At 37.2% G+C, this 288,358-nt stretch overlaps 1 protein-coding gene and 1 non-coding gene across 2 annotated transcripts; one reads left to right on the top strand and one right to left on the bottom strand.

The window, feature by feature from the left end:
• Window positions 1-58,663: 58,663 nt before the first annotated feature.
• KCNJ3 (potassium inwardly rectifying channel subfamily J member 3) lies at window positions 58,664-240,470 on the top strand. The gene is made up of 3 exons (XM_052635878.1): window positions 58,664-59,365; window positions 69,279-69,495; window positions 239,884-240,470. The coding sequence occupies exons 1-3, from the start codon at window positions 58,664-58,666 to the stop codon at window positions 240,468-240,470; spliced, it is 1,506 nt and encodes a 501-aa protein (XP_052491838.1).
• Window positions 119,262-119,333, bottom strand: TRNAC-GCA (transfer RNA cysteine (anticodon GCA)). The gene has a single exon. It is a non-coding gene; the product is annotated as a tRNA-Cys (tRNA).
• Window positions 240,471-288,358: the final 47,888 nt, after the last annotated feature.

Raw genomic sequence — 288,358 nt, 5'->3', positions numbered from 1 at the left:
ATAATGGTTTTCCAGGCAGAGAAATGAGGTCAGGACATTTGAAGCTGAGAAGGAAACACATATAACTACACAGTATCAAGAGGAAACATGGTATGCTTGCAGAAAAGTGAGACACTCTCATCAGATTTCTAGGTTGGAGCCTGCAAATGTGTAGAAGAAAGATACTAGAAGAAAACCAACCCAGAGAGGTGGAATGGGGTCTGGTCATGAAGAGCTGTTGAAGATATGCTGAGCAGTTTGATTTTCTTGTAAGGAAAATCACTTTTTGATTTAGAAAGATAAGACTTTGCATGTGGAGGACAGATGTAAGGAGGAGAAATTCATGGCCAGGAGTTCAAACAAGAGGAGACTGCAACATCCCTCGTGAGAGATAAGGAAGAATTTGGCCTACAGGGTTATTCATTGAGGAAAAAGAGTAAATAAATACATGGCTGTTTTAGGAAGTAGAGAAGACAAATATGTGTTACTGATAGGATAAATGCTAGAAAGGGAAGAGATAATAAAATCTTGAAGTTTCAAGTTAAGTGGATGACAGGACATCAGAAAATGAGAATGGAAGTAGTGCAAGAGGTCATATTATTTCACATATTAATATAGGTGAAAATTATAAGATTAGAATTCTAATTTGAAGAAACTTGCAGCTAATTCAGGAGGAGATAACTAATGACATCTGAAAATATGAGTTTGGTGCTCAGGAGTGAGTACTGACTTGGATATGTCAATACGTAGAGGGTCATTAGAACCATGAGAAAGGAGCAAAACAATCAAGGAAACAGAGAGATCAAGAAAAGAAAAAAGAATGTGATCAGAATGAGCTTATCTGGTCAGATCTGCTCTAATGATTAGAAAGAAAAAGTAGCAGAAGTGCAGAGAATGGTTTTTGTCAGTTGAGATGATTTGGATGCAATGATCTTATTTAGGCTGGCTTAATAAGGAGAAGAATTATCTCACAAGGTAGAAGTCCATTCCCTGGACTTTACAAGTAAGGTCACATGACTTTTCAGCCTTAAGCTCTTCCTCAGGCTGGTTTCACTCATCAACACCAAACGGTTGCTAGAAGCACTTGAGGCTATATGCTTGACAAGAGCGGAGAAGGCAATGGCACCCCACTCCAGTACTCCTGCCTGGTAAATCCCATGGAAGGAGGAGCCTGGTAGGTTGCAGTCTGCGGGGTTACTAAGAGTTAGACACGACTGAGTGACTTTACTTTCACTTTTCACTTTCATGCATTGCAGAAGGAAATGGCAACCCACTCCAGTGTTCTTGCCTGGAGAATCCCGGGCAGGGTTCTCCTGGTGAGCGGAGGGAGAACCTGGTCGGCTGCCATCTATGGGGTCGCACAGAGTCGGACACAACTGAAGTGTCTTAGCAGCAGCAGCAGCAGCAGCTTGAGAAGAGAGAGAAAGAAAAAATACTTTTAACCATGGAAATAAAAGGTGCTTTCTTCAGACTGTTAGAGCCAAGTAAAGCCTGTGCCCATCTCTGGTTATTTGACAGGTTATTTGACAATCACTTGGAGAAGGCCATCTGGCTCACCTACATGAGGTATAGACTGGGAATAATTCTGACTTACAGAATGCAAGCCACTCTGGAGCTGAAAATGCTGTCAGCTTCCCTTGAGTGGCATGGGCTGAATTGGAGAAGTAGATATTTGAACAAAATGACTGTTATATTAGGTAAGAGAAATAAACAGAATGGTTTCTAGATAAGCAAACAGTCTCTACCACACTAGTGTACAAAGACAAACTGACAATTACTAAAATTCAGGCAAGTTAATGTTTACTTTATACACATGATCAGATATTTTTCCTAAGGAATGATTTTTCTGTTACCAGTTTAGGGCTGAAAGGAAATAGGATAATCTGTAGAGCAACTCCATCATAGCACTGGGTTAGTTTTCTGAGAATGGAATCTCAGGCAGCATTTGATATCTAACATTTGCTAATTTTAAAAAATTTTATCAAAATACAATTGATCTATAATATTGTATTAATTTCCACTATACATCAAAGTGATTCAGTTACCATCTAATTCTAAGTATTTTGCTGGATTTTTTTACATGCGTTGCCTCAACCCTACAACACACCAAAGAAATAGACAGTCAGCTTTGCATAGGATCATATCAGCAGTTTAAGGTTGAACCAGTGTTCAAACTCAGTCCTTAAAATCCCCTAGCCCAGAAAGTCAGAGTTAGCACTCTGGCCACCACACATCACCCCCATTCATCAAAGGCAAATGAACCAGGACGGGAAGAAAGTTATGCTTGGGAAAACAAATGCAAAGAAACAAAGTTTTTAAAGGCAAATGATACAGAGTTTGAAATCTCAAGGCTGGTGCACTGGGATGACCCAGAGGGATGGTATGGGGAGGGAAGTGGGAGGGGGGTTTAGGATGGGGAACACATGTACACCCGTGGTGGATTCATGTTGATGTGTGGCAAAACCAATACAATATTGTAAAGTAATTAGCCACCAATTAAAATGAATAAATTTATATTAAAAAAAAAGAAATCTCCATGAGTTGTCAGGTACTCTAACAATTGAGCTGAAGTTCAAGATTGTTTGAACTGAACTCTAGCTGATGAAACAGGAAGTAGTCAAAAAGACAAGGGTTAGGAGAAGGCTATTTCTTTGTTTTCTGTATCTTTAGGTACAAAGATTCTCCTGTATCTTTAGGTGCAGAGCTTCCCATGGCTTAGCTCCTCATTTGAGACCAATGGCTGCTGACTGATGCTAAATCTTCTATTGAGAAATAAAATTTCCTATCTGAGTTGAATTGGCTCAACAATTTGTACAGAATTTTTGTATAAAGAATGTAAATGCCTGTGGTTGACAAGGTGTAGGGAAGGTAGTTCATAGGATAATACTGCTCAGTCACTTGGAGAAGGCAATGGCACCCCACTCCAGTACTCCTGCCTGGAAAATCCCATGGACGGAGGAGCCTGGTGGGCTGTAGTCCATGGGGTCGCCGAGGGTCGGACACGACTGAGCGACTTCACTTTCACTTTTCACTTTCATGCATTGGAGAAGGAAATGGCGACCCACTCCAGTGTTCTTGCCTGGAGAATCCCAGGGACGGGGGAGCCTGGTGAGCTGCCGTCTATGGGGTCGCACAGAGTCAGACACGACTGAAGCAACATAGCAGCAGCAGCAGCAGCAGCAGCAGCACTGCTCAGTCACTGACTGCTTAGCCTCTCCAACATTGACTGACAGCCAACAGCATCCTCGCCTATAGAGGGAGTTTGCTAAAACCTCACCAAAAAGGCTTAAACTCATACCAGTTGCCAAACCAAAACTTTTAAGGCACTGTTTATGATTTCTTAGCCTTTACATGCTCTTGTTTTTCATAAGACATTATTATTTCATCTACCAGCATTGGGCTTCCCCAGTGGCTCAGATGGTAAAGAATCTGCCTGCAATGAGGGAGGCCTGGGTATTTGGATCCCATAGTGTAAGCAGGTTTCATTTTGATGAAGACTGACTTAGAATTTCCTATCCTAGCGCTCTCTGTGAAATCCCACATCGTTTCCTGAGTTGCAGCTCCACAGTCTTCAGAGAGAGGCTCTTCTGATGTTTTGCTGCCCCACTCCACGTTACCTAGCCTGAATTTTACTGTATATTCTAGCTCAGACCCTATTCTGAGATTCTGTTTCAAAAACATGCAGTGTTCCTAAATCCGCCTTTTAGAGCAGACTTCTTCCTGGTCTCATTAATTAGTCTCCTTAGGAACCTGAATGCTGACTCCTACTAGTTCAACTTGCCCTGGGTCTGAATAGTGAAGGAGTTACCAAGCAGCTTACCTGCTGTGATGAATATTTCAGGTAGCCACACTATACCAGGGGGCAATTGACCCCAAGATATCTTACAATAAATAAACTGTCCTGCTTCACAGATGGACACTGAGAACACTTGTCATTGCCAACTCCATTGCCTCTGTAACTTTTAGTGGATTCTCAAATATTTCTATTATTCATAAAGTTTATATATCAAATTTTAAAGAAATAAAATATATTTATAAATCACATATATATCACATATTTTAAAGAAGTATCTTATTTATTTATTGGAAGGGAATCGATCAAACCCAGAAAATATACTCTGATAATTTTGGAAAGGCATTCAGACCTTACACTCAGCCTATATAATTTATGTGATTGAAAAATGAAGTACTTTATGCAGTTTGCAGAGTCAACACAAATTCAGCCCAGCTTGTACTATTGAAAAATCATGACTTTAAGAAACCTTAAAATCAAGGCAGACTATAAGCTCTAGACCTCCTCTATGGGACATAAAGAAAAAAATATATTTCCTCAAACCACTTTTATATTTTCAATCTGTCAACCTGAATTGATGTCACTAATTTGATTACAAATTCATCTGTATTACTTCTGGCTTGACAGGAGCTCAGGCTGCAATATCCAGCTCTTCTGGGATTCTGATACTGTCAGGAGGCCAATTTTGTGAAACATTTTAGAGAAATAGTATTTATATAAAATGGGGACATTGTTCATGCAATTGATTATACTTGATTTATGTTTCTGTCTTTTAAATCAGGTAAATATCTGCAACTGAATCCTTTTAATACTTTTCCCCTCACAGTTCCCTGTTGTGTATAAGGTGATTGAAAAAGAAATCAAACATTTTAAAAATATTTTTTCAGTAAGTTAGGTATATAAGATTATATCATCAAACCAAATTGAAAAGAAGGAACATGAATATCATTGACCATGTTCAACATAACTCCATTTCACCAGGCACACGTCAATTTTGTGATCTAATTCTTTTAAGATCCCTCTTTTGCATGTTGTCTTCCATGATTGAATAAGATTTTTACCAAAAATTAAATGTGAGAAAGAAGTTGTACAAGATCAAGGTTATTAATTTATCTCTCTCAGAGTCTTATAATTTGCTATCCAGGGATCTGAGGATTTGGGCATCTATTCTTCAATTATTCATTGTATATATGGAGTGTGTACATACAACTTCCCTGGTGACTCTAGGGTAAAGAATCTGCCTGCAAGGCAAAAGATGTGGGTTTGATCCCTGGGTCAGGAAGATTCCCTGGAGAAGGAAATGGCAACCCACTCCAGTATTCTTGACTGGGAAATCTCATGGACAGAGGGATCTACAGATCCCATGGATGGAGTCACAAAAGAGTAAACACAACTTAGTGACTGAACAATAGCACATATATATACATTATATTTTGCTTTTCAGATATATTATTTATTTATTATTATCAAGGATTATATCATGTTAAACTAAAAGTGAAAACTTATATTTCTTGACCACTGTTCAGTTCAGTTCAGTTAAGTTCAGTCGCTCAGTCGTTTCCGACTCTTTGCGACCCCATGCATCACAGCACGCCAGGCCTCCCTGTTCATCACCAACTCCCGGAGTTCACTCAGACTCACTTTCATTGAGTCAGTGATGCCATCCAGCCATCTCATCCTCTGTCGTCCCCTTCTCCTCCTGCCCCAAATCCCTCCCAGCATCAGAGGCTTTTCCAATGAGTCAACTCTTCCCATGAGGGGGCCAAAGTACTGGAGTTTCAGCTTTAGCATCAGTCCTTCCAAAGAAATCCCAGGGCTGATCTCCTTCAGAATGGACTGGTTGGATCTCCCTGCAGTCCAAGGGACTCTCAAGAGTCTTCTCCAACACCACAGTTCAAAAGCATCAATTCTTCAGAACTCAGCCTTCTTCACAGTCCAACTCTCACATCCATACATGATCACTGGAAAAACCATAGCCTTGACTAGACGGACCTTAGTCGGCAAAGTAATGTCTCTGCTTTTGAATATGCTATCTAGGTTGGTCATAACTTTTCTTCCAAGGAGTAAGCGTCTTTTAATCTCATGGCTGCAGTCACCATCTGCAGTGATTTTGGAGCCCAAAAAGATAAAGTCTGACACTGTTTCCACTGTTTCTACATCTATTTCCCATGAAGTGATGGGACTAGATGCCATGATCTTTGTTTTCTGAATGTTGAGCTTTAAGCCAACTTGTTCACTCTCCTCTTTCACTTTCATCAAGAGGCTTTTTAGCTCCTCTTCGCTTTCTGCCATCAGGGTGGTGTCATCTGCATATGTGAGGTTATTGATATTTCTCCTGGCAATCTTGATTCCAGCTTGTGTTTCTTCCAGTCCAGCGTTTCTCATGATGTACTCTGCATATAAGTTAAATAAGCAGGGTGACGATATACAGCCCTGACATACTCCTTTTCCTGTTTGGAACCAGTCCGTTGTTCCATGTCCAGTTCTAACTGTTGCTTCCTGACCTGCATACAGATTTCTCAAGAGGCAGGTCAGGTGGTCTGGTATTCCCATCTCTTTCAGAATTTTCCAGTTTATTGTGATCCACACAGTCAAAGGCTTTGGCATAGTCAATAAAGCAGAAATAGATGTTTTTCTGGAACTCTCTTGCTTTTTTCATGATCCAGCAGATGTTGGCAATTTGATCTCTGGTTCCTCTGCCTTTTCTAAAACCAGCTTGAACATCAGGGATTTTGTGGTTCACGTATTGCTGAAGGAAGACTGGCTTGGAGAATTTTGAGCATTGCTTTACTAACATGTGAGATGAGTGCAATTGTGCGGTAGTTTGAGCATTCTTTGGCATTCCCTTTCTGTGGAATTGGAATGAAAACTGACCTTTTCCAGTCCTGTGGCCACTGCTGAGTTTTCCAAATTTGTTGGCATATTGAGTGCAGCACTTTCACAGCATCATCTTTCAGGATTTGAAACAGCTCAACTGGAATTCCATCTCCTCCACTAGCTTTGTTCATAGTGATGCTTTCTAAGGCCCACTTGACTTCACTTTCCAGGATGTCTGGCTCTAGATTAGTGATCACATTATCATGATTACCGGGGTCGTGAAGATCTTTTTCATACAGTTCTTCCATGTATTCTTGCCACCTCTTCTAATATCTTCTGTTTCTGTTAGGTCCAGAGCATTTCTGTCCTTTATCGAGCCCATCTTTGCATGAAATATTCCCTTGGTATCTCTAATTTTCTTGAAGAGATCTCTAGTCTTTCCCATTCTGTTGTTTTCCTCTATTTCTTTGCATTGATCGCTGAAGAAGGCTTTCTTATCTCTTGCTATTGTTTGGAACTCTGCATTCAGATTCTTATATCTTTCCTTTTCTCCTTTGCTTTTCGCCTCTCTTCTTTGCTCACTGTTAAAAGATATTAAACAAATGTTTATTTTTCTAATTTGGCATACAGGGTAGGTTAATTACAGTGTTATTTTATTCTAATTTTGGATACATTACAATGCCACAAATAAAGGAAATAGGGAATTTACAAAAATAATACTTTTTGAAGTACTGTAAAAAATTAGCACTTTTAAATCCTACATAAATATAGGAGGTCTTGAATATGACATTTCTCAATATAAGTTCTGATCCAAAAAGTGCATATTAATATAGATTTAAATAATAGGAAGTGAGAAAATTTCATTATTTTGTACCATGTAGACATTAGTTTGTCACTCACAGACATAATGTACTGAATAGATGAAAAAACATTAAAAGTTAGCAACGCAAAGATAACCAAGGAAAATCAAGTCTGCTATTAAAATGCAGAAAAGACATGCATACAATGTACCATGATTATAAGGAAGGTTTGATTAATAGAGATGTCTCAAAATTACTAATTTTGATATAAGTAATTTCATATAACTAAGCGATGCACTTGGATTTCAGAAATCAGTGTTTTGGTATAGTAGTTAAAAACACATGGAAAATAGTATCAGAGCCAAGAGAGAAGATGTCCTTGAATCAACTTCAGCATTATAAATAACTCTAATTATCATATATGCTTTATTCTTTAATGGTTTCCTTAAAACTAGATTTAGTGAATGACCCAGTGACAACATTGAATATTTGAAATTATTTTATCTAATTTTTATATTCGTGTAATAACAGAAATGTAGTACAGTATATGGTTGATATAAGTTTAATTTGATAAAATAGTATCCCCAGTAAGATAATTTTTAAAAATCACAACGCAGACATTAGAAGAGGCTAACTCTAGATGTCAGAATGGTATCGAAAGGCCAACTGAATGATTTAAGCTTCTTGTCATGTTTCATGAAAAATGCACATTTCTAAATGTTCTTTTCCAGAGTTAAGAAATTCAGTGTGGCTATCAGCCAAAAGGAAGGGGTACACTAATACCTAAAAATGAATTTTAAACACACAGGAGGTAATTGTTATGAGCCAAAGCAACCAAACTTGGCAAATATAGAAAATCAAAAATGTTCTCTGGAAGATCAGAATATATGAATGGTTACTGAAGTATAAAGGTGTAAAATGAACATATAATTTTTGTATGACAGAGGATAGTAATGAGAAAAATTAGAGTTATTGAAATGGAAACCAGTAAAGCATGATTGCAGAATGTGCATCGTTGTCACTTCTCCTGTTGTAGGGATAGATTTCATGTCATAATAGGGTTACCATGAAATTATCATGCAGATCAGGATACATTTGATAAGGATTCAGGATACATGAATAAGAGTGCTGGTAGTCATTACTACAGGCAAACTGAGACATGTATTCACCATAAGTGGCAAAGGTATTTTCAAAGAATGCCTCTGCCAAAAATTTACTCATACCCTTGCCAGTGCTATAAACTTTCTGGATATGGTGATTAGTTTCTGTATGCCTCTTTCCTTCCCAGTGTAACAGGAATAATAGTTGCATTTGGGGTTGCTATGTAGAAGTTTCCTAAAATTGCTATATAATTTTCAAATATTATTTTGCTTTGTTTCTTCATACTATTCCATTAATAACTGCACATAGCTTACTTAGGAAGTTTAGATTATTTCCAATATTTTGCTATTACAGAAAATACAGCAATATTGTTTCACATGTATGTGAGAATATATGTATATATTATGTGAATATATATAATATATTTCTGTAAATTCTCAGGTATGGTATTGATGGGTCAATGGGTATATGCATTCAGTGTGTTTCTGAACTCTCAAAAATTTATTTTGGAACATGTGAAGATATACAATTAATAGTATCAATCAATAAAAGAATAATGTCATGCACAGATGTATTTCTGAAATTTCCCTCTTATAACAATAATTGAATTACTTAAATCCAGAGAATTCTCTGTGGCTTAAATATTTCATTGCTAAATGATGATGTCTCATTACATTTTCCCCCTGAATTTTTGTAACTTCCTCAACTTCCATTTTTAACTTTTATTTTAAAGGAGTATCTGGTAGAATTTTGTGTTTGCAATGGAGAACAAGGAACGAGAAAGAAAAGGTAAAATAATGTGGCAAATTGGTTGTAGTAGAAGAAAAATGATTTAATGATGTTAATGGCCTTTTTAATTCATTTGGAGCACGCTGAAACAATTCATTTTCCTCATGCTTAGCAGAATCATATACATTTATTAAGTGATTTCTTGTAACACTCCTATTTTGGTACTCTCATCCCAATGGTGTACTCTTCAACTAAGTACCAATTTCCATCAGATCACAGTAGTTAATGCTAGTTAATTATTTAAAATGAAGCAAACATGCTGAGAGGAAGATCAATATGTCATTATTATTACCCAAATAAACTTTAAGATGCTAGAGCTCTCAGAGGCCCTGGAAGGATCTGAGTCAGGTTATATATGTGACCTTTCTGACTCAATTCCTTCTTATGCATTTAAGACTTGTTTTTAAGCTTTTAAAACTGGGTCCTACTCTAAGGGTGCTTTCAATCCACAATCGAGGTGTGACCCACGTTAGATCTCTACTAAATGTCCCTCGTATTCAACATGTGTCTCTCTTCTGACTTGTGGGGACTCAATGACACCTGACTATATGATCTCTTGAAATTATTTGATTTATAGTAACCTGATAATTTCTCTTTCTTTTTAAGGTTTTTCCACTCTGCCTTGAGAGTTTTCACATGTGCAAAGTAGTGTTTATCCATATACTCTAGAGCACCCTGTGGCCCCCTGGATCTCTACCACTTAGTGGAAAAGTTGAGAAGATAATATCTGCAGAAATAGAATTCATATAATGATTGTTTAGAAGTTGATGGATAAAAACTCCAGCTTCCTCATCCTTTGGTTGGGATAACTCTGAGATACATTTTACAATATCTCCTGAAGTTCTCTAAGGAGATTGAATTTCAGTTATCTGCAGAGGTAATTCTGTCAATAATGCATCCTTTATTAATTTTTTCTTTTCCTTTTCTTATATCTCCACTCCTCTGAAAAAGTTTTTTTGGAGTCAACTCACTTCAAGAATATTTTTACTTCTTTTACTTTACTTCTTTTACTTTTACTTCTTCTAGGCAGAACCTATTTTACATAGCTTTTTAAATCCCTTTGTGTTTTGTTCATTTTGATTGAGAGTTGTGTTTTAAAAATTGTAGAAAAAAATTAAAAGTAAGAATAATTTTTTATTCCTCTAAAGATGATTTCAGTTATTTGCATCATGAAACCTATGTCCAGAGCAGGGATTGGCAAACTTTTTTTCCTGTACAGATTCAGAGAACAAATGTTTCAGGCTTTGAGGGCCACATGACTTCCGTCACAACTACTAAGCTCTGTCAATGAGCAAAAAAACATCATGGACAGTATAAAAATAAATGAATGCAGATTTTTCCAACAAAATAATTTTAGTTAATTTACAAAAACAAGTAGCACGCCAGATCTGACCCATAGGCTAAAGTTTTATGACCTCCAGATTATAGAAACGTGCAACCCAATTCCTTTCTGGTTTTCCTGCCTAATTCTGTTCATGCCTCAAAAATCTCCACTTCTTTGGTAGCTCTCTAGTATTTCTAAATACTTTTCACAAAATATATTGAACAGCTTTTCTAGATCTCAGTGGGAGAGTTTGTCCATATTACCTAATTTCTATGACTGAAACTGGAACTCCTATACTTGTAGTTCTCTGTGGTTAGTTCCTCTCATTTGAAAATTTCCTAGTTTATTGACATTTAAGTATTTTTTAAAAAACTTTTTTTTAATTGGAATATAGCTGATTAAAAATGTTTTGATAGCTTTAAGTGGACAGCAAAGGAACTCAGCCATATATATACAAGTATCCATTCTCCCCCAAACTCCCCTCCCATCCAATCTGCCACATAATATTGAGCAGAGGTACCTGAGCTATGCGGTAGGTCCTTGTTGGTTATCCATTGTAACGACAGAGGTGTGTACATGCCCTCCCCAAATCATTGATTCTTGTACTTAAAAATTCATATACATGGTTCTTCCATTACACGGACCTCCCAAACATTTCATCTTGTTTCTAACGGTGATCATGTCTTCCACTATGAATGAATCCTCCACTGCTAAATATCGCCTAGGTGTTGTCATAATTAATGCACATTTCAACTTGAGATCAGTGTCTTCTTTGTTTCTTGTTTTTTGCCTGTAGAACTCCACCTTGAGTTCTAAAAGTCTGTTTTGCTCCTTCCTCATCTCCCAGACCAAAGACTTTATTGTATCAGAACTCAGTAGCCACTCACTATCTTCATGACCTCTTCCAGTCTTGTGGTTTCTTCTCAAGCCAAGGCAGGAATGCAAAGGAGGGTGGGTCAGAACAAGTTGAGGAAATTTTTCACAACCCAGAAGCTGGGAATTAATTTTGGAGTTGTGGATTTTATTCAAGGCCAGTTGTGAGGCCAAATGCTAAGAAAAGAGATAGTAAAGAAAAGAAGCCTTGAAATGGGTGGAATTCTGGCCTCAGAAAGAAAGCTTTCTAGACACTTTCTCTTTCAGAGGAAGCAAATTACTGAACTCTTCCAGGCATTATTCCAGGATATGAATAGTTTAAATGCATTAGGAAGACCATGAAAAGACTTTTAAGTAAAATTAAAGTAGTTCTAATTGTTTGCAAACAAATTTCCTTTTTCTTTCCTACTCTTTAACAAGCCAATTAATTAAGAAGAATCTTTTTCTCTAGCTTTGGTCCACAGAATTCCAAGTATATCCTATTGAAGATGAAGGAAAACATTGCAGACATTACCTCCAAGAAGCTTGGCAGCTAAATCGGCGAAAGGGCTGAGACTTCTGTAAGTTCTGAAAAATTCTTCCATGCAGCATCTGGAAACTTTTGTTCTAGTTTAGTCCCTTTTCAATACCATCATCATAATAAAATGAAACCACCTCTAACCCATAATTTGTACCATCTGGAGATAAACAAGAACTAAGCTCTCCATTGCATCTAACTTTGCCCCTTCAGAGGTACTCCCCCTTGTAGTTTTCGGTGAATAATCTCACCATATTCTTGTGAAAGTTTAAAATTTTATGACACATAATACTATTTCTTCCACTCCAGAAAAATTCTAGGTCCATCCAAAGTTCCGTGCAGTCTATTAACTTGACTCTAGAGGTTTTCCTAGGAATACCAAAGCACTAATTCCTACATGTCAAGTTGAAGATTTTTTAAAAAATGAAAATTAATTTTAATTCTATTTAAACAAATGCAGAGATATATAGATATGTCTACATTCCTATTTCTAGTAAGATAGGGGAAATATTAATTAAATCATGTTGAAATTAGAAATTCTCCTCCAGGTTCTAATATATAATTGCCTCTAATAGGTCTTTATAGTAAGGTATCATTTTTTAGAAAAGTATGATATAACAGCCAATGTGGTATAAAGACCTGGTTACACCACATAATGCTTCTATGTTTGAGAAAATATTTAAACTCTCTTTCCCTAAATAACCTTATCTGTAAATGGGTTGTGAAGATTCAAAAAGATAACTACTCCAATAGTGCCTGAGATATAAGAAGCACTCAACTGATGGATTCACTCATCCTCTCTATCTTTATGATAACTTTTTATTATCATGTTTATCAGCTTTTGTAAAGAGTATATAAAATCTTACAAAAATCTTCAGTAAATATTAACCGAGAAAATAGAAATATGCTGTACCTAACGCAACTCTATAAAATGTTAGCAGGTCAGAAAGGCTTATACAACTATTCATAATTGCCAAAATGGTTACATTTTCATGAATTTTTTTCAAATATTATTTTTGATATATTATTAATTTAATAAAAATGAGTCTTTTGTTGCTTTTCAAATGATCCTCTTCTTCTGACAATTGGGGCTTCCCAATTGGGAAGTGGTAAAGAATCTGCCTGCCAGTTCAGGAGACACAAGACACGTGGGTTCAATCCCTGGATTAGGAAGAGTAGAAAGTAGGAAGATTTCAGTTAATCTTCTGACAATTATCTAGCTCAAATTTATTTTCAATTGGCATAGAATATCTTCTTACAGGACTGGCAGTGTTACCTTCACTGTCCTCTATTGATCATCCTTAAAAGGTAATTTATCTCTTGGTGAATTTTTCTGAGTCAATACATCCTAGGGCAGAGAGTTCTCTAATTGTTAGAAACTATCTCCTTATACTGAGCTTAAATCTGTCTCTTAATTACAGATTTCCGTTTATTCCAGTTCTGCCTTCTGAAGCTCAAAACCTGTAATTCTAGCATATTTTCAGGAGAATATTCCTTCACTCTTGTGAGAGGATTTAAAATAAACCTAATCAAACAACACGTTTATGAATGTACACATCTGATTTATTCTGAGCTTAATCTTGAGTAAATAATGGAACATATATATAAAGAAATTTTGTGGCTACTTCTTATTTATTTTAGGATTCTAATTTTAATGTGATTTATAATATTAGTTACATAAATAAGGTATTTCAGCCATTGCTATTGGTAAAATACATCACATTGTTTTAAAATTGAATTTTAATTCAAAATTATATATGCAGTTTAAATTCAAAATATATAATTTTGAAAATATATAATTTTGAAAATATATAATTTTTATATATTTGTAAAATATATAAATTCAAAATATATAATTCAAAATAATATGTGCAGTTTAAATTTTTTTAAAAGCATTTCCTTTTATTATGTATGATGTTCCTTTTAGTATATATGTTACAAGCTTATAGTTTTCAGGCAAAGAAGTTTTTTATTATCTTCACTTTTGGATCTATATAAAATATATTTACATTTCTTTTTAGCTTTTGAAAGGAGAAATGTTTTTGGGTACAGTAACCATGCAAATATTCCATCAGGAGAACTTTTAGAGAGCTCTGAGTAATAGAAAGCACAGCTTAGTAATCATAGTTATCTTTCTGGTAGCGTTTTCTTTCGCAAACTCTGTTACATAGAGTTCCAAAGGTCACTACCTTGCAAAAAGTGACCATGAATGTGAATGTGAAGTATTTCTTTTCAATTTTTGGTAGCTTATCTTTAACCTGATTTTTATTTTGGAGTATCCTAAAATCCAGCACTATTTGAACTTAAAATACTTATTCTATAAACACAGTGTTTAGAAGTAGAGTGCATTGATTGTTTTAAAAGATGCCCTTTAATTTAGTTACCCATTTTTATAACTTTTACAATTTAAAGTTAATTAACTTCAATACATACAAAATGGTACTCAGCATGGTGATTTCACTTCTTGCCAAGATTCTGTGATTCTTAAGTCATATTTAGAGATGTAATATTATTTTTCCCTCCTCAAACATATAAAGATAAAACAGTGGAGAAAAGGTAGAGTTCTAAAACTATATTCTTTAACAGTTAGTATTTGAAGGTAAAAGACATTATTTCACAGTAGAATAAAGGCCATTATTGTCAACCCCCTATTAAAATGATTGACTGTGAAGTGTTTATTTTCTCTAAACTTTTCCTTTTCTAATTTGTTCCTCTATTTAGAAGTTGGAAAAAGAATGAGCAAATTAACCAAAAGAGACTTTTATATATTTTCACAAAGCAACCAATGCTTCATTCAGCAGATCATTGAATAAAACCAATATTTATTAAGCATCAACTCTGCAGTAAACTAGGCATTTTCATAAGTATATTTAACCCTATAGGTGAATGCTGTTATTTCTATTATTTGGATAGAGAAACTAATGCTAAAAAATTACACGAATTTGCCTGGAGTCATGCAATACATTGAAGTTTCAACTTTAACATAAGAAAGTCTTAATTCTATAGTTGTGGCATTTCCCACTTTACACAGCTGCTGCTATAATAACAAGATACCAGATGATCAAATTAGTTACATACATAACCAGAGTTCATATGAGACATTCCTGATGTAAAACCTTTGGAAACTCTATATATTTAACATGTCAAACATTCTTTTAAACAATTATAGTATGATATAATATTGAATGTATTATATTGATACAAAATAGGTTTGCACATAGAATTAAAATTGATTACTATAATAACTCTGTGAATTAGGTGGGATGATGATATATTGACCACATAATTAATAGATAAGGAAATACATACAAAGAAGTCTCAGTGTTATAGGTATAGATAGAGAAGTGTAAGAGTTTTAGGAAACTCTTAGAGCTTCTCTACCCTGTCCCTTTTCCCTGTGTAAAGACTCTAGACCCTTCTGCATAACCACCACTCATCCTCACAAATGCCGATTGAGATTTACACACACACACACACATTTTTTCTGACTTTGTAATCTGAATTTGAGCACGGTATCAGACTTGGTACTTGATAAGTTTTGTGGTAAGGATCTATAAGAGATTTATAGAATTTCTTCTTCAGAAGTAATTTAAACTAGGAGTGATTAGAAGTAAATATAATGTGTTTTTTTAGTCGATATATCAATCCTCTACTTGTATAGCTTTGAAAAATTCATCATAATTTTTATAAAACATTAACTTAAAGAAGCAGTAATTCTCAACTGATTAATTTTTGTATAAAAATACAAAAAAAAGTGTTCAGAGCTATTTTGGCTTAAGTAGTTATAATATTGTTTGTTCTTTTTGTTCAACATAGTTCTGCATTTGGCTACTTCTGCCCCAGTGTGATGCTGACATAATATTAATATTTGACAGTGAAGGGCGTTTAGGTCAACATATCCAAGAGCCCTGAACAAAACCGGATAACACTTGAAAAGGTTTCTTTCACCTTCATAGGAAAACTGGAATACAAAATGACAACTGTGCCTTAGGCATAATTTTTGAAATTTGTCTTTCTTCCTGTAAGGACTATTTTTCTGAATATGTTTCTTACCAATATCGTGCCCTTATAGACATGTTTGAGCAATCCAACATTTTACTTGGTTCAGTAATTCCCTAAAATGCCTTTATATTCCAAATGTAAGTTTTGTGTAACTGAGTCTGGGCTAGTGAATCTCAAGTTTTCAATCAGGAATGTATGGAACTTACTGAATCCATCATTTAAATTTAACAGACATAAAAATTTCAAATTGCCCTGTTAACTTTTAAAATTGGACACAAACATCGCTGTTCCCTTACCCATTCTTAAAATTCTGGGAGCAGGAAATTCCTCTGAGATTAAAAATTGAGACAAAAGCTATTTTTTGGTGCCAAGAAATGTAAGTAAATGATTGTCTAAAAGGTGTTCAACCACAATGATGCTCATAAATTTATCTTAATACTGGTACTTTTTGGCTGTTGGAGTAAATAAATGACATTTTACATATAGATCTTAAATGACATATTAACCATAGATCTTTCAATAGAGAAATTCTATTTATCTATTCATGTATCATCTACCTATCTAGAGAAATGACTGGGCATAGGTACAGAGAGACATTTTCCTATTTTACAGACAGATAAAACCATCTAGCTGCAATTAAGATTAAAAGAATACAAACTGAACAGTATATTTAAAAACAGAGACATTACTTTGCCAGCAAAGGTCTGTCTAGTCAAGGCTATGGTTTTTCCAGTAGTCATGTATGGATGTGAGAGCTGGACTGTGAAGAAGGTTGAGCACCGAAGAACTGATGCTGTGGTGTTGGAGAAGACTCTTGAGAGTCCCTTGGACTGCGAGGATATCCAACCAGTCCATTCTGAAGGAGATCAGCCCTGGGATTTCTTTGGAAGGAATGATGCTAAAGCTGAAACTCCAGTACTTTGGCCCCCTCATGGGAAGAGTTGACTCATTGGAAAAGACTCTGATGCTGGGAGGGATTTGGGGCAGGAGGAGAAGGGGACGACAGAGGATGAGATGGCTGGATGGCATCACTGACTCAATGGATGCGAGTCTGAGTGAACTCTGGGAGTTGGTGATGGACAGGGAGGCCTGGCGTGCTGTGATTCATGGGGTTGCAAAGAGTCAGACATGACTGAGCGACTGAACTGAACAGAACTGAATAGTGGCCTCACAGAAGGAAAAAGACAATCTCATAAATGATTAATAAATAATAATTTTGATAACCAATATAAAGATTGAGTCAAAGTATTGACATGATTCATACTCTATATGTATTACCTTATTTAATATAGAAATCATATGGTAGTTACTACCATTGTCCTGATTTTCAGATAAGATAACTAAAACTTAGGAAGTTTAACTGCACTGCTCAAGTTTTATTATGAACTCAATGTTTGTGTCCCCTGAAATCAGTATATTAAATCTCTAATCCCCAAAGTGATGGTATTAGAGGCAGGGCCTTTAGGGAGTAGTTAGGTTTCAGTGAGGGTAGGAAGCTCATGATGGGATAAGTGTCCTTCTAGGAAGCTGTGGCTGTGGCTCAGATCATGAACTCCTTATTACCAAATTCAGACTTAAATTGAAGAAAGTAGGGAAAACCGCTAGACCATTCAGGTATGACCTAAATCAAATCCCTTATGATTATACAGTGGAAGTGAGAAATAGATTTAAGGGCCTAGATCTGATAGATAGAATGCCTAATGAACTATGGAATGAGGTTCATGACATTGTACAGGAGACAGGGATCAAGACCATCCCCATGAAAAAAGAAATGGAAACAAGCAAAATGGCTATCTGGAGAGGCCTTACAAATAGCTGTGAAAAGAAGAGAGGCAAAAAGCAAAGGAGAAAAGGAAAGATGTAAGCATCTGAATGCAGAGTTCCAAACAATAGCAAGAAGAGATAAGAAAGCCTTCTTCAGCGATCAACACAAAGAAATAGAGGAAAACAGTTGAATGGGAAAGACTAGAGATCTCTTCAAGAAAATTAGAGATACCAAGGGAACATTTCATGCAAAGACGGGCTCGATAAAGGACAGAAATGGTACGGACCTAACAGAAGCAGAAGATATTAAGAAGAGGTGGCAAGAATACACGGAAGAACTGTACAAAAAAGATCTTCACGACCCAGATAATCATGATAATGTGATCACTAATCTAGAGCCAGACATCTTGGAATGTGAAGCCAAGTGGGCCTTAGAAAGCATCACTATGAACAAAGCTAGTGGAGGTGATGGAATTCCAGTTGAGCTGTTTCAAATCCTGAAAGATGATGCTGTGAAAGTGCTGCACTCAATATGCCAACAAATTTGGAAAACTCAGCAGTGGCCACAGGACTGGAAAAGGTCAGTTTTCATTCCAATTCCACAGAAAGGCAATGCCAAAGAATGCTCAAACTACCGCACATTTGCACTCATCTCACATGCTAGTAAAGCAATGCTCAAAATTCTCCAAGCCGGGCTTCAGCAATACTTGAACCGTGAACTCCCTGATGTTCAAGCTGGTTTTAGAAAAGGCAGAGGAACCAGAGATCAAATTGCCAATATCCGCTGGATCATGAAAAAAGCAAGAGAGTTCCAGAAAAACATCTATTTCTGCTTTATTGACTATGCCAGAGCCTTTGGCTGTGTGGATCACAACAGACTGTGGAAAATCTGAAAGAGATGGGAATACCAGACCACCTAACCTGCCTCTTGAGAAATCTGTATGCAGGTCAGGAAGCAACAGTTAGAACTGGACATGGAACAACAGACTGGTTCCAAATAGGAAAAGGAGTACATCAAGGCTGTATATTGTCACCCTGCTTATTTAACTTATATGCAGAGTACATCATGAGAAACGCTGGACTGGAAGCAACACAAGCTGGAATCAAGATTGCCGGGAGAAATATCAATAACCTCAGATATGCAGATGACACCACCCATATGGCAGAAAGTGAAGAGGAGCTAAAAAGCCTCTTGATGAAAGTGAAAGAGGAGAGTGAACAAGTTGGCTTAAAGCTCAACATTCAGAAAACAAAGATCATGGCATCCGGTCGCATCACTTCATGGGAAATAGATGGGGAAGCAGTGGAAACAGTGTTAGACTTTATTTTTTGGGGCTCCAAAATCACTGCAGATGGTGACTGCAGCCATGAAACTAAAAGACGCTTACTCCTTGGGGGAAAAATTATGACCAACCTAGATAGTATATTCAAAAGCAGAGACATTACTTTGCTGACTAAGGTCCGTCTAGTCAAGGCTATGGTTTTTCCTGTGGTCATGTGTGGCTATAAGAGTTGGACTGTGAAGAAGGCTGAGTGCTGAAGAATTGATGCTTTTGAACTGTGGTGTTGGAGAAGACTCTTGAGAGTCCCTTGGACTGCAAGGAGATCCAACCAGTCCATTCTGAAGGACATCAGCCCTGGGATTTCTTTGGAAGGAATGATGCTAAAGCTGAAACTCCAGAACTTTGGCCCCCTCATGGGAAGAGTTGACTCATTGGAAAAGCCTCTGATGCTGGGAGGGATTTGGGGCGGGAGGAGAAGGGGACGACAGAGGATGAGATGGCTGGATGGCATCACGGACTCGATGAACCTGAGTCTGAGTGAACTCCGGGAGATGGTAATGGACAGGGAGGCCAAGCGTGCTGTGATACATGGGGTCGCAAAGAGTCAGACACGACTGAGTGACTGAACTGAACTGAACTGAACTCAGGAGGAGGAAGAGACATAAAAGCTTTCTCTCCAGGAGTACACCCTGAGGAAAAGCTACATGAGGACAGGCAGCCATCTCGATCCAGGGAAAGGGCCCCCATCTGACACCACGTCTCCTGCCCCCTTGCTCTCAGACTTTGAGTTTCTAGAACGTGAGAAATATAACTCTGTTATTGAATAGTTGTGTTATCTTGTTAGAGGTAAAACAAGTTTACATGCTAGTAAGTTGTAGATCTAGGGCTGAAAATTACTCTCTGCCATATTCCAGAGCACATGCAGTTAACCATTAAAGTATAAACTTGGATGAACAGTATTTTATCTTCCTAGCAAGATAAGGGAAAGAGTGAACAGGGTGAATGAGAGATCCTGTTCAATAATTTACCTAATTTCTGGGTCATTCCTAGAAGATACTTAAGCATTTGCTACATTTATATTTGGGCTTCCCTGGTGGCTCAGCTAGTAAAGAATCTGCCTGTAATACAGGAGGCCCCAGTTTGATTCCTGGGTCAGGAAGAAATCTTCCAGGTTTGATTCCTGGCTTCGATTCCTGGCTTTGATTCCTGGGTTGGGAACGTTTCACTCCCTGGGTTCGATTCCTGGGTCAAGACCTAAGTTCTATTCCTAGGTCAGGAACTTTTATATTTACTTCAGAGATTTTTGACAGTCCTAAGGCTTTACTTCTGGCTGCCTTAGAATTAAGTTTTCACTAGACCATTAATTTTTAAGATACAAATTATTTGTTGCTAGGAACGTGTAGTATTCCCCATTTTCAGTGCTACATATTAAATTTAAATGAGCATAATATGGCAGTTGGTATAGGTAGACTGTTTATGTCCCTCTACCAAAAATATTATGTTTAAATCTTAACCCTCAAGATGATATTAGGAAGTAGAGTCTTTGAGGGTAGTTTTGTGGCTCAGTGGTAAAGAATCTGCCTGCCCATGCAGGAGACACAGGTTTGATCCCTGGGTTGGAAAGATTCCCTGGAGAAGGAAATGGCAACCCATTCCAGTATTCTTGCCTGGGAAATCCCGTGGACAGAGGAGCCGGACAGGCTACAGTCTACAGAGTTGCAAAGAGTCCAACATGACTGAGAAACTGAGAGTGCAGAGTCTTTGGGAGGTGATCAGGTCCGGAGAGCAGAGTTCTCATGATTGGAATTAGTTCCTTTAAAAAAAGAGAGCTCCTTCATCCTTTCTACCATGTCAGGACACAGTGAGACGACTTCTAGGAAGCAGGAAGCATGCTGTCACCAGACACTGAATCAGCCCATGCCTTGATATTGGACTTCCCAGGCTCTAGAACTGCACAAAAATACATTCATTTTGTGTATACTGTATCCAGTTTATGGTATTTTATGATAGCCACCCAAATGGACTGAGACAGTGGTCTGGGATAAAATTGCAGCTATGAAGTTTGTCAGAGAGATGAAGCAGATGTTAAATCAGATGCAGCTATTTTCATTGCAGTTAGACTCATCCTAAGTAAATTAACCGGTTAATATTTTTGAATGTTGGTAGACTTGTTTTGAGCAGACTCAATTTGAATTCACATTCATCTGTCACTCATTAGATTAACAAATATTTAATAGACTTCTACAAATACTCTCAATATGTTTGATTTAATCATGATGACATTGCAAATATGAAGACTAATGAGTTTAAGAGAAAAACTTAACAAATGTGAATCTCATGAGTTTTATATTTGAATATCTTTGGCAAAATGGGGCAAAATTATAAGAAATGAGAAAATAAGCTCTGGAAAAACCAATGTCTTTAGTTTAGCTGTGTAAAAACCTCCTTTTACACATAAACTTTTACTAGTTTTGCTGTAATGCAACACATATATTTGATCTGAATTTCAAATTCTTTGCACCTTCTCATGAATATTAATATAAATATTGCTAAGAAATTGCCAAGATGGGCAAGAGTAGGAAAAAAGGAAAAAATTACTGGCTTGAATGAATCCTTAGATTTATTAACAGAGTAAATCAAACCAAGGAGCAGAAGTCAGACTGATTTGTGGTGTAGGATTTCAAGATTTCAAGGTCATTAACCAATGGAAAAAGGTAGGGAAATGGTTTAGGATTTTTTACAGTGCAATGATACTTTAAAAGTTTTATTGGGACCTTTGATCTCAAAGATCTAATAGTCTCATGGAGAGAAAAAGAACAGCAATATCTTATGCAGACTATAGAGATATCAATTGTGTGAATGAAGCAGGGATTTCAGGCTAGATACACCTCTGAATCTGGCCCCATCTTCTCTGAAGATTTACCCAGTCAGGAAGAAGTAGTATAGGGCAAACACAAGATGAAGACACTGACGATGCATTTTAATGTTTATAAGTGAAAAGCACAACTACACAACATGGTAACCACGCCCACTAAAAACAAGTTCTGGGGCTAGCAGATATGTTTATTTCTGTCCCTTCACTTCATTTCTGCCTTTGTTCTATTTTCCAGTGTAACTTAATGCTGAACCTAAAACTTTGACTCCTATCTTTTATTCTTTGCCGTGTTCACCTTAAGCACACTTTTCTTCTTTTAATCTATGAAACATTATCATAGGTGAACTGCATCTAAGATAATGCATCTGATCTCATTGCATTTTTTTCAGACAGGCCCATGTAACATAAACTGGGGGATAGAAAGCCACTCTTGTGTCAAATCCTACTTGTTTGTCATTCTCAGCGACCTACTGCTCTCCCCAACCTCAGCAACTTATCCCCTCCCTCTTCCACCTTTATGCCCTCCTCCTAAAAGTGATCATATATGTAACTCAGTAATATCTCTGAATATTCCATCATTCCCAGAAATGGATGGAATGGATCATGGTGGAAGATCAACACTTTTCAGAAGAAAACTGAAAAACGATGTCTTGAAGGCAGCAGGTAGGATTTGATTTGATTTGACAGGTAATTGGGAAGTTCTACAGAATGGAGTAAATTATCCCAGGTATATATGTGTGCATATATTTAGGGACATTTAGCAGGAACTGCTTTTACAAATGAGGTCAGCCTATTACATGAGATGATGTTTGAAGTGATTCAGAATTAGACTAAATATGTGACTGAAAAATGGAAGAAACTAATTCTAAATAACTTGAACTCTGAAACACTTTTCATGTTATTTTTCTAGCTACCTCATTCTTTTCTCCCTTTCTAGTAGAATAGAGTCATTTACATCTAATCCTAAATTGTTTTGGAAAGTACATCACAGGCATATTTCGATAGTCAACCTAATTCCACACCTGACACACAGGGATTTAATTTTCATTGCAATTAAACTAATTAATTGATATTTACAACATTCCATGCTTTTTTTTTTTTTTTCCTGTGAGACAAATTTCCTCTGTTCATCAGTGAAGAGGCTGGAAAATCAACTTCATCATCACATCTTATACCTGTTTCCCTTCTTCTGTAATCATCTAGGATTTCTGAGCATCTGTGAAGCAGAAATCAAAGATGTTGGCTAGGTTCCTGCTCATTTGCTTTTTAGCTATAGTCACTTCTCTGCTTCTTCATGCTGAAGTTCTGCCCTGTAGTCTATCCTTTTTTCTTGGACACATTTCTTTAGAAAGCTTAGAAATTCCCCTAACAGCAGCCCTCCTTGCTGATAAGCCCCATGGGCATTCAGCCATTTCATTTGCGTCTCTGTTCTCTTGGGGAAGCTCTCATTCTGTCCATGATCTACCTTGTCCATTTTCCCCATTAAAACATTTTCCTACTTCCAAACTCCTTGCAGGGACTTTGTACAAAATTCCACTCAGGGGACCATTAGAAACTCAGTGCTGGTTTCATCTAGAGTTGGACGGAAATTCTAAAATTCATATGGAAATTCAAAGGTCAAAAATAGATAAAGCAATTATGGAGTAGAACAAACCTGGATGACTTGCACCTCAGGATGGAAGACATATTATATAGTTACAGTAATTAATTAAGTAAATGAAGTTTTGGAGCAAGTGTGTGTGGAGGGGGACAGGGGGCAAATTGCCAATAGAACAAACTAGAATCTAGAAAGACACCTTCATGTTCAATTACCTGATTTATGAAAATGCAGTGTTCTTGATGTGCTCAATCATGTGCATGGATATGCACATGAAAAATATAAATTTTGACTCATTTCTCATACCAGCAATGTTTGGAGTACCAGTCTCCATATCTTCATTAACACTTATCAACCATTCTGTCTTATTTTTGGCATATTAATTTTGCTTTTATTTGCATCCCCATGTTCATGCTGAGTACCTTGCCATTTGTTTTTTGGCCTTCTGATTTCAAGACTGAATCTAAATGGGGATCTTCTATAACATACATCTAATCCATCAAAAAAAAGAACATAAATACTTAAATTGCTGAGCTAGACAACAAGAAGGGAAATGCTTGGCAGACAGAGAGCTGAGAAATTCCAACCAGAATTAATCCTTTCTATTCATCTTTTCTCTTCCAGAACATGGCTTGAGCCTATATTCTGGCATCCATTTAATTCTTGTTACTAGAGTTGGACAGTTTGATGTCCTTCTGCTCCCATTAGTTAATAAGAAAGATATCAAAAGCCATGTTGTTGTTTTTATCTGGATCCCACCAAATAGGCTATAGAGCCATTTTAGAAATGCAGTTAATGTGTGTTGAATAATGTAACACTGAGATTGAGAAGAAACCTCTTAAGCTGGATATATTAGTTTTACAGGTCTGAGAATGAGCTTCCCAAAGCCTATTCATCTGTTATATTTTAAAATCAAAGCTAGTGTCCTCCAAGAGAGCATACAAAGTCATAATCTTTTGCTCTATAACATTAAAATAATATATTTATGAGTGGGTTATCAGACAAAGGAAAATATACTTTTTAAAAATACCCATTTCAAATAATATTATAAACTCATTTTTTTTTAATCTTCTAAAAATTTTATTTTCACTGTCTTCGGAATTGAATTACAAACCAAAAAGTTTTTAAACATAGTATTATATGTTTAGTTAGGTAAATGGAAATATTTTTCCTATTTGCCATCTTCTGCCTTAAAGAAGGATTATTTCTTTTTTCCAGCTGATATATTATTTATAGTATAAGATTTGAGCATTAATCTCTTTTTTTTTCATAATTTATTTTTTTAATTTTTATTTTACTTTACAATACTGTATTGGTTTTGGCATACATTGCCATGAATCCGCCACGGGTGCACATGAGCTCCCAAACATGAACCCCTCTCCCACCTCCCACCTGACATCATCCCTCCGGATCATCCCCGTGTACCAGCCCAAGCATCCTGGATCCTGCATCGAACATAGACTGGTGATTCGTTTCTTACATGATAGTATACATGTTTCAATGCCATTGTCCCAAATCATCCCACCCTCTCCCTCTTCCTCAGAGTCCAAAAGACCCCAATGTTCATTGCAGCACTGTTTATAATAGCCAGCACATGGAAACAACCTAGATGTCCATCAGCAGATGAATGGATAAGAAAGCTGTGGTACATATACACAATGGAGTATTACTCAGCTATTAAAAAGAATATATTTGAATCAGTTCTAATGAGATGGATGAAACTGGAGCCGATTATACAGAGTGAAGTAAGCCAGAAAGAAAAACACCAATACAGTATACTAACACATATATATGGAATTTAGAAAGATGGTAATGATGACCCTGTATGCAAGACAGCAAAAGAGACACAGATGTGTATAAACTCATTTTTATGAACGAAATTTGTTGATCGAGTTTGAATGTCCCGTTTGTGACGTTAAACTATGGAAGGAATACCTAGGCAGCTTCCAGAGAACCTCTCTACTATAGACACTTCCAATAAATATTTTCTCAAAATATTCATAAAAGTACACACCACAATTGAGAGAGGATGAGGAACACAAGGTGACTAATTGGATGAAGATACATCTTCAACAGTTATCATCGAATATTTAAGTTGCTGTTTGAGTCTCTAAATTGCGACCTAAAAATAAGTTGCTCATTTATCAATAATAGTCCATTTAAAACATAATTAATAATGTTGCCCTAAAAGGCTTATTAACATATCACACAAGACATGGTTTATTTTAGAAGTTATTTTAAAAGCATGAAAGGACAGAAAAGGAAGTTTCTAGTCCAAAGAAACATTATATTTTCAGCTCCATAATTATTGTCATTTGCAGCGCTGTAAGGGACTTAGCAGCAGCAGCAACAGCAGCAGCAGCAGCAGCAGCAAAGCTTTAATCCAGGGGAGCTCATCAGTGGAATATGACTCAGTTTGATCTGAAAGTCCTTGAGAGGAGGAGAAATATCTGCAGATGGTGGTTCATCTGCATCGTGTAATTACAGTATATGTTCACACTCTAATAAACCTAAAAATATATGAAGACCAATATAGCCAATCCTCTGAATAAGCAATAACTAATGAACATCTGGGAATGGCTGCATGACATATAATTGAGTAGATAATTTCCAAATCAGTCAATGAAGTGGTGGCTGTTAATTTCTTAGTATAAGTACATACTCCAGTGCCATCTAGCTAGACTCATTTGAAAGGACTTCCCAGACGGTGCTAGTGGTAAAGAACCCGCCTGTCAATGCAGGAGATGTTAGAGATGCTGGTTCAGTCCTTTGGTCGGGAAGATCCCCTGGAGGAGGACATGGCAGCTCACCCCAGTATTCTTGCCTGGAGAGTGCCATGGACAGAGGAGCCTGGCGGGCTGCAGCCTATAGGATGCACAGAGCAGGACACGACTGAGGCGACTCAGCACTCATGCAGACCCATTCGAAACATTTCTTTATGCAAGTTATAATATGATACACTTTTAAACAAGTCTGTATATGAAAATGTACTTATTGGAGATAAACCACCACATGGTTGGGTGAACAACTGGTAACACTGATAAAAATGATTCTAGGAAAAGCAGACAACTGGGAAAATAAATAAGACCTGTTCATATATTTACTATAACTATAGCTGAGCCATACGGGGGAAAAAAGCACTCTCAGGAAAAAAGATTCAGAGAGGTACTAGCCTCAGTTCCAAAGACATTGCATTTTCTGTTGCCTTTCTAATTCAGTTACACTTACCATTTTTGTGGCCTTTGCAAAAAATGAATTGCTAAGCTTATTCATTGAAAAACATTACATTCTATAAGATAATGGTATTCTTAATTTGTTATTTAACTTAGTGTTCTGGGCTCCTGGCTTCCTGAGTCTGCTTCAACAAGAGGAGCTCTGGTTTTATTTTCATCTTCCAAATGACATTAATGCTTGTTTTAGTAACGCACTGGGCTAACAAAAAGCAAGGTTTGAAATATTTTATTGTAAAGAGCCAAGTGAATACTTGACATCAACAGGTGAAACAATCAATGTGAAATTTCAGGAAAAAAGCACAACACGCTTGACAAGTAGATATTTTTTAAAAGAGAATTTTACTGGCACTTATCTGTAAATGTTACATTGAAGACAAAATTTTTAACCTACAGGAAATACTGGGGCTGATCTTATGTAAAGAAAAGGCACATGAACCAAAATAATTAAAGTAATAATTTTGGATTTGGATATGACTTTATCATTCATGTTTTCCAAAATTCCAATATTACCCCTTCCTTAATTTTTGGATGAAAATAGTAAATGTGAATAAAAAGAAGGCGGCAAAGCCCTTTCTCTTATTCAGTTGGAAGCACTGAGCTAAGCATTTAAGCATTGCCTTATTTAATCTTTAAAACAATTTGTTTAAAGGAGGTACTACTTTTATTCCAATTTAATAGAGAAACTTGGCCTGGACAACGAGATTCTTAAAAATCTGTGACCAACCTAGATAGTATATTCAGAAGCAGAGATATTACTTTGCTGAATAAGGTCCATCTAGTCAAAGCTATGATTTTTCCTGTGGTCATGTATGGATGTGAGAGTTGGACTGTGAAGAAGGCTGAGCACCGAAGAATTGATGCTTTTGAGCTGTGGTGTTGGAGAAGACTCTTGAGAGTCCCTTGGACTGCAAGGAGATCCAACCAGTCCATTCTGAAGGAGATCAGCCCTGGGTGTTCTTTGGAAGGAATGATGCTAAAGCTGAAACTCCAGTACTTTGGCCACCTCATGAGAAGAGTTGACTCATTGGAAAAGACTCTGATGCTGGGAGGGATTTGGGGCGGGAGGAGAAGGGGACGACAGAGGATGAGATGGCTGGATGGCATCACAGACTCGATGGACGTGAGTCTGAGTAAACTCCAGGAGATGGTGATGAACAGGGAGGTCTGGCGTGCTGCGATTCATGGGGTCACAAAGAGTCAGACACGACTGAGCGACTAAACTGAACTACATCATTCTTGGTTCCAAAGTCACTTCCTTTTTGTTATCTCTTCAAGGAAGTAATACTTTGAGAGAATTCAGGGTGTGTCACTGTGTGAGTAAACTGGCCCTATTTGCTCTTCAATTCATATTTTTCTTGGTTATGTGAACAAAAGCAAGAATAAATAATGTGTATGTCAGTAAACTAAAAATTTAATTACCTCTTACTTAGGTATAAAAATATGATTAAGAAAAATGTTTTCAACTTAGGAGTCAATGATTATTTTTTCCCAAAGTAGACACTACATTATTTATTTTGGTGTAATAGATGGTGCTTGGGTTATTATGAATTTGAATGTATGCATTTCTATTAACTTATTTTCTAATCTCTCAACTAGTTTATGACAAATACAAACGTTTGGCTCAAAACCAAAATAATACGGCAAAACAATTATCCTTCAACTAAAAATAAATTTTTAAAAATGGCTGGTTCTATTTCTTTAGAAAGAATTTTTTTTTTTTGCTTTGCTTTCATAAGATAGCCTCATTTGGTACTTTACAACAGATTTTTTTTTTTTTTAGTCCTAAATCTGATACATTTATTTAAGATGCTATTTTAAAGTGATTTTTCTACCCAACAAAAAATTATTTTAACATCTTTCATCTGACATTTTGTACTTGGTTGTCAGAAAATCATGTAAGTTGCTTAAGACAGTATACATTTTTTTAATGAATTAACTTTTGAGATAACACTGGTTTATAGCATTATACAAAGTTCACGTGTGCACTTTATATTTCTACTTCTCTAAACACTGAAACATGCTCATCACCAAAAATTTCCTTTTCCTCCATCACCATACAGCTGATCTCCTTTACCCGTGTTGTTCTCCCCCCACAACTTCCCTTCTGGTAAACACTTCTCCATTTTAGTATCTATATGTTAACTGTGTTTGTTTTTGCTTAGTTTGGTTTGTTCATTTACTTATTTTCTTTCCTTTTTCTATTTCACATAGGAGTGAAATCATATGATAAGAAATGTAGGAGAGAAGGCAACCCTCATACACTGTTGCTGGGGATGTGAGTCAGTGCAGCTCCTGTGGAAAAGAGTACAGATTCCTAAAAAAATTAAAAATAGACCTATTGTATGATCCAGCTATTTTACTCCTGGGTATTTATCCAAAGGATATGAAAACACTAATTTAAAAAGCTGCATCCACCCCCATGTTCATCTCAGCATTATTTACGGTAGCCAAGATATGGAAACAACCTAAGTGTCCATCTACGAATGAATGGATACAGAAGATGTGTATTTACATACAAAAGAATACTACTCAGTCATACAACAGAAGAAATCTTGCCATGTAATAACAGGGATAGACCTTGAGGATACTAAGCTAAGTGAAATAAGTCAGATGAAGAAAAAGGAGAATAGCTCTTAAATGTTCTCATTACAGAAAAAACTAATTATATGATGGATGTATTAGTTAACATTATAGTGGCAATCAGGTTGCAATATATATGTGTATCAAATGACTGTGTTTTACACCTTAAAATTATATAATGTTGTATGTCAACTCTATCTAAGCCTAGAAAAAATAAAAATTAAAATACTGTGTTTGATTTCTGTAATGATGTATGTTCTCTCGGCCAAGTGGTACTTCTTTGCAAATTATTTGCCTTGATTTCAGAAAACTGAAACAAATAATCAACATCTTTTACAACTTGTTATTCATATAATTTATTAGAATGGTTACTGTTAAAGACTGAATTCTAAACCCTCAAAGTTCATATGTTGAAGCCCTGACCATTAGTATCGTATCATACAACTGTTTTGGAGATGCCATGGATGTGTTCTGGCACAGAGGAAAGTTTATATAAGTCACAGGAAGAAAGCAGCCACCTACAAGCCAAGGAGAGAACCCTTAAGAGAAACCAAACCTGCTGACATTTTGATCTTGGACTTCCAGCATCCAGAATTGTGAGAAAAAATTGTTTAAGCCACCCAATCTATGGTAATTTATTATGGCAACCCTAGGAATGAATATATATATAATATATTATATATATAATATATATATTAAGTTTCTTGGTTATATAAATATGTGTGAACACAGAAGAACAGAACTCACTGGGACAGAACAAATTGACAGCTTACCTCTCATCCTTTGTTCATGCAGTAACTTACAAGTCAAATATTTAAGAACTATGGAAAGATAGCCAATTTATAAGTGCCCTAAATCTATGGGATGAACATCTCATCATTATTTTCCTGTCCAGTTTTAGAGAGGGTAATCATCATAATCATTATCCTCAATTACTGATCATCTGAAGGATGTGACATTAGATTAGATTCCAATTTCTAATCATGTCAAATCATCAAACATTAGAAAACAATTACCTGATAATGAGTCAATCTAAATAGTTTGGATCACAAAATCTTCTCTTAGTCTCTCTCTGCTTCTGTATTTCCTCAAATCCATTCTTCTCACTCAAAAGAGTGACAATTCTGAAATGCCTTTGACCATGGAACTTTTGGGAAAACACTTTTGAATTGTTCCCTCATTAATTTAAGATAAATGTCAATCTCTGGAGCATAGTACAAAAAGTCTATGGCAACTTGATGACTTCTGCCTTGTCAACTTCCCTCCCAGGCCCTACCCTATTCTGTAGTCCAGCTGCCCAACCTACTGTGTCCCTGGGTTTTCCTTTTTGACATTTCACTTGCCTCTCTCTTTGCTTGGTTAGCCTTTCTCAAACACACCATGCCTGACAAATGAGTGTAGTGGCTAAGATTAAGAATTCTGATGTTAGACTTAATAGGTTCCAATCCCAGTTCTGTCATTAATTAGCTGTATGATCTGTCTCTGCTTTAGTTTTCTCATCTGTATGTATCTACAAGATTAAATTCATATCAAAATTAACATCTTAGGATTGTTACACTTAATAAGTTAATTCATGAAGAAAAAATATTATTTGACTCATTATAAACATTCAGCAAATGTGGTTGTTCAGTCTCTAAGTTGTGTCCAACCCTTTGCCACTGCAAGAACTGTAGCACGTCAGGCTTCTCTGTCCTTCACTGTCTCCTGGAGTTTCCCAAACTCATGTCTGTTGAGTCAGTGATGACATCCAATCATCTTATCCTCTGTCAGCCTCTTCTCCTCTTGCTCTCAATCTTTCCCAGAATCAGGGTCTTTTCAATGAGTCGGCTCTTTGCATCAGGTGGCCAAAGTATTAGATCTTCAGCTTCAGCATCAATCTTTCCAGTGAATATTCAGGATTGATTTCCTTTAGGTATTAAGATTTAGGATAAGGGTCTCCCCCTCTGGGAAATTGTCCATGAATAGAGTAGCTAACCTCCAAGTTTTTCCAATGTTACCAAGTCCATATTACACTTTATTTTAATTGACAAATACATTAATATCTGTGATACACCTAGAGCATCTTGAAAAGAAGAATATGGTCTTATTTTCATTGCATTCCCAGAGCATATCACTGGACCAGATATATAGAAGGGCTTTATAAATATTCATTGGATAAGTGAACAAAACAGTGGAAGAGCAGTGTTTGATTCAAAGATTAAAAAGGCTTAAAATAAATACTTGAGAGAGATGTTCTTATACATAAATCAATTCATCTAGAATGACAATTTTCATTGCTTCTACCAACTAGTGTTTTTAAATATTGAATCACTAGGAAGAAATTTTTCATTATGAAACCAATACAAGTTTATTAATAAAATTAATAAATAATTACTTAAATGTTTGAAAATATGAACAGGAAAAATAAATATGAAAAATCCATAGTAAAATCATCCAAAGATAATTGTTGTCAACATTTTAATATATTTTTATCTTTTTACTCTTTAAAAAAGAATGTACATACTTTCTACATTATTCCAATATCTTCATAAACATAAACCACACAATAGATGTATCATTGTTTACTAAAATATTTTTTTATTGTAGGTCATGGGTTTGAACAATCTTGTTAGGCTATAAACAGTGCAAACAATAAACAGCTTTTTGTATGAACCTTGTTTCTGCATATAGAGTTATTCTTTGGAATGCCATGTGAGTAATTCAATTTCCAGTTCAAAGTTTGTGGACACCATTAAGATACTTCAAATCTACTCATAAATTGGCTTCCAAAAGATTTATATTGACGTATATTTTGTGAATTTTTCTAGTATTTCAAATTACTATTATAACTATGGAAATGTTTACTTATCAAATAAATACCTTCCTTTGAATTATTATCTGTACTTTCTTAGTCTCCTTTGCTGTTTACTCACATCTTGCTAGAAAATGATTAATAATTTCCCAATATCTTAGGACAGGTCTTACAACAGGTATTGAGAATTAGCAAACATAACAAAACCATTCTTAATGATCTTTTTTTCTTTGGAAAATAGGATGGAAGAGCAAAGAAAGAGAAACCAAAGGCATGGAAGAAGAGAATAGGGGGCTACCTGGGAAGGATGTCTTGCTGCTAGATGAGTCTCATTTCAAGGTCTATCCCTCCTTTTCTTAGGATTAGAAATTAAATTAGAGACCCCAGGATTGTGGAAGAAAGTTTTCTGTTAAATGCACTAAAGGGAGCTGATGAATAAAAACCTGAATGTCAAATGATTAATAATCAGTGAGAATAATAATTATATTTACTGCTCAAGAAATCTTACATGAGAAAGCACATTATTATTAAAAAATCACTGGGTGACCACACAGTTAGAAAATGGAGAACTAGTTGCAATATATCTATGGCTGGTGTTGTCAAGTCAGGAATAGAATTCAGCCTTCACTCCTATTGGATGTATGTTATACAGAACCTGTGATCTTATTTATGGAGCACTGTTGGCATGTCAGCAACTTCCCATTTGGCTTATTTTTCCTCTGCCTTCACAGCAGAGAAACTGGCCTCTCGTTAACAGTCTTACATTAATAAATAATTACTTAAATGTTTGAAAATATGAACAGGAAAAATAAATATGAAAAATCCATAATAAAATCATCCAAAGATAACTGTTGTCAACATTTTAATATATTTTTATCTTTTTACTCTTTAAAAAAGAATGTACATACTTTCTATGAACTATGTTCATAGTTCACAGAGTCTAGTTTAGCTGGCTGACAGTCATTTTGCCTAATGATGAAGACAATGATGGTCATTATACTGATGATGATATTGGGCCTAAAATTGCTTTATGCTTTTCTGCTTTAGCTCTTTGTTGTTGTTGCTTAGTCTTTAAGTCATGTCCAACTCTTTTGTGACCCCATGGACTATAGTCCAGCAGGCTCCTGTGTCTATTGGATTTCCCAGGCAAGAATATTGGAATGGGTTGCCATTTCCTTCTCCAGAGGATCTTCTCAACCCAGGGATCAAACCCACATCTCCTGCATTGGCAGGTGGATTCTATGCCACTGAGCCACCCGGAAAGCCCTTAGTCCTCTATAAATTGTATCTATGGTTTAACTCAATAATCACAACTTTTTTTTATTTATGAATTTCATGTCTAGGATGAAGAGGGAGATACCTTATTCCCATGCGCGCACACACACACACACACACACACACACACACACACACACAAATTCACCATGAATATTATCCAATTTCTTTGATTGTCTATATACAATTGATTTGATAGTATATAATAATGGTGAAATGAATTTCTCTTTCTTTTACATTATAGGAAGTCAGGACCATACAGGTAAGACCATTTATTCCCTTTTGTATGTGTGTGTGAGCTCAGTTGTGTCCAACTCTTTGCGACCCTGTGGACTACAGCTCCAATTTTACAATTTTACAAGCAAGAATACTGGAGTGGGTTGCCATTTTCTTCTTCAGGGGATCTTCCTGACTCCGGGATTGAATTCATGTCTCTCGTGATTTATTCCCTTGCCTAGTTATAAAGGAAGCACAGCTTTTCTCTTTAGAATTCTTTCATACCCAACACCAACTATGACCCAACACCAGTTTTGGATTTGTTTGTGACTTTCTTTAAAATCTCTCAGATTCTGCTGAATTTCAAAATTCAGTTGCTAACTCAATCTTATACATCTGCCATTGAAGTCACCCAAATCACCTGAACCATCACTGAACATTTTCTTTCTGGCTGCTGTGGCTGCAGTGGATTTATCTTTTTATTGTGTCATAATTCCTGTTTGCCAGTTGTTGCCAATGCTGAGCCTGTCAACTGGACCCACAGATCTCTGTAGCAGAAAGCAGAGTGCCGGACGCAAGCCATTTTCCCGGGAGCGTGTGTAAGCACTTTTAGGAACAGCCTCACTGCAGTTGTTTTGACTACAGGGCGAGGCTAATGAAGCAACTTCAAGAATTTTTCATAGTGAAAGCAATTACCCAGATATGGGGCTTGAACAACAACAACATGACCTTCCATCATGACACTCTCTTTATTAATATTTTAATTACTTCTACGCAGATACCCGGTAATATTGGCCACATTTTATCTGGTAATTTTGTTTTTCTGCAACCCCTGGATCATAGGTCAAAAAAATTGTTGTAGCAAAATTTGGGAGGAAACAGTCACTATATATTTATACTTATCATCATATTCCCAAAAATGGCAAATCCTTTTTTTTTTTACTTCATTAACTTTGCTGACTGCTGAGTTCTTTTTGCCCTTGGTTCTAACATACACAAGAAAATGTATATTACTTAAGTAATAGAACAAAAAAATCTATAAAAGATATAAGACTTCTGAATATTTCAAAGTATTGACAATGATATCATGCCAATATGAATATTATGATTATATACAGATTAGCCTATTTACTGCATTTAATTTGTTATTTTCATTCATTGATAATGCCACTTCTGATTACGCATCTTCTCAACAAAATCTGGGTGTGTCTTTGTAGAAAAAAACTAAATTTATCCCCAAGTAAAGCACAAAAGCTTAATTTACTAGAACTTTTGAGGCCAAACATACTTATACTTGGGATATTTTAGTTTTTGTGCAGGCTGCTCTCCCAGGATCAAGTGAATCTTAACTCATAACGTAGACATTATTTTTGTGTTCTTGTCATATATTCTGTAAAAATATACAGCCCAACTGAATTAAAATATAGCAGGCAACATAGATTGGTGGTGGTGGTAGTGGTGTATGTGTGTGTATGTGTGTGTGTGTGTGTGTGTGTGTGTGTGTGTGCGTGTGTGAAGAGAGAAGTGAATGTGTATATCAACTTGTGATTATCTGTGGTGAAACTGTGCTTTACATTCATTGGCAACATTTATATTTTAACATAATTGACAGTTCCTAATCAGCTTAATTACCTGTTTGTTGACTTACTGTTTTAATTAACAGGTCTTGAATTGCAAATAACAGAAAGCTCCACTTTAATTGGCTTAAAAAATAAAGGAACATTCTGGTTGAGTAGATTTATTGGTGGAAAGGGAAGGACGGGCTCAGGCAGGGATTTATCCTGAGGTTTATAATATCATGAGGGATCTAGCTCTGGGTCTCTCAGTTCTGTCCATCTCCATTTATTGGTTTTTCCTCCTGATGACTTTATTAAACTGGCTGCAGCAGACTTAGGCCTCACATCTATACAAAAAATCGTCTAGGGAAGAGAGCCCAGTCGCCGCACATCAACAACCCTGAGGTTTACCATTCTCAGGTCAGTTTAGAATGAATATTCAGGTCTGAACCCCATGACTGTGCTGAAGAGAATAGGATGTAATGAGTCAAGGTCACATTCCTGCACCTGAAGCTTGCAGGATGCTCAGCTCCCATTACCCATACCGGAAAGTAGGAGGGGAGCCAGTTTTCCTGGAAACACTGGGATGTCTAGATAAAAATTAGGGACTGTTAAAAAAGGATAGGATAAAAACAAAAGTGAATACTGAAAATAAAATTCACAAGCGGTTTTTTTTTTTTTTTTAATCTGCATTGCCTACCACAAAAATAGTCTGTGGTACTCACATGCTCATTTCGCTTTTCTGTATGGACTGACATGATTCTAAAAAACATTGAGCCGTTCCTTGTGGTGTCAGAGAGTGGGAGTCAAAGAGAAGTTCGGCGGGGAAGCAGAATGCAAAGAAAGCTGGACCATTTCCCAGCTCTCCTGAGTCAGGTCTTCACAGTATGGCTTCATTAATCTCTTTGAAGTAATTTCTCAGAACATCAGACACACATTCAAATGTTAGTACAAAAATATCTTTCAAAGCCAAATACGAATGCTTTTCACACCATGTATCATTTTGGACTAACCATATCTCTCTGATCAGGTATAACTATTCCTCCGGGTTTTAGGCAGCAGTGGCTTCAGGTAGACCTATGAATGTTATGGGCTTCTGCCAATCGCAGCACCCCCAGCCAAGAAGATGGGTTGTCAGCTAATGTTCCTAACTTACGAGTCCAGGTAAAATGACAGTCGGCTTAGATCCTTCCACAAGGAATCCTTGTGTAGTTATATTAATAGTAAATTTTTAAGATTTAAGAAAGATTTATTATTTAAAAAATGCAACTCTAGTGGTAAAAATGGAGGCCAAATGGCTTGATATTTGTGAGTATGAGGTCTCTTCCGTTTCTTTCACTCTTGGTCTTTCACTATTGGCCTCCACTTTTTTACTACAGTGAGTTGGTATAAATTGCTGTTTTATAAACAGATAATTTATCAAACACACTTAAGCTTTATGATAAAGAAGAACAAATAAATGCACCTCCTAATTATAAATTATGTCTCCTATAGTTATAACCAGTTTACTGTTTTATCTTATTTTTCATCTGTTGCTCTGCGTCAATGATCTGTCAATTATTTCTTACTTTATCTTCTGGGAGAATATGTGTGCTGAAAGAAAACCACCATGTCTTTGACTACTGTCCACTAATTGTCTGCATTCACAGCTCTGCCTGTGTTAGAGATCACAGGGCCCACTCTTGAGATCAGCCAAGCCATAAAGAAGGATCGTTTTGTTAGAAAACGGAATTTTTCTCAGAGAGGCTGCTGGTAACTTCTGGAAAACTTTTAGTAACTACTTTTCACTAGTCACCTATAGTTTCTTGATGCCATAGTCATTGTTCAGATTCATTGTGGAAGTATAACTCTAGAGTCAAGAAAATCAATTCCCTTAGTAGATTAGACAACATTTAGACATATTTCTGTAATAGGAATAACTCATGTTGGCATATGTGGGTCTATTAACAGACAAAATAAAAATCAAAGAAACTTACTGAAATGATTAGAACTGGATTTCCATTGACTGTAACTGCTTTAGAAACTGCTTCTTAATTGCATCTTCCCTTACGTTCTAAGCCAAAGAGAAAAGAAGAAAAAACTGCTTTGAAGGATCATTTGGAAACTATTGATCTCTTTTTTTCCCTTCTTCTCAGAACAGCAATGCAGTATCTTAAGCATAGATAAAAGAAGCACATCTTGACCATACTTTAAATAAGTTAAAAAAAATTCTTAGTGCAACCATTTTACACTTTTTAATTCAGCTCATTTCTCATCTCTGTAATAATTCATAGTCCCTAGAACCAATGTGTTATCAAAGAAGAGAGAGCACTGAGTTTGTCAGTATGACAATTAGTCCAAAATTTATTTCTGTATTTTAGATATACATATTCAACTTTGTGCATTTAAAACTTAAATGCCCAAGATAGAATTAAAAATTCGATTGTCTTGCATTGATCCTATTTAGTAAAATGGTAGCATCTTGTGATCTGTTGCTTGTAGAAACCCAGGAGTCATGGCTCACTCCCTCACTCTTTGCCCACACCCAGACAATCAATTGACAATTTCACATCAGTTTTATCTCTTAATGTACCTTGAATCCATCAACCTTTTATTCTCCACTGCTATTTCCCTCACCCAAGTCACTTAATCTTCTGATGTTCACACTTTACCCTCCCTACCCAATTCATTCTGTCCCAGCTGTCAGCATGAGCATATAAAAAATCCTTAAGCCTGATAAGGACACCTTTTTATTCAAAAGCTTTGAGTGGTTTCCATGACTCCTAGAATTAAAAATAAACAAAACCACTGGCCTTGACATTGCACATAAAGACTGGCATCAGTGGTTCTCAGTCCTGTTTTCAATATTTCAAGTACCCCAAGGCAGATTGATTTTAGTATTTCAGTTTTATTTCTGATATTCAAGGGACAGAGTCTGGTTGGTTTATCCAGACATGCAGGGTGGAGTGGTGAAATGGGCATTCTCAGCAGATTATGGAGTCCTGCAAATCAATCAATACGAATTCCAGAACCCAGCTTGAGAAACGTTAGAAGTTGAGTAATTGGGCAACTGCTGACATTGTTTTCCCTGTGTATTAGTTAGAGTTCTAATGAGAAACAAAACCAATAGGATAGATTGATCTGTCTATCTATCTGTCGGAGTAGCCTCTTGTGATTTTGGAAGACTCAAGTCCAAAATTTGATGGGGATAGGCTAGCAGGTGAGAACTTTCCTTGGTGGCTCAGATGGTAAAGCTTCTGCCTACAATGCAGGAGACCCGAGTTCGATCCCTGGGTCAGGAAGATCCTCTGGAGAAGGAAATGGAAACTCACTCCAGTACTCCTGCCTGGGAAATCCCATGGATGGAGGAGAGTAGTAAGCTACAACCCATGGGGTTGCAAGGAGTCAGACACGTCTGAGCAACTTCAAAGTAAGTAAGTAAGCAGGTGAGAGACTCAGGAGACTTGCAGTTCAAATCCAAAGGCAGTCTTCTGGTGAAGCAGGAAGATGTGCTGTTGCAGATGGAGTCTGAAAGCAGTGTGCTGGAGAATTTCCTCTTTCTCAGTTGGGAGTGGGGAGGTCAGCCTTTTGATCTAGGTAGTCATCAACTGATTGGATAATGTTACCCACATTATAGCAGGCAATTGGCTTTACTCTAACTCCACTGATTTAAGTATGAATTTTATCAAAAACTTCACAGAAGTTCTTGTTTTCTAATCTTCACAGAAACATTAGAATAATGTTGAACCATCTATCTGGGCACCATGGCCAAGCCAGGTTGACAAGTAAAATTAGCCATCGCACCCTATTCATTCACTTTCTTTTGTGTAGCCTTTCAATAGATTCTTATAAGTGAAGGCAGGGTATGTATAAGTGTTATCTGTTAGTTCTGGACTTTTTGCATAAGAATTACAAGAAAAACTTTTTAAAGGACAGATTCCTGAGTCCCAATACAGGTTGATGTAGTCAGAACTTGCCTCTTTTAATAAAATTTGGCAAATCATTTTCTACCCAGTAAAATATTTGTGTTTCTTCTGAAATACCCTAATCAAAAGTGTTTTTTATTATATCCTTGGATTGTTTGTTTTAGTACTTACATAATAATGATCAGTGTGCTTATTTTCCATTGTCAGCTTTGCCCTGAGTTCTCAAGGTCTCAAGCCAACAATTTAGTGAAGGATATGAATACAATCCAGAAAAAAATACATGATCTTTTATTTATTATTGTTATTGTTGTCAAGAATATGAAATCAGCCACAGTATTTGCTTGGAATGGCATTGAAAAATTAACCTTGCCCTGTGTTCCTTTCATCTGCCTTGAAGAATAGTTTAAATTTAATTATAAGTAAACTGTATAACCTTTGGGTCATATTGTATATTCTTCTGGTGAATAAAGATACATATGAGAGGAACCTGTCTTTATTACTGTCTTATAGTGAATTAGTGAACCTGCTCATAAAAACATTTTCAAAATAATTTCCTTAGAGAATAACTCATTTCAAATATTGGTTTGGTAGCAAAATGTTCAGTGAATATTTTTATACTACATTGCTTTTTTAAGATTCATGATATGCATTAAAAAGAGATTCTGAGTAGTCCAGTTAAAATTATTTCATTTTTTTCTAATATGTCCCCAATTGGTTTATCTACAAAACCATATTTATATATGACAGTATTTTAACATACTTCTGAAACATATTTTTGAAAGATCCTACTTTAGTAATTCCTATCTCTAAATATTCATTCAATAATTACCATTTTTGAGATCCTACTCTGTTCTAGCCAATAGATTATACTCTGCGGCATACAAATATGAATAGTAGAGTTCTTATTATGATGGAAGGCTTAATTTAGAATTTCCAGAAGCATAAATGGTTGGCATATATTTCAAAACTAGGATTGAGATGTTTAATAGATGCTTGAACAGTGGAGTACCAGGAGTTGAGGGTTATATATTTATCTTCCAGGCAAACTTGAGGTTAAAAAATATTGTTTAAAAAAATAATCCTTCTGTGAGAAGTGGGAACAAGGGAGGTTTTAAAACAGGATAGGGACATGATCAATTAAAAATGCTTTCAGGAAGATCATTTGGCAGGAATTTGATGGAGGGACTATAGTAAGAGAGCCTGGTGAGAGAAAGAACAGATGGGAAGCTATTGCAATATTTCAGATGAGTGATCCCGAGTTCCTGAATTAAGGCAGTTGCAATGGAATTAGACAAGACAAGCCAGACTTGAGAAACATTCTGAGAAAGAATTGACAAGAGAGGCTGATGTGTTGAATATGGGAAAGAAAGGAGCCAATGATGACTCTAAGATTTCTATCTCAGGGCATGGCAGGGATAACAGTTTCAATAGTGCCTCAAGACAGAAGAAGGACTACTGATGTGTCCTGGGAAAGGAGTACTGATTTCAGACTTGAGCCCACAAAATTTGATATGGGTGTATAGCAGCAACATGGGAGAAATACTGATATGGAACTCGAAAGAAATCAGGGTTGACAAAATAGATTTGAAAATGATCAGCCTGTGGATAATTGTATTTGAGAGTGTCAACAAGAACATGCAGAGGGCATGGAGTGAGGACAAACAAGGCAAGGATCTGGCAAACCTCACATGTACTGTACAAACCTGGGTGAGAATCCTTGAGGAGACCAAAGACATGCAATTCAGTGACACTGAAGGATAACAAGGAGAGGGCAGGGTTCGGGACTACACAGAAGGAAACACCTTCAAGAAACACATCAATGCATCCCTCAGCACTGCACAGAATTGGGACTTCCCTTATCATTTACTTTTGCTTTGCAGTCTCATCTATCTCCAGTGTTTTTAATAAGCTTTTTAGAGATGAATATGCATCAGTATCATCTTTTATTTAATGGTTTCATTTTCTATTTTTTTCTGTCTCAGTTCAGTTCAGTTCAGTCACTCAGTCATGTCTGACTCTTTGCGACCCCATGAATTGCAGCACGCCAGGCCTCCCTGTCCATCACCAACTCCCGGAGTTCACTCAGACTCAAGCTCATGTCCATCGAGTCAGTGATGCCATCCAGCCATCTCATCCTCTGTCGTCCCCTTCTCCTTCTGCCCCCAATCCCTCCCAGCATCAGAGTCTTTTCCAATGAGTCAACTCTTCTCATGAGGTGGCCAAAGTACTGGAGTTTCAGCTTTAGCATCATTCCTTCCAAAGAAATCCCAGGGCTGATCTCCTTCAGAATGGACTTGTTGGATCTCCTTGCAGTCCAAGGAACTCTCAAGAGTCTTCTCCAACACCACAGTTCAAATGCATCAATTCTTCAGCGCTCAGCTTTCTTCACAGTCCAACTCTCACATCCATACATGACCAATGGAAAAACCATAGCCTTGACTAGACAGAACTTAGTCGGCAAAGTAATGTCTCTGCTTTTGAATAGGCTATCTAGGTTGGTCATAACTTTTCTTCAAGGAGTAAGCGTCTTTTAATTTCATGGCTGCAGTCACCATCTGCAGTGATTTTGGAGCTCAAAAAAATAAAGTCTGACATGGTTTCCACTCTTTCCCCATCTATTTCCCATGAAGTGATGGGACCAGATGCCATGATCTTCGTTTTCTGAATGTTGAACTTTAAGCCAACCTTTTCACTTTCCTCTTTCACTTTCATCAAGAGGCTTTTTAGTTCCTTTTCACTTTCTGCCATAAGGATGGTGTCATCTGCATATCTGAGGTGATTGATATTTCTCCTGACAATCTTGATTCCAGCTTGTGTTTGTTCCAGTCCAGCATTTCTCATGATGTACTCTGCATATAAGTTAAACAAGCAGGGTGACAATATACAGCCTTGACGTACTCCTTTTCCTATTTGGAACCAGTAAGCATTGGCATATAGGTTTAAGTTGATACCTGACTTCCACGCAATAGTTAATTTATTTATTTATTTTTTGGTTTCAGATACACACTACTTCAAAATGGTTCTCCCTCAGCCCTTCCATCTCACTGTTTTACCTGCTCCAACTCCAATAACTATAGCCAGAACTAACTGGGGGTAGACTGTGACCAACTTCACAACACAGACTGCCTGCCCTAAGGCCTTCTTATTGAAGAGTAGTGATGTAGAGGTATTTGCAGCTGATGTCAAAATATATACAAGCAGGGGACGTACATGTGTGTGGGGTATGCATGAGTGTTGTAGGAACTAGAGTAATTAATCTTTTGGGGGTACATCCTTGACTAACCAATAACAGGTTGGGGGACAACTAGAGATCACTTTTTTTTTTTTTTTTGCCTTATGAGAAGCTGTTGTCCATAATGCCTCTTAGAAAATGGTCTTTTGAGATGGAGCAGTTAGTCAACTCAATCCTTGCATCTTCTATTGCCTTTTCCCCCTTCCTAAACTCATTATCCTTTTCTTCACTCTCACTATCTAGGATTGTATTCCCTGATACAGGGGTATCTCATGAATCTTTGTCACAGAATCTGCTTTTCAGGGATCCCCAGTTAAGACATTCCCACGATATTCTTGGAGGTCTAGTGGTTGGAACTTTGTTTTCCAGTGCAAGAGGTGTGGGTTCAATCCCTTGTCATTAACTTAGGATCCTACATGCCTTGTAGCCAAAAATATAAGAACATAAACAACAGAAGTCAATATTGTAACAAATTCAATAAAGACTTTAATAAAAGACATTCCTTAGCAATAACAACAATGCCATTTGTTATGAACCCACTCTGCGTCACTAGTTTGGAATTCTTTTAGGTTTTTATGTGGGTTCTGGGTATGTAATCTGTTTAGTTAGTATCTCTTTAGCCTGTTTATTATAACTATATAACATATTTTAGTATGAGATTTACCAATTATCTTTAGAGAATCATTTATTTTCCAATGTTCTTATTTCTTTTGGTTGATGCATAATGCTATCAATATATAATGTGATCACTGGTCCATGTGATCCATGGGTAATGTTATCAAGTTACAGCTGTGCTACATTCACCAGGCGTCTGGAAAGTCATGAACAATGCAGTAGTTATGAAGTCCCTACATTTCTGAAATAAAGTGCCAGACAACCTTGAGACATGCTCAGAGATCATAAAATTGGTTCAGTCAAAATTATGTCACCTGCTGCTTAAAAGGCTGTAGTGAGACAGCTTTTCAAAGAATTGACAGACTATTGTGTGTCCTCTTCACAATCTCCCAAGAGGGAAAAAATGAAAGACAATGCCAGATGGAAGGATTTTCAAGAAAATATTTTGGAAAGCTTGACATAGTTTCCCTGGAGCTTGGGGGACCCTGGAACAAGAACCTGAGTCACGCCAGGAAAGTGGAACAAAGCTTTGCTTTGATAGAACATCTGAAGGAGCGAAATAAGAGGAGTATCCCTGGGAACAAGCTGTAAAATATCTGTGGGGAGTGGAACTGGCTGAGGACCATTTTGGAAAAGCCCCCAAGGGTGTTCCTGCTTGGAAAGCAAAAGAGAAAAGAGATGCACTCCCAAGACAGGAAGCTAAAGACAGAACTCTAGGCAGCCAGCACTGTCCATCTGCAATCAGAAGGCACCAGAGAAATTCTGAGGGTTCTCAAACAGAACCTTCAAAAAACCTTTAAAAAAGAAAACGTTCAAGCAATAAGGCAGATGCCTAGAGGTTCGAGTCCTTTTAATTCTCTGTCACTTCATGAACTTGAGACAGTGAGGCTTGGACTAAGGTGGATGCTAGTCGTAGGGCGCATTATAGCTGCTGAGGGGCACTAGGGTGGCTCAAGTTGAGGCACTGTCTGAACCAGCCCCTGATGGTTGCCTTTGGAGCACAACTGGAAGACTGTTTTCTCTAGCCAAGGTTCCAGTTCTGGTGAATAAGATTTTCATATCATATATAAGGCTACCTCTCAGAAAGGCAAATCTGGTCCCATGAACATTGGATCAGGGTAGAAGCCAGCTTCCTACCATCTCATGGACACAGAACACATGGCTTCTTTTGCATTATCTCTCAACCATATGGGGCCACAGTCTTTACCATCCTAAAGTTATGGCCTCCTCTGTGCATAAGGAAAGCAATTTCCAGTGATTCCAAGATGGATTACCTTTCTTAGCAATGCTAGCCTCAGTGATTCCACAGTAAGTTTCTGTCTTATCTGTCTTGTAACGTAGCACCAGCTTTTCACATTAAAGAAAAAAGAAGGGAAGTCCACACATCTAATTTCATGTAAGGTGAACAGACCGAAAAGTACTTATGACATGTGAGCTCCAGAGGGCCACTGAGCTCTACTCAGCACAGAGAAGTATGGTTGGAATATTCTGGAGGTGCAAAGACAGAGTGTATAAGTAAGTAGAGAAATAATTTGACCAATTACTTTCTTAATACTTGAAAGAGAAAACGTTGTGCAGTCTCCTTCTCTGTTGTTGCTGTCCAGTTGCTAAGTCTCTTTGAGACTCCATGGACTGTAGCTCACCAGACTCCTCTGTCCCTGAGATTCTCCAGGCAGGAATACTGGAATGAGTTGCTATTTCCCTCTCCAGAGGATCTTCGTGACCCAGCGACCAAACCCATGTTCTCCTGCATTGCAGGCAGATTCTTTGCTACTGAGCCACCAGGGAAGCCCCTCCTTCTCTATAGTTAACCTCTTTTTCTGTTGTTGCCACTTGATCCTAGCACTGTCTTTTTCAATTAATGCAACTTCCACCATCCATCATATTTTTGTGGGGAATCTTTTGGTGGTCATTCACTATTGTTGAGATATAAGTCTATGTCTGGCCAAGTAACAGAGGCTTTTTTTTTTTTTTCCTATTCTTTCCTGCTCTGCTGCCTCTCAGGGGATGGAAGTTTCCACTCAGGGGAGGAACCTGTGTGTGCTGTCAGCTCTGCCACTGCTGCCACTCTGTTCTCCCCTTGAGGAATCACACATGGAGCTGCCCCTTCTGGGCACTTTACTCTCCCTCTGTGACAGCCCCTGTTCTGAAGTGAGGATCAAGATTACTCCATCTCATAGCAGGTAGGCTAGGCACCTTTTCGATATCCCAGTGCTCAGAAACCAAGCTTTTTAAAAATAGCTCTCTCATGCAATGTTACTACCATTCCACAAGGGTACCAAAGTGCGCTGTTTATACTCAACATTCTTTTCCTCACAGAATTCTTAATGAAACAGCCTCTTCTTTTTGAATGTAGGCTCCCATGAATCCTTCCCCAGACCTGCACATCTGCAAGACTCATACATTATATTAGACCATTAGTTCCTGGATGAGGACATTTGGTGTGCTAGGTAACCTATGGCACAATTGCTCATCCCTCGATGACGAAGGCTTTGTTACTAGCTTCTCAACCTCACTCCTTCTTCTCTCAGAAGGAATGGACTTCCTTTCATGAGACTTTTAAGTCCTTCAAGGAATTCACTTTCATCAGTTCTGCCTCCTCATTCCTCAGAGCATCCCGGAAGTGGACTTGGTTTGGGATGAATTTGGCATCTCTCCCTCACCCTATCTCCATTCCATTCTATCAGTTAAATTCCAGAGACATGGAGGATATGCCCTTCTGAGTGCTATAGTTTCTATTTGTGTTGAGGAGATTCTCTGCCACGACCCAGCCTCAACAGGAATAGCTCTGCTTTTATCTGCTTTATTTTTCCTTCCTTGTAAGTTCTCTTTTAAGAAGGAGTTCTAAGAATATTATTCTTCCTTACCTTCAATTACAGTTCTAGATAGTACATAGGGTCATGAGTTATTTAGCACTGGAAACTCTTCAAAGTAACCCTGGTACTACTGGAGCCAATTAAAACTTACAGCAAACAGATGATGAATGCTATCAAATTCTGAAAAACAATATAAATATTTCTTATTTCCACATACTCATTGTGACAATTTCATGAAACTAATTTATTACTTATAGGTGTTTCGACTTTTGAAAATAAAATACTCTTGCTTTAGAGATGTGTGTATTAAGATGTTTCTTAGAAAATTATATATATACACATATGTATATATATATATATGTGAGTATATATAAAAATATATATACTGCTACAAGTTTTTGCTTTTATTTGAGGTAAACCTTAAAGTGATAGCTTTTCATACTGTTTGAAAGGCATGTAGGATTGAAGTATCAGTGTCACATTTTATAGTACAGCTATTTTACCTTTAAATAGCACCAATTTAAATGTGCACTATTATGTTAGGTGGGTTTACTTTCTAAAGTCACTATCTGAAATACTCTGATAGCATTTTCAGACTGTTATTTGTACAGTTATTTTAATAACTTAGCCCACCGCTATCTCTTAATTTCCAAATGCCCTTTTCTCACTTGTGTCACTTTGTAACCCACACAGAACACAATGAAAGGTTAATGGTGCTAAAGCTGGTCTGGTGCAGCCACTGGTCTCTTTGACTTAATAAGGAAAATGTTTTTAAATAAATTCAAAAAACAAAATCAGGATTGTAAACCAAGGGTCATGTTGGAGGCCCCTTAACTCTTCACAGCACTATTCCAACTTGATTTGACCCGTATGGCCTTACCCAATCCAAAGCCCTCCCAAGATGTGTCTGTTTTCAGGGCTTATTTCTTCCTGCATCTTTTTATCTTTCAGATCTTGCAGCTGCAAGGACCATCTTGGCTTTCCTTTATGTTATATCAAGAGGAATGTGTGTCTCAAGCACTTCATTGGGTTCAAAAACAATCATCAGACCAATGAACTTTGTGAATTTCAAAGACTGCCATTGGGAGGTCTCCCATCAGCACTGAGACTGCTCTCAGTTCTTCCTCTCTTCCTTTTGTCCTTCTTGCTCTCTCAAGACTAACAAGCACCTCTTGGGGTCTGACTTTGAAATAGTTCCATCCACTTTCACATGTCTCAGACTCTGCTCAAACACTTCCACATCACAAAAAGTGTTCTGGTGAATACTTCTTTCACTGTTTCATTACAGGAGAAAGTTAAGGAAAGTTTTATTCTGTTTCGTTTCTAGCAGGAGTTTTGTTGTTGTGGAGAATGGATGAGGCCTGTCTTTTTGTTGGACTGCTAAGAAGCCCATTCTTTTCTTATACTGATGCAAGGACTTGGGTAGGGGTGGGGGTGGAATGAGGTGACCTGTGGGCTTCTTCCATCAATAAGCAAAGGTATCCTGAATGAGTGAATGCAAGTGCCCATTAGACCACAAATAGTAGACCCAGGTGGCGAAACTTCAGATACAGCCAGCACTGAGTGAGAAACAGGGAAATGGGAGAGTGGAGGGAACCAAAGGGCTTTCCTGGTGGTTCAGCAGTAAACAATCCACATGCCAATGCAGGAGGCTGAGGTTCAGTTGCTAGGTTGGGAAGATCCACAGGAGAAGGAAGTGGCAACCCACTCCAGTATCCTTGCCTGAGAAATTCTGTGGACAGAGAAGCCTGGAGGGCTACACTCCATGAGGTTGCAAAAGAGTGCTACCTGAATTAGTGACTAAATAACAACAGGGAATGAAAACAGGCACATTCATTTCTGTTGACTTGAGAAAACAGAGTTTGTAACTTGTAATTTACAACGTTACTAAAATCTTTTGACTTTAGTCCTTGCTTTAATTTCATTATATTTCTGTGGCCATAAAATCATCTGTAGGCTAACAGCAGGTGAGATATTCTCCCTGTGGATATTTTATTCATTTATAGATAATTTTTATTTGCTTTTCAGTGAATTTGAAAATATTTTGTGCCAAATATTAGACACTATGATTTATGTAGATTATCAGTTAATTCTCACATCATACTACCTCAAAAAAAGTTACTTTTATCTCATTTTAACAGTAAGAAACGCCAGAAACAAAGAGATCAGTAACTTACCTAAGATCACAAAGCCGGAAATTTCAAAGCAAGGATTCATATTCCAACAACTGGGGGCAGTATCAGAGGTCACAGTGAAGACCCCCCAAAAGCCTAGCAATTCAGTTAACATCGAATTGTGTTTTGAACATCTAATGTATTAGTACCTGTCAGGATGATGATTAGAAGAAAATGTTAGTAGAATGTTATCACTAATAAAACAATGTTTTAAAATTATTTTTAATATTTGAAATGTATGGTGACAGATTTATAATCACCTTTCAGATTTTACTGATTGATTTGATAAAATATTTTCAAAATACTTAGTTTTATCCCATTGACCTACCTTAGAGAGAAGGAAATGGCAACCCACTCTAGTACCCTTGCCTGGAAAATCCCATGGATGGAGAAGCCTGGTAGGCTACAGTGCATGAGGTCACAAAGAGTCAGACAGGACTGAGCAACTTCACTTATCTCACTTAGCTGGGAAAGGAGACAAAGGATTCAGGACCAAAGGGGCTGGATATCTTAGTCCCTTTGCGTATATATTGCAAAGATTTTATCACTGTGTCATATGGGTTTATTTTGTGTTATCCAAACTTTATTGGTGATAGCAATCTCCTGTAAATACATGGACTTTAAATTCAATACCAGAAGAAAGAACATCTGAAACAACCTGCAAATAAAGAAGAAAAATAAATGACACTTCTCCTCCAGTACGACTCTCCACTTGAGAGCAGGGATTCAGAAAGTAGTTTTAACCATTAAACGCTTTGCATTAAGTTGTTTAGTCAATATTTTTTCAATCAGGAGAATCACAGTTGTGTCTACTGTGTTGGCTGCTGGTAAGATACCTAATTTAATGTCACAGCTTAAATGAATTCTGCTGACTACGTTGTCCTTCATCTATGTTACCTCTAACAATTGGTATGCAACCTTTTGCAGCTATAGAGGCAGCCTTGTCATTCATTGGTATTGTCAAGAAGCATAAATAATCACTATGTGACATTTTGACACAAGGGTTTATTTAGTGATGTTTGCATTCTGACATTGACAGAATATGTGAGGACATTTCATCAGCAGCAACTTTAGCCTCACAGAATGCAAAAAAAGATACGTACTTTACTGATGGCTAGAACTGGGCTGTGACCTCCCTATTCCATCCTCTCTTTCTTCCCTTCTCTAATTGTTGCATCTTGTTCTTTGATTTTGCTAAAAACTACTTGCTGAAAGAATTTTATTTCTACATACATGGAATTATTTGGTCCATTATTTGGTCATACATCCATTATTTGGTTATTTCACAGTATGTTTAATTTCTTTCTTTGGTTGCTCATCTTTATGCAAAACAAAAACAATATAGAAAGGTAACTTTTGAACAGCAGGCATCTTCTTTATCTTACCTGCATAATAGATTGCTAACACCTATCCACTCTCTCTAGAGAAATTCACTAATTAAAAAAAAAAAAATGTGTCAATCACCTAAGCTCTGTTTGGAGGAGAGACTTTTCAATTAGTAGAGATGAGAGAGGGAAAAAAAGAGTAGCTTTGGAGAATCATTACATTTAATTATTACTTCAATGCCAAGATGCTTCCAGAGCTACAGTATAATCTATGGTGTCATAATAAATAGGTAGAAGCTCTTTATGAATAAACTAGATATGATCTTTACTTTCAGAGCAGTTTTGACAATAATTGCTTAGTCTAGCCAACCAGAAATTTGAATTGCTGAAGCACCCACTTTGAAAGTTGGAGGAGGAACCATGTAACAGGGAAATGCAGAGTTTTAGTGTACTTCCTCCACTCTACCCCTGGAGTTTACTAACACAGAGCGCCTCTTCTGTTATCTCATAGGGAACATGAAGATGATCCCTGGATGGCTGGATCATCACTAACATGGGTGAGTTTACGATATCATTTTGCTAAATGAAAGCAAAGCTAAATGAAAAAAAATTTTTTTGAGAGTTTTCTCTGAGTAAAAAACTGGGAGGAATTTTAGAAGTGTGTATAAAAAGGACATTCCGGTTTCTAGTTGTTATTGTCTTTATTTCTGTAATTGTTCTTTACCCACTCTTCTCCAACTAATCATGTAATACAAAGCATATATTAGCTGAGATCTGCTAATCTCAGCTTGGCTGTCAGCTGACGCAGCCACCTAGTTTCACGGGTAACGTGCTTTGCCGCAGGTTGATCAGTGATCTTTGTGAGAGTTTTAATTTTTGTGCTCTTTCTTTTTCCCTCCTTTTCTTCCTTCCACTCTCCCTCCCTTTCCTAGTTTCAGTTATTTTAATTCAGCAAAGTATGATAAATAGTGGTGAAGAGAGATTATAAAGGTAGGATTTCTAAATTTACATCTGCATTCAGGGAAAGTTGTAGAAACATTATTAATGAAAAAACTTAAAACACTAATGGGCCTAAGAATTTAGTGGCCCCAGATCCTTCTATTTAGTTTCATTATTTACGAGTGTGGGTGTTAGGACTGGATGAAACTGCAAGCAACCTGCACTGCGTCCTGCTTTGCCCACGTGCTTTTGCAAGGAGGGAAAGATCTTCCTGTTACCTTGCATTCAGATCTACAGATGTTGGACTCTGGTGATTTGGGACAGTTCATAGAACAAGGGGTGACTAATCCCAACCGTCTTTTTCCAGTTAATCAAAGGATGGGGCCTTTGAGGAACGGGGAAGAAAGAGTGATGATACTTCTACATGTGACACTTCCCAGGGAAGCTCCTCCACCATAAGCAAGCAGTTCCTACAACCAATGTTTCCCAGTCCTAGCTGTGTTGTCAGAACCACCAAGGGGGCTTTTGAAAAATACTGATGCCTGGGCCTTATGCAGAGAGAATCTGATATAATGACCTGGGGTGAGGTCACAAGGCGATGCTAATGCACAGTTATTGATAGAAACTATAACAGGATAATTAGACTTCAGAAAATTCTGCATGTTGTTCCACTTTCCTTTCTGGGGCTTCCCAGGTGGCACAGTGGTAAAGAATCCACCTGTTAATGCAAGAGATGTGAGAGACACAGGCTCAATTCCTGAGTTGGAAAGATCCCCTGAAGAAGGAAATGGCAGCTCATTCTTGCCTGAAAAATTCCACAAATAGAGGAGACTGGTAGGCTACAGAACATAGGGTCTCAAAGAGTCAGACATAACTGAGCACACACAGCAGCACTTTCCTTTCTAATCTGGGTTTCCTGCTATGAAATGTTGCTTGATTTCCATCTTCCATCTCTTTATCATCTCATGTATTTTCTTTCATAATTTCTCTTTTACTCTCTTCTCCTGTCCTATGCCTAACTGTTTCGTGACTCTTGTCTCTCCCTGTCAAGCTGCCTCAGTCTTGGAAGATGCTAAAAGAAGTTTTATATATATATATATATATATATATAATCCTACCCTCTAGAATACTATAACTGAAGACAAGATCAGCTTGGCCATAGGCTATTACTCCCCTTACTCCTGCCAAAAAAAAAAAAAAAGAGAGAGAGAGAGATTCATATCATTGTACCAGGACAAAACTGAAGATTTATGAACACAGTCATAAACAGTTGTTTAGACTATACTTGTATTTCTGGATATTTGTAACAAAACTTCTGAAAAGACTCTGATAGATTCCACTTCTCTGATTAGCAGCCATGGAGGTTTGCCATTTGATCTGTCCTGGAGAATGCCTTCAGCTGGAAGGAGCGCAAGGGATGCTCTGGCTTCTGGTGACAGCATCTTCCTGGTCTGCTGCAGCACTCAGCCAAAGCCGCGTTCTCCTGAGGGCCTCCCCTAGCCAATGATAGCTCAGTGAGCCCATGGGACACGGCTTTCTGTGCCTGACTTTGTATGGGCACTATTCCAGGGGTCAACTTTTGCTCCTCATGGGGTTGGCCAATTTGCATCACAATCTGAGTATCTCTGTATTCTACTTCCTCTCACCTTTGTTTTCATTAGCATCAGATCAACATCACAAACTAAAGGCTCTTTCCGCTTCATCCTGTCTCTTCCTCTTTTAAGTGTCACCTCTAAGAAAACTTTGGCCCTCCTAGCTTTGTCTCTGTATCTGCATTCCAGATAAACTGTACTGACACAATCTGTCAATCTTCTAACATTTTAATGAAAATGGCAAAAATTGCATTTTTATTTTCCCATAGTGGAAACTAATTATAATCTTTTCTGTGTATACTAGCACAAAAATTAGCATGAAAAATGTACTCTATCGTTCCAAAATGCTACTCTTCATATTTTTTCTTCCAGTATTTTAATGTTTAACTTTTTATGAGTATAAGTGATTTCTTATCCCATTATGTAGAAATTTTACCTCTTAGAATTCTGGACATTAAAACTCTGTCTTCAGATATCTAAAATAAACTGATTTGGATAGAGATAATTTAATGCCTAAAAATATAAGTGATTCATAGGTTTGGAAAACTCACCTTCAGAAGCATTTCCTAAAGAGACTCGTTCTTCTGAACTTTAACTAAAGCAATCTTTTTCCTTTAGATGCTTACCACATTGTATTATTATTGCTGTTGTTAACATATTTTATTTACATTATGTTGTTATCATTTCTGACCTGCACAACCCTTGGCATAGTGCTGGGCACATGGTTTATGCACTGTGTGTGTTGTATTGAACTAAGCAGCATTTTTGTACATATTTTGACATCTGGGACTTTATCAGTGTTCTCAGGGGAGAAATTCTCAGACATATAACTTCAACTGACATAATTCCAATAGGAAATTATTTTTTCTTTCATATCCTTAGCAAACCCTTGAGTCTGATAATTATTTCTTTTCTAATAAACCTTAGTTTTGAAAGACTTTTTAAAAGTCTTTATTCTTTCATAAACCAGAGTATTCCCACGTACAGGACTGGAGTAAAGAGCAGGTTTATGTCAGGAAAATTCGCACTAAATAAACGGTCTCCAAGTGACAATGGCATCTTGCCTTTCTCTGAATCCTCTGGCAGAGGCCAGGATTCGGAGCCAAGATGAAGGACTGGGTGAGTCATCTGCTATGGTATGGCAGTGCCTCTGTTCTCAAGTCTGTGCAATCAGATCTCAAACTGATTTCTCCCTTTCATTTTTTTTTCCTTCTTTTTTTGGCAAGAGAGAAAATAACTTCAGTATTTCTTTTTTTAGGAGGATTGAAAAAAAAAAACCCCACCATTCTATTGCCCAAAATTGCATACAGAATTTCAAAGAGTGACCTCTTCCCAAATATAGCAGAGCTTATGATGGTAATGGGATGTGTTACCTTTTGAAGCATAGGAGCTTCAGATCCCAAGCCTGCCCATCCCTTCACCAGACTCTGGAGAATGGTAGGATTAGGAGTAAAGGAGTATTAAATATAATATCATTTTCACCCGGGAGTAATTAATATTTCTGGCCATGCAGACTGTCCCATGGTGGGAGTCACAGTAACAATAAGTGAATGACGGGGAGATGAACCCCAGGTATGCTGAAATGTTCAAAGCCTTGCTTTTTTCACAGTTGGCAGACTAAGTCATTTTTAGAATTTGGACTTCTCGGGGGCAGAGGGTTTTTTCTTTTACATTAAATATACTCTTTTCTCTACACTGTTCTGTTATATAATAGGGTGAATGCAAGTGCAAAGTCATGCTTTTTCAGTATTAAAACACAGAATCATATCCTTCATTTTTAAAGTTACAGTTATTCGTGTTATTACTAATTTTGGACACAGCAAATAAGACATTGCCAGAATCACTTTCTGGGAAGAATAAATGTGTAGCTTGTTTAGAACTGAGTTGGTTGTTAAATATAGCTTTGATTTCTTCCCCTCCTCCAGCCAAGAACCGCATGGTAGTTTTGTCGATAATCTACCACCCTGTCTTTAAATGGTAGCTTGTGTATTCTCCAGTTCTATTTTCCACATTGCTCTGGCTTTGTGGCCTTGGCTGAAACTGTGTGCCTCTCCTGTCTTTGACCCATTCTGTCCATGGTGTTTCACTTCAGTTCATCAGACAGCACCTGATTAGGTGGCCTTCTGTCATCCATTCCCTACACGTCTTGCCTGACCTCAGCACCGTGGGGCTGGCTGCTCTCCAGAACCTCATCATGGAAGCAGCTGCCCTGACAGGGGAAGATGTGCTTGGTTCATCTTTAAACATTTTCAAGGAGTGGGACTGGATGTCACAAACAGGTCAAAGGCTCAGTCACATGTAAAGTGTGACAATGATGGCATCCTGAAAAATCTTGAACTTATCAGGCAGCACTGTTTCTCTCCAAGAGAGACCTTGAAAATGGGGAGACATGCTTTGGGATCTCATCTATACCATCTTGCTAGCTCTGAAATAGGAATACTAACTATAAAGTTTCAAGCAAGTTTTCTGGCACAGTACAGTAGGCTCAGTAGTTTATGTTCTTTCTAAAAATGCATTAAATATTTACCTTTGGAAGGCAGGGTTGGGTAGCTGGAGTGCTAGATAGTATCTAAATATCAAGAGGTGGATGTTCAGGGTGTTTACCATTTTACAAGGGAAATCTTCGTAAATTCTGAACTCAGGCACAGACCAGAAAGTAAAAACCATATTGCAAATCTAGGGGAATTAGAATTCAGAGAAGGGATGATTGTGGCTAGTGGGAGCATAAGGTAAATGTGGGGGAGATGGCACTTGAAATAAAAACTAAAGAAATTTCCCCCTTCGCTTATGTATACTCTAGAGATGGTGATTTGGACTTTTCAGGGATAGAAAAAGAAAACTTAAAGTGACAGGACAGACGTTGAGCAAATGCAGTTAATGTTTGGGAAATTGCAGAACCAAAGTTGTCTGAATCAGAGACCACATTAAAGGGAACGGAGGAGATAATTTTGGAAAAATAGGTTAGGCTATATTCTGGTGGACCTTAGATCTCAACCTGTATGAGCAGTGTGGTGGAGCGGAAGGAGTCCCTGGCTATGGAGCAGGAATCCCAGATTCCTTTCTATGCACCTGGAAAAAGATGGCAGAACAACCAGGTTCTAAAGATTCATTGCTTTGGGTTCAAATCTCAAAGTTTCTACGTATTGTCTGTGACATTGACCCAAGTGATTTCCCCCTTCTAGCCTCTAGACTAGACTATGCTTCTTAACATATAAACTTGTTTATAAATTTGATTGTTGGTTAGGGATTTTGGGAAGGTCATGTATACACTGCTATATTAAAAATGGATAACCACCAAGAACCTATTGTATAGCACATGGAACTCTGATCAATGTTATATGCCAGCCTGGATGAGAGAGGTGTTTTGGGGGGATAGATATATGTATATGTATGGTTGAGTACCTTCGTTGTTCACTTGGAACTATCACATTGTTAATTGGCTATACCTCAATACAAAATAAAAGTTTAAAGTTTGGGGAAAAAGATTGGTTGTTGGAAAATGGCAAAGGTTTTTCATAGAAAAACTTTTTTTTTTAAAGTGGGAATGTTTAAATGCTTGGACATAATTATTGTCATAATTTAATGACATAATTAAATGAAATAATCAAATAACTCTTTGGTTTCCATGCCACTGATAAATGGATTCTAAGGAGACAGACCTAGTAATATTACCTAGGACAGCCTGAAGGAGTAAAAGGCTAAAGGTAAGAACATCATTTGACTTTGGGTCTAAAACGAAATGACAATTTGAAGAAAGTAGCATTTTAAAAAGAGAGATCAGAGGGACAATCAAAGGATTTGGCAACTGACTGAATATCAGTTCGAAAACTAACAAGCACAGGAAAGATTGCTTTAATTTACATGCTCTTTTATATTAAATTATTTAAGTGACCTGATTTAGTGATAGCTTTTAATTTTGCATTACTCAGTGCATGTGGAGTTTCTAGTGATATATGTATATTGGTATATGCTATTGATCCAATAAATATTTATTATGGACCTAGTATATGACAAATAGTGTTCGAGGTGTTAGGGACAAGATCTGTGCTTTTCCATTCCAGGACTCTGACAGAATGAGACAGAAACAGGAAACAAATGAAGAAAATAGTAGCTGGAAAAAGACGTATCATGAAGATGAACTAAGTTGATGTGATGGGGGTAGCTGAGAGGCTAGTGAAAGAGCTCCTTAAGGAGGACACATTCAAGCTGAGGTGAATGATTGAAGAAATCAGCAACATGGAGTGCCATGGCAAGAACATTTCAGAAAGAGAACACAGATAAACGAAAGTCCAAGGATGGCTCAGTGCGTTTCAGGATTTGAAAGAAGCCAGCCTGGCAAGGGCATCATGACTTAGGAGGAGAGCAGTCAGAGATGAGAGGAGAATATGTGCTAGTTCACAGCTTGAGACCAACTCCAAACACTCATTCCTCATCTCTTGGCCTCATTGCAACTTTACAGCCCAGTCTATGACATCCTTTGCAGCTATAAGTGTTAATGAAACCACATTCATTCTCCTTTTCAGGTATCAACTTTGGGAAAATGTTCAAACTCCCAATTTTCCAGAACAGAAAGCTGAGGGTCAAAGATGTCGTGTGCAACTTGTTCAGGGTCACACAGTTTGTAAATAGCAGGGCCAAAACTCAAATCAGGTCTATGATCCAGGCCCAGAGAAGTTTCCACTTCCCACAGGGTCACTTTCCCTTCTTATGTAATCCTAAAGAATCAGTCACTGACCTCTTCTTATCAGAGAGCCTGCAGAAGTCTGTAACCTGGGGTAGGGATTTTAACCAAACCACAGGGCAAGAGTCCTCTACTTATGGCTGACCTGCACTAAGGTTGAGAGAGAATTAGAAGAGAGCACCTATTGGAGGAGAATTAGTAGAAAGATTCATTTTCCTTTGCCTGGGAGTCTTACAGCAGTCCCTTGTTTTCATAATCCTATGATTTGATGATTTTCCAACAATTCAATTTTATGGATCTGGACTGAATGGAATATGCCATGAGACCATGGCATCTTAGAACAAACATGAAATGTGGTAAACAAACTGATGTTTCCACATGGGCACTATATTAGCTATTTCTGCACTTTGCCCTTCCATCAAGTTACCTGCCAGGCCTTCATCCAGCCTTCATCCGTCAATTACAGCCACACATTAACTCCGGACATTGTTAGCCTTTCTAGTAGAGCCATTCTCAGGCAGGACTGTGAGCTCTCCCAGGAGTGTCTCCCGTCTCTTCTGTTCCCATCTTGAGCCTCTGCTACTTGCAGCTCTGAGTTCTGAACAGGCTTATCGCGAAGGCAGTTGCGGTCTCTCTTTATGGTGCATCCTTAAACCCAGGCATCCGTGTAAAGGAGAGCCCTCGTTACACAGACACATTATACTTCTCCCCTTTCAAAGAGAAGCCTTTCCTGCTTGTTGGGGGGTTTCTGCCTGATGCAGAGGGCCGAGGAAGAAGAGTTGGCTGGCTTTGGGGAGCAGATTTAGAGTCGCATCTCATTGGAGGGGCTAGCTTTTTCCTGAGCTGCCAGACACTGCAGGCTCAACTGAGGCGCGGAGGTGCAATTCAGGCTGGTGAAACAGCGGGGGAAGCAGGACAGGCGGGGCTAGCGCGGCTCTGCAGCGGATCACAAGCACCCGCACACACACCACTCTCCCGCCGCCCCCGGCTCGCGCCTCGCTCCTTCCCACCCGGGCCGCAGAGACGCGGACCAGGAGTGGGGGGCCAGGAAGGGAAGAGGAAAAAGGCAGGCGCCGTGAAGCCGAGGAAAAGCTGGAGCGGCGCTGATATTTCACCTGAGAGTCTGACCCGAATCCCGAAGCTCAGACCCCTTCAGCAGCACCTTTGTCGCCAGCCAGGAGAGCGCGGCGGTGCCTAGGAACCCTCGAGTCCCTCTCCCAAGTCTTCGCGTGACCGGTGCACCAGGATCCTCCCTGTGGGGGCCGCGCGGTGCCCCCAGGGAGGCGCGGAGCTTGGGGGACCGGCGTTGGCGCCCATCGTGGTGCGCGGGGAAAAGTGGAGGCGAGAAGAGCCTTGAGGGCAGAGTGCGAGGCCCTGCGGCCGCTGCCGCCCGCGGTGCCGCCTCCTGCCCTCTCCCTTCGGGTGAGTGCCGGGCGGTAGCGCACAGCCACGTCTCTGCCGGGCGCGGGGGCGGCCGGGGGGCCCGGGTGGCGCCCGCGGAAACTCCGCGGCCCGCGGACGGCCGGCGGACGCGTCTCTAGAGTCCGGAGAGGGGACTCTGAGCCGGGAGGACGTGGGTAGGGACTGCTGCACCCGTGCCCGGGCAGAGATGCCTTTAGGCGGGATTTGGGCCAAAAGATAGGAGGCGGGAGTGCCGGAGGGAGCCGGCAGCCGTCCCGGGGGGTGGGGGGTGGCGGGCAAGCTGGGAGCGGCGGGGTGGGGGGGGAATGGTCTGGTCGGAGCAGGTAGTGCTGCTTGGGCAACCCGGCGAGTTGGCCGGTGGGGAGGAACGCGCTGGTCAACTCATTAATTTTAAAGCAGTCAGTTTGGGAGTGCGGCAGGATAGTCAGGGGGGCTGTGAGAAAGCGAGAGGTGGCCCCGGGATGCCGGTGGTGGGGGCAGAGAGGAGAAGCCTGGAAAAGCTTGGAGGCGAATTCGCGCTTGGGTTCGTGGTCCTCGCAGCCCTCCTGCCTTGAGTGTGGAGAACACTTTTTTCGGTTTTAAGACTCAGCGTGGAGAGAAAGCCTCCGTCCCAGGGGAGGAGAGACGTCTGCGGGGGGCAGAGACCGCAGCTACCGCCGGGTGCGCCCCCCACCCCAGGCGCGCCGGCTTTGGTCCCCCCTTTCTCTCCCGCCCCCACCTCCTTATTGGTGCTGGTTTGCAGCGCTCGGCTCCTGCGCCTTCGCTTCGCGTTTGAATCTGGCTCGCCCCTCCGTATTATGTCTGCACTCCGAAGGAAATTTGGGGACGATTACCAGGTAGTGACCACCTCGTCCAGCGGCTCGGGCTTGCAGCCCCAGGGGCCGGGCCAGGGCCCGCAGCAGCAGCTTGTGCCCAAGAAAAAGCGACAGCGGTTCGTGGACAAGAACGGCCGGTGCAATGTCCAACACGGCAACCTGGGCAGTGAGACGAGCCGGTACCTCTCGGACCTTTTCACCACCCTGGTGGACCTCAAGTGGCGCTGGAACCTCTTCATCTTCATCCTCACCTATACAGTGGCCTGGCTCTTCATGGCGTCCATGTGGTGGGTGATCGCCTACACTCGGGGCGACCTGAACAAAGCCCACGTCGGCAACTACACGCCCTGCGTGGCCAATGTCTATAACTTCCCTTCGGCCTTCCTCTTCTTCATCGAGACCGAGGCCACCATCGGCTATGGCTACCGCTACATCACCGACAAGTGCCCCGAGGGCATCATCCTCTTCCTATTCCAGTCCATTCTCGGCTCCATCGTGGACGCCTTCCTCATCGGCTGCATGTTCATCAAGATGTCCCAGCCCAAGAAGCGCGCGGAGACCCTGATGTTTAGCGAGCACGCGGTGATCTCTATGAGGGACGGGAAACTCACGCTCATGTTCCGAGTGGGCAACCTGCGCAACAGCCACATGGTCTCCGCGCAGATCCGCTGTAAGCTGCTCAAAGTAAGTGCTATCCGCCCCCTCCCCACCTGGCGGCCGCCATTCCTCACGCTCGGGGGAATTAACCCACGTGAGAGCTATCCTCAGGCTCCTAGTCTGTCTTACGCTACAGGCAAACTTGTTTTTTCGGGGTGGAGGATGGGGCAAACAGAGTACAGTCGACAGTTCTGTTCCTTTCCCACCCATTCTCTTGCAGTTGTTTGTTTTATTCTTATTTATATTCATCGGACGTACTTGTATCGCTTTCTGGACACTTACAGAGTGGTGTTGGCTCCTGGACCTCTGAGGTACAGGAAGGCCCTGTTCACGTTCCTACCCCTGGCTCTTTTCCTCTTTAGAGAGATTTGAATTTGTTGTCAATACACCACTTCAGTAAACTTCAAGTAGTAAAACTGAACAGACTTTTAGTCTGAAGACAAAAGGTGCTGAACTTGCCTCAGTTTTCACCTAAGGCTTTATTATTTATTTGTAGTTCTCTCTCTCCCTCCCTCCCCTCCCTAATAATATCAGCAAGTGGATTATTGCTTCAGACCCAGTAACTCTGTGGTTATCTTTTTAACAAGTACACAGATGGGAGAAGCAGTTTATAAAGTGGAAAAAGTAACACCTGGTTGTTATCAATTTTTATTTTTACTAAATATTATCCTAGAGAAGTATTCTGTGAAAGCGGAGTGCCTTTCCATGCAGTGTTTTAAATTAATTTTATTCTTAATTGCTTGTTTCTATGAAGCCTTTGTCAATTACAGATTTCACCTGAAACTTCCTAGTATCTATTAGAGAAGATTGCTTCCTACCAACAGCCCTGTAAATGCTAAAAGAAATCGCTTCTGGAGTGATTTTTAAAGCAAGGTCCATCTAGTCGTTAGAGGGCACCACTACAAACAAGGAGAGAAGCCCACTCTGCTCACTAACCCAATTAGAGTGAGGGATACAAGCCCAGTTCTCTCTGTTATTTAGAGTTCATCTTTTTGAGGGATTCTCGTTAGTTTTCAGGTGTTCATAAACCAAGAAAGATGACCCCAATACAATCTCAACAGTTTATCTGAGATTGCATAGAAAGCTATTGCCCCATTCACAATTTAGCACTAATAAAATGAAAATCTGAAGTATTTAGGTTGACATTTTACCTTTGAGATTTCAATTCTACTTCCCAGGTCTATATGGTTTTATACAGCTTCAGTTTACATGGCAGTTAAAGTAGTACCACGTGCTTTTAAAAAGTTTGGCTCTTGTGTCTTTTTTATTATTCATTTATAAGGTCTTGCCCTAATTAGTTTTGACTATCTTGCTCAGTATGGTGTTAGAAATAAAGTAGCTCAGTTGTCCTGTCACTCACATCATATGCATATTTCCTATGCTACAGGCACTAAATACACAAATTGTGTGTAGCTTTCTGGAAACTTTTTAACCTAGTTCCAATGTATATGTTAATTAAGATAATTGTAAATAAGTAATTTGAGTAGATCATATTCTTTATAAAACTCCAGTGAGCTGCATGTAATTTTTAAAACATTTTAACTTAGTGTATCCTGCTCTGGACCACTGTTTTAACTGAGTTATTTGGCTCAGGCTAAACATGCTGTAGACATGTTTGTTGTATGTGCCTGTTTCTATGTATAGAACGAGATACATAACCTCTCTTTTAGGTTAGGTGTACTGAGAACATTTTGTAAATATATTGCCAAAGTCTCTATCGTGGAAGCCATGTTTGTGTGTCACTTTGAGACTCTTACTGAAGAATAGTTTACCATATTGATTGCTCTACTAGAAATTAAAAATTAGACCTTAAAGATCAGTTATTACTATTCTCTAATATTTCAAACACATAAATACATTTATTAAAACAAATATCTTTTTAAGGAAGCATATTTAGATGTTTTTAGATTGATCAGAAGTCAAATAAATATAATTAATATACATAGCATGTTTTGGTTATTGTTTTTGCTTTTTACAAAGTTATAGTGAATCAGAAGCCCCCAGTCTCTAGTGGTTCAGGACGCTGATAGTGATTTTTCTGCATGAGACCATGTAGCGCATGTACTGTAAGAAGTGTCTTTATTAAAAAAATAGATTTCTAGTGTTGGCAAATTTGGAGCAAGGTGCTATATTAACACAAGGTGATTAAAAACATCTAATTAAAACAATATATATACTATTAAAATTCTTTACTTTTGATATGTTGGGAAGACGTCAGGGTTAAAAGTAAAATTGATTGGCATGTTGCGTCAGTTTATCTCTAAACAAAATTATGATGAAATTCTGTCCTGATTTTTTTGTGAAGGGAGAGCGTTGATGAGTGGCAACTCTTCATCCAGTCACTTACTGTAGTTTGCTTGAATTTGATTTGTCCAGTAGCCATGGTGACTAAAATGAATTCTCAGAGTTCTTGTCATTTCCTTAGACTTCATTAAAAAGAAGCCATGTTTTATTGGGAAAATGATAACATTCAGCAAAATTAGAGGGAAGATTTGCCTTTAGTAAATGACTCTTATTTTCTCTTAGGGACTGAGTTGAAGTGACCCAAAGCAGCCAACTATATTTTTAAAGTGAAGCTATATCAAAAGCTTAAAGCAATAATATTTTGATGTTAGTCTTATGCATTCTTATTAAATATTATACACATTTCAGTTTCTTCTCTTAACCCATGTTTGACATTTTAAATGTAGAATTTATATATCTTTAATACAAAGAAATACATAGATTTTTAAGGCAACAAAAGCTTAATATTTAACAATAGTTATTATAGTCTGTATGAGTTCTTCCTATTACCTAATTTAATTTTTATTTTTTTCTATTGCTGTTTTCTTGTTTGCTGAATAAAGCCTATTGTAAATATTAATGTAAGAATTCTATTTGATGATTGTAAAGCGCTTTCTATTCTTGCAAAGACAGTAAGAACATTCACGTGGCTTTCTAGTCCTCGCCACTATGAGGTTTTTCATGCATTTTTGGGGGTTCTCTTTCTTGATGGAAGTTTTTATAGTTTTTCTGCTTAATTATTAACTGTTGTTAACTTACATGAAAGCAAATTTTATTTCAACTCTATCAGTATTTTCTGAGCTTGCAAATCCTGAAATTTATTTTAATATTTAAATATAGATCTTCCAACTTTATGCTTGGAGTGATCAGTCCTTTTCTACTTAGGAAAAAATGAAAGTAGATTAAATAAAAATTTTAGAATATAATTGGAAATTATTCTTTAAAATTTATAATATTATTATAAATACAGCTATAGGAAGCTCTTTTAAGATGAGTGGTCTTTCTCTTTTCCTCTTTTCATCCCCATATTGATGTTTTATTTGAATTTTCAGTTTATTTTAGCTGTCTTTTTACAAAAATCTAAAATATGGGAACTAATGAATGGCACAGTTGTGTTAACATAACATCCACTTTAAAATTTTAATAAAAATGCCTGAGTTAGGGAGTTGAGACTAATGGTTGATACATTGGACCTTGTAATTTAGTGTTGGATTAAAAGGATTTGGAAATCTCACTCCTTCCCGCAAATCTAATACTAAAGGTTGACTGCCCCAGACTTCCATCTTAATAGGGAAAGATTTAAACTTTTTGATGCCTCATGTAAGAGCTTGCACACTTACTGTACAGAAGCCGTTATACTTACATGTATACATGTGTATATGTGTGTGTATGTATAGATACTCAGTCAAACCTTGTTTACATAAAGTAAACATAAAATCAACTATTGTTAGATACATAATTTAAAATCAAGTGGTAAGGATATTTTTTTCTCATGGAAATATAGTTTTATTTTTTCATATTTTTATTCATGGAAAATAGTCATCATCTTTCTTTCCTAGGATGTCAGCTATGTAACCCTTAAACTCTCACTTAGTGAAAAGTAATGGCTCCCAATTATCTTTTAATATATCACTTACATTATTTTTATAGTCATGTGTTCTGTTCTCCATTTATATGGATACTCAAAATTGGATGTTATCTGGTTTCCTCATATGATTGTGATCCAGTGCAGATGCTATAAAAAACAAAATTGAATCTGCAAAACTAATAAGCTCTTCATTCTCTTCATATGTCTTAATCTTTTAACCATAGTGATTCCTGGACCATATAATTCGTGATTTTTTTTCATATATTTATTAGTTTGTCTTCATCCTATACCTTGCACTTAAATGTAATTATGATTTTTGACTCTATATGACCCTATTTTATATGACTGACTCTTTTCCCCAGTTGATCTTGGCCAGGTTGCACTTTAATTTTAATCTTGAGATTATTAGTCATCTCTTTTAAATAAAATAATTCACAAATGAATACCTATTAAAAAACACTCTTCTCCTGAACATTATACATGTGGCTAGTAAAAAGATTCAAGAAGTCTAAGACTGAGTACCCCAGAACTCTTGGGCTAGATCTTAATGTCAGTGAGTTTTTTTAGGTGGGTTTATTATATCTTATTAAAAAAGTAAAGTTCTTATTTAGCCTAGCTTTGCTTTCTCTGACACAAGTACAATAATTCTGTAATAGGTATAGAATTTGGGTTCCTTTTAAAGACTATAATTATTCTTCTTCTTTTAAATAGTAGTAATATGTTGTTTTGTTTTTTATTTTTAATATGGTTCCTGTAAAGTACAGGGTGGCTTGTGCTTAGGGGAATACAGCATGAACAGAAATAAGGACATAAAGACCCACAAATACACAGCAGTAGGTAAGAACAAATGAAGAGAAGCAGGGAAAAACACTTGATAGATTTGAGGGTGTTTGGTGAGTAGGAGGACAATGTGCAAGTAGGGTTACAAATCTCATCTACAGTTATTATTATAAATTCCATAAGAAGTCCCCAAAGAATTATAAAGCTGTTCTTTCATTTGAATGGAATAAAAGCCTCACAAAAATTTATTACAAGATAAATTACATTCCATTCTATAAGTTACTTTCTTTAAAAAAAATGAACATATTTTTATGGGATAATTGGCTTAGCATTAAAAAGATCTTTGTTTTAGGTTTGATGTTGGTCATATTTTTTCCACCTGAGTATTGATGGGATTCCAAACTTAAGGAGTAAAAAATGTACAATTGTAGTTTATCCAGATGAAATTCTAGGTCCATACTTTCCTCTGCCTGACTCTAATTTTGGTTTGATCCCAAAAGCATTGCCAGAACAGCTTTGAGTCACAAGACGTTGTTGTTCTTTATCTTTGTACCTGCTTTTGGCTCATTTCCTAATTTTAGATTCCACATGGTACCCTGACGTCATTGTGTATAATTTTCTAACTTCAGCATATATTCAACATATACATAGACACACACATATTCCATTTAAAGAGAAGTGAAATTTCAGATAGAATAGTGGAGAGATGGTAGGCAAGAGGAGCCACCCTCTCCATCTTCACCTACTTTGTTCTCTTTTCCTTTCTGAACCACTGGCCCTCATTGCCTTTTCCAATGGGGACATGTGAAAGGTGGTAGAGGGTAGAACAAGTCTTAGAATATGATAAAGGTGCATCTCACATGTCAGATGTTAGTGATTAAATGTTTTCTTTCTTTTTTCCCCAGATTCCCCTTGCTCGCCTCTGAGCTAGGAAAGGGCACAATAGTTATAATTACAACACAGTTATGGGTTAGAGAGATGGGAGAAAGAGCAAAGAGATTGATTGTGTTGGTAAAGTTTGTCCATGTTGAATGAATGTTGGCAACTGACCACAGATTTCCCAGAAGGAGAATGAATAAATGTGGATCTGGTTATGCCAGGGGCAGTTGTAACTGTATCCCAGAGCAGTGTGTGTGTGTATGTATGTGTGTGTGTGTCTTTGGATATGTACTCAGCAAGTCTTTCACTATAATAAGAAAGGTATTTGCCTGTAAAGTACATGACCACGATAATCCCTTCCAAGCATCTGTGATTTTTGATTCTTTTTTCACCTATAGTCAGAATTTGTAATTGATTATCTTGCAGCCCTTTTTGGACTCTAAGGGAGTTCAGAGTCATTTGACATTAGCTGCTTCTTTGAAATGAGTACTTGTGACTATAAAATGAGTCACAAACCTTAAGTTCTAGACAGATCCATGTGACTTCTGACTGAAGTATATATAACAGAAATTATATATTTCAGTAATAATATTTTATTACAAATAATAACTTTATTGCCAAAATCTAAACTGTATAAAATAATTTCAAATATCTGATATTCTACTTATAATTTATTTGAATAAAACACTTAAACAAACTTTATGCCTTAGATTTCCTTGATTTTTCTCTTAATTCCCAGAATTTTCGATATGCAACCAACCAGAAAAGCTTTAAAATTTCAAAGAGATCTTTATTTCCTTTTGAAAAGTTATTCTATACAAATGAAAATAAAAGTTATATGGAAGTCATTCTGAAGTCCTAGTGTTTTCAAATTATGTTCTAAATTGTAAAAAATTAACTAATTTTCCATGAGCTGTTTTTCATTCTACCTTTCCCCCACTTATTGATCCAATAGTTTCAAGACTCTAAGTGATTATTTCATCAAGTAAAGTCAACCTCAGAAATTTTAATAATTTACCACATTAATCTTAACCCTTAGCAGGTGTTTTGAATTAATTTTTTGATTTTGACTGTATCTGTTTACATATTTTTACATAAAAATGATCATGACTCTGTGTTCCCTTTGGAATTAGGAGGTTTATAGAGCTAAAAGACCATGTAGACTAGGTGCAAACTGCTCTACTAATGAAAGATTCTTCTTTTATCATAATTCTTAAGATAACATAATAAATTAAGGTTAAATAGGTTTTTCTCTAAATTTTTTCTGCCTATTATCATTTCTGAGTGAAATACAGTAATTGTTATATAAATAAGATTATTAGAAATAGATGAAATATTATTGCTACTAATTTATCACATACTCAAGGTACAGATCGTAGTTTAACTTTATAAAGGCACCTCCCTAACCTCTTTTTTCTTTGTGTTTCTCATGTATGTATTACAATTCCTTGAGGAAAAATTCTCAAACTCCAGTTATACAAGTTGTATCATAGGCTTTTTCCCCCCCCTTGCTCCAGAAAATCTCTAGAATTGCACCAGAATTAGAAAATCCTAGATTAGAATTCCTTGTAAGCCTAGAATAGAATGTGCCTGCTTCTAAAGAGATATTTGGTAGGCATATATCAGTTTCTGGAATATTGTATTTGGCTGAGCATTGATAAGATAACCTTGCTCTTGCCAGGAGCTCTGACTTCAAACAATTCCAGTTCTACAAGCACCTGCCAATCCCATCCCAACCTTTAAATAGAACAGCTTTCCTTTTAATTCACAGTGATTAATAGGCTTCCCCCAGTCTACTACAAAGTCAGAGAAGCAAACAGAAATTAGTGAGGTAAGCATATTGATAGCTAAAATATCTCTTAACCAAACAAAATGGAAGAAGACTTGAAAGATAAAATTGTGGATATATGTAGTACCTCAGAGTCATTTAAAAAAAGGTTTAGGTTTACCCACTGGGAAATAATTTTCAGTGAATGTGCAGAGAATTTCACTTATCTAAGAAAGATGTAATTGTGAAAAACTTTATTCAGTGAAATGAAGTATTATTTTCCCTATAGTATCACAAAATGAATGCAGTTAACTTCGTTTAGGCCAAGACTTAGGATATAAAGCATTTGGAGGAGGGTATAGGCATAATTTTGAGTATATGGAGCACATTTTTAAAATCAGAAGATAACGTGGAGTCTGAATGGAATAGATTCATGCATATTTAAGTGTAAATTACCTCCATATGAATTAACTGCTTTGCTAAAAATAAGATATTTCTTGTTCTAGGTTGGCGTTTTCCTGATAGCCAGTCTGTTTCTAGGCCACTTCTTTTCATGGGTTGTAGAATGAGCAGAGAATACGAAGCTAATAGCTTACTCTGAGAATGAGGCACATGTATAAATAACAGATATATGAGTGAGGGAGATGAATTTCAGTCTTGGTGTATTATATAAAAGTAAGAAAAATATATGTTCTTTAGGGGAAATTATTTTAAAATGAATGGGAAAGTGAGCTTAAAATTATATTTGTGAATATTTTTATTTCATGCAGAAAAAGCGGAGCTTAGAATAGTTGGTAAAATGACCCAAATTCTGATATTAACTATAAATGTCAGAATACCACCTTGTGTTTATATAGCACCTGTTTCTTAGTAGGTGGGAGAACAATGACCCAGGATTTTTGCTTTTATTTTTGCTTTGTATTTAGCTTTTGCTGCATAATCAATATAACTATACAACTGTATACTTGGAAAGATACTGGTCTCATCTGTATTTTACCAATTTGAGAATATATACTGAAAGATAAGTGAGTTCTGTTGGCTTAGAAATGATTAGTTTTCTCCAACATTGGTTGTTAGAGCTGCTGTTTTTATTTTTGCACCATCAGGTTTTGCTGTGTGTGTGTGTGTGTTTTTTTTTTCCCTTGTCAGTAATCATTTTCTTCTTCTTTTTAAAAATTTAATCAACTACTCCTAGGGCAGAGAAGAAAAATAGTCTCCGTCTTTTCATTGGCTGTTTTTCCTACTCAAAACTCCTGAGTATCACTGATTACAAAGTAGCTTCATTAACTGACTAGCTTTGTTTTTAAGAATCTGCAATTTCTGCTATAACAATTTGTCACCAACTTTAAAGTCTTGGTTCTATTTTGCTATGGAGGGCAGCTTACTATATACCATAGTTCTTAGTGTTTTCAGGCTCATTTACAAAACCTTTGTCTTTTCTGGAACTCTAAGAGGAAAGACTCTGTCTTCAATATACTGATTCATTGGACAGACCAGTGTTATGGAGTCTGTTTTGTTTAATAAATTAGCTTTGCAAAGAGTCTCTTAAAATATATTGGATTCTTCGAAACCGCATTTGACCAGCAGCAAGCCTCCCTCCACCCTGATTTTTTCTGTATGCAGCTGCTTAACCCAGCTTTTAATTTATCAGCATCAGCATATAAAACTAAATATTTGCCTTTTGTGGTCCTTGTACGTTAGATAGGGAATACGAATATGGAAAGACCAGATATGGAAAATGAATAGAAAAGGGAAATAAGTTTATTTTTGTGGCTTGCTAATTGTTTATAATCATGTGTTTAGTTTTTTTTCACATGTAAGCAGTTTGTTGAATTAACCTTTTCAGTGATTTTATTGAATGCCACTGTCTTATAAAAATTTTAGTAAGCTACAGGTTTGTCTAATACAGATATTTTAAACTACATTTTGACTTAAATTCATTTGAGCATAAATTTTCACTATTTTTACAATTCATTAAATAGGTAGAGAAATGAACAACTTTAATGCAGCTATTTAGTAGTAGTTCGAAAACCACTAGTTAACAGCATCTGCCTTTCTTTTTATTATGTGAGCTGTTGTGTACATAACATTATTTAATATGATAACATCTTCACTATCCTATTCTAGTTTATATCTATTTATTACTTTTCAAAGGTCCTGGAAAAATAAATTATTACGCTTGCTTTGTAATAATGCAGTAAATCTGTTTATAAATTATGATCAACCTTTTATCTTTAACTAACTCCGTAAGAATTGCCTACTTATATGCTTTGAGAGGAAGAAACATCTGGCATGCAGTGTGTTATCATTTAGTGATTTATGTCAAGCCATAGCACATGTACAGTTAGTTCCACAGTTTGTGCTAACAGCCATTGTTGGACCAGGCGTTTCTCCAAAGCTCATGAGTTAGGGAGTGGTAATTATAGTAAGTCGTATATTATAAATAATGCATGTATGTTCCACATGAGTTATGTGGGATTTCAGCCCATTTGCTAGAACATAGCTGCATAATGATTTGTTTGGATTTTGTTGCAGATGATTGATAGTGCAGAATGTTGGCAATAATGTAAATTACTGTTGGGCTTCCTTGCAAATTTCAGTACAAGTGGTGATTTCTTCTCTTTTTCTGTGTGCTTGTCTAGTCTCGGCAGACACCTGAGGGTGAGTTCCTTCCCCTTGATCAACTTGAACTGGATGTAGGTTTTAGTACAGGGGCAGATCAACTTTTTCTTGTTTCCCCCCTCACGATTTGCCACGTGATCGATGCCAAAAGCCCCTTTTATGACCTATCTCAGCGAAGCATGCAAAGTGAACAGTTCGAGATTGTCGTCATCCTAGAAGGCATTGTGGAAACAACTGGTGAGTAAAAACATAGCTATGCCATCAAATTTCTTTATTCCATAATAACTTTATATTACATGCATAATACCTCTCATAGATTGGGCTAAATGTCTCAGCTCACAAATGAAAGTAATGATTTGTCTGTTATTTCTTTGTAACATTCAGTTGATACTGCTTTGAAAACGAAGATTTATTGTTGTGATGATTGCATGTGTAATGTTAACTCAGAAGTACTTACTGCAAGACAGAAAAGGGAACTGAGAAGACTCCTAGAAATGGTTATGATGTTCTAGTTTAATTGTGGAGTTGGATTTCCTATAATCATATTTTTTAAAAGGTTTAAGGTTAAAATAAATTCAGGGCAATTAGTGAGCAGCCTGAACTCAGCAGGCATATTCTTGCCTTAGGGATGGTGATTCGGGTGTCACTGATAGAGCTTTGATATGCTACTAAGTGCAACCTCAGTGGAAAATTCCCTGTGTGTACATGTGTATGTGTGTGTGTGTGTGTGTGTGTGTGTGTGTGCATGCTAAAGCAGCATTTTAATTTCAAAGTAGGTCAGTAGATTTCCCCAGCTGAACCTTGACCAAAAATTTTTAAAGAAGATAATTTCTTCCTTTTCTGCTTTGCTATAGCTAGCTGTGTGCTGTATGTTTTTCTTTAAGATGCAATGTTGGTAATGCTGCGAATACTCACAATTTGCTACTCTCTGAGGAGAACAAGGTTGGCAAAAGAAAAATAACAGTAAATCAGAGTATATTATTTGGGACCTAAGCATTGCCGGTTGGTTCGCAATCTGCTGGATGCTTGAGACTAACAATGGAATATCTACATAGTTAAATCTATCTGTCTGTCTCTCTTGAATTTTATCCTTGCTACAAATAGTGAGAAAGCAGAAATATTTTCACTTTCCATTTTTTTTTCTGCCAATATCTTTCTAGTCATCTTAAAGTGCTAGTTATTACGTATAAACTATAGCACTGAAAGTTTTAATAACATCGGCAATAACATAGATGCATTCAAGCCTGATGTCAAGGTAGATGTTACATAATGAAAGAATCTCCCACCTTGACATAAAGCTTTGTCCAAGGAGCAGGGTGAGGTAAGCCATTGTAATATAGATCTGCTACATAATACATATTTGAAATGTGGGCAAGAGACTTAATCTCTAGAAACTTCTTTCTCTGCTCTGTAAAAGAAGAAAGATATAATAATCACCTTGAAGCTACTTGTTGTATTACTATTATTTTGTTAACATTAGTGCTTTACTTTAAAATTTAAGGTTTGGCGGACAATGAGTAAAGACTTAATTCATCAATCTTTATCTGGAATTTGATTTCTGTGGACAGTTTTATGGTTTAAATTCTCTAGATTTTTAACTTACAATTGAAATCATGTAATAGTATATTTAAAAAAATATATTGATACATGATTAAACCAATCTGTAAAAGCTTCTAGTTCAAGAAATCTTTAAATTTCAGTTTTATTCGCCTCATTTATTGAAGTAATAATATATTGTTAGTGCTTAAACTGCAGATGGTTTTTATTGATTTATTTTTATAGCATATGGTTCTACTTTTGACACAGCTGGTTATTGTTTATTAATTGATTATTATTCTAATCACTGCCACAGTGAAGTTTCTGTTTCACTAGACAGTCTCAGAAACATTTCACTAGTTCTTTCTGCCCTATCTGTCCGTTCATCCATTTTCCCCTACTTATCTTTAGTTAGTGTGTACCTCTTAAGAATGAGAAAATTCTTTTACAAAATCACAATGTAATTAAGAAAAAAAATCAGAAATTAGACAATGATAGAGTACTATTACTTAGCTCATAGGCTACCTTCAGTTGCTTTGCTATCAGTGGTTTAGTAATTTCCATCATGGCTATTTTTTCCTGGTTCAACATCAGTTTAAGGATTATGCCCTTATTTGTTTACTTGTCTTCTCAGTCTCAAGATGGAATAGTTCCTCAACCTTACTCTGTGTTCTTTACCTTGATGTATTTGAAGTATAAAGGCCAGGTATTTAGTAGGAAGTCTCTCAACTTGGATTTGTCTGAGCCTTCCTTATTCATTAGTTCTTCAAATTTTGACTTCTACATGGGCATCTTAAGGGAATACTAAAGCAGACTGTTTTTTAAAATACTCATATGTGTTCTTGACTGAACTGATGTGTCTCCATCAGATTTCAGAGGATCACGGTTAGTAAATGATATTCTACATAAAGTAATTTGGAGTTTTGTAACATTAAATTATTCATTAGGACTGTAGATTTCATTTTAACAATTTCTCCCTTCTCCTTTTTGAAAAATAATGAACTGGCAGAGAGTACTTTCCACAGAAAATGTGAAAACTTGACTAGAAACTGAATTTAGAGATTGCCTTTCATGGAGAAAAGAATAAAGTCTACCTCATCTTAACCTCTTAACTAAGCCTGTTTTCTAGATCCAGTATAGCAAGAAAAATAGCAAAACATTACTCATAATTTATACATATTATTTCATGGAAAATTTATCTGACATTTTGTTTGTATATATGCCCTAACTAATTATATCATGTACTGTTCAAACTCTGTAAAATCTGTCTATATTCTCAGACCTTCCTGAGTCTGGTAAAAATATCATAAACATTCTTATGTCCATATGATCATTTAAAATTATACTGAGATTTATTTAGATTCATTTTTCAGGATGTTTCCTCCTTTATCCTTTCATTCATAATACTTTCTCATAATAGTTATTTGCTTAGAATAAGGCAAATATGATCTTTGGGGATGTTTTGAACATCAGTAATACCATTTTTTTAATATTATGACCCTGCTTATATGCATCCTGCTTATATGCAGAGTGTTCTTTGGAAGGACTGATGCTAAAGCTGAAACTCCAATACTTTGGCCACCTCATGCAAAGAGTTGACTCGTTGGAAAAGACTCTGATGCTGGGAGGGATTGGGGACAGGAGGAGAAGGGGACGACAGAGGATGAGATGGCTGGATGGCATCATCGACTCGATGGACATGAGTTTGAGTGAACTCCGGGAGTTGGTGATAGACAGGGAGGCCTGGCGTGCTGCAGTTCATGGGGGTCACAGAGTCTGACACAGCTGAGTGACTGAACTGAACTGAATACCATTTTAGCTCCAATGTTTTTGTTTTTGTTTTACAGGCTTGTGACTAACTGTTTACCCAGTGTAACTTTTCATCAACTTAACATTAAACCACTAAGATTTTTTTAAATCACTCATTCATTCACTGGATAAATATATGAATACATGCTCTGTACTTGGAAAACATTTGAAATTCTGGCAATATAAAGCTTGCTTCCCAGTCTTAGGTTGACAGTCAGGAAAGGTCTCTCTGAGAAGGTGATAACAAAGTGGAGACTTGCCTGTCAAGAAGGACCTTCTGGGCCTGTCTGGAGGAGAGCACAGCAGAGGCTGAGAAGCAACTGGTACAAGGATCCTGAGTCAGGAACCAACCTGACTAATTCCAGGAACTAAAAGAAGGAGGTGGTGGTTAGGATAGAGTGAGCAATGTGGAGTGTGGAGTGAGAAGTCAGAGAGGTGAGGGGCACCTCTACATGACAGACGATTTTATTGCATTGCTACAGCAAGTGCTGGGATTTGATTCAAAAGCAAAGCCTGCATTGAAATGCTAAGAGTAGTAAATTAGTAATCTCAAACTCTATATAACTAACAAAAAGCTTTTTTTCATATAAACTGGATTGCATGCAGTTTACTTAAAAACAAGTGACCCCAGTGCCTAGGGAATGTATTAAACTTTTGACAGTTTTTGTATTAATAGTACTAAACTTACAGCCTTTACCCCCCAACACAAGCACACCATTGCTCACTTGGCTGCAGTCCTCTGATGAGAATCTTCTGATGTCATTTGGTTTTTGCCTCTTTTCTGTAGTCACAGTGGGAGTGGTGGTGGTGATGGGAGGGGGAAAGGGTGGAAAATTAGAAGCTTTCTCATTTCCTTGAGAGTCTCAGCTTCCAGCTCAAGACTCACAAATAATTACTTTCCCCACCTCCTTGGAAATGCTCCTCAGTGATCAGGTTCAGGGATGCTGCCTTGCTTGCTTCTAATGAGCTGGTCTTTCACTTCCATCAAGGAACAGAACATCCACCTCTTCATGAATAACCTCTGCTTCTTGGCTCACATAACCAATTTCTAAACATAGGTTACCTCCAACTCTTGCTCTCTTTGCTGCTTCTCCCAGGAGGGAGAGCACTGCTAGCGGCAAACAGCATTGCAGATTTGGCTCATTAGAACTCGATGCTTTCAAACTTCAATCTGCTCTCCACTGCTATTTGGCAGTCTTCTTAATTGTCTTTTCTGCACTCCCAGGCTCTGTCCCCATGGGATCTATTTTAGCCCTTTTCTCTCTTTCCATGCCCCCAGTCCCAGCTGTCCTATGCCTTAGCACACTGTATTTCCATCTAGTCTATCAAAAAGAATGTGACGCTTCAATTTTGATACATTTTTTTTGCCCTCTTTGTCCATTTCTTATGACTGTCTTCTCTTTTTCTTTGCTGGTGTCTGTGGGTAAAATGTCTTTATTCTTCTTCAAAACCATCTCCTTTATCATTATGTTTATTACCTGTGACTCAAGTGCCAATACTTATCATACCTAATACTTGAAATAACTGACTCTCATTTCTCTCAAATGTGTTCCAGTGTTTTCTTGATGAAAAACATAATCTAATTATTTATTCCTTTATACTCAAGGTTCTTTCTGGAATTCAGAGACATCACATTCTCTCTCTCCTTCTTTTTTGTTCCTTCTAATTGTTATTTTCCAGTTGTTCCTTATAACCTGTATGACTGCCTCTCCCTGTATTTTTTCCTGGATCGCTGCCCTTCCCTTCTTTCCTTTTGAATCAAACTACTTGATTTTTTTTGAATGAATCCACAAAGTACTTTCAAGTCCGTTATTTCTCTTATCTCCAGCTATGAGAAGGAAATAGCGACCCACTCCAGTATTCTTGCCTGGAGAATCCCATGGACAGAGGAGCCTGGGAAGCTGCAGTTCATAGGGTCACAAGAGTTGGACACGACTTAGCAACTAAACTGCTTTATGAAGTCTCTCACCAGCCTTATACATGCCATCAATTTCCAGGACATTCTACTCAGATGTCACTTTTTTGATTCAGAGTCAACTTGTCTAAATACCAAGTAATCATCTTATCCTCAAATTACATCCTCATCTGGAAAGTTTCTCCCTTTTAATCATGGCTGTTTTATCCAAGATCTCTTCCTTTTTCTTCTGTTTTAAAAATTATCCAATTAAATCATTTCACAAATATCTATTGAGTACCTGTTACAGGCTAAACAGTATTCTAGACTCTGGGGACATGTTAACAAAACACAATTCCTGTTATAATCACATGTGGAAATCAGACAATAAAATGAAGAAGTGCCTCGTTTAGAATGTTAGACAATAAATGCTATGGAAAAAAAATAAGAAAACAAGGCAAGAGGGATTAGAGTTGTAGGGAAGTCAGGGTAGGCTGCAATGAGAAGATGACTTTTAAGTCCATACACAGTACCTTGAGTAAAGCAAATCCCTTTTCTTTGAAAGGGATTCTGGATAGAGGTTCAGCAATTGTAAGTGCTCCAAGAGAGCTGGTAACTGGCTTCTGCTCTCTCTTAGTGATGTTTCTTAATTCAACTCTTCCTCTTTAAGTTCACTTCTAAATCACAGTAGTTGTCTCAGGAGTGGATTTAGTATTTGCTTACATGGAGACTGTACATTGAATGGTTGCTTGGTGAATTTGCTTCAACACTGCTATCATAATAAACCTGGGCTCAAAAAGCCCTAACGCATGTGTTCCTTCCTAAGAAAATTAGGCTGCTCTGCTTCCTGTAATGTCCATACACTGATGCTCCCTTTTGCTCCTATGTCTGCGATAATACCATTTTCAGAGAGCATTTCTGTCTTTTCCTACATGGTATGAGAACTGCCATATTTAGTTATCCCTGGACTCTGTAGTCCATGTGCTTTCCTTTAATAACTCATTTAAAATACTGTTTTATTTTCTTATTATGAAAGGGCTATTAAATGCATTTTCATTATAGAAAAAAATTAAAAATGCAGATATGCAAAATAAAGACTTTACTCTTACTTTCAGCTACTGTACAGTTAACGTATAGATCATTAACCTTTCGAGTGTGTGTATTCAGGTATATTGTTATTAAACATATGCTGTTTTATAACGTTCTTTATTGTGTAATATGTGTTTAACATCTCTCATGTCAAATTACGAAGAAGGCAATGGCAACCCACTCCAGTACTCTTGCCTGGAAAATCTCATGGACTGAGGAGACTGGTAGGCTGCAGTCCATGGGGTCGCAAAAAGTCGTACAAGGCTGAGCAACTTCACTTTCACTTTTCACTTTCATGCACTGGAGAAGGAAATGGCAGCCCACTCCAGTGTTCTTACTTGGAGAATCCCAGGCACGGCGGGGGCTGGTGGGCTGCTGTCTCTGGGGTCGCACAGAGTTGGACAGCAGCGGGAGCAGCAGCAGCAGCATGTCAAATTAGGGTTCTACACCCTTCATCTTAATGACTTTATTGTATGCCAGTTGTATGTATTTGAATTTTTATTACCTATCTCCTAGTCTGGAATCTTTAGCCATTTCCTTTTTATTGAGATACATACCCTTATAGGCCATAGCTTTAATTTACTACTAACTTTACTATTTTATATTAATTCTTGGAGATGTAATTCCTGGGTAAAGGAACATATATATTTATTTGTTTTTAACATCTATTTCAGGGTTGCTATATAGAAAGTTGATACCAGTTTTCATCTGGGTATGAAGGTGCCCATTTCTTCATACCCTTGCCAATAATGGATATTATAATCAGTTTATTTTTGCCAATTGACATCATTTACTCTAATTGATTACTAGCAAGGTTGAAATTATGGTATTTATTGACTATGAATTTTATCCCATGAAGTCTCAGACACTGTTGTTCATTTTGCTTGCAATTTATTGTATACATAAATTGCTTATATAATTAGAACATTATTTTGAAAAACTATCCCTAGTAGTCTGTATAGTATTATCAAAGTAATTTTTGTATTATATATACATGTATAAATTTTTCACATTCCTCTCCCGTGTGCTTTATTAATATCTCAAGATAAACTATAAACTGCCAAGATTGATTAAGGACTTTGCTTTGAGGCTATATTTTTTATATCATGTATTGTGTATCATAGATTGATAGTAGTAGATATCAGTAAGCACTTCTGATGTGTTTATTGCTATTTTTAACTGATTTTAATAGAGTTGTTCTCTGTTTATAAGCTAGCTTACTGAGTCACACATTATTTTCTTATAGGAAATTAATAAACAAATCCTTGTTGATGATTCATGTTATGGTAGGTGTACGTTCGTGCCTGCTCTTTGTGACCCCATGGACTGTAGTTCACCAGGCTCCTCTGTCCTTGGAGTTTTCCAGGCAAGAATACTGGAGCGGGTTGCCATTTCCTCCCCCAGGGGATTTTCCTGACCCCGAGATCAAACCTGCGTCTCCTGTACCTCCTGCATTGGCAGGCAGATTCTTTACCACTGAGCCACCTGGGGATCCCCTATGGTAGTTGTAAGACATTACAAAGGTGATAAAGGAGGAAACCCCCAGTCCAAAGGGAGAAAGAAGTTGAACAAAATTGACTGTTAGCAATATGTGCTCAAACAGATGTATGTCATGCTATAGTATAGGCCAAGAGCAGTGGTTCCTGATGGATTCATTCTTAAGCAGTCTGAGAAAGACCTCTAGAGGACACAGCATGGGTTGAGACAGGAAGGTGAAGCAGAAGGTCGTCGGGAGGGTGAGGAGAGCTGGACATTCCAGCGCAAGGAACAGCAAATAATTCATTTTGTTAGAATCAAATTGTTTTATGTGGTCCAGATACAGGACAGGTGGAGGGGGATTGCCTGGAGATGAGCCTATCCCTGAGGCATGATTTGAACCTAATTCTACAAGCAGTAAAGCCCTCCAAGGATTTGAAGCAGGAGAATGCCACAATCCTATTTGCAGGAACGAAAGATTGCTCTGGCTGCAGGTGGAGGATGGATTGAGTGGGGCTGAGACTGGAGGCAGACCAATCACTAGCTGTTACAATAGGCCAGACCAGAGATAATTGGTTCCTGCGTGAAATTGTCTGACTCAGACAACTATATAACTGTTGAAAGTAATGAGAAAGGCCTCTGGTTCCAAAGTTGTTACTTATGATTAAACAGGAATGGGAAAAATCAGCTCCAGAATCTTTCCCACTGAAGTCCCTCTGGCTATTTAGAAGAAGCTGAGACAAAGAAACAATAAGATAAATTGAGAAAAAAAAATCAAACAGCATGAACAAGCCACTGACTTCTTACTAGTGAAAAACAGTTGGAAATTTTCTAATGAAAAAAATCACAGAGCAGAAGCTCAACTTGTGAATAATTGAGATGTGCCTACAATTTTCCTGTGTGAATGAGTCTACAATATTTAGCTTTATTGGTGGTAATTAATAGTTTCACTTTAATGATCCTTCCAAAGATAGTGTTCAGCAAACCCCTAGTGTTACTGCAAATGATGTCGCTCCCTCTTGACTATTGGAAATTTTATTCATCTTCCTCATTGAAAGTACTGAATCATTAGCCTATGAGCTCCTTGTCCCTTTTGTAGTCAGGACCTAAATCAGGGATGTCTTGTTTATTTTCTGGTTTCCCTATTCCTGCCCAGGTTGCAGTTGCCTTTTAAGGTAAGTGGTGTTTCAGAAGACTTAGCTTGCCACATAAGACCCATGGATGTGTGTATTTTGGAAATCTCAAAGTACCCTCCTCCAAGTAACTTATATGGTTATATATTTGTTTGACATTTATTGCTTCTTAATTGTGATTTTTTTTTTCTCTTTTAGAGATAGCTTTTGAATAATTTGTTGAGTTGAAATAGAACTCAGGTTTTTGAGAACCATGAATTCTTTTTAAAATATAAGGGAACTTTTATGAATAATTTCTAAACAAAATCTTGGTTTATTGTTTTCTTTTGATAGGCTATTATAGACATTTTCCCAGGGACTTAAAAAAATTAATGCCTAAACAGTGAGGCATGAAGTAGGAAACTATCTCCACTAATCTGAAACTGAAAGGTTTTCTGAGGCATGTAGCCTTCAGTGCTACAGGAGCTCTGAGCAAACTGGAAAGGGTAGTCACCCAAATTCGCAGTCAAGAATGTTAATTAAGCCCTCCTAGAGGCCTGCTTCAATATAATGAGGAAGTTTGCTTCATTGGTAGTGGAATAGGTCTTCTCAAACTCGTTATTGGAGTTACTCCACTGTTTTCCATATTCTGCCTTTGTCAACACTGAATCCTCCAAAATACATAAAAAGAATATTTTCATATGTTACTTTTTCTATTATTTTCCTATCTTGTATAGAATATTTAATTAATACAGTCCTCAGTGTTTTAGACTGAAGTTTATCATTTGTTGTGCAGGAGGGTGGTATGGGTAAGTTACTGAGGCTTAGGTGAATTGGGGAGGGTTGACACTATATTTGTCACAATTTGCCTGTGGGGGATATGATAAAGTAGTAGTAGTAATGTGTGCATGCTCAGTTGTGTCTGACTCTTAGTGACCCCATGGACTGTAGCCCATCAGGCTCCTCTGTCCACGAGACTTTTCCAGGCAAGAATACCAGAGTGGGTTGCCACTTCCTACTCCAGGGTATCTTCTGGACCCAGAGATCAAACCCGCATCTCTTACGTCTCCTGCATTGGCAGGCAGATTCTTTACTACTGTGCTACCTGGGAAGCCAGCACAATAAAAGAAGTCAGCAAACCTTATAGATAATGTAGCTAATTTTTAAAATGTAAGCATGAGGGATTGTAATTGGGGAAAACAGTTTTGGTGAAGATGTGGCTTAGTCCAGGGACAAGGAACATGAAGATTTATACCTTAACTAGGTAATTTTCAGAGATTTTCCAGGTAAAGTCCTGGGACTGACTGCATTGGAGTTCCATGGGATACTTACTAAAATACTGACTTTGGGGCCCTCACTTAGTCTTACAGTGTTCAAATATCTGGTGTTTGTGAACCAAGAAATTTGCATTTGTAATAGGCACCCCCGTGATTCTTATTAAGAACATTAAAGTTTGAGAACTCCTTAATCCAGCAACTAGTAAAGCCACAAATATTTAGTGAATTAATTACTCAACTGAAATACTAAGGACTAATGAAAGAGAACATAGCTCTTTAAATTTCTGAAGTCTTCAGAGATGAAGCTTTGTGTCGACTCAGACTGTGCTGATCAATGTAGCCAAATGCAAATGAATGTGGGTGGAAAACAGTGAAAATCAGGAGTATGAATTAAAATGCATTGCTATTCATCATCTTAACGAAGAACAAGATGTGATAGCTATTGTAGAACATTGTGTGAAGATGTAATATAAATGCCAAATAGCAGTGTTAGTGCCACTCACTGCTGGAGAGTATTCCGATCACTGAAATCACTACATATGGGCTTGACCAGAGCACTGCATGCAAGTATTTAATGCATGCAGTATTTACCGTTTTATAAGAGGAATTATGCCTGTGAATGGCATCAGCCCCTGATCCCCACCTTATTTCTGAGTCTTATTTTTCTTTATTCTTCTGCGGCACTGCTCCCTCACGTCGGTTTGTTGTTGTGCTGGTCCCAACATTTGGTGCCCAAACAGGGACCTGAGCTTTTGAGGGTTTTTTGACGGTGCCAGAAGATGCAGGGAATTCCAGCCAAGAGACTGGAGGACAGTGAAAGTACTTGATGATGGACAACACCATTGAATATCAGGAAGACATGTCAAAGAAAGGAAAGAAGAGGACATAGTTCCACATTGATCCTCCTGGAGAGCCACCAGTGAGGGGGATAAGAAGATTGACAATCCGCAACCACCCAGAACAGGCTCCAAGGACCAACAAAGCCAAATGGCCCACTTGGGGTCGATTGAAGAAATTGACCATTGAAGGGGAAAAATTGGTCAAAGAACAGGGACAGCTTTGAACTTGGCTGCCTTGTTCTTGGCTATGCTATCTGTGATAACTACCACGGTAGGTGCCAACCATACCTGATGGACATATGTACCTAGTCCTCCCCTATTAAGCCCAGTTACATGGGAGGATTCTTCTGTTCCAGTTTTCATAAATGACTCTTCTTTGTTGCTCAGACCTTTGGACCCAAGCCTTCCTTTAAAACCAAAAGAGGGCCAACAGCTTTCAAATGTTAGTGTTAATTATACTGTGGGAACAGGTCTTACCTATATGTATGGGAGTGGAGACTCATTGTCTTGAGAGAGGATTTCAGAGTTCGTTATCTATAGTTAAAGTAAAGTAAAGTGAAGTTGCTCAGTCGTGTCTGACTCTTTGCGACCCCATGGACTGTAGCCTACCAGGCTCTGAGGAGCCTCTCTGTTCATGGAATTTTTCAGGCAAGAGCACTGGAGTGGGTTGCCATTTCCTTCTCCAGGGGATCTTTCCAACCCAGGGATCAAACCCAGGTCTCCCACACTGTGGGCAGACGCTTTACTGTCTGAACCACCAGGGAAGCCTAGCTATAGTTAAAGAACCAGTGAACAAAACTCATTTTTTAAAATTAGAATTATTTTCCTTTAATATCACAGGAGAAAGTACTACTATATTTCTGCCTCATCTACCTAACTATTATTTCTATAAACTCTGGAATAGAACATTGGGTACAATGGAAATTATGTAAAGCTAATACTGGACTTCCCTGGTGGCTCAGAGGGTAAAGTGTCTGCCTGCAATGCAGGAGACCTGGGTTCTTTCCCTGGGTTGGGAAGATCCCCTGGAGAAGGAAATGTCAATCCACTCCAGTACTCTTGCCTGGAAAATCGCATGGATGGAGAAGCCTGGTGGGCTACAGTCCATGGGGTCGCAAAGAGTCGGACATGACTGAGCGACTTCACTTTTACTTTCAAGAGGAATTATCATTATGTTTACTGCAAAGTTCAATAAGACTTTTTTTTCTCTTCATAATTTTACATTAAGACTAACTCTGGCTGTTAATCATTAAAGCTAAAGATTTGAGGGCTTTGTTTTCTGGGGTAAGTTTTGTGGAAATTGCAGAGATTAAAGAGAAAGTTAAAATAGGAAATGGATAATGAGTGAGTAAGATTTGAGATTCAGATAGAGTGAGTTTATCTTGACAAATAAGGATTCTAGACCCAATTTGTATTGCTTCACTTTGATTAGTTTTCTTTGTCCTAGGCTCTGTTTGGAAGAGCTGAGATCATTAACCCATTCAGCTCATAGTGGAGAGCTCAGAACTGCAATTCAAGCGAGAAATCATGGCTGCCGTTGTTACTGTTGCAGTTGAAAATGAATGTTGAATAAGATAAATATATATGGAGTTATTTCCTAAGCTGTGTATTTTATTAGTCATAAATGATGGTAACGGTGCCATTACAAAACTGAGAAGCTATCATCTTGGGACAGAAGAAAAAGGAGGACAGTCCCGTCTTTGTTGTCCGAAGATGACTTACCTTTGGAGCCTAAACTTCATTGTGTTGATTATGGATGATGAGTATTTTCTGAAAGTCTTGTGGCAAAAATAACTCATGAGCCTGAGAGTAGCTCTTGTTACAATCATTCCTGCTGTGTAGTTCAAAGAGTGATGTCTGGATGATTCGATCTTAAAGGCTTTTGAAAAAAGTGCATCTTTGTCTTCCAAATATCTGTCAAGCAACTTTTTTGTACACCTCTAAATAATTTTTATTATAATTTAGGCCTTTTATTTTGTTTGATTTTGTTTTTACTTTAGATTTCTTGTCATTTAAAAAAGTAAGTGACATTTTAATGACGCTTAGTTTTCAGAGCCCTTTTTAGGCACATGTAGTATTAACTCTGTACCATATCTTAACATTTAGATATAGACAAAATCTGAGTCCATGAGAGGAAATCTTTCTTCCAGATGTACAATATGAAGGGGTAACTTTGGGAAGGGAAGAGCTTTGATAATTAGGGAAGGTTTGGACCTTCGGAACAGAATGTATATGTATAAGCTCCCAGCACCGTTTTTATTACTTTTTCAGTGCTGAGGGTTTACTTTCTGACTCATGCTCCTGATTCAGCAGTTCCCCAGAAATGGCTCCGATCCTTCCGTATTTGGCAGCACTGCTTAGAGAATGTAGAGAGAAAATGATGTAGCCTCTTTGTATGTGTGTATTTATTCAGATTAGCATTATCGGTTCCAAAAATGTTTTAACATGTGTTATCTGTTTCTTTCTAGTTTTGCTTTGCTCTACATTTCTCACAGTGGCTTTTTTTTTTTCTCCAAATATGCTTCATTACCTTCATTTCAATTTATATACATTAAATGCAAAGGTTTGTTAAGCTTATTTGGCTTATTTTCTTCATTTAGTTAAGATTTTAACATTTTATAGCCTGTAAATTACAGAATGGTAGTGACTCACCATAATCCCTTATGAAAAAGTTTACGAATCTTGAGTTTTTAAGGCCTGTTTACCAAAATTGAGGACAGACTTTGGTCTTAAACTTTTAATGTATCTCTTATGCAATACATTGATGGTTTGTTGTTTTTTGTTCAGTTATTTATTTGTGTTTAAATTCAGTCTAACAAACTGAATTTTGCTTATCTTTTAAATATGTCTAAAACATTACTAAAGAAGGACCTAACCTTTACAGAGTGCCTTTCTATATTCCAGGTTCTCCTAGATCAGTTGTGTGGATATCAACTAAAATATGGTACCTTAGTTGAACTGGTCATTGAATCATATCTGCCCAATGTCATATGTTCCTTGGCTTGGATATGCTTGGTTAGTCTAATATGCTATTTCAGCTTTGAAGAAGTGTATTTCTTTCTTTTCTTTACACTAGAAGCCATAATATTACCAAAACCAGAGAAAGTTGAGAGGAAGGAAAACAGGGCACATTTATTATTTTTAAAACCTAATAGAATTGAAATGATAATATTGTAAAGATAAAGTGCGCCTTAGTGATATTTTAGTTGAAACGGAAATGGAAACTCTTGATTCGATGAGGTGAAATAACTTGCCTGACTTTTGAGAACAAGTTGATGGAAGAGTCTGGAATATATCTTTGTACTTTGAGTCTTATTCAGGCTTTCTTCTCATTACTAGCAATGATTCACTTATTTAAACGTAATTCTTGTTTACCATCTTCAAAATAATTAATAATGATGGCGATTGTGTATCTTTTAAGACATGTGAAGGATTTTCTCCCTGTTACTAGAGTTTTAGTTTTTGATCAGGTCAACCAGTTGTCCAGCTGAGGAGAGGGGAAGGTCAGTCAGGAGATGCATGCCTTATAAATAGGCCTGGTCTTGAACAAGACTGCAAAGTCCTTTTTGGGGTAAATACAATATGACTGGTAGTTATCCAGCTCATTCATGTTTTCAATAACAATGTATTCAGTAACTGTGTATTTCAAGCACAGTTCCAGGCACTGGGTACATAGTGATGAATAAGAAAGTCTGAAGATGCCAGTTGGCCAAATTCATGATCCAGTGAGAACTAACACTTACCCAGGCAGTAAGAGTAATGTAAATTGGGAAATACACCGTTAGTGGTATAGTTAGTAGGAGATGTCTCAAAGCTACAGCCTATGCTTAGAAATGGTAAGGGAGTTAGCCAGGCTAAAAAGGAGTAGAGAGTACTGCTGGAAGACTGAACAAACTGGGAAGACCTCAAGTGTAACAGAAAGAGAACACTTGCTTTGTTTAAGGTATTGAGTGATATTCACATGGTTCGAGATAGAGTATATATGGGGTTATTGTTGTAGTTCAGCTGCTAAGTCATGTCTGACTCTTAGCGACCCCATGGACTACAGCACACCAGGCTTACTTGTCCTTCACTGTCTCCCAGAGTTTGCTCAGTTTCATGTCCATTGAGTTGATGATGCTATCTAGCCATCTCACCCTCTGCCACCCTCTTTTCTTTTTGTCTTCAATCTTTCTGAGCATCAGGGTCTTTTCCAATAAATTGGCTCTTCTCATCAGGTAGCAAAAGTATTGTGGCTTCAACTTCAGCATCAGTCCTTCTAATGAATATTCAGGGTTGATGTCCTTTAGGAAAATATCATATGCAGATGATATATGGGGTAATGGAGAAATAAAGAAGTTTCAGGAGATGGTATTTGAAAAATAAAGGCTGGAAAATGTAGCACTTTTAAGACATTTATGTGTTTGCACTTAATTATTTTGAGCAATGAGAAACCACAGATGGCTTTTAAGTAGAAGAATGATGTGATCATAATTACATTTTAAGAAAAAAATCACTCTGGCTGAATTTATCAAAAGTATTAAGCAGGAGAAAAAACTAAAGATGGGTTGATCAATTTGGGTGTTAGAGCAATAATTTGGATGAGAAGTGATAATCTGTTGCTAGGGGAAGTTTGAAAATGCATCTGGTGGCTCAGCTGGTAAAGAATCTGCCTGCAGTGTGGAAAACCTGGATTTGATCCCTGGATTGGGAAGATCCCCTGGAGAAGGGAATGGCTACCCACTCTAGTATTCTGGCCTAGAGAATTCCATGGGGTTGCAAAGAATTGGACATGATTGAGCGATTTTCACTTTCACTTTGGCCAGCATATTGGGAAAGACTTGTTGAAAAGTCTTGTTGAGGTATGTAAAATTTAACATTGCCCCTGATGAAATTTGATGTCTGAAGATGAAGACACTTAAGATGAGGAAATTGCAGACTTAGGGGTGTAAAATACAGGGACTATATAGCACGAGATTTTCTAAATTCATATTTGGACTAAAGAGAGAGCTATATGAAGTGGAATAAGCCTAGAAATTAAAGCTGGGAATGTATTGGGAAGTCGTGGATAGGTCTCAGGGCTGGAACTTCAATGTGTTAGGGAAAACAGAAGGTATAACAGGTGTTTAGAGCAGGAGAGTGCTATGATCAGATTTGTACCTAAAGGTCTCTGAATAATGATTATAAAATAATAGTAGTGTATATATCAATTAACATTGTCTTTCTCATTTCATTGTTTTCTTTGTTCATTTTCAACCTCCTGGCAGAGGAAAGATAAATAAAATGGATATGGTTTGAATTCCTTTATCTTTTGAAAAATGCTTTACATCAATATGATATGTAAATTTTGGAAATCAAATGAGATATGGTCAATACTTCAGTTAAAATAAGTGGTCCTAAATTATTATTTTCCATCAATATTTGCTGCAAAAACTTATTCTTTAATTTAGATATGTAGAATGAGTTTGTCTTCAACATGATCTTTTTTTTAAAGACCTACTGTAGTGTGGTATATAAACCAAAAGGTCAAAGTAGAATTGGAATTTAAAAACCTATTTTAGATCTGGGTAAAGAAATCCTCTGTGTTAGTTGCTCAGTCACGTCCGATTCTTTGTGATCCCATAGACCATAGCTCACCAGGCTCCTCTGTCCGTGGAATTCTCCAGGCAAAATATTTCTACAGGGAACCTTCCCAACCCAGGGATCAAACCCAGGTCTCCTGCATTGCAGGCAGATTATTTGCTCTCTGAACCATTGAAATGTTTATTTGTACTGTATAACTTAAAATTAAGTCCTAGAGAGCCCTGTTGAATTATGCTCCACTTATGTTTCAGAATTCTTTAAGAGATAAAATTATGATTCTGTGATGAAGATTAAAATCTCAGAAATTTAAAATATGTTAAAATTAGATAAATGCTTTGTGTGAAGATAAAAATTGTAATTTTATAGTTATGGAAATTAGTCTATTAGTGACAACATCTAAGATGATACTGTGAGTGTCTGAACTTATAAAATGTTGATGTGTGTGTCTGTACAAATGTGTCTTCCGATGAATACACTTAAAATTAACCAAAAGCTGCTATTATTATTTTGATCTTTGCTATATTAAGAATAATTAAGTTCAGTGAGTGCTGAATATAGGTAAATTCTGCCACGTTTCTTTGAATAAAATACTATTCAAAATGATCTCGGGAAAGATGATATAGAAAAGTTCATTTCTCCTTAGAGTCAAGAATTTTCTTTCAGTGTGTTGTCATACTGAAATTTAAGTTGTTATACAAAATCCCATGGATGGAGGAGCATGGTAGGTTACAGTCCATGGGGTCGGAAAGAGTTGCACATGACTGAGTGACTTCACTTTCACTTTCACAGTTCCTGCTCATGCAGTGATTTTTACTCTGCAAGCAAAAGTGAGATTAGAACATAACCTGTTGAAAAATGCCTTCCCTCACATCTTTCATTTCTTGGAATTGTACTAGCAGTGAACATGTAAGGAAATACGTGTAACGATACTCAATAGAGTATTGCTTCAAATTGGATGATGAGAAGCTTAACTGGCTGGATAAATAAAACCTGATGTAATGGGTTAAAGTAAATTCTATTCCAATATTATATTATAAATGTAATATTTCACTTTATGTTATTTATAAAGTAAAATGTTGTATTTTATTTTTAACCTATACATGTACCTTTAATGCAGAGCTGAGACATGAAATATTACTTAACTCTGAAAGAGTTTTTATGACTCATCTGGACTTTTAAGTGTTTCATTTGGGAGATTCTTCTGCAGCTTAATGGTTCATATTTCAAAAATAATTTTCCTAGACATTCAAAATCTCCTTCAAGAAATAAAACTTCACTGATAATAATATTAACTAGAGCCTTTGACTTTTTTCTTTTTAAATGAAATCTTTGAACTTTTTTCTGGTTTTGACCGTATTCCTGCCATCACTCACTGGTCAGACAATAAATGTTTCTTTTCTTTTTTTTTCCTTCCAAAACTTTCTTTTGGAAACTTGTCTTTTATTACTTTTTACATTTTGTATCTGTCAGCCTCCACCAACTACCTGTGTGTTTTGGGAAGATATCATTGAACAATTCCTGTTTTTAAAACTGGTAATAATACCTTCTCCACTTACCTCTCAGTTCCTATTCTGAAAATTCAAAGGGATGATGCCTAGACCATGCTTTGCAAAACTGAAGTTCTGAATGGCACCCCACTCCAGTACTCTTGCCTGGAAAATCACGTGGACGGAGAAGCCTGGTGGGCTGCAGTCTATGGGGTCGCTAAGAGTTGGACACAGCTGAGCGACTTCACTTTCACTTTTCACTTTCATGCATTGGAGAAGGAAATGGCAACCCACCCCAGTGTTCTTGCCTGGAGAATCCCAGGGATGAGGGAGCCAGGTGGGCTGCCGTCTATGGGGTCGCACAGAGTCAGACACGACTGAAGCGACTTAGCAGCAGCAGCATAGTAAAACATCCTCAAACTCACCGTGTTTTCCATTTTTCACTTCTACCCACACCAGTGCCACTTTGAAAACATAAACTTATATGGTTTTGCTTCCTTTGTTTTTCCCTAGTAATATTTGACTTAATTTTCTTTTGTCAAACTTTATTTCATTAACTCTTTTTCTCCTCTTTTTAAAGTTTTTATTGCATTATAGTTGATTTACAATATTGTGTTAGTTTCAGATGTAGAGCAAAGTGATTCAGTCATATATATCCCCATGCTTTTTGAGATTTTATTCCCATATAGATCATTACAGAGTATTGAATAGAGTTCCCTGTGCTATACAGTAGCTCCTTATTTAGTTATCTGTTTAATATATAGTAATGTGTTTATGTCTGTCCCGATATTCCAATCTATTTGTTTCATTAACCCTTGACAATACTCTTAAAGTCCCCATTTTTAGCTGTTTGGTGTGATCTACACAGATCTACCAATAACCTGAAGATTGTTTTAATTTATGGAAAGATTATAAATCAAATTTACTCAAAAGCTGAATGTTTATGTGTTTATAGAATACTGTAGATTCTTTTACAAGATTTCTCACACTAACAGTTTGATTATATTGAAAACTAGAGTGCAGACGTTATGTATGGTATTAACTTGTTCAAGTGACATTTAGAGTAGTCTTGTACCAGTGTGGCCAGTTACTGTGCTAGAATGCTGAGTCAGAATCCAGTTCTGCCCCTAAATGGCCCAGAATCCAGTTCTGCCCCTAAATGGCCATGTTATCATTGCCAAGTCAAATAATATCCTTGAATAAAATTTTCATCATTTGCAATATATGAATAATACTCCTTGTTCTGGTTTTTGCTAAGGCAAAGGATAATTTAATATTTTTTGAAATTATTAAGTGCCATAATATATAAAATATAATGATTTTGATGAATGGAAATAACAAATCACTTTTTCATATTTCATCTTATTAGTATTTTATTTATGTCATGGTTTTTCAGTAGGTTCCTTTAACTTTTTTTTTTTGGTTGTATCAAAATTTCAATAGCATTTCGTGTCATTTTGCATAGATGTTTAGTAAAAATTTATCTTTTTTTTTGGCAGTGCAGTTATAGCTAGTGAAACCTCTGATATTCTTGAGCTTGTTTATTTTTTATAGAAAGCCTTGTAGCTTGCTTTCATCCACCATGTTTTATGCTTGTCTGTGTATTTTAAAATACTGTGCTCTGATGCTGGATAGCCATATAAAGCCAGAACTACCTTATATTGATGTCAGTTTGAAAGGGGGAATATCTAAAAGATCATCCATTCTCAAAACTTTTGTCATGTTACAGTAAACCACTTCCCTATTAATCTACCAAGGATGTGATTTCACTTTCTGGGAATTATGTGGTGGGTTCCTGAAACCACTGGAACAAATTATTCATCCTTAGTGAAAAGATTCAGTATTTGAACAGTTGACTCACTGTAAAAGAATGTGTTGCATGATATTTCAACTTGCTGATTTTTAAAATGTGTCCATTGGTAAGAGGTTATGGGGTTGTTTGTTGAATTTGAGAGAGTAAACTCACCTATAAGTTATAATCTATTGATTATAGATACAGACTTTCAGAGTTAGATTGCCTGACTTTAAAGACTATATGATGTCTGTTATTCACATTGATTCTAGGAAAGTTGATTAATTTTCCTCTACCTTGATATCTTCATCAGTAAAATTAAGGTAAAAGATTTTCCCATCTCTTTTTCTTAGTGTGTGTATGGGGGGTATTAAACTAACAATATTAAAACAAGATAATGTAGTGATTGTGCTTAGTATATTTAGGACTTAAGGGCCACCCAGTAAAATGACTACTTGCTGTTGCTATCATCAGAATCCTTAGGTCTTAGTTGAACTCATTTTTCAATAACTTATTAACATATGTAATATATACCAATTTCTTCAGACTAATGCTCTAAAACAATTGACTAATGATAAGCCTTTATGTGAAATTACAATGAAATTTTATTAATGAGTGACAGAAATGAAGCCTTCTTCAGTTTCAGCAGGTTTTTAAATGACAGGTGCAGATTGAGCATGATTATGATGAATTGAAAAATAGTATTTATTCATGCCAGTTTGGAAGAATTATACCCCAAATTTATTGTTGTTGTCGTTGTTCAGTTGTTGTTCAGTCATGTTCAACTTTGTGATTCCATGAACTTCAGCATGCCAAGCTTCCCTGTCCTTCACTGTCTCCCAGAGTTAGCTCAAATTCATGTACATTGAGTTGGTGATGCTATCTAAGCATTTCATCCTCTGTTTGCCCCCTTTTCCTCCTGCCCTCGATCATTCTCAGCATCACGGTCTTTTCCAGTGAGTTGACTCGTGGCATCAGGTAGCCAAAGTATTGGAGCTTTAGCATCAGCATCAGTCCTTCCAATGAAAATTTGGGGTTGATTTCCTTTAGGATTGACTGGTTTGATCTCCCTGCAGTCCGAGGGACTCTCAGGAGTCTTCTCCTCCACTGCTATTCAAAAGCATCAATTCTCGGTGCTTAACCTTCTTTTTGGTCTAACTCTTACATCTGTACGTGTGATGGAAAACCACACTAGAAAAACCATAGCTTTGACTATGCAGATCTTTGTCAGCACAGTGATGTCTCTCCTTTTTAATACACTGTCTAGGTTTGTCATAGCTTTCCTTCCAAGGAGCAAACATCTTTTATATATATATATATATATATATAGTCTTACAATGACTAACTAATAGTTTTTAGGTAGTTAGTTTTTAGTTTAGTTAGTTTCACTAATAGTTTTTGCTAACTATACATGGAGGAATTTCATCTATCTTTTGTTTGCAAGTGCTGTAAAATGTCATAAAGTTCTAACAAGAGTGAGGAGCTTTCCTTTAACTGAGTCAGCTATGGTCATAATTAAGTTCTTCTTGAACTGGTCCATGAACCTGAATATAATATCCAGTGTTCAGAACATTCTTAGATATTTTATGTTTAACTCCTAATTGACTTAGGCTTTTTTATTTTTTCCTGTTTCGTGGTGCTATATTTTTGAAAGTGTTTTTCAGTAGCTTTATCATTTTATAAGCCACTGCCGATAAATCATATTGGCATAAAATGGCTGACAAAAAAGGTTAATTATTCTGACCTCTCATCAGTGAAAATCATGGACTTGGGACGAAAACGCTACATGTAGAGAGCAATAGAGACTATATTTTTTTGTTGTTGTTTAGTCACGTCCAACTCTTTGGTGACTCCATGGACTGTGGCCCACAGTCTCCTCTGTACTTGGAATTTCCCAGGAAAGAATACTGGAGTTGGTTGCCATTTCCTTCACTGTGCTACCTGGGAATCCTAGAGTCTATGTAGATCTATTTTAAAAACAAATGAATAAGTTTTATTATAAAATAAACTACACTGAAATAATTTAAAATCAGAATTACCTTAACTCAGAAATTTTTATTTGTATTTGCAGTACTAAATAATACTGAATGAATTAGGCATGGATTTGATGGCAAATAGTAGAAAATCCAGTCAACAGTGATTTCAACAGCTAGAGCTTTATTTTTCATTTCTAACAAGATGTTCAGAAGCTGGCAGACAGGCTGGTCCAGCTGCTCAAAGACTGCTTAAAGACTCAAACACCTTCTTTCTTCTTGCTGTGCCATCTTTAACATATGTCTTTCCTGCCAGTGGCCATTATGGCTGCCTCACTTTTAGACATTATTTAAAGTTACAAGCAGAAAGAAGGGGAAGGAGGAAAGCTAACAGAGCTCTGTCCTAGCTCTGTCCTAGTGAGACTTATACGTCATATTTAGGAGAGGAAATTTCCTAGCAGATTCTCTCTCCATTGCATGGGTCAAAACCTCCTCTGACTCTCTTATCACCCATGAAAGAGTTTTAGAGATTGAATATTTTGAGCAGTGCATAATTTCTTAGATTAAATCAAGTTGTTAATATTAAGCTTTTATTTGTTTTTTTGGGCCGTGCCTTGTGGCATGTGGGATCTTAGTTCCCCAACCAGGGATCAAACCTGTGCCCCCTGCATTGAAAGTACATAGTCTTCACTGGACTGCCAGGGAAGTCGCTAGATTAAATAATACAGTGCAGTGTTACTCAGCCGTAAAAAGGAGCGAATGTAGTCAGTTGAACTGATGTAGATGAACCTAGAGCCTCTTATACAGAGTGAAGCAAGTCAGAAGGAAAAGAACAAATATTGTACATTAACACATTTATATGGAATCTAGAAAAATGAGACAGATGAATCTATTAGCAAAGCAAGAATAGAGACACAAATGTAGAAAACAGACTTGTGGACACAGTGAGGAAAGAGAGGGTGAGACGAACTGAGAGAGTAGCATTGACATATATACATTTCCATGTGTAAAACAGATAGCTAGTGGGAAGTTGCTGTATGGCCCAGGGAGCTCAGCCAAGTGTTCTGTAATGACCTAGAGGGGTAGGGTTGGAGGGGGGTGTTGTGAGGGAGGGTGAAGAGGGAGGGGATATATGTATACTTATGGCTGATTCGTGTTATATGGCAGAAACCAACACAACATTGTAAAGAAATTATCCTATAATTAAAAATAAATTTAAAAACACATTAAAAAAATTAGAATGAAAATCTTGCTCTTTATAAGTCAAAGTTTCTACTTAAACCTTGTAAGGTAAGCCAAGATACCTACCTAATAGTTTAAAACGTGCTGGCAGTATCCTTTATTATTTTTCCTACCATTCTGAAACTATTTGTAGAGATAAAGCTTGATAGAAAGTGAGTTTGTCTGCTGTGTTGAATTCTGCATATGTTTGTATTTTAAATTTCAAAATGTCCTAGGTATCCCAGGACGATTTTGTTGCTATGGAATTTGTCATTGTTTCCTAATTAGCATAGTATTTATGGGCTTTTCTCTTTCTCAGCCCTTACCTCCTTTTCTTCATATCAGTCCGTACTTTTCTTACTCACTGGTATTTAGATAAATGAAAGACAATGGTAGGCTTCAATGGACTCTTTAGAAACATAAAAACATCTTACAGGGTCATATTCTGGAACAGGATTCAAAAAGATTTGTGGCTTTCATCAATTTTTTTCCCTTTGTATCACCACTTGGTTTGAAGTTTTTCTTGGATGCAGTGCCAGGCTGGCATCCCAAGTAGCTCATTAGCTGTTCATTTCTGCCTTCTTTGCATTATTTCACTAACTGCCCATCAAAATTCAGTGTGTAGCTCTAGGCCTGCTAAGAACAATCTGGCAAGATATCATTCAAAAGCATGTATTATTTACATATCACTTGAAAGTATCAGGGATTAATCAAGGATAGAAAGTACAAAAACACATTTAGCTTCTATGAGTGATTCATTTTAAAAGTGGAAAATAAATCAGATGTTTAGTGCATTTCTAGAAAACAGAGGGTAAGTTTCACCACCATGATATTGGAAAAAGCAAGCAAGTAAAAGCTTTAGTATTGATTTTTGCTTTAACCTATTGATATGTAGACGTTTTGTTTCTTGAAATCTACTTTCCTTATACAGATTTAGAGACTAAACCAGCCAGCTTACCTAGACAACCGACTGGTGTTAACCAGGTGAAACTAAAGAGCTGTCAGTGTTGTGCTCCTCTGCCTCGAATCCCTCTTCCTACTGTCCTTTGCAATTTTGCAGAACCAGCAGGTGGAAAAAGGATGAGAGAGGTGATGGATAGAGGGAAGGATCAGACCATATGCCCCTGCTTATTTGGAGTAAAAAAAAAAAAGTGACATTGAAGTTTGATTTTAGACAAGACTGAGCCATTTAGTAGTAAAAGTGAATTGTCATGATCAGCAAAGATATGATTCTTTCCATGGAAACTGAGATGTTGTCATTCATTGAAGAATCAGGAGCCAACAGAGTGAACTAAAAGGAATTAAGTAGAGAAAAAGGAAGCTTTTTTTTTTCCTGTTCACCTCGCATTCAGGTTGTTCATTAAGCAGGTTCTGTTTATGTTCAGTCAAGTAATAGCTCTGGCTTTAGCTTACTGGACTTTGCACCCAGTTGTGGTCTGTCTCCAGGTCACAGGAGTGAGTATCTTATCTGTGTTCTTGTTGACACAAACCACCTGAGATTATAAGGCAATCAGCCTTCCAGGGTAAGAAGAGGCCTAATTTTGTGCCAGTTTTTATCCAAGCATGAAGGGAGACCCTGGAAATACGCTTAGTAAAATCCTACATTATTTTGTTTTCATCTGGAATGTAGTTAACTTAATTTGCTTGAATTATTGATATAAGTACAAAATGTCTTCGAATATTAAGAAGTCCATTTTAAAAGTGAAACTTGGCATATATAGACATAGTGCCAATTGCTCTGAGAATTGTTTTTCTTTGTATATTATTATAGATGGCTTCATTTATTTAACATTTTTATATTTATTTCCTTCAGAATAGTCAAAGTTACATTTTGTAAAGTCATTGTGTATCACTTAGTTTTTCCCCCATATTATCTTTTAGGAGAAGCAAAAGAAAACTGAAATTTTTGATTTTAGTGACAGGTCCTGGACTGTTTCATAGAAATGTATTCTAGTTTGGCTTAAGAATTTTAGCTCTATCCTTATAATTTGATACAATGAAGTAAATAATAAACTCAATTCTGATTTTTAAGTTATAAGTTTTGACTATTAGAAGAAGGCTACTGTGTCTCTATGAATGTCCTATGCCAGTGTGTACCATGTGTGTGGCATTACTCTTTGAAAATTTGCAGTGTCTTCTGAATAATTCTTGGAGTTTCTGTTTCCTGTGCTTCTTTCTCTCTTGTTGCTATAAACTATATAAGGTTTTCCTGAACTTCACTGGTTGGTATAATAAGTCATAAACTTAGTTATTGCAGATCTCAATGCAGGTCACTTTAATGTCTAGAACCTGAGGCTGTTTCAAAACTAATAGGCCCTGGATACTTCCCTGGTTGTCCAGTGGTTAGGACTCTGAGCGGAGGCCAGGCTTCAGTTCCTAGTCAGGGAACTAAGATCTTGCAAGCTGCACTGCACAGCCAAAAAAGGAAAAACAACAACAACAACAAAACCCATAAAAGTAAGAGATCCTCAAAGCCATAAGAAGTAGGAGAAAGTGACAGGGTCACTGATCCTAAGTATGAAGAAACAAAACAAAATGAAAAGACCTAAAGATTGAATTCTGCTTGTGGCCACTCTGATTTAAGTTGCCAAGTCTGAGGGTTTACAGTGTGTATTTACTGAAGCAAAAGAAATGGTAAAGAATAATGAATGTGGGGAGGGGGAAAGAACAGACTATTACTCTTAAAACTATACATTTGAAAGAAAAAAAACAGATATCTGACTTAGCTACTAAATCATCATCATCCTGCAAAGATAGATTGACAAAGTATATTATCTTGCCTGAAACATCTAAAAAAGAACACACTGTATTAGACAACAGTTTTCAAGACATTGGATATTAAACATGGAGAGGCTGTGATTCTTGAGACAAGAAACAAGTGAAGTGAGTGAGCCTGTGACTGCCCCTGCTTGACACCTGTGCAGCTTCCAGGCTGCGGTGCAGGGAGAGAGTGCCAGTGGAGCCTGAGGGTTTCCCTGAGTGAAAGGAAGAGCGGGGAACCCAGAGAGATGAAAGTGGTGGAACATTCCAGAGGAGAGATGCACACAGACTGACTTTTGGAGATCTGCTGAGGTCTGCAGTCTTCAGACTCATGTGCGTGGGGACTACCTCAGGTGAGGGAAAGAACCACTGAAAAGGTTAGAGGGACCTGACAGGGAGTGTTCTTATTTTCACCTGCCAGAGTGGAAAACCTCTTAATTTACAGGGCCTCAAAATTCAGTCTTGGGGAGAATGCACACAAAAATATACTGGCCTACTTAGGCTAATACTTCAAGATATAAGCTGCAATGTATGCTTTGACAGATATGTTCTTTCTGCCTTTATGTTGATATTTGGGAAATAATTGAGTATTTTCATTTGCGTTTGGCAATTGACTAAGGTGGTATTGTGTCTTATAGGCATGTATGTGAGTTTTTTTCTCTGTAAGTAGAAATGAGAAGCAGTGAGGTTTAGAAATAGAAAACACTGGCTGATGGGAAGAAAATCTCCTTATCAATTTGCCTTAGAATAAAATGAAATACGAGTGGATAATTAGGGTTTCCTGGGGTGAAGTAAAATTTGAAGTTGACAAAATATTCACCTATGGTACTTCTTTTATTAATTCTTTTCTTTGGATTATTTATTGGTGTTTGTTTTTTCTCATACGTTGGAAAATTTATTTATTTGATTCTCTTTTATAGAGTTGTCTTTAGTGGCTCATATCTCATTAAGTCACTTAGTCATGTCTGACTCTTTTGAGACCCCATGGATTGTAGCCCACTAGGCTCCTCTGTCCGTGGAACTGTCCAAGCAAGAATACTGGAGTGGGTGGCCATTCCCTTCTTTGGGGAATCTTCTCAACGCAGGGGTTGAACTTGGGTCTCCCACATTGCAGGCAGATCCTCTACTGTCTGAACCACCAGGGAAGCCCATCATAGCTCATTACAACATAGGCTTTATTAATGATTTTATTTTCCTCTGAAACACTGAATAAGTTAATAACCATACTGGATTATTATTATTATTATTAGTGCTCCTTCTCACCTAAAACACAAGTAGAAATGTATACTGTTCTCTTACCTTTCAGAAATAAAGAAATAACAGCTAGATTTCTCTCATTTTTCCTTTTATTTCCTGAGAAATCTAGAATTACTTCTGACATTGGGGTGCTTTATAATCCAGTTTTTCTTAGCCAGTTTATATCTCTTACTTGCAAAATCTGAACAGAATTTACAAATCACAAGGCTTTATCTTCAAAAAGTCATATGATATTTGGAATGCGTGGCTGTATCATACTTCCCAAACAAAGCAGAACAAACAAAACAGCCTTCTTTATCTTTTTGAGTTTACTTAAATTTGAGACCTTTCAAGAGATTACCATCTGGCAACCTGTGTTGGATTTAGTTCACTGATGTATATGATGCCCATAGTTTTAAAATAATTCTTGGTATTTCTTTTTTAAAAAACAACACGTATGTAACTTGGAGATTCAAATAGATGTGGTGTTGTTCAGTTGCTAAGTTATGTCCGACTCTTTGTGACCCCACGGACTGTAGCACGCTGGACTCCTCTGTCCTTCACTTTCTCCTGGAAGTATGGAATTACAAAATTTTATTTGAAAAGTGAGATTTAACTACATCAGGCTTGCTTTATCACACCAAGCTGAATAGCACTCATCTTCTGTCTTTGGGCCATTCTCTCTCCTGGTCCCCACAGTTCTCACACTGTTGGCCTCACTCATCCATGTTACCTGCTTGGTGCTTGAAGTTTGCAAGCTTATGCTTTAGAAAATAAAGCCCTACTCATCAAGTATACTTTCAGATTTAGCCTGATTGACAAACAGCTGAAGACTATGAAACCTTTAAAGCCAAGTTCCTCCTCTGATAGAATGAAAATCTAAAGGGAGTAAAAAATTAAGTTCAGAATACTTGAATGAGCATGAAATAGGTTTTACTAAAGGCTATCTGTGCTTCTGGATCATAAATTCCCCACTGTAATGGTATTAATTATAGATTGTTTTTCATTTTTCATGCTGAAAGCTGTCTTTGAATTACCAGTTTTCATTATCAGGTCTATATCTTTGTATTGTTAAAACAGCAGGAGAGATTTCCTTATTGTTTTTCATCATCTCTGCACTGTCATTAGAAACTATTTTTAGTAAGGGCTTCTGTTATTGTATTGCTGGTTGATCATATGTTCCCTGTTGTCACCCATGATTAAAAAAAAATACCTCCTGGTCTCTTGGAAACCAGTTCAATCCAGATTTACTTCCCATCCCACAAACCAGTATGTTCAGTTTTGTTAATAAATTTTAGTAGTATAACTGTTTAATGGAAGCCATTTTTCATTAAGAAGCGTGCTTTTGTTTTCTTCTTAATACTTTGTTGCCATTGTTACTGATGCTTTTTTAGAGAGAAATCATAGAACTCTGATGTCACGCCCTAGATGAGACTTTCCAGTTTTAGCATCTGTCCCCTTGGCATAATTTCTGGTGTTGACAGTTGGGTAAGAAGACACCCCTGGGTTTTAAGAAGTCCTCCTGCTACAGATGGTAGTTTTTGCTTTAGTCTGCTTTAGTACTGACTCTAATCTCCTTCCTATTTTTTTTGTGTGAAAATTTTATATAATCGAAAAATGAGAAGTTTCTCATATAAAATCAATATAAAATTTTACTATGGCATAGAACGTGAAATTAAAACCACATATTTTGAATTGGCCAAATCTACCAGTTCTGGCTTTACTTTCTACCAGACAGAAAGTAAACTGCAAATAAGCCGAAGACAAAGCGCTTTGGTCATTTTTCTTGAGCTTTTGGATTGAGTACAGAGTAACTCAACATTTTACTCACTATGACATAGCTTTTCAGGGAATCCTGTAACCGAAATAATTAAGGTTGAAAGGATATATCGTCTGGATTTCCAGGCATTGCCATCCCTATGCTTTCTGAGAAACACAGCTTTTTGTTTTTTGCCATATCGTGTGGTATGTGGGATCTTAGTTCCCCGACCAGTACTGAACCCCTGCCCCCTACATTGGGAGCATGGAGTTTTAATTAGTAGATCTCCAAGGAAGTCTCTACCTTTTAATAATTTTAAGCAATATTTATTGAGCAACTATTTTAGAGTGATTCTTATTTTGTGTCTTCGTATATTATTTAAACCTATCTATTTAGGTAGACACTGTTATCATAGGTGATGTAACTAATTGTCAGAGAGGTTAAGTACCGTCCTTACAGTCACACAGCTGATCAGTGATGCCTTTGAGATATGAGCCCTTCTGGGCTGCCTCCAGCACATGCTCATGTGCTAACAATATGCTGCTCTGCTTGATTATCTCTAGGTTACTCCATAAAACTCTTTTGTGTCATATTTGATAAGTTTAATTCAAACTATCCTCTATAGAAATAAAAATATATTTGGTTTAGCTTTTCAATATTATTTTCCAATATTGTAATAAATATTTTGCTCACCACCCCTATCACCTTAGGCAGTTTTTTTCCTGTCTTCTTGAAATGGGTGACAAGGAATTGATTGCATTAACAATTCTAATTCTTCACTTCTCCATTCAAATCTTCTTCTATGGAAGTAGGTAGAATAGGATGAAAATTAGAGCAAAAATTTTTCCAGTTGTTTGTGTGGAAAAGTATAGCTGGAAACACAACTTAAGAGTATTGATTGCGGTTTCAGATGGGCGGTTTAACATGTGAGTTTAGCCCAAATTTCATTGAAATGGCAGAAAAAGTAAGTGCAAAAAAATGAGTCCATTTAAGAATCATAGAAGCCAGAAAGGGTATAATCAGTAAATAAGCCACCTTGATGATTTTCTAAAGTGTGTAAAACAAATGAAATGGAATAAGGGAGAAATCAGAGGAGAGAAATTCAAACCACAAAAGTTGACACTGAAATTTGCTTCAGAGCAAAGAGACATTGCTCCCAATGGACCTCACAAAAATTTTCTTCCCCTTAGGGAGGGTGATAAACAGGAATTCTTGAAGACAGTCTGCTTAAGGGGTGGTCCATGTGGGTACCTTTGCCCTTCTGCTTGATTTCGGTGCTTGTAACCTGGATACATCTGGGAGAACAGTTGTTTAGGTTAAGTGAGAATTTTCTCCTCTGAGACTGGGAGAAAGATGGTGTTGCCATGGACTGAGGGAAGAGACAGACAAACCTCATCGAAGCCTCAAGATTCCAAACTGATAAATCAGAGGTTCGTTTTCTGTTTGAAAGGAGCTCTTTGATTAGTTTGTATATCCTAGCTCTGTGGTACTTAAAATGACAAAGAAAGTTCAGTTAGGGAGATGGAACTATTGTAGCAAATGAATAGGCAAAGATATACCAAACAAAATGAACTCAATGATTTTTTAAAAACTCAAGCAATGCGTAATTTAGAGCCTAATGCATCAGATAGAAAAACAATTGTTAAAAGTTCCAGTCTACCAGAAGATAAAGCTTAAACCTCTTGGGTAATAAATGGAAGAAACTTAAAAACATTGAAATATTAGAAAAGAATTGCAAAATACAAGGAAAACTTGACAAATCTACAGCATTTCCAAAATTGATACTCATTTGACCACATTTCTTGCGACCATAACATAAAAATAGAAATTCAAAGCAAAAGATGTATTTTTTACATCTCTAACCCCAATCTGTAGCTCTGGAAATTTAAAAAGTTTAGAAAATGCAAAAATTAAATAAGCAGCAATTTATTTTATGACATTTTGAGTTTACATAATTCGTACTAAATTTACAGACTGTTTGATTCAAAATGACCAAGAATTCCACAAATTAAATCCTGTTTGGTGTCTAAATTTGTAGTCTTAATGGTATCTATTAGCAAATAAAAAGACATCACGAACTGAACTTAAACTAGAAAAGAACAATGAAATAAAACTACAGAAGTAAATGAAACAGAGAGTAAAACCGAGATTTGTTGAACAACCCTCTCCAGTCCCAAAGTAGAAGAGAACACAGAACCCTAAACCTGATTTGTTTAGCGGGTAAAAAAAAAAAAGACAAATAATTGGCAAATCAGAGCGAGATGCAGGGAGAGAAGATGTAATGCAAATGACTCTTTGAGAGTAAATGTGAACAGTAGGCTTGGTATCAACAATAAATAAATTTGAAAAATGTACAACATTATTGTGGAATTGAGATTTGCTTCTTATAAGACATGAAGCATGTATGGCACCTGTGGATTCTGTTTAACTCACTTTACAGTGTTTTGAAATTAAAGTCACAAAGGGCTGGCTTTGAATTACTGATTTCAGGTTAAGTGGGTTCCTAAGGAAGAAATAAAGCCATCTATGTATTGCAAGATTGTATTGCAAGATAGTGTCTTCAGATGCCTTATGTTTTCTAAAATAAATTTGGCAAATAATGCTTTGCCAAAAGTATATGGTTATATTAACATTATAGATTGGAATATTTCATTTGTACTGTTTTGTCATGAAACAGAATTTCTGTACACACTAAATTATTTGTGGTTATCCATTCCAGTATTCTTGCCTGGAGAATCCCATGGACAGAGAAGCCTGGCGGGCCATAGTCCATAGTGTCACAGGAGTTGGATACAACTGAAGTGACTTTGCATGAACGCATACCTTACATACATATATATATAGGGGGAGAGAGAGAGAGAGTTTCACTTTTGCTAAGTGAATAGTTTCACTTTTGCTAAAGTGATCTATTAAAAAAGCATGTATCTACAAATACAGGCTTTTGCATATGACAATAAAAGTGTCTTGACTTTCTAACAATGAATCTAAATGCCATAAATCAATATGTAATAGAGTAAGTATACCAGTAAAAGGGCTTAGAAATTAATGTGAGTACCTCTTTGCTTCTTTATAGTACTGAGTGAAGTGTTAGGAAAAGCCAAGGACTCAGTTAATTGTCCTACGATTATGACTATGCCTCATAAGGACGATTTTCTCTATAAGTTTCTTATTCAAATTTATAATGGAACTCTATTTGATATCTCCATTAGGAATTCAAGTATATATTTCCAATTCAGTTAGGATGAGTCTGGAATATGTGGATCTGGGCAGAGTCACAACTTTCATAAATACAGAAAAAAAAGCACATTTGTTTTCAAATAGCACACCATTATATATTAAGATGAAAATGTAAGGGATGTAATTATTTGTTTTTTAAGATTGTAAGGCAGTTTAAATTACAGACTACAAAAGATGAGCTTTAGTCAAATATCTTCTAACCTGATGATTTTCTTCTTCTATATATTATCGACTTGAGACACAAGATTTACATTTAGACTTGGTTTTTATTGAATTTTTATAAGTAATCAGCATCTGATATCTCATTTGATCCTTATAAAACCATTGTATATTCAAAATATTCTAATTTTATTAATGGAGAAGCCAATCACCTCAGAGTTCAGAAATTTGTGCAAAGGTAAATAACTAATGCTTCTCTGGTGATTCAGTGGTAAAGAATCTGCCTGCTATTGCAGGAGACAAGGTTCGATTCCTGGGTTGGAAAGATCCTCTGGAGAAGGAAATGGTAACGCACTCCAGTATTCTTCCCTGGAACATAACATGGACAGAGGAGCCTTGCAGTCTCTTTAGCCCATGACGTCACCAAAGAGTCAGACATGACTTAGTGCCTTAACAACAACAACATAACTTGTAAGTGGTGAAACAGTCAATGTGCTAACCTGCAAACCCATTTACTCTTGAACTTAATGTTCATAATGGTTTTACTTATAATAAACAATTTTGTACTGTTTTCTTATTACGTTTTTAAATCCTTCAGGACAGATTTTATGCAATACCTTTCCCAAGTACTAAATATTTCTTGTAAGCTCTGCATAAATATTTATTAATTGATTTCTGATCCAAACTGGTGCTGGAGGAGGAGAGTTAGTTTTGTTATGTAGGAATCAACCTTTGAACCAGTGAAAGTGAAGCATGTGCCATCAAGTGCAATATAGCCAAGTATTAATATTTGAAACTCCCAAGCAATTTTCTGTTTCTAAATGTTCTGCTTTCTGTCTTTCCCATAGTCTAGACAGAAAACTTAACATTTTGCTTTTACTTTTTGACTTAGGTCTCCTATTCTTGATTTTGCTTCTGACTCGACTTTTTCTGCTGATTGATCTGCCTGTTTTAGATCCAGTCAACCCTGCTTTCTAATTCCTTCTCTCATTTCAAGCTTTTGTTTAGATTCTGTGCTATACAGTTGGCCTTCTATATCCATGGGTTCCACATTTACAGATTCAAACAACCAGGGATTGAAAATATTTTTAAAAATTCCAGAAAGTTCCTAAAAGCAAAATGTTGCCACTCATTGGCAACTATTTCCATAGCATGTACATGGTATTTATAACTATTTATATAACATTTATACTGTATTATATATTACAGGTACTCCAGAGATGATTTAAAGTATAGGGGAGGATATAGGTAGGTTATATATAAATACTACCCATTTTATATAAGAGACTTAAGCAACCTCTCAGATTTTGGTATCTTCAGAAGTCCTGGAATCTATTCCCTGTGGATACCGAGGAATAACCATATTCTAAGCTTGATTAACTCAGGCAGAGTGACTCATAAGAAAAAGCTAGGGCATCTTTCTAGCTAATTTCAGAATCAGTTAGCACTTTTGAGCCTTAATTTTTAAAACTTTTTAAGAAATAATTGTAAATTCACATGTACTTATTAATACAGATCCCATGTACTCTTTACCTCATTTCCCCTAATGGTTACCTCTTGCATAACTATGAACATGACATCACAATTAAGATAATGACATTGGAACAGTCAAGATATTAGAATATTTCCATTACTATTACATAGATTGCTTATGTTGAATTTTGAAAGTTCTTTGTATATTCTAGACACAAGTCTTTTGTTGGTTATGTGGGTTGCAAATATTCTCACCTAGTCTGTAGCCTGTCTTTTTATCTTCTTCACCAGGTCTTTCAGAGAGTAAAATTTTTTAATTTATATGAGGTCCAATGTACCAACTTTTCACTTTATGAATTATGTTTTCTGAGTTAAGTGTAATACCTCTTCCCTTGACCCTAGATCCCAAAGACTGTTTTCTGTTTTTTTTTAATAGTTTTTTAGTTTTACATTTAACATGCATCTTTTGTATGTAGCGTAAGATTTAAATCAAGGTTCGTTTTTCCATGTATGCCAATGAATGTTGAATTGATCTAGCACTGTTGAAAGTGCCGTCTTTCCTCCGTCAAATTGCTTTTGCATCTGTCAAAAGTGAGTTAGGCGTATTCATGTGGATCTTTTTTTGGATTCTCTGCTCTGTGCCATTGATCTATGTGTCTGTTGCTTTGACAAAACCAAATAGTCTTATTTCTATAGTTGTATAGTAAGTCTCAAATCAGGTAGACAGATTCTTCCTGCCTTGTTCTTTTACAAGGTTGTTTAGAAATTCTAGTCCATTTGCCTTTTCATATAAATTTTAGAGTAATCTTATCATGTCTATAAAACACCTTGCTGAGATTTTGAAACATTAATTTGAACCTATAGATCAATTTGGGAGAGAATTGACTTCTTTACAATTTTGAATCTTCCAATTCAGGAGCAATGTATGTCTCTCCATTTATGAGATATTCTTTGATATATACACTTAGCACTTAATAATTTTTCAGGATACAAATCTTGTGTATGTTTTGTTAGATTTACTCCTAAGTAGTTTCTTTTTTATTGATTGTGATGGTGTTAGGTTTTTTTTGTTTTGTTTGAGTGCCTGTGTGTTCATTTCTAGTATGTAGGGATAAAATAAACTTAAAAAAAATTAAAAATAGATTTAAAAATATTATACCTTCATATAGACTGAATATTTATGTTTCCTCCCCCCCCCCCAACTCATATATTGAAATTAAATCCCCAATGCGATGGTTAGGAAGGGGGCCCTTTAAGGTGGAACCTTCATCAAGAGGAAAAGTGTTTGTATAAAAGAGATTTTAGAGCACTCCCTTGCCCCTTCTGCCTTGTGAGGACACAGCATAAAGATGGCCATCTTTGAGCTAGGAAACAGAAACTCAACAGACAACAAATTTGATGGTGCCATAATCTTGGACTCCTCAGCTGCTAGAACTGTTTGTTTATAAGTTACACAGTCCAGGATAATTCTGTTATAGCAGACTGAATGGACTAAGACATACCTATAATCTTGCTGAACTCATTTATTAGTTCTAGGACATTATGTATATATATACACACATATATTTGTGTGTGTATATATATATATATATATATATATATATATATATATATATATATATATATATTTGTGCGGAGAAGGCAATGGCAAGCCACTCCAGTACTCTTGCCTAGAAAATCCCATGGACAGAGGAGCCTGGTAGGCTGCAGTCCATGGGGTCGTTAAGAGTTGGACACGACTGGGCGACTTCACTTTCACTTTTCACTTTCATGCATTGGAGGAGGAAATGGCAACCCACTCCAGTGTTCTTGCCTGGAGAATCCCAGGGACGGGGGAGCCTGGTGGGCTGCCGTCTATGGGGTCGCACAGAGTCAGACACGACTGAAGCGACTTAGCAGCAGTAGCAGCATATATATTTGTGAGATTTCCTGCAAGAAAATCATGCCATCTATAAAATTTTATTTATAAATTTATTTCTGATGTGAATGCATTTTTATTTTCTTGCATAATTGCATAGGCTTGAACTTTCAATACTATGTTGATTATGCATTATTAGTATGCACATTCTTGCCTTAGTCTCTATTTGAAAAAGTAGCATTCATTATTTAACATTAAATATAGTATTACCTATAATTTTGCAGATATTCTTTATAAAGTTGAAGAATCTACCCTCTTATTTTTATTTTCATGTTTTTAAGTATTAATTTGTATTTATTTATTTTGGCTGTGTTGGGTCTTAGTTGTGGCATGCAGGATCTTTTGCTGTGGCATGAGAACCCTTACTTGAGATGTGTGGGATCTCGTTCCCTGACCAGGGAGAGGTCAGGGAACCTGACCCCTGCACAGAGAGTGCAGAGTCTTAGCCATTGAACCACTAAGGAAGTCCCTATTCCTATTTTCTGAGTATCTTTAAACTTATGAATGGATATTAAATTTTGTCAAATATTTTTCTGCATCAATTAATATGATGCAGTGATTTTTCTCTTTTAATGGGCTAGTGTGGTAGATCATATTGATTGATTTTTTCATATTGAAACAGCTATGCATCCTTGGAATAAACCTCACTTGGTCATGATTTATAATTGTTTTTTATATGTTGCTGAACTCTATTTGCTTATATTTGTTAGAAATTTTGGCATCTATATTCATGAGGGTTATCAATATTTTTTTAATTGACATGACAATTAATAGTTTATTTTTCTTTATTTATATAAAAAATGTGTTTTTTTTGGTTGTGCTAGGTCTTCATTGCTGTCTGGGCTTTTCTTTAGTTGTAGTGAGCAGGGGCTTCTCTCTTGTTGCAATATGAGGGCTTCTTGGGATAGTGTCTCTTATTGCCAAGTGTAAGCTCTAGGGTGTGCGAGCTCAGTAATTGCAGCACATGGCTCAGCAGTTGTGGCTCTTGGGCTCTAGAGAAAAGGTTCAGTAGTTGTAGCACATGGGTTTAGTTGCCTGAGGCATGTGGCATCTTCCCAGATCAGATCAGATCATGTCTCCTACATTGGCAGGTGGATTCTTTACCACTGAGCAACCAGAGAAGCTTGGATATTGATATTTTTGTACTGTTTTGTTCTGGTATCAGGATAATCCTTGCTTCATAAATGAATTTGTGAGTACTTCCTTCCTCTTCCTTTTTTTTGGGAAGAGATCGTGTAAAATGGGTATTCGTTACTATTTAAATGTTTGGTAGAATTTTCCAGTAAAAATATCTATTTGGGGGATTTTTAGTTAAGACTTAAATTCTTTATATCTGTAAGGCTGTTCATATTTTCTATGTCATATTCTATTTTGCTAGTTTATGTTTTTTTTTAAGGAATTAAGTCATTTTATCTGAGTTGTCAAACATTCCTGTGTAGAATTGTTCATAGTATTCTCTTATAAGCCTTCTATTGTCTACAAGGTCTGTCATGGTATGCCTTACGTTGGTTATGTGTATTTTCCTTCTTTTCTGTTAGATCTTTGATCACGTTTTGTTGATTTTGGTAATCGTTTCAAAACCCCAGCTATTTGCAACATTGATTTTTTTTAAGAGTGTTTTTCTGGTTTAAAATTTCTTCTTTTTTTTTCCCTTTACTTTTGTTTGTGCTCATCTTCCTTTTTTTCCCTTTACTTTTGTTTGTGCTCATCTTCCTTGCTGTGCATAGGCTTTATCTAGCTGGGGTGAGCAGGGGCTGCTCTAGTTGTGGCTCGTAGGCTCTAGAGAGTAGATTCAGTAGCTGTGGTGCACAGTCTTTTTGCACTGTGGCATGTGAAAATATTCTGGATCAGGGATCACACCTGTGTTCCGTGTATTGGCAGGCAGAATCTTAACCAGTGGACCACCAGGGAAGTCCATGTTTTTAATTTCATTTTTTTAATATACTTTATTGTTTCTTCCTTCTGGCTTCTTGGCAGGCAGATTCTTAACCAGTGGACCACCAGGGAAGTCTATGTTTTTAATTTCATTTTTTTAAAATGTACTTTATTGTTTCTTCCCTCTGGCTTCTTGGCAGGCAGATTCTTAACCAGTGGACCACCAGGGAAGTCTATGTTTTTAATTTCATTTTTTTAAAATGTACTTTATTGTTTCTTCCTTCTGGCTTCTTGGGCTTATTTTACTTTTCTTTTTCTAAGTTCTTGAGGTGGGATTTTAGAGTATTCATTTGAGGCCTCTCCTCTGTGCAAACATATGCATTTAGTGCTATACATTTCCCTCTAGTGTTGCTTTATCTGTGTGGTGCTTTTTTCAATATGTTGTGGGGCTTCCCTGGTGGCTCAGTGGTAAAGAATCTGCCTGCAGTGCGGAGACTGCCTGCCATGCAGAAGATGCAGATTTGATCCCTGGGTAAAACAATCTCCTGAAGAAGGAAATGACAACCCACTCCAGTATTCTTGCCTGGGAAATCTCACGGACAGAGGAGCCTGGTGGGCTACAGTCCATGGGGTCATAAGAGTCGGACATGACTTAGGGTCTAACCCACCACCAGGTATGTTATTTTTTTCATTTTCATGCAGTTCATTGTGGTTTTTTGGATTTCCTCTGAGATTTCCTCTTGACTTATGAAATATTTAGAAGTATGTTGTTGGATTGTCCAGTATTTGCAGATTTCCCTTTTATCTTTTGTCACTAATTCCTGATTTGGTTCCATTGTGGTCAGTGAACTCATGCTGCATGATTTCAGCTCTCTTAAACCTGATGAGATTTATTTTATGGTCTACATTGTTCTAGGTTCTGTGGGTATTGGAAATGAATGTACAATTCTGATGTTCGTTAGTGGAATATTTTATAAATGTTGATTAGATTCTGTTGGTGGCTGATGTTTGAACTTATTCTGTATCCTTCCTAGTTTTCGGTGTAACTGTTCTATCAATAGGACAAAAGGGGGTTTTGAGTCTCCAACTAGAGTTGTCAATTTGTGTACTTTTCCTTTCATTTCTGTCAGGTTTTGTTTCACATGTTTTCATCTTTGCTGTTCGGGTATGAACACATTTGGGGTTGTTGTATCTTCTTGGTGGTTTGGCTTTTTATCATTATTTAATCTCCCTCCGTGTCCCTGGTAATTTTTATTTCAGTTATTGTGTTTTATACTTCTAAAATTTCCATTTTGTTTCTCTTTGTATCTTCTATTTGTTTGATGAGATTGTCTTTCCATTTCCTTCAAGTGGCTTTACACTTGCTCATTAAAGCATTTTTAGGAAGTCTGCTTTCAGTTTTTTCTCAAATAATTAACAGCATCTTTGTCATCTTGGTTTTGGCATCTATTGGTTGCATTTTTTTTTAATTTATTTTTTTTCATTTTCACTTTACAATATTGTATTGGTTTTGCCATACATCAACATGTTCAGGATTGGGAACATGTGCATTTTATCATTCAGTTTAAGACCTTCCTGGTTCTTGGAATGGCTAGTGGACATTTTATGTGTCTCTGAAATTCATTTAACCTTTCTGGTTTTGCTGGTTTCCTCTGACTCTGCTTGGATAGGAGAGGGTAAGATGGCAGTAGAAATTTAGGTTCTCACTCAGCCTGCATTGACACTGGAGTCTCGTCTTGACTGCTGAGCAGGAATGGGAATTCTGGCCCTCTACTTGGCTTCTGCTGATATGTCTCTGTTGGGAGGTATAGCAAAGCCACTGTACTTCTCCACAGGTGGCCTCCACTGACTATAGAGGTGGAGGGGTGTGACATGGTTGTGGCGAAAGTTTTGTCTCTCGACCAGGCCTCCTCTGACACTGCCGTAACGGTACTGGGGGATACCTTGTTGCTGCCTGTTGGTTATAGACATCCAGATTCCTCATGCGGTCTCCACCAACACAAGAGAGGAGCAGGTAGGAGTTCCCTGCTCAGTCTTCTCCAAGATCCCTCCAGTGGAAGTAGGCTACTTTGTTATAGTCAGGGGAGGGTGGAAGTCAATATTCCCCACTTGACACTTGCTGGTGTGGGTGAGGTAAGGGCCAAGGTCTTTGCGTGGTGTTTGACTGGAGTAGGATTTTTGCCTAACAGCTTTCCATCTTGTTGGGCTGTCCTTTCTCTTTTCTTTTGGCTAGAGGGAGCAAACTTTTGTTGAGGCATTTTGTGTCTGTGTCTTTTGGTGTTTCTTAGTTGTGAGTTCTTTTGTTCCGAGTCTGGAATATATATGAAGTAAAAAGGAGATTCAGTGAACTAATTACTATGTCTTTTCTTGGGCCCTGAGATCCACTGCTATTTTGCCTTATTAGCCTACCAGGCTTCTCCGTCCATGGGATTCTCCAGGCAAGAATACTGGAGTGGATTACCATTTCCTTCTCCAGGGGATCTTCCGACCCAGGGATCGAACTTGGGTTTCCAGCATTGGAGGCAGACGCTTTAACCTCTGAGCCACCAGGGAAGTCCAACTCTCTTCCTTGTGTTTGCTTTAAATATAACATTTCTTATCTTTGCTTTAAATATAACATCTATGGATTTTAGTTGTACTTAACTGGAGACACAGGGATAAGTATATTTACTCTGTCTTCCCAGGATTGGAAGTCCCTCTGAACTTTATTTTATTTATAAAATGTATACCATAAAATCTATTAACTGGTTTTCTACTAGAGAAATTTATAAAAATTTTTGATTCATAGATATACATGTACTAAAATTATAAAGACATGTAATAATATTATTATATTATCATTACTGGAGGTAAGGATGTACATACACACATATACATGTATTTGAAATGTATGTATTTTGAAAGGAAGTGACAGTGAGCACAAGAATGTTCATAAAGATGAATAAAGCTACATAGAAAATTAATAAGCACCAAATTCTTCTCTCACATGTTTCTTGCTATAACTTGCTGGAAAATCATTCATGAAATACATTGCCTGTCTTATGACATCATAGTTAAATGGACAGTGTTTTTATCTAAATGAGCAATAATTGCTTGCTGTTCAGATCATATCAATATAATTGAGTCTGCCATTGTACAATGTCAGTAAGAACTTCTAGCAAGCAAACTACTTCCTGCTGTTGCTGTTGGAAGATGAGGGAAGCTCCAGAACATTATTTTTGTGCAGCAGGGGATACATACCAAGCTTACAGTACTTTTTCACTGCATAAACCCACTTTAAAGTTGTACTTTATAGTCTATTAAGTAAGAAGTGAATTGAAAATAATGCTTCTCTTGAGAGGTCAGTATTACATTTGTCATAAAATGTATACCTTTTGAGCTGTTAACAGTTATTCCTTGTACTCATTTATCAGTGTGATTAAAGCTATATTCTCTAGTTCTTTTAGAATGGTTTGCAAACTAGAAGAGTTACAAAACATAGGGCTAAAGAATTACTGAAAGGGAAATTGAGAAAATTCAATTAGTGTTCTACTTTATTTTTTTAACTTTTTTATTTTTTCTTATAAAATTAATGCAACAAGGTATATATTTTTAAGAATAAAACTAGTGTCCAGGTTTTTCTTTTAATTGTTGTTGCTGTGGTTCCATTAGGGAAGAATGAACATAATATGTTTTCTATCCCTATTGTGGGAAAATGGGGGGTGTAGTGGAGGGGTGAAGTGGGGTGGTAAGGCACCACATTAATATTTCTAAAAGTCTGAACTCTCCTTACATTACCCCTATCACTACAGGTAAACAGCTTTGCAATCTCATGCCCTTTCCAGACAAGTGAAAGAAGAGGTTATTGCTTAAATTTGAAAAGGACAAATAGCCCTCTGTGAATGTAATTTTTCAGGAGAAATGGGTTTAGAGCTGTAGATCTTTGAAATGGCAAGACTTTGATTGAGCCCAAAACACTGTAGAGTCCCAGAGGAAGACCGGATGTTTGATGGAGCCAAATACCAAGAACCATGACTTTGGGAAATAAAGTAAAAGATTCCAGTGCCTGAGGCAGGAAAACAGTTAATCTGCAATGAACACGTGGACTTGGTCAGGGAGCATTTTCTCAGTGTCCAATTCTCACTAAACTCAGTTTTTCTCCAAGTTTTCTAGACAAAATATGTCTCCCTGGGACTCTAGTAATAGAGATCATTAAACTTCCTTGCCTCTTCCACCTACCACCTCAAAATATAATACATGAATAAGTTAGAATTTTCTGTGACCTTTTTGTGATAAGGAGAAATAAACCTATTATATTATTTTGATTGTTTTAAATTTATATCTTGACTTTTCTTCCACTTGAATTCATAACCAAATTCATAACTATTACATATAGGCTTATTAAACAGTATTTAAAAAGATAATGTGACTCCTAATTCAAAATCAGTTTAAATTGATAGATCACTTGTCCTTTTTTTTTTCTTTATTCTCTTTCATGTACTAAAGGTACAGTGGCCTTTCAAATAAGACTTCTGTAAAATATAAAAGTATTAGTTGCTCAGTTGTGTCCAGCTCTTTGCAACACCTCAGCTGTAGCCCACCTGGCTCCTCTGTCCATGGAATTCTCCAGGCAAGAATACTAGAGTGAGTAGCCATTCCCTTCTCCAGGGGATCTTCCCAACCCAGGGATTAAAGCCTTGTTTCCTGCGTTGCAGGAAGACTCTCTACCATCTGAGCCACCAGGGAAGCCAGTGCATTGGCATCTTAGAGGTGTGATTGCTCACCTTGATTATCACCTGTAAGAACTGAAAAGTTGAAAGATACAGGTGGGTTCTCTGGCAGAGGCTAGTTTTTCTTTTCCAGTTGTTGAGGTGTATGATATTATCCAATGAGAACAAGTAAGATAGCAATTCTGTGTTATATTTCTAGGATGCCTGGTACCCTGTGTCTTATATCTTAGAACTAAATTCATCCAGTTGTAAGATCTATTTTAGTTCTTCTATCAGTCATACATTGATTGACAAATTTCTTAGACACCTATACTCCTTTATTCAGATATATTAGGGAAATAGAATAAATAATGATTTACATGCTCAGTTCAGTTCAGTTCAGTCGCTCAGTCGCGTCCGACTCTTTGCGACCCCATGAATTGCAACACGCCAGGCCTCCCTGTCCATCACCAACTCCCAGAGTTCACTCAAACTCACGTCCATCAAGTCGGTGATTGCAGCCATGAAATTAAAAGATGCTTACTCCTTGGAAGGAAACTTAGGACCAACCTAGATAGCATATTGAAAAGCAGAGACATTACTTTGCCAACAAAGGTCCGTCTAGTCAAGGCTATGGTTTTTCCAGTGGTCATGTATGGCTATAAGAGTTGGACTGTGAAGAAAGCTGAGCACCAAAGAATTGATGCTTTTGAGCTGTGGTGTTGGAGAAGACTCTTGAGAGTCCCTTGGACTGCAAGGAGATCCAGCCAGTCCATTCTAAAGGAGATCAGCCCTGGGATTTCTTTGGAAGGAATGATGCTAAAGCTGAAACTCTAGTACTTTGGCCACCTCATGCGAAGAGTTGACTCACTGGAAAAGACTCTGATTCTGGGAGGGATTTAGGGCAGGAGGAGAAGGGGATGACAGAGGATGAGATGGACGTGAGTCTGAGTGAACTCCGGGTGGTGGTGATGGACAGGGAGGCCTGGCGTGCTGCAATTCATAGGGTCGCAAAGAGCTGGACATGACTGAGCGACTGAAATGAACTGAAATTAATTAAACCTTCCTAGAGTTTCTTCATCTGTGAATTGGGGATAGTTAATATAGCTATAGATATCTAGAAGACTCTGTCGCCAGTTCTAAGTGTGTTAATGTTCTTCCACATCATCTCCCCTAAAGATGTCACTTTGAGGACCTTCACTGTTTACCTTTATTCCAGTGGTCTTCAGTATTTTTCTGTTATGGTTCCTGGATTTCCAGACAGTTTATGTCGTTGTGTAAATAGCATATATGATACATGCCTTCTTATTATCACCATTTGATCAATCCTAGAATAGAATCTGTCTTCCTTACTTCAAGTCAATAGAAATTTCATGTTTACAAATATATAGTGCCTCTATTCTATACTTTCTTATATTCTTCTTAGTGTACAAACAATGGGACTTAATTCAATAAAAAAGGAGTTAACTATTATCTATGAATATAAATAATAATAATGATAGTGATTGTAGCAATTATCATATATATTAACAACCTCCTATGTATAAAGTTCTATCTTAAGTACTTTATAAGTATGTAATTTAATTTTTCAAACTAATGCTGTATTATGTACTCAAGGGCTGGTATCCTCTAGTGTAATGGTAACTCATGTTTGATAATTCATTGAATAATAAATGAATTCATATTTTATATATTGGAAATCCTTACACTAGATTTCTATAAAATTGCTTCTATAGATGGCTGTATGTTCACAGTGCCATTTTTATCAAATGTGCTGTGTGGTATAAGAGAACAAATACCTTTATTTTAAGTCTAATTTAATATTTAGGATAAAAGAATTCATTCATATTTGTAAATTCTAAGAAATTTATAGTAGAAAGAGCCCAAGATGTGTGTCAGAGGATTTTGTCTGAGATTTAGTGGGAAACTATGTAATCTTGCGAAGTTATAAAACTTAACAAATCTAGGCTTCTCTATCCTTCCAGATTAAATAAGTTAAAAAAAAAAATAACTTGACAGGCCATTACAAATACATTAATATTGAATTTAAAAGATACTTTTTAGTAGGCATTATATAAATATTTTCACAACAAATGTGGGTTTTTTAGAGTGAAATACAATGTATTAATAGATACAGTATTAAAATGAAGAATATAAATCAACATATTTGAATGCAACGGAATGTTCTTTCCATTCCTCATTTTTTTTTTTGGCTCTTTCTGGATGAGCAACTAAAGAAAGCTGCTGATTTTGTATTTGTGAGCAGCAGAGCGGTATAATAAGTGAAGTGAATATTTTGGGGGAAGAAGGTTTAGTATTGCGACAGCTGGTTCAGGCTGTTCCTTTATCAGAAATAGTGCCTCTAGACTATCAAAAATAGGAATAGGAACTTAAAATATAATTTTCACTCAATCAAGTAAACTTTGCCCTTTTTCCCTTCTTATATTCATCTCTGTATCTCCCAACTTACAAATGTGCACATTTTGGCTTTATCCCCCTTCATGGGAGGTCTTCTTATGTAGTATCAAATAGAAGAAAGATTTGGATAATTCAGTATATTTTGCAAGCTTAGTTTTAATCTCTGATTTTGATGGCCTCCTTAAAAATTCTCTGCTTAAAGTTGGAGAAATGCTCAGCATTTCAAGCTTATTGAACATAATCTTGACTAAGTAAGTTTCCTTAATTTCAGGCATTTTTGTAAATCTTTTGACAATAGAGAATCTTTTGACAATTAGTCCCTACATTTAAGTTGAGTGGTTTTGCAGGGATGTTGGCAGGGGATCCCTCAGAATTTCAGAACAAGGATTATTTTAGTGTGGGGAGGATGGCACTGGGTCAGCAACAGTGTTCAGAATTTATATCAAGTTTGACTTCCAGAGAAGCCATAGTATTTGAAATGTAACTGAATACAAATTAAAGGCAAAGAACAAAAGGTAGTGATGTCCAAGCTGCTTCTAGCCAAGTTTAGAACTTTGCTTAGTACTATTGGGTGTCCTACAGGGACTGCAATCTTGGACAACAGGCGAAATATGATAAAGGAAAAAGGATCTTTTTTTCACATGAAACATATGATAATTCTTTAATTGGATTAAATAATAAACTGAATATGTAAGAGACAATTTAACTACTTGAGAGCCCAGGTTTAAGGAAAAGGGTATTTGTAAATTGTCTTGAGAGCTCTTTTTTTAGCTTTTTCTTCAGCGCATTATGCTTGGTGATTGTAAGTTTGCAGCTTACACTGATGATTGGACTCTTGAGTTGGCCCTGGAGGCCTCTGACAACAGAAAACAAGGCTCATAAGCAAAGAATTAAAATAGATGACAGAAATTCCCTGGTTTTGCTGACTCATGAACAGATGGTGCTCCCAATCTTTCCATTAAATGCGCTTTTATAAAATTGCTGTCTGTAGCCAACCAAGAATGAGTCTCATGGCTATAAAGTCTAGGTTTGTGTGAAATTGGGATGAACTTTGGGACAAACTCAGAGTTCTGGGACACTAATGTCAATTCTTAGTCCTTCGTACAGTTGAACTGCACTCCAGTCTAGTGTTTAGCCTAAGATGAATTTCAGATGCACCAGAAGGATGTTGTACTTTTGATGTTAACGTGGTTCCAAGCGATTTGCCATTTGAGCCAGTTCCTTTTGCAATATACTTCAAGGACCTTCTTCATATTGGTTCTATTTCAATTGAATCTTATTTATAAAATATTTCAAACATATGGGTTTAAAGAAACATTTGTGTGTCCACTACTCAGTCTTAACATTTGTTTGCAAGTTGAAATGTTTGTTTGAAATTTTGTTTTAAAAACACAAATTGCTAAGATCTAACTGCACTTTTTTCCACTTCCTTATTCCCCCAAGGAAATTACTGTTCTGAAACGATGTGTATCAATACCATGCACAGTTTTTATTTTCATGTTTGTATGCATTTCTAAAATAAATATTGATTATTCTGCCCATATTTAAAGTGTAAGTAAATTATATCACTTGTGACTACTTGCTTGTTTTTTGTTGTTGTTGACTTCACTGTGTGAGTTGAAAACTTAGATCAGCTTATCAGTTTCTAAAAAAAGACTCTCTGGAATGCTGATCGAAATCTTAATTTTAGACTTAAGTAGGGAAATTTGCAATTTTCATAATATTTAAATAATCATAATATTTATTTGGAAAAACTCATAATCTCCATAATATTCCCGTCCTTATATATTTTCAATATTTAATTGTTTTATTATGCTTTCTTAGGATACTCAGCATTACAGAACTTGTGAATATATTAATATTACCTTACATATTGAAAGGAGCTTTGCAGATGTATAACTTGAGTATTTTGAGATGGTGAGATGATCCTGGATTATCTAGATGGACCCAGTGTCACAACAAGTGTTCTTATAGGCTAAAGAGGAAGGTAGGAGGTAGAAAAAAGACTTGTTAACTGATGGAAGTAGAAGTAGAGACAATGTTGATGGGGCCACAAACCAAGTAATGTAGGCAGCCTCTAGAGGCTACAAAAGGCAAAGAATGGATTCTCTCCTAGAGCCTCTAGAAGAAACTTGGTCCTACCATTTCTTGGTTTTGTATTTCTGACTTCCAGACATCTAAGATAACAAATTTTCGCTTAAATCACTAGGTGGTGATTTTTACTGAAGAAATAGGAAACAAATGGGCCTTCTGAAGAAATTGCTTTGCAAGGCTCCGATCTGATTTAGTGTGAGAAATAAAATACCTTTAATATTATGTATCAAATATCAAATGCTGTGTCTGTTTTTAAAAGGTGGTTATTTTGGTGAGATTAATCTGAAATGAACATTTAGAAGAGGTTCATTCAGCCTTACCCAGTGTGTATAGGTGATGTATCCACATGCGTCTCAGAGAATGGGCCAAAATTTTAAGCCTGGTTGAACATGAAGGAGGCAGTTACTTGTAATAAGTGAAATTTGGACTAGATGTTTGAAGATATGGTGGTTACTTGTTTACCTAAGTAACCCAGCAAAACCAGTTCACCTCCTGGGAACTTGGTTTCTATTTTTTGTGCAGCAGGATGTGTACTATTTCCTATATCCAAGAGTTGTTTGCAGAAGCAAATAGGATTTTGTATATAAACTGTCAAGAGATACCACAGAGGGCTATGGTTAGAGGGACTCTAATCCTGGAGGCCTGCACATAGAGAAATAGTATCAAAAAGAGAAAACAAACTGGAAATCAAAATGGATGAGAGTCCCTTCTAACTGTGGCTGTCACATTAAATTGGATGTTGACTTGAAAAATATTGTAGGTAACCTCCACTGGTTATTGAGAAGGCTGGGAAGTTTTGAAGGAAATGGGCTGAGGGGTGGTTGGGAAAGAGATCCTAGCAGGTGGTCTGCTGAAAATTCAGAGAATTCCTTGTTCTGATACCAGCCAGGGTTCTTGTCCTTCACTAATCAGGAGAAATTGACCTGAGACCAGACAAGAAACTCAGCCAAGGCTTTATTGGGGCTCTGCTGCAGCAGAAGGGAGCAAGAATAAATAACAGGTTCCCTTGCTTGCAAACTTGCTGAAGATGGGGTAGAAGCTTGTTCCTTATATGGAGTAAGGGTAGGACTGTGTCCAGGAGTCAGGCTAGAAGTGTGACGTATGCGGTTTGTCCACCGTGTCTGGTGGTATTGATTTCAGGGGGCATGCACAGTACCCTGCTTTTGCTCCCAACACCCTGTTTTTGCTTCTGGCTCTTCAGAAGTGGCAGGAGGGGCTTTTTTGTCCTTTTGTATCTTTTGTCCAGAATTTATCCCAGTTGTTCCTTCAGTCCCATATAGTTTCTCTATATTTTGTTACTGGAGGAGAGGTTTATCCAGGTGCATGCACTTCAGCAAAGGGTCCCAGGTCCCAGCCTGTCTCAGCTCTACTTTGAACTATATACTGAGGCAGATTATTTAATTTCTCCAAGCCCTGGTTTCTTCATCTGTAACATTATGATTCCAAAGCTTTCCAGAACTGTTGTGATGATAAAATAAAGTAATGATAATATCTAGTCCAGGATATTTATAATAGTAGCTTTGAAATTCATATTTCTGCCACATTTCTTTTATTAGATTTTTTAACTTAGTTATTAAAAGTTTAAATATGTTATTGAGTGCCTTTTTAATTTCTTTTCAGTGAATCAAATCTGATTTGGACTGGTGACTTCTCTTTGTATGACCTGTTTTCTCTGCCTTAACATGAGGATTTTGAGGAGCTGAATGTAAACAAGTGAGAAGTTTTAGCTCTAAACCTATCACATACAAACTAGATGTTTTGTATATATATCTGCTGCTCCTGCTAAGTCACTTCAGTCGTGTCCGACTCTGTGTGGCCCTGTAGACGGCAGCCCACCAGGCTCCCCCGTCCCTGGGATTCTCCAGGCAAGAACAGTGGAGTGGGTTGCCATTTCCTTCTCCAATGCATCAAGGCGAAAGGTGAAAGTGAAGTTGCTCAGTCATGTCCGACTCTTCGCAACCCCATGGACTGCAGCCTACCAGGCTCCTCTGTCCATGGGATTTACCAGGCAAGAGTACAGGAGTGGGGTGCCATTGCCTTCTCAGTATATACATCTGTGTGTGTGTGTGTATATATATATATATATAAACCTATTACATATAAATATATATAAACCTATTACATATAAACTAGATGTTTATATATATAATATGTATCAGTTCAGTTCAGTTCAGTTCAGTCTCGTCCAACTCTTTGCGACCCCATGAATCGCAGCATATATATATATATATATATATATATATGTATAAACACATCCTTTCTCTTTCTTTTATCTATTGTGCAGCTGCTAATATTAGGAGGACTTTTTAAAGAGTGTATATTTCTTATCAGAGCCTCTATCTGATGGCTTATAGCTGGTGGGGATCCTACCTGGATTCTTCAAAGATGTCATTTAAACAAATTAGTCTCTCTGTACTTAGTTGTGACATCAGTTTCTATTGTCAGTTTACTAAGTCATTGAGTTAAGTATGAAAATCCACCTGCAATGCAGGAGACGTAGAAGACTTGGGTTTAGTCCCTGGGTAGGGAAGATCCTCTGGAGAAGGAAATGGAAACCCACTCCGGTATTTTTACCCGGGAAATCCAATGGACAGAGGACCTTGGTGGGCTATAGTCCATGGAGTCACAAAGAGTTGGGCACAACTTAGCAACTAAATGGCAGCAGCTTACTGTAACTATATCAATTATGTTTTGGGATAAAAGAAATATCAATGTTAAAAGTAATGAAAGTAACTATTTAAAATGGAAACAAAGGGTGAAAGTGTCTCTGATTATAAAATGCCCTCCTCTCTTTGTTCCTTCAGGTTTTTTGGTTTGACCAAAAACCAAAGGTATGCTTGATCAACTATAGAATCTCACAGTTGCTCAGAGGCCAGTACAAGCCATGACACAGTCATTTAGTCACTGTGTAGGCCTTTGTGTAGATCAGTATTTTCCTTACTGTGTCACATTTTGCAGCAGAAGGTAAAGTGGAATACTGTCATAATATACTGCCTGATATTTCCTTGAATAATTAAAATAACAGCTACTGTGCTCCCTTTCTTTTTACCCTAAGGATTGTTTAGGCAGAACAGCCTTTTTGATTACATTTTCCTCTAACTTTCTTGAGTGACTTTTAAGAGTTGTTGCAGTTGTCTACACTGGCCTCCATCTGTACAAGCCCTCTCTTTGTTCATTGGATGCACTATGAAAGTGAAGTTGCTCAGTCGTGTCCGACTCTTTGCAACCCCATGGACTATAGCCTGCTAGGCTCCTCTGTCCATGGGATTTTCCAGGCAAGGGAACTGGAATGGGTTGCCGTTTTCTTCTCCAGGGGATCTTCCCAACCCAGGGATTGAACCTGGGTCTTCTGCACTGCAGGCAGACGCTTTACCATCTGAGCCACCAGGGAAGCCATTGGATGTACTATACTCTTATTATTTAAGAGTTTGTAAGTTCTGTTCCTTTTTCCTGCAATGCCCACTGATCCCCACCAACCCCAACACCCCACCACACACACCTATGTAAAAGCTTCTCAGCATCATGAACATTTGGGGTCAGATAATTCTTTGTCAGGGGGTAGTACATGTGGGCTATGCTGTGTATTCTAGGATGTTTGCAGCATCTGTGGCATTTACCTGCTGGATTGCCTGCAGCATCCCTCCCAGTCACAACAGCCAGAATGTCTTCAGACTTTTCTAGATGTCCCATTGGAAGCAGACTTACCTTCCATTGAAAATCACTGCTTCAGAGTTTACCGCACATGTCATGTCCTTTAAGGAGGACTTCTCATATCCCTTAAAGTAACTTGATTCCCTCCACCCGTATTTATTCTCAAGTCAGCCTATGCTCTTTGTCAGTTTCCTTTGTAGCCCTTACCACAAATAAAATGACATAATGAACATTTCTTTAGATATTTTGCATTAGCTGTTTTTGCTAGAATGTGACGTGCAGAAGGGGAGTGACTTTTCTGCCTGGTTCCTCATTGTACTCCTTGCGTCTCATGTGCTGCAGCCTGTATGTAGGCACTCAGTATACACTGATCGCACTCAGTATACACTGATCACCTTTGTGATCTTTGACTTGGGTTCAGTTGATATCCTACTGCATAAAATTAATAGTTTTGAAATGAATGATTCTTTGTTTTTGGCCACATAGCTGTGGAATCTTAGTTCCCGGACCAGGGATCAAACCCTGGCCTAGGGCAGTGAAAACACTGAGTCTTAACCACTGGACTGACAGGGAATTCTCAAAATGAATGTGATCATTGGAGCCCCAGCATTGAGTTTTGCTACTGTGATCCTAAAGCATCCTGAGCCCTGTGGTTTCTAAACCATGTGCCAAGGCACTCCCATTGAACTCACAGGGGCTATGGAATATTTTAAATTTTCAAGGAAAATACAATAACATTTCCCATACACCCTACAAACTACATGCTCAAGTTAGTTCAGTTTCAACATCAGACTGCATTACATTACTTTTGATGATGTCATATATTTGTGAAGTATAGGTTTTTGACAGTGCTGTGATACAAAGCTATTACAAGGAAAATTAATGTGTAACAGAGAATGGGAGTAATGATAGCCAAAGTGATTCCAGGATTTGAGATATGATATGGTGCCAAACAGGTGTACACATGCCAATAGTAACTGTGGTTATTTAAGAGTGAAATAAAATATTATTTTTCTTTTGATTTAGTTTTTAAAAATGACTACTAATTTGTTAAAGGCGTAAGTAATTAGTAAGTTGTTTGAATTTAACTGCTTAATGAATAGAACAAGCAGATATTTCTTGATAAAAAGGTCAAGAAAAGAATTTACTGAAGCAGGAAGGGAGCAATGAAGATAGAAAGTATGGAAATCTCTGCATTCACCATTTAACCATTTTCATTCTAAACATTATTTTTAATTGATCCTAGTTTATAGTTTCTTAAATAAGCAGTAACGTATTTTAAAAGATCTGACTATATTTCTCAGGTGATGAATCATTATTTCTTATGAAAGAATATGTGATAAGAAACTTCAGATGGATATGAGTTGCAAATTTTCTTTTGCCATAATGTGGAAATTCAGTCCTCAAGGAAAATGAGATTGGTTTTAGAGAGTTTTCTGTTACTCAAATTAGAAAGAAAAATATTTAGTTAAAATAATCTATTTTTTTATGTTCTCATTTTTATAGGGAGTGTCTGTTAATGCTGAAACTGAGCTTAATATATGTTTGAACTTATCATTGTATCTATTAGGGTTACTAAGCTACTCATAGGTTATTAATATTCTTGGCTGTACTAGATAGGGTTCTTATAAGAAGTTATTTGAAATAGGCCTTAACTGTCACTTTTAATTAAACTCCAGATCTCTTTGCTTTTGCCTTTTCAATAACTTTCAGTAAATTGTGCCATAGATTGCATAAATGCCGTTATAATTAAAGCAAAATTATTTTAGCTGAAAATCTTGCTTTGATATTCTTTACATTTGTAATAGACTCCTTATACTGATACCAACAGTCTGTGGTTATATGAATTACTGCTGACATGGGTAGAAGGGAAGCTTTATGAAAGCTGAAACTATTAATAAATTTTGCATACTCATAGTATTCTTCTATTGGTAGTTTTAATGCAGAAATTTTCAGTAAAAAATTCAGGTGTTTTAAAAGAAATTTATAATTGTGATTGTATCTACAGACTTATTATTGCTGGCTCTGGAAAAGTACTACAAAAAGAGATGAAATTTTAAACTGAGTTCCACACTTTGGGGAAATTCAATAATTTACAATTCTCAGTGTTAAACATATTTACAAAAGATACAACATTTAAAAAAACTATTTTATTATTGAAGGATAATTGCTTTACAGAATTTTGTTGTTTTCTGGTAAACCTCAACATGAATCAGCCATAGGTATACATATAATCCCCTCCCTTTTGAACCTCCCTTCCATCTCCCTCCACATCCCACCCCTCTAGGTTGGTACAGAGCCACTGTTATGAGTTTCCTGAGCCATACAGCAAATTCCCATTGGCTATCTATTTTACATACAGTAATGTAAGTTTCCATGTTACTCTTTCCATACATCTCACCCTCTTCTCCCCTCTCCCCATGTTCATAAGTCTATTCTCTATGTCTGTTTCTTCATTGCTGTGCTGTAAATAAATTCTAGATTCTATACATGTGCATTAGAATATAATATTTTATCTTTCTCTAAAGGATATAGCATTTTTTGCTTTCTTATGCTTTCTCCATTAGTTCATATCTTTGAAATTCATTGCTGTCTCAATGTTCTCTTTGAAATTCCAGATATTGTGCACCAAACTAATTTGTTAAAAATTTGTGTCACTGAGACTTCTTGGAAGGATGGGTAGAATTCATGTTGGTGGAAATCTTCCTAGTCCTAAATTCTCCTCCAGCACAGCTCTTGGAACTGATAGCAGCATATTTGAAAGATTAAAGGAGCTGAGAAATATAAATTTTTGCCTCTGGTTTTTAATTTTTTTCTTTGTCTTTCTTGCCTGCAGTGTTTTAAGGATTATTTATTATTTTTAAGGATTATTATTGAGTTATTATTTTTTACTATTGCTAATTAGATGATTTTCTGAATTAAAGGGGTTGTGTTTTATGATTTTATTCCTTCCATGGCTGATTGATCTTACAGTATTGTTCTTGTTATTGCTTTGAAGTATTGAGGAGACAGTGAATTGGTGGAGGTTAAGAATCATAAGGATTCATAAAGATGCTGTAATTTTCATCAACTATCTTATTAGAAGTAGTTTTGTTTTCCCCCATTCTAGTCTTCGGATGACAGCTTCCTCAGAGCAAAATACTGAAGCCAAACTTTTGAAGATGCTAGCAGAATTTGATTGATGTAATAAATTTGTGATAAAATAAATATTATATTTCTTTTCATAGATAACAAGCCTCAAGAAGATAAATTTTAAAGGTTATTTGTTAAAATTAATTTGTTCAAAAGATGGAAAAAGGAGAACCAACTAGGTCGTCTCATCTACACAGACACAGAAAACAGGCCTTTTTGATAAATGATGAAGTACTTTTGATGAATAACACTAAAACAAGTAAACTGTCATCTGGAAAAAAATAAATTTGAATCTGTATCTCACATACATGAGATAAATTACAAATGTATTAAATATAAGAAATGAAGTAATGAAAGTACTCAATAATAATAATAATATTGAGGGATTTTTGTGAACGTGGAATGGTGCTGTATAAAGCTAACTTACTGTCAGCAAAAACTTTCTGTAGGAAAGTTTAAAGTTAATGGGGTCAGATAGCTGAAAAGACAGTGATAGGGAGGCAGAATAGGACAGACCCAACTCTGGGAATTGAGAGGTGATGTATTCCATAAAGTAGAACCTGTCATACCTTGGGCCATTTATCAAGCCACTGTTACTCATTACTGTTGGTGTCAACTGCATCCAACATGGTCACAGTATTCTGAGAGTCCAGTAGAAAAGAAACAAACACTTTTCAAGAGGATAGTAGACTCTAGGTACTAGACAATGTTATTAAGCAATGGCAAGACCATAGCCTTACACTGAGGTCAGGATTTGGATTCCTCTAATCCTTAGAGGAGAAATTGGTGCTAGCAAGGTAGACTATACAAGTTACTATGTAAAGAACTTGGAGCACAAAATTATTGGTGGCTTCATGCAAAGGGTGACTTTTTAAGTATCAGGAATAATATATTAGTTTGAATTTCCCTTGTTTATGTTTGAAAATAAGCAGAGAAACTACATGGGTTGTAGGCATTTAGTCCCATGTGTGCTGGGAAATAGAGGCCAAGATAGAAGTGAAAGGAAATCTGTCAAGATGCTAGAAATACATACATTGATACTGAGAAAGATGACTGGTTTTGAGTGAGGTCATAAGCCAAAATTGACATAAACTAATCATCTGTGTTGATAATTTGGATTTAGGGAGAAATCTAAACAGAAATAAAGGATTCTGAAATTGCTTGCAAAGATGCAGGGTTGTTTTTATATTTCACATGCTGAATAATATATTCAGCAGATCAGTCTAATTTCCTATCCCCTAGCCTTATATTTATATTCTCCCTGGGATAGGACATTGAGTAAAGGGAGGGAACAAGAAATAAAAGCTGAGAATAATAGGCAATAGTTTCTCAGTTGTTTTTTAATTTGTTGCATACTCCTGGAATAAAGAAAACTCTAATGTGCAATTCATGGGTATTAAAAACACATCATGGAATTTGGAATGGTTGGAACACAGAAATATAAAATCTACACTGAGTTGCTTTTGTTCTTGAAGTATGGTTTTTGACAATATGATGATGAATGTTAATCTTAACTTTTTACTTTCCTTGTGATAAGCTGTGCTATGTCGTTTCAGTTGTGTCTGACTCTTTGTGACCCCATAGACTGTAGCCCACAAGGTTCTCTGTCCACGGGATTCACCAGGCAAGAATACTGGAGTGGGTTGCCATGCCCTACTCCAGAGGATCTTCCTGACTCGGGGCTTGAACGTGTGTCTCTTATGTCTCCTGGACTGGCAGGCGGGTTCTTTACAAATAGCACTACCTGGGAAGACCCTCACTTTCCTTGTTACTTTCCCTCAATTGGTAGAAGAGAAAATGTACTTTAGCGAGAAAAAACATATATAAAGTATTTGATTGGTTTTAAGCTTTATCTCAGAAAATCAGAGCAATGTGAAAGCTGAGAATCATTCTGAATTATTATCCTTAAATCCTGTTTTCAGAAGCCAGTTCTTATAAGCTAGATCAGAAATGGTAGTGGCATCTTTCAAAGCCTTCTTGCCTTTACCAATCTCAGTGTCTAAAAAAGCTCAGAAAGTTTATAATTATTTGAACTGTACAGTTAAACAAATGTGTTGAAATTTTTTTCTCAAAAATAGTTTTATTAACTCAGAATTGTATTAAATGATATTTCCAAATTTAAATTTAAGTTCAGTTCAGTTCAGTCGTGCAGTCGTGTCCAACTCTTTGCGACCCCATGAATCGCAGCACACCAGGCCTCCCTGTCCATCAATAACTCCCGCAGTTTACTCAAGCTCATGTCCATTGAGTCAGTGATGCCATCCAGCCATCTCATCCTCTGTCGTCCCCTTCTCCTCCTGCCCCCAATCCCTCCCAGCATCAGGGTCTTTTCCAGTGAGTCAACTCTTCACTTGAGGTGGCTAAAGTATTGGATTTTCAGCTTTAGCATCAGTCCTTCCAATGAACACCCAGGACTGATCTCCTTTAGAATGGACTGGTTGGATCTCCTTGCAGTCCAAGGGACTCTCAAGAGTCTTTTCCAACACCACAGTTCAAAAACATCAATTCTTCAGCGCTCAGCTTTATTATAATTCCTGTGAAAATCATTGGAGTATTTAGTGGTTTTTGATGTACCATTCATCAGCCTCCTGTACTATAGAGGAGGCAGTTATCAAGACCATCCCCAAGAAAAAGAAATGCAAAAAGGCAAAATAGTTGTCTGAGGAAGCCTTACAGATAGCTGAGAAAAGAAGAGAAACTAAAGGCAAAGGAGAAAAGGAAAGATATACCCATTTGAATGCAAAGTTCCAAAGAACAGCAAGGAGAGATAAGAAAGCCTTCCTCAGTGATCAGTGCAAACAAACAGAGGAAAACAATAGAATGGGAAAGACTAGAGATATCTTCAAGAAAATTAGAGATACCAAGAGAACATTTCATGCAAAGATGGCCACAATAAAGGATAGAAATGGTATGGACTGAAAAGAAGCAGAAGATACTAAGAGGTGACAAGAATACACAGAAGAACTATACGAAGAAGATCTCAATGACCCAAATAACCATGATGGTGTGATCACTGGCCTAGAGCCAGTCATCCTGGAATGCGAAATGGGCTTTAGGAAGCATCATTATGAACAAAGCTAGTGGAGGTGATGGAATCACAGTTGAGCTATTTCAAATACTAAAAGATGATGCTGTGAAAATGATGCACTCAAATGTCAGCAAAATGGAAAATCAGTAGTGGCCACGGGACTGTAAAAGGTCAGTTTTCATTCCAATCCCAAAGAAAACCCATGCTAAAGAATGTTTAAACTACTGACCAATTGCACTCATTTCACATGCCAGCAGAGTAATGCACAAAATTCTCCAAGCCAGGCTTCAACAGTACATGAATTGTGAACCTCCAGATGTTCAAGCTGGATTTAGAAAAGGCAGAGGAACCAGAGATCAAATTGCCAACATCCGTTGGATCATTGAAAAAGGACAAGAGTTCCAGAGAAGCATCTATTCCTGCTTTATTGACTATGCCAAAGCCTTTAATTGTGTCGATCACAACAAACTCTGGAAAATTCTGAAAGAGATGGGAATACCACACCACCTTACCTGCCTCCTGAGAAATCTGTATGCAGGTCAGGAAGCAACAGGTAGAACTGGATATGGAAAGCAGACTGGTTCCAAATTGGTATAGGAGTATGTCAAGGCTGTATATTGTCACCCTGCTTATTTAACTTACATGCAGAGTACATCATGCAAAATGCTGGACTGGGTGAAGAACAGGCTGGAATCGAGATTGCTGGGAGAAATATCAATAACCTCAGATATGCAGATGACACCACCCTTATGGCAGAAATTGAAGAAGAACTAAAGAGCTCTTAATGAAAGTGAAAGAGGAGAGTGAAAAAGTTGGCTGAAAACTCAACATGCAGAAAACATGGTCCCATCACTTCTTGGCAAATAGATGGGAAAACAGCAGAAATAGTGACAGACTTTATTTTTGGGGGACTCTAAAGTCACTGAAGATGGTGACTACTGCCATGAAATTAAAAGAAGCTTGCTGCTTGGAAAAAAACCTATGACCAACCTAGACAGCATATTAAAAAGCAGAGACATTACTTTGCCAACAAAAATCCATCTAGTCAAAGCCATGATTTTCCAGTAGTGATGTATGGATGTGAGAGTTGGATTATAAAGAAAGCTGAGCACTGAAGAATTGATGCTTTTGAACTGTGGTGTTGGAGAAGACTCTTGAGAGTCCCTTGGACTGCAAGGAGATCCAACCAGTCCATCCTAAGGAGATGGAGATCAGTCCTGGGTGTTCAATGGGAGAACTGATGTTGAAGCTGAAACTCTAATATTTTGGCTACGGGATGCAAAGAGTTGACTCATTTGAAAAGACCCTGATTCTGGGAAAATTGAAGGCTGGAGAAGAAGGGGTGACAGAGGATGAGATGGTTGGATGGCATCACCAAGTTGATGGACTTAAGTTTGGGTAAGCTCTGGGAGTAAGTTCCAGGGTGATGCACAGGGAGGGCTGGCGTGCTGCAGTCCCTGGGGTCACGAAGAGTCGGACATGACTGAGCGACTGAACTGAACTGAACTGATTCATCAGCTTCTAGGAACTCAGGTGGCAAATTCCATTGAATAGATTGAGACAATGAAGTTAGCATGAGATCTAAGAAGATGCTCTGGATTAAAAGTTACTACATTTTTTTTATGGGGTAAAATTTCAACAATTTTAATTAATTTTAAATTTACATTAATTTGTTTATACTTACTTTAATGTAGTCTTTGATTTTAAAATATAATCACCTCCTTAAATAACTCACTGTATTTCTTTTAAGCATAGCACCATGGGATTTCTTTCTTCTTTGATAATTAGATAGCACCAAAAGATGAATTTTAAGAGTGTGTCTGAGGGATGGCTGTTAAATTTGGCAGCTTTTTGGATTGTGGGCAACTTTACTAGGTGTTGACTTACATGTGATTCTGAAAATAAGAATTTGGAGTAGTTTAAGGGATGCATTTGGAGAGTAGATATGTAGAGTTTGGTAGAGATTTTATGATACGGAATTTTTTTTGAATATTTCTCAGTTTTGAGCAGATCTATGGTGCTGTCAAATTAATTTCTCTCCCACATGTTAAGAACCATCGAGTTGAGTTATTTGAAATCATGTTTCAGTTAACACCTTTAATTTCTGATATGGGTATCTCTAGTATTTTAATATTATTTTAATAATTCAGACTTTTACCTTTTTGGGTTGCACATTTTTCTTTTATGCACTTTTAAAAGTTTCAAAGTGTTATTAAAGTGATTGAATGTCTAATATTCATACTTGAGAGCATATCTTAATATACCTGCTAAAAGCATTCTGAAGGAGATCAGCCCTGGGATTTCTTTGGAAGGAATGATGCTGAAGCTGAAACTCCAGTACTTTGGCCACCTCATGTGAAGAGATGACTCATTGGAAAAGACTGATGCTGGGAGGGATTGGGGGCAGGAGGAGAAGGGGACGACCGAGGAAGAGATGGCTGGATGGCATCACTGACTCGATGGACGTGAGTCTGAGTGAACTCCGGGAGATGGTGATGGACAGGGAGGCCTGGTGTGCTGCGATTCATGGGGTCGCAAAGAGTCAGACACAACTGAGCGACTGAACTGAACTGAAGAACATTTGTGTAGTGATTATGTTACATTTTTTCCTTTAATACTTTGTCAGAGAATGATTTTTTTTAAGATACAAATTCATTAACCTCCAGCTGTTTTTATACTTACTATGGGATTGTTAACACCACCAGTGCATAATTGCTAGAAGGTTTTCTGTAACTCTGTCCTTTCCTAAAAGTTCATCTTTTCATTTATAGCATCACAGTGAGCTGCAAAAAATGGTCATCAAATGTACTTTTTTGTCATATTAAGTTGGCCAAGGATGGGTATTGGTTTCCTCTATTTTATTAAATTTTAAGAAGTTAGTAAACTAATATTTTAATCACTTACAAGTATATTGATCATCATTTCCCAAGCATAATTTGCTTTCAAGCATGTCTGAAATGACACATATCCTCAAAATGAAACAAAAAAATTCTGGTCCAGGGCAGATACTTCAAAGTAAATCTTACAGAGTAGAACTAGTTCTCTCAGATAGAAACTAATTTCCATGCATATAAACTCTGCTTCATTTCCTCTTCAACACTGGATGAACAGCACTTGAATAAATAAGGTTACACTTTTCCACTTGCATCAATTCAGTGTTTTAACAAAGTTGTTTATGATCAGATAGGTAAATTTAAGATTTTTATCAAATATTTATATACATTCCAATCTTTATTATACCCAAATAATACAAATATCTGATGTAAGAGAATTTGGTTAGCTTAGTTTTATATTTGAGGCTTCTTGGGTGGCGCTAGTGGTGAAGAATCGGAGATGCAGGAGACCATGGGTTCAATTCCTGGGCTGGGAAGATACTCTGGAGTAGGAAATGGCAACTGACTCTTTGGGTAGCCAAGTATTCTTGCTAGGAAAGTCCCATGGGGAGAGGATCCTGGTGGGCTACAGTCCATGGGGATGCAAAGAGTCAAACACTACTGAGCTCACACACAGTTTTACATTGAGAAATAAGTAATATAATTTCCTGCAACATCTTTATTTTAGGATTTAATTATTTAGATTGATTTTTATTGGAGAAATATTTATTTTTTTGACTTTCTATTTTGTATCGGAGTATAGCTGATTAACAAACAATGTTGTGATCGTTTCAGGTGAACAGCAAGGTGACTCAGCCATCTATACATGCATGTATCCATTCTCCCCCAAACTCCTTCCCATCCAGGGTTCCATTAACATTGAGCAGAGTTCCCTGTGCTAGTAGGTCCTTGTTGGTAATCCATTTTAAATATGGCAATGAGAAATATTTATTTTTGAAGCATCAGATGCTTTCAGTGTTTCAAAAACTAACTATAGTAATAATGGGGCATATATTTTGATGAAATGGTGAAATCAGGTGGGGATACTATAACAAACAGGTGATGGAAAACATATACTTCATTTAAAATTATCAATTTTATACATAATGTGTGGAAGCAATTCTGAAATACATGGGAAAGACTTAGAATTCTGAACATATTGGCAAAAGCAAATGCAGAGTAATTTTTCTAAACCATGGTTAGCTTTTAAGGATGTAGATTATTTTTAGCATTTATAATGACAATGTAATAACTGGGCACTTTTTAATTATTAAATTCAGATGAATAGCCCATGAGGCTATTCCTCTTTTTTAACCTCTAAATATTTTTTTGCTACTTTTATTTCTTTTAAGATAAAAGAATTGTCTTCTCTATGATACTTTTATATATCACAGAAAAGTGTCCTTCCTGTTGGATAGAATTAAAAAAAAGAATTCAAAGGAGCTTGGTCAGTTTATCTTGGTATTCAAGAGCCAATATTTTGCAGAAAAGTTTTTTGATAAACCACTCATCTATGTTATTTGTATCATATTCCTTTATAAGGCTGTTTGCTTCACAGATTTGGGTATCCATCTTCTTCTAGATGAAAGTTTCTTTATAAATTCTTTATTTTTTTTCTTTCTAATAGTTACTACTGCTAAAAAATAAAAGATTGAGGTTACAGCATATTTTGTAAGTAAACATCAAAAATAATCAAATAGATTTTATAAAATATACTAATTTAATTAAAATACATTTTTACTAATGTCATTATGTAATACAGTAGGCCTTCTCTGGTATTCAGTTCTGTTGCTCAGGAATGTCCAACCCATGTGACCCCATGGACTGCAGTATGCCAGGCTTCCCTGTACATCACCAGCTCTTGAAGCTTGCTCAAACTCATGTCCATTGAGTCGGTCATGCCATCCAACCATCTCATCCTCTGTCATCCCCTTCTCCTTTTGCCTTCAGTCTTTACCAGCAGCAGGGTATTTTCCAGTGAGTGACACCTTTGCATCAGGTGGCCAAAGTACTGGAGTTTCAGCTTCAACATCAGTCCTTACAATGAACAGTCAGGATTTGCTTAAGGATGGACTGGTTGGATCTCCTTGCAGTCCAAGGGACTCTCAAGAGTCTTCAACACCACAGTTCAAAAGCATCAATTCTTTATCACTCAGCTTTCTTTATGGTCCAACTTTCATATCCATACATGCCTACTGGAAAAATTGTAGCTTTGACTAGACGGACCTTTGTCAGCAAAGTAATGTCTCTGCTTTTTAATAGGCCATCTAGGTTGGTTATAGTTTTTCTTCCAAGGAGCAAGTGCCTTTTAAGTTCATAGCTGTGGTCACCATCTGCAGTGATTTTGGAGCCCAAGAAAATAAAGTCTGTCACTGTTTCCATTGTTTCCCCATATATTTTCCATGAAGTGATGAGACTGGATTCCATGATCTTAGTTTTCTGAATATTGAGTTTTAAGCCACCTTTTCACTCTCCTCTTTCATTTTCATCAAGAGACTCTTACTTCCTCTTCGCTTTCTGCCATAATAGTGGTGTCATCTGCATATCTGAGGTTATTGGTATTTTTTCCCAGCAATCTTGATTCCAGTTTGTGCTTCATCCAGCCTGCATTTTGCATGATGTACTCTGCATTTAAGTTAAATAAGCAGGGTGACAATACTGCCTTGACGTACTCCTTTCCCAATGTGGAGCCAGTCTGTTGTTCCATGTCCAGTTCTAACTGTTGCTTCCTGACCTGCATACAGATTTCTCAAGAGGCAGGTCAGGTGGTCTGGTATTCCCATCTCTTTCAGAATTTTCCAGAGTTTGTTGTGATCCACACAATCAAAGGCTTTGGCGTAGTCAATAAAGCAGGAATAGATGTTTTTCTGGAACACTTGTGCGTTTTCAATGATCCAGTGGATATTGGCAGTTTGATCTCTGGTTCCTCTGCCTTTTCTATACCAAGCTTGAACATCTGGAAGTTCTTGGTTCACATACTATTGAAGCCTGCCTTGGAAAATTTTGAGCATTACTCTGCTGGCATGTGAGATGAGTGCAATTGTGTGGTAGTTTGAACATTCTTTGGCATTGGCTTTCTTTGGGATTGGAATGAAAACTGACCTTTTCCAGTCCTGTGGCCACTGCTGAGTCTTCCAAATTTTCTGGCATTTGAGTGCATCACTTTCACAGCATCATCTTTTAGAATTTAAAATTCCATCACTTCCACTAGCTTTGTTCATAATGATGCTTCCTAGGGCCCACTTGACTTCACAGTCCAGGATGTCTGGCTCTAGGCCAGTGACCACACCATCATGGTTATTTGGGTCATTGAGATCTTCTTTGTATAGTTCTTCTGTGTATTCTTGTCACCTCTTAGTATCTTCTGCTTCTTTTCAGTCCATATCATTTCTGTCCCTTATTATGGCCTTATTTGCATGAAATATTCCCTTGGTATCTCTAATTTTCTTGAAGATATCTCTAGTCTTTCCCATTCTATTGTTTTCCTCTGTTTGTTTGCATTGATCACTGAGGAAGGCTTTCTTATCTCTCCTTGCTGTTCTTTGGAACTCATTCAGATGAGTATATCTTTCTTCTGCTTTGTCTTTAGCTTCTCTTCTTTTTTCAGCTATTTGTAAGGCCTCCTTAGACAACCATTTTTCCCTTTTTGCATTTCTTTTTCTTGGGAATGGTCTTGATCACTGCCTCCTGTACAATATTACAAACCTCTGTCTATAGTTCTTCAGGGACTCTGTCTATCTGTCTGATGTCTATCTGTCTATCTTCAGGCACTCAGTCTATTCATCTGTCTGTCTTCCCTGGTGGCTCCGTGGTAAATAATCCACCTGCAAGGCAGTATATGCATGTTGAATCTCGCGGTTTGTAAGATCCCCTGGTGAAGGAAATGGTAGTCCACTCCAGTATTCTTGCCTGGGAAATACCATGGACAGAGGCGCTTGGTAGCTATAGTCCGTGGGGTCACAAAGAGTCAGACATGACTGAGCAACTCAACAACAGCAGTGTGGCACAATATTCATTTTAGAGTCAAGGGAATTCAGTATGTGTCTTTTTGAAATTGTATAGAAGTTTTTCAGTTAATGACTGTGCATAAGTAATTACACAGAATATAGAGGGGACAAGACTGTAGATCCTGGCAATCTTGAGAAATGGAAAAAGTGCAAGGAAGTATGGAGATAATAGAATTTTGGTACACTTGCCTTATCGATGAGGCAGGATATTCCCTTCAAAATACTGAGCTTGCTTTTTTCTTATTAGTCCATAACAAATTGCAAACTGAGAAAAATTTTATGAGCACTTTTAATTGGAATTTAGGAGATAGGAATTCTTAGGGTTTCTGCTGTTTCACTGTCTCATGATTTCCTTTCTCATGCCCCTCTGCCTGGAAGTTTGGTGACTAGATTGGGAAGGAGGTTGAGTGAAAGCAGTTGTTCACTATCAGTCATGATAAAGAAGCATATATAACATACTGATATACATATAATTAATGAATTAATTTGTAAACTATTAAATTTATTGTATTTGAAGCTGAAGATTTCAGACATTTTTCAGTAATTTTTAGCCCTAATATTTGGTAAATATATGTTTTTTCCATACCTAATATAGGAAACATTCTTTCAATTATGTGATCATATCTCTACAGTATGATTCAGAAAGGGCAGATAAGTATTTTACAAAATTATTCTTGATTATATTGAATAAATATCTTGGTTTAACTGAAGAAAAAAAAACTATATATAGAGAGACAGATATAGAATATGTACAACATTGGTTTTAAAAAATTACTATAGTTAAATGCTGATAATACCAGAAAAAGATGGCAGTACTAAATGTTTAGCAATGTTCTGCAGATTATTAAACATTTATTATTTTTTGTCCTGCATATTCATGTTTTGTAGCAATCCATTGGTAATAAATGCTCCAGTCCTTGCTGTCGCACAGTCAGACAAGACTGAGCAACCGAACAACAACTTCCACATTTAGAAAAATTAGGTTTTCAGAAAAGCAGAATTATGTTCTGGAGTTCTATTTTTAAATGACATCACACATAACCAATCACTCAGTTTCTGAATATTCCAACGAAAAATTTTCAGAAGTCTCTTCTACCAGTTCTCTCTCTCTATCACACACACACACACACAGACACAAATCATCAAATTGGAAAGATGCAACTGGGGCATGAGCTAAATTTGTCTGAATGATCAGAATGGTAAATCCAGCTTGAAAACACCTCTTTATACATAATGCACATTAATAAAAATTTTTTGTGCAAGTAGGATCTTTTCAAAGTTTTCACTGAGAATATGTCGATTGAATCACAGTAGGCCTTGTTATTTATCTTTGACTATGTATTCCGGGACTTTGTGTGAGTATGAGTGCGTGCATGTATGTGTCAAACTTAAGCAAATATTCTTTTTTTTTCCTTTTTATTCAATATCACATGCATTTCTTAGTTTAGCCAGGTTGATTTTGTCTGCTGTCAAGAGTTATTGACCTGTACAAGCCAGACAACTATCAACAATCCTATGAAAGTCATTACTTGCCTTCCTCTTTGCTGTCACTTTGACAAATACTCTTTATTGTTTGTCTCTATTTCACTTTTCCCTCCTCTCCCATTCTGTGCCAGTGACCTGACACTTTTTATTCCTCCTCATGATGAAGGATGTTGAAAAGCGATAACCTTATTAATTGAATCAGTAACCACTCTACCGCCACCTCCATTGTTTGGTGTATTCTGTTTAAATATATTGGACTTTAGGAGTGTTTCATTTCTTAAATATTTTTTCTTTTGAAGTATATCCTTTAGTGATACTTTTTCAAAGAATTGAAAGTTTTTCGTATAAACGTGCTGAATATTTCAATCAGAGCTGCTCTGAGTCAGTTGTTAAATTTAATGAACAGACTAAGTTGACAAAAGGAAACTAAAGAGAGAAAGGAGATTGCCTTTCTGTTAACCATAAGGCAATAAAAATCAGTGTGAATATGGAGCTTTAATGGCAGAGAACCAAAAACTAACTCAGTGGACTGCTTCTTTCACAAACTCTGTTCCCTGCATGCCAACTCATGGATATAGTTTACTTTGTGCATTGGTTTGTTCTTAATTATTCTTCATAAAGAAAAGGAATAATCACAAATTTTAAAAGAAAGATATCAAATGTGATAATCTGTAAAATGTATTATTTTCTAAATCTTTACTGATATAGCTTTATGTCTGCTTATACAAGATGATTAATTAAAAGCTAAAGGTTTCTGAAAAAATTTTACAACTATATTTTATAGTCTCAGTATAGAGATCACATTTTGAAAAAAATAAATTTCAAAAAAATAATAATTCATTTTTTGTTAAAATATAGTTAATGATCAGTTACAGCTTCCATATTACTATGCTGTTACCAAGATTACTTTGCAGAACTGAGATACTTAAAGGCCAAAGCAAAGCAACAAATATTGCTTTCAAGAATAAATGACAGATTTCTATTTTGTAATCTTTATCTGGTAGACTAAAGCTCTAGTGTAGGAAGTGCTTTCTGCAGTATCACTCAGAGGGTATTGGTTTTTATTTTATATATTTATCTATTTATTTTTGGCCTGCTCTGGGTCTGTGTTGCTATGTGTGGGTTTTCTCTAGCTGTGATGGTCTCTCCTGTTGCAGAGCATGGACTATAGGCATGCAGGCTTGAGTAGTTGTAGTGCACGGGCTCAGTTGCTCCACAGCATGTGGGATCTTCTTAGACCAGGGATTGAACTTCTGTCTCCTGCATTGGCAGGCAGATTTTTAACTCCTGGACCACCAGGGAAGTTTGAGAGTGATGTTTTTGACAATTTAAAATACTAAATCTCTTTCAAATTTTTAGCCTATTACATTATAAAGATTTAAGAGTTAAACATGGGTAGTTTTCCATTAAGACAATTAAGTACTATGTAAATATAAATGATATAACAGCTCTAGTAGCTGAGATTAATTTTATTTAGTTATTATTATTTAATCATTATAACATGTATGCATACATTGGTCTCTTTTGGTGAGCAGTAATTTTCTTATGTATTTGAGACTGGAGATATTCTCCCTTCTTCTCTGTGGTCTAAGAGAGGTTTATCTTTTTTTTGCTCCTTTGCTTCAGGGAATGTAGGAAAGCCTACTTTAAGAGCATGGGCTTGTCTTTGGAGGGGACCAAAGCTTTGTGACTTTAGCAACAGGGGCGGGTGTAATGCCCTAATCATTACTTTCTTCCTATGTGAATTCGAAAGATAATATTCCTCTCAGTGAGGTGTCATAAGGATTGGATCTGTCCCATTACGTGTGTGGGCTCAGTGGCTTCAGTCATGTACGACTCTTTGCGACCTCATGGACCATAGCCTGCCAGGCTCCTCTGTCCATAGGATTTCCAAGCAAGAATACTGGAGTGGGTTTCCATGCCCTCCTCTAGGAGATCTTCCTGACCCAGAGATCATGCTCATGTCTTCTGCATTTGCAAGCAGATTCTTTATCACTGAGCCACCCTGGAAACCCCATCGTAAGAATTCAGTTCAGTTCAGTTCAGTCACTCAGGCGTGTCCGACTCTTTGCAACCCCATGAATCGTAGCACGCCAGGCCTCCCTGTCTATCACCAACTCCTGGAGTTCACTCAAACTTACGTCCATCGAGTCGGTGATGCCATCCAGCCATGTCATCCTCTGTCGTCCCCTTCTCCTCCTGCCCCCAATCTCTCCCAGCATCAGAGTCTTTTCCAGTGAATCAACTTTTCACATGAGGTGGCCGAAGTACTGGAGTTTCAGCTTTAGCATCATAACTTCCAAAGAACACCCAGGGCTGATCTCCTTTAGGTTAGGCTGGTTGGATCTCCTTGCAGTCCAAGGGACTCTCAAGAGTCTTCTCCAACACCACAGTTCAAAAGTATCAATTATTCAATGCTCAGCTTTCTTCACTGTCCAACTCTCACATCCATACATGACCACTGGAAAAACCATAGCCTTGACTAGATGGACCTTTGTTGGCAAAGCAATGTCTCTGCTTTTGAATATGCTATCTAGGTTGGTCATAACTTCCCTTCCAAGGATTAAATATATGTAAATCCAATACTTGCTTGGCAAAAAGTAGGTGCCTAGTAAAGCGTAGTATTACTTGTCTTCTGAAATGAAAAGAAAAACAATTAATAATAATTCATTGATGGTTTACTTTTTCTTATGTAGTACAAGGAACATCACAATATATTGATCATTCATTGCATTGTGTAGTTGGAGATTGATTACTTACCTCTAGCCTGGAAGTAGTTTCTGTAGACTTTGTGCAAAGGAATTAGTGATAAAAGGAGACCATCCTGGCTGATACTTTGGGACCTGAAGTTGCTCAAGGTGTTTGCTTTTTTAACATGGCAGCTCCCACTAGCACCTCAATGAGTTTAAATACTTGATGACTTATTAGACTAGTTCTCAGAGTCAGTGTTAGAATAATGCACTGATTAGCCTGTCTCCCAAATTGCTTCCAAAGTCTGACTCCCAAAGGAGTTGAACACTTCCCATGTATTCTTCTAGTTTAGGATAACGATGAGGTGTTTGAGTTTTTTTCTGTTGTTTCAAAATGTGTCTCAGCGCTTGTGACCTGGTAACTAAATACTAATAATAAGTTAGTATAATAAAATAATTAATTGTATATTAGATATATAAGGCAATGCCAAAGAATGCTCAAACTACCACACAATTGCACTCATCTCACACAGTAAAGTAATGCTCAAAATTCTCCAAGCCAGGCCTCAGCAATATGTGAACTGCGAACTTTCAGATGTTCAAGCTGGTTTTAGGAAAAGCAGAGGAACCAGAGATCAAATTGCCGACATCCACTGAACCATCGAAAAAGCAAGAGAGTTCCAGAAAAAACATCTATTTCTGCTTTATTGACTATGTCAAAGCCTTTGACTGTGTGGATCACCATAAACCGTGGAAAATTCTGAGAGATGGGAATACCAGACCACCTGACCTGCCTCTTGAGAAACCTCTATGCAGGTCAGGAAGCAACAGATAGAACTGGACATGGAACAACAGACTGGTTCCAAATAGGAAAAGGAGTACATCAAGGCTGTATATTGTCACCCTGCTTATTTAACTTCTATGCAGAGTACATCTTGAGAAACACTGGGCTGGATGAAGCACAAGCTGGAATCAAGATTGCCAGGAGAAATGTCAATAACCTCAGATATGCAGATGACATCACCTTTATGGCAGAAAGTGAAGAGGAACTAAAAAGCCTCATGATGAAAGTGAAAGAAGAGAGTGAAAAGGTTGGCTTAAAGCTCAACATTCAGAAAACGAAGATCATGGCATCTGGTCCCATCACTTCTTGGCAAATAGATGGGGAAACAGTGGAAACAGCAGCTGACTTTATTTTTGGGGAAGCTCCAAAATCCCTGCAGATGGTGACTGCAGCCATGAAATTAAAAGACACTCTTTGGCAGGAAAGTTATGACCAACCTAGACAGCATATTAAAAAGCAGAGACATTACTTTGCCAACAAAGGTCCATCTACTCAAGGCTGTGGTTTTCCCAGTAGTCATATATGGATGTGAGAGTTGGACTGTGAAGAAAGCTGAGTGCCGAAGAATTGATGCTTTTGAACTGTGGTGTTGGAGAAGACTCTTGAGAGTCCCTTGGACTGCAAGGAGATCCAACCAGTCCATCCTAAAGGAGATCAGTCCTAAGTGTTCATTGGAAGGACTGATGTTGAAGCTGAAACTCCAATACTTTGGCCACCTGATGCGAAGAGCTGACTGATTTGAAAAGACTCTGATGCTGGGAAGGATTGAAAGCGGGAGGAGAAGGTGATGACAGAGGATGGGATGGCTGGATGGCATCACCGACTTGATGGACATGAGTTTGAGTAAACTCCAGGAATTGGTGATGGACAGGGAGGCCTGGTGTGCTGCAGTCCATGGGGTCGCAAAGAGTCAGACATGACTGAGTGACTGAACTGGACTGATATTACATATATAATACAGCAATCAAAGAGTAACTTTTATTTCAGCAATATTTATTTAGAACCAGCAGAAGCTCCAGTTACATGTTGAATAGATTAAAAATGATGGTTGTACTATTCTTGTACTTGAAGGGATCAGTCAGAGATCAAGAGAAATGAGAAAGACAGGAAGAGAGGAAAAGAGACAGAAAGAGGAGAGCAGTATGTGTGTGAGTATGTGAGAGAGACAGAGAGGGAATGAGAGAGAGATGCGGGAACACATATTTCAGTGTGACATGATAATGTCACTAATAAAGTAGTATATCCTATTATATAAGGGAATACAGAGAAGGAAATATCCTATTTTGGGAAGGCCACGGAGGAATTTACTCATGAGGAATTATTTGAACTCAATTACTAAAAGGACTTTTTGAGGCACACAAAGAAGGGATTTTTATAAAAGGGAAAACAAGGTACAAAAGTAGGAGACAGCCTGGCACATTCTGGGCATAATAACTATTTCAGTATGGGGGGAGGTATGTATGTGTTTGTGCACATGTATGTGTGTATATGTTGTGACAGAGAGGATTATGTATCAAGTGATTTGACTGCTGGATACTGAGACAAATTACTTTCACAAATGTCTTACTTTTATCCCACAGTGATGCAGAACTATTTTAATCAAAGGGGTTATAATAGGATTAACATCATAGAAACTGACTGTCATCAGTGGGAAAGATGTTGGAAGAGGAAAAACCTGGTAATAGTAAATGTGTGCGTGCCCAGTCTTGTCTGACTCTTTCATGCCTAGTTGCTCAGTCATGTCTGACTCTTTGTGACCTCAGGGACTGTAGCCACCCAGACTCCTCTGTCCATGGAGTACAATACTGGAGTATCTCCTGCATTGGCAGGCAGACTCTTTACCACTGACTTACCTGATTCTTTGCAACCTGCCAAAAGTCAATGGGCTTTAGTCCCAGGCAACAGAATTTAAGATGGAGGAGAGGAACCTGATATTGCTGAAGCGAGTTAGCTGGAGTGAGAAGGGATGGGTCCAGTGAGAGAACCTGAGTTCTGGTTTGCACAGTGTCTCAGGTGTGGGCTACAGGAGGTTTGCAGTGATGACATTCTTGTTTTATCCATATGTATTACATGTGATGCACATCTATTCAGAAGCTCTCATTTAGGATTTCCTGTTTTTGGAACAGAAAGATTAGTATGAATAATTTCTCAATATCAAAGAAAAACTGGCCTTTTTTTGGTAGAGAGAATCATAGCCCTTCCCCCTGAAGATGTTCACATATGACTCTCAGGGCCTCTAATTAAATGTTACACTACAAGGCAAGGGGGAATTAAAGTGGAAGGTGGAATGAAAGCTGTTAACAAGCTGAGTTTAAATTTGGGTGAGTCTCCATGATTTCCAACTTCCTTAATAAAGCTATCTCTCCTTTTATTCCCCACCCCAAATTAATAAATTAGGGAGAGTATCTTGAGTTATCTGGTGGGCCCAGTATAATCACGGGGGTCCTAAAATGTGGAGGAGAAAGACAGAACAGTCAGTGTCAGTTGATAATTTGTGAGACTCAACCAACCCTTGCTGGCTTTGAAGATGGAAAGGGGCCATGAGCCGACGAATTAAGGTATAATCATTTTTATAAAATGAAAAAAATCAAGGAAATGAATTTTCCCCTACAGCTTCCAGAAAGGAATGCAGCCTAGATGATACCTTGATTTTAGCCTGGAGACACTCATTTCAGATTTCTGATTTACATAACTGTAAGATAATACATTTATTTTAGACTACTGAATTTGTGATAGTTACAGCAGCACTAAGAAATCATTTCACCCTGGTACAACACTGAGCCTTATGACTGTAACTTTTGCCCACAATCTTGTGTTCAATTATTTACATGAAGATTACAAATGTTACATTAGTACTAAAACATGACTCACAGTTTTCCAAAGAAGTCTTACCTTTGAATTTTAGTCTTTTGCTGATAGTAAAAGCAGGCTAGAGAGAAAAAAAAAGGATTAACACAGCAGTAAAACAGAAATACAGATGCATGAATTAGCCATGAGGACTGTTTAGAAATTTATACTTAAGTAATGTGCATTTTAATTACTGAAATGATAGAATTCAACAGCATGCAAGGTCTTGACTTTTTATTGACTTGCTTCTTGGCTACTGATGATATGGTAAGACAAAAATAGATCTTAAAGGGAGAAAAATAAATATTTGGATACTTTTATTCCTCTGAACTATCTAGTAATTTATTTACTGTTGCTATATCTATGGGTAGAGGTTAATGATCTAAGTGTGGAGCACATCTGTAATTTTTTATTTCTCCCACTTTGCCTACCTTATACTTAGTGGGAGCTCAGTAAAGACTTAATGAATTCAGCTATTTTTATTTAGTGTTTTATTGGGTCAGACTAACAATGGTGAACTGGTGTGTACTGCTGGGCAGAACTTTCAGTGGTTTTGAGTTCTGCGACGTTTTCTGAAGTGAGTGTATAATACTTTGTGCCTTTAAAGATGTTCTTGTGATTATTTGCCCTGTCAGTGAAATTGAATTAAGTATATTGCTGTTTTATTTGTGATATTTTAGGAGCTTCTTCTTGCTCATGTGTATTGTGATTATTGGGAAGTTTTACTTGATGAGATTTTTTAAGGAAGCACTGTAGTGCTTGAGAAGAATAATTATGGAGCCAGAATACCAGCTTAAATGTGGTTCTGGTATCTGCTTACCATATAATTCTGGTCAAATTCCATATCCTTTATATCCCTCACTTTCCTTATGTGTGAAATGATGATGATAATAATGCCTATCTGAGAAGGATGTTGGAAGAATCAAATGAGTTAGTGTATTTAAGATATTCAGGACAAGATAAATGTACTAGACAAATGTTCAGTCAGTTCAGTTCAGTTCAGTCGCTCAGTCGTGTCCGACTCTTTGCGACCCTATGAATCACAGCACGCCAGGCCTCCCTGTCCATCACCAACTCCTGGAGTTTACTCAAACTCGTCCATTGAGTCGGTGATGCCATCCAACCATCTCATCCTGTCGTCCACTTCTCCTCCCGCCTTCAATCTTTCCCCACATTAGGGTCTTTTCAAATGAGTCAGCTCTTCACATCAGGTGGCCAAAGTGCTGGAGTTTCAGCATCAGTCCTTCCAATGAATATTCAGAACTGATTTCCTTTAGGATCGACTGGTTGTATCTCCTTGCAGTCCAAAGGACTCTCAAGAGTCTTCTCCAACACCACAGTTCAAAAGCATCAATTCTTTGGCACTCAGCTTTCTTTATAGTCCAACTCTCACGTCCATACATGACGACTGGAAAAACCATAGCCTTGAATAGACAGACTTTTGTCAAAATAATGTCTCTGGTTTTTAATATGCTGTCTAGGTTGGTCATAAGCATTAGCTATAATTATTTACACATGATTGCAAATGGGTGAAACATCCATTTTAAACTGTTATGAAATATAGCATATTCATATTCCTACAAAGGTTGTGCAGACACATACACACACACACACACACACACACACACACACACACACACACACATGATTCTTTCACCTCCAGCATATATTTTATAGATTAGAAAATTGGAGGCAAAATGACATGATAAAATATCTGCTAATAAAAGTGTGTCCCCAGCTGCCTGTCTGGTGCCATGCATGGGAACTAATAAGATGTTCCCTTGCAGTCTACCTCAGTGAAAGATTGGGAGGAGAGATAGTTTCTTTACAGTATTCTACTCAGATCAATCATCTACAAAGAATCCTTATTTATTTTGTTTACTTTCTTAGTTGACCAGGGTGTGTGAAGATACAAAAAGAGAATAAGGCTTAAAATTACTTCAGCCAAAATTTCATACATCTTTTGAATGAAGAGCTCCACATTTAAATAATGAAGAGTGATTTTAGCATGTTTTGGTGAAAAAGCACTCACAGTTGACTTTAAAGCAACGGGCTTGGATTTCAGTAGCATTGGAATAGTCATGGATATTAACATTTTTATTTCGTCTGCCAGTGCATTTTGCATGAGTCCAATGAGTTTTTTAAAAATGAGCTTAAATAATGTTCCCAGATCTATACCTTGTTTTTTGGTCTTTTTGTTTTACTTGAAATCAGACGGAGATGAGGAAACAGGTTGTTTTTTCAGGACATAGTAAGAGAATGACTCCTTAGTACATATATTTCTGCCACCGCTAACTTCCTGGATTAACCACAAAATTATTATATTTCCATGTCTTTAAAAAATACATAGAAGATACCGTGACTAAATCACAGTTTTAAGCGCCATATAAATGTAAACTTGTTAAATCCTCATAAAAACTCTATCAAGCAGACACTATGGTTTTCCACATAAAGCAGAAGAAAATGAGGCATAGAGAGGTTAAATAACTTGCCCAATGTCCCACAGCTATAAAGTGATGGAGTCATATCTGCACTCAGTAACCTTCTACTCTACTTTTCTCGACTTCGGGAGACACTGTTTTGTTTTTTTCCCCCATACAAGAAACTCATTTGTAATTATTTCCATTATTCTATTTTTTTAATGCCTAGTTTAAATTCTGTGTATGCTACAGACTTAAAATGTATTTGGATTACTATGCTTTTATTGAATTCAGTGGAGAAAGGTATTTCTCAAACATATCATAATGAAATTCAACTTGGATTTATGAACAAGTGATGGAAGACTTTGATACTCTTTCCAATTTATAAACTTTAAAATCTGTTTTATTTTTTTCTTTCTGGGAGATAAAGTTGGAAGTTTATAGTGTACTTCATTAAATTTTAGGTTATTACTTTAATGATATATCAATAATTGTGGCAAGAGTAATTTGGTTTTCCAACTGGTACTGTTACCAAGGATTTTCAAACAATTTTTAATATTTACAGTTCTCATTTATCACAGAAATATTATTTATGACCATTTCTAAACTGGAAACCTGGTAGGCTGCAGTCCATGGGGTCTCAAAGAGTTGGACAGGGCTGAGCGATTTCACTTTCACTTTTCACTTTCATGCATTGGAGGAGGAAATGGCAACCCACTCCAGTGTTCTTGCCTGGGGAATCCTAGGGACAAGGGAGCCTAGTAGGCTGCTGAATATGGGATCTCACAGAGTTGGACACGACTGAAGCGACTTAGCAGCAGCAGCAGCTAAACTGGAAAAAATTCTATTTAGCTTGTCTATCTGAACCAAAAAGCTATTAGTATTATATAAAAGAAAAAAAAAAACTTTTGAGTGGAAAACAGGTATGACTTCTGTAATAAAAATTCAGGTTGTTTAAGGATAATAATTAAACCAAAATGGAAGGCAACTATACTTTCTAAAAGGCAGAATACTATTTAAACCCTGTAATGTAATATATAGTCCCAGTTGCCTGCCAAAGTTTGTACTTTTGGCCAAGATACCTACCTCCCTGTGTCTATTTCCCAGTTAATAAAATGATCCTAAAAATAAATGTAACTGTGGAATCATGAGAATTGAGTGATTCAGTATGTCAAGCATTTAGAATAGTGCCTATTACATTTTGCTGTTGTTGGAGTAATTAATGGTGGTGGATAGGAGGAAGGAGAGAAGGACTAGGAGGGGGAGAGCTTTACTGGATTGTGATCTAATGTGCAGATAGTACAAGGCAGCATAGTATAAGTGAAACATTCCTCCAAATGTTGTTGTCAACTGTTCTCTCACAGAGAATATATGATGATTAAATAAACTGTGTAATGGTAAATTTTGTGTAAATGGTAAAGATGCATGGTAAAATTATCAGTATTAGTTTATTATGGATGCCATAACAAAATATCCCAAACTGGATAGAATAACAACAGGAATTTATTTTTTAACAGCATTGCAGACTAGATGTCCAAAGCCGGGTGGCAAGTTTAGTTTCTTCTGAGGTCTCTGTCCTTGGTTTGCAAATGGCCATTCTCACTGTCCTCACATAGTGTTTCATCTGTCTGCAGTTGTCCCAGGTCTCTGTGTGCAAATTTCCTCTTCATATAAGGACATCAGTTAGGTTGAATTAAAGCCTACCCTAATGGCCTCATTTTACTTCATACCACCTTTAAAGTTCATATCTCCATATGTAGTCACATTCTAAGGACTACGGGTTAGGAATCGATTCAAAACATGAATTATAAAGAACGCAATTCAGCCCGTAAGAATCATATTTAGGGTAGATGAATTTAAGACCAATCGCTAAGTATCTGGACCAACCTTGTTGCTGCTGTTTAGTTGCTCAGTTCTGCCCGAATCTTGGCAACCCCGTGGGCTGCAGCACACCAGGTTTCCCTATCCTTCACCATCTCTTGGAGTTTGCTCAAATTCATATCCTTTGAGTCAGTGATGCCATCCAACCATCTCATCCTCTGTTGTCCCCTTCTCCTCCTGCCTCTGTCTTTCCCACATCAGAGTCTTTTCCAGTGATTTGGCTCTCTGCATCAGGTGAGCAAAGTATTGGAGCTTCAGCTTCAGCATCAGTCCTTCCAATGAATATTCAGGACTGATATCCTTTAGGACTGACTGGTTGGATCACCTTGCAGTCCAAGGGACTCTTAAGAGTCTTCTCCAGCATCAGAGTTTGAAGGCATTTTTGGCACTCAGCCTTTTTTATTGTCCAGGTCTCACATCCATACATGACTTCTGGAAAAACCATAGCTTTGACTATGCGGACCTTTGTTGGAAAAGTAATATCTCTGCTTTTTTTTAAAAAAAAAAGATTTATTTTAATTGGAGGCTAATTACTTTATAATATTGTAGTGGTTTTTGCCACATGTTGACATGACTCAGCCATGGGAGTACATGTGTCCTCCATCCTGAACCCCTCTCCTACCTCCCTCCCTATCCCATTCCTCAGGGTCATCCCAGTGCACTGGCCCTGAGTACCTTGTCTCATGCATCGAACCTGGACTGGCGATCTATTTCACATATGGTAATATACATGTTTCAGTGCTATCCTCTCAAATAATCCCACCCTTACCTTCTCCCACAGAGTCTAAAAGTCTGTTCTTTACACCTGTATCTCTTTTGTTGTCTCGCATACAGGGTCATCGTTATCATCTTTCTAAATTCCATATATATGCATTAATATACTGTATTGGTGTTTTTCTCTGACTTACTTCACTCTGTATAACAGGCTCCAATTTCATCTACCTCGTTAGAATTAATTCAAATGCATTCTTTTCAATAGCTGAGTAATATTCCATTGTGTATTTGTACCACAGCTTTCTTATCCATTCATCTGCTGATTGGACAACCTAGGTTGCTTCCATGTCCTGGCTATTGTAAACAGTGCTGCAGTGAACATTGGGGTACACGTGTCTCTTTCAATTCTGTTTTCCTTGGTGTGTATGCCCAGCAGTGGGATTGCTGTGTCATATGGCAGTTCTATTTCCAGTTTTTTAAGGGATCTCCACACTGTTTTCCATAGTGGCTGTACTAGTTTGCATTTCCATCAACAGTGTAAGAGGGTTCCCTTTTCTCTGCAACTTCTCCAGCATTAATTGTTTGTAGACTTTTTGATAGCAGCCATTCTGACTGCCGTGAGATGGTACCTCATTGTGGTTTTGATTTGCATTTCTCTGATAATGAGTGATATTGAGCATCTTTTCATGTGTTTGTTAGCCATCTGTGTGTCTTTTGTGGAGAAATGTCTGTTTAGTTCTTTGGCCTATTTTTTGATTGGGTCATTTATTTTTCTGGAATTGAGCTGCATGAGTTGCTTGTATATTTTTGAGATTAATTCTTTGTCAGTTGCTTTTTTTGCTATTATTTTCTCCCATTCAGAAGGCTGTCGTTTCACCTTGGTTTTTACCTTTCCTTCGTTGTGCAAAAGCTTTTAAGTTTAATTAGGCCCCATTTGTTTATTTTTGCTTTTATTTGCATTACTCTGAGAGGTGAATCATACAGGATCCTGCTTTGATTTATGTAAGAGAGTGTTTGCCTATGTTTTCCTCTAGGAGTTTTATAGTTTCTGATCTTACATTTAGATCTTTAATCCATTTTGTTTATTTTTGTGTATGGTATTAGAAAGTGTTCTAGTTTCATTCTTTTACAAGTGGTTGACTAGTTATCCCAGCATTACTTGTTAAAGAGATTGTCTTTTCTCTGTTGTATATTCTTGCTTCCCTTGTCAAAGATAAGGTGTCCATAGATGTGTGGATTTATCTCTGGGCTTCCTATTTTGTGCCACTGAACTATATTTCTGTCTTTGTGCCAGTACCATACTGTCTTAATGAACGTAGCTTTGTAATATAGTCTGAAGTCAAGCAGATTGATTCCTCCAGATCCATTCTTTCTCAAGATTGCTTTGGCTATTTGAGGTTTTTGTATTTCCATATAAATTGTGAAATAATTTGTTCTAGTTCTCTGAACAATACCATTAGTAGCTTGATAGGGATTGCATTGCATCTAAGATTGCTTTGGGTTCAGTTCAGTTCAGTCTCTCAGTCGTGTCTGACACTTTGTGATTCCGTGAACTGCAATGCTCCAGGCACTCTGTCCAACACCAGCTCTTGGAGTTTACCCAAGCTAGAGTCGGACACGACTGAAGTGACTTAGCAGCAGCAGCATGTCCATTGAATCGGTGATGCCATCCAACCATCTATCCTCTGTCGTCCTCTTCTCCTCCTGCCCTCAATCTTTCCCAGCATCAGGGTCTTTTCAAATGAGTCAACTCTTTGCATCAGGTGGCCAAAATATTGGAGTTTTAGCTTAAACATCAGTCCTTCAAATGAACACCCAGGACTGATCTCCCTTAGGATGGACTGGTTGGATCTCCTTGCAGTCCAAGGGACTCTCAAGAGTCTTCTCCAACACCACAGTTCAAAAGCATCAATTCTTCGGTGCTTAGTTTTCTTTATAGTCCAACTCTCATATCCATACATCACTACTGGAAAAACCATAGCCTTGACTAGATGGACGTTTGTTGGCAAAGTAATGTCTCTGCTTTTTAATATGCTGTTTAGATTGGTCATAACTTTCCTGCCAAGGAATAAGTGTCTTGTAATTTCATGACTGCAGTCACCATCTTCAGTGATTTTGAGCCCCCAAATAATAAAGTCAGCCACTGTTTCCACTGTTTCCCCATCTATTTCCCATGAAGTGATGGGATCGGATGCCATGATCTTAGTTTTCTGAATGCTGATCTTTAAGCCAACTGTTTCACTCTCTTCTTTCACTTTCATCAAGAGGCTCTTTATTTCGTCTTCACTTTCTGCCATAAGGGTGGTGTCACCTGCATGTCTGACGTTATTGATATTTCTCCTGGCAATCTTGATTCCAGCTTGTGCTTCCTCCAGCCCAGCATCTCTTATGATATACTCTGCATATAAGTTAAATAAACAGGGTGACAATATATAGCCTTTACATACTCCTTTTCCTATTTGGAACCAGTCTGTTGTTCCATGTCCAGTTCTAACTGTTGCTTCCTGACCTGCATAGACGTTTCTCAAGAGGCAGGTCAGGTGGTCTTGTATTCCCATCTCTTTCAGAATTTTCCAGTTTATTGTGATCCACATAGTCAAAGGCTTTGGCATAGTCAATAAAGCAAATATAGATGTTTTTCTGGAGCTCTCTTGCGTTTCCAGTGATCTAAAGGATGTTGGTAATTTGATCTCTGGTTCCTCTGCCTTTTCTAAAACCAACTTGAACATCTGGAAGTTCATAGTTCACATAATGCTGAAGCTTGACTTGGAGAATTTTGAGCATTACTTTACTAGCGTGTGAGATGAGTGCAATTGTTCGGTAGTTTGAGCATTCTTTGGCCTTGCCTTTCTTTGGGATTGGAATGAAAACTGACCTTTTCCCGTCCTGTGGCCACTGCTGAGTTTTTCATATTTGCTGGCATATTGAGTGCAGCACTTCACAGCATCATCTTTTAGGATCTGCGGTAGCTCACCTGGAATTCCATCACCTCCACTAGCTTTGTTTGGGTAGTATAGTCATTTTCACTCTATCATTTCTTCCAATTCATGAGCATGGTATATTTCTCCATCTATTTGTGTTACCTTTGAATTCTTTCATAAGTGCTCTATAGTTTTCTATATATAGATCTTTTGTTTCTTTCGGTAGATTTGTTCTTAAGTATTTTATTCTTTTCATTGCAGTGGTGAATGGAATTGTTTCCTTAATTTCTCTGTTTTTTCATTGTTAGTGTATAGGGAATGCAAGTGATTTCTGTTTGTTAATTTTATATCTTGCGACTTTACTATATTCATTGGTTAGCTTTACTAATTTTCTGGTGGTGTCTTTAGGATTTTCTATGTAGAGGATCATGTCATCTGCAAACAATGAGAGTTTTACTTCTTTTCAAATCTGGATTCCTTTTATTTCTTTTTCTGCTCTGATTGCTGTGGCCAAAACTTCCAAAACTATGTTGAATAGTAGTGGTGAGAGTGGGCACCCTTGTCTTGTTCCTGACTATGGGAAATGCTTTCAATTTTTCACCATTGAGGATAATGTTTGCTGTGGGTTTATCATATATTACTTTTATTATCTTGAGGTATGTTCCTTCTGTGCCTGCTTTCTGGAGGGTTTTTATCATAAATGGATATTGAATTTTATCAAAGACTTTCTCTTCATCTTTTGAGATAATCATATAGTTTTTATCTTTCAGTTTGTTAATGGGGTGTATGACATTGATTGATTTGCAAATTTTAAAGATTCCTTGCATCCCTGGGATAAAGCCCACTTGGTCATGATGTATGATCTTTTTAATATGTTGTTGAATTCTGTTTGTTAGAATTTTGTTAAGGATTTTTGCATCTATGTTCATCAGTGATACTGGCTTGTAGTTTTCTTTTTTTTTTCTGTGGCATCTTTGGTTTTGGTATTAGGGTGATGGTGGCCTCCTAGAATGAGTTTGGGAGTTTACCTTCCTCTGCAATTTTTTGAAAGAGTTTGAGTAGGATAGATGTTAGCTCTTCTCGAAATTTTTGGTAGAATTCACCTGTGAAGTCATCTCATCCTAGGCTTTTGTTTGTTGGAAGATTTTTTGATTCCAGTTTTGATTTCTGTGCTTGTGATAGGTCAGTTAAGATTTTCCATTTCTTCCTGGTTCAGTTTTGGAAGGTTATAATTTTCTAAGAATTTGTCCATTTCATCCAAGTTGTCCATTTTATTGGCATATAGTTGCTGATAGTAGTCTCTTATGATCCTTTGTATTTCTGTGTTGTCTGTTGTGATCTCTCCATTTTCATTTCTAATTTTGTTGATTTGATTCTTCTCCCTTTTTTTCTTGATGAGTCTGGCTAATGGTTTGCCTATTTTATTTATCTTCTCAAAGAACCAGCTTTTAGTTTTGTTGATTTTTGCTATAGTCTCCTTTGTTTCTTTTTCACTTATTTCTGCCCTAATTTTTATGATTTCTTTCCTTGTACTAATCCTGAGGTTCTTCATTTCTTCTTTTTCTAGTTGCTTTAGGTGTAAAGTTAGGTTATTTATTTGATTTTTCTCTTGTTTCTTTGAAACTACAGTATTTTGGCCACCTGATACGAAGAGCTGACTCATTTGAAAAGACCCTGATGCTGGGAAAGATTGAGGGCAGGAGGAGAAGGGGACAACAGAGGATGAGATGGTTGGATGGCATCACTGACTTGTGGACATGGGTTTGGGTGCACTCCAGGAGTTGGTGATGGACAGGGAGGCCTGGCATGCTGCAGTTCATGGGTTGCAAAGAGTCGGACACAACTGAGTGGCTGAACTGAAGTGAACTGAACTCTTCTTTCTTGAGTTAAGCGTGTATTGCTATGAGCCTTCCCCTTAGCACTGCTTTTACTGAATCCTATAGGCTGAGGGTTGTCGTGTTTTGATTTTCATTCATTTCTATGCATATTTTGATTTCTTTTTGGATTTCTTCTGTGATTTGTTGGTTATTCAGAAGCGTGTTGTTTAGCTTCCATATGTTTGTATTTTTATTAGTTTTTTTCCTGTAGTTGACATCTAATCTTACTGCACTGTGATCAGAAAAGATGCTTAAAATGATTTCAGTTTTTTTGAGTTTACCAAGGCTAGATTTATGGCCCAAGATGTGATCTATCCTGGAGAATGTTTCATGTGCACTTGAGAAAAAGGTGAAATTCATTTTTTGGGGGTGAATTGTCGTATAGATATCAATTAGGTCTATCTGGTCCATTGCATCATTTAAAGTTTGTATTTCTTTACTAATTTTCTGTTTAGTTGGTCCATCCATAGGTCTGAGTGGAGTATTAAAGTCTCCCACTATTATTGTGTTACTGTTAATTTCCCCTTTCATACTTGTTAGCATTTTCCTTACATATTGCGGTGCTCCTATGTTGGGTGCATATGTATTTATAATTGTTATATCTTCTTCTTGGATCGATCCTTTATGTAGTGTCATTATATCGGTCATTATGTAGTGTCCTTCTTTGTCTCTTTTCACGACCTTTATTTCAAAGTCTATTTTATCTGATATGAATATTGCTACTCCTGCTTTCTTTTGGTCTCCATTTGCATGAAGTATCTTTTTCCAGCCCTTCACTTTCAGTATGTATGTGTCCCTTGTTTTGAGGTGGGTCTCTTGTAGACAACATATATATGGGTCTTGTTTTTGTGTCCATTCAGCCAGTCTCTGTCTTCTGGTTGGGGCATTCAACCCATTTACGTTTAAGGTAATTATTGATAAGTATGTTCCCACTGCCATTGTACTTTGTTGTTTTGGGTTCAAGTTTATAAACCTTTTCTGTGTTTCTTGTCTCGAGAAGATCCTTTAGCATTTGTTGAAGAGCTGGTTTGGTTTCAGCTTTTGCTTGTCTGTAAAGCTTTTGATTTCTTCTTCAAATTTGAATTAGATCCTTGCTGGGTATAGTAATCTGGGTTGTAAGTTTTTTTCTTTCATGACTTTAAGTATGTCCAGCCATTCCTTTCTGGCCTGAAGAGTTTCTACTGAAAAATCAGCTGTTATGTTTTCTAATATGTTGTCTAGGTTTGTGGTAGCTTTTCTTCCAAAGAGCAAGTGTCTTTTAATTCCATGACTGCAGTCACCGTCCACAGTGATTTTGCAGCCCAAGAAAATAAAGTGTGTCACTGTTTCCATTGTTTCCCCAACTATTTGCCATGAAGTGATGGGACCAGATGCTATGATCTTAGTTTTTTGAATGTTGAGTTTTAAGCCAGCTTTTTCACTCTCCTCTTTCACTTTCATTAAAATGCTCTTTAATTACTCTTCATTTTCTGCCAAAAGGGTGTTGTCATCTGCATGTCTGAAGTTATTGATATTTCTTGCAGCAATCTTGATTTCAGCCTGTGCTCCACCCAGCCTGGCATTTCACATGATGTATTCTGCATGTAAGTTAAATAACAGGGTGAGAGTACTTGGAGCCTTGGTGTACTCTCTTCCCAATTTTGAACCAGTCCTTTATTCCGTGTCCAACTCTAACTGTTGCTTCTTGACCTGCATACAGGTTTCTCAGGAAGGAGGAAAGGTGGTCTTGTTTTTCCATCTGTTTAAGAATTTTCCACAGTTTTTTGGACCTACCTAGAAATGTCACCATCTCCTTTCAAGGTCTCAATCTTGAAACTGATGGCTGTCAATTCTTTTAGGACCCCTTGTTGTGATATGAATATTACTTGTTGTGATATGAATATTATTTTCTAAAGGAATAGATTGACTGTATTCGAGTCACTATTCTTACTCAGACTGAACCTATTTTAGAAATTGGGTGGAAACTTTTGAAATACAGTTTTGACTCTGTATATTTAGAACTGAAATGATTACTAGTTAGAAAATTCAGTGTTTACTTTTATTCTTTAATTTTAAGAACTGAAGTGAGAAAGTTATTAAATTTTCCTTCATAGACCCTTGGGAACTTAAGGATACTAAAGGTCCTTTCCAAAAAAAGTTATTCAAACATAAGTATTTCACTCATTTATGGGGCCAGAGACAGTAGACATGAGAAATGTTTGTCAGGATCAATGATGTCATCCACCAAAACTATAAAACCACCCATTGGTTATTGGGCACCATTTTATATGAGGAATGAAATGTCATTCCTCAGATTATTTTAAGTCAGTCAAATTGTTCCTTAGTACTCTGTGCTATTTTATTTTACCAGTGAGATGCAGATATATAGTCAAGATTCCTCTGTTATTTATTACCCTGGCCAAATTGCTGTGCATCATTAATAAAACTGTGTTATCATAAAGGAGTTTCATTTTGGTCAAGAAAAATACATATATTCTTTTGTTTAATACAGTATTCTAAAAGCTAAATTATAAAAAAAAATTTTTTTATGAAGAACAAACCAAGAATGAATTAGCCATAATATATTAGTATAATGCACATTATAAGGGAAGCAAAAGATTTAATAGTTGTATTTCAAATATAAACCAGAGAATATCAGTTTGTTAATTTCAAATTTCATTTACTTTACAGCATACAGGACTCTTGAGATATCAAGTGGTAACAATGAATGATATTACTTGGCTTTCTATAAATCTTTCAATAAATTTTTTTCTGTCACTCTAAAGAATGTATGTCAGTTTAAAGACAGTAAAACATATATTGAGATGAAAAAGGTTTCCATACTTGGAAAATGGAGGAAAACTTTTTTTTTTTTTTTTTGTATTCTGTTTTGGAATTAAGATTCCATCTCATTGTCCTTGCATTTTCTATGATATAAAATATTACTGACATTGTATTGTATTCCTCTCATTTTTCCAGCTCCAGCAGTCACTAATGGCTCTATTTCCTAGCATTCTTTCTGAAAAAAATTGATTTTCATAATGTAGTTTTCTCTTATTTACTTTTTTCGCTGTTTTTTTTCCCTGTTCAACTTCAATATTAGCATATCTTTAGATATTAGCATATCTTTATGGAGCTGCCCTGCACCAGGGACTGTGTCAACCTTATTTGTTCTTCTCTGCTTTTGCCTCCCTGCCACCCCCCAACACATCACAGCAACTATTGGCTGCATCTTGGAAACCCTAGGGAACCAGGAAGAAGATATGAATATGACTGCTCCAAGCATTACAGAGATATTTGTTTACCTCTTGTTATTCTTTCTGTTTTCTCAAACTTCCCTAAGTCCAATTCTCATGAAAGGAGTTTAATAAACACAAAAGCCATGTCTGGGTTGATTTAGATGTAGATAAATGTGGCACACTTCCCCCACTATTCAGCCTGTACTTCTCAAGTTCCTTGAATTTACCCTGTGTCCTTCTGCATTCATTTCTCCAGGATTTTCCCTTTAAGTAGAACATAGCTTCTTCCATCTCTGCCTTTTGAAAAACCATACATCCTTTGGCAGTCATCTCAAGTACTCTAACTCTCATTCCCTGATGCTTTCCAACTGAGTGAGATTAGACAATTATGATTGTAATCTTACCCTTCCTTGTAATATATTACAAAATACACTGGTGTTGTTGGCAAAAAAAAAAAAAAAAAACCCAAAAAACAAAAACCTCCTTCAGTGGAGGGAAGAATGTTCAGGGAAAGACTCAGGTATTCATCCACACCCATTTCTTCAGTTTGGAATTTTAACAAATAGAGTAGCTGATATTGCTGTGAAAATATGCATGAAAAATGAGATGAGAAGAGCCTTCAAGATAACTAATATTTAAGATAGAGCAAAGAAGGTCAATCAGAATGATTAAGAAGAAACACATACATATCACATATCTATATGCTTTATTGACAAGTAAGATCAATAAAGTTACATATATTTCATTTATAATGTGCACTACGCAAAATAGAAATGGTGAGAAGATATAATGAAAACTACAAAACTATCCCAAATTATTGTATTCAGTTGCTTTTTGGTGTTAGTTGAATAGCGTTAGTCACTCAGTCATGTTCGACTCTTTGCAATCCATGGACTTTAGCTTGCCAAACTCCTCTGTCCATGGAATTCTCCAGGCAAGAAAACTGGAGTGGTTAGCTGTTCCATTCTCCATGAGATCTTCCAGACCCAGGGACTGAATATGAATTCATGAGTGGTCCTGGTGTGTACCACAGACTGCTGGTATTTTGGAGCTTGAATTGTGGTGTTATACCACTACAGCTGAGAAAATGGAAGTCTTTTCTCATTTTGCAGAAGAAGTAATTTACTGTATACCATTTTCTTGCACCTAAATGGATATTTTGTCATTTTCTCTTATTCCTTTGATACCACAGCTTGTCTGCTAGCAGGGTCTTTTATATAAATATTGATGGAAACATTTGAGATGGCTCGTGACATTTACAATAGACAAGTGTTTTCCATGGCCCCATGTTCTTATTTTAAAAATATTAACTTAAAATATATTTATGTTTTTTGACATTAGTATTGCTATCATTTTTAAGACAGAGAAAAGATATCACTGGCTGAGTTTGAGGTATTTTTCAACTCAAATATGAGGACTACTAGTCAAATATATTCGAAGGGATAATTTTCAAAAAAGTAAGTTAGCATGCTCTTTCCTTGAAAAATGTGAATATCCATGGAGAAAAAAAAATGTTATCCAAAATTTGCCTTGATGTGGATGTGAGGGTTTTTTTAAAACCTTATCTTTTCTTGATTCAGAGTTATTTGTGATTCTCACTCTGAGTTCAGTTTTAGAGTTTGAGAAACCTTTGCCATGTGGTCAAGAATGTGTTGATATAAATGTTAACTTTTGATATGATTGGTAGTTCTGTGTTATATTATTTTCATAAGCCTTAATTTGCTGAAAACTCAGGGATTTGGTGGCTGATATTTTTCTTAGCTGTATAATATTGCACTGAGATAAAGTACAAGAATTTCTGTATATTAGATTTTTTTTTCTAACCCGCAAGTCCAGAAGTTATCATGTACCTAGTGCCTAATAGTAATCAGCTTAAGCCTAAAATGAAGAAGACAGTGGCTCCAGGGGAAATTAAACCCACTATTAATTTGAATTTGTTTGTTAGAATATCATGAGGCTTTTATATGAAGAGAACACTAAGGATATATATTTACGTTATCAAGGATTCCGAATTGCGCTAGTTTGTTTTATACAGGGTTTTATTAGAAACTAGAGAAGCGAAGGGATCCTGGAAACTAGAGTTACTTTCTTTGGAAAATACTAACTCTAAATATTAATATCTTAATAGACTTAACAGAACACAATAGAAGTCTGCTCTGCTTACTGAGATAATGCACTCAAAACTGCCTTTAAATATACAAAACACCATTCAAATGATAGATATCATTATTTTTTTAAAATATAAACTCTTCTTGACAAAGCACAGTCACACAAGATAATAGGGAAAACAATTCTATTTCTCCTCTATTCTCAATTATATAGATGTGTATATTTACCCAGGTATTCCACATTGTCCTCTTGAATATAAAATCTTCATTGACATTCTGTGGAAAAATGTACAGTATTGACACTGAGGAGCCCAAATAGAAAAGGCTTTGGATATTCAAAAATAAATGGGTAGATACAAGAAGAAAATTTAAAGACAATGTGATGGAGAGAATAAGGATTTACAACAGAGAGCATTTGAAGCAAAATTTAAGTGAAAAAATGACTACTGTGATCAGAGTTCTCTAATAAGAATATTATTAACAATACATTCTAATATTTTAGAAATTCATAGGAATCAGATTCCGTTCAGTATGTTCAGTAACAAGCAGCTGTTTTATTACAGAAAAGGGGAAGGCATCATAAATATGACTGTCATCATGAAGCATGACCTTGTCTCCTTTTCTTGAACAGACATATATTTGATAGTACTTTGATAAAAGTCTGCAAATAGCACAGCTTTCAAGACAGGCTGACCAAATTATTCAAAGTAATACAGAGAACTAAAAAGATACCCTGCTGTTGCTGCTGCTGCTAAGTCGCTTCAGTCTGTGTGACCCCATAGATGGCCCCCACCAGGCTCCCCCGTCCCTGGGATTCTCCAGGCAAGAACACTGGAGCGGGTTACCATTTCCTTCTCCAATGCGTGAAAGAGAAAAGTGAAAGTGAAGTTGCTTAGTCGTGTCCGACTCTTCGCAACCCCAAGGACTGCAGCCTACCAGGTTCCTCTGCCCATGGGATTTTCCAGGCAAGAGTACTGGAGTGGGTTGCCATTGCCTTCTCCAAAAGATACCCTAGAATGTCTATTTTGTCATCACAGGTAATATAGTCATGTGTGAAACAAACCTTAATTTTGGTGAATCTTACTCTGACAACCAAATTACTAGGGAACAGAGCAAGAGACACCAGATATAAGTTGTGCCTTCTTCTGACATTGTGGATGCTTCCCTACTTATATTGTTGCATGAACTCCAATTATCTCCTGTACTTGCTTTCTTCTTAATACTTGTCCTGAATCTGACACTCTTAAATGACTCTGAGGCTTTCCAAATGAATGACTAGTGAGGCAAGATGATAGATACACTAACATTTAGCTATTTCATTTGTTTTCATTTTTCACCATCATTTTGTTGTGAGGTTATGTGCTTTGTAGAAAGTTGCCTCTCCCTTCAAAGAAACCAAACAGCTTTATAAGGGTTATCATAAGATGCAAATGAAAAGAGTGAATGTGAAGTCTCTCAGTCATGTCTCTTTGTGACTCCATGGACTGTAGCCTACCAGGCTTCTCTGTCCATGGGATTTTCCAGGCAAGAGTATTGGAGCGAGTTGCTATTTCCTTCCCCAGGGGTCTTTAGGGATCGAACCCAGGTTTCCTGCATTGCAGGCAGACGCTTTACCTTCTGAGCCACTAGGGAAGCCCCATAAGATGTAAGAGTATTTCCTTATTTTTGATGACTAAGATTCTGGGGTTTGGTGGGAGGAATTTCCAGTTAGAAGGCATATGTTTTCAAATCTGTATCCTTCCAAAAGTGGTGGTGCGAGCAGGGAAGAGCTCTATGGAATGTACATCAGGAGTTGGATAAGAATCCGGTGGGTTCTGCCAGGGAGTTTTTGCTCGCGTTGCCTAGGAATGGGGTAGGGGGAGGACTCCAGCAAGGTTAGAGGGTGATTTTTGAATAAGTCAGAAAAATACTCCAATAAAGATAACTAGTACTTGGATTTCAACAGCAATAGTTAAGTAAGACCTTGATTTTATCCTTATTTCTCCTCTTCTTCTTCAGTCTAGATAGTCAGAAGATAATAAGAGGTTAAGAGGAGAAGGTGAAACTTTGAGGAGGAGGAGAAAACACAGGGAAGAATACCCAAAAAAGATAAGTCCTACCTCCACTGTCAGCATTTGGAAATCATTAGTTGTACCTGATTTAGGGAAGTATTGCAGTTTTAATTGGTTAAGATTAAAGTTTTAGGAGACGTTAGAACATATCCAGGGACATAAAAGAAGGTGCAAAAATTTCATGATCTAAAGGTTTGTACCTTGTTTTATGCCCCTGGGAATATTCCAGTGTCATCTGGTTTATAGTCTGTGAGAACTTGAATAGAATATGTACCCTGCTGTTGTGTGAAAGTTATATAAATCTTCATTATGTTGAATTAGTTTATAGTGCTTTTCAGGTCTACTATATCTTTCTACTTTTCTGTCTATTCATTCTACGAATTTTTGAGAGTTTGATATTGAAACTCTAAATACCTTAATTTATCTATTTAAAAATAAATGTAATATATAGTAGAACTATATATAACTTTGTTCTGTTTTTTCCAAGTCTCCTGTGTGTTATCATTCCAATTCCAAAGAAAGGCAATGCCAAAGAATGCTCAAACTACCGAACAATTGCACTCATCTCACATGCTAGTAAAGTAATGCTCAAAATTCTCCAAGCCAGGCTTCAGCAATACGTGAACCGTGAACTCCCTGATGTTCAAGCTGGTTTTAGAAAAGGCAGAGGAACCAGAGATCAAATTGCCAACATCCACTGGATCATGGAAAAAGCAAGAGAGTTCCAGAAAAACATCTATTTCTGCTTTATTGACTATGCCAAAGCCTTTGACTATGTGGATCACAATAAACCGTGGAAAATTCTGAAAGAGATGGGAATACCAGACCACCTAACCTGCCTTTTGAGAAATCTGTATGCAGGTCAGGAAGCAACAGTTAGAACTGGACATAGAACAACAGACTGGTTCCAAACAGGAAAAGGAGTATGTCAAGGCTGTATATTGTCACCATGCTTATTTAACTTATATGCAGAGTACATCATGAGAAACGCTGGACTGGAAGAAACACAAGCTGGAATCAAGATTGCCAGGAGAAATATCAATCACCTCAGATATGCAGATGACACCACCCTTATGGCAGAAAGTGAAAAGGAGCTAAAAAGCCTCTCGATGAAAGTGAAAGAGGAGAGAGCAAAAAGGTTGGCTTAAAGCTCAACATTCAGAAGACGAAGATCATGGCATCTGGTCCCATCACTTCGTGGAAAATAGATGGGGAAACAGTGGAAACAGTGTGAGACTTTATTTTTTTGGGCTCCAAAATCCCTGCAGATGGTGACTGCAGCCATGAAATTAAAAGACGCTTACTCCTTGGAAGAAAAGTTATGACCAACCTAGATAGCATATTCAAAAGCAGAGACATTACTTTGCTGACTAAGGTCTGTCTAGTCAAGGCTATGGTTTTTCCAGTGGTCATGTGTGGCTATAAGAGTTGGACCGCGAAGAAGGCTGAGCGCCGAAGAATTGGTGCTTTTGAACTGTGGTGTTGGAGAAGACTCTTGAGGGTCCCTTGGACTGCAAGGAGATGCAACCAGTCCATTCTGAAGGAGATCAACCCTGGGATTTCTTTGGAAGGAATGATGCTAAAGCTGAAGCTCCAGTACTTTGGCCACCCCATGTGAAGAGTTGACTCATTGGAAAAGACTCTGATGCTGGGAGGGATTGGGGGCAGGAGGAGAAGGGGACGACCAAGGAAGAGATGGCTGGATGGCATCACTGACTCGATGGACGTGAGTCTGAGTGAACTCCCGGAGTTGGTGATGGACAAGGAGGCCTGGTGTACTGCGATTCATGGGGTTGCAAAGAGTCAGACACGACTGAGCGACTGAACTGAACTGAACTGAACTGTGTGTTATCATGGTTTCATAATTTAAAAATAAATATTAAAATTTTATTATCTTAAAATACGTAAGAACTGCTAGTTCATTAACTTCTGAAAGTGGTTAAAAATCTAAAGGGTGTGCCCCACATTTTGTCCAGGAAAGAGGTGAAGGGGTGCAGGAAAGTTAATTTTGGAAGCTAGCATGTGAAAAAAAATAAAGTTTTTTTTATTGCTAATTGAACTCTCTGGATCTATCCTGTTCTGTGAACTGTTTGCATATGGTTTACCTCATTTAATTTTCATGAGGTGGATTATATTATTATTATCATTTTAACAAATGTAAGTCAAAGCGAGACTACAAGGCCTGAGTTCATACAGCTAGTAGCTAACTAAATCACATTTTGAAAGTAGACTTTGACCAAGAAATTCACTCTTTTAAACAATATGGGCAAGTGTTCAGAGCTGGTTAGAACAGTAAGGATCCACAACTGTGGAGAACAGAAATGAAGTAGTGATCTAAAAACTCTGAGGGAGATAAAAGTGAGAGTTAAAGCAAGGGTCTGGGAACAAGGGCATCCAAGGAGAAACCAGAATGTCTTCAGTATTAGTTGACAGCAGCAAGTCACATTTTATCACAGCCAAGGATGGTGATTCAAGCAGAAAGTACCCCAGATTCAACTGGTTAAATCAGCAAGGTGCCTAATTGAATGGGACAAATAGCAGACATAATTTATTTAATCATTCAACAAAAAATACATTGAACTTTTCTTAACCCCATTAGACTTCCTGGTAACACAATGGACAGGAATCTGCCAGCCAATGCAGGGGTCACGGGTTGATCCCTGGTCCAGGAAGATTGCACATGCCACTGAGCAGCTAAGCCCATGAACAACAACTACTAAGCCCACCATCTAGAGCCCACAAGCAGCAACTACTGAGCCAGTGTGCTGCAACTCCTGAAGCCCGTGCATCCTAGAGCATGGGCTCTGCAACAAGACCACCTCAGTGAGAAGTCTGAGCACTGCAACAGAGTAGCCCCTGCTTGCCACAACTAGAGAAAAGCTCCTGAGCAGCAGCAAAGACCCAGTGCAACCAATAAATAAATAGTTAAAAAAATCTTAACCCTCAATTAGAGTCCAGGTTCTATGTTTTGCCCTAAGATTAAATTAACCTAAGGAACAAATAAAATCTTCTATCCTTGTGCAGCTTCTTCAGAAGGCAAAATAAAACTATAATAGAATTGGGAAATTTTTCCTTGAACTTTTTTTTTTTTTTGGTATTGCATTATTACATATTTTAGATTTCTAGATCTAAAATATTTGTTATTCTGTTGTTGCTGTTAAGTCACTCAGTCATGTCTTACTCTTTGCGATCCCATGGACTGTGGCATGCCAGGCTTCCCTGTCCTTAACCTTCTCCCAGAGTTTGCTCAAACTCATGTCCATTGAGTCGATGATACCATCAACCATCTCATCCTTTGCCGTCCCCTTTTCCTCCTGCCTTCAATCTTTCCCAACATCAGGGTCTTTTTAATGAGTTGGCTCTTCCCATCAAGTGGCCAAATTATTGGACCTTTAGCTTTGGCATCAGTCCTTCCAATGAATGAATATTCAGGACTGATTTCCTTTAGGATTGATTAGTTTGATCTTATTCCAGTCCAAGGGACTCTCAAGAGTCTTCTCCAACACCACAGTTCAGAAGCATCATTTCTTTGGTGCTCAGACTTTTTTATGGTCGAACTCTCACATCTATACATAACTATTGGAAAAACCATAGCTTTGACTATACAGACCTTTGTTTACAAATGAATGTCTCTTCTTTTTAATACACTTTCTAGATTTATCATAGCTTTTCTTCCAAGGAGCAAACGTCTTTTAGTTTCACATCTGCAGAAACCATCAGGAGTCATTTTGGAGGCCCCCAAAATAAAGTGTGTCACTGTTCCCATTGTTTCCCCTTCTGTTTGTCACGAAGTGATGGGACCATATGTCATGATCTTCATTTTTTGAATGTTAAGTTTTAAGGCAGCCTTTGCACTCTCCTCTTTCACCTCCATCAAGAGGCTGTTTAGTTACTCTTCACTTTCTGCCAAAAGGGTGGTGTCATCAGCATATCTGAGGTTATTGATATTTCTCCCAGCAATCTTGATTCCAGCTTGTGCTTCATCCAGCCTGCATTTCACATGATGTATTCTGGATATAAGTTAAATAAGCAGAGTGACAATATACAGTCTTGACATACTCCTTTCACAATTTTGAACCAGTCCAATGTTCCATGTTCCATTCTAACTATTTCTTCTTGTCCTGCATGCATGTTTCTCAGGAGGCAGGTCAGGTGGTCTGGTATTTCCATGTCTTGAAGAATTTTCCACAGTTTGTTGTGATCCACACAGTCAAAGACTTTAGCATAGTCAATGAAGCAGAAGTAGATGTTTTTCTGGAATTTTCTTGCTTTTTCTATGATCCAGCAGATGTTGGCAGTTTGATTTCTTGTTCCTCTGCTGTTTCCAAATCCAGCTTCAACATCTAGAAGTTCTTCATTCAAGTACTGTTGAAGCCTAACTTGGAAAATTTTGAGCATTACTTTGCTAGTATGTGAAATGAGTGCAATTGTGCGGTAGTTTGAACATTCTTTGGCATTGTCCTTCTTTGTGATTGAATGAAAACGGACCTTTTCCAGTCCTGTGGCCACTGCCTAGTTTTCCAAATTCTGGCATATTGAGGATAGCACTTTCACAACATCATCTTTTAGGATTTGACATAGCTCAGCTGGAATTCCATCACCTCCAGTAGCTTTGTTCCTAGTGATGCTTTCTAAGGCCCACTTGACTTCACACTCCAAGATGTCTGGCTCTAGGTGAGTGATCACACCATTGTGGTTATCTGGGTCATGAAGATCTTTTTTGTATAGTTCTTCTGTGTAGTCTTGCCACTTCTTCTTAATATCTTCTTAATGGTATGTTTGGTCCATACCATTTCTCTTCTCTATTGTGCCCATTTTTGCATGAAGTGTTCCCTTAATGTCTTTAATTTTCTTGAAGATATCTCTAGTCTTACCCATTCTATTGTTTCCTCTGTTTCTTTGCATTGTTCACTTAGGAAGGCTTTCTTATCTCTCTTTGCTGTTCTTTGTAACTCTGCATTCAAATGGGTATATTCTTTACTTTTTTCCTTTGCCTTTAGCTTCTCTTCTTTTCCTGGCTATTTTTAAAGCCTCCTCAGACAGCCATTTCACTGACATGTAAATTGTCATATAGCAGTGTATAAATTTAAGGTGTGCGGCATCATGATTTGACTTATGTAAGTCATGAAATGGTTTTTATTTTTTAATTCATTTGTTTTTAATTGAATGATAATTTCTTTGCATTGTTGTGTTTGTTTCGGCCATACATCAGCCACCGTTATACATATGTCCCCTACCTCTTGACCTTCCCTCCCACCTCATCCCACCCCTCTAGGTTATTACAGAGCCCCAGTTGAGGTCCCTGAGTCATAGAGCAAATTCCCACTGGCTATCTATTTTACATATGGTAGGGAGTTTAGAGAACATCCATCAACTTGTATACATACAAAATTAAAGAAATAGAAAACAGTTTTCCTTGTGATGAGATCTCTTAGGATTTAACTTATTAACAACTTTCATATATAACATATAGTAATGCTAGTAATACTTACCATGGCATAAATTACATCTGTGCTACTTATCTTATAACTAGAAGTTGGTACTTTTTGATTACCTTCCTCTACTTCCCCTCCCTCCATCATCCACCTCATATAACCACAAATCCGACCTCTTTCTCTCTGTGTTTGTTTTTCATTTTTACTCTATGGGACTTTCCAACTGTAGGTGCATGCAAATCAATTGTCAGATCTGTTGCCTGGCAGTCCACCATGGTCCCCTTGACATATTCCTTGTCTTGGCACAGTGTGCCAAACCATCCTTTACCTATGTTCCTTCTTAGGATTGTATATGCAGCTGCTGATTCTGAAGGTAGGGAAACACATCCCAGGGGTGCACCGTTTAGTCCTAAACTAGACTTAGTTTCCTTCTGGGCAGAACTTCATGTAAGAGCAGCAGGTCCCCTGAGCTTGGGGTTCCTCTCTGCTGACATGTCCCACTGCATGCCCAAGCTCCACATAGACCTTTAGGTTACCTTCTGGGTTTTGGGGCTCAGCGAACCAGAGCAGCTATGCTGAAACTTTTACCTCTGATTTTGCTGTAATAAAGTTAATTGTCCTTGATCAAGGATTCCTTGTCTTCTGTGAGAATTCATGGGGCTGTGACAGACTAACTTATGAGCCCATATAGTTATTTTAATAAGAATTCTCCTGCTTCTAGCATTTAGTCACACTTATTTTAGTCGTGAAAATTCAAAAAAAAAAATCTATTTGGAGCAGTGCAGATTTTGTTTAAATCACTGATGGGTGATTGCATTGACCTGGAGAATCATTCCGTATTTTGATCATAGCCAAGGGCAAAGGCAGAAACCTTATGGCCTCACAGAGTGTTTGACCTTGTTTATTTATTTCTCTTTCAGTTATCCGTGTATTTTTAAACATGACTACCCTCATGAAAAATTTTAACTGTATTGTGCTGTCAGACACACTTCAACCCACTTGAATAGAAAAACATCTTCTGGAGCCTATTATACAGAGTGAAGTAAGCCAGAAAGAAAAACACCAACACAGTATACTAACGCATATATATGGAATTTAGAAAGATGGTAACGATAACCTTGTATGCGAGATGGCAAAAGAGACACAGATGTATAGAACAGTCTTTTGGACTCTGTGGGAGAGGGCGAGGGTGTGATGATTTGGGAGAATGGCGTTGAAACATGTATGATATCATATGTGAAACAAATCGCCAGTCCAGGGTCGATGCATGATACAGGATGCTTGGGGCTGGTGCACTGGGATGACCCAGAGGGATGGTACGGGGAGGGAGGTGGGAGGGGGTACAGGATGGGGAACACGTGTATACCTGTGGCAGATTCATGTTGATGTATGGCAAAACCAATACAACATTGTAAAGTAATTAGCCTCCAATTAAAATAAATTTATATTAAAAAACATATTCTGAACAAAGTTGCCATTTATGATTATAAACAAAATCATAGAGGTAGGGGAAAGAGAAAGGAAATCTCTACTACAAGCTCCTAGCACAAATTTTCAGAAAAGTGAGAGTTTATCGCTCAGTCGTGTCTGACTCTTTATAATCCCATGGATTATAGCCTGCCCAGCTCCTCTGTCCATGGAATTCTCCAGGCAAGAGTACTGGAGTGGGTTGTCATTTCCTTCTTCAGGGGATCTTCCCAACCCAGAGATCAAACCCGGGTCTCCTGCATTGCAGGCAGATTCTTTACCAACTGAACCACTGGGGCATTAAAAATACAATGAAATTTTGTTGAAAATGAAAACCCAGAGTTGTACTAAGTAGAACTTTAGGAAATACTTCTTAAAATGGTCAGTTTAAACTTAGGCACCAGGCTGACTTAATTTTTTCTTTCCTCAGAAAATAGTATAGTTTCTAAGGATTCATTCCATGGCCCTTGAAAGTAAAAGACTGCGAGTACTTGGGGAAATAAATGAGCTAATGAAAAATGCAAGTCACATCATAAGAATTACATTGGTGAGTTTCCACTGTTTCCCCTCTTTTTGCAGCAGTTCAATACCTGCGTTCTGCTTTCCACCACCTCGTTTTGCTCTGTGGAAAACATCCACTGATGACATTGAGTCGTTTTAAGTAATCAAAGGCAACTGCATAAACTCCATCAGGATTATGCCTTCCAGGCACATGCTCATCAATTTATGGAGAAAGCTGGAGACTGCATGCATATATCTGAGCAGATGAAAACGAGATGAAAATGTTGCTCTAGCACTCTGCCTTTTCATGTCTGTCTTAAATCATGATTTCTAAGACTATACTCTACCATAAAAATTCAGAAAAATGTGATTGTGTGACTTTACCATAATCACACAGTCCTCAATCTTTTAACATTTTTACCCGCATGAAGTTTTCTAAAGTGATTTCAGAATGCAATATCTGTGTTTTAAAACCTATAAACAGAAATCTTCTGAATGAGGGCATTGCAGCATATAGTATTTATCATCTTAAACTTTTCAAATTTGGGGTTTGCCAAGTATTGGCTCCTGGATAGCTCCTTTAATAACACACAGACACATACAGACACAGATACACAGACACACACATACACACACACACACACACACACACACAGAGACACACACACCACGGCAGCTACATTGCAATTTAAGTTTCCAGAAACTGGTGACTAACCTTTAATACATATGTCTGTAAGCTCACCAACTAGTGCAAGGAGCCTGGCATTTAACAAATGTTTGTTGATTGAATGAATAAATGTGAGTGAATAGCAGAACAAGAGATGGTCATGAATTGAATATAGGTAATTGGATTTAATGCCTGTAGGCATTCATACTGTAGATTCTGAGCCCAGACTTTATGGTAATTTTTTTTTTTTTCCTGAAGCAAATGCCTTGCTATTTTCAGGGACTGGTATATGTTCACTTCCAGCAATGTAACATGGAGGTGTCTGGAAATGCAACCAAACTAATCTATGAGGAAAGTTTGGTTTTCCTGAATTGGGAGCTGACAGTTCACATCTAACTGGAAAAGTCAGATTAATACATAATTTCACAGCCTGGGCCCTTGAGTAAGAATTTCTGTTGCTTTATTGATAGGAATCTATTCTTCAGATTGAATTGTTTTTGTGAAATAGGAGAGAATATATGTTTTGTTCTCATTTCTCATTGATGTTTTTATTTCCTTTAAGGGAACTGACTTTAGAAACTTTTGTTCTTATTCAGTATTTCCTTTCAATGTTCTTAAAAACATATCTGCCAAGAAAAATAATTCACCTTCTTGCAAAATGTTAACATTTTCCATTTTAAGTTAAAGCCACCTTGCCAACAGTGTTATTTCAAATCGTTTGATTTGTCATGATATGTTCAGTCTATTTTTAAGGTTCTTCAAATTATATTTTGAAGTTGGTACTTGTTCCAAGTTAAAGCAGTGTGCAATATGTTGCAGTATGACTGAGTGGAGGAGAGAAAGAGATCCAGGAATAAATATAACTAAGAGAAGAGCACTCACAGCTACATTCTCTCTTTTCATTTCCAAGCAAAGGGGATTAACCTGCCAAATGGCAGCTTGCCCTCAAAGTCATACTGGATCTCATTCATGAATGAGTGTGATCATTACTTTTTAAACATTTAATTTTTTTAAATTAAAGGATAATTACCATAATGTTGTGGTGATTTTTGATGAAAATTTTCACTGATATGAAGCACTCAATATTGTTGAATAATAAGAAAATCATCTGAATTCTCATTGTTTTCCATTAGAGGTAGTTTTGTGCCCACTTCTAGTGAAATAAATAATTGCACAATACTCAAAATATAGTAGGTATTCCATGAATATAAATGGATGATGAAATATTGATATCTATTAAAAAGGCCTAGCTCTTTTCCTATAAAAGAATGCTTGCAATATATCGTTTTCTTTCCTAATACCCAAACTTTATGCCAGCCACTGTGTAATGGGATATATAAATGAGTATAAAACAATTTTAGCCATCACAACATTTGCAATCGCAGTAGCCAGGGATACAGGTCTGTAATCAGTCAGTTCAGTTCAGTTACTCAGTTGTGTCTGACTCTTTGTGACCCCATGGACTGCAGGCTTCCCTGTCCATCACCAGGTATCGAAGCTCGCTCAAACCTATGTGCGTTGCATTAGTGATGCCATCCAACCATCTCATCCTCTGTCATCCCCTTCTCCTCCCACCTTCAATCTTTCCCAGCATCAGGGTCTTTTCAGATGAGTCAGTTCTTTGCATCAGGTGGCCAAAGTATTGGAGTTTCAGCTTCAATATCAGTCCTTCCAATGAATATTCAGGACTGATTTCCTTTAGGATTGACTGGTTTGATCTTATTGCAGTCCAAGGGACTCTCAAGAGTCTTCTCTAACACCACAGTTCAAAAGCACCAATTCTTCAGTACTCAGCTTTCTTTATAGTCCAACTCTCACATCCATGCATGACTAGTGGAAATACCATAGCTTTGACTAGACGGATCTTTGTTGGCAAAGTAATGTCTCTGGTTTTTAATATGCTGTCTTAAGTTGGTCATAACTTTTCTTCCAAGGAGCAAGCATCTTTTAACTTCATGGCTTCAATCACCATCTGCAGTGATTTTTGTAGCCCCCCAAAATAAAGTCTGTCACTATTTCCATTGTTTGCCCACATATTTGTCATGAAGTGATGGGACTGGATGCCATGAAGTGATGGGACCAGATGGTATGATCTTAGTTTTTTGAATGTTGAGTTTTAAGCCAGCTTTTTCACTCTCCTCTTTCACTTTCATCAAGAGGCTTTTTAGTTACTCTTCACTTTTTGCCATATGGATGGTAAAATCTGTGTATCTGAGTGACAATCTTGACTCCAGCTTGTACTTCATCCAGCCTGGCATTTCACATGATGTACTGTGCATGTAAGTTAAATAAGCAGGGTGACAATATACAGCCATGATGTACTCCTTTCCCAGTTTGGAACCAGTCCAGTGTTCCATGTCCAGTTCTAACTGTTGCTTCTTGACTTAAATACAGATTTCTCAAGAGGCAGGTCAGGTGGTCTGGTATTCCCATCTCTTTAAGAATTTTCCACAGTTTGTTGTGATCTACACAGTCAAAGGATTTGGTATAATCAATAAAGCAGTAATAGATGTTTTCCTAGAATTCTCTTGCTTTTTCTGTGTCCAGTGGATGTTGGTAACTTGATCTGTTTCCTCTGCCTTTTCTAAATCCAGCTTGAACACCTGGAAGTTCATGGTTCATGTACCTTTGAAGCCTAGCTTGAAGAATTTTGAGCATTACTTTGCTGGCATGTGAGATGAGTGCAAATGTGCAGTAGTTTGAACCCTTTGAGACTGGAATGAAAACTGACTTTTTCCAGTCCTGTGGCCACTCCTGAGTTTTCCAAATTTTCTTGGTGTTATAGGGAGAAAATGTTGCACAGGATGTTTCAACAAGGAAGCCATCATTTTAGTAACATTTGCAAGTATTTTTATATAATCTGATTGAAACTACCATTTTTGAAGAATCTTCTCTTTAAACAATCATTATTTTCTTTTCTCTATGAAGCCTATATTTTAAGCTTAGCAAATGAATTTGCTTTGTTGAACAGTACATGCATATACCTTGTCACAAATCAGTGTTCTTTGGTAGATAACTTTGGTTAACACCATATATCTATACTACATTATATTCAGACTTATTAAACATATGTTTTGTTTCATCTATATGTAACTTGTTTCAATTTTGTTCATTTTTTCTTTGTAAGTTCTGTGCCTAAGAAGGCCTATTATATTGACTTTCTCATTTCTCCTTGAAATGATTTGGTGTGTACAATTATATGTTTTCTACAGTTTTAAAGGAAAATTAGTGCTTTTTTTAGAGGAAAATTGGAGATCATAAATCTATAATCTTTACCTAGGAAAACAAAAATCAAGTCAAACTGTGTCTTTGAAGCTGAAATTATATTTTGCTGCCTATTTTATCAATATGTGTGAATATTATATTCTACATGTTAATATATTTATATGTGTGTATATATATGTATATAGTGAGTGTGTGTTATTATACACAATCATTTAGTGGACAACCAACACTTAAAATTAATTTCCTATAGCTATTTCATTATTCTAATGTAATAATACTATTTATTATACTTTTTATAAATGTTTCAGAAACTTTAAATGCTAAGACTCAGGGTTTTTTATTTTTCTGTCTCCATGTATAATTTTTTTTATTTCAAATTTTTCAAGTCTGTTAGCTTGAGGATATTTTTATTTAGTATTCCAGAGCCAGTCTAATAGGCTTAAAGTCTTTTAAATGCTTTATGATACTGATTTGCCACCTGTCTAGATGAAATAGATTATGATTGATATTTTTTGTCCTGTAGACTCTTGAAAAGCAGACCCTTTTGGAGTCATAAAAGAAACCCTGGTGTTTTACTTTTGCATTTCTTTCTGAGGTGCTTTTCTTTTCATCTTCCCTGTTAAATCAGTGTGGAGCCCAAAGCATCATTACAGAGTAAGGAATGACTTAAGTAATTGGATTTCTACCTGGGAAATTGGATTTTGAGGAATTGGATTTCCCCATTGGAGTGTGAATGACAGTAACACAAATTCTAAAGGAAGGGCATCTTTTGCAATATCCTTGCAGACTAATTCACAAACCCTGGACTGATGTTATTTTCTACAAAACTGCAGATTTTTTTCATTGCCATTTCTCTTACTGTCACTTGCATAACATAGATTATGGATTAACCAGCAAATTATGTTGAGTGTCTGAACGAAGATTGTGACATAGTGCTGAATTACATAATCATGTGAGGTTATCTGAAGGACTTGAATCTATCTTTAAGGTAGAAGATTTACAAAAAGAGACTCATTTTAGGAATGGCACTCAGGATATACAATACAAAGAGAAAAAATGCCAAATCAGGTAGATACTGAATAGAACTGGATTTCCATGGATATAAAAAATCCTGCAGAGTATCTTCATGACAAAGGGAAAAACTGAAGTTTTTCCAGTTATGTTATTTAGACAATATTTATGTATCACATATTATTGACTATACCAAAGCCTTTGACTGTGTGGATCACAAAAATCTGTGGAAAATTCTTAAAGAGATGGGAATACCAGGCCACCTGATCTGTGGAGAAATCTGTATTTAAGTCAAGAAGCAACAGTTAGAACTGGACATGGAAGAACAGACTGGTTCCAAATCAGGAAAGGAGCATGTCATGGCTGTATATTGTCACCCTGCTTATTTAACTTATATGCAGAGTACCTGATGAGAAATACTGGACTGGATGAAGCACAAGCTGAAATCAAAATTTCCAGGAGAAATATCAATAACCTCAGATATGCAAATAACACCACCCTTATGGCAGAAAGCGAAGAAGAACTAAATAGCCTCTTGTGAAAGTGAAAAGGGAGAGTGGAAAAGCTGGCTTAAAACTCAGCCTTCAGAAAACTAAGATCATGGCATCTGGCCCCATCACTTCATGGCAAATAGATGGGGAAACAATGGAAACAGTGACAGACTTTTTTTGGGGGGGCTCTAAAATCACTGCAGATGATGACTGCAGTCATGAAATTAAAAGATGCTTACTCCTTGGAAGAAAAGTTAAAACCAACCTAGACAGCATATTAAAGAGCAGAGACATTACTTTGCCAACAAAGATCCATCTAGTCAAGGCTATGGTTTTTCCAGTAGTCATGTATGGACTAGAAAGAAAGCTGAGCACCGAAGAATTGATGCTTTTGAACTGTGTTAATGAAGCAAACTCTTGAGAGTCCACTGGACTGCAAGGAGATCAAACCAGTCCATCCTAAAGGAAATCAGTCCTGAATATTCATTGGAAGGACTGATGTTGAAGCTGAAACTCCAAACACTTTGGCCACCTGCTGCAAAGAACTGACTTATTGGAAAAGACCCTGATCTGGGAAAGATTGAAAGCAGGAGGAAAAGGGGATGATGGAGGATGAGATGGTTGGATGGCATCACCGACTAATGGACGTGAGTTTGAGTAAACTCCGGGAGTTGCTGATGGACAAGGAGGCCTGGAGTGCTGCAGTCCATGGGGTTGCAAAGAGTCAGACATGACTGAACCACTGAACTGAACTGAGTATCACATTTAGCTACCTTGGTTATTTTGTCTCAGTGATTTCACTGAAATGTTGACAGAATTATTTGTTTTGTGTCTTTTAAATGCTAACCACCTTGCTCAATGAAGTGACAACTTTTTGTCCTTACACACTTGATACTTCTGGGTCATGTTTTTCTATTAAGTGGAGGCAAAGAATTTAATATTTGAAAAGCTAATATGGTAGTCTGTGTTGCTCTCTAACTTTTGAGTCACTGAGTTCAAATCATGTGTTAAAGTTTCCTGCATGATTTTGATTATGAAAAAGATACTATTAATATATAACAGTAGAATGGCTTTATGCAGACATCATTTAAAGTAGGTTTCCTGGATAAACAATTGAATACCTTATTAGTGTTTTGTGCTGTTATTACTTAAAATTTAGTACGTAAGCATACTTAAGAGTCATCAAATATGTTTCTTAGGAGGAACAATAAATTCAACTGTGTAAACTATTCCTTTAAAGATAAAGAATTCTTTTCAGAATACTTGCTTTAGGATCTGTGGTGATAGCTTGCTGAGTCTTTTCTATTCTAGACCCATTCTCAAGCCTCTTTTATTGTAACATTGCTGATCAAAAGTCATATAACCTGTTCAGGAGTGTCTAGAAAGGACTCACCTGCCCGGGTATAGGTGATAAAAAAAGCCTCAAATTAGATGTTTAGGTTCCTGGTCCCTAGAAATCTGTCTTTTATTTGTGTCATTGAGTACCTACTGAGATATGCTATGTATCACCTGGTGTTCTAATTGCTTTGCATATAAAGGCAGCTGTCATCTTTCCAGTGCCTAAGCATTCCCATTGTCTTCTATGTGAAATTGAATATTAACATGTATGATTGTGTTTCACAAAGTTGATGTAAGACTTCAGTTAGATAATGGATATTCAAAGATCCTGAAATTTGATATCATGATATATGTATAGATGTATGTTCAATTACAAAAGCAAAGCATGAAATATGTTCTTTGTTTAAAATTTCCAATAACACAGAATCCTAAAATAAAAAGTAAAGTCCTGGTTTTCTAAACCTTACTGTTCAGTTTAGTGTGTTCTCTGATGTTTTTAGCCATGTGCATGTATACAGTGCAAATACATTTAATCTTGTTATTGTTTCTGTTTGAGTGTTAATATTTTATAAAAATGGGAGCATATTTTATATGTATGTATGTGTATGCATGTACATATGTGTATGTACATATGTGTATGTACATACATATAGTATAATTTGCTTTTCTCTTGTAAAGAAAATATTACAGGCATTCTTCCTTACACACTATATTTTGTAGTATGTATGATAATTTATCTAATAATCTTCCCTAGGTTGAACATTTAGATTGTCTCTATTATAACGTTAACTGAAGTTGCAACAAATGTCATAGTTTATTTATCTTGATGCTTAAGTCCAAACATTCATGGGATTCTTTTTTTTTCTTTTTTTTTTACTAATTCCTGCACTGAAAACACTATATTAATGACTAAAACTTTTTGTACATTTGTACTTTTTTATATCTAAAAGGCTAGCCTTCCTTATTATCCCACTTGGCTGTTCTTTCAGTTTTTCTTCCAGATGGATATTATAATCAACCTGAAAAAGTCTACACACACACACACACACAACTTTGTTGAAATTTTGATTAAGATTGCCTTGAATTTTAGATGTGTTTGGGAAGAGTTCACATAATTAAAGTGTTGAATATTTGTCTAGGAGTCTTCGAAGTTTAACCATGTGTCATAACATTTGGTGTGCACACACCAAATGTGGCTGAGGAACAGACTGTGTGTGTTGGGTTTGTGTGTGTGCATGCCACAGTGTATGCTGGGGTGGGAAAGAAGCAGGGCTGAACATGTAAGACTGGAGTCTTTGAGGGTTGTATGTATGTTTTTACTGAATTTGTAGGAGGGTGGTGGAGAAGAAGGGGATGCATAGAGAAGCCAGTAGTGTAACCAGGTTCTAGATGTTTCCAAGGCTCTTCTTGTTGGATTTAAACACCCCACTCTTCTTTTAACTTGGACAACTTCATGAATCCTAATAATATATAAGAATTTATATCATACATTATTATGTGCTAGGCACTTAACATAGATTAAAAACAGAGCAGAGTGGGATCGAGTAGAGAGTAAACTGAATTTTAAATAGGATAGTCAGGACAGAGTCAACAGAGGTGACATTTTTGTCACCTAGTCTTGAAAGTGACAGGGGATTAGCAGTGCAAATATCTGGTCTCTACAGTAAAAGGCTTATTTTTGTTGCCCCTGAAACCCAAAAAGGTCAAGAAAATGTGTACATATTGTTTCATTTGTGTTATGCTTGTCTAGTCTTTAGTGACTTATTTTAATCTATAGGTTCAGGTACTTCCCACCCCCAGCTCTGGGAAGTTTACCATCCAAAATTTTGAACACATCTTAGTTTCTTCTAGCTTTTTCTATAATAATCCTTGGGACTTCACTAAAATTCAAGCAAAGTGAGGGTAAAAGATCAGCTTCTTTCAATTTATGAGTTCTATAAAAATATAGGTATGATTTTAGAGGCAAGGAATTTTAGATTTTGAGCAGTCATAGTGGGGAAAGATATCTGTTGAATGAAGGGGCAGAAATGGATGTGTAGGTTTGCCTCCCTCCCACCATTCTATTTCCCCCACGTCTATCATGTTTATTATATTGAATAGCTTTTTTTCAGTGGTCTTTTTTTTATGTTTAAAGTACTTATGCTTTTCCTCTACATCACTTATTTTCAGTTTTTAATTCTGCTTTTTATTGCCTATTGGCTTCAGTATGGATTTTAATTGAGCTTCAGTATTTAGAATATTTTGCATTTTCTTCCTATTTCTGCCAACTTCTTTTATCAATCTTGTTCATTCTCACTTATTTTCTCCTTGTGGCTTTTTTTTTTTTTCTTGATGCTCTTTTATTACACTAACCAATTATTTTTATGAGTCCTATAGAAAAACTATTTTATTTTTACTGTTGTGCTTTTCCCTGGTGACTTTGGAAGGAGCTTTGGGTTGTTGTATAGATTATGTTTTAAGTGAAAATTATATACAAAAGCCAAACTGAAAACTGGCTGTGCATATCAGGACCTTTGGTATCATCCCCACCAGAGAAGCATGCTGCATTGACCTTCCTGTCCTTAAGAGCCTCCTGCCTATTTGACTCCACTTGATTTGGAGTAGGCACCCAGTAGTGTTTTAAGAATCTGTGGTAGATGTTCTCACTTTCTTGAAATTCTCAGATGTATCAAAGAAAGTGAATGTTAAGTCTGTGTACTCTGGAGTCAGATGCCTGGAGTTTTAATTCCCCCTTTTGCCTACTTGTGCTCACTGCCTGAGCCAGCATAAATCACTTACCTTAACTCGGTAAGTTACTTGGCTTCATTTTTCCTATTTCTAAGATAGATATAAAATCCCATTGACTATAGAGGATTGTCATTAGGATTAAATAAGTGGATATGTGTTAAATATTTAAAAACATAATTGGCAAATAGTAAGAACCTAGTAAAAGTAGCACTAGGAGTAACTAACTCTAAGTGTAGCAAGTTTATTCTTAATTTTTATGATTATTTGTAGATCTCATAGCTTTTGTTTGTTTACTCAATACAGAGCCTCCAAAATTAGCCTTAGCCCTATTCTCTTAGTATGTATGAATGTAGTTTGGATCTGTATACTGCTGATTCGGGATTTTCTCCTGCTTTGGCTATTTGGTTCTGACTCTAGTTCAGTCAGGGTTAGTGTGCTAACTGTTTATATGCGTCTTTGATGAAAGAATCTGCTACTCATTATATGATGTTATCAGGGTTTTAAAAGAGTTCTTGTTTTTGACAACAACTCTTCAGCTGCACTGTGCCTCTAGGATTCTTGCCTATAGAAAGTGCTGGTGGGGGCAGAAGAGGAGTGGCCACGTGGGGAGGTGTGATTCAGTGTGGCTGGGGGAGGGAGGGAGCTGAGTTTTGCTACTGGTGTTCTGGTCCCTGCTGAGACTTGGTTCTGTTATCCTCATATATCCTTTCAGTTCCTCTTGCCAGTTCTGCAGTTGCATATCTCCATAGTGTTTCTGAGCAGCAAGCTTCAGAGAAAAACTAAGAAAATCTGTATCACAGGTTCTTGATCATGAATTTATCCTTCAGTCTTTAACTAAATTATTGTATCTCTTTAATCTTAACTTAAAAAAAAACAAACTATGATTTAAATTCTGGCTGCTAACTATATTCTTTTACATGAGGGTATGCTGACTTCTTCTGTCATGTATTTGAAATTAGAGTGAAAATAGTTAATTAGAGCATCTTGAAGATGCCTATAGAAATAAAGTTATTTTGTGGCATGGAAAGGCAATGTATTCAAGATTAATAGTGAAATTTGAACTGAAGTGTAATACAAAATGAGGTAATAATACTGATTACCTTGTAGATGAATAAATAATGCTGCTGTTGCTATAGAAAATTATTCTAAGTATAATTTTTGAATTGCATGAAAGAAATAAAAACACCAGAATTCCTTCTATGTTCAAAATAGTATCACTGATAACTTCAGCTAAGTCAGGGACATGTATGTTAGCATCTTTTCTAATTGGATGGCTCCAATTTTAAGGATGACCACCCAATGACTGCATATACCACGAGTACAGCCATTTATTAGTAACTAAGGTTGTCCAATCCCCAAAGACCTCCACATTTATCTGAGAACTACATGATTCACTGGTAGTATTTCCTTAAACACTTGAAAGGCTCGTTTGACCACTCCTGAGGTACAAGTCAAATCAAAGCAATTTATAGATAAGTTAATGTCTGGCTTCCACAGAAATAGTGCAGTCTCAGAGACAGACATGGTGCCCCTGGAAAGAAGATGTTAATTGAGATGGTTCTTCTATCTAAGGGTAATATACATCAATCAGGGGACACAGGGTAGAGATACTTCCAATGTGGCTTCCTGGCCAGCTAGTAAATCTTAGGTTCCCCAAGTCCAGTTCAACCCGTGTTTTTAGAAGGATTACTTAAAGGAAGTCAGTCAGATCTATCATACTTGACTACACCCCTGGCCAGGTGGCACTCATCCATCACGTGTAAAAACCAAGCGAGAGAGATGGGAATGGAAACACTTAGAGGTGCTGAAAGGCATTTTGCATGAGAGCTGCAGGAGCTGGGGCCACACTTCTTGCTTCTTATTGACTTCTATAAAGTTGTAGAGACTGGAGATCAAGTCAAAGTTATCAGCATTTAATGAGGAATGGCAGATCTGGGAGTCTTTTAAATGTAACCAGTTTACTACCTTTTGAGAGGGTATATCGAGATGTTTTCTTTTCTTTTTATTTTTTGTAAAGAAGACTCCAGAGTGGCTTTGTAAAGACAAGATGTCATTAACGTCTCTCCCTGCTCTGTACGTCCTGAATTCTAAGGTGACTCCTCTCCCAGTGCTGGCATTGTTCCTTTCCTTGGACACTGACAAAATCAGTGTATCCTGTTCCACTAACTGTAAATCCACCTTTTCTCTAACCACCATCTCCATGTATCCAGACCTGTCATCCAGAGTGTCCAATGCAAGAAGAATAAGGGCATTTTGATAAAATTTATTGAGATGCATTAATACTTTCCTTGCTTCATATGGATCTCATCAGCTACCTTTTGACCAGGTACCCGCACTTGCCTGGAAATTACCTGCCACTGTGGCCTGAGGCTGTTGTTAGGGGAAAAAAAGCAGCAGCATCATGGGCAGGAATGATAGGATGGAATCCTAAAGTTTCAAAGAAGAGGTCTGTGTAACTCATCAACGTGTGGTTCTCATCGCTACCCAGGAGGTGGCCAAGAAAAGAATTATTGGGGGAAACTTCCTTATTTAGTAATCAGACTGCCTTTACAAAGGTATTTGGATTGGAAAAAAGGTGAGGGAGGTGCAATCAAAAAGATAAATTTTTTTTCAGAGTATTTATTGAAAGACCATTCCACTTTTTAACGAGACCAACATTTAAGGATGAGAAGAGGCATGGATTGCCCTGACTGTTGGTTTAATGCTGAGTGACCTTTGTGACAAAAGTTACACCATTGTTGGAGGGTAAAACCCACCCTAGTCACCGCCCCAAGACTGTCATGGGCAGTCAGATGTGGTGGGAGCTTTCCCTTCATTAGCTCGACTACTATGACGATCACCTACAGCTGCATTGCAAATCACTGAGCGGTCCTAGTGGAGCTGGCCCTAAACAGTGGCTCTTATCAGGAAGCAGAAGCAGCAGTGCTTAAACTAGTGCTTCTTAAAGCTGAACCAAAGATCATAATTCAAATGGGAAGCTTACACTTATTATAAGACTGCTTCACTGGACTGGCAGTGAGGAGGTACCCCACATCCAAGGTCAGAGAAACCCCAGTAAGACGGTAGGCACTGGAGCAGCTGTGAGGAGATACCCCACATCCAAGGGCAAAGGAGAAGCCCCAGCAAGTGGTAGAAGGGGTGAATTCGTGTTTACAATTAAACCCCATTCCCGCCAGAGATGCTAAAAAGGCTTAACAAACCTTGTATGCACCAGGATCCAGGGACCCCACTGAGACTGAGACAGAACAGTGTTCAAACATCTTCTGTGGAGGTACGGGTCAGCAGTGGACTGCCACAGGGACAGGGACTCTGGGTGCAACAGATTTGGGTATGGCATAAGCCCTCTTGGAGGTGGTTACCCTTAACTCTACCATAGAGGCTGCCAGAACTTACACGGGACTGGGAAATAGACTCTTGGAGGGCACAAACAGAACCTTGTGCACCAAGACCCAGGAGAAAGGAGCAATGACCATATAAGAGACTGATTCAGACTTGCCTGTGACTGTCCAGGAGTCTCCAGTGGAGGCAGGGTTTGGAGTGGCCTGCTATAGAGTTGGGGGCACTCAGTGTAGCAGTCCATGCATGGGATTGGGTGGTGCAGAGGTTAAAGTGTCTGCCTGCAATGTGGGAGACCTGGGTTTGATCCCTGGATCGGGAAGATCCCCGGGAGAAGGAAATGGCAACCCACTCTAGTATTCTTGCCTGGAGAATCCCATGGATGGAGGAGCTTGGTGGGCTACAGTCCATGGGCCCCAAAGAGTCTGACACTACTGAGGGACTTCACTTTCACTTTCACTTTCACCATTTTCTTCATTACCTCTACCATGCTTTGGCCCCAGGTAAATAGCAGGGAGGGAATACAGCTCCACCCATCAACAGAAAATTGGATTATAGGTTTACTGAGTATCAGTTCACTTCAGTCTCTCAGTCCAGCCAACTCTTTCCCACCCCATGAACTGCAGCATGCCACTGCCTCCCAGTTCGTCACCAACACCCAGAGTTTACTCAAACTCATGCCCATTGAGTCAATGATACCATCCAACCATCTCATCCTCTGTCGTCCCCTTCTCCTCCCACCTTCAATCTTTCCCAGCATCAGGGTCTTTTCAAATGAGTCAGCTCTTCGCATCAGGTGGCCAAAGTATTGGAGTTTCAGCTTCAACATCAGTCCTTCCAATGAACACCCAGGACTGATCCCCTTTAGGATGGCCTGGTTGGATCTCCTTGCAGTTCAAGGGACTCTCAAGAGTCTTCTCCAACACCACAGTTTAAAAGAATCAACTCTTCAGCACTCAGCTTTCTTTATAGTCCAACTCTCACATTCATACATGACTACTGGAAAAGCCATAGCCTTGACGAGATGGACCTTTGTTGGCAAAGTAGTGTCTCTGCTTTTTAATATGCTCTCTAAGTTGGTCATAACTTTTCTTCCAAGAAGTAAGCATCTTTTAATTTCCTGGCTGCAGTCACCATCTGCAGTGATTTTGGAGCCCAAAAAATAAAGTCTGCTTACTGAGCATGGAGCCACACATCTGAGTCAGACCCAGTTGCCCCTCAGTAAGTCTCTCCCATCGTAAGCCTCTTAACTTTCTCCAGCAGAGGGAAGACAGACAGAAAACCACAATCATAGAAAACTAACCAATCTAGTCACATGGACCACAGCGTTGTCTAACTCAATGAAACTATGAGCCATGCTGTGTAGGGCCACCCAAGATGGACAGGTCATGGTGGAGAGTTCTGACAAAATGTGGTTCACTGGAGAAGGGAATGACAAACCATTTCAGTATTCTTGCCTTGAGAACCCCATAAACAGTATGAAAAGGCAAAAAGATAGGACACTAAAAGATGAAAACCCCAGGTAGGTAGGTACCCAACATGTTACTGCATCAGTGGAGAAATAACTGGAGAAAGAATGAAGAGATGGAGCCAAAGCAAAAACAGCAGTTGTGGATGTGACTGGTGATGGAAGCAAGGTCAATGCTGTAAAGAGCAATACTGCACAGGAAATTGAAATGTTAAGTCCATGAAACAAGGCAAATTGGAAGTGGTCAAAGAGTAGATGGCAAGAGTGAATGTCGACATTTTAGGAATCAGCAAACTAAAATGGACTGGAATGGGTGAATTTAACTCAGATGACCATTATATCTACTACTGTGGGCAAGAATCGCTTAGCCATCATAGTCAACAAAACAGTCCAAAATGAAGTACTTGGATGCAATCTCAAAAACGACAGAATAATCTCTGTTCATTTCCAAGGCAAACCATTTAATATCACGGTAATCCAAGTCTCTGCCCCAAACAGTAATGCTAAACAAGCTGAAGTTGAATGGTTCTATGAAGAACTACAAGACCTTTTAGAACTAACATCCAAAAAAGATGTCCTTTTCATTATAGGGGACTGGAATGCAAAAGTAGGAAGTCAAGAAACACCTGGAATAACAGGCAGATTTGGCCTTCGAGTACAGATGAAGCAGGGCAAAGGCTAATAGCGTTTTGCCAAGAGAATGCACTGATCATACCAAGCACTGTCTCCCAATAACACAAGAGAAGACTCTACACATGGACATCACCAGATGGTCAACACCGAAATCAGATTGATTATATTCTTTGCAGCCAAAGATGGAGAAGCTCTATACAGTCAGCAAAACAAGACCAGGAGCTGACTGTGGCTCAGATCATGAACTCCTTATTGCCAAATTTAGAGTTAAATTGAAGAAAGTGGGGAAAACCACTAGACCATTCAGGTATGACCTAAATCAAATCCCTTATGACTATATAGTGGAAGTGAGAAATAGATTTAAGGCACTAAATCTGATAGAGTGCTTGATGAACTATGGATGGAGGTTCATGACATGGTACAGGAGACAAGGATCAAGACCATCACCAAGAAAAAGAAATGCAAAAAAGCCAAATAGCTGTCTGAGGAGGCCTTACAAATAGCTGTGAAAAGAAGAGAAATGGAAAGCAAAGGAGAAAAAGAAAGATATAAGCATCTGAATGCAGAGTTCCAGGGAATAGCAAGGAGAAATAAGAAAGCCTTCCTCAGTGATCCATGCAAAAAAATAGGTGAAAACAATAGAATGGAAAAGACTAGAGATCTCTTCAGGAAAATTAGAGATACCAAGGGAACAGTTCATGCAAAGATGGGCTCGATAAAGGACAGAAATGGTATGGACCTAACAGAAGCAGAAGATATTAAGAAGAGGTGGCAAGAATACACAGAAGAACTGTACAAAAAAGATGTTCATGACCCTTATAATAACTGTGGTGTAATCACTCACCTAGAGCCATACATCCTGGAATGTGAATTCAAGTGGGCTTTAGGAAGCATCACTACGAACAAAGCTAGTGGAGGTGATGGAATTCCAGTTGAGCTATTTCAAATCCTGAAAGATGATGCTGTGAAAGTGCTGCACTCAGTATGCCAGCAAATGTGGAAAACTCAGCAGTGGCCACAGGACTGGAAAAGGTCAGTGTTCATTCCAATCCCAAAGAAAGGCAATGCCAAAGAATGCTGAAACTACTGCACAACTGCACTCATCTCACATGCTAGCAAAGTAATGCTCAAAATTGTTCAAGCCAGGCTTCAAGCATATATGAATCATGAACTTCCATATGTTCAAGCTGGTTTTAGAAAAGGCAGAGGAACCAGAGATCTAATTGCCAACATTCATTGGATCATCAAAAAAGCAAGAGAGTTCCAGGAAAAAATCTATTTCTGCTTTATTGACTATGCCAAAGCCTTTGACGATGTGGATCATAGTAAACTGTGGAAAATTCTTCAAGAGATGGGAATACCAGACCACCTAACCTGCCTCTTGAGAAATCTGTATGCAGATATAGAAGTAACAGTTAGACTGGACATGGAACAACAGACAGGTTCCAAATAGGAAAAGGAGTACGTCAAGGCTGTATATTGTCACCCTGCTTATTTAACTTATATGCAGAGTACATCATGAGAAATGCTGGACTGGATGAAGCACAAGCTGAAATCAAGATTGCCCGGAGAATTATAGGAAACCTCAGATATGCAGATAACACCACCTTTATGGCAGAAAGTGAAGAAAAACTAAAGAGCCTCTTGATGACAGTGAAAGAGGAAAGTGAAAAAGTTGGCTTAAAACTCAGTCTTCAGAAAACTAAGATCATGGCATCTGGTCCCATCACTTCATGACAAATAGCTGGGGAAACAGTGGATACAGTGGCAGACTTTTTGGGGGGGGGCTCCAAAATCACTGCAGATGGTGACTGCAGCCATGAAATTAAAAGTTGCTTACTCCTTGGAAGGAAAGTTATGACCAACCTAGACAGCATATTAAAAAGCAGAGACATCACTTTGCCAACAAAGGTCCTTCTAGTCAAGGCTATGGTTTTTCCAATAGTCTTATATGGATGTGAGAGTTGGACTATAAAGAAAGCTGAGCGCCAAAGAATTGATGCTTTTGTACTGTGGTGTTGGAGAAGACTCTTGAAAGTCCCTTGGACTGCAAGAAGTCCACCCAGTCCATTCTAAAGGAGATCAGCCCTGGGTGTTCACTGGAAGGACTGAAACTTAAACTCTAGTACGTTGGCCACCTGATGCAAAGAGCCGACCCATTTGAAAAGACCCTGATGCTAGGAAAGATTCAAGGTAGGAGGAGAAGGGACGACAGAGGATGAGATAGTTGCATGGCATTACCGACTCAATGGAGATGTGTTTGAGTAAACTCCTTGAGTTGGTGATGGAGAGGGAGGCCTGGCATGCTGCATTCCATGGGTCGCAAAGAGTTGGATACAACTGAGTTACTGAACTGAAGTGAAGTGACTGAAATTGGTAAATGGTATGGAATGCCTAAAACACAACACTACTTAGTTTCCTTGGTCACACTGATGTGACTGTTGTTGGGCTGAGCGATTGGAATAGCAGTTGTTTCATGGTTTCCCATCAGCTTATTTCACTAGTTATGAGCAACTCCAAGCATTGCAGGTAACTCTGTTCAGGGTGGGCATCTGACCACATAGCAGAAAGAGGCAGTAGGAAGAAAACCTGCAATTCCTGAAAAATCACCCAGTTCTTTTTCCTGGTCTCCATGGTCAAATAAGTAAGATTAGGTTCAGGGGTTTCCCTGTTATCTCTAAGAGATGAGAATGTCGTTTCAATAGTCAGAAAAGTGAGAAGAGGGAATGATATCACCTGAACAGTGCTAGACTAGAGAGTAAGCTAATTAAATCGGAAAAATCAAGTTAATTAACAAATTGAGAGGCAAAGTGAATTGTCTACACAAGCAATTATCTGAAACACTCATACAAAGCTGAAAATAAGTAGCATTGGATGGGCAGAATTGTCAGGTTTTTGTTTCAGTAAGATCTACCACAGAAAGCCTTAGCTTGGAATTTTTCTTTATTCACCATGCTTCCATCAGAAGCAGTGGGGTCAGTGGTGTCTTTTTTTTTTTTTTAATAAAACTTTAAACTGAAACCCAAAACCTTCTTGACTATGTACTAATATAGAGCAATATTAAATATATTTCCTAGAATAAAATACTTTATTTTTACCTGGTACTCAAGGAACTGACATTACATACCTAGTTTTTACAAATTTTTATACCTTTGTATGAATTTTTATAAAGAGATAACATTAGCTATTTCACAAAATGAATATAAATTCCACATCATTGAAAAAAAGTATATATGTACATGTGCATGTATATAATGTATAAAATTTATTTTACTTTTAGGTCACGCAGAGCATTGAGTACAGTTCCCTGTGCTATACCGTAGCTTCACATTAGTTATTTATTTTATACATGCTGCTGCTAAGTCACTTTGAAACTCTCTACATTAAAAGGGTCAAAGTATAAAGAGAAACAGATAAGACAAGGGCATATTTATTATTTTATTTTTTAATAAATTTTTATTTTTACTTTATTTTACTTTACAATACTGTATTGGTTTTGCCATGCATTGACATGAATCCGCCATGGGTGTACACGAGTTCCCAAACATGAACCCCTTTTCCACCTCCCACCCCGTATCATCTCTCTGGATCATCCCCGTGCACCAGCCCCAAGCATCATGTATCCTGCATCGAACATAGACTGGTGATTCATTTCTTACATGATAGTATACATGTTTCAATGCCATTCTCCCAAATCATCTCACCCTCTCCCTCTCCCTCAGGGTCCAAAAGTCCTCTCTACACATCTGTGTCTCTTTTGCTGTCTCGCATACAGGGTCATCATTACCATCTTTCTAAATACCATATATATGTATTAGTATACTGTATTGGTGTTTTTCTTTCTGGCTTACTTCATTCTGTATAATCGGCTCCAGTTTCATCCATCTCATTAGAACTGATTCAAATGTATTCTTTTTAATGGCTGAGTAATACTCCATTGTGTATATGGACCACAGCTTATCTCTGGGCTTTCTATTTTGTTCCATTGATCTATATTTCTGTCTTTGTGCCAGTACCATACTGTCTTGATGACTGTGGCTTTGTAGTAGAGCCTAAAGTCAGGCAAGTTGATTCCTCCAGTTCCATTCTTCTTTCTCAAGATTGCTTTGGCTATTTGAGGTTTTTTGTATTTCCATACAAATCTTGAAATTATTTGTTCTAGTTCTGTGAAAAAGATCTCTGGTAGCTTGATAGGGATTGCATTGAATCTGTAGATTGCTTTGGGTATTATACTCATTTTCACTATATGGATTCTTCTGATCCATGAACATATTTCTCCATCTATTAGTGTCCTCTTTGATTTCTTTCATCAGTGTTTTATAGTTTTCTATATATAGGTCTTTAGTTTCTTTAGGTAGATATATTCCTAAGTATTTTATTCTTTTCTTTGCAATGGTGAATGGAATTGTTTCCGTAATTTCTTTTTCTACTTTCTCATTATTAGTATGTAGGAATGCAAGGGATTTCTGTGTGTTGATTTTATATCCTGCAACTTTACTATATTCATTGATTAGCTCTAGTAATTTTCTGGTGGAGTCTTTAGGGTTTTCTATGTAGAGGATCCTGTCATCTGCAAATAGTGAGTTTTACTTCTTCTTTTCCAATTTGGATTCCTTTTATTTCTTTTTCTGCTCTGATTGCTGTGGCCAAAACTTCAAGAACTATGTTGAATAGTAGTGGTGAAAGTGGGCACCCGACAAGGGCATATTTAAAAGCATGTCCTACTGTGTGCTTAGTCACTCAGTCATGTCTGACTCTTTGTGACCCCATGGACTGTAGCCTACCAGGCTTCTCTGTCCATGGGGATTCTCCAGGCAAGAATATTGGAGTGGGTTGCCATGCCCTCCTCCAGGAGATCTTCCCAACCCAGGGATAGAACCTAGGTCACTTGCATTGAAGGCAGATTCTTTTCCATAGGATCACCAGGGGAGCCTACTAGATAGGCTAAAATATGGGCCAGTAAAAGTAGTTTGTGAAATTAAGAGATTATGTACTTAAAACAATACTAGCATAAGAATTCAGGGAAGCCTGGCACACTGCAGTCACGCTGCAGTCCATGGGGTTGCAAAGAGTCGGACACAACTGAGCGACTGAACTGAACCGAACTGAGCATAAGAATATACAGAAAAGTTAATCAGAACAAAGGACACAGAAATAGATTCAGCATATGTTAAACTTGGCATTTCAAATCATTTTATTTTTAAAAAATTATTAAATGATACTATAACAGTAGGTTTACTATTTGAAAAATATTCAAAAATATATAAAGTTCCCATGAATTAAAAAAAAGCCAAAATTAACTAGATAATAATGTAATTTAAATATTTGAGCTCATTTGTGACTAAGGTATTTATTAGATCAGTAAAAAGAAATTATAATAGATAAATATATTAAACTTACTTTCCTGGAAAGGGCTTTGGTCTCACCCTTTAATAAAATTTTATAAGAATAAAAATATTTTATTTCCCACTACTTATAGGTGGTCCTTTCACTATTCCAAAAATTTAGAATGTATGTCTCTTGCATTTTCTTGCCCAGGGTGGAAATAGAATGATTAGGTGTTTTTCAGTGTGGGATAAAGCCTTGGTAACATTTTTTTTTTCCATCTTTATGTATTTATTTCATTGGCTGTATACTTACTATGTTCCAAGCAGTACTCTAAATTAAGTGTTAAAAAGTCACTTAAACCCAGCTGTAGTCTGATTGACACCTGAGTTCAAGTGAGGGACATGAGTGGGAAAGGCCATGCTGGAAGAATTAAGTGCCTTTTTGATGTTATTTGGTCCCTAAGTTGTGTCCGACCCTTTGCTAACACATGGACTGAAGCTCACCAGGTTGTTCTGCCCATGGGATTTTCCAGGCAAGAATACTAGTGTGGGATGCCATTTCCTTTTCTAGGGGATTTTTCGACCCAGGGTTTGTACCCACATCTTTTGTATTGGCAGGAGGATTCTTTACCACTGAGCTACCAGGTAAGAGTCTTTTGGGGATACTCAGATCTTCTGAAAGGCATGGTCAAAAGAGAGGTAGATCAGGGCAGTGTTAAATGACAAGCTGTGGACTTTGTTTCCTTTTTATTTATTTTGTAAAAATAATTTTTATTGGAATATAGTTGCTTTACAATGTTAGATTTAGTTTCTGCTGTATAGCAGTGTGAATCAGTTACACATATATCCCCCTTTTTATGGATTTCCTTCCCATTTAGGTCACCACAGAGCACTTAGTAGAGTTCCCTATATTATATGGTAGGTTACCAATGAAAGTGAAAGTTGCTCAGTTGTGTCTGACTCTGTGAATTCTACAGGCCAGAGTACTAGAGTGGATAGCTGCTTGCTTCTCCAGGGGATCTTCCCAACCCAGGGATTAAACCCAGGTCTCCCACATTGCAGGTGGATTCTTTACCAGCTGAGCTACCAGGGAAGCCCGGGTTACTATTAATTATCTATTTTGTACATAGCTGTGTATATATGTACATCCCAATTTCCCTATTCATTCGACATCCCCCCCTGCTTTCTTTCCCACCTTGGTGCCCCTACATTTGTTCTCTACCTTTCTGTCTCTATTTCTGCTTTGTAAATAAGTTCATCTGTATCATTTTTCTAGATTCCACATAAAAGTGGTATTATATGATACTTATTTTTGTCTTTTCTGACTTACTTTTCTCTGTATGGGAGTCTCTAGTTCCATCCATATCTCTGCAAATGGCACTATTTCATTTTTTTTTATAACTGAGTAACATTCCATTGGCAACTGGTCCCATCACTTCATGGGAAATAGATGGGGAAACAGTGGAAATAGTGTCAGACTTTATTTTGGGGGGCTCCAAAATCACTGCAGATGGTGACTGCAGCCATGTAATTAAAAGACGCTTACTCCTTGGAAGGAAAGTTATGACCAACCTAGATAACTTTGCAAAGCAGAGATATTACTTTGCCAGCAAAGGTCTGTCTAGTCAAGGCTATGTATGGATGTGAGAGTTGGATTGTGAAGAAAGCTGAGTGTTGAAGGATTGATGCTTTTGAACTGTGGTGTTGGAGAAGACTCTCGAGAGTCCCTTGGACTACAAGGAGATCCAACCAGTCCATCCTAAAGAAGATCAGTCCTGGGTGTTCATTGGAAGGACTGATGCTGAAGCTGAAACTCCAATACTTTGGCCACCTGATGCAAAGGGTTGACTCATTTGAAAAGACCCTGATGCTGGGAAAGATTGAAGGTGGGAGGAGAAGAGGATGACAGAGGATGAGACGGTTGGATGGCATCACCGACTCGATCGACATGAGTTTGAGTGAACTCCGGGAGTTGATGATGGACAGGGAGGCCTGGCGTGCTGTGATTCACGGGGTCACAAAGAGTCGGACGCAACTGAGCAACTGAACTGAACTGAACTGAACTGAGTATTCCATTGTATATATGTACTACATCTTTATTCATTCATCTGTTGATTAACATTTCAGTTGCTTCCTAGTCTTGGCTATTGTAAATAGTGCTCCAGTGTACATTGGGCACGTGTACCTTTTTGAATTGTCGTTTTTTCTGGGTATATGCTCAGGAATGGATTGCTGGGTCATATGGTAGTTCTATTTAATTTTTTAAGGAACCTCCATACTGTTCTTCATAGTGATTGTATCAAATTACATACCTACCAACAGTGTAAGAGGATTCCCTTTGCTTCACAGCCCCTCCAGCATTTATTGTTTGTAGATTTTTTAATGATGGCCTTTTGACCAGTGTGAGGTGATACTTCACTGTTATTTTGATTTGCATTTCTCTCATAATTAGTGATATTGAGCATCTTTCCATGTGCCTTTTGGTCATCTATATGTCTTTGGAGAAATGTCTATTAGGTCTTCTGTCCATTTTTTTATTATTATTTTTTTTAATGGAGCTGTATGAGCTATTACTGTATTTTGGAGATTAATCCCTTGCCAGTTGCATCATTTGCAAATATTTTCTCCCATTCTGTAAGCTGGCTTTTTATTTTGCTTATAGTTTCCTTTGCTGCACAGAAGTTTTTAATGAGATCCCTAATATAACATTATAAAATGACTATAATTCTATTTTAAAATAAATTAAAACAAGAAAATATAAAAATGAATCTGAAAAATAAGGTTGTATGAAATGTTATAGGGAGGAGAAGGTGATGCCTCTAAAGTGATTTCCTATGCTTTTATTCTTTGGGAGCTCTGCTAATGAAGTTCCTCAAGAAAGACAAGAATGTTTGGGAACAGTTTTCAAGTTTGTTTCAAGCCCCTCCATCACTTCTTGGAGAGCTGCAGCTTTGTCTCCCTTTGGCCGCCATCAACTAACCATGAGCCCATCACGTCTTGTCCGTTCTTGTCCCACTGGCATGAGTTGCTCCATGCTCCCATTTCAGTATATCCAGGAAAGAAGCAATTTTCAGTGTGCTTTGAGCTGTCTTAGCGAAAAAGGATATGAGAAGGAGAATTGCAGGTGTGCTACAAAGACTGGTGGAATTTCATCCAATTCCTAGGTGATGCAGTGGTAAAGAATCCACCAGCCAGTGCAGGAGATGTAGGAGACATGGGTTCAATCCCTTGGTTGGGAAGATCTCCTAGAGGAGGAAATGGCAAACCACTCCAGTGTTCTTGCCTGGAAAATCCCATGGACAAAGGAGCCAGGCGGACTACAGTCCATGCGGGTCACAAAAGAGTCAAACACAACTGATGGAGCATGCACAGTGGCTGCCACACTTAATAAGCCTGGAAGGAAGGTGTGGTCCCTGTTGCTTTAAGTTCTCTTTAAAATGAAAATTTTAAAACTGCTAAAAACTTTCTTGGGGTTTATATTGTTCCCTAGGTGTCAATTGTTGGGCAAAGGAAGTCTCATTCAGCAGACTTTCTTACTAGTGATAATTAAATATAAAATTTTGTAAGAGGAAAAAGATTTAATTTACCAAAAATATCTTGAATCAACTTGAAATTTTAGGACCTATTCTAAGAGCATGACAAAAATCACTGAGTGGGATTTATTTATTCCTTAGATAAATGCCTATTGACTGAGTATTATACAAAAGAAAATTTGAATGTCATTACCCTCAATGAGAGGAATCAATATTAGAAGGGTGAAACTTTACTCAAATTGATCTCTTAATGCAGCAGTGATCAAAAGCTCAGTGCAACCAAACAGACACTTATTTAATCCAGAAAATTTTGACAAAGTGCCTTGTCATAGTGTGGGGCATACCTAACTTGTCCTATTTGTTAATTGAAAAAGAAGTGTAAAAACAAAAGTTAATATACATATATATACACACATATATGTATTTATATATGTATATGTATGGTTTTTAAAAAAAATTTAATTTTATTATTGGGGTGTAATTGCTTTATAATGTTGTATTAGTTTCTGCTATACAACAAAGTTAATAAGCTATATATATTTTTTTAATTTTAAAAAAGTGTTTAAAAAATTCAGTCTAAATTTTCCTAGTGTATTATAACCATTCTGTTGTGAAAGCCACAGAATCTTTTGAATTCTGTTAGAAATTAGAAACTTTCTAAAGTTGTTTCACATTTTTTGTAGGATTATTGATTTCATGGTAAGTCAGTGATTCTGTCTCCATGGAACCCCCTTTTTTTCAGGCTAAAGAATCTTGTTTTTAAGCATTGACAGATCTGTCTTCTCATTCTTACAGGCACAGTACAATACTGGCAGTTGATTTGGGCTCTACAAAAGTTTGTTTTGACTAATTTGGTTCTCCCATAACCAGGTCAAGAGATATTAAAATAGTTTGTCTACAGATTATTTTGCTACGTCATATGGCAGTCAGATTGTCTGACATATGACATAGTCAGTGAGTGAAGCTGGAAAAGCTTCATTTTACAGATATTATGGATATTAATAATAAAGCTAACATTTATTGAGCACTTTCTATGTGTCTCCTATATGCTTTTCATTCAGTGTCTCTGTTAATCCCAGCAATACAGACAAGCTAGGTATTATTATTATTGTCATTTCTGTTTTTTCAGATGCGGGAATTGATGTTAGTAAGGAATTGAAGTTAACTTATTAACCCAGGATATATAGAGAGTAAGTATCTGGAATATACCCCTAAGCATTATTTTGAATGGCTAAAGAGTTTTTTTTTCATATATTTAGTGTCAGCAGGGGCTGCTGTCCCATGTTTTTTATTTTATTCCTAGACTATGTGCCTTCATTAGTAACCAGCTTACAGCTGTGCCCCACTTTCTTTCTACCTGGCATAGCAGTCTTTTCCACATGCAAACGTCAAGCCTCTACTTGAAGATTACTAGATAGGAACCTACAATCCATGAAGTCTCTTCTTGGAGAGCAGGATATCCATGTTTTCTGAGATCTGCTCTACTTTTTTTTCTGAATCATGGATTAGAGTTGCATTTCCATTTTCTGGTTCCACATTCTATTTAACAGAGTTTTCTTCTGTTAGGATCCAGATTTAACTCCAGTTTCCCCTTTTCCTTACCTGGTTTTGCCTACTTCAGTGACTGCTGATAAGAGCATAGCTTTAGATAGATATGGTGATATGCCACTGTTCAAGGTAAATTTATTATTTGGGGTCAGTTTTATGACTATCTTGGCAAAATATGAAATAATATATGTTAAATGTTGGCATCATCTAGTAAGTTGAAACAGATTTCACTGTAGAAACTGAAATATGAAAAAATTGTTACTGATCTTATCAATTCAACCTTTTTGCCTTAAGAACAAAATGTTAGGAATGGGGGAGATTTTGAGTTACAAACTCTAATGGTGTCAACTGGCACCTTCCTTACCTATGAACAACTATACATTATACCCTACTGCATCAGAGATAAATGCATTGTCCATGTAATAATGTGTTTCAAAATTGGGTTTACATGCCCCAGATAAATTGTCAAAACTCACAGCTATAAAAATGCATATATTAATCAACTTGTTGTGGTGTCTACAGAGTTGCCACTCACTGCACACTTACTACTTTTCTCTCTAAATGGTGTCACCAATTCCAATCTGAACACATTCTCTCCTGTCTTGTTTCTTCCTCAGAATTTCTGCCAAGATTATTACCTGATACATACATTTTTTAAAGAAGAGGTAGCTTTTCTTTTTAAAAGAGATAACTTTTCTTTTTAAACTAATTTTGGTGATTTCTCTTGGTTTTCAGTACTTAAGTAACTTTTGGCATTGATGACATATCTCCATTCCTAGGGGACAAATATCATTTTATGAATTATTAGCAATGTTTTCAAATATATCATTCTTAATATAATGTATGTGAAAGTGAAAGTGAAGTCGCTCAGTCGTGTCTGACTCTTTGGCAACTCCATGGACTGTAGCCTATCAGGTTCCTCCGTCCATGGGATTTTCCAGGCAAGAGTGCTGGAGTGAATTTCCATTTCCTTCTCAGGGGATCTTCCCGACCCAGGAATCGAACCCGGGTCTCCACATTGCAGGCAGACACTTTACCGTCTGAGCACCAGGGGAGCCCGTAATATAATGTATAGGTATAGCAATAGTATGGCTTCCCAGGCGGTGCTAATGGTAAAGAGCATGCGTGCCAGTGCAACAGACACCAGAGACGCAGGTTTGATTTCCGGCTCAGGAAGACTGCCCAGAGGAGGGAATGGTAATCCCCTCCAGTATTCTTGCCTGGAGAATACCATGGACAGAAGAGCCTGGCAAACAAGTCCATAGGGTTGCAAAGAGTTGGACACGACAAGTGACTTCACACACACACACACACAATAATAGTATAAGTCATGGTGAAATTGGATATAAAAATGAAGTATTTTAAAGGAGGAGATCACAATATAGTAAGCTAATAAAATGATTTTTGCTCACTTTTTGGTCTTTTTCTTTTATAATTTAATCTCAGTAGAAATGCCTTACAGGGCCTTTGGCTGAAGAATATATAATCAGTAATGTTATGTGCATTATTGTGAAAGGTGACTACCCAGCAACATTTTAAGATCTTTGTCAAATCCTAGAAATACAGTGGTAACAAAAGGATTTATTGTAAACCAGGCAATTTAACAAAATACTTTTAGAGCCAGATAGCAATTCTGGAAAAGATCACAGCCATAAATAGGTAAGACAGTTAAAACCAGGCACCGTGACTTCCACAGACAAGGCTGGTGTATTTATGGCATGTTGAATGTGCAGGAATAGCTGCCGTAGCCCCGGTAGTTAGACAGATAGGAAAGTAGAGTTGCCTAATTTGTTTGACTTTTATTCAGTATAAACACTTCCTTTAGAGTCATGTCTGTGTGCATGCTCAGTTGCTCAGTCGTATTCAGCTCTTTGCAACCCCATGGTCTTTTAGCCCACTAGGTTCCTCTGTCCATGAAATTTTCCAGGCAAGAATACTGGCATGGGTTGCCATTTGCTATCCCAGGAGATCTTCCCAACCCAGAGATTGAACCCTCATCTCTTGCATCTCCTGCATTGGCAGGCAGATTTTTTTTACCACTGTGCCACCTGAGAAGCCATGTTTCTTTCTGCTTAAGGAAAAGGTCCTCCTTAGCTTCTTAAATATATGTTTTGAATTTAACTCAGTCCTAAAGAGGTGAAGATGTATGGTTATTAATTATGTTGTAGAAAATTCTCAGGAATTTAACAAGTATCAACAGCTAATTCTGTTCCAAAGAAGTATATTAATAATCAGTAATTGCAAATAGATTCTGTGGATTTTATTCAATTCTTTACCTCTTTTTGTTTACTAAAACAGCCTTAGACATTAATATTGATTGTAGAGTCGGCTTTCAACAGTGTCCTTCTCTGTAATTTAATTATAGATTTATTATACATGCCCTTGTTCACCAGAAAGAATCAATGTTGAATAGATGGAAAATGTGTTAGTCAACCCAGTTTTGACCTTATGTACTTAAGCGTAGGTGTATATGAAGCCCTCCTGGGATTTGACTGGCTGTAGATCCCCTTCCTGTCTTCCTTATATCCTTCCTCCAATCTATGAGGTTCACATGAGCAGTCTCCCTGACTCCATTCTTAATATTCATTGCCTCGCATTTTGCCCTGCAGTCATGGTGGACTCTCACCCCGCCCCCACAACTACTGTTGTTTATACTTGCCATCTTTACACCCACCCCAGGACCTTTGCATTCATGGTCCTTTTGATGAACCCCAGTTCTGCCAGATGTTTTCATGGTTTCCTTTGCTTGCTTTATTTACACATCTGCCCATCAGGGAGTTATTTCTTGACACCTAACATATGGATGCCTGCTCCATCAATCACACTGCTTTATTATTCCTTTCCTTGTGGCTCAGCTGGTAAAGAATCTGCCTGCAATGCAGGAGACTTGGGTTTGATCCCTGGTTTGGGAAGACCCCCTAGAGAAGGGAAACGCTACCCAATCCAGTATTCTGGCCTGAAGAATTCCACAAACTGTATAGTCCATGGGGTCACAAAGAGCTGGACAATACTGAGTGACTTTCACTATTATTCCTCAAAGAGCTTATCATTTTCTAGCATGATGTCATTCAGTTGTCTATCTTTTCTGTCTTTCCATTAGAATATATATTTCATGAGGGTGTTCCTTTGCTTGGTATATAGTACTTTCTCAAGATTATTTATAATAGAAATAATTAAGAATTAATATTTAATAATTAATAAAAATATTTTATGAGAAATTCAGAATATTTTTAGTGAAAAAGAATAAATAGTTAATGTAATTGAACAAAGAGAAATTCTGTATAAAAGCTACACTGAGTAAAAACTGCTGTATATCATACTATGCAAAAGGGAATATTGATTGTTGGGACTTCATCAGAATTTTTTAAAAGTTGTAAATGTTAGAAAATAGTTTTCACACTACAGTATGATTATCACTGTCTCAGAAGAAAAAATAGTTGTTTCTGGTTTTGACTTGTTTTTTACTTTTCCCTTCATCTGTGTTGCATTTTGGAGCTTGCTATCTTTATGTATATATAGATACAAATATAGATATATACAAACATATACATATGTCTATACCTCTGTCTACTTACCTATCTATCATCAATCTATCTCATACAATATGGTGTTTGGATAAATGAGATTCTTAAGCCAAAGGAGATCAGATTAGAGTTGGGGAAGAAAAGCACATCCACAAATATCATTCGGTATGTGTGAACTGTTACAAACATAAAAGCACTAAAAATTGACTATAAAAAATTATATCTGTGTTATTTAATAAATGTAAATGGGTATGTATTGTTTGACAATATTCTTTATAACTTTAGGTTATAAGATGATAGAAAATTATGAATACATCAGCAAATGTTTTTGTAAATAACCTACCATTAAACTTTCAGTTTATACATTTTCATATATGTGAATAATTATTCTGTAGATATATTCTGATATATGGTTTTAAAGTGCAGTTCAGAGTTAGTTTTTTTACCCCTGTTGCAATTTCTCATTGACCTTTACTTTAGTCACTAATAATAGTTTCATATATTAAAGGTAAAGCCTTGTGGGAGATTTTAAACAACTCAGGACTTTGTTTTTGTTCTCCTGACGAGTCATTTGGCCCTGAGGCATTATGTCATATCTATGCATGTCCTGAGTTATAAAAGTGACTAATGTGAGAAAACAACAGAACACCATTTACAATCATTTTAGTGCATTAATTGCCTTCAAGATACAATCTTTTTCTTCCCTCAGATAATAAGAACTCATGTTTGGTTTTCTTCCCATTTACTGCATATTCCTTTTTCATTCTAATAATAACCTGCAAGCTGCAGCCTTAATCATGATAAGCAGTCTCAAATCACTTTGTCTCATCACAGTGTTGGATAAACACTTCTGATTTAAATTTCAATAATTCTGCATTAGCAGTGCTGATATGAGCCTTAGATGTCTGATGGAAATTCTGCACAGGGATTACTTAGTAATTATTGGTTTCATTGAGGTTTACATTAGAGCTATAGTTAGTGCAGTGCCAGTAACCCAAGCCCCAGAGAGCAAGCCAGGCCAAGCTTGCATGATCACTGCTGTTCACCTATTAAATGTGTCATAAAAAATGAAATTAAAGTCTCTACAGGGTGATCAAGCTGTCTAAAAATCTTACAGAATTTTAGAATCATGGACATTTAAAGATGAGACAGTTCTATTACATTATCTAATCAACCTCTCACCCCTGTCTTCCTCCTGAGGGACTGTTCTCTTAATGCCATTTTTGATGATTTTGTCTTTTGAAGTGACTTGGTTCATAAGACTTCGATACTTCCCCCAGGAGAACTTGCCCTGCTCTAATAGATTTCCTTATTGGGAAGTGCTTTTTAATTGCTAAATCTCTCCCCTTTAATTTCATGCTATTGTCTTATTTTTTTAACCTTTGTTTTACTGTATGGTCATACAATCCACATCTCAAATAAGTTCTACCTTTGTCCTGTTGGGATTCAGAAAATGAGCAATAAGAAAACTCACAAAAAGTAAAATTTAGTTAACCGTCATATTTATTCATCAACTAAGAAATTCTCTTATTTAATATGTCTGTTGGAGATTGAACTAATCATTTTTATATAATTGTTTCTCCCTTCATGTTCCTATATTAAAACACTGAGCCACACTTGGTCATTCAGATATGTTTGTCCCCTCCCCCTTGGTGGTGGTGGGAGAGTCAGAACAAATATTCCATTGATATGTGCCATGGACTGGATTGCTCCATTGCTCAGTCATATCCAACTCTGTGTGACCCCTTGGGCTGTAGTCCACCAGGCTCCTCTGTCCATAGGATTTTTCAGGCAAGAATACTGGACTGGGTTGCCATTTCTTCTTCCAGGGGATGTTCCCATCCCAAGGATTGAACCCATGTCTCCTGTATCTCCTGCACTGGCAGGCAAATTCTGTACCACTTAGCCACCTGGGAAGCCCCATGGACTGAATTTTAATCCTCTAAGTTCGTTTTCTGAAGCCCTAAACCCCAAGGTGACTACATTTGGAGATAGGATATTTATGAGGTAATTAAGGTTAAATGCAGTCATGAAGGGTTGGACCCTAATCCAATAGGATTGGTGGCTTCATAAAAAGAGGAAAAGAGACATTTCTCTCTCTCTGTCTCTCTCTTTCTCCCCCTCTCCACCCACCCATGTACAGAGAAAAGGCTATGTGAAGTCTCATCAAGAAGGTGACTATGTGCAAGCCAGGAAGAGAGCTTTCCCCAGGATTTGAATTGGCTGGTATCTTGATCTAGGACTTACAGCCTCAAGAATTTTTAGAAAATAAACTTCTGTTGTTTAAGTCACCCCATCTGAAGTATTTTGTTGTGGCAACCCAACAAACGTGACTGTTGCATCTGACATTTTGTTTTTTGGAAGTTGGTACCATGCTAGTATAATAAAAATCCCATAGCACTTGGACTTTAGTTACTAAAACTTTTTTTTATTATTAATATCTTGTGAGATTCTCCTGCAGGCTCATAGTAGGCACAGAGATTGCCAGGCAGCCCTCGTTGGTCATAAGGCAGTTGTGGGATTCAATAGCATATATATAGCCAGTGAATGATGTGGGTCAGGGCTGAGTGAGCCCAGAACTCTGTTCTTATTGCATGCCAAGCAGAGGTTACACAATATAAACCTTTTAAAAACTAACACAGATGTGGAAGCTATGTTATAATGAACTCCCATATACTTATCCCCAGATTCAACCCATATCAATGAAAAATCATCAGTGTGAATTTTCCTTTTTTCACTTCCTATAGAATTTTAAAGTCAAATCCTTGGCACCATGACATTCATCTCTAATTACATCTGTATTTGTTTCTTTCAAAATAATTTGTTCTTCTACATTCGTAATGCTATTGTCATACCTACAAAATTAAGTATATCTAAGATTGAATTCATCTTTGAATTTCCCAATTTGTCAGGAAGATCTCCTGGAGTAGGAAATAGCAACCCACTCCAATATTCTTGCCTGGGAAATCCCATGGACAGAGGAGTCTGGAGGGCTACAGTCCATGGTGTTGCAAAGAGTCTGACACGACTTGAGTGAATGCACACAGACACACACTCACACACAGACACACACACACACAAGTTGTCTTAAAAAATGTCCCTGTAATTAAATGTTCAAATTGGGAAGCAGGAACACTGTGAACTTTGCATTTATTGTATGTCACTCTTTCTTTTTAACTTTCAAATTTGAAATAATTTTAGTTATTTGAACATTGCAGATTACATTAAGTTGCAGAATAGCATTTACCCTTTCCTTTAATGTTACCATCTTGGTTCATAGTACAACGATCCAAGGGAAGAAGTTAGTATTGGTGCAGTATTACTGACTAAACTATACACTTTGTTTGAATTTCATCAGTTTCTCACTGATGTTTTTTACCCCCAGAATCCAAAGTGTCTCTTGTATATACAATCCAGTCTCCCACTCCCTTATCTCCAGTCACCTAATTAAAAAAGCAAAACAATTAGTGGGCAGAATGTCTTACTTTCTAACCTTGTCTGCTTCCTCAAGGTCTTACTAAATATGTACCTGCATCTATAGTTGTATTTTCTGAGAATTGGAAGTGAAAGCCAAGCACGCAATTGAATTTAGGTTTATATTTTTGACAAAAATATTTCAAAGATGATACTATATAATTAGTCATATCACATAGGGTACAGGTAATATCTGCTTGTTCCACTTTGGTGATGGAGACAGGTTGAGGGATAAAGGTGGTCCCAGACAGGTTGTTTTGTTGTTAATTTCCCATCAACTTTTTTCATGATTTTAGTATCCATTGATGATCATTGCCTGAATCATTGTTTCACCTGGGATTGAAAAACGTGGTGATTTTCTTATTTTGTAGCTTCTTATATAATTTGTTATCAGGAATGATAACTGTAAAGGCAAACTTGCCCTTAATGACTAGAAGTTTTTAGTTACCTAATGTATTAGTTGGGTTAGCTGGGGTGACCATAACAAATTACCACCTACCGAGTGGTTGAAAACACTTTTAAAAATTTGTCACAGTTCTGGAAGTTGCAAGTCTAAAACTTAGATGTCAGCAGGCTTGGTTTCTTCTGAGCTCTGTCTCCTTGGCTTGCACATGGCAGTCTTCTCACTGTGCCCTTACGTGGCTTTTTCTCTGTGCTCCAGCACTGCTGGTTTCCCTTTCCCATCTTATATTAACACTAGTCATATTGGCTTTAACCCCACCCTAGTGACCTCATTTAATCGTTATTACCTCTTTAAAAGCCTTGTCTCTAAATATAGTCACATTCTAAGTATAGGGGCTTAGAGTTTCAATTTATGAATTTTGAGGGGATACAAATTCATTCCATAACACCCCGGATATTAATTTTCCGTTTAATTTCCAGTTTTTGTCTAAAGGATTGGTGTTCCAGCTACCTCCAATGAAAACCGGAAATTTTATTTTATTTTATTCTGTTTGGGCACTTTGTCTTTCTTTGTAGCTGTGTCTGTCTATATCTATTTCTATAGAGAGACATGTTTTGAAGTGTCATTATGAGTTCATGGATTTTTGTACATTCAGTGTTTCTATTAATAGTACCTGTTATTCTTTTTCATGCTGAAATCCTCCATCTCTTATCAGTACTAACCGAATTGACTTGTTTCCCATGTTCTTTTTACACGACTTTTAGATTTTGACAGGTTTCTTGTTTTCCAGTATAAAAAGTCTGAGTTTCACCTTGTGCATTTCTTTTTTTTTTTTTTTTCATTAAGTAGTATTTTATTTTATTTTATTTTTATTTTTTCCTTTTTTTTTTTTTTTACTTTATTCACCTTGTGCATTTCTTGTTTAAGACCTGGAATGAGTTATTTCTTCAAAGTGCCTGAGCTCTTTGTATGTTAAAATGAGATTGAGAATCATAAGCTGGAAGCATGATTCAAAAGTGTAGACACTATTTCCTTGAAGTACATTATTTCATGGGCAGATTACTGAGCAATTGACTATTGGAAAATAATCTCCTGTGAAAATTAAAAGGTTGAACATATTTTGAAAAAAAAATTTTCCTATAACTTTTCAAAATCAGGTTATCTACAAATCATTTTTCTTCAGAGTACTTTAAACAGAATCCCATTAGTTATATCTGTACCCTTGTAGAGATGGCTTCCTGATTTCAAGAAAGCAAAACCACCCACAGAAGCTTATAGTCACTGGATGGAAATGCTCGCACCAAAACCTTTCCAGGAAAGGAAAAGAGAAAGCACTTATTTTTTCAAATAAGTGTACGTCTGTCTGGCAGCAGAAGTACACCAAACACTGCAGCCATGCTACTTTTTTTATTTTTGGACTTAGACCACCTTAGCATGCTACTGCTACTGCTCACTACATACCCTACACTCTACTTGTCAAACTTAATGATGTTGTTCTTCACAAAAACCTTCAAAACCAGGTGCAGTGTAATATTTTTCTGACTCTAGTATGAGGTTTGGAACATGATCTCCACAGATGTTTACAAGTGAAACTGAGCAGGTTTTCAAATATCTGAGGTGAAATAAATCATATATGAGTGACTGATTATTTTTTTTTTCAATATGTGAATTTAAAACTACAACACTAAAGAAGGTATCCACCTTGCTTTCATCTCCAGTCTCTATGTCGCATAATTTTCTTGAACCACTGGGACATTTCAGCAGCCCTAACTGACCTAGGATAACATTTAAATGTTTTATTCAGTTTCTGTTATTGACAAATGAAATAGTGAGTGTGGCATATAGTAAAAGAATTGGATCCAAGACAATCCGTCCATTCATTATAAACCAGAAACCCAGTCTCTTTCCATTTGCCTTTGCTTCATTGACAAGGGTGAACTGTAACCAGTGCAGTTGAAACTTTATGTAGCACAGATTCCAAATATTTTGCTGTAATAATGGATACTATGTTTCCATGGGAACAGAATATACCTGTTAGATTATAAAAGTAAATGAATCATTATTTTAATTAACATGCTAATTAGATATTATTAAAGCTATATTTTAATTTCTCGTTATTACAGTAAAAATATCCTTTCTAAAAGTATCAGCATTTATGTATACAACATACCAATAAAGAATAGGATAAAAAAATCTGATGGAATAGAAATACAGTTTGTAGTATTTTGTTATAAATGCTTTTTGCTTGACTAAGCAGTAGTTGAGTCTTTAAATTTGGCATTGAATATTTTGTGAAGATATTGAAGCTTTGGATTCTTTTTTAACATGGAGGATATTATTTTAATGAAGATGATACATATATATTTATTTTTTGACAGCTTGGAACTTTAGCAGATGATTCTTAATAATTTATATTGCATAATATTGATTCAACACTAATAGAAAGTATGACATATAAATCATGCGTATGCAACACTGAGTTGACTTTTATCCATTTTTACTAGTTTACACTAATGTAGCTTTATGAATCATAATTGAAAGATAGACAGTGATACAACAAGGGATAATCAATGTTCTTATAGAAAGGAACATTGAAGGAGTTAAAAAAGGAAAACAAAAAAGAGGCCAGGGTCAAGTCGAGGACTGAGATACCATAGCTGCTGCTGCTAAGTCGCTTCAGTCGTGTCTGACTCTGTGCGACCCCATAGACAGCAGCCCACCATGCTTCTCTGTCCCTGGGATTCTCCAGGCAAGAATACTGGAGTGGGCTTCCATTTCCTTCTCCAGTGCATGAATGCATGCTAAGTTGCTTCAGTCGTGTCCAACTCTGTGCGACCCCATGGACAGCAGCCCACCAGGCTCCTCTGTCCACAGGATTCTTCAGACAAGAATACTGGAGTGGGTTCCCATTTCCTTCTCTGAGATACCATAGAGATTTCTCTTATCTACTCAGTGAACAAAGTCCAGTGATAATTCATGGTTTTATTTATTCAGTCTTTTTTTCCCTCAATCAACAAATATTTTTCTAACACCTAACATGATAATCTCATGAATCCTAATGCCTCTGGCTGTCTCATATAATCTGTCTCTAATTTTACTGCCTTCGTTATACTTTGAATATATTATATCCATTCTTTTTCTTATATTTCCCCTTTTAATCATATATCTTTTCCACATATTTAATATTTCTGATCTCACCCACAATGACCAGTATCAGTTACTTCCTTTTTCATTCTCTCTCTATATGTACATATATGTCTTGCTTTGTTCCTATTGCGTTTTAGTGGGGTATTTGTTTATAATTTTGCTTCTACATAAGGCTGGGATCTCCTAAATCAAAGGTCTTGTCTTATTTATTCATCTCTGGTCTGATGACCATTTAGTATTGTGCACAAAGCAAGTATTCACATACTTGAATGGAGGAGTGCATTTTTGATGTGCAGTATTTGATTTCTTTGCTTAGGTTTTAAAGGAGTGAGAATTTGAGAAGAGTCTATTTGGCCCTAAATTATTTCATACTTGAGAATATATCATTGTGTTAGTAATTTTATTAATATTTATTTCTTGGTATACTCATCTTTGTCTCCTTAAATATTAAGTACGAGGCTTTCATTTTTAACAAAGAGCTGAGTACCTAAAGTAATAGACATTAAAGTCACAGTGTACCAGTTTTCAGTCCTTTCAAAGTTATTTAAAAGTCAAGAGTTCATTGTGTGATGTCACTGAAATAAAATCAGTGGACAGTCTGTTAAAAAAAACTCAATGTATACCTCTGGCCTGCAGCGATATTCCTTAACTTAGAAATATGTAAATCCACTTACAAAATGGAGAAACTATTTGAATCATATGACACAGATCATAAATATACATTTTCATGTATAGAAGCCAGAAAGCAGAATCCAGTCACAAGAAACTCAGATGAGGAACTGTGAACTAGAAACTGCCTATATCAAAAACAGATTTATAAGTAACCTTCCAGGGGATGCAGGTCAAAGTACCGGAAACTAATGACTGTAATAAAGTCTTCTTGAAAGGGCTTTAGTAAACCACATGTGATGCTCCTTTAAGGGAAAATAGTCATGTGGATTATTGGGTGCTAGCCATCCTGTGCAATCTGTGTAAAGGAGACCTTTGAAAGGGAAATCAAACAAATCTCTAAGGGAAGTGATCACTTGCTAGGTATGTGACACATTTAATATTCTTCAATGCTTCTGTGTTTCTCTCAAGTACACTCTGCTTAGTATGACTTCATGGCTCTCTCTGACCTGGCTGTCTATGAAATGCCTCTCTACGACTCAGCCGTGTCTGACTCTTTGCAACCTCATGGACTGTAGCCCACCAGGCTTCTCTGTCCATGAAATTTTCCAGGCAAGAATACTGGAGTGGGTAGCCATTCCCTTCTCCAGGAGATCTTCCCAACCCAGGGATCAACCTGGGTCTCTCATTGCAGGCGGATTCTTTACAATCTGAGCCACCAGGGGAGCCCATAGCCTGGTCATTGCCTACTTACTTGTTATGTTATTATTGCTTCAGTTCAGTTCAGTTCAGTCGCTCAGTCGTGTCCGACTCTTTGCGACCCCATGAATTGCAGCACGCCAGGCCTCCCTGTCATTTACCATCTCCGGGGTTCACTCAGACTCATGTCCATGAAGTCTGCGATGCCATCCAGCCATCTCATCCTCGGTTGTCCCCTTCTTCTCCTGCCCCCAATCCCTCCCAGCATCAAAGTCTTTTCCAATGAGTCAGCTCTTCACATGAGCAGACCAAAGTACTGGAGCTTCACCTTTAGCATCATTCCTTCCAAAGAAATCCCAGGGCTGATCTCCTTCAGAATGGACTGGTTGGATCTCCTTGCAGTCCAAGGGACTCTCAAGAGTCTTCTCCAACACCACAGTTCAAAAGCATCAATTCTTCGGCGCTCAGCCTTCTTCACAGTCCAACTCTCACATCCATATAAGACCACTGGAAAAACCATAGGCTTGACTAGACGGACCTTAGTCAGCAAAGTAATGTCTCTGCTTTTGAATATACTATCTAGGTTGGTCATAACTTTTCTTCCAAGGAGTAAGCGTCTTTTAATTTCATGGCTGCAGTCACCATCTGCAGTGATTTTGGAGCCCCAAAAAATAAAGTCTCACACTGTTTCCACTGTTTCCCCATCTATTTGCCATGAAGTGATGGGACCAGATGCCATGATCTTCGTTTTCTGAATGTTAACCTTTAAGCCAACTTTTTCACTCTCCTCTTTCACTTTCATCAAGAGGCTTTTTAGTTCCTCTTCACTTTCTGTCATAAGGGTGGTGTCATCTGCCTATCTGAGGTGATTGATATTTCTCCTGGCAATCTTGATTCCAGCTTGTGTTTCTTCCAGTCCAGAGTTTCTCATGATGTGCTCTGCATAGAACTTAAATAAGCAGGGTGATAATATACAGCCTTGAGGTACTCCTTTTCCTATTTGGAACCAGTCTGTTGTTCCATGTCCAGTTCTAACTGTTGCTTCCTGACCTGCATACAGATTTCTCAAGAGGCAGGTGAGGTGGTCTGGTATTCCCATCTCTCTCAGAATTTTCCAGTTTATTGTGATCCACACAGTCAAAGGCTTTGGCACAGTCAATAAAGCAGAAATAGATGTTTTTCTGGAACTCTCTTGCTTTTTCCATGATCCAGCAGATGTTGCAATTTGATCTCTGGTTCCTCTGCCTTTTCTAAAACCAGCTTGAACATCATGGAATTCACAGTTCATGTATTGCTGAAGACTGGCTTGGAGAATTTTGAGCATTACTTTACTAGCATGTGAGATGAGTGCAATTGTGCGGTAGTTTGAGCATTCTTTGGCATTGCCTTTCTTTGGAATTGGAATGAAAACTGACCTTTTCCAGTCCTGTGGCCACTGCTGAGTTTTCCAAATTTGCTGACATATTGAGTGCAGCACTTTCACAGCATCTTTCAGGATTTGAAACAACTCAACTGTAATTCCATCACCTCCACTAGCTTTGTTCGTAGTGATGCTTTCTAAGGCCCACTTGACTTCACATTCCAAGATGTCTGGCTCTAGATTAGTGATCACATCATTGTGATTATCTGGGTCATGAAGATCTTTTTTGTACAGTTCTTCCGTGTATTCTTGCCACCTCTTCTTAATATCTTCTGCTTCTGTTAGGTCTATACCATTTCTGTCCTTTATCGAGCCCATCTTTGCATGAAATGTTCCCCTGATATCTTTAATTTTCTTGAAGAGATCTCTTGTCTTTCCCATTTTGTTGTTTTCCTCTATTTCTTTGCATTGATCACTGAAGAAGGCTTTCTTATCTCTTCTTGCTATTCTTTGGATCTCTGCATTCAGATGCTTATATCTTTCCTTTTCTCCTTTGCTTTTCGCCTCTCTTCTTTTCATAGATATTTGTAAGGCCTCCCAGACAGCCATTTTGCTTTTTTGCATTTCTTTTCCATGGGGATGGTCTTGATCCCTGTCTCCTGTACAATGTCACGAACCTCATTCCATAGTTCATCAGGCACACTATCTATCAGATCTAGGCCCTTAAATCTATTTCTCACTTCCACTGTATAATCATAAGGGATTTGATTTAGGTCATACCTGAATGGTCTAGTGGTTTTCCCTATTTTCTTCAATTTGAGTCCGAATTTGGTAATAAGGAGTTCATAATCTAAGCCACAGTCAGCTCCTGGTCTTGTTTTTGTTGACTGTATAGAGCTTCTCCATCTTTGGCTGCAAAGAATATAATCAGTCTGATTTCGGTATTGACCATCTGGTGATGTCCATGTGTAGAGTCTTCTCTTGTGTTTTTGGGAGAGGGTGTTTGCTATGACCAGCGCATTTTCTTGGCAAAACTCTGTTAGTCTTTGCCCTGCTTCCTTCCGCATTCCAAGGTCAAATTTGCCTGTTACTCCAGGTGTTTCTTGACTTCCTACTTTTGCATTCCAGTCCCCTATAATGAAAAGGACATCTTTTTCAGGTGTTAGTTCTAAAAGGTCTTGTAGGTCTTCATAAAACCATTCAACTTCAGCTTCTTCAGTGTTACTGGTTGGGGCATAGATTTGGATAACTGTGATATTGAATGATTTGCCTTGGAGACAAACAGAGATCATTCTGTCGTTTCTGACATTGCATCCAAGTACTGCATTTCGGACTCTTTTGTTGACCATGATGGCTACTCCATTTCTTCTGAGGGATTCCTGCCCACAGTAGTAGATATAATGGTCATCTGAGTTAAATTCACCCTTTCCAGTCCATTTTAGTTCGCTGATTCCTAGAATGTCAACGTTCACCCTTGTCATCTCTTATTTGACCACTTCCAATTTGCCTTGATTCATGGACCTGACATTCCAGGTTCCTATGCAGTATTGCTCTTTACAGCATCAGATCTTGCTTCTATCACCAGTCACATCCACAGCTGGGTATTGTTTTTGCTTTGGCTTCATCCCTTCATTCTTTCTGGAGTTATTTCTCCACTGATCTCCAGTAGCATGTTGGGCACCTACTGACCTGGGGAGTTCCTCTTTTGGTATCCTATCATTTTGCCTTTTCATACCGTTCATGGGGTTCTCAAGGCAAGAATACTGAAGTGGCTTGCCATTCCCTTCTCCAGTGGACCACACTCTGTCAGGCCTCTCCACCGTGACCCACCCATCTTGGGTTGCCCTGCAAGCATGGCTTGGTTTCATTGAGTTAGACAAGGCTGTAGTCCTAGTGTGATAAGATTGACTAGTTTTCTGTGAGTATGGTTTCTGTGTGTCTGCCCTCTGATGCCCTCTTGCAACACCTACCATCTTACTTGGGTTTCTCTTACCTTGGGCGTGGAGTGTCTCTTCAGGGCTGCTCCAGCAAAGCACAGCCGCTGCTCCTTACCTTGGATGAAGGGTATCTCCTTACCGCTGCCATTCCTGACCTTCAACATGGGATAGCTCCTCTAGGCCCTCCTGTGCCTGCTCAGCCACCACTCCTCGGCTTGCTCCTCCCGGCCGCCAGCCCTGGCCTTGGGCAGGGGTGGCTCCTTCCCAGCTGCCGCCCCTGGCCTTGGGCTCGGGGTGGCTCCTCAGGGTCATCACTCCTGGCCTCGGGCACGAGGTGGCTTCTCCCAGCCACCCCTGACCTTGGACGTGGGGTGTCTCCTCTCAGCCCCCACTGGCCTCGGACGCTGGGTAGCTTCTCCCGGCCGCTGCCCTGACCTTGGACGTGGGGTGTCTCCACCCGGCCGCCACTGACCTCGGACGCGGGGTGGCTCTTCCTGGCCGTTCCTGCGCCGTCGCAGCCTGGCACTCTGGGCCGCTGTCCTTGACTTCAGCCGTGCGGTAGCTTTCGGCCGCGCTTAGGTGTGCCGGCCCGCCGCCGCCGCCGCCTGCACTTATAGTGCGCCGGCCCGCCGCCACCTTATTTTTAATAGTCTGTGTTTGTCCATAACTGGTTTTACTCAATATATTCAGTGTTTTTTTCTGGCTTCCACTTCCAGCATTTAAGTTTTCCTATCTCTTGGCCTGGAACAATCTCCCTCCCAGTTTGCTTTTTCATTATCATTTCTGTGTACTATCTACTGTGGGAGACCTTACTTTTCCTAACCTGGGTGGGTACATTAGCCTTGTGTTCCAGAAGTGCCTAGAGGGAAGTTATCACATTGTATTGAAATGTGATTAGAAATCTGTTCTTTCCTACACTCTTGTGTCAACTAGGTGGGGATCAAACTGCTTTTATTGTTCTATTTACATTTAGTGCCTAGGTGGCTCAGCCAGTAAAGCGTCTGCCTACAATGCGGGAGATCTGGGTTCGATCCCTGGGTTGGGAAGATCTCCTGGAGAAGGAAATGGCAACCCACTTCTGCCTTGAAAATCCCATGGGCGGAGGAGCCTGGTAGACTACAAGCCATAGGGTCACAAAGAGTCGGACACGACTGAGTGACTTCGCATTCACATTCACATTTAATATAATGCTCAATACCTCAATGTTTGAGTATATTAATGACATAACAAATATTTAGAGAAATGTTAAGAAACAAGTAGTAATTTTGAGGAGTTAGTCATGGGAATGAAGACTCAGGACCCAAGGACCCATGTGATATTTTTCATTAGACATCAGCTATTACAAATGAACTTAGTTGTACATTCATACTCAACCAAGAATACAGGACTGGGATAGAAATTTTAAGAGTTAAAGATCAGTGGTAGAATTACTTAACATGAACTCACTCACCATTTGTTTTGTTGAAGACATCTAGGTAATGCTTCTATCCTAGTTTTTGATCTTGGAGAGGAGGCATTCTCCCCTCTATTTAATTTAGAGGGGAGAGTAAGAGAGAGAGAGTTTGACTGAGGCTCTGATTCACTTCCCCATGACATCCTTAGTCACTTGGTATTCAGGATCCGTGAATTGTTTGAATGAATGTGAATGTGAAGTCACTCAGTCGTGTCCGACTCTTTGGGACCCCGTGGTTTGTAGCCTACCAGGCTCCTCTGCCCATGGGATTTTCAAGGCAAGAATACTGGAGTGGGTTGCCATTTCCTTCTCCAATGTTTAGTGAGGGTCAGATATGCAGCTGAGCACAGCTAATCATTAGAAAGGGCACAGGAAATTAAGGAATAGTCTTTGCCTAATGAGATATGTGAAAATATCCATAAATAAAAGTTCAGAGGACATAGCATTTGACTAACATTTTTTTTTCTAAAACATTATTGGAAATCTGGAAACTTTCCAAAACTTATAAAATATTTAGAGTTTCTAGCTCCATGTTACTTTCTTTTTATTTATATAAAAGGAAATTTGGTTAAATTAATTTATAATATAAGTTCATGGAGTTTTACTAATTTAACTTAATGTGGGGCCAACTTTCCCACACAGATAAAAAACTGTTTCCACACATATAATTTGAGAATTGTCACTAACATTTGCTTTTCAGAGATAACATTAAAGCTAATTTTGTATTTAATTAGAAATAAATACATGTGGATACTTTTCAACAGTGGTTTCTCTTTGATGAGAGCTTGCCAGTAATTAGGGTATTTAGGTTAGATAGTATGGGTTCCAGCAACACAGCTTGTTCTAAAATGCTTCACAGTGAATCCAGAGAGTACCAATTCTGTTATGTGCATTTTGACTGGACATTTTATTTCTCAGATAAACCTACCTGTACCTGTACTTCTATATGTATAAGTGTGTGTTAGTTTGGGGGGATATTTTCTGCAATTACATTTTAATGTAAAGCAGACACACTTGATGTAACAGAATAACTTACTAAATTTTCATATATGTGTAGTTACTGCTCAAAAACAGCATACATGAATTAGGGGCCTGTGGTCATCTTGCACAATTTCATTTTCAAGAACAGATTCAGTTCAGTTCAGTCGCTCAGTTGTGTCCGACTCTTTGCAACCCCATATATCGCAGGAAGACAGGCCTCCCTGTCCATCACCAACTCCTGGAGTTCACTCAGACTCACGTCCATCGAGTCAGTGATGCCATCCAGCCATCTCATCCTCCGTTGTCCCCTTCTCCTCCTGCCCCCAACCCTCCCAGCATCAGAGTCTTTTCCAATGAGTCAACTCTTCACATGAGGTGGCCAAAGTACTGGAGTTTCAGCTTTAGCATCATTCCTTCCAAAGAAATCCCAGGGCTGATCTCCTTCAGAATGGACTGGTTGGATCTCCTTGCAGTCCAAGGGACTCTCAAGAGTCTTCTCCAACACCACAGTTCAAAAGCATCAATTCTTCGGCGCTCAGCCTTCTTCACAGTCCAACTCTCACATCCATATAAGACCACTGGAAAAACCATAGGCTTGACTAGACGGACCTTAGTCAGCAAAATAATGTCTCTGCTTTTGAATATACTATCTAGGTTGGTCATAACTTTTCTTCCAAGGAGTAAGCGTCTTTTAATTTCATGGCTGCAGTCACCATCTGCAGTGATTTTGGAGCCCCCAAAAATAAAGTCTCACACTGTTTCCACTGTTTCCCCATCTATTTGCCATGAAGTGATGGGACCAGATGCCATGATCTTCGTTTTCTGAATGTTAACCTTTAAGCCAACTTTTTCACTCTCCTCTTTCACTTTCATCAAGAGGCTTTTTAGTTCCTCTTCACTTTCTGTCATAAGGGTGGTGTCATCTGCCTATCTGAGGTGATTGATATTTCTCCTGGCAATCTTGATTCCAGCTTGTGTTTCTTCCAGTCCAGAGTTTCTCATGATGTGCTCTGCATAGAACTTAAATAAGCAGGGTGATAATATACAGCCTTGAGGTACTCCTTTTCCTATTTGGAACCAGTCTGTTGTTCCATGTCCAGTTCTAACTGTTGCTTCCTGACCTGCATACAGATTTCTCAAGAGGCAGGTGAGGTGGTCTGGTATTCCCATCTCTCTCAGAATTTTCCACAGTTTATTGTGATCCACACAGTCAAAGGCTTTAGCATAGTCAGTTCAGTTCAGTTCAGTCGCTCAGTTGTGTCCGACTCTTTGCGACCCCATGAATCGCAGCACGCCAGGCCTCCCTGTTCATCACCATCTCCTGGAGTTCACTCAGACACGTCCATCAAGTCCGTGATGCCATCCAGCCATCTCAACCTTGGTCATCCCCTTCTCCTCCTGCTCCCAATCCCTCCCAGCATCAGAGTCTTTTCCAATGAGTCAGCTCTTTGCATGAGGTGGCCAAAGTACTGGAGTTTCAGCTTTAGCATCGTTCCTTCCAAAGAAATCCCAGGGTTGATCTTCTTCAGAATGGACTGGTTGGATCTCCTTGCAGTCCAAAGGACTCTCAAGAGTCTTCTCCAAGAGCACAGTTCAAAAGCATCAATTCTTCAGCACTCAGCCTTCTTCACAGTCCAACGCTCACATCCATACATGACCACTGGAAAAGCCATAACCTTGACTAGATGGACCTTAGTCGGCAAAGTAATGTCTCTGCTTTTGAATATGCTATCTAGGTTGGTCATAACTTTTCTTCCAAGGAGTAAGTATCTTTTAGTTTCATGGCTGCAGTCACCATCTGCAGTGATTTTGGAGCCCAAAAAAATAGTCAATAAAGCAGAAAAGATGTTTTTCTGGAACTCTCTTGCTTTTCCCATGATCCAGCAGATGTTGGCAATTAGATCTCTGGTTCCTCTGCCTTTTCTAAAACCAGCATGAATATCAGGAAGTTCACGGTTCATGTATTACTGAAGCCTGGCTTGGAGAATTTTGAGCATTACTTTACTAGCATGTGAGATGAGTGCAATTGTGCGGTAGTTTGAGCATTCTTTGGCATTGCCTTTCTTTGGGATTGGAATGAAAACTGACCTTTTCCAGTCCTGTGGCCACTGCTGAGTTTTCCACATTTGCTGGCATATTGAGTGCAGCACTTTCACAGCATTATCTTTCAGGATTTGAAATAGCTCAACTGGAATTCCATCACCTCCACTAGCTTTGTTCGTAGTGTGCTTTCTAAGGCCCACTTGACTTCACATTCTAGGATGTCTGGCTCTAGATGAGTGATCACACCATCGTGATTATCTGGGTCATGAAGATCTGGGTCATGAAGATCTTTTTTGTACAGTTCTTCCATGTATTGTTGCCACCTCTTCTTAATATCTTCTGCTTCTGTTAGGTCCATACCATTTCTGTCCTTTATCGAGCCCATCTTTGCATGAAATGCTTCCTTGGTATCTCTAATTTCCTTGAAGAGATTTCTAGTCTTTCCCATTCTGTTGTTTTCCTCTATTTCTTTGCACTGATCACTGAAGGTTTTCTTATGTCTCCTTGCTATTGTTTGGAACTCTGCATTCAGATGCTTATATCTTACCTTTTCTCCTTAGCATTTCACTTTTCTTCTTTTCACAGCTATTTGTAAGGCCTCCCCAGACAGCCATTTTGCTTTTTTGCATTTCTTTTCCATGGGGATGGTCTTGATCCCTGTCTCCTGTACAATGTCACGAACCTCATTCCATAGTTCATCAGGCACTCTACCCATCAGATCTGGAGGTGAAGTCGCTCAGTCATGTTCGACTCTTTGCGACCCCATGGACTGTAGCCTACCAGGCTCCTCCCTCCATGGGATTCTCCAGGCAAGAGTACTGGAGTGGATTGCCATTGCCTTCCCTAGGGGATCTTCCCGACCCAGGGATCGAACCTGGGTCTCCCACATTCCAGGTGGATGCTTTAACCTCTAAGCCACCAGGGAAGCCCCGATCTACACCATTAAATCTATTTCTCACTTCCACTGTATAATCATAAGGGATTTGATTTAGGTCATACCTGAATGGTCTAGCGGTTTTCCCTACTTTCTTCAATTTAAGTCTGAATTTGGTAATAAGGAGTTCATGATCTGAGCCACAGTCAGCTCCTGCTCTTGTTTTTGTTGACTGTGTAGAGCTTCTCCATCTTTGGCTGCAAAGAATATAATCAATCTGATTTCGGTGTTGACCATCTGGTGATGTCCATGTGTAGAGTCTTCTCTTGTGTTGTTGGAAGACAGTGCTTTCTATGACCAGCGCGTTTTCTTGGCAAAACTCTATTCGTCTTTGACCTGCTTCCTTCTGCATTCCAAGGCCAAATTTGCCTGTTACTCCAGGTGTTTCTTGACTTCCTACTTTTGCATTCCAGTCCCCTATAATGAAAAGGACATCTTTTTCAGGTGTTAGTTCTAAAAGGTCTTGTAGGTCTTCATAGAACCATCCAACTTCAGCTTCTTCAGTGTTACTGGTTGGGGCATAGATTTGGATAACTGTGATATTGTTTGGTTTGCCTTGGAGACGAACAGAGATCATTCTGTCGTTTTTGAGATTGCATCCAAGTACTGCATTTCGGACTCTTTTGTTGACCATGATGGCTACTCCATTTCTTCTGAGGGATTCCTGCCCACAGTAGTAGATATAATGGTCATCTGAGTTAAATTCACCCATTCCAGTCCATTTTAGTTCGCTGATTCCTAGAATGTTGACATTCACTCTTGCCATCTCCTGTTTGACCACTTCCAATTTGCCTTGATTCATGGACCTAACATTCCAGGTTCCTATGCAGTATTGCTCTTTACAGCATCGGATCTTGCTTCTATCACCAGTCATTCCACAACTGGGTATTGTTTTTGCTTTGGCTTCATCCCTTCATTCTTTCTGGAGTTATTTCTCCACTGATCTCCAGTAGCATATTGGGCACCTACTGACCTGGGGAGTTCCTCTTTTGGTATCCTATCATTTTGCCTTTTCTTGCTGTTCATGGGGTTCTCAAGGCAAGATTACAGAAGAACAGGTTAGAATGTGTAAATTTCCATTACTTTTATGCGTCTGTGTATCTGAGCCTCCAGGATCCCCATTTCCCCCTATTGTTGGTGCATTCTATTCTCTAAGATGACAACCTTTCCCCACATCAAATCCTTCACTCCTTTCCAACTTAATAAATCTTCCTTTTTATCCCATTCTGAATATAAACATATCTTTTAATTTATACTTTCCTTGATTTGCTGAGAAAACCTGACTCCTGCAAGCAAAGCGATCTATACATAAGCTTCTTTTTGGCTTTTTAGTGTTTTGGTTAGCAGTATATATTTCTTTTATACTTCAATCAAATAAGTTCTCAAAATGATCTCTCTTTCCTTTTGACTTGTGTGTTGATAAAATCTATCACTTTTCTGTGGCTTAGTACTTAGAAATTTCAGTTACTCAGACATTTCCTTTAAGACGTTTAAAGGTGACATTTTCCTAAGTCAGTTTAACAGGTGTTCTACTAAATTAACTGCCTCATTCATTCATGTTGATGACTCTCTCTGCATGTCAAGTATGAAGAGACCATTGCCTCTTTCCTGTGATGACCCCTACTTGAAATACAGTTCATCTCAGCTCTAAACTTCTAAGAGTCTCACGAACTAGTGATTGTTCGAGGACACAAGGATCAGAGATAGTAAACAATTTGAAGACAGAAGCGTATAGGTGCTTCCTGTGAATATTCAGAAAATTGCCAATTTTATTGAAACAAGTGCATTTAAGAGATTTCATGTGCAAATAGGTTTTTAAGATAGATGCTATCTCGAGTGTAATATATTCCAATCTAATATATTTAATAGAGTATAAACATATTTTATAAGCCATATAGTTCAACATAATTATGATAAGGAATTTTATTTTCTGATATCAGAAAATGGTAATGATTCTAATAATCAGATTCTGGAGAAAACTTTTTCCTATAATTTATATTTTAGAAAATACAAGCAGACTATCAGAGACTAATAGTAGGTTAGTATGTTATACATAACACTCATATTATATATAATATCTTGTTATATATGTAAGAGAGCATATATAGGCATTCTAATATGGAATCTGTTTGTACAATCTAACAATATATTAGATTCAAGAACACATTTTTTAGTGCATTTCTATACTCTGCTTTCATATTAAACTGATGACATGAGTTTGACGTTTGCATTCTAGTTGTGCTAAAATTAAGTTCTAGAAGATTAAGTAAATAGCCAGAACAACAATGACTCCATTTTCAAAATCACTACTGCTTGCTTATTAACATGTACATTAAAAATGTTTAAAGCATATTTTCATGCGATCACTAGATGTGTAGGTTTCACTGACAAGAGCCATCTTCTGAAAGCCTCATAAACCTGAACCTACCCAAAACTTGGAAAACCTACCCAAATGTTTTAAGAGACATCAAAATCTTTAGGTAGCTTCATAGAGATCCCAGTGACCTCAGCCCTGCCCATCTCCCACGTGTAAGAACAAACAAAGCAAAGAGTAGATTCTCAAATACTCAAAGAAAGAAAGGGAGTTATTACCACGTGTAAAACAGATAACCAGGGCTAGTTTGAAATATGATGCATCCAAAGCCAGTGCTCCGGAGGGATGGGTGGTGGGGGGGGGAAGTGAAAGAGGTTTTGAGGATGGAGGAGACACATGTATACCTGTAGCCAATTCATATTGATGTATGGCAAAAACCACCGCAATACTGAAAAGTAATTATCCTCCTATTAAATAAATAATATTTTTAAAAATTTCAAGTTTGCTAGATGGGGAAGGAGTGTTGGCATTTCGGGGTGTTGATTTGAGAAGACTGGTTGGGGAATTTGAAGTAATCAGTGGCTTTAGTACCATCAGAATTGAGAGATGTCATCATGGAATGGCAAGGAGAACACAGTTCAGATGGACTAATGGTTCAGTTAAAACAGAGCTATTCTGTTCTAACGTGAAGCACAAGGTTAAGACATACGCTTCAAACACGAGCTGCTTCCTTGCATGGTGCTTCTTCTGGCAGGGGTGGGAAATTTCATTACTCTCATTTTTTTCCATGTCTTTGGATGCATAAAATCTTATATATCCTTTCAAAATCAAAAACTTTCATGCTATATTGCTAGAGAGATATATTCAGGGGGAAAATATTTATAGAATTTTTGAAAAATAATCAGTGGAAAGTAGAATTTACTTAACCAATCAGTTCAGTTCAATCACTGAGTTGTGTCTGACTCTTTGTGACCCCATGGACTTTAGCGTGCCAGGCGTCCCTGTCTATCATCTTTTCCCGGAGCTTACTCAAACTCAAGTCTGTTGAGCTGGTGATGCCATCCAACTATCTCATCCTCTGTCGTCCCCTTCTCCTCTTGCCCTCAATCTTTCCCAGCATCAGGGTCTTTTCCAATGAGTCAGTTCTTCGCATCAAGTGGCCACAGTATTGAAGCTTCAGCTTTACCATCAGTCCTTCCAATGAATATTCAGGGCTGATTTCCTTTAGGATAGACTGGTTGGATCTCCTTGCAGTCCAAGGGACTCTCAAGAGTATTTGCCAAAACCACAGTAGAAAAACATCAATTCTTCAGTGCTCAGGTTTCTTTATAGTCCAACTGTCACATCCATACATGACTACTGGAAAAACCATAGCTTTGAATGGACAAACCTTTGTTGGCAAAGTAATGTCTATGCTTTTTAAAATGCTGTATAGGTTGGTCATAGCTTTTCTTCCAGGGAGCAAGCAGCTTTTAATTTCTTGGCTGCAGTCACCATCTGCAGTGATTGGGAGTCCAAAAAAATAGTCTGTCACTGTTTCCATTGTTTCCCCATCTATTTGCCATGAAGTGATGGGATCAGATGCCATTAGTTTTCTGCATGTTGAGCTTGAAGCCAACTCTTTCACTCTCCTCTTGCACTTTCAGCAAGAGGCTATTTAGTTCTTCTTCACTTTCTGCCATAACGGTGGTGTCATCTGCATATCTGAGGTTATTGATATTTCTCCTGGCAATCTTGATTCCAGCTTGTGCTTCATCCAGCCTGGTATTTCTCATGAAGTACTCTGTGTATAAGTTAAATAAGCAGGGTGACAATATACAGCCTTGACGTACTCCTTTCCCAGTTTGGAACCAGTCTGTTGTTCCATGTCCAGTTCTAATTGTTGCTTCTTGACCTGCATACAGATTTCTCAGGAGGCAGGTCAGGTGGTCTCATATTCTCATCTCTTGAAGAATTCTCCATAGTTGTTTGTTATCCACACAGTCAAAGGCTTTGGCATAGTCAATAAAGCAGAAGTGGATTTTTTTCTGGAACTCTCTTGCTTTTTTGATAATCCCGTGAATGTTGGCAGTTTGATCTCTGGTTCCTCTGCCTTTTCTAAAATCAATTTGAACATCTGGAAGTCATGGTTCACGTACTGATGAAGCCTGGCTTGGAGAATTTTGAACATTACTTTACTAGTGTGTGGTATGAGTGTAATTGTGCAGTAGTTTGAACTTTTTTTGGTGTTGCCTTTCTTTGGGATTGGAGTGAAAACTGACCTTTTCCAGTCCTGTGGCCACTGCTGAATTTTCCAAATTTGCTGGTATATTGAGTGCAACACTTTTACAGCATCATCTTTTAGGATTTGAAACAGCTCAACTGGAATTCCATTACCTCCACTAGCTTTGTTAGTACTGATGCTTCCTAAGGCCCACTTGACTTCACATTTCAGGATGTCTGGTTCTTGGTGATCATACTATTGTGGTTATCTGGGTCATGAACATCTTTTTTGTACAATTCTTCTGTGTATTCTTGCCACCTCTTGTTAACATCTTTTGCTTCTGTTAGGTCCATACCATTTCTGTCCTTTATTGAGCCCATCTTTGCATGAAATGTTCCCTTGATACCTCTAATTTTCTTGAAGAGATCTCTGGTCTTTCCCATTCTGTTGTTTTTCTCTATTCCTTTGCATTGATCACTGAGGAAGGCTTTCTTATCTCTTCTTGCTATTCTTTGGAACTCTGCATTCAGATGCTTATATCTTTCCTTTTCTTTTTTGCTTTTCACTTCTCTTCTTTTCTCAGATATCTATAAGGCCTTCTCAGACAACCGTTTTGCCTTTTTGCATTTCTTTTTCTTGGGGATGGTCTTGATCACTGCCTCCTCCTTAACCAATGCACTGTATCAAAAATGTGTTATGCCAGCTATGCTGTCTTGTATATAATAGATTTTGTATAATGTTTAGATCTAAAGGAATAAATTTTAAAAACCCTCTGCTTAATGGTACCGTATCATCCGCCATACCATCCAGGTTCTATTACTTGCTTCTTCGCCTAGGTAAGCAAAGGTTGAAAGTACCTGAAAGGACCTTGGAATAAATATAAAGGTTTGAAACACAGACATTATTTTTAAATGGCAACAAAGAGAGAGACAGATGGCTGTTCCCTTTACATATTGTAATAACAACCAGTACTGTCAATTAAAATAAGACATAGCTCAAAATATAACTAAACCTATACTGAGAGTGAAATTACTGAGACAAGACCACAGCTCTCTTCACTTTAAAGCAAGGCTTTAGGTTGTGTTCAAATTAGTTGGTCATTGAACTCACATTCCCAGTTCACTTTCCTAGTATTGAAATCATCTTATACATTGAATCGTGTTATAAGTGAAAAATAGATGAGACTGGCACCTTTATAGGAATTTGTTCTTGTATCTCAGTTTCCCTCTTTGAAACAAGTTAATGTTTTAGATTATGTTTCCTAAGTCCTAACTCAAAGTTGTTCTGAGTTTCTTTAATTGTGCTATTCAGGCTAAGATTGCTCAGCTTACCTTAGATACATTTCTTTGTCACAGTTCTTAATAAAGTACTTTCTTTTTTGGGTGGGGAGGGCTATTTTGCTCTTGTATTCTTGGAAAAGAAGCAGTGAATTGTGGCTGTTTTCCAACAGATTTCTATTGATTTTAGGAAAGTTAATGGCTTCCATAAAAACTATATTTTAAAATATCACCAAATCACTGTAATATTATTGATAGCTATTTGTCCAGAAAGGAGCCTTGGAAAAACAATTGCATTGATGTGCATCATGTACTTCAAATTCAATGTATTTAATCTGATTTACTTGGCTGAGACCTAGTCAGTGCTTTGTCAGCATATCAGGAGTGAAACAAAGAAGCTATAATTAATTAAATAAATGCTAGATATAGAAACTTGAGATCTGAGGTGACATTTTGGTCGTAACATTTCCTTTGAGCTCAGCAGAATGGACAGACAGCTTAGTTGAAAGTAATTGTTCTTGGTTTAATGGCACATGATTAGATGAGGATGGTTATTTTTCTCATGCTACTGGCTGCTAGGACACTCAGTTGGCAGGCAGGATGGTACGAAACTGTCAAACATTTAATCAAAAAGTTCAGAAAATAAAAGGGTATGATTTAATTTGCTATTATTATCTTCTCTTTCTTATGAGAAGTACTAGTAAAATCTCATGGCCTGTCCATCCATCTTTGTCTTTCTAACAATATGAAATTGTTGGTCTCCCATCTTTCTCACCTTCTAAATATAATCAGTTTTCAAGTCTTGTTAAATTTGCCTGTTAAATATCTTTTCAATCTATCTCCACAGTCATTGTCTTTTAACACAGCTTCTCAACTAGTCTACTTGCTTTAGTCTTGCCTTGATCAGATATTTTCTCCAGGAAACAGTCAAGGTGATTTCTGCAACGCCTATCAGACAGTGTCACAACCTTTGATTAAACACATCAATTACCCCCCACTGAGTGGAGCAGCACATTTTTTTTCCAGGTGATAAGTACAAATTTCCTTCAATATAAAACAGCAGATACTCCTTGTCAGATAGAGGTTTTTCAGCATTCCAAGGAAATAAGAGAGTTTAACCTTTCACTATAAAATAGCTGTGTTTAATATGATCTTGGTCCCTGAAAGTAAACATTGAAATCTTGATAATAGTAGTAGTACTAATAACAGGCAATATTTATTGAATTTTCTATGAAATCAAAGAATGGAAATGGTGAGGAAGAGTCCTTAGGCTAATTGCCAGGTGCTGTTTTCCGAATTAGATCTGAGGTGGGGAAACATGATGTCCTGTTTGGGCAGTTTGTACAGGTAAGTTATGTACTTGAGGTGAAATAGGGAATATTGTTAAAAGGTATGCAGAATGTATAATCTCCTTCCAAAGGTAAAAAATACTAAGAACAGCTAAATTATAAAATAATTGCACCAAGATAGTGGAAAATCTTTTTAATTGTGCATGCAGTCTGTCACTGAGCGTGTCACTTTGATCGCATGTTATAGCACTTTGTGGGTACAAATCTAAGCAGGAATGGATGCTCTCATAATTTGAGGAGGAGGTCTTTTTAAGGAAAAAAGAATACAAAATGATGAAATCAAGTATGTGAAAATGAAAAGGACGTGTGCTAGTGGAAGTCCCTGAAGGATAAGCTTCATGAGTATCATCTTAAATCACCTCTGGCAGATTGAGGTTTTGAATGTTTACTTTCTCCTTCTCTTGATGAATAGTCTATGTACATTTCCCTTTCTCTTCTGATGATAGGAACATTTCTTCATTAAGATCCTAGAATGTTCTCCTAACAGGCCTAGACTTAGATCTTATTTGTTAAATACTTTACAGTAAGCTCTACTTCTTCCACTGTTTATTAGATATTATATGCACTTAAAGAATTCATGTCTGAAGAAAGATTAAAAAAAGAGTCTGTATTGCTTAAGGGAAGAAGTAGATTAAAAAGAGCATGAAAACAGCCTATAAATAACTAGCAACTGTCAGTATCAGAGGGAATGGAGCCCCTGTAGATGGTATAAGCAGTCATGATAGTTTAAAATTACAGAGGGAGAATTTTGTTTATATTTTTAAAGAATGGCTGCATAATTATATCTTTGTTTGTGGAAACTTTGACTTTAAACTTAGGTTCTGAAAATTAACTTAGCCTACATAGAAAATATACCTATTTCTTACTTCCATTCATTTCGTGGAGATAAAATATAGGCACAGTAAGAGAGATGTGCCCATTTACACTTATGTAAATAGGCTAGGCCTGTTGTGGTGAGCAGGATAGTTAGAGTGTACAAATGTAAGAATAGCAAAATAGGGTATTTAATTATGTGACTTTTCAGTCCACCCTTAAAAGTAATTTTTTAAAAAAATTTAAGTGTTTCAAACCCCTTTGTGAATTATAATATTAAAAAATTAGAGGCTGTTAAAGAAAACAGATTTGATAGTGTATCTGTCAATAGTTTTTTTTGTTTTGTTTTTCCCACCACGTGCATCCTGGTACCTAGGTTCACCTTTAAGGCAGACTGAAATGGTTGAAATGTAGCATGTAAGCACTGATAAGGGCTCCTGTGGTGTAGAAGAGTTAATTCCAAAATAGAAGCAGTCTGTTTTCATCACTTACAATCATTCAGTCACTTCAATCACTTACATTGGTACCAACACTGACACGTCCTTGTTAGCCTACATCCATAGTTTACATCAGGGTTCACCTTTTGTGTTCTGCGTTCTAAATTTTGACAACTATGTAATGACATCACACAGAATAGTTTTACTGCCCTAAAAACCCTGGTGTGCCAGCTGTGCATCCCCAAACACTGTACTGATTAATCTTTTCATTCTCTCCATCATTGCCTTTTCCAGACCAGAATGCCATATAATTGGAATCATACAGTATGTAGACTTTTCAGATTTACTAATTTTCACTTAGTATCCATTTGAAATTACTCCATGTCTCTTTGTGGCATGATAGCTCATTTATTTTTATCACTGAATAGTATTCTTTTGTGGAGATACACACCAGTTTGTTTATCTATTTATCTATTGAAGAATATTTTGGTTGCTTCCAAGTTTGGGCAATTATGAATGATGTTGCTGTAAATATTCGTGTGCAGATTTTTGTGTGGACATGAATTTTCAATTCATTTGAATAAATAACAGACTTATTGCTGGACCATATAGTAAGACTACATTTTGTTTTGGAAGAAATTGTCAAACTGTCTTCCAAAGTGACTGTACCATTTTGCGTTCCCATAGCAGTGCCTGGGAGTTCCAGTTGCTTCGCAACCCCATCAGCATTTGCTATGGTCTGTGCTCCAGGTTTTGGCCATTCTAATAAGGGGCAGGAGAAGAAGGGGACGACCGAGGATGAGATGCCTGGATGGCATCACTGACTCGATGGACGCGAGTCTCAGTTAACTCCAGGACTTGGTGATGGACAGGGAGGCCTGGCGTGCTGCGATTCATGGGGTCGCAAAGAGTTGGACACGACTGAGCGACTGAACTGAACTGAACTGAATAAGGGCATAGTGGTATCTCTTTGTTATTTTACTCTTCAATTTTTTAATGACATACAATGCGGAGCATCTTTTCATATAATTGATTGCCATCTGTATATCTTCTTTGATGAATGGTTTGTTCAGCTCTTTTGCCCTTTTTTTTAGGTGCAGGTTTATTAGCTAAAAATGAGATAGCAACAACTTTACATGAATTTTGAAAATAAAATAATTCATTTCAAATCTTAGCATAGACTAGAATATGTATATACAATAAATTTTAGGTGATATTGCTATAAACTCTGTATATTTCATCATAATAACATGTCTGCAACAAAGCTTACTCCCCATACCTCATCCCATCAACCAACTTCCCTTCCCTCTTTTAAAAATCAATACTGCCAATATTCTTCCTTTTGATTTAGTTTAAAAGATTTCTATTATTCTTTATGTGTCCCCAAAATGCGGACAAATTTATTTCACTTCTTTTGGAATTCTTGATAAATAAAGGTATAAATTAGTGAATGAAACAGTCTCAGGATAACTTTGGATACTTTTGTGTCAGTATATTTCAGAGGATTTAATAATACACATTTCATGTATTTTTCAGGTCAGTCAAAAGAAATATAACCTTGTTTAACTTCAGGAATGTTTATCAGAAAGGGTAAAATATTTCTTGAAATAAAATAACTGTAAGATGTTATTTTCTAATCCTTGTTTTAATCTTGTTCACAAAGTCATGTATCGAAGTATAAACATCAATAGCTGCAAGTCTGTTAAAATTGGCAGAATATTTGAGAATGTAGTTTCTGATGATGATTCATCTAAAAATTGATACCTGTAGGTATATATGGTCACAAAATGAGCCTCTTCTTTACCAGTTATTAATTCTATCTTATGTTTCATTAAGTGGGCATCCATCCAGAGAGCTTCGGTCCTAATATTCCAAGTGGATTAATTTACTTGCCTTTTCTCCTTTCTCTTTCTCTTCTTTAGTTCAGTTCAGTCACTCAGTCATGTCCGACTCTTTGTGACCCCATGAATCGCAGCACGCCAGACCTTCCTGTCCATCATCAACTCCCTGAGTTCACTCAGACTCATGTCCGTCGAGTCAGTGATGCCATCCAGCCATCTCATCCTCCGTCGTCCCCTTCTCCTCCTGCCCCCAATCCCACCTAGCATCAGAGTCTTTTCCAATGAGTCAACTCTTCCCATGAGGGGGCCAAAGTTCTGGAGTTTCAGCTTTAGCATCAGTCCTTCCAAAGAAATCCCAGGGCTGATCTCCTTCAGAATGGACTGGTTGGATCTCCTTGTAGTCCAAGAGATTCTCAAGAGTCTTCTCCAACACCACAGTTCAAAAACATCAATTCTTCGGCACTCAGACTTCTTCACAGTCCAACTCTCACATCCATACATGACCACAGGACAAACCATAGCCTTGACTAGACGGATCTTAGTCGGCAAAGTAATGTCTGTGCTTTTAAATATACTATCTAGGTTGGTCATAACTTTTCTTCCAAGGAGTAAGCGTCTTTTAATTTCATGGTTGCAGTCACCATCTGCAGTGATTTTGGAGCCCAAAAAAATAAAGTCTGACACTGTTTCCACTGTTTCCCCATCTATTTCCCATAAAATGATGGTACCAGTTGCCATGATCTTTGTTTTCTGAATGTTGAGCTTTCAGCCAACTTTTTCACTCTCCTGTTTCACTTTCATCAAGAGACTTTTTAGCTCCTCTTCACTTTCTGCCATAAAGGTGGTGTCATCTGCATATCTGAGGTGATTGATATTTCTCCCGGCAATCTTGATTCCAGCTTGTGTTTCTTCCAGTCCAGCGTTTCTCATGAGTACTCTGCATAGAAGTTAAATAAGCAGGGTGACAATATACAGCCTTGACGTACTCATTTTCCTATTTGAAACCAGTCTGTCTTTCCATGTCAAGTTCTAACTGTTGCTTCCTGACCTGCATGTGGATTTCTCAAGAGGCAGGTCAGGTGGTCTGGTATTCCCATCTCTTGAAGAATTTTCCACAGTTTATTGTGATCCACATAGTCAAAGGCTTTGGCATAGTCAATAAAGCAGAAATAGATGTTTTTCTGGAACTCTCTTGCTTTTTCCATGATGTTGGCAATTTGATCTCTGGTTCCTCTGCCTTTTCTAAAACCAGCTAGAACATCAGGAAGTTCATGGTTCATGTATTGCTGAAGCTTGGCTTGGAGAATTTTGAGCATTTCTTTACTAACATTAAAAGACGCTTATGACCAACCTAGATAGCATATTCAAAAGCAGAGACATTACTTTGCTGACTAAGGTCCGTCTAGTCAAGGCTATGGTTTTTCCTGTGATCATGTATGGATGTGAGAGTTGGACTGTGAAGAAGTCTGAGTGCCGAAGAATTGATGTTTTTGAACTGTGGTGTTGGAGAAGACTCTTGAGAGTCCCTTGAACTGCAAGGAGATCCAACCAGTCCATTCTGAAGGAGATCAGCCCTAGGATTTCTTTGGAAGGAATGATGCTAAAGCTGAAACTCCAGTACTTGGGCCACCTCATGTGAAGAGTTGACTCTTTGGAAAAGACTGATGCTGGAAGGGACTGGGGGGAGGAGGAGAAGGGGACAACAGAGGATGAGATGGCTGGATGGCATCAATGACTCAATGGACGTGAGTCTGAGTGAACTCTGGGAGTTGATGATGGACAGGAAGGCCTGGTGTGCTGCGATTCATGGGGTCGCAAAGAGTCGGACACGACTGAGCAAATGAACTGAGATGCATGCAATTTTGCAGTAGTTTGAACATTCTGTGGCATTACCTTTCTTTGGGATTGGAATGAAAAGTGACCTCTTCCAGTCCTGTGGCGACTGCTGAGTTTTCCACATTTGCTGGCATATTGAGTGCAGCACTTTCACAGCATCATCTTTCAGGATTTGAAATAACTCAACTGGAATTCCATCATCTCCACTAGCTTTGTTCGTGTGATGCTTTCTAAGGCCCACTTGACTTCACATTCCAGGATGTCTGGCTGTAGATGAGTGATCACACTATCGTAATTATCTGGGTCGTGAAGATCTTTTTTGTACAGTTCTTCTGTGTATTCTTGCCACCTCTTCTTAATATCTTCTGCTTCTGTTAGGTCCATACCATTTCTGTCCTTTATCGAGCTCATCTTTGCATGAAATATTCCCTTGGTATCTCTAATTTTCTTGAAGAGATCTCTAGTCTTTCCCATTCTGTTGTTTTCCTCTATTTCTTTGTATTGACCACTGAAGAAGGCTTTCTTATCTCTCCTGGCTATTCTTTGGACCTCTGCATTCAGATGCTTATGTCTTTCCCTTTCTCCTTTGCTTTTCGCTTCTTTTCTTTTCACAGCTGTTTGTAAGGCCTCCGCTGACAGCCATTTTGCTTTTTTCATTTCTTTTCCATGGGGATGGTCTTGATCCCTGTCTCCTGTACAATGTCAATTAGGTCATAATTTAGACCTTTTTAATATTAAGAAGTATTTGAGTATTAGACAGTTTTATATATTATATACCGAGCATCATTTATATGATATAAATAATTCTGTTTATAAATGTCCAAACTTTCTGCAAAGATATATATGATAAAATTTCCCCACAAGTTCACCAAACCAGTGGGGACCACTGTGGGGGGTCACTAGTTGAGAATTTGTCCTTTATATCTTGGTACCCTTCATTAACGAAATGCTGTAGAGAGATCATTTTTTACTTAAAACATGGGAAAAAATTTAGGGTGCCTTAGGAGTTGAGCTACATTTTAGCATAAAGCTACAAAGTTTGGCTTCTTCTGAAAATGTCAATTTAAGGAAGTTACTATTCGCATCTCATATGTTATTTGCCTTAGCGTTTTTATATATGACTTTTTACTTGAAGTGATTTTATTTTTTTTTATTTCAAATAGTTTAAAGTGTTATTCATGGAGATGAGAAACAATGTAGTTTAAGGAAACCTTTAATAGTTTGACTTTTAAATACCTGCTTATGTCGTGGAAGATAAATAGATTATTCAAAAGACTTGTGTATATGTGTTCAAACCAATCATTCTCCTATAAAATATCATATATTTGTGATTATTACTGTGATGTGGAGTTTTTCACTCCTAAAATAAAAGCTACTCTGTAATAGTTCTCATAAAATTTTAGGGACTTTATTTTTCATTTAGGCTTTGTAAATAACAACAACAAAATTAGAAGCAAAATTCTCTGACCTTTTACTGCAAAGCGTAGAACCAGCACAACCACTGAATTGCAAATATTTATTCAGGCTCTGTTCTAAGCCTGCAAGCAAACAAAATGTATTTGAATTTCTGCCAAAGAAGATGTTAAAAAAATAGCTGTAGTTTGTGATGCAAAAAGATATAGCAACCTATATAAAAAGTCAATCTCATGAATTAAAGGGAAAATAAGTTTTCAAATATCCGATAAAAATGGATTGTCTCCATTTTCTAAGGTGATCAATTATAGTTGCATAAGGGGTAGTTTCTTCAAAACTTTAGCTATAACTAGAGGTCACATATTCAAGTGTATCAAAATATTCAAGTAATTTAATTATCATAATACTTAATGGTTAAGTGGAGATATACCTAACCTCTAGTAGATGTATCTAGTTGTACATCTATCAGTGTATAATTTCACAAAAATGTAAGGAAAAAAATGACTGATTATCATTGAATATAATTTATTAGCAAGTATGTCTTGCTTCTTTGTGCAAGAATCATTCATAGTGATTATATATAATACATAGTCATTATATATAATATATTTTAAGATTTTCCCCTTCCTACTTTACTAATCATAATAAGAAGCTCTTAATATAGTTATTTCAAAGTGGATTTTTGAGTTCATGTGTTGAACTAATTAATAGATCATCACCTTAAAAGCATTGAAAGTAATCAATATTGTCATATTATATGTATCTATACTGCAGTTATATCCCTTCCATTTTGTTGACTACAGTCTCTCCTGGTGGTGAATAAAGTATCCATGTGTATGGAAACTTTGTTCATTCAAAAAGTTGACTTTTCTTGCACTGCCGTTTTGGCCTTCCCATTCATCACTTTCCTCTATTCCTTTTATTGTCTCTTCTGAAGAAAGCATTAGGCATCCAATACAGGCACAGTGTTGGATACTAGCAATGTTATGTTGATAAAGAGTTCTCTTAAGAGGCTTACTCTAATATTTATCTGTAACCATAATGAATGAACAAAAAGTGAAGTTGCTCAGTTGTGTCTGGCTGTTTGTGATCCCGTGGACTATAGCCTACCAGACGCCTCCGTCCGCAGAATTCTCCAGGCAAGAATACTGGAGAGGGTTGCCATTTCTTTCTCCAGGGGATCTTACTGACCCAGGGATCGAACCCAGGTCTCCTGCATTGCAGGCAGACACTTTACCCTCTGAGCCACCAGGGGACATATACAGTGTAAGGTACATAGTAAATATGGATCAAATATGTGATTTCTCCATTACTTATCACTGCATAAAAACGAACTGTATCCTAAATTCAGGTACAATTGGTTGTGCCCTTACATAGCTGAATGTATGCACAAATCTGTCCTCACCCCAGAGTTTTTTTTTTTTTTTCACATAGTGGCTGTGAACTGTGTGGTAGACTACTAGTCATTTTTCAGACTAGGTTTATTTTTTTATTTTTAATTGAAAATGTAAATGTGGTATTCCACTGCATCCTAAAAGGCAAATTGCTTTTTCTTTTATTTATGTTTTAAATTTTTCTGGCTCTGTGGCAGAAAAATGTACTCTGTGGCATATGGGATCCCTGTTCCCCATCCAGGAATCAAACCTGTGCCCTCTGCAGTGGATGAGCAGGGTCATAACCATTGGACTGCCAGGGAAGTACCCAAAAGCTTGGGTTTAAACATGGAGGTTGAGAGTGTTGATCTTTCATCCCATTGCCATAACACCTTGTAATTCAGCATCTAGAAGAGTGCCTGGCAGAAAGGAGATGCTTAACAAATTAATAAATGTTAAGCATTATCATCGATTAATATGTGTATATGTGTGTGTGTCATTGAGATATTTAATACACTTACTTGTCAAAGAATGTGAATGTGTGTATATGTGCATATGAACATGAAAATAAGACACATTTAAAACGTAGTAAATTAAAGTAGAAAAATCCTGTTAGGAAAACTCCATAGAATTAATGACATTTGATCTGAACTTCAAGTTCAGTTTAGTTCAGTTCAGTCACTCAGTTGTGTCCAACTCTTTGTGACCCCATGAATCGCAGCACGCCAGGCCTCCCTGTCCACCACCAATTCCCGGAGTTGACTCAAACTCATGTCCATCGAGTTGGTGATGCCATCCAGCAATCTCATCCTCTGTTGTCCCCTTCTCTTCCTGTCCCCAATCCCATGCAGCATCAGAGTCTTTTCCAATGAATCAACTGTTTGCATGAGGTGGCCAAAGTATTGGAGTTTCAGCTTCAACATCAGACCTTCCAATGAACAGCCAGGACTGATCTCCTTTAGGATGGACTGGTTGGATCTCCTTGCAGTCCAAGGGACTCTCAAGAGTCTTCTCCAACACCACAGTTCAAAAGCATCAATTCTTCAGTGCTCAGCTTTCTCTATAGTCGAACTCTCACATCCATACGTGACTACCGGAAAAACCATAGCCTTGACTAGACAGACCTTTGTTGGCAAAGTAATGTCTCTGCTTTTTAATATGCTGTCTAGGTTGGTCATAACTTTCCTTCCAAGGAGTAAGCGTCTTTTAATTTCATGGCTGCAATCACCATCTGCAGTGATTTTGAAGCCCCCCAAAATAAAGTCAGCCACTGTTTCCACTGTTTTCTCATCTATTTGCCATGAAGTGATGGGACTGGATGCTATGATCTTAGTTTTCTGAATGTTGAGCTTTAAGCCAACTTTTTCACTCTCCTCTTTTTTTTTCTGTTTTCTTTTTTTTTTCATTTTATTATTTTTTTTAATTTAAATTTTATTTTTTTACTTTACAATACTGTATAGGTTTTGTCATACATTGACATGAATCTACCAAAGGTGTACATGAGTTCCCAACCCTGAACCCCGCTCCCACCACCCTCCCCATATCATCTCTCTGGGTCATCCCAGTGCACCAGCCCCAAGCATCCTGTATCCTGTATCGAACCTAGACTAGCTATTCATTTCTTACATGATAGTATACATGTTTCAATGCCATTCTCCCAAATCATCCCACCCTCTCCCTCTCCCGCAAAGTCCAAAAGTCTGTTCTTTACATCTGTGTCTCTTTTGCTGTCTCACATATAGGGTTATTATTACCATCTTTCTAAATTCCATATATATGCGTTAGTATACTGTATTGGTGTTTTTCTTTCTGGCTTACTTCACTCTGTATAATCGGCTCCAGTTTCATCCACCTCATTAGAACTGATTCAGATGTATTCTTTTTAATGGCTGAGTAATACTCCATAGTGTATATGTACCACAACTTTCTTATCCATTCATCTGCTGATGGACATCTAGGTTGTTTCCATGTCCTGGCTATTATAAACAGTGCTGCGATGAACATTGGGGTACATGTGTCTCTTTCAGTTCTGGTTTCCTCGGTGTGTATGCCCAGCAGTGGGATTGCTGGGTCATAAGGCATTTCTATTTCCAGCTTTTTAAGGAATCTCCACATTGTTCTCCATAGCGACTGTACTAGTTTGCATTCCCACCAACAGTGCAAGAGGGTTCCCTTTTCTCCACACCCTCTCCAGCAAACTGGTCAACCACTTGTAAAAGAATGAAACTAGATCACTTTCTAACACCATTCACAAAAATAAACTCAAAATGGATTAAAGATATAAATGTAAAACCAGAAACTATACAACTCCTAGAGGAGAACATAGGCAAAACACTGTCCGACATAAATCACAGCAGGATCCTCTATGATCCACCTCCCAGAATAGTGGAAATAAAAGCAAAAATAAACAAATGGGATCTAATTAAAATTAAAAGTTTGTGCACAACAAAGGAACCTATAAGCAAAGTGAAAAGACAGCCTTCGGAATGGGAGAAAATAATAGCAAATGAAGCAACTGACAAACAACTAATCTCAACAATATACAAGCAACTTATGCAGCTCAATTCCAGAAAAATAAACGACCCAATCAAAAAATGGGCCAAAGAACTAAATAGACATTTCTCCAAAGAAGGCATATGGATGGCTAACAAACACATGAAAAGATGCTCAACATCAGTCATTATCAGAGAAATGCAATCAAGACCACAATGAGGTACCATTTCACTCTCCTCTTTAAATATGAGGAATTACGTCAACAGGTAGAGAGATGGTAGAGGACAATTCAAGCAGTCAAAATAGCATAAACTAAGCAGTATATATGGAAAACAGTACTTAACTAATAGGAAAGTCATCCATTTAAGAAAACCAGAGAAGAGTATCATAGAGGTTAAAAAGACTGGCTCTGGATTTGGAGGTTTGAGTTTATATCTGGACTGCAACATACTTTGTCATGTATCAGTGGACAAGCTGTTGATTAAATTCCAGTATTCAATTCATTTTAGTTCAGTCACTTAGTCATGTACGACTCTTTGTGATGCCATGGACTGCAGCACGCCAGGCTTCGCTCTCCATCACCAACTCCCAGAGCTTACTCAAACTCACGTGTATTGAGTTGGTGATGGCATGCAACATCCTCATTTGTTATCCTCTGTTGTCCCCTTCTCCTCCTGCCTTCAATCTTTCCAAGCATCAGGGTCTTTTCCAATCAATCAGATCTTCTCATCAGGTGGCCAAAGTATTGAAGTTTCAGCTTCAGCATCAGTTCTTCCAATGAATATTCAAGGACTGATTTCCTTTAGGATGGACTGGTTGGATCTCCTTGCAGTCCAAGGGACTCTCAAGAGTCTTCTCCAACACCACAGTTCAAAAGCATCAATTCTTTGGTACTCAGCCTTTATAGTCCAACTCTCACATACATACACGACTACTGGAAAAACCATAGCTTTGACTAGACGGACTTTTTTGGCCAAGTAATGTCTCTGCTTTACAATATGCTGTCTAGGTTGGTGATAGCTTTTCTTCCAAGGATCAAGAGTTTTTTAGTTTCAAGGCTGCAGTCACCATCTGCAGTGATTTTGGAACCCCCCAATAGAAAGTTTCTTACTGTTTCCATTGTTTCCCCATCTAGTTGCCATGAAGTGATAAACTTCATTAGTTCCTCTTCACTTTCTCCCATAAAGGTGGGGTCATCTGCATATCTGAGGTTATTGATTTTTCTCCCAGTAGTCTTCATTCCATCTTGTGCTTCACCCAGCCTGGTATTTCTCATGATGTACTTTGCATATAAGTTAAATAAGCAGGGTGACAATGTACAGCCTTGATGTACTCCTTTCCTAATTTTGAACCAGTTCCTTACTCCATGTCCAGTTCTAACTGTTGCTTCCTGATCTGCATATAGGTTTCTCAGGAGGCAGGTCAGGTGGTCTGGTATTCCCATCTCTTTCAGAATTTTCCAGAATTTATTGTGATCCACACAGTCAAAGGCTTTGGCATAGTCAATAAAGCAGAAATAGATGTTTTTCTGGAACTCTGCTTTTTCCATGCTCCAGCGGATGTTGGCAATTTGATCTCTGGTTCCTCTGCCTTTTCTAAAACCAGCTTGAACATCTGGAATTTCACAGTTCACGTACTGTTGAAGCCTAGCTTGGAGAATTCTGAGCATTACTTTTCTAGCTTGTGAGATGTGTGCAATTGTGTGGTAGTTTGAACATTCTTTAGCTTTGTCTTTCTTTAGGATTGGAATCAACACTGACCTTTTCCAGTCCTGTGGCCACTGCTGAATTTTCCAAATTTGCTGCCCTATTGAGTGCAGCACTTTCACAGCATCATCATATAGGATTTTAAATAGTTACACTGGAATTCCATCACCTCCATTAGCTTTGTTACTACTGATGCTTCTAAGACCCACTTGACTTCACATTCCAGGATGTCTGGCTCTAGGTGAATGGCCTTACCACTTATCACTAAGATCTTTTTTTGTATAATTCTTCTGTGTATTCTTCCCACGTTTAATTAATATATTATGCTTCTGCTAGGTCCATACCATTTGTGTCCTTTATTGTGCCCATCTTTGCTTGTAATATTCCCTTGATATCTCTAATTTTCTTGAAGAGATCTCTAGTCTTTCCCATTCCCTTGTTTCCCTCTATTTCTTCCAGCATTATCTGAAAGACATTCTGTTTTCTTTTAAGCTAAAACTCTATTACATTTTTCCCTTTGAAAAGTATCTTTTATTATTTCAGTCTAATAATATGGGGTATTTTACTATGCATTGGTATATTCCTAATAGTAATTAGGTTACATTATACCTATATTATTAAGATATTTCAGAAGCTAAAAATCATATCTTAACAGGAGAAAACAATAGCATGAATGGATTTAGGTAGTTTGATTCTGTAGTTGTTAGTGCAAGAAAGAATGTTTAATAGATGCCATGAAGGAAAAACAGAAAAAGGTATGCAAGAATTGAACATTTCCAGTTAGTTAAGGGAATGATAATCATTTGAAAATATATCCTTTAAATTCTACAGTGCTTCTATATGAAGTGAGTGTGGAGAGCTGAAGATAGTGCCTTGTCAACAAAGTAGAGAATTTAATTGTATTTTGAGGGGAATAGTTGCTGCTGTAAAGTTAGTCACATTTGTGCAGGGCAGTCCAGGTTAACTGTGCTAGACTTGACTCACTTTATTATGTATGCAGTAATAGATCTTCCCTTATATTCTAGATAAATATAAACAACCTGGAATATATCAGGTTAATAGGAACAAGATGAAAATTATTTCATTTACCTTGAGTTGATCCTAAAGAAGTGTTCACTAAAGAATTGAAATAAAATGATCTTTTATCTAGTTGGAACATTAATAATAATAATTGATAATAGCTACCAATTATTGAATCTTTATTATTTATCAGATATATGGTAAACCCATCAGCTAGATAATATAATCATAATAGCCTTATAAATATTATATTTTTATCCTAAATATATTTTTATCCCTATTACTATTGGTTTTTTTTTAGTAATCAAAATTCAGGTCATTAAAATAGTATGCCCAAGGCCTTACTGCTACTGCTGCTGCTAAGTCACTTCAGTTGTGTCCGACTCTGTGTGACCCCATAGACGGCAGCCCACCAGGCTCCCCTATCCCTGGGATTCTCCAGGCAAGAACACTGGAGTGGGTTGCCATTTTCTTTCCAATGCATCAAAGTGAAAAGTAAAAGTGAAGTCGCTCAGTCACGCCCTACCCTCAGCGACCCCATGGACTGCAGGCTTCCAGGCTCCTCCGTCCATGGGATTTTCCAGGCAAGAATACTGGAGTGGAATGCCCATTGCCTTCTCCGCAAGGATTTACTAACGAGTGGTTAAAACAGCAACAGTCTCGTTTATATTCAAGGCCCATGTCCTTTTACTTAATATTACCCTGATTCTCTTAACTATATTTTCATCAGTATGATAATGAATTCTGCATCATATATTCCATCTGCCATTGACCCTTAGGACCTGTACTTATATTCCTTTCTGGGAAGCTAACATTTTGTTCTGTTGGAATTGGATAAAAATCTATTTTCTTTTCTTTTGTTCTTCTGGGAACTCAGAAATCTAAAGTAATTCATTTGAAACATTTATTGCTAAATGTTCTATTTACACTTTATTCTCTAACAAATATAATTGTTTTTTTCTTCTAGTGTTTTTATTTATTTATTTAATTATTGGACTTTGACCTAACTTAGGCAATAATAGCAATTTGATGTCTGTGAGCACATTGTAAGACCAAGTGCTTGTAAATAATAGAGGATAATATTTGGTTGAATGTATGCCAGAAACATCTTACCAAAGTCTGTCTGATCAAAATAGGCTGAGCTTTAAAGACATACATCTTTTTGAAAACTGCAGTGTTTGGAAGCCAATGATGCATTCTTAGGAACTTTGCAACATATATCCCAGAAGAGCCTGATGCCATGACCTTAGTATTATCGAGTAGCAGTGTACACAGGATCGTTATGCTTTGTAAACAAAATAAAGCCCCAAACATCATATGCTTCCTCAGAACCTTTATCCTTTAGAGTTCAGCTCAGTGCAACACAATAGGGAGCATGCAGAGAATGCCAAGTGAGATTTACAGTTGTTACATCTTGGGTGATTGGTGAAATTTTGGAAGTACTTTAGGAACGGCACAGCTACAGACCTTATTCAATAATCCTCAGAGCAGTGCATAGGGCAGACTAGGAAATTACTTTGTAATAGAGCACATGGGCTTCCCTGATAGCTCAGTTGGTAAAGAATCCACCTGCAGTGCAGGAGACCCCAGTTTGATTCCTGGGTTGGGAAGATCAGCTGAAGAAGGGATAGGCTACCCTCTCCAGTATTCTTGGGCTTCCCTAGTGGCTCAGCTGGTAAAGAATCCGCCTTTAATGTGGGAGACCTGGGTGGGATCTCTGGGCTGGGAAGATCCTCTGGAGAAAGGAAAGGCTCCCCACTCCAGTATTCTGGCCTGAAAAATTCCATGGACTGTATAATCCATGGGATCACAAAGAGTCGGACATGACTGAGCAACTTTCACTTCACTTCCATAGCACATGACATGCATGCTAAGCTATTAGTCAACTCACTTATAAAAACCACTGCCAATTTAAAGACAAAATAGACAAAGAGGGTAGAATTAAGAAACAAAAAGATGTAACTTGGCTAAATATTTCAGCTGTGTGTGTATAAATATATAACGAAATTTCTAGAGTTGTATAGCCTTAAGTCTTCTGGATGAAAGTGACAAATTTTTATTGCACAAGCTATATATATATATTTTTTATAATTATAATGATATATATAATTATATATATAATTTAATTATACAAGTAAGTTACATAAATATAACTTTATTACATATATTTATTAATTTCATTTAATTCTCAGAATATTCAGGTGCAAATATTTGTTCAGTCACTCAGTCATTGCAACCCCATGGACTGCAGAATGCCAGGCTTCCCTGTCCTTCCTTCATCATCTCCCAGAGCTTGCTCAAACTCATGTCCATTGAGTCGGTGATGCCATCCAACCATCTCGTCCTCTGTCATCCCCTTCTCCTCCTGCCTTCAGTCTTTACCAACATCACGGTCTTTTCTAATGAGCCAGCTCTTCACATCAGGTGGCCAAAGTGTTGGAGCTTCAGCATCAGTCCTTCCAATGAATATTCAGGGTTGATTTCCTTTAGGATTGACTGGTTGGATCTCCTTGCTGTCCAATGGACTCTCAAGAGTCTTCTCCAACACTACAGTTCAAAAGCATCAATTCTTTGGCACTCAGCCTTCCTTTGTCCAACTCTCACATACATACATAACCACTGGAAAAACTATAGCTTTGACTAGATGGACCTTTATCAGCAAGGTAATGTCTGCTTTTATCACACTATCTAGGTTGGTCAGAGCGTTTCTTCCAAGGAACAAGTGTCTTTAATTTTACAGATGATGAAATTGAAGTTTAAGAGATATAGTAGATTTTTTTTTTAAGATCATACGTTAATTAGTGGTAGAGCTGAGATTCACATACTTTCTTTAAGGAGTTGTGAAGATTCTGAAAAGTGCTTAGAATGATATTTGACACACAGTAAGTCTTATAGCAATGTTATTTATTATTATTATTATTATTATGTCATAGCTTATTTAAAGGAGTTCTGTTTTTGTCTTTCTTTTTATTACACACATGATAAATCACAGTCACAACCACCATTGCTGAAGAATTTCTAACCCGCCACCCCTCTTTCTCTCTCATCACCTTCTATTTTGAGTAAGGTTTAGGTTAAGCTTTCACGGTGTAGAAGTTATTGATTATTTGGTATTTTTGTATCACAACACCCACTCACCTTAGACTGTGGTAATACTGTATTTAACTATCACATACCCACTGCATGTAGGTGACATGTGTCACAGCTGGCCAGAAGAAGCAACAGAGGACAGCTAACTTAGAGATATTCTGATAGTTTAATTAAAGACTTATCAGGTAACAACTCACTTTACCATTTTTACTTTAAAAGCTTTCACACTTCTTATCTGAATGAACATTCAGTTTAGTTAAGGAAATGAACTTAGTGATATAAAGGCAGAATCAGGAAAAAGAAAAGTCAAAAATAAAAAGATTAGACTACATTGCCTCTATCATTTTAAATTAAAACACTGACTTTGGAATAAATAATAATTTTTAATATATTAAAAAATAATATTTAGTTTCTTTGTCCATGAATCAGTGAACAGATAAGTCATTTTTTCACAAAATGTTTTTCATCTCAGGATTCAAAAGTCCCAGCTATTTCCAGTTAAAGCAGCATCTGTTGCTTTGCCAGTTTCCTCAGAGATGAGCTTGTGTTGATTTTCATCACATTTGTTCAAGTCTGGAATCTGGTTAAAACATGCAAACAGTTGCACTGCAAGTTAAGAGGCGCAATCAGATAGTATCTTTTCACCTGCATTTATTTTGATTCAAATAGCATTTGTAATTACGATTCCAAGCATGGATTATTTTTAAATAATTCGGCTGGGAGCAGGAATATCGTAAGTTAAAGCATTCAAGAAGGATGAATACTATGATATATACATATTCTTAGAAAACAGTTATGTTTACATTAAATCATCTCTTGGATTCTGTGTTCTTTTTTTTTTTCAACACCGTTTTGGGTGTTACTTATTTGGGATAATTGTAAAAAGAAGTCGTTTATCAATTATGTCTTAGCACATTGTCTAAACTACAGACTGACCATCATAGACATTTCCCTGTTATTCAGTTTATAATGTCATTATCCATACATTGATTGTGCATTAATATTCTGAGGTGAAACCAGATTTTTAAAAAATGATGTTGTTGAATTGGAAATTTCTGATATTTGTGTACCTACTTTTAATGACAGGGTAAAAGGTACAGAAGAAGAACAAGCAAAGGTTAAAGTTCTGCAAATGTCCTTCATTACCCAAGTTTATAGTGGATTGTGGTCACTTACCTTGTCATGGCCTTTTTAGTACGCCCCAAGTTTCCACTCTTAGTCTCCTCTGCTATTCTAGATAATTAGGTGGAAAATGTTGAGAAACCCTAAAAATTGGGAAGATGAGTAACATATCTTTTTCTGCATTTTTAAATATTTCAGATTTTAATTCACCATTTCAAAAGAAAATTGCTGTGTGATACCTAGCAATTTTAAGTAAATTTCCTATATTACTAATACGGACAAATTACTAATATGTCAAAATTGTCCAGTTATAATAATGCTTTATCACTAATGTCTAGGAAAAACAGGAAATACAAATGATCACCCACAGAATGATTTTTTTAAAAAAAAGTAGTTATGATTGAGCATTGTCTAATACCAAGTACTGTTTTAGACACTTCACTTATCTCAAACTCTCAGTAGCTCAGAGGATACTGTTATCCTTACTACATAGAAGAGTAAACTGAAGCTCAGAGAGCTTTAAGTGATTTCTACAAGCTGTTTAGTAGTGTATTAGGAAGCCATTTATATATATGTTTCAATTATAGAAAGATGTTGCCTCACAAGTATTAGTTCGCTATGGAAGGAAGTAAAGTCAACTTCATATAGTAGAATAAAATTACCACCCTCTTTTTCAGTCAGAATTAACCACTGGCAATTTAGTAACAAAGCTTACAGGTATTTTTATGCAAACAAATATCTGAATTTGAAATACCTGTTTCCATTGTAGATGTCATATCATCTCAGTTAACAGTCCTGTTTCCTCAAAATGAAAACTTTACAAGATTTTATTTCCCCATTTTTTTCCTTCCATTTAAGTTTCTCTCTCTGGTTTCTGATAACTTCATAATAAACAACTCAGGGTAGGCATTGCAGATCAGCAATGCTGTATATTATAATAAGTAACGGAGACAGTATTTTGATTTTTTAATTTCATAGACCTTTCCTAATATTAAAAAAGGGTCACTAAATATGGGCTTAGATGGTGATAGGAATCAAATTTTGTTTCAGTATGTACTCTATTGTTAGAAATAATTGAACAAAGTTCATGATATGAATTTACTTCAGCTGTTAATATATACATACATTATAGTGATCAAAGGACAAGCACACAGGTCTATGTTCCAAAAGTAAATACCGAGTTAGTTATATATGCCCTCCTGTCAGATAATCCCACCCACTATCAATTTTCAGTGGTGTGTTTTTAAAATTAAAATGAGGTTGTAAGGGAAGTACTGTCACTTAACAGTAAGTATATATTTATAATCATTTTTCTTTAATTTAAATTAATACCCCATACTGGAAACCATTCATAAAGAATTCTTGAGAATGATTGCTCTTAGACAGAAATTAAAGGGTACTTTTAAACTAAACAAATAAAAGGTATTTACTCACTTTCATATTCCTATATTGATACTAATGGATAAGAACATCAGTATTTGTTTTTCTGAGTAGTTTGTTCAATATTTAAACATCTTGAAATTAAACCAAGTAGATATATCAGGAAATACATTTTTTATCATTTAAAATAAGTGATGATCTATAATTTTTTGTCATGAAATATTTAGTCAGAGGCTAGAAATGTTTGAAAATACAGAATGCTGCTTACTGTGTGCATGTCTATAAAATGTACAAATCATTTTTAAACTGTTTTGTTATTTTCACTGTACATATTTCTGGAGGTTGGAGTGCTTCCCTGGTGGCTCAGTGGTTAAGAATTCACCCACCAGTGCAGGAGACATGGGTTCGAACCCTGGTCTGGGAGGATCCCACATGCTGTGGAGCAACTAAGCCTGTGCAACTCAACTATTGAGCCTGTGCTCAAGAGCCTAGGAACCACCACTGCTGAGCCCACACACCACAGCCACTGAAGACAGCATGCCCTCCACAGCAAGAGGAGCCGCCGCAACGAGAAACTCATGTTCCACAGCTAGAGAGTGACCCCCACTCATGGCAACTAGAGGAATACCTGCATATTAACAAAGACCCAGCACAGCTTAAATAAATAAATATTTCTGGGGGCTATTGTTGATATGATAAAGATTATGAAGACTAATACTGGATCACTATTAGATATCCACCATAATGGTGAGATTGATAAGTTGTTTAGAATCAGGTTCCTAACTGAAATAACAGAGACATCATGGCAAAGTAAAAATAGCAACGAAAAACATAAGTTAGAATAATACTGACATCTTTTCTTTTCAGCTTCCTAGGTCTATGTACTAGGAGGGCAAGAGATTGCATCTCTCTGAGAACTACATTCCTTTTCTTTAAAATGGACATAAGATTGTCTTAGCAAGGTAATACTGATGATTAGAGATAATATGGAGAGAGAGCACCTCACACAGTGCCTGAGATGAGCATTTATTTTCTCCATGAGTTTCTTTAAAAGCTGTCTGGAGAAAACCAATATATATGTCATAACAACTGATTTCCTGGTCATATAGAACTGATAATAATTATAAGGTAAGATTTTGGAAGGATTTCAGTGAAGGATTTAATTTCTCTTCAATATGATTTTTGAATTATGCCTTTCATCTTCATTCTTAGTATTATATGTGTGATTACTAGTCAGGGGAAAAAAGGAGTATCTCTTTATCCAAACTATTCCAGGCTTAAACACAATAGAAATTGTTTATAAATTGGCAAAAAGAGAATAGAAATGAAAGAAGAAAGACTGTCATTACTTGTTTAAATTATACTTAACTATTGAAGAGATGCATTTTTAAAATTCATCTTTTATTTTACAGTTTAATAGCCTTTAATAGAAGTCTAATGGTAAAGGTAGAGGACAGTAATGATTTTTGCAAACGATACAGAAAATTGTACCTTTTGATGAATATAAAACTGAAATATAATATATGGCTTTAATATATTAATATATTTCAAATATTCACAAAGGAATATTGAAGTTGACTGATTTAACAGTAACTCAGTCTTAACATATGATTTATGAGAACAGAGCTGAGTAAATCAGAGTAGCATAAGGTAAATGATATCCAAGCAACATAATATTAATATACAAATAGCAACATTTCACATTTTATATGCAGCATCCAGTTTCCAAAGCTTTTATAGCAGGAATAGAACTTGTAACATCACAGTGGCCCAGAGTACAGATTTTATAGGTTTCTAAAACTTGAGCAAAAGTTCATTCTGGCCTTAAAGAAGATGGATGGAAGATGTACGTAACTTTACATTATGCAACAGAAATGTTTTCAACTTTTATTCATTTAGCAAATCCTTGAGATGGTTATCATGCTCTCATTTATAAAAGGCAACCATTTTTAGACATTATACGATATGTTTTACATTTCTATATGAGTACTTTGGGGGCTTACCTGGTGAAAAAAATGTGAGTGAAGGCTGACTTAAATTCAACATTCAAAATATCAAGATCATGGCATCTGGTCGCATCACTTCATGGCAAATGGATGGGGAAAAGTAGAAACAGTGACAGATTTTATTTTGGGGGGTTCCAAAATCACAGTAGATAGTGACTGCAGCCATGAAATTAAAAGATGCTTGCTCCATGGAAGAAAAGCTATAATAAACCTAGACAGCATATTAAAAAGCAGAGACCTCACTTTGCCAACAAAGTTCCATATAATCAAAGCTATGGTTTTTCCAGTAGTCATGTACAGATGTGAGATTTGGACCATAAAGAAAGCTGAGCACTGAAGAATTAATGCTTTTGAAGTGTGCTTGAGAAGACTCTTGAGAGTCCCTTGGACTGCAAGGAGATCAAATCAATCCTAGAGGAAATCAACTCTGAATATTCATTGGAAAGACTGACTGATGCTGAAGCTGAAGGTCCAATATTTTGGCCACCTGATGGGAACAGCCAAACTACTGGAAAAGACACTGATGCTGGGAAAGATTGAAGGCAGGAGGAAAAGGCAGTGACAGAGGATGAAATGGTTAGATGGCATTACCAACTCAATGGACATGAGTTTGAGCAAACCTCAGGAGACAGAGAAGGACAAGGAAGCCTGGCATGCTGCAGTCCATGGGGTCACAAAGAGTTGAACACAAGTTAGCGACTAAACAACAACATGAGTGATTTTATTTCATACTCACAGCATTCCTGGGAGATAGGTATTGCTTTTTATGCTTTACTCATCAGAAGAGAAAGCTGTACTCAATCAACTAAATATCCTTAAGTTTCCACAGACATAAAGTTTGAATTCAAAGGCAGGTTTGTTTGTTTCATATATCATATTGCTTCTTCAATGATAGAAAATGACTATGTGATTTTTTTTTTTTTCACTTTATCTCCTTGTAGAAGAGACATACATTATGACACTGTTCTGTGCCATTTTTACTTTTGGTTTACGATAATAAACAATTAGTAATGCTTTGACATACTATCCTTCAAATATAAACACTGAATGTACCCTTCATTTTTTATGGGAACAAAGTATATTTATCAAAGTTATTGACACCACAACTTTGAACATATTCTATATTCAGTCTATTCAGATAAACAGTCCAGAGTTTAAATAAGAAAGCAAAATGAATTCCTTTGTGAAAAATTCCTGAACATGTGCTTCTGCTATGCCTAATTTATCAAATACTTTCTTTTTGCTTTCAGGGATGACTTGTCAAGCTCGAACATCGTACACCGAAGATGAAGTTCTCTGGGGTCATCGTTTTTTCCCTGTAATTTCCTTAGAAGAAGGATTCTTTAAAGTTGATTACTCCCAGTTCCATGCAACATTTGAAGTCCCCACCCCACCTTACAGTGTGAAAGAACAGGAGGAAATGCTCCTTATGTCATCTCCTTTAATAGCACCAGCCATAACTAACAGCAAAGAAAGACATAACTCTGTGGAATGCTTAGATGGACTTGATGACATTAGTACCAAACTTCCATCTAAGCTGCAGAAAATTACTGGAAGAGAAGACTTTCCCAAAAAACTCTTGAGAATGAGTTCTACAACTTCTGAAAAAGCCTACAGCTTGGGCGATTTGCCCATGAAACTTCAACGAATAAGTTCAGTACCTGGCAACTCAGAAGAAAAACTGGTATCTAAAACCACCAAAATGTTGTCTGATCCCATGAGCCAGTCAGTGGCTGATTTGCCACCAAAGCTTCAAAAGATGGCAGGAGGAGCAACCAGGATGGAAGGCAATCTTCCAGCAAAATTAAGAAAAATGAACTCTGATAGATTCACATAACAAAACACCCCTTCAGGCATTAGTTATTGTTTGATTTCGTAATAGTCCAATATTTGGCTGATGAGGTAATCCTCTCTAAGGAATTTGAAAAGTACATTTTTTTCTCCCAGTCATATATGCATATTTGAGAACCCTACCTTTTCAAGTATTGCTACTGTGCAGAAAGAAAATGTTGTAAAGGGAGGACATCAGAAGGAAGTTCTTAATAATGGGCATGTATTATCACATCAAGCATGCAATAATGTGCAAATTTTGCATTTAGTTTTCTGGCATGATTTATATATGGTATATTTATATTGTATATTATGGAAAATGTATATATATATTTAAAGTGGTGGTACTATCCACAATATTTCTAACATATATATTAAGCCAAACATGAGTTGATAGCTTTCAGGGTGATAAAACTATATATATGTGTGTGTGTGTACACATAGTTTTATATATACACACACACACATATATATATATATATACACACACATACAGACATATATCTATAAAATTGTGATGTTTTGTTCAAAGTTGTAGTTCTTGTGCATGTTTACTTTATTAGGCTAGGAAAGCTTCTGGCATTAATTATTAATACCAAATATTTTAGCCTTAAATTATTTGTCATTTTAAAATCTGATTTAATGTTTTCCGCTGTTTAAGGACCTGGAAAGTTTTCAGTTGTACTTTATATGAGGGAGTCACACAAGTATGTGCTACTTATGGCCCTGCAAAAATGTAACCATTATATATTTGACATGTAAATTTTGAAGCATACTAATATACTGACAATTTCTAATGATTTTTAAAAGTTGCTAGTACTGAGGAAAAAATAAACATTGCTTATTTTGAGAGTTGGTCCTTTCCTGGACTAAAGTCTGGAAATCTCTTTTGTATATGATCTAATTTAAATATGAGCTCTGAACAAATGCTGAGTCGTTGTAATAGTCAGTAGCCAAGTAATATTGAATATATTGGAATCTGTGTGAAATTGCATAATGAATGGTCCCTGTTTCAAGCTGAGTGAATTGGTAATATTTTTCACTCTTTTTCTCAAACTTTTGTCATTTTAAAAACCAATATTTAATCCTTGAGTAGACAAAACAACACAATGAAATAGATGATAGATATTTATGCATAAAATATGTATGTCTAATTGTGTCTCTCATTTTATGCCATTTTCTTGTTTGTGGCATTTGTTATAAAAGGACAGATTTTTTCCTCACCTGGGCAACCTATTTTATCCCATACCTGTCACTCAATTCAGACAGAATGTTTTGTACATACCTGAGAAAATTTAAAATCAGATAACTTGAAGACATTTTACCCATGTGAGTTTTTTGCTTTGTTTTGTTTCAGTAAACAATCAATTTATTGGTGTCTTGGATCTCTGGCCTACCAAAATAAGTGTAGCAGTACTATTTTTTTTAACCCAAAGGTCTGATATTTATGACTCATTAATGGGAATTAAAACTATTCCTCAAAAGAACACAGTCGAAATAAAGATTTGGAATGTAGAGATTTTAATGAAAATTTATAAGTGCTTCTTATTGGAATATCATGGACTTTCCTATAAAACTTCTTTGGGTGTTGTAATTAAAGTCTGTCCAGAATTAATCTATTTCTCCTTATAAATATGTAAATCCTTAATAGCTGGTTTGGGCTCCCACCATTTCCCCCCTTTTTAGCAATCCTGTGATGATTTTCATATTGGAAAATTATTACATCAACAATTCTGCCATTGATACAATAATATTAATACCTTCTGGCTACCTCTGTATCAATCAAATTCTGCAGGTGCAAACATATACCAGGGAATTGTTACTGGCAAAATGATCAACTTGGGGCATCCATCCACTGTGAATAGACCTACCTGGCTGACCTAACCCTTTACCCCCAAACTTTCTTATTTGCTGGATACAGGAAATGAAATAGTAGCAGAGTGAGAAGGGGCCCAAGGGGCACAGTATATTTGTCATCAGTGGAAAAAGCTGCACGGATCATTTAGTCCAACCACTTAAAACTAAAAAGCCATAATTTAATTTGGAGAGTCATTTGAGTTTGGTTTTGGTGCCAAGGGGAAAATGGGACCAAAAATAAACTCTCCAAATACATTCAATCATTCATTCAATTAAATTCTGCATTTCTTTTAAGTTCTAGGCATTTTTAGCTCCTGTAGATTTGGATATGATTAAGTCAGAGGTGGTCATTGCTCATTTAAACACCACATATCAGTTGGAGAGGGGGGAGGGGAGATAAAAATAACACAATTTTAGAGTCAAAATATCAGTTAATGGAAGGAAAGCAGAGTAACACAATGGAAAATGATTGGGTGAAATAATTGATTATTTTGGAAGGGGGAGAGAGTGATATTTAAACAGAGACCTGAATGATGAGAAAGAACCACTGTTGCCAAAATAATTTTTCTTAGTGAATGCTATTCCTTTATCTTTCCCACATGTATATGGGAAAGGTATAATTTCTGCATGTAATTGCAGTTTAACTCCTGTTACTAAGTTGATCATCGGTCCCGGTTTACCCAGGAGAGTTCCAGTTTTTACCTGTTGTACCTGTGTAATTATTAATAGTACTCCCTTTCACTCTTATAATGTCTTGGTTTGGATGATATATGGTGACTCTACATTTTTGTTGAGACTATATTATGAAGTCTGATATATTTGGATAAAAATAAAGAATTGCTTTTTCTTCTCATTTTGCTGATTTTTTTGACACTGGCATTCCAAGCAAAGTCATCTCAGTTTCATATATTTCTTCCTGGAGGACTTCTTAACAAAGTTATTTCTTGTAACATTTGTTTAATCTGTACATGACATGTCTTCCTAGCAGTGAAAAGTTACACATTTTATTGACTGAATAAAAGGTAAACCTCTGATATTTCCATTTGAGGAATTTGTAAGAGCTCAAATCAAAGGAGTAAAAGTCAACTTAAGTCAAGATAATTTTTGGCCCACCAATGTGGCAACTATTGTAAAGCAAAATATAGTATTCGTTGAACTGAATAATTCAACTTTATTAGAAACTAGTCCCTTATAATGGTATTTTCATGGATAGTTCTGTCATGGTAAAATATTTCACTCTATTTATTAAAATGTAAATGAAAATACAATTATTTTGATAATGCCTATCTTCAATTTAAATATCCTTCTCAGCAATATGTGGATACATTTTTGTAAATATATATTCAATTAAAAATTAGGATATTTTATCATTATTTATGAAAAAATTCTTATGCTGTTTTAAATTCATCCATATATGGGATTAAATACTTTGGAAAAGTATTTAGTTGTGTCAGTACTCAAGAGACACTTTGTAGAAATAGGATGCAACCTTAAAGTGTGATTTCTTTTGGAGGAAAAGTGAGATTATGGGGAAGGATGTTTACATTCCATTTGAATGAAGGTTTCTACTATTTCATACCTTGAAGAGAATTCAGCTTGACAACACAGCACATCTGTGAGCTCTACTTCAGAATTTGTGCTTGAGTTATGTTGAACATATTTAAATTAGCATCAAGCTAATTGCATTGTCTGGCAAGCAGTTTATTATTATTTAAATATGCAAGGTCATTTAGGTTACAAAAGTAGTAACTTATGTATTCAATACTGCAAGTTCAGTTTTATAAAAACTGTTTTAAACTTTCAAAATATGATTGGGTTAAATTTTTATAGCGTGCTCATCCTTTCTCTACTTCCCAAAAGTTGATTACTCACATTACATTATTTGGTCTCTCATAAGACTTTTAACTATTGAAAATCAATAATTCAGTCCATTACAAGCCTTTCCTCAAAGTTTACTTTTATTTTGGCTCCTTACTGATGAGATGCTTCAGCAATATGGAACCTGAACTTACTAATACAGATCATTTGAGACCTGCATTTCTTGGAAGAAGCTTCATGACCATCTTACCCTTTGCTGAACCTGAGTCTCAAAAGCCACAGTAAGTAAAGCAGACAAATACACAGTTTTTCTAATTTCTTTTAAGTATCAAATCACCTTTTGGAAAAATGGTCATTTACTTTTTCTGATAGTGTTTCAAGGAAAAAGTGTTTTCCTAAATTCAGATCAGATGAGTTTGATGATATGTCATACGTTCAAGTCTCTGGTGCCTCACAGAATTAATCCACAAAGTCATGTTCCTACAGATTCTGCCGTAGTGGAGTTCAAAAAGGATGATCTGCATCATCCACTAGAATTTTTTTCCAAATTATGGTTTTTTGTACCTGAAAATTTTCTCAAAGTCATGGCTGTTTTTGAATATTCAGGCTGTGTGTTACCAATGGACAAAAGATATAGTAGGGCCCATTATCTTTTCTCATTACTTATTAAATTCAGCATTCAATTTAACTACTCTATCCTTTCCCAGCTTCGCTAGTCTATCACTTGTGTACTAATTTGCACATAGTTGTGGAAATTGAATCTTTACATCAACTTTACGTGGTGGAGATTATCCCTGTTTTACACTTGATAAAAGTGATTTTCAGTGAGGTTGTTTAGAGGGTTTTTAATTAAATGAAATCCACAAAGCTGAGTAGCCCCTACCTTCTTGTATGGTTCTATTGCTTTGCTGTTGCTTCTGGATTTTCCATTTGGGGCATTATCTGTTTACATTGTGGTAGATGGAGATATATTTCTACTTCTACACTTGCTGTTCACCACACCTCTACTGTGTACACATGTGCATGTTCAGTTCTCAGTCATGTCCAACTCTTTGCACCCCCATGGACTCCTATGTCCATGGGGTTCTCCAGGCAAGAATACCGGAGTGAGCTGCCATTTTCTCCTGCAGGGGATCTTCCCAATTCAGGAATCGAACCCATGTCTCCTACGGCTCCTGCATTGACAGGTGGACTCTTTATCACTGAGCCGCCTGGGAAGCCCCTACTGTGTACACCCTACCCTAGAGTTCTAATATTGTTAAATATTTTCATATTTTTACTAGATTCATTAGCAATGTTTTAAGTTCCACTACTTCCCTTGTAGCTCAGTTGGTAAAGAATCTGCCTGCGATGCAGGAGAGCTGGGTTTGATTCCTGGGTTGGGAAGATTCCCTGGAGAAGGAAATGGCACCCCACTCCAGTATTCTTGCCTGGAGAATCCCATGGACAGAGGAGCCTGAAAGGCTATAGTCCATAGGGTCGCAAGAGTAGGACACGACTTAGCTCCTAAACCACCACCACATTTGAATTCATATATTTTGATCATTTTTCTCATCCTTCACAGCTTTTCCCCCCTAAAGTTGGCAGAGTGTTTTTCCTTTGCTTATTCTTACATATACATGTGGGACTAGTGGTAAAAAAATCCATCTGCCAATGAAGGAGACACAAGAGATGCGTGTTGCATGTTTGATCCCTGGTTTGAGATGATCGCCTGGAGGAGGAAATGGCAACCCACTCCAGTATTCTTGCCTGGAAAATTGCATGGGTAGGGAAGCCTGGCAGGCTACAGGCCATAGACCCCAAAGAGTCAGACACAACTGAACACACACAGGCATACATCACGAATTTAGCCATAGTGTCTTTCCCAATTATAAATATTTTCCTATTAAATTCCTCAAACACATAAAATATTGGAACAGTGTTATCTTCTTGATGAAATCTCTATCAAAACATCCTGATCTGCTCAGTTGTGTAAATCCCTCTCCATTTAGAGTACAGCTGTTGTCTTGGGATCTCCCTTTATAATCATGGGAATTCCATTCATGTCTTTCCTGGTATAGAAACCCAGTTTCATGGAACATACATAGCTTACTGGGTTTACTCCTTGTTTTTGTTTTTATGTCTCTGCTACATGGCACATGGGATCTTTCTTAGTTCCCTGCTAAGGTTGGAACCATGGTTCTTCAGTGGAAGGGCAGAGTCTTAACCGTTGGACTGCCAGGGAAGTCTTTACTCTTTCAGTTTTGATGAATCACATTTCCCAGGGGTTTCTCAGGAGAAAAAGGAAAAACAAAACAAAAAAAAACTAGAAGTAAACTTTTTGAAAGTTTCATATCTTTAAATAAGATAACTTGTCCCTAATAATTAAGAGTTTGGTCTAGTATAGAGATTATGTTCCTTCTGAATTTCAGCAACATTGTTGCTTTTACAGCTAGACTCTAATGTTGCTATTGAGATGGCTAACACCATTAAGTTTTAGGCCCTTGTGTAAAACTGATTTCTCTGCTTAAAAGCTAATAGGGTATTCTAATCATCCCTGGTGTTCTAAAATGTCAAAATTTCTGCCAAAGTGTGCATTCATTTTAATCTATTTTGCTGTGCACATTCAATCTGGAAATTCATGACCATCAGGAAAATTTTCTTAAGTTCTTTTCCCGTTATTTACTCTTTTCCATCTTCCTCTAGCCTTCTTTCTGGAATCTTCATTATTTGGATGTCAGAACTCTTGGAATGATTTTCTAATATTCTCCTGTTTTCTCTTCTATGTAACTCTTTGTATTTTTTATCCACTTTCTTGGAGATTTTCTTAATTTTATCATCTATAACTTTCATCTATATGGATCTATTTGATTTCATTTATCTTCCAAGATGTTCTTCTATGGTAGTCTCAATTTTCAAGAATATTTTGTTGTTGTTGTTTTCTAAAGGTTTACTTTTTTTTGTTAAGAGCCTTTCTCTTGTATCATAAGTGAAGGATTTTAGTCCTGTCAAATTTTTTACTGTGTTTTAACTGTTTCTTCTGCACACATTCTATTTCTAATATCTATTAATATATATGATTTTGAATTTAAGATTATTGAGACTCTGCACAATTGTATGCAGTAAGTCTGTCAACTTCCATTTTCAGTGATGTGGTTCAACTCTTCACTGGAAGTTAGTGTCGTTAGACTTCTTCTTTAAAGTCAATGACATTGTCCAGGTAAGACACTTAATCACCTTCCTACAGAGAGGTGCCTTGCTGTCATTGTTCTGAAAACGAGTTGAGTTGATATTAAAACAAAGGTAAGTGTGCTTGTTAAACAGGGTTTCAAGGAGTTCTTTTTACAGTCTCCTTTCCTAATCTTTTTACTCTGCTATGCTTTGAAAATCCCTCTACTATTGTTTCAATAGTTTCAGAAAGTAGCAGTAATAAATACTTACGGTTAACCTTCCATTTGGAGAAGAAAGGCCAGCTTTCCTGTATTAGTTTCCTATCACTGTTATAATTCCCAGGTGGTGCTAGTGGTAAAGAACTCACCTGACAATGAGGGAGGTGTAAGAGACTCAGGTTTGATCCCTGTGTTGGGAAGATCCCCGGAAGTAGATAATGGCAACCCACTCCAGTATTCCTGCCTGGAGAATCCTATGGACAAAGGAGCTTGGTGGGCTACAGTCCACTGTGCTGCAGAGTCTGACACAGCTGAAGTGACTTGGCACACATAACATACACTGCAAATTGAAGCCTCAGTAGCACAAATGTATAATGCTACAGTCTATAGGTAGAAGTTTGACATAGGCCTCATTGGGCTAAAATCAATACGCTACCAGGGCTTAAGTTCTGTCTGGAAGCTCTAGAAGAGAATTGATTTCCTTGATGTTTTCAGTTTCTAGAGGCCATCCCTATTCTTCAGCTCACTGCCCTCTCCTTCCATCATCAGAGCCAAAAAAATTGCATCTCTCCATGCTTTTGTTCATAGTCACATCTTCCTCTGCCTCTTCTACCTTCTTCCTCCGATTTTAAGGACCGTTGTGATTACACTGGCCTCACCTGGATAATCTGAAATAATCTTCCCATATCTTAATATAGTCACATATGCCAGTCACTTTTGCCAAGTAAGGCAGCATATTCACAAGTTCCATAGATTACGATGTAGATTTCTTTGAGGATCATTGTATCTCACTAATTTTTCTTCTTTCCTCCTTTTATATCAAATGAAATATTGTCTTAACAAAATATTTTTTCCAGTGTCTCAGTATATGTAAAAATAGGAGCAGTATTTATTCTCATTAATAACATCCTTCTTTGTAAAGAAATATATTTAACAAGACATTATTTAATTATTCTCTTAGGAATTTATTTTTGTCATAGTCTATGAGCAAGCCTTATAGTCTATAAGGTTTTGTTTTCCACATCTTTAGAGAGGAGAAAAAAACAAAACAAAACAGTGTTTCATTAAATAGATTGAAAATGACATCCAAAACCAGTGTCCTGAATCTGAGCTTGTATATCAAGTTCACTTTTCTGGGTAAGAACCCTATCCTTTGGTCTTAAAAAAAATATCAAAGATGGATTTACATTTTAGTACATAACCTAAAAGCTGGTGTCAGTATTTGTTGGCAGAAAGCTGTCTGCCATATAGACACTTAAAATGTATGAAAGCTTGTGACCTAGAAGTTAATTTTAGAAATAAATCCCGTCATATTTTAACCAAATGATCAATGAACAGTATGCAGAGACAGTGGGTGGGCCCATGAGACTTGTATTAAGATCAAGGTTATACTTCAGTGGCTGACTGAATGAGAAGGGAAAATCAGAAAATATCACTTACATTAAGGTTTATTTTTGTAAATGAATGGTAACAGCATGTCCTTTACCAGTAGTCTGTTATTATAATGATATGGACTTACAGTAATATAAATTTTTAAAGTGTGAGATATATGGCTTCCTTTTTCATTAAAGGTTCCTAAATAAGTGACTGCTTTTTATTATCAACTTTTATCTCTTCCCCCTATTCACTGATGATATAGTTTCTTGGTTTCATAAGCTATTTGTATTAAAAGGAAAGTTGTGCACAGAATAAGACAATTAATGATATCATAGACTAGTTTTTTTGTAACCCTGTAAAGGTTTGATTTCACTGGCTCTCACTTCCCTGTATGTACAGTTTATAGTGTGAAACTGTAGTACACTATATTCTGAGATTTGTATTCCATATTATTCAGAGCTTCACTTATTAATAAAATATTTAGATTTGCACATGTGAATGAACCCTATCATCCAACTGTGGTGTTTTTACTAAGATGACTCATGTTTAACACTAGACACTTTCCATTCTGGGTGACTTACTGAGTTGATATTTAACAGTAAAGAAGACATGGTGGCAGATATTTGGTAAATTGAGATCTATGCTGTGATAAGATATATAGTATCTTAAAGTAAGGATTAATCACAAATTTTAGGCTTATTAGAGGATAAAATAATGATTGATGATCAAGTTGGAGGACAAAAAATTTGATTGGGAAAGTGTGTACTTGTGTGCAAATGATTAGTCATGTCTGACTTTTTGTGGCCCCATGGACTGTAGCCCACCAGGCACTTCTGTCCATGGAATTGCCCAGGCAAGAATGCTGAAGTTGGTTGCCATTTACTCCTCCAGGGGATCTTTGCAACCCATGGATCAAACCCGCATCTCTCAGGTCTCCTGCATTGGCAAGCAGGTTCCTTACCACTAGCATCATCTGGGAAGCCCTTGGGGAAGTAGACATTACAGTTAGTCTCGAAGAGGGCAGTCTCCCTCTCCACTGAGAATCTAATGTTGGTAAAGTTGGAATGGAGCACTACTGTGAATGACCAGTATATATGCCAATAATCTACTCTGAATCCATAAATTATTTTTAGCCATTGGTTATATATTTTACTTTGTTTCTTTTCCCAGTGCCCCCTTTTAATACTTTCCAAATTCTCAAGCATGCCTTTTATGTAGGGGAGATCTTATTTGAAGATGATGTAATCAGTTTTACCATATGTACAATCTATGACACCTTTTGTCCATTGACATGAATTTTCTGGGTACTCATCCAGTTTGAAATTTTTTGCAGGGTTGATATATCCACATAAACCCATCAACTTAAAAGTCAAATCAATAAACACTTGTTTGATCAATTTTGTATGCCTACTATGTTGTAAGTGTTAAGACATACACTAGAGTTATATAAAAGCATCTCAAACATTCAGTGTTCTGAATGTTTTGAAGCATAACTATGCATTATACTATGGGCACAATGAGGAAGAAAGTGATGCAACTCATATCAGGTTTGGGATTGGGATGGGTTTAAACAATGTGGGAGGATCTTGAAAAGCATTTTGTAGTAAGGGATACTGGGACTGTATTTTCACAGATTTGGAGAAATTACATAGATAATGAAAAGAAGAAGTAAAAGAAGCACTGTTATAGATTAATACAGTTTGGAAAACATATTATGTGTTGCAAATATAAGTAGTTCAGAAAGACTAGATGTTGGGTCATGAGAAGTACATTAATATAGGTGATAATTAGGTAAATAGGGACCCATTCATGAATATTATAATCTTCAAAAAAGTTGGGTTTTTATGTTGAAAACCAACTTTTTTAAAGATTTTAAAAGGATGGTGGAATCAGATACATATTTTAGGAAGTTTACTTTTCCAATATATACATGGGATAAATGGACTTCACAATTTTTATTTCAATGGAACCAATATGTTGCTCATTAAACTTTACAGCTTTACATCCATCAGAATTTATGGGGCTTACAAAATAATATAAAATACAAATAAGATTGAATGCATAAGAAGTGAGAAAAACAAAAAACGTATTCTTATTGCAATGGTTGATATAGATTCTGTAATTGATGTAACATTTCACTCCTGAAAAGTAGGGAGGAAAAAGAGAACCACTTTATGTGGTTCGCCTTACCTGAAAAGGAAAACACTAACATTTCCCCAAATAACAGCCAGCAATTTCAGATCTTTTAAACTCTCATTATATTTTCACAACATTGTCTCCTTCCTCAAACATTGTAATCAAGCACTCCAAATTACCTGAACTGTTCCCAAAAGGGAAATGTTATTTGAAAGTTTATTTCCTCTCTTTACTTTTCTTGCTGCATTTAAGAGCCTTAACTTGATTTAAAGAAACATGGTAAAATGCAAACTATGAAGAAGCAAATATTGAAACAATAAAACAGTTTTGATATTGGCCATTTGCTAATCAAGAGGTGATTTTTGGTTTAGATATGTGTTTCAGAGGAATAATTCCTGATTTCTAATCCAAGATGGAATTTAAGAAAAAACAATGTTGAGTGTTAACACATAATTTAGAATCATCTGGAATAATATTTTAGATTTTCCACTACTTAAAATTTAATAATGAATGATTCACTGGTTAAATCACTTGAATTTAAAATTTATGCAAAAAATGTATTTTTCAAATAATTATTTGTAGAAAAATAACAATCAAGTTTTTATTTTATTTTATTTCACTCAAGGAAATAAATGTTCATATATTGACCCATTCATTTTGGGATTCAACATAGTGATGTGCCAAGGTAGACCACATATAGACTGATATTCATACACAAACCACATATAGTTAAAAACCTGCACCTGTGTGAGCTTTGATGAGGTACAAGTCAGAATTTCTGCTTTACAATTTTAATTTATAGCTAACTTGTAGGGCCTTACCTTTGGCTTCCCTGGTGGCTCAGATTATAAAGTGTCTGCCTACAATGCAGGAGACCCGGGTTCAATACCTGGGTTGGGAAGATCTCCTGGAGAAGGAAATGCAACCACTCCAGTACTCTTGCCTGGGAAATCCCATGGACGGAGGAGCCTGGTAGGCTACAGTCTCAGTTCAGTTCAGTTCAGTCAATCAGTCCTGTTCGACTCTTCGTGACCCCATGAATTGCATGGAGCACGCCAGGCCTTCCTGTCCATCACCAACTCCCGGAGTTGACTCAAACTCACGTCCATCGAGTTGGTGATGCCATTCAGCCATCTCATCCTCTGTTGTCCTCTTCTCCTCCTGCCCCCAATCCCTCCCAGCATCAGAGTCTTTTCCAATGAGTCAAGTCTTCGCATGAGGTGGCCAAAGTATTGGAGTTTCAGCTTTAGCATCATTCCTTAAAAAGAACACCCAGGACTGATCTCTTTAGAATGGACTGGTTGGATCTCCTTGCAGTCCAAGGGACTCTCAAGCATCCTCCAACACCACAGATCAAAAGCATCAATTCTTCAACACTCAGCTTTATTCACAGTCAAACTCTCACATCCATACATGACTACTGGAAAAACCATAGCCTTGACTAGACGGACCTTTAGTGGCAATGTAATGTCTCTGCTTTTGAATATGCTATCTAGTTTGGTATTAACTTTCCTTCCAAGGAGTAAGCGTCTTTTAATTTCATGGCTGCAGTACCCATCTGCAGTGATTTTGGAGCCCCCAAAAATAAAGTCCGACACTGTTTCCACTGTTTCCCCATCTATTTCCCATGAAGTGATGGGACCAGATGCCATGATCTTCGTTTTCTGAATGTTGAGCTTTAAGCCAACTTTTCCACTCTCCACTTTCACTTTCATCGGGAGGCTTTTTAGTTCCTCTTCACTTTCTGCCATAAGGGTGGTGTCAATCTGCATATCTGAGGTTATTGATATTTCTCCTGGCAATCTTGATTCCAGCTTGTGCTTCTTCCAGCCCAGCGATTCTCATGATGTACTCTGCATATAACTTAAATAAGCAGGGTGACCATATACAGCCTTGACATACTCCTTTTCCTATTTGGAATCAGTCTGTTGTTTTATGTCCAGTTCTAACTGTTGCTTCCTGACCTGCATATAGGTTTCTTAAGAGGCAGGTCAGGTGGTCTGGTATTCCTGTCTCTTTCAGAATTTTCCACAGTTTATTGTGATCCACACAGTCAAAGGCTTTGGCATAGTCAACAAAGCAGAAATTAGATGTTTTTCTGGAACTCTCTTGCTTTTTCCATGATCCAGCAGATGTTGGCAATTTGATCTCTGGTTCCTCTGCCTTTTCTTATACCAGCTTGAACATCTGGAAGTTCACGGTTCATGTATTGCTGAAGCCTGGCTTGGAGAATTTTGAGAATTACTTTACTAGCGTGTGAGATGAGTGCAAATGTGCGGTAGTTTGAGCATTCTTTGGCATTGCCTTTCTTTGGGATTGGAATGAAAACTGACCTTTTCCAGTCCTGTGGCCACTGCTGAGTTTTCCAAATTTGCTGGCATATTGAGTGCAGCACTTTCACAGCATCATCTTTCAGGATTTGAAACAGCTCAACTGGAATTCTATTACCTCCACTAGCTTTGTTCGTAGTGATGCTTTCTAAGGCCCACTTGACTTCACATTTCAGCATGTCTGGCTCTAGATGAGTGATCACACCATGATTATCTTGGTCGTGAAGATCTTTTTTGCACAGTTCTTCTGCATATTCTTGCCACCTCTTCTTAATACCTTCTGCTTCTGTTAGGTCCATACCATTTCTGTCCTTTATCGAGCCCATCTTTGCATGAAATGTTCCCTTGGTGTCTCTAATTTTCTTGAAGAGATCTCTAGTCTTTTCCATTCTGTTGTTTTCCTCTATTTCTTTGCATTGACCGCTGAGGATGGCTTTCTTATCTCTTCTTGCTATTCTTTAGACCTCTGCATTCAGATTCTTATATCTTTCCTTTTTCTCCTTTGCTTTTCACCTCTCTTCTTTTCACAGCTATTTGTAAGGCCTCCCCAGACAGCCATTTTGCTTTTTTGCATTTCTTTTCCATGGGGATGGTCTTGATCTCTGTCTCCTGTACAATGTCACAAACCTCAGTCCATAGTTCATCAGGCACCCTATCTTGGCAAAACTCTATTAGCCTTTGCCCTGCTTCATTCCATATTCAAAGGCTAAATTTGCCTGTTATCCCAGGTGTTTCTTGACTTCCTACTTTTGCATTCCAGTCCTGTATAATGAAAAGGACATCTTTTTTGGGTGTGAGTTCTAAAAGGTCTTGTAGGTCTTCATAGAACCGTTCAACTTCAGCTTCTTCAGCGTTACTGGTTGGGGCATAGACTTGGATAATTGTGATATTGAATGGTTTGCCCTGGAGATGAACAGAGTTCATTCTGTCATTTTTGAGATTGCATCTAAGTACTGCATTTTGGACTCTTCTGTTGACCATGATGGCTACTCCATTTCTTCTAAGGGATTCTTGCCCGCAGTAATAGATATAACGGTTATCTTAGTTAAATTCACCCATTCCAGTCCATTTTAGTTCACTGATTTCTAGAATATTGATGTTCACTCTTGCCATCTCCTGTTTGACCACTTCCAATTTGCCTTGATTCATGAACCTAACATTCCAGGTTCCTATGCAATATTGCTCTTTACAGCATCGGACCTTGCCTCTATCACCAGTCACATCCACAACTGGGTAATGCTTTTGCTTTTGCTCCATCCCTTCATTCTTTCTGGAGTTATTTCTCCACTGATCTCCAGTAGCATATTGGGCACCTACTGACCTGGGGAGTTCCTCTTTCAGGATCCTATCATTTTGCCTTTTCATACTGTTCATGGGGTTCTCAAGGCAAGAATACTGAAGTGGCTTGCCATTCCCTTCTCCAGTGGACCACATTCTTTCAGACCTCTCCACCATGCCCACCCGTCTTGTGTGGCCCCACAGGGCATAGCTTAGTTTCATTGGTGCCCTCTCGCAACACTTACCATCTTATTTGGGTTTCTCTTACCTTGGAGGTGGGATATCTCTTCACGGCTGCTCCAGCAAAGTGCAGCCGCTGCTCCTTACCTTGGACGAGGGGTATCTCCTCACTGCTGCCCCTCCTGACCTTGAACATGGAGTAGCTCCAGCCTATGGGTCACAAAGAGTCAGACACAAACGAGTGACTTCACTTTCACTTTGCTGTAATATAGCAAATTTCCCACATCTGGGCAAAGAGAATCAGTGGTATATATCTTGGTCTCCCCCAGGTCATATAGATCATTTGAAATTTCAATAGAAATTGAATTGAATAGACCACTGTAAGCAATATCTGGTATGATGGGCACAGATACAATGTATTCTCTGAGTATCCTGATTGGGTTAGACAAATGCCATTTGACAAATGCCAATCTCCACCCAGTTTCACCATGTAAATTGGTCTAATTTATATCCAGTGAAAAGTTAAATAAACATGGCAGACATTTTTTTGCCATACTAAGATAATTATAATTTTAATTAAAGGTTTAACTTTAACTTTCTTTCAGAATAAGTCCTCAACTTAGTGTGCTCTCTCAAAAGAAACTCATTCCTGAACTATATGAGTATTTACTGTGCTTAATGGCAGCTGACTTGGCAAAACCTGAAAGGGAATACTGAAGCCTGATGACAAGAAAGCAAGTCAACCAAACTCCATCTCAAAGTAATTTTTTAAAAATCTAAATTTCCAGATCACTATTCCAAGTACTTGCTTTAATTAATGTTGGAATTCATGTTTATTCAGTGCATTAAAAATAACTAAATCATAGTTTCAAAATAATAAAATGACCTGATAATTCTGATATATATATGTATATATACACACATATATATGTATATACATATTCCCATAAAGTTTGAAATGTGGAAATGATATTCTTTGAGATGGAAGAAAGAGACCACAAAATTGACTTTAGATATTTGCATGTCTTTGTTGTTATTCAGTTACTAAGTCAGACTGTCTGACTCTTTGGGACCCCATGGGCTGCAGCATCCAGGATCCTCTGGCCTCCACTATCTCCCAGAGTGTGCTCATATTCACGCCCATTGTGTCAGTGATGCTATCTAACCATCTCATCCTCTGCTGCTCCCTTCTCTTTTTGGCTTTCAATCCTTCCCAGCATCAGGATCTTTCCAAATGAGTCAGGTCTTCGCATTAGATGGCCAAGGTATTGGAGCTTCAGCAACAGTCCTTCCAATGAATATTCATGGTTGGTATTCTTTCATATTGACTGGTTTGATGATTTTACTGTCCAAGGGACTCTCAAGAGTCTTTTCCAGCACCACAACTTGGAAACATCAATTTTTCAGCACTCAGCCTTTTTTATGGTCCAGCTCTTATATCTGTGAGTGACTACTGGAAAAACCATAGCTTTGACTATACAGACCTTATGAATTATATTCTTTGAGATGGAATAAATAACTATTTTAGATGTTTGCATTCATGTATATAAATGATTTCAAATTTAGTGTGCAAGTTTTAAGAGAATATGTAAAATAGAATAATCAGATAATTTTTAAGATATTAGGAAAACCATTTTTGTATTTACCTATAAATGAGAGAGTCAGATCAGAGAATAATTTTAATTCAGTCAAGAAGAGGAAACTAATTATAATGCAAAGAATTTGGCAACTCTAGTTTGTACTAGGCCTCCATGTAAACAAACTGAATGATGTGAACAGATTGCTTCATTCTGTGACTTGATTGTTATTCATTGTTCTCAGGAAACAGGTGACCCCTTATTTGCCAAACTGTAGAACCATTTTTTCCCCCATACTCATCTTCCAGATAATCATTTTCCAGTAATCATGTACAGATATGAGAGCTGGACCATAATAAAGGCTGAATGCTGAAGAATTGTTCCTTTCAAGCTGTAGTGCTGGAGAAGACTCTTGAGAGTCCCTTGGACTACAAGGAAGTCAAACCAGTCAATCCTAAGGGAAATCAACCCTGAATATTCATTGGAAGGACTGATGCTGAAGCTGAAGCTCCCATACTTTAGCCACCTGATGTGAAGAGTCAACTCAGTGTAAAAGACCCTGATGCCAGGAAAGATTGAGGGCAGGAGGAGAAGGGGGTGACAGAGGATAAGATGGTTGGATGGCATCACCAACTCAATGGACATCAGTTTGAGCAAATAATGGGAGATAGTGAAGAACAGGGATGCCTGGCATGCTGCAGTCCATGGGGTCGCAAAGAGACACAACTGAGTGACTGAAAAACAACAAATCTTCCTGATATGTTACTCCCATGCCAGTGAGGACATATTTGATAGTGAATTACATCCCATTCTCTTCCAGAACTATGGAATTGAATGTGCAACTACTGTTTCAACCATCCTATGGATAATTTTAGATATATGCTCACTGAACTCTTAATCTGCATTCCTTTCACATCCAACACAATGGTAGCTTCTAACATAAAATATGTAATATAATTGATGAGTGCTATTTTCCTGATAAAGTCTAATTAAATTGACTCTTTTGATCTCTGGCCCTTGAATGAGAAGTATATAGGTCTGTCTTATCTTTGAATAATAATTAAGTTATATATTATAATAACCCTGCTATGCAGAAGTAATATGAGCAAGGTAAGTGAGAAATATTCCTTTCCTTGCAGCTGTAGGATTCATGGAAATTTGGTTCTTTTTATTATTACTTTTTTTTAATTTTTACAAAGTTGTGTTGGTTTCTGCCATACAGCAACGGGAAGAAACTTGCTTCTTTAAAGCCAGCAATAGAAAGAGACAGGTGCTATCACATCTATGTAACTATTTAAATCCCTTTGTCTTTCCTCCATTTTTTCTATGTAAGCAAGCCACAGGTGCTGCCCACACTCAAGGGTAGAGATTACATAAAAGCATTAATATCAGGAGATAGGGTTCAGGGATTTATTTCTTTATTTGGTCTGTCTTGAAGACGATGACAATTTTGAATAAAATTTAACAATCTGAACAGATAAATTCCCAAAATTATAGGTCATCAGGAAATTTCCAGAATGCATCCTCTGCTTCTCTTTCCATCTTAAAAAATATCAAATGTGTAGGACTCCACACAGACCTCTAAGTAGCTCACTTTTATTTAGTCCTACAGAAGTATCAAGATTTCCAAAATGACCTGAAGAAAATGTGTCTACCTCTGAGTCAGATCTTACCCAGGATGTTAAGTGAGAATTTTATAGGGAAAGAAAAGTTGTGCAGCAGTAACTAGAAAAGGTAATTTTCTATTTATCCTTATATTAATATTTTTCCTTCCTAATATTATTTATAAATAGTGAACCTTTCTTTTTACTTGCTTATTTACTCATTTATAATTTTATTCTTTTCCCTGTGTTTAGAATCCTTAACCACAAAGAATCTAAGGTAGTTTTTAAAATACAGTAAAACTGTAATATTATTTTTTAAAAATCCAAACACAGAAGTATGCCCAAACTGAAAAGAACAAAAAATTAAACAGAAATATGTGACTTAAAAGACCATTGTATTTTAATTGGGCTGAGAATTTGGGTTGAGTCTGCCAGAAAAGTAATATGAGGAACATTTATTTCATTTTTATATAGAAAACCTCATTGAAAAATATGGCTGTAGGTATTAAAGTTGAAACTATCTATATCCAGAATCAGTATTTCCTCTTCTATGTATAAGCACTAGAGAAACTCAGGAATATTTTTACACCAGGGTACATGAAAAAGAATGTTTACAATCTTTTTTTCCATAATGTTGAAAAATAAAAAGATACAAATGCCCTTCAGTAGTAGAAAGGAAAAATAAATTGTGGTAAATGTATACAATCAAATCCTATAAAATAATGAAAATAAAAGAACCAGACTACAGATAACTGTGTGGATTAATCTTGCAAGCATGATATTAATATAGGCAAAAGAAAAAAATAAAAATTGACTTAATTAATTTTTTGCAAAAGAAAACCTGATAGATACTTTATATGATGTCACCTATCAAACTGTATCAGCAACCATGTTTTGTAATAACCAGGCTTGCGTAGCTTTATCCTGTAGCTTCCATCTGTAACTGGTAAAACATAGCAGCTATCACTATCATTACAACAAAACCTCACAAGCTAAAATTTGAAAATGTCAGCACTGTTGTTTGGATAACCACTTAAAAAACTCAGAAAGAAATGTGATATTGCATTTCTCATGAAAATGGTCAACAAGAAAATAGTCATTTCTGTGTACATTCATAGACTAAATATTATCCTGTTTTCAAAAAATGTGACTTATTGTCTATGTTTTAATTTTTTTTTTTGGTGTTTTTGAGTATTTAGATTATACTGCTTTTGTTAAAAGGGAGCAATTTATCAAAGAGTTATTCCATTGATAATTTGGGCTTTCTGTTTCTCCTTAAAATCTTTTCCTACAAAAGTAACTGTAGTATAAGTGAAAGCATACAAGTGCACTCAGTCACTGAATTCACCATCTAGTTTCAAATAGCAAGCATTTAAAAACTGGCTTAACTACAAATACATTTCTTTGTGTTAAGGTTCAAGTACAACTGATTTTAACAGTACAAATATTAGCAACGTTTATTTCACTAGAATATTTTTTAAAAAACAAAAACAATCTTTGGTTATAACTTTGAAAATCTTCATTTTTCTGGGTTAACAAGGTAACTTTTTTGTTGTTTCTTTGCATATTAAAACTGTGTTGACTAAAATTACTGAAAAAATAGACCATATCCATATTTCAGCTTCTAAGATCAGTTTTTTTAAATCAAATGTTGAAAAGTTAATTTGCAAAGTTCAATAAAAATTCATATGGAATATATTTAAGACAGTCTGTTTGATAATGTACCTCAAAATTAGTAAGCTCTTTAGGTAAAGCTGATTGCAGAATGGTAGTAATAATTTTGACATGTGTATTATAAACCTATTTGATAAAGTAGTAATAGTATCAGTAAATTGCTAAAACAATCATATCCAATTATTTAGAGAATGAAGTTTTAAGCAATGAAGCAAAGAATAAACACATACAATTGAAGATAACAATAAGAATGAGTATGGATATATAAGTAAGAGCCCAATAATGTGGAAGGGAAAATGGTTTTTTATTCACCTGAAATGGAAAACTTAAAAAAGAAGTTATATTTAGTGAGATGATTTGGTAACAGGGACCAGCGGCTGTAAGTGCCTCTGAGAATTAAAGCCTTGAGAAAATCCAAAGTTTGCCTCTATGTTTTAGACTGCACAGCTTGAATAATGAAACATGGGAGAGGAGACTCTTTTGTTTCAAAAGATGATTTGTTTGATTTGACAGTGTATATAGGAAGGAGAATTATGATAAAATGAAGCGGCAAGGTAAAGAAGGAGACAAATTATACATTTGAAATGGACTTCCCTGGTGAATGTAGGATAACCAGCCAATACTAACAAACTCCTGATTGTGAGTCTTTAGCTCATCAGCTTCTAGTTGTTCAAGCTCTTTTTAAGGGATAGGCAATGAGCTTTTTTTTTTTTTTTTTTTTTTTTTTTTGTATTTCAAGAGACCAAATCCAGCTAAGTATTCCCTGAATCAGGTAACAAACAATCATTCATCATTATTATCGTGCTTATAAAGTCATATTTATGGAGTCCTTACTATGTTCCTGATAGTGACAACTTTTATGGGATTTTATTCTTTTTAACCTTCACAAACATTCAGTAGGTTAAAAGAATTGTTATCTTTGTATTAAAAATGATAATATTGACACACATAAACATTAAGTAGCTAAAGCTCTTAATGCAGGAAAGTACATGTTCAATGAATGAAATAAATATCTGTCCTACACAAGTATACATTTCAGAAGACTGAATACCCAAAGCAAACAAAAATATTTTATGGAGTCATGTATTGTTTTGTTGTAAATATAAACAATAACTTAAAATAGGTAAAGTAAAGAATCCACCTGCCAATGCAGGAAACACAGGCAAAGTGGGTTCAATCCTTGGGTCGGGAATATCCTCTGGAGGAGGAACTGGCAACCCACTCCAGTATTCTTGCCTGGGAAATCCCACAGAGGAGCCTGGTGGACTACAATTCATGGGATCGCAGAGTCGGACACAACTGAACAACTAAATGCAAGATCTATATAGACTGATTATTGCTAGACAGAAAAATGTAGGAAGGATGGTAGGAAGCACTAGAGGGGGTACACACAGGAAGTGCTTACTAAGACAGCGACATTGGAATAAAGACCTGAGGAGGTCCCAGAAGCTCTGTGAGAAGAAAGCATCCAGAGAGTAGGCATATTCTCAAGACATGAACATGGTTAGCAATTTGATTTCAAGAAACAGCAAGAACAATTTAGCTAGAAAGCAAAAGCAAAAATAAACAGATGGACCTAATTAAACTTCAAGGTTTTTGCACAGCAAAGAAAACCAACAAAATGAAAACATCAATTGAATGGGAGAAAATATTTCCAAATGATATGACTGACAAAGGGCTGATATCCAAAATGTATAAATAGCTCATACAATTCAATTTTTTTAAAAAGCCCCAATTTAAAAATGAGGAGAGGACCTGAATAGACATTTTTCCAAAGAAGACATACAGATGATCAACAGGCATATGAAAAGATGCTCAACATTATTAGTATCAGAGAAATGCAAATTGAAATCACAATGAGATATAACCTTTTGATGATGGCTATCATCAAAAAGAACACAAATAGCAAATGTTGGTGGTGTGGAGGAAAGGAAAACCTGGTATACTTTCCATGGGAATGTAAACTGTGGCAGGTTTCTGAAGGTTTCTCAAAAAGTTAAAAACAGAATTGTCATATGACGCAAAATTTCACTCCTGGGCATCCAAAAATACAAAAACAAAAATACAAATTCAAAAAGATAATATGCCCAAATATTCGTAGCAGCATTATTTAGAATTGCCAAGATATGGAAGCAATCTAAGTGACTATTAACAGATGAAAGGATAAAGAAGACTGTATATATATATATATATATATATATATATATATATCAGTTCAGTTCAGTTCAGTCGCTCAGTTGTGTCTGACTCTTTAAGACCCCATGAATTACAGCAGCCAGGCCTCCCTGTCCATCACCAACTCCCAGAATTCACCCAAACTCATGTCCATTGAGTCGGTGATGCCATCCAGCCATCTCATCCTCTGTCATCCCCTTCTCCTCCTGCCCCCAATCCCTCCCAGCATCAGAGGCTTTTCCAATGAGTCAACTGTTTGCATCAGGTGGCCAAAGTACTGGAGTTTCAGCTTTAGCATCATTGCTTCCAAAGGACACCCAGGACTGATCTTTAGAATGGACTGGGTGGATCTCCTTGCAGTCCAAGGGACTCTCAAGAGTCTTCTCCAACACCACAGTTCAAAAGCATCAATTCTTCAGCGCTCAGCCTTCTTCACAGTCCAACTCTCACATCCATACATGACCACTGGAAAAACCATAGCCTTGACTAGACAGACCTTTGTTGGCAAAGTAATGTCTTTGCTTTTGAATATGCTATCTCGGTTCGTGATAACTTTCCTTCCAAGGAGTAAGCATCTTTTAATTTCATGGCTGCAATCACCATATGCAGTGATTATGGAGCCCAAAAAAATAAAGTCTGATACTGTTTCCCCATCTATTTACCATGAAGTGATGGGACCAGATGCCATGATCTTCGTTTTCTGAATGTTGAGCTTTAAGCCAACTTTTTCACTCTCCACTTTCACTTTCATCAAGAGACTTTTTAGCTCCTCTTCACTTTCTGCCATAAGGGTGGTGTCATCTGCATATCTGAAGTTATTGATATTTATCCCAGCAATCTTGATTCCAGCTTGTGCTTCTTCCAGCCCAGCGTTTCTCATGATGTACTCTGCATAGAAGTTAAATAAGCAAGGTGACAATATACAGCCTTGATGTACTCCTTTTCCTATTTGGAACCAGTCTGTTGTTCCATGTCCAGTTCTAACTGTTGCTTCTTGACCTGCATATAGGTTTCTCAAGAGGCAGGTCAGGTGGTCTGGTATTCCCATCTCTTGAAGAATTATCCACAGTTTATTGTGATCCACACAGTCAAAGGCTTGGCATAGTCAATAAAGCAGAAGTAGATGTTTTTCTAGAACTCTTTTGCTTTTTTGATGATCCAGTGGATGTTGGCAATTTGATCTCTGGTTCCTCTGCCTTTTCTAAAACCAGCTTGAACATCTGGAAGTTCACGGTTCATGTATTGCTGAAGCCTGGCTTGGAGAATTTTGAGCATTACTTTACTAGCATGTGAGATGAGTGCAATTGTGCAGTAGTTTGAGCATTCTTTGGCATTGCCTTTCTTTGGGATTGGAATGAAAACTGACCTTTTCCAGTCCTGTGGCATATTGAGTGCAGCACTTTCACAGCGTCATCTTTCAGGATTTGAAATAGCTCAACTGGAATTCCATCACCTCCACTAGCTTTGTTCATAGCGATGCTTTCTAAGGCCCATTTGGCTTCACATTCCAGGATGTCTGGCTCTAAGTGAGTGATCACACCATCATGATTATCTTGGTTGTGAAGATCTTTTTTGTACAGTTTTTCTGTGTGTTCTTGCCACCTATTCTTATTATCTTTTGCTTCTGTTAGGTCCATACCATTTCTGTCCTTTGTCGAGCCCTGCTTCTTCTGTCAGCATCTCCTGTATGGATAATTACAAACATCTAAATCGTAAAATTTGTAGTAATCCATACAGGAGATGTTGACTGAAGAAGCAGGGATTCAGCTGTGGATTTAGTGAGAAGTAGTTGTACTCTGTATTTCTGAAGATAGCTGACAAAATGTGCTGGCATGGTAGCATACAATTGCCCTTGTAGTTAAAATATGCATGCTAAATCTCTTCAGTCTTGTCTGACTCTTTGGACCCTGTGGACTGTAGCCCGCCAGGCTCCTCTGTCCATGGGAGTCCATACTTCTGTGGGTTGTCCTGCCCTCCCCCAGGATATCTTCCTGACCCAGGAATAAAACCTGTATCTCTTATGTCTCAGGAACTGGCAAGTGCGTTCTTTACCACTAGCACCACCTGGAAAACCCAATTATAAGTACATGACAAATCAAGCTTCATACCTATTTCATAACTCTTGCTGTCCCACCATTTTTTAAGTGAAAATTATCAAGAATCACATATAAAAGAAAAAAGTTTGCTTTCAAACAAGTCTACAAGACAGGTACTGGTTCACCCAATAAAAATACCTCAGGTGTTGAAAGTAAAAAATAATCCACAACAATAACAAGATTATTGATGGGAACCAGTTGTTGACAGAAGCTGCTATTTTCATTGTCAGCGATTTTCAGAGATCAGCCCTCTGGAATTGAGGAAAAATGGTGCTTCTTGAGGGAAGTTTCAGAAAAAGCTCAAGATGCTTTATTTAGCAGCCAGGAACTAAGTGGAGATAGGGTAACTACTCTGTTTTGAGGAGAAGGTTATTTATTTATATTTATTTAAATATACTGATTTATCAGAGAAACCAAAATTCTTTTTTCTTTTTCTCTGACATAGGTTCTGTTGCTCTGCTCACTCGAAGCGAAGGCAGGCAAGGTGTCAGTTTTCTTTGGCATAACTGATGTTAGCTTATATTAAGTGGAATAATAGTTCTGAGTTGCACCTGAACTTTGTCTCCATCCCTGGGCTGGCCAAGGCAGCCCCGTTGCTCAGAGTTGGGTGCCTTGTACTCTGGCCAAGGGGCTGACCTCCACCTCTGCACACACACCAAGTTGTACCTGAGCTCCTCACCAGATGTGGAAACTTTTTACCTAATTGCTCAGTTCAGAGAGGAATTTTTTATCCAATATGTCTTTGGATAGAGACTCCCTTTTTCTAATTTTCACAGAAGAACTGATTTACTTAGCTTTTGAAAACATTGAGTAGTATCATACCAGTATGACTAATCCTAGATCAGAGGACAGAATCCTTATTGTCAGGTTCAAGTGCTATAAAATAAAATACTCTAAAAGATAAATAAAAGAAGCGAAAATATTGGCTTTCCTAATATATTTTAGTTCATATTAACAGAATTATGTAGTTTATGGATTTAACCAAAAACAGGTAATGGATAATCAGAGGATTCCTGGATGGCAAACTCAGATACCACATCATATCACCTCCTCAAATATTCCTATTCATTAATCTCATGTAGATAGAGGCTTGTGGTTGAAGAAAAAAAATTAGGAAATGATGACTAAAGTCTTTATCTGCAGTAGAGACAAATGTTATTTTTTTCAATAAAATAAATGTCCATGTTTATTATTGAACTGCTGTTCAGAAGGGAGAAAGTGATGAAAAGAATAAAGAAAATGAGAAACAGTGCCTTAGCTGTTAGGAGAGACAACTATTATTAGCTGCCAGGACACCTAGAACTGTTCAAAGAACTCAAGAAAATCCGACCACTCAGAAATTTCGTATTGAATTTAAAAAGAAATCAAATATCCATTTCCAGTGACATCTTAAAGGGTTGTCCAATGTGACAATAGGAGACAGAAGAGACCCTGGGCTGGGACTATCCCCTGGAAGAGGGCATGGCAACCCACTCTAGTATTTTGCCTGGAGAATCCCGTGACAGAGCAGCCTGGCGGGCTACAATCCATAGGGTCACAAAGATTCAGACACAACTGAAGCAACTTGGCACGCATGCACGTGTGGTAAAAAGTGTGACTCCTATACTTTTCTCACTAAGCAGTTTTGTTCCCATCTCCTGAGACAAAGACTCTTGCCAGTTCATTTTATGTGTGCATGCTCAGCCTTAGGTATCGTTTCTTTCATTATAAGAGAAATTAAGCATATTTTCACATTTTAAAGTCCCTTTTGTTTTTCTGTGCATGTCCAGTTTATAACCTTTGGCTTTTTCTGTTGAGTTTTCCCCTTTATCTCTCAACTTTTACATTCTCTTGTGGAAACAGATCTGATTGTGTGGATGGTAGTCTCCCACTTCGAGTTCTTCTATGAAACTTCAATTTGAGCTTATTCTATTTTGCACAAGCACAGTTACAAGTTTGTCTGCTATCACAGATTAGAGTCTTTGGAAAGTATTTAGCGTGAGATATTTACTAAGAAGTGCTTCAGGCATCAAAGTTTATGGAAACAGCAAAGCCAAGCGGTGATGTAGGTTCCATGACAGTTTTCCTGACTGTATAAAGAGCTCTGTGACTAAAATGACCCGAGATGCCAGGCCTGTGTGTATCTTCAATGCTCAAATGCTGGATGTAGTCACCTGTGAAAGAAAATTACTCTGACACTTAGGAACTGAGGCAAACCCTGTTGGATACATTTATTTGTGTCTGTATTGTAATAAAACATATTCAAATAGAGTTTAGCAAAAATTTCCTGTAAATTGGATGGGAGTATGAACCAAACATAAAAGAAAAGGCCTAGCAATTTCAAGAATTAGCACAATATGTAGTCAATGAAAGGATATTAGTGTTAAGGATACAAAATGGAAGCAAGAATAATTTTGAAAAAGATATATGGTAGTCAGGAAGTATTAAAAAGTGAAATGATTTCAAAAGTATTTCTATATGTACCAGTTTTTTACTGTAATTTTTCCTTTAATTAATTAAATCAAAAATCATGATTCTTATTCATCAAAACTTCATACAGTACAAATAAAAATGCAATAGAATGTCAGAGCTAAGAGGGAATAAGACTGTAAAACTGATTAATTAAATTCTGAAGGTAGACCTTAAAAATAGCTTTGGTGAATAATGTATTATATTTTGTTACAAAGGACAATTTAAACACATAATTTATTAATAATTAAATAATTAATTTAAACGCATAATTAATACTTCCATAGCTCAGGAATTTTTTGGCAGGTCTCCTAACTTCATTGTGATTAAAATTACAAGCCCTAAAATAATAGATTTGTCAATTAATGCTATTACATGTTTGTACAGTAGACAAAATTTAACTCTAGGCATTTTCTAAGACGTGCAAGTCAAGGGTAAAAGTAGATATACTGAGAGTAATGCTTCCCCAAATAAACCAGGGGTAGCTGTATTCATAACAGGCAAACAGACTTAAAGGAAAATCACTCTTCCAAAGATGATGAAAGGCATTAATCATGAGAAAATACAACACTTTCAGCCACAATGACCTAAAAATATAAACTAAGTTATATAAAGAAAAGTTAATAAATTTAAAGAAAATATAGGCAAATTCACAATTATTATGGAAAAATTTGATGCACCTCTTTCAATAATCAGTTGAAAAACAGACACAAATTATTAAGGATATTAGAAAAGTAAGATTTATAATAAATGCACTGACTTTATATAGGGCCTTGCACTGCAGGAAAAAAAAAAAGGAACAGAAGATAATTCGATAGCTCAGTTGATAAAGAACCCGCCTGCAATACGGGAGACTTGGGTTCAATCCTTGGGATCTTCCCTGGGTTGGGAAAGTCCCCTGGAGAAGGGAAAGGCTATCCACTCAAGTATTCTGGTCTGGAGAATTCCATGGGCTGTACACTCCATGAGGTCACAAAGAGTTGGACATGACTGAGTGACTTTCACTTTCATGCTGTTTAAGTACATGGATCATTCACAAGATTTGATCAGATACTGAGTCATGAAACAAGCCAACAAATTTCAAATTACTAAAATCAAAGGATCTGCTCTCTGATCATAGCAAAATTTAGCTATTAATCAATACAACAAAAGTAACTAGAAGTTTTTATATATTTGAAAATTAAGAAATCACTTCAAATTGTCCATGGTTCTATTAGGTAGGAAGTTAGGCCCAAGCACAAGGAGTGGTCTAGCTGAAAAGGATGCAACCTGAATCTCTAATCCCCACTTAGACATGTTCAGGAGAGCTCACAGATATGGTAGAAAAATGACCACAAAGACGTTTCCAACTTCTGAGCATGTGCCCTAGGCATGCAGTGGGTACAAAGTAACCACAGGGGCTTCTCCAATTAAAGCACATGCACCCTGGACACACATCTGTGTCCTCAAGTAACCTTAGGCACCCAGGAGCCCCATTAAGCATTCATAAATATTCTATATATACATACATCTGATTATAACAGACTGAATTATGGGAAAGATGTGCGATAGAGTCTACTGTTATATAATTTGCAACTGTCAATACAAACTCTCAGTCCATGCCTAGATGTATATGTAAAAGCCTTATTTTGCATGTACCCAGACATGCCCCCTTTCCTGATTGACCTTGATCATGCACCCAATATACATTTCCATTCCTGATTGGTGGCAGGTACAAGTTCTATCTGCTTGAGCTGTAACCAGTCTGTTGGTTTGAATCCTTGCTCAGATGAGATGGAAGCCAAGAGCTCTGCCTGCTTGAGCTGTAATTAGTCTGTCATTCCAAATCTTTTTTACTCCAAGAGAACATACTAATATTTGTGTATAATATCACTATGTACAAGAGGGCCATGTCTTTTTCAGCCTCCTGAACAAAGGATAACATTTCCTAGTGGCCAAATGAACCAAGGAGTATCTTTTACACTGTCAGAGAATTTACTGGTAGCAAAAGCCTCTCAACAAGCAACTCCACCAAGTCTGAAATATTTATGTATTTGACAATTAAAAAAAAATGTGATCCTTGTATTTATGGGGTTTATAGATAACTACCATTTATATGTAACATGTCAAGTTGTAAAGATGATACCTAGAAGATAAAACATCCAGGAACCAAACTCTTTTAAATAAAGTACAGAAAATAAAAGAGGGCTATAAATAATCCTACCCATAATGGCATCTGGTCCCATCAGTTCATGGGAAATAGATGGGGAAACAGTGAAAACAGTGTCAGACTTTATTTTTGAGGGCTCCAAAATCACTGCAGATGGTGATTGCAGCCATGAAATTAAAAGACATTAACTCCTTGGAAGGACATTTATGACCAACCTAGATAGCATTTTGAAAAGCAGAAACATTACTTTGCCAACAAAGGTCCATCTAGTCAAGGCTATGGTTTTTCCATTGGTCATGTATGGATGTGAGAGTTGGACTGTGAAGAAAGCTGAGTGCCAAAGAATTGATGCTTTTGAACTGTGGTGTTGGAGAAGACTCTTGAGAGTCCCTTGGACTGCAAGGAGATCCAATCAGTCCATTCTAAAGGAGATCAGCCTTGGGATTTCTTTGGAAGGACTGATGCTAAAGCTGAAACTCCAATACTTTGGCCACCTCATGCGAAGAGCTGACACACTGGAAAATACTGATGCTGGGAGGGATTGAGGGCAGGAGGAGAAGGGGATGACAGAGGAGGAAATAGCTGGATGGCATCACCGACTCCATGGACATGAGTTTGAGCAAACTCTGGGAGTTGGTGATGTACAGGGAGGCCTGGCGTGCTGCGATTCATGAGGTCACAAATAGTCAGACATGACTGAACGACTGAACTGAACTGAATGGACAATTTTCTCCATATATTGATATCTCAATTTAGTATACATAGATTTCATTTTCTAGTATAATTCATTAGACCTTTATGTGGTTTTTCTAGGCCAAAGTCTAAGTCACCAAATATATAACAATACATCTATTGAGAAGGTGCATTAGTCTAAATGCATTAATGGATGTTATAAGAAAATGTGTCCAATGTCATACAAAAATACAAATGTATTTTATGTAGTATTTCCCAGATAACACAGTATAAGCAGATCTTTTTGGTAACTTCCAAGAATTTACCAATTACAAGAAAATTGTAATTTCTTTTCTATGTCCTTTTATATTATTAACTTATAGATACGGTATAGGGGAAAAAAGGATACATATAACTGATGTTCACTGAAAAAGCTTAACTCTAGCTGTTAAGATTCTTTATAGACAATATATTCATTTAAATTCCTTTCCATGGTAACACACTCCTCAGTGAACTGACTCTGGCCTATCTCACAATTTTTGATTTCTCCCCCCACCTCTGAATCCAACTTGGCAGGGAACCAAAATGTATTCCTTGAAATACATCTCAAGTGAGTAGTAGTAAACATAAAGAGAAAATAAAAGTTTTAATAGGTACAGAATTTTTGGAGAGCAAAGTCATATTTAGGTATTAATCTCTAAAATGTACAGAGACAGGCATGATTCATTTAAGTCACACACAGTCATGATTATGCAACAATAACAAACTCATATCACACAAAAACACTGTGTTTCTGTGCTGATTTCAATGATAACTCTTTGGGGTTCGCATGAAATTTGATTTTTAACCATTTTCATTTAAATGTACTTATACGCATTAAATTCACTCAGTTCAAATTTTTACATCAATAGCTTTTGTATGTACATAAAAGTTCAAAAGTCATCTAATCCAGTTTCAATATTTCTATTTTCCTCAAAAGATCTCCCCTTTGTAGTCACTACTTTTTTCCCAACTGGGTTTGCTGCAGGTGACCACTAATCTCCTTCCTGTCTAGATTTGCCTTTATCTGGACATCTCATAGATGTAGAATCATAAAAAATGTAGTCTTTTGTGTCTGAATATATTCACCTAGCATAATATGAATGTCATCCACATTGTAGCTTGGCATATCTGTAGTTCCTTCCATTATGTTGCCGATTAATATTCCATTGAACAAATAAATCACCTTGTGTTTATCTGTTATTCTGTTGATGAACATTTAGGCTGCTCCCAGTTTCAGGCTATTAAATAATACTACAATAAACATTCTGATACATATCTTTTTGTGGTCCTGTGTTTTCATTTCTTGTACGTAAATTTATGCTCAATATTTTAAGAATTACCAGTTTTTCAAATTGTGTCCACAATTTGACAGTTTCACTAGCAAGGCATGAGGGTTTCCATTTCTCCATGTTCCTACCACACTTACTATTGTCTGAATATATATTATCCTGCTGCTGCTGCTAAGTCACTTCAGTCGTGTCCAACTCTGTGCGACCCCAGAGATAGCAGACCACCAGGCTCCCCCGTCCCTGGGATTCTCCAGGCAAGAACACTGGAGTGGGCTGCCATTTCCTTCTCCAATGCATGAAAGTGAAAAGTGAAAGTGAAGTCACTCAGTCATGTCCGACTGTTTGCGACCCCATGGACCGCAGCCTACCAGACTCCCCCGTCCGTGGGATTTTCCAGGCAAGAGTACTCGAGTGGGGTGCCATTGCCTTCTCCGATATATTATCCTAGAGGAGTGAAATGCTATCTTATTGTGATTTAACTTACACTTTCCTAATAATGAATAAAATTGAGCATAAGTCATAGTGTTTACTGGAAAGCATTTATTTTCCTTGATGAAATATCAATTCTTAGATTTTATTAATTTTAATGAGTCAAAATTATAATTGTATATATAAGACACAGGAGCTTCCCTGGTGGCTCAGTGGTATAGAATCTGCCTGCTATTGAAGGAGATAAGGTCTCCAGATCTCTGGGTCAGGAAGATCCCCTGGAGAAGGAAATGGTGACCACTACAGTGTCCTTGCTTTTTCAATGATCCAGCGATATTGGCAGTTTGATCTCTTGTTTCTCTGCCTTTACTAAAACCAGCTTGAACATCTGGAAGTTCATGGTTCACGTATTGCTGAAGCCTGGCTTGGAGAATTTTGTGGATTACTTTACTAGCGTGTGAGATGAGTGCAATTGTTCGGTAGTTTGAGCATTCTTTGGCATTGCCTTTCTTTGGGATTGGAATGAAACTGACCTTTTCCAGTTCTGTGGCTACTGCTGAGTATTCCAAATTTGCTGGCCTATTAAGTGCAGCACTTTCACAGCATCATCTTCCAGGATTTGAAATAGCTCAACTGGAATTCCATCACCTCCACTAGCTTTGTTCGTAGTGATGCTTTCTAAGGCCCACTTGACTTCACATTCCAGGATGTCTGGCTCTAGGTGAGTGATCACACCATCATGATTATCTTGGTCATGAAGATCTTTTTGGTATAGTTGTTTTTTGTATTCTTGCCACCTCTTCTTAATATCTTCTGCTTCTGTTAGGTGCATACCATTTCTGTCCTTTATCGAGCCCATCTTTTCATGAAATAGTCCCTTAGATCTCTAGTTATCTTGAAGAGATCTCTAGTCTTTCCCATTCTATTGTTTTCCTCTATTTCTTTTTATTGATCGCTGAGGAAGCCTTTCTTATCTCTCCTGGCTATTCTTTGGAATTCTGCATTCAAATGGGTATATATTTCCTTTTCTCTTTTCTTTTCACTTCCCTTCTTTTCACAGCTATTTGTAAGGCTTTCTCAGACAGCCATTTTGCTTTTTTTCATTTATTTTTCTTGGGGATGTTCTTGATTCCTGTCTCATCTGCTGGATCATCAAAAAAGCAAGAGAGTTTGGGAAAAACACCTATTTCTGCTTTATTGACGATGCCAAAGCCTTTGTCTCTGTGGATCACAATAAACTGTGGAAAATTCTGAGAGAGATGGGAATACCAAACCACCTGACCTGCCTCTTGAGAAACCTGTATGCAGGTCAGGAAACAACAGTTAGAACTGAACATGGAACAACAGACTGGTTCCAAATAAGAAAAAGAGCTGGAATCAAGATTGCTGGGAGAAATATCAATAACCTCAGATATGCAGATTGACACCACCCTTATGGCAGAAAGTGAAGAAGAACTAAAGAGCCTCTTGATGAAAGTGAAAGAAGAGGGTGAAAAAGTTGGCTTAAAGCTCAACATTCAGAAAACGAAGATCATGGCATCTGGTCCCATCACTTCTGGGAAATAGATGGGGAAAGAGTGGAAACAGTGGAAACAGTGGCTGACTTTATTTTTCTGGGCTCCAAAATCACTGCAGATGGTGATTGGAGCCATGAAATTAAAAGACACTTACTCCTTGGAAGGAAAGTTATGACCAACCTAGATAGCATATTAAAAAGCAGAGACATTACTTTGTCAACCAAGGTCCATCTAGTCAAGGCTATGGCTTTTCCAGTGGTCATGTATGGATGTGAGAGTTGGACTATAAAGAAAGCTGAGTGTGGAAGAATTGATGCTTTTTAACTGTGGTGTTGGAGAAGACTCTTGAGAGTCCCTTGGACTGCAAGGAGATCCAACCAGTCCATCCTAAAGGAGATCAGTTCTGGGTGTTCCTTGGTAGGACTGATGTTGAAGCTGAAACTCCAATACTTTGGCCACCTGATGCAAAGAGCTGACTCATTTGAAAAGACCTTGATGATGGGAAAGATTGAGGGCAGGAGGAGAAGGGGATGACAGAGGATGAGATGGTTGGATGGCATTACTGACTCAGTGTACATGGGTTTAGGAGAACTGTGGGAACAGTTGATGGACAGGGGGTCCCGGTGCGCTGCGATTCATGGGGTTGCAAAGAGTTGGACATGACTGAGCGGCTGAACTGAACTGAACTGACTGTGTTCTTGCCTAGGAAATCCCATGGAGAGAGGAGCCTTGCAGGCTACAGTCCGTGGAGTTGCCAAAAGAGTTAGGCACAACTTAGTGACCAAATAGCAAAAAACATATAAGATACAAGTAATTTTATCATATCTGAATTATAATTTCCCTATGCCTTTCATTTTCTTAATGGTGTAATTAGAAAGAAAGTTTTTAATTTTTTATGAAGTTCAATTTTCATATTTATTTTATGGATCATGCTTTTAACTACATTTTAGAAATCTTTGACTAATTCAAAGTCATGAAAATTTCTTCTATGTTTTCTTACAAAATGTTAACAATTTAGCTCTTGCATTTAAATCTGTTATCCATTTTTAAGCTAATGTTTGCATGATGTTAGAAGGGGTAAATATCTATGTGGTTATATCTTACTGTCCCAGGACGTTGTGGTGAAAAGTCTGGCTTTTTCCTATCAAACTGCCTTGATGCCTTTGTGAAAAATCAATGTATCACAAATGTAAGAATTTATTTTTTGATTATCAAACCTGTTCTATTGATCTACTTGTATATTCTCATGATATTACCAGATGGTCTATGCTACTGTAGCTTTAGATTGAGCAAGTTTTCAAAGTGGATGAATAACTTAACACAGTTGTACAGTTAAGTAAATCACCACAAGATGATTTCTTCTACTACTGGAAGAAATGCAAATTAAAATAATGTTAAGATTCAAATAAATTCTTATTAAACTAGAACAATGAATTAACAAGTTATAAAACCAAATATCAGACTGTTAATTTATGTTTGAGTCTACACCCAGGAAATATATATGAAGAAAAAAAAGCTTTTAAAAATCTTTTAGCAAAGAACACTGTACAGTATACTGCATAAAAGTAAGAAAAAGAAAATACTCTCCCAAGCAACCAAGAAAATGAGGAGAAGCTACATTTTAAATGATAATCTCAATAAACAGAAGAATGTGTACTCTGTCAGACATGAAAATACACTATAAGAAATGTATTAAGTTGCATGAACAAAACTGAAAATAAAAGAGAAATAGTGAAAGAGCATTTTACTTCATTGCTTTGGATAAATGATAAAGGTCAGATGTAATTTGGTGGATTAAATAACTTATATGCAGAGTATATCATGCAAAATGCTGGGCTGGATGATACACAAGCTGGAATCAAGATTGCTGGGAGAAATATCAATCACCATAGATATTCAGATGATACCACCCTTATAGCAGAAAGCAAAGAAGAACTAAAGAGCCTCTTGATGAAAGTGAAACAGAAGAATGAAAAATCTGGCTTGAAACTCAGCAATCAGAAAACTAAGATCATGGCATCTGGTCCAATCACTTCATGGCAAATAGATGGGGAAACAGTGGAAACAGTGGCAGACTTTATTTTCTTGGGCTGTAAAATCACTGTAGATGGTGATTGCAGCCATGGAATTAGAAGAGGCTTGCTCTTTGGAAGAAAAGCTATGACCAACCTAGATAGCATATTAAAAAGCAGAGACATTACTCTGCCAACAAACGTCCATCTAGTCAAAGCTAATATTTTTCCAGTACTCTTGTATGGATGTGAGAGTTGGACTATAAAGAAAGCTGAGTGTGCAAGAATTGATGCTTTTTAACTGTGGTGTTGGAGAAGACTCTTGAGAGTCCCTTGGACTGCAAGGAGATCCACCCAGTCAATCCTAAAGGAGATCAGTTCTGGGTATTCCTTGGTAGGACTGATGTTGAAGCTGAAACTCCAATACTTTGGCCACCTGATGCAAAGAACTGACTCATTTGAAAAGACCCTGATGCTGGGAAAGATTGAAGGCAGGAGGAGAAAGGAACCACAGAGGATTTAATGGTTGGATGGCATCACCGTCTCAATGGACATGAGTTTGTCTAAGTTCTGGGAGTTGGTGATGGACAGGAAAGCCTGGCAAACTGCAGTCCATGGGGCCGCAAAGAGTTAGACATGACTGAGTGACTGAACTGAACTGAACTGAAAGAGCTTCATTAATCTTATGTTTGTCTTGTAAGTTTACCTTACATTGAATGTATTTCTTCTGCATAATTGCCTAGGTCAAAATTATACACAAATGCATACTGTAAAATACTAACATAACTTCATGAAAAATGCTCCTTTTCTGTGAGTACGTGTGTGTGTTTGTGCGTGTGTGCATGTGCACATGTGACATACTAACAGTAATATGAGAAGAATGGAAATAACAAAGAGCATACGTCCTTGTCTTATTGGAGAACAGACTTACTGACGTCAGCATTTTCAGAAAAAACATTTTGGGAAAGGAGTACGGATTTCCAGTGACAGGTCAGATTTGTTGAGTGAGGAAGACTAATTGACAGCCTCAAGGTCCTCGAGAATATTTTCTCAACAGTGGCCCTTACATTTTTAATGCTTTCATTATTTTTCAATCTTCCATTTCTTATCCGTTGTGTCACTTGATTTCTTTGCCTCCCAGTTTACTCTCATTTATACCTCACTTTCATTACACCTATTCGCCATTTCTTCTGTCCCCATCTCTTTGATTATTTCCAGGTTATTATTGCTGACTCCATCTTTGAAATGAAAAATGTTACCATAGGTTAGGATCTCAGCACTACAGAGCATTTATTGGCAAGAAGCCCAAGGGATAAATAGCAAATGAGTGGGTATGTCCTTGTGGACCCTGAGGCAAAGATAACACAGTTAGTATTAATATTTTTCCTACTGTGAAAAGAAAGACCAAGGGCTAAGCTGAGACCTGGAACAAGAGATTCATATAAAGACGTCCATAGCAGTTCAGTTTACTTTCCAGCATCCCAACACACACACCACTGACGTGCTCTGTGCAAAAATTCGATATGAGGAGATTTTAGAAAATAGGTATTGAGATATAAAGTCAGACATTCTATACTAACCCAGGTTATTATCTCTATTATTCTCTTAAAAATGAATTACTGTTGTGAAAGGAGGAACAGAAACATTTATTTTCCATTCCTGAGGTGGCCATTATTTAAACAGTTTCATACGAATACATGCTATATTCGTTGTAATTTGACTCTGGCAATTGTGGTGTGTTTTTTTTAATTTTTTTATTTTTAATTTAAATTTATTTACTTTAATTGGAAGCTAATTACTTTACAATATTGTATTGGTTTTATCATAAATCAACATGTATGTGTGTGTTTTTTTTTTAAAGTATTTTCCTTTATCCCTCCTATAATCATCTTTGGGCTTCCCTGGTGGCTCAGACAGTAAAGAATCTGCCCACAGTGCAAAAGATCCCGGTTCAATCCCTGGGTCAGGAAGATCCCCTGGAGAAGGGAATGGCTACTCACTCCAGTATTCTTGTTTGGAGAATTCCATGGACAGAGGAGCCTGGCAGGCTATAGTCTAGGGGGTTGCAAAGCACTGGACATGACTGAGTGACTAACACTATTATTACCACTATAATCATCCTATGGCTGGACATATTAGCATAGTCCTTTGCATTGTTCTAACAGCCCAATGTAACCTGTATACCTTTTCCATTTAGGTCACAGAGATTAGTTGGCACTGTGCCTACTGAGTTATTAATGATAGCTAGCTTGCAGAGGACTTTTTAAATAAACCATACTGCATTCAATTCATGATACTTGTGGCTCATTATGACTTTATAATAATGTTATAACTTTAAGAAAGTTATTTATGATTTTTGATTAAGAAATGAAAAAATCTTTGCATTGCCTTGCAATGTCAATACAAAAGAACGAGAAAAGTATAATGAGTCTTCCAAATGCATTTTTCACAGCATAGTTGTAAACAATTTGATCTCTAAAACAATGCTTCTTTTCAAGAGAAAACATAATTGCCTTCTACTAGTAAAGTTAACAATAACCAATAATTTTAACTTTTGGTTGTTAAACCACTAAGTATAGTGAAATCTTTTAAGACAGGGGTCCCCAACCCCCTGTTCAGAACTGGGCTGCAGAGCAGGAGGGGAGTGGCCAGTGAATGAGTAAAGCTTCATCTTTACCTGTAGCTCCCCCATCACTCCCCATTGCTCACATTACTGCCTGAACTGTCCCCTTCTTCCTCTGTGGAAAGTTTGTCTTCCATAAAATCAGTCCCTGGTGCCAAAAAGGTTGGGAAGTGCTGCTTGTATTACTTGGGGATGAATTCATTGCTTTTGAAAAAGGATCATTTGATAGATCTTTACTTTTCTGCTCATCTATAAATTTTAATATCAAATATAGACATCACTAAAATTATTTAATTATAGCTCTCTGAGATCATAGAGTCCTGTCCTGAATGTATCTGAATGAGAAGATGGCAGGCCTCTCCTCTTCTGCATATGTGCATAAACACTTGGTTCTGTTTATGTTTCCATTCCATTCCAATGAATAATATGGGAAGACAGTCACTTGTATTTAGACAAGTAGAGTGAAAATAAGGGTTCAAAAATATCGTGAAGAAAGAGAAGAATAAGGAAGATTAAAGGAAAAAGGAATAAAAAAGAAAAATACTGTCCAAAATAAAAGCAACTTGGTATGTGGTTACAGTTTTTCATTCAGATACATTTAAATATATATGATAATATACATAAAAATAAAATACTTATATTTTATTTAAAAGCTAAGATCAATCAGTTAAAAACACAAATTAATTTTAAAGCCTTGATGAGAGACAATTTCTTTGTAAATAATTGAGAGCCAGTGGAATTTTTCTTTGCAAAGTGACACATATAGGTTTGTACTATGCATTCATTTGACAATTAAGATTGATGATTTGGTAAAAAAAAATTATTTGGACTATTGCCACAAGAGAATCTATGAAGAAGGAATTTTTACAAATTTACTTATTGTTTCTAATTTGAGAGATATACTTTGATCAGTTATGCTGGGAGGGAAAGTCTGGGCCTTTGATGATTTTTTCTGTACAAAACAAAGAAATATAGCCATACTGTTATCATAAACACTGATAAGGAATTTGTAATTTGCTGTAAGAAGGGAGAAATTGGAGTTTGGGAAGGGAAGTAGGCAGGCAACAAGGCACATAAGGCTGGGCTGTCTGGGGAAGGGTGGCCAGACAAAAATGATCATCTATGAGGAGGCCAAAGAACTTTTAAGGATAACAGGACATGCAAGCATTTCTGACATATAAAAGTTTTTCACCATGTAAAATCTTCACTAAAATTTGCCATGCATTGCTAACTTTGGATGCAATACTTTAGGAAAAAATTAGCAAAAGTGATTCTGTTGTCTGCCCAGGTTAGAGCTGTAAGGTAGAAACTAAGTGCTCATGGAAAGAATTAGTATATCAGAGTCCAGAATTGGTAATGTATAACTGCCATGAAAATATTAACTGTCAAAATTTTGCTAACATTTTAAGGAAAACTTCTCACTGTTTCTGAATAACGCTGGAAATTGAAATCAACTCAAAGATTCAAGCAGATGATGTGGGGTTTGTTTGTTACTTTGTGAACAAGCTCCCTATACCTTAACAATGCCACAGGTGTAACCAAGTGCGTTCAAGTTTTAGAAGCCTGACCCTACATTACTGACAGGCCAAATCCACGCTGTGCTCAATACAGAAGTGAGATAAATGCTAATCCATGATTTCTCATCTGGACATCTGAGAGCTATTTATGCCTTGTGTCTGGTGTAAAAACAGCTTTTTATTTTTTAGCCTAGAGTTTCTCCCTCCTTAGGCCCTCAAGCACAAGTTCATTGCCCCTGCTGGGGAATTATTATCCAAGGCAGTACCATGCTATCTGAAACACAGAAATTTTTCCCCTAATTTAATTTTTAGGTTTTAAAAATATCCATCTTGCAAATAATTCCTGGTGGACTCTACAAATGTTTATCAAACAAGCCTAGAAACAAGCTGGATCAAAATCTTGTAACATTATATCCAGTTATAAAGGGATACAGTGGTATGGTTGGGAGAGAAGTCTCTAAAGTTACATTGCCTGTGTTTGAATACTTGCCTTTCCATTTACTTTCTGTAGGATCTTAGGCAAACCACAAAATGTTCCCTCAATTCCCTCATCTATAAAATAGAGCTAATTGTAGCACCTATACATTAACGAGTTAACCTGCGTGTGTGAGTGAGAACTTGCTTCAGTGGTGTCCGACTCTGTGCGACCTGGACTATAGCCTGCAGGCTCCTCTCTGTCCATGGGATGTTTCAGGCAAGAATACTGGAGAGTGTTTCCATTTCCTCTTCCTAGGAAATCAGGGGATTTTCCTGATCCAGGGATCAAACCTGCGTCTCTTCTGTCTCCTGCATTGGCAGGTGGGTTCTTTATCTCTAGTGCCATCTGAGAATATGTGAATGTATTTTTTATCTTGTTTTGTTTTAAAAAATTTCTCAGTATAGAAAGCACTGAAGTGAAGGGAAGTGAAGTGAAGTTGCTCAGTCGTGTCAGACTCTTTGCGATCCCCTGGACTGTAGCCTACAAGGCTCCTCTGTCCATGGAATTCTCCAGGCAAGAATACTGGAGTGGGTTGCCATTTCCTTCTCCAGGGGATCTTCCCGACCCAGGGATCGAACCCAGGTCTCCTGCATTGCAGGCAGACGCTTTACCATCTGAGCTACCAGGGAAGCCATAGAAAGCATTAGACAATATTAAATATTAGAAACATCATATATTAGATAATGTTGAATGACAAATATTAGATACTATTGATCCCTAAATAGCAATATAATTTAGTCACTAATTCTCCAGGCAAGAATACTTGAATAGGTAGCCATTCCCTTCTCCAGAGGGCTCTTCCTGACCCTGGGATTAAACCCAGGTCTCCTGTATTGCAGGAGGATTTTTCACCATCTGAATCATCAGGGAAGTGCACTCATACACTCAATAAATATTTATTAAGTTCCTAATATGTATTACATAGCTTCTTAGGCGGCTCAGGTGGTAAAGAATCTGCCTGCTGATGCAGGAAATATGGGTTCAATCCCTGGGTCAGGAAGATCTCCTGGAAGAGGAAATGGCAGCCCACTCCAGTATTTTTACCCGGAAAATTCTATGGATAGAGAAGCCTGGCAGGTTACAGTCCATGGGGTCGCAAAGTCAGACATGCTGAGCATGTCCATCCAATATGTACTATGACTGTGCTAGTGTCTAGGAACACAGTGATGAGAATATTTAATCCCCAGGTGATAAAGAACCCTCCTGCTAATGCAAGAGATGTGCGAGATGAGGCTTTGATCCCTGAGTCAGGAAGGTCCCCTGGAGGAGGGCATGGCAACCCATTCCAGTAATCTTGCCTGGATTATCCCATGGACAAAGGATCCTGGTGGGCCACAGTCACTAGGGTTGCAAAGAGTCGGACACAACTGAAGCAACTTAGCACATCCACAAAAAACTATGCAGTTTATTAGATAGGCAAGCTAATTATAAAACACTAATAATAATGAGTCTAATATATGAGAAGAGGTGGGAAGATAATCAAAGACGCTATTAGGCTGATTTGTAAGCACACATAGAACATCACAGAACAGGCAGCATTAATCTAAGATTTGAAAGAAGAGTTAGATTTTTTCTGATAAGTCAGCTTGGGTATTTCTGAGAAAAAATATCCAATGCAAAGATTTTGCTGCGAATGTGAATTGTGCTTTGGAAACTGCAAATAATTATAAATTCCTGTAGCATAAAGTTTGGGGATGCTGGTGGTAGATGAGGGGTGGGTGGAATTATAAAGGCTCTGAGAGCCATGTAGTAAAGATTTAAATTTCTCTTTCAGTTGGTGAGAACTCACTGAAGAATTTTGAACAAGAACTTTACAATGATGTGGTTTACATGATGGGTCTCCCTGCAAGATGTGATGACAGAAGGACTCAGGTACCAGGAACCAGCGAGGCAGCTGTTGGGTGTTCAGGCAAAGTATGGTGATGAGTTTGTTGATTAAGGGAAGCTAGTGGGAGAGAAGACAAGTAGTTTAAGAAATATGTAAGTGGGAGAAAAGTCACAGCTTACATGATTGCCTACATGGTGTGAATGTAGAAACATGAGGAAAGAATGACTTCTGTGTTTATAGCTAAATGATGTTTAATAGATGGTGAAACTGACATGAAGTTCTAACTTCTTTTCTCTAGCCTGAAACACTTAGCAATGTGGATGACCTTTATTCTACAAGGTCACTTAAAAACGCATAAGAATGACCTTCATGTGGATGATTGTCATCTGCCATTTCTATGTAAGAATACATTAATACAATTCATCACATTAATCATCACATTGAAATATAGCTTAATAGCTGAACCTTGGAAATATAAACCATAAGACATATTTAGGATTTAGATACGAAAGACAACACTGTGAGAGCCCTGCTTCAGGAAAAGCAGCAAACTTTACTGAGTGTGGAAAGTGGAAGCAGATAAACTAGAGACAATACCAATAAACACACACATATACAATGAACAGTTAGGAATAAAGTGATAGAGGAAGTTATGAGTAAATTAAAACTTATAAAAAAGTAAATGAGGGTCAATAAGATCTCAGACTTTCATTCGGTGGGTCTGTGCTGATTATTTAGGCAAGTGAATAGTAGACAGTGTATAATATTTAGACATGTTTATATGGACTAACTACAACTGGTATCAGTTTGTTAGCCAAAAGTATTACATCTACATTAGGTTATCATTAAAGAGAAATATTAATACAAGGAGGTCAAGGTTGATTTCTCACCTGAGAATCTCCAATACTCAATCATTATTCTCCATTCTCTTGTAATATTTAGTGTTTAAATATTTTTCATTTATGATTTTTTAACATATAGCTTAGCTTCTTCATAATATATGAAACGTAGGTCATGAAATTATTAAAATGTTGGGATAAATTTAGCTACCCATATGCAACTAAATTCAGAAACATTTATCAAGCTCTGACTTGTAAGACTACAAGATATTAATAATTACGTGTAAATGAGTGATAAAAATTAACTTTTATTTTAATATATTGATTGGCTTTATAAAAATATACTAGAAGTTAATTAAATTACATAAAATCTGTGGTCTATCTTACTCATATAAACATTGTATTCATATCCTTAAATTGATTATTGTAATCCCTGAACTTGATATGGACTTCACAGGTGGCTCTTGGGGTAAAGAACACTCCTGCCAATGCTAGAGTAGTGAGAAACGCTGGTTAGATCCCTGGGTCAGGAAGATCCCCTGGAGGAGGGCATGGCAACCCACTCCAGTACTCTTGCCTGGAGAATCCCATGGACAAGTCCAGGCTACAGTCCATAGAGTTGAAATCAGACATGACTGAAGTAACTTAACATATTCATATGCACTGGATATAAGGTGTTTTTAGGAACTTGAGGAGTTTTCCCCTTGATCCCAGGAAGCATTTGCAGAGGAACAACTGTGTATTAGATAATGGGGCTCAGAGATAAGACATGATTTCTGCACTTAGGAACTCACAGTTTAGTGGGCAGACATAGATAATGCAGTGTTTAACTATAATTCAGCTTGTTAGGTGGTGTTATCTGCAAGGCCAACTTTATGATAAACACTGTAAATAATAGTTATTCCTTACTTCTTTTGAGTCAGACACTATATATGACATTATCTCTAATTACCACAAAAACCCTGTAAGGCCATTTTTCATAATGAAAAGGAAGATTAAAGAGGTGACAGCTTGTTAATGTCATAGTTGCAAAAAGGATGGTTTGAATCAAGATTACATTCCAAGGCCAGCTGACCGTGTTTGCAACTTCATGAGTTACATGTCACTCTCTATTCCATGAAACTATTTTTCAGAGCATAATGATGTAAACGCAACTTGTATGTGTAAAATTTATTTTCTTGGATTATCTAAGTAATTTGTATGTGATTGAACTGCTATATCTGTCCAAAACAAAGAATGAGAAACTCTAGCTTCTTGTCAATAAATTGTCTACTACATTTGAAGAATTAAAGACGTTGTCTTAATGATATTTTTTGAAGCCAGTGTGTTTTATTTGGTGTCTTTCTGTCTTCACTGGGATTTGCTGAGCTACAATAAATCTGTCCCTTTCAAAATTTCTTGGCTTTCAGAAAATACCTGCTGTCTAATGTGGAGCAAAGCAGGACATAAGCCTTACAGGTACATGTAGACAGCTCTAGGAGGGATGAATTGGGACATGGCCAATGTAAGCTGGCAGCTGAATCATTTGGCACTAAAATTAAATTCATCAGAATTGTGCTCCCAAAAATATAGGTTGAAAATATATAACACATTGCTAATTTGAAACAATAACACACAGATGATTTTTTTGTTATATGAACTTATCTGAAGCAATGTAAGCATTTGTTGTTTGAAGAAAGCAACCCTTCCATAAACTACATTGACTTTATACCAGTTTGGCTTGAATTTCTTTTTAGGTATTTAAACAGTGCAAATTCCCACTTTCCATCTCTCTGCTTTACTCTGTTATTCAAACTTGAAAAAAGTTTTCACCACTTGAATACTCCTAGTCTCTGTCTCAATAATGGTTAGCACTGTGTATGTCAAAGTGAGTTTCCTGGCTAGTGGACATTCCTCAAAGTCAACTAATATTGGATAAATGGAAACATTCACACATTTTTGATGGGACAAGTCCTTGGACAAATGATACTGAATGGCAGTTTCGCAATATATTTCAAAAATTAGGACATACTTATCTCCTAAGCAATTTTCCTATGGGAATACAGCTCACAAAAAAATACAGAAGGAAGCATGAATAAATATGGAACAGGTATTCATCAAAGAAATATTGATATTTTTAATAGTTGGGAAAATAAATATTTATTAAAAGCTGAATGCTTTTGTTAATATAAATGATACTATTAACAAAACTAACAATGCCGTATACAAATTACCACTTTAAGCATAACATAACATCAGTGTTAAAAAATATTGTAAAGAATCCATATGGCAAATTATCTCTTCAGATCAATAAAATTTATATAGTTTTCAATTTATACTTGAAATATACATATATTTCTTCAATAAATGGATGTGACAAGTATATTTTTAAGTGCATAAGATATATTTCATTCATATAGTCAAGGTGCAGAATATATTCATCACCACAAGAATCCCTCATGCTGAGCTTTTAGAACTATACCACCTCCTTATTTGTCAACTCCATCTCTGGCTCTTGGTGACTACTGATCTATTGTCCAGTTGTATAATTTTGCTATCATGAAAATGTAATATAAATACAAATATGGAATATGTAACCTTTAGGGATCTTTTTTTCATCCAGAATTGTTTGAAAATGCATTCAAGTCATTGCATGAATTAAAAGTGTTTTTTTAATTGTAAAACAATTTTCCCTATGTGAATGTAAACACAGCTACAGTAGTTGCAAGTTTACTTTTTAAAGACACTGTTAAACTATGTTCCAGATTATTTGTATTCTTTAATGTCACTACCAGTAAAGTATGAGTTATCTGGAATTTCCCAGTGGCATTTGTTTTTGTCACTATTCATCTTTGCCAGCATTTGTTGTTTATTGTAATTTTAGTCATCCTAATAGGTGTGTGGTGATAGCTCAGAGTTTCATTTCTTGATGGCTAATGGTGTCAAACTTTTTTTGATGTTCTTTGTTTCATCTTGTATTCCCTTCAGTGAATCATCTATTCTTTTTTTTTTATAATTTTGTTCTATTCTCTTTATGAGATTTAGATTTACAACTCTAGCATCTAAATCAAAATAATAATATTCATCAGACATAATCAAATCTTAGTTTTTAGAGCAGTTTAGGTAATTTTTTCATTTAGTTAAAAATAGTGTGGAGTCATATGGGCTAGAAAAAAAAATTATAATACACCCAGACGTAAGAAGTTCAGATTAGCCAAAAATACTTAGATGGACTAAAATTTACATTGTGAGAGATAAAATATATAATTATTGACACTACTATTCTGTGGGATATTTCCAGTGAATTCAATCTTTTCTTATGATATATTATTAATAGCTTATAACTATTAAATGATATTTATTCCACTTAACTGTATGTCACACCTAGATTGATGAGAATTTTATCTCAAAGTACTGATAGAATATTGCATAATTTTTACATTAATTTTATTTTTAGGGTGTTTCATTATCAATTTCTAAATATGAAAGCTGATTCTTCCAAAACATGTTACTTGCTAAAATGCAGAATATAAATGTGATATTATTTACATGTTAAAAGTCTTGTATTTGAATGAGATATAATGTAGACTCTAATTTTTTTTTAATATACTAACATATCACTGCTGATCATTTTGATTTTTTGTCACAGAATTATAACTAAGATCAGTATGTAAACAGTTATATTTTCTTGAGTTCATTTTTAAAGTAGACATAAAAGATCATACAAAATAATAATGAGCTTCATATACTATTATTTTTTTGTTCTACATTTATAAATAAATTCTCTATGCATTTAGCTACAGTCCCTCCTATATTGTGCATTAACCTCCATTCCCAACCTACTTACAGACATCACAGTTGGAGAGGAAGACAGAAAACTTTTTATTTGAAAACTATAATGTGACATTGGGAATTTAAATTAAACAAAACTTTATAATAATGACAAAAAGATGAAATATTCAGAGACTTCTACCCATTAAAATCTACAAAACATTGTAAAGATAATACTTTGGCCACCTGATGGGAAGAGTCAATTCTTTGAAAAAGATCCTGATGCTGGGAAAGATTGAGGGCAAGAGGGAAAAGGGACAACAGAGGATGAGACGGTTGGATGGAATTACTGAGGCAATGGACATGAGTTTGAGCAAACTCTGGGAGATAATAAAGGACAGAGAAGCCTGGTGTGCTGCAGTTCATGGGGTCACAAAGAGTCAGACATGACTTAGTGACTGAACAACAAGTAAATGCAAATACGTACCATGATCGGGGATTGGAAAAAAATATTATGTTTAGATATTGAATTTCTTCCAAAATGATCTATAGTATCAGTGTAATATCAACCTATTTCCTGAAATTGTTTTTGTAGAAACTGACCACTCAATTACAAAATTCATATAGAAAAGCATAAGAGCAACCAAACAAATTTAAAAACTAACAAATAGATTAGATAGCTCAGACTATCAGATATCAAGAAAAAAAAAGCTAAGAGAATTCAAGACAGTATTGTTTTGAAAAGACATTTATACCAATGAAACATAACAGAGTCCAGAAATATACCCACATATAAAAATGTATTGATTTTTTACAATGGGGTCAAATTAATTCAGAGGGAAAGATAATTATCTTTTAAACAAAAGGTGCTGTAACAAACGGACTTTCATACACGAAAGTAAGTAAATTTTTACTTTTACTTCACATTGTATACACATTAACTTGAATGAATAGATATAAAGATAAAACAAACTGACAATTTAATCAAAACATAAAAAGTTTTTGTATCTTAGGCAAATATTTCTTAGAACGAAAGAACATGAACTGTAAAGAAAAAAAATTAATACATTAAGCTATCAAAATTTAAAATGTATGCTCTTCAGAAAACACCATAAAAATTAAAATATAAGCAGTGGAATGGCAGAAAACAGTTGCAAAAAAACGATCTGATGAAGGACTTGTATCCAAACTATATGAAGAGCTCTCACAACTCAATAATAAAACACCCCCTGAAATTATAGGGCTCAAGATGTGAACAAAAGAGCACATATGAATAGCAAATAAACTATGAAAAGATGCTCGGCATCATTAGTTATGAAGGAAATGCAAATTAAACTCATGATGAGATACTTCTACATATCTGCTATAATGCTTAAATTTATAAAGACTGGTGATTTGGCAACTCCAAATCCCAGTGAATATGTAGAGCAACTGGACCTTCCTACATTATTTTGGAAAAACAGTATGGTACAGCACTTTGAAACACTGTTTGGCACTTTCTTATAAAGTTAAGTATATAATGAATATATGAACAAACAATTTCATTTCTAGGTATCCAAGAGTAATGAAAACATATATCTACATAAAGACCTGTACACAAATAGTTATGGTGGTTTTATTCATAATTGCCAAAATTGGCAACAACCTAAATGACTATCAATATGCAAATAGATTTTAAAAGGTGGTTTTCTATACAATGGAATATGTGTGTGTGTATGTGTATATATTCATTTGGTTGCTAAGTCATTTCAGACTATATTCAGTTCCATGGACTGTAGCTGTCAGGCTCCTCTGTCCTGGATTTCTCTAGGCAAGAATACTGGAGTAAGTTGTCATTTCCTCTTCTAGGAGATTTTCTCTACGCAGGGATCCAACACATGTCTTCTGTGTCTCCTGCATTGGCAAGTGGATTCTCACCACTGAGCCACCTGGCGGCCCATACAATGGAATACTTCTCAGTAATCAAAAGGAATGAACTGCTTATATATACAACAGTATGGGTGAATCACTACAACATTATACTAAGTGAAATAAATCATATATAAGGTTATAGATTTTAAGATGACATTTATAAGGCCTTGTGGAAAAGACTGAACTATAAAGACAAATTAGATCAGTCATTTTCAGGGATTTGGGATGGGAATGAGTACAAAGTATACGGTGGAAGTTTCAGGAGATGAAAATACATATTGACGATGATTCAGTTTCAATACTATATTCATTTGGAAAAACTCATTGAACCTCATGCTTTAAAAAAGATGATATTAATGTAAATTATACTACTGACTTAAAATGCATTAAAATAAACATAGTTTTCATAAAATTTGGAAAAGTGTTTTTACTTATTAGATTGGTATAGTCTTCCTTATTACTTATAACTATGACTAAGGTCCATCTAGTCAAGGATACGGTTTTTCCTGTGGTCATGTATGGATATGAGAGTTGGACTGTGAAGAAAGCTGAGTGCCAAAGAATTGAGGCTTTTGAACTGTGGTGTTGGAGAAGACTCTTGAGAGTCCCTTGAACTGCAAGGAGATCCAACCAGTCCATTCTGAAGGAGATCAGCCCTGGGATTTCTTTGGAAGGAATGATGCTAAAGCTGAAACTCCAATACTTTGTCCACCTCATGCGAAGAGTTGACTCATTGGAAAAGACTCTGATGCTGGGAGGGATTGGGGGCAGGAGGAGAAGGGGACGACAGAGGATGAGATGGCTGGATGGCATCACTGACTTGATGGACGCGAGTCTGAATGAACTCCGGGAGTTGGTGATGGACAGGGAGGCCTGGTGTGCTGCGATTCATGGGTTTGCAAAGAGTCGAACATGACTGAG

Source organism: Budorcas taxicolor, chromosome 2 (genome assembly GCF_023091745.1).
Source record: "Budorcas taxicolor isolate Tak-1 chromosome 2, Takin1.1, whole genome shotgun sequence".
NCBI classification, from domain to species: domain Eukaryota; kingdom Metazoa; phylum Chordata; class Mammalia; order Artiodactyla; family Bovidae; genus Budorcas; species Budorcas taxicolor.
This window is presented reverse-complemented; position numbering and strand designations above follow the sequence as displayed.

Bases quoted from the DNA above. Each gene is read 5' to 3' on its own strand.
- KCNJ3 (XM_052635878.1), top strand. From the start codon at position 58,664: ATGTCTGCACTCCGAAGGAAATTTGGGGACGATTACCAGGTAGTGACC. The intron at 59,366-69,278 runs GTAAGTGCTATC...GTGCTTGTCTAG, and splicing joins TCCGCTGTAAGCTGCTCAAA to TCTCGGCAGACACCTGAGGG. The intron at 69,496-239,883 runs GTGAGTAAAAAC...TTTTGCTTTCAG, and splicing joins AGGCATTGTGGAAACAACTG to GGATGACTTGTCAAGCTCGA.